Source organism: Lynx rufus, unplaced genomic scaffold, assembly GCF_022079265.1.
Source record: "Lynx rufus isolate CCGP_SWC_20201006 ecotype Redwood Valley unplaced genomic scaffold, mLynRuf1.p SCAF_8, whole genome shotgun sequence".
Lineage (NCBI taxonomy): Eukaryota > Metazoa > Chordata > Mammalia > Carnivora > Felidae > Lynx > Lynx rufus.
In genome coordinates this window covers 98,327,710-98,616,067 of record NW_025814896.1, presented here as the reverse complement: position 1 = coordinate 98,616,067, position 288,358 = coordinate 98,327,710, and the positions used below count along the sequence as shown (strand labels likewise).

The 288,358-nt window shown below is 36.0% G+C and overlaps 1 pseudogene; it reads right to left on the bottom strand.

The window, feature by feature from the left end:
* Positions 1 to 60,455: 60,455 nt before the first annotated feature.
* LOC124503940 (small nuclear ribonucleoprotein F-like) lies at positions 60,456 to 246,747 on the bottom strand (annotated as a pseudogene).
* Between the last annotated feature and the right edge of the window lie 41,611 nt (positions 246,748 to 288,358).

Sequence of the window (288,358 nt, the reverse complement as noted above, 5' to 3'; positions counted from 1 at the left end):
AGAATCCAGAAATAAATCCATGTGTTTATGGTCAAATGATCTTTGCCAAAGTTGTCAGGGACACACCATAGGAAAAGAATAATTGTTTTAAAAATTGTGTTGTGCGGACTGAATATACACATGCAGGAGAGTGAAATTGGGCCCTATGCCACACCATAAATAAAAACCAGTCACATGGATTAAAGACTTAAATGCAATATTTGAAACTGTTAAGACACTAGAAGAACATATAGGGGGAAAGCTTCTCAACATTATTTTTGGCTATGATTATTTTTGATGTAATTTAAAATCACAGGCAGCAAAAACAAAAATAGGCTAATGGGACTGCATCAAACTAAAAGCTTCTGCATAGCAAGGAAACAACAGAGTGAAGAGGCAAGCTATGGAATGAGAGAACATGTTTATAAAGCATACCTCTGATAAGGAGTTCATATCCAAAATAATGTATATAACAAACTGAAACAACTCAGTAGCAAGAAAATAACCTGATTAAAAATTTTCAAGGACTTAAATAGACACTATAAAAAAAAAAGAAAAGAAAAAACAAACAAAAAATACATACAATTGGTCATCAGGTATATGCAGAGGTGCTCAACATTACTAATCTCAGAGAAATGTAAATCAAAACCACAGTGAAATACCACCTTATATCCGGTTATAATGGTTATTATATATAAAAAAGGGTAACAAGTGTTGACAAGAATGTGGAGAGAAGGTAACCCTTGTACACTGTTAATAGGAATGTAAAATGCTGTAGCCATTTTGGAAAATAATATGGAGATTTCTTTAAAAAATTAAAAGCATATCTGTCATATGATTCAGCAATCCCACTTCTGGTTATATATTTAAAGGAAATTAAATAATTACCTTGAAGAGATAACTGTACTCCCATATTCATTGCAGCATTATTTATAATAGCTAAGATATAAAAATAAGCTATGTGCCTGTCAGTGGATGAATTGATAAATGTGATATATGCGTATGTATGTGTGTGTGTGTGTGTGTATGTGGGTATACATATATGTCTATGTGTTTGTGTGAGTGTGTGTGTATAAATGCTGGGATATTTCTCAGTCTTAGAAAAGAAAAATCCTGCCATTTGCAGCCATATGGTTGTACCTGGAAGACTGTATGCTAAATAAAAAAGGCAGGCACAGAAAGACAAATACAGTAGTCCCCCCTTATCTACAAGGGAGTCATTTCAAGACCCCTAGAGGATAGTGCATCATACACTATGCTTTTTTCTGTATATACATACTAAGATAAAGCTTAATTTATAAATTAGATACAGTAAGAGATGAGCAGCAATAAATTAAATAGAATGATTATAATAGCACACTGCAGTAAAAGTTATGTGAATGTGGTTTCTCTCTCTCAAAAGATCTTTCTCTACTGTACTCACTCTTCTTGTGATGATATGATATGATATGATAAGATGCTTATTTGATGAGATGAGATGAATGATATAGGCAATGTGAAATAATGTAGGCTACTATTGGCCTTCTGGGGATGTGTCAGAAGGAGGATCATCTGCTTCTGGACCACAGTTGACCATGGGTAACTGAAACCATGGAAGGCAAAACAATGGATCAGGGAATACTACTGTACTGCCAGGTATGTGTAGAATCTAAAAAGTTGAGATCAAAGAAGCATAGAGTAGAATGGGGAGATATTGGTCAAAAGTTAACAAAGTTTCAGTTAAGTAAGATGAATAAATTATGGAGGTTTAATGTATAGCATGATTTTAATTAATAATATTGTATACTTGAAATTTGTAAAGAGAGCAAATCTTAAGGATTTTCACAAATAAAAAACTTAAAAAGAACATATGTGATGTGATGGATATGTTAACTACTTTGGTTGTGGTCTTCCTTTAACAATGTATACATGCACCAAAAGAATATATACATTGTATGCCTTGAATATGCAATTTTCATTTGTTAATTACACCTCAAAAAAGCTGGAAAAAATACAGTTCAGTGCACAGGAAAAAAAGAAAGACATGGCTGGATAAATTATGTCAATAAAATTGTCCCATCCTTACTTTCCTGAAATACACTCTATTGATTTATGACATGATTTTTAAATGTAGTGTTAGATTATATTTCTGTGGAAAACTTTTTAAACGTAAATATGTCACATCCTCTTTTGAGCTCTGCTAGAAATCAATAATTTTGGTTTGGGAATGTGACTCAGACATCTAGACTGACTTCTCCTCCCCTTCCCAAAATGAAATAAAGAAAGAAAACCAACGGCTATTGCTTCATATTGAGCACAATAGTCCTTTTTATTTTTTTAGTTTTCCTCTTTATCATTAATTCTCAAGTTTCTTTCTTTGATTGTGTTTGTAGAAGATAGTACTTCAATTCTCTGCTGCGTTGGCACCAAGAGAAATCGAAACCATATTCATTTGTCATTATTTCCCTGGTATTTACTTCACTGTGTCTGGAAAGCTTTGCATCTGACCCTGAATAGGCTGCATCACACACACACTTCCATGGAAGTCGTATCCATAACTGGCATATATTGGGAAAATTACACTGATTTTATTTATTCAAAACATCTAAAATCAGTAAAGTTACCAAACTTTTATTAAATTCTGTAAGACATTAAATTTGCATACCAGAAGCACATAAGGAAACTGCAAAGAAGACTTCCATTAGCTTTAATAGCCAAATGGCCACAGGCACAGCCTTATTCCATGATTTTGCTATTATCAAGATTCAGGAACATGGTATCTTCTTAGTAAACATTTGGCATTTGTTTGACTGCTGTAGGCAAGTTCGCAGTGCTTTGCATATAAATCATCACATTATTCCCTGTGTGCTCCTGGTAAGGTAGATAGAAATTATCAACACTATTTAACCAAGGGGTCACATATCTCTGTGTCATCAGCAACTTATGAGGAACAAAAAGTGAACATCTTACTGTAATGTTAGGTAGAAATAATCACACAGCTTTATAAACTTTTGTTTTATGTCTGTAGCAATTAAGAAGTAAAAATTGGGGCGCCTGGGTGGCGCAGTCGGTTAAGCGTCCGACTTCAGCCAGGTCACGATCTCGCGGTCCGGGAGTTCGAGCCCCGCGTCAGGCTCTGGGCTGATGGCTCAGAGCCTGGAGCCTGTTTCCGATTCTGTGTCTCCCTCTCTCTCTGCCCCTCCCCCGTTCATGCTCTGTTTCTGTCTGTCAAAAATAAATAAACATTGAAAAAAAAATTAAAAAAAAAAAGAAGTAAAAATTAATAGAGAAGAATAATGTCTTTAAATTTATATATCACAGAAGGTTAAGATAGGTTTTTTTTTTGTTTTTTTTTTTTTTTTTTTTACTAAATAACCAAATACATTTTCTGTGTGCTAGAAAAAGTAGTAAAATATTCATACAGAAAACACAAATGCTCTACAAACACTTTCATTTGTACATGGACATACTTTTTTTTTTCTATCAAGTAGCCAGATCATTAGTGCTCAATTCCAAGGAACCATTTAAGGCAATATGATCACAACAGTTCATTAAATAAATATTTATTAATTACTTGTTTTTTTCCCACTGCTGTTGGCTCTGAAAATAAGTTGTGGCTCTCATTTTTTAAGTGTTCTCTTTCCCTTGGTGAGAATGCTAACGTTTACTTTTAGTAAGAATTGCTAAGTTGCTAAATGAATGACCCACAAGTTTATCTGTTTGCTTATGATTCCAGGATGGGTGGTTGGTTGCAGAAAATGGGTGTAATTGGACATGATAAAACTGAGGCACCTGTGCAATACCCAAGTGGTCTCCAAGAGACAGTTGAATGCATTTGTCTTTGGTATCAATCTAAACAGAATGAATAAGGGTCAGTTTTAAAGTCCGTGCTTGAGACACTGTTCCATCCTCTAATTCTCATATATGGTCGTAGGATATAATTCTTTTATAAGATACAAACTTTTAAGTTAATAAGCAACGAGGGGGAAGCTGTTTTTGTTATAGCAACTATTTTTTAGAGGTTAAGTAATTGTGTGCATTCTTCTGGAGAGCAGTAGAATAAAGCACTTCAGTTACTGGGGAATACAAATCAGACTCCAAAGCAAATGGAATTCTATTTCAGCTTAAAAGAATTTACCACTTGTTAAGCCCAACCAGTTATGATGTATCATATGTAGGTAAATAGAAAAGTGCTTGACAGTTTTGCATGGTTCAAAAGCAAGCACGCCACTGATATTGTGTAGTGGTCAAGAACAAACATGTAATGTTTCTAGGCTATCTTAAATATTAAACATATTTGCTTCAAGTCTACTAATATTTTTAAACAATGACAAAACTGAATACCATACATAGAAGCAAGGGATAAACTCAAATGCCATTTGTAACATAATTCAGGCTAGATATTGAAACGGCTTATAAATATTAAAACATTTAAAAGAATATTATGGTGACCAACAACTAATATTGCTAACCTAAAATAAATGTGTACCTGCTTCTATATGGTAGCAACCCAAAGCTCTGTAATCTCTACAGAATCATTTAATCCATGACAACATACAGAGAAATTCCTAGTGGCAGGCTGAAGAATTCTTTCCTTACTGAAGCTTTGAAAGTCTTTCAGTTTGAAAAGAAATAGAGAATACCTGCTTCTCAAGTTTACAGGTAAAATTTTACTGAAGCATATACTAAAAGATATTTAGTCATTTAGGCAGTATCAAAGAAAGAAAAAAGAAAGAAAGAAAGAAAGAAGAAAAGGAAAGAAAGAAAAAAGAAAGAAAGAAAAAGAAAGGGAAGGAAAGGGAAGGAAAGGGAAGGGAAATTTGAGAGATTAGAATGCTGTGCTAAAGCTTATAAAATGAAATGTACTTATAAACCCTACTAGTGGATATCATTAGAGTGACTGCTCGTCTCCCAAAATATACTTCCCTTGAGAACCTTGCTACTAACCAAGTTGGACCCTAGTAGCCATGTGATCCCAATATGGCCTGCATTTCTGGCCACAATGGTTTAAAACAGAGTTGGGCACTGAGTTTCTGCATGTGACCATGAACAAAATTAAGGTGAAATCAAGAACTGAGGGTTGAACAATTTCTACAAAATAAGTGAATGGAAAATCAGGGAAGGTAGGTCTCCACATAGAAAAGACCTAAGGAAGAATGTTTATTTGGAAATAGAAGAAAATACACAGTCTTATTTCCTGATTTTTCCAATGACAATTCATGCTTACTTACCAGTTTATATAGGATATTGATAGGCTGGTGGAGATAGCCTCTCAATGAAACCAATTTTGATAAAGCTCATACAATTTTCTCTAAAGAACTGGAAGAAGGTACCTTTTAGGACCGACATAACCTTTTAGCACACCTCACAGATGTGGAGGACATGAAGGCATGAGATAAGCATGACACTTAACAGACTGATTCCAAATGTGTGATTTATGTAATAGATTTTATCTGATCCCATACTGTCTAAGCTTCTGTAAGGGATGTTGTCTTACAACTTGTGTAACTTTTCACATGGAGGGAATGCATCAGTCCATGTACTGTAACTGTGGTCCTGCTGCTAGTTGATTGCTCAGTGTATTCTAACGCATTCTGATTTTTATGCCATCTGTCGCTTAGGAACCTCCTTACCCTATAGCATTCCAGAGTCTTATCAACTTTGAGAAACTAGAAAAATTGAATCTTTGAGTCTGCAAGACCATAAGAAAGAGTGAGTTTGTGTTTAGAACAAATGGGACACTATAGGTTCTGGGAGGCTTCCCAAGATTACACCTCCTCATTTCATGCATTATCTTTAAACTTTTCTATTAGGCTTGTGAGCAGAGAGTTAACATCTGGCCTGGACTGATACTGGCCTGCTGGTGAATGATCTCACTGTTTGTCTTCTTGAAAATTACATGTAGAGCTAATGTGGAACTTTGTCTCTTTTACTGTATAAACCTCTAATCTGTAAAGTTTACTGGAATTAAGCAAATTGAATTTGCATGCAAACTATGGATCTGCATAGTTTAGTGAGAAGCTGAGACTGTAGCCTCTCTGTACGAGATGACCTACTTACATCTTGGTCTTTATGTGTCTGTGACAGCCCTACATATCCATGTGTTAAGAAGTAAAAAGAAGTTCAATACCATAACTTCATAACTTCAGGGCCTCTCCATGAGATTGAATACTATCTGCTACATCTTTTGCCCTTTCTCTTCCATAAAACTAAGTAAATGCAGTATCAGATTAAAGCCTACTTGTATCTTGTGAGTCTGATTGTGTTTTCTGACCCTTAGTAATTACTGAATAAATTCAGAGCTTATGCAGATTTTAGTATAATATGGATTAACAGTACAATAGAATTTAAAAATTCAAAACCAGGAAAAAAACTTAAGATTCCTGAAGCTTTATGATTAAAACCAAACAGCCTTACTAAACATAATTTCCTTTTCTCAGCTGTGAGTTGCTGGCACTATATTAGTTTGTTAGGGGTGTCCTGATGAAATACTGCAGACTGGGTGGCTTCACAACAGAAGTACATTTTATCACAGGTCTGGAGGCTAGAAGTCCAAGATCAAGGAATCAGAAATCAAGTCTGATTTCCTTTTAGGTCTCTCATTTTGGCTTGCAGATGACCACCGTATTGCTACGTCTTCACATGGTTTTTCCTTTTTGCCCAGCCCCAAATTGTCTCTTTTTGTAGAACATCGGGAAAATTGGATTAGGGGTTACTCTCATTCCTCTTTTTATCTTAAGCACTTCACTGAAAGTCTTATCTCCAAGCACAGTTACCATCTGAGGTTTGGGGTGTTAAGAATTTCAACATATGAACTTGTAGGGGGACACAGTTGAGCCTGTAACACACTTTGTGTATTCAAGTCTAGAATGGATGATCATTTGGGGAGAATGTAATAGAGACACGTGATACAAAGGATAGGACATTAGCTATAGTAGATTCAAAAGTATGTTTTTTCAAAGAAACTTTAAGAAGATTTTATAGTTTAAGAAGAATAAAGTATTAGATCTAACTATATGAAATTGCAATTTTTATAGTTGAGAATTCTCTAATTACTTTTGTTACCTTTTTAAATTCAAGTAAAATTAAAATATGTTATATTAGTTTCAGGGATATAATATAATAACTCAACAGTCCTATACATTTTTCAGTGTTCATCAAGATAAGTGTACACTTAATCCCCTTTATTGATCTCACCCATCCTTCCCCCCCTCGCCTCCCCTCTGACAATCACCAGTTTGTTCTTTGTTTTTTACGATTCTGGTTTTTTGGTTTGTTTCTTTTTTCTGCCTTTAGTTGTTTGTTTTGCTTCTTAAATTCCACATATGAGTGAAGTCATATGGTATTTGTTTTTCTCTGAATGACTTATTTCACTCAGCATTATATTCTCTAGGTCCATCCATGTTGTTGCAAATGGCAAGAATTTGTTCTTTTTTTATGGCTAAGTAATTACATATGTATATATAATATATAATAAAATATATAAATATATAGAATATATAAATACTATATATAAATATGAATATACCACATCTTCCTTATCCATTCTTCTATGGATGGACACCTGGGTTTCATCCATAGCTTTGCTACTATAAATAATGGTGCAAAAAACATAGGGATGCATATGTATCTTTTTAAATTAGTTTTTTCATTTTCTTTGGGTAAATACCCAGTAGGGAATTACTGGATTATACTGTAGTTCTGTTTTCAACGTTTTGAGTAACCAACATGTGAAACTAGACCACTTTCTTATAGAATACACAAAAGTAAACTCAAAATGGATTAAAGACCTAAATGTGAGACCTATACCCATAAAATTTGAGAAGAAAAATAGGCATTAATTTCTTTGGCATTGACCATGGAAACATGTTTTCTACGGAAACAAAAGGAAAATGAAATTATTGGGACTATGCCAAAATATAAAGTTTTTGCACAGTGAAGGAAGTCATCAACAAAACGAGAAGGTAAACTACTAAATGGAAGAAGATGCTTGCAAATGATATATTTGATAAGGGGTTAATGTGCAAAATGTATAAAGAACTTACACAACTCAACACACACACACACACACACACACACACACAACCAAATAATTGAGTTAAAAATGAGCAGAGGACCCAAATGGACATTTTCCTAAAGACATACCGATGGCCAACAGATACATACTAAGATGCTCAAAATCACTCATCACCAGGGAAATGCAAGTTAAAACCACAATGGGATATTACTTTATACCTGTGAGGATGGCTAAAGTCAAAAACACAAGAAATGACAAGTATTGGTGAAGATGTACTTTTGTTACTTTTGTGACTGCTAGACTACATTGCAGAATAAAAACCCACCATAAATATTACAATGTTAATAACAGAGGAGTTATTCTAACCAAAATTGTACATTGAATTGACTTTAATTTAACTTCACACATAGCTTTGTCTGATTAGGCCCACAGAGCTGAAGTAGATGATGATCATATTGTGTGACAAAAGACTTCCTTATTAAGTATGTCTCTACCTGTCCAATTTGGGGTTATATGTTATGATGTATGTAACACAACACATTTTCCCCCAGGTTTGACAGTAGCAAGTATTCACTGAATTCAGCACTTTCACCCTATTTATACAATAATAACTGCTCCCTTGTGACATTTTATTAATAAAGTTTTTATGCATTTAAATTAATTATCTCTAATACAACTCTGTAAGGAAGATACTTTTAGTTCTGCTTTAATAGTTATAAGAATCAAGGATTGGAAGATTAAGGACATATGTGACAGAGTCACAATTTGATTTCCTGTGTCTGGGTCTTCTAACACCAGGATATTTACCATACATTCTCTTCTCTCTCATGAAAGAAACACAAGGCATTAAGTTCTGAAACAATATTTTGAGAAGTAACAGAATTGTGCGTATTGGTAGGTAGACTATGAAATTGTTCTTCAAGCAAAGAACGTAATTTGCCTATGATTGTTACTGATGTCAGTATGAAACATATTTTATTACTTAGAGGTACTTTTTCTTTAGAAATATAACCTAAGACTCTTACTGAGCCTTCTATCTTTGGATATTTCAGTGTACAATAAGCCCTTAGTAAACCTTCTTTACAATAGTGCAATTAAAATCTATTACATTGTTTTCAAATAATTTTTGGGAGGAATAGGTAATTATATTATAAAAAGACAAATCAGTTCCTGATTCAAAGGAAAATTCCAAATTGTAAACTACAGTAATGGAGACAGTTATTTTACTGATTCTAAAGTTGCTTTTATAATACTTCCTATAGACACCATTGATTGAAAGGTGATGGCACTAAACCATTTCATACATAGGATTAAGTTGGCATGAATATAATGAAGTTCCTTTTATTTATTTATTTATTTATTTATTTTTAAATTATTTAATCTTTTTTTAATTTATTTTTGAGACAGAGACAGAGCATGAGCAGGGGAGGGGCAGAGAGAGGGGGAGACACAGAATCTGAAGCGGGCTCTAGGCTCTGAGCTGTCAGCACAGAGCCTGATGCGGGGCTCGAACTCACAGATCATGACCTGAGCTGAAGTCAGACACTCAACCGACTGAGCCACCCAGGTGCCCCAGCTTTTTTTCCTTTTATAAAACAAGAAAGGATTATGCATATAGTTAATATTTTTCAATATAAAATAAAATGTTTGTATATTACTTTCCAATTTATATTATTTTCATTTGAGATTAGGTAACATAATTATTCAATTTTAAAATGTCATGTTTTTCATATAGCATTTTTAAATATTATAACATTAAAAATTAAGAGCAAATTTTGATAAAGAATTGTGAATTTTGAACTGTTACTGTTGGAAATTAAATATTCAAAAATTGTTTAGTATAATTAAGAACAAAAGAATGTCTCAAAAAAAAACAAAAAAAATAAAAAAGTAAGAAAAGGTGAATTCAGTGCCAAATTACTATTTTTGTTTCTGACATAGCTGCTTACTTATCTCTGAGAAGATGTCTGCCTTCATTAAATACTTATTTTTTAAATTTTTTTTAGTGTTAATTTATTTTTGAGAGACAGAAAGAGAGAGACAGAGTACAAGTGGGGGAGGGGCAGAGAGAGAGGGAGACTCAGAATCTGAAGCAGGCTCCAGGCTCTGAACTGTCAGCACAGAGCCCGACTTGGGGCTCGAACTCACAAACTGCGAGATCATGACCTGAGCTGAAGTCAGATGCTTAACTGACTGAGCCACCCAGGTGCCCCATAAATACTTATTTTTTTAATTAAAAAAATCTATCATTAAAGTATAATGTTTAGAATGATGTCAATGAATATAACAGAATAAGAAACTTGAAACTCCATCACTCCAGAAGTGCAATGAATAAGCTTGTGAAAAAAAGTCAGAAAAAAACTTCTAGAAACTTTGGAATCTAATAAAAAAGTTTTTTTAGAATAATCAGCAGAATACTTAATGAGAAAGAAGAAACACTAAATTTTGCTAAGAGAGCTCTATGACACTTTTTCTTACTCCCTGCCTCAGCAGCTGTTTTGATGAATGTAACCTTCATTCCAGGTGGAGGTTGCTAGTACCAAAGGGAGAAATAAGGATCTTATTCTCAAAGACTTGTGATTGGGTGTTTTGACTCTCTTGACTCTTTGAAGTAAAACATATTAAAGGTTTTAATTTTGTTTCACATGTCTCAGAGCTTTCCCAGTGTTGAGGCACCTTCTCAGGCATTATTGATTGAAAACACAGGGTAGAACTTGAGGCCAACAATAAGCAGAAATAGCATCCTAGAAGGAAGAAGCTAGGGAAGGAGTGGTACTTAGAGAAATAATAGTTTTTAAAAGCTCCTGTTAGGGAATCTGGAGGCAAGATGCACACGAAGGACGGGTACATGCTCAAGAGAGACCAGAGAACAACCTGAGTTATCACCTGTGGCCACTCTTCAGGTTCCACCCATGAAGGAAATGAAGGCTAAGACAGAGAAGCAAACTGCTTGGCATAGCACTGAAGCAATGTCCCAATACAGAGGCAATCTGAAGAATGCAAGAATAGTTGTTTTGCAGGGAGGATTGGGATGAGGTGTTTCAAATGTCTGGGGAGATATATCAAATCACTAGTTGACCACTAGAGTATTTGAACAGAGACATCTGTAGTCACACATGGCAAAGAATATGGACTTTTCAAAATTAGATCAACAACAAAACAAACTACACAAATACAAAAACTAGAAAAACATCATACAGACTAGGGAAAGTATGGTTTTTCAGGATTGTTACATCATAATGTTCAGAATGTCCAGTTTACAACAAAAACAAGGCATGAAAAGAGAAGAGTGTAGCCTATTTATTGGAGAAAAAGAAATTACTAGAAACTGTCCTTGAGGAAGCCCATATGTTGAATTTACTAGATAAACATTTCAAATAAACTCACTTAAATATGATTAAAGAGCTAAAGGAATCCACCATGCACAAAGAACAAAATATTTGTCAGGAGAATATATTTTTCACTGACTTTAAAATATCAATAAAGAGATAGGAATTATAAAAAAAATCCTGGCATAGAAAAGTGAAATAATTGAAATAAAAATTTCAGAAGAGGGGTTCAGATTTGAGGAAGGAGAGGGAAGAATCAATGGACATGAAAATAGATCAACTGAAATTCTCTAGTCTGAAGGGTAGAGAGAAAAAAATGAAGAAAAATGACCAGAACCTGAAAACCTGTGGACACAGCCATGAATACCAATGTATGCATAATGAGGGTCCCAGGAGGAGAGGAAAGAGATGCATAAAAATATTTGAGAAGTAATAAAAAACTTCTCACATTTGATGAAATGTATGAATCTGTACACTGAAGAAGCTAAATAAAACCCAAGTAGGATAAACTCAAAGAAATCTGCAACTTCATATTTTATAATTAAATTGTTGAATTCCAAAGATGAAGAGAGAATCTTGAAAGCAGCAAGAGAGAAGGAACTTGTCTGTACAAGGAATCCTCAAGATTAACAGCCAGTTTCTTTTCTTAAAACATTTAGGCCAGAGGCAGTGGTAACATATAAAAAATATGTAAAATGCTGAAAGAATTAAACCTGTCAACGAAGAATTTTATATCTGAGTAAGTTTGTCTTAAAAAATGTATCATAAATGAAGACATTTCTAGATAGACAAATAAGGAGTTCATTGTTAGTAGACCTGCCTTGTGAGAAATGCTAAAGGTAGTCCGTCAGTTTGAAATAAAAGAACACTAGTCTGTAACTCAAAGCCATAAAATGAGAAAACACCATTAAAGATAATTACTTAGGTAAAGGTTAATCCAGTATTATATCTTTGGATTTTACCTCATTTTTTCCCTACATGATTAAGGAAACAAATGCATAAGACAATAATTATAAATCTGTTAGGACATTCAATGTATGAAGATATAATTTATGACAATAATATAAGGAGGCAGTGTTAAATAAAACAAGTGTTTGCATACTCTTGTAATTAAGTTGGTATTAGTTCAAACTAATTATTTAAAGTATAATATTAATTGTGATCCTCCAGTTTACCACTAAGAATATAACTAAAAATATATACAATAAATGAAATGAGAAAAGAAACAAAATTGTACACTAGAAAAAAATTAGATACAAAAACACAATGATGGGGGAATTGAAGGACAAAAATAATATGAGATGAAAACAAATTGCAAAATGGCAGAAGCAAGTTTTTATCAGTAATCACTTTAAATGTAAATAGATTAAACTCTTTAATTAAAAGACATGGATAGGCAGAATGGATTTTAAAAAATGATCCACTTTGTGTTGTCTACAGAGTTTTACTTTATTTCTAAAGACATAAGAGGTTGAAAGTAAAAGAGGGGAATGATATTCCATGCAAGTATTAACCAAAAAGAAGGTGCAGTGGCTATACAAATGTCAGACAAATAGAATTTAAATCAAAATTTGTTACAAGAAACAAAGAGCAACATAATATATATTGGTAAAAGTGTCAATCTATCACCAAGCTATAATAATTATAAAAATATACATACCTAATAAGATAGTCCCAAAATGTATGAAACAAAAACTAACAGAAGGAGAAATAGATAATTTTACAATAATAGTTGGTGACTTCAGTACCATACCATCAATAGTAGAAAGAACAACTGGGCAGAAAATCAACAACTTGAACAACATTAAAAATCAACTGGAACTAGCAGACCTCTAATGCTCTAACAAGAGCATAATGCATATTCTTGCCAAGTTTTCATGGAACCTGTTCCAGGATACACTATACATTAGATCATAAAATAAGTCACATGCTCATAATCCACCTTGATGAAAGTAACATTTTATTAATTCTGCTGTAACTTGTCATTGGTTGAAATGGCTATCTTCTCATTAGTGATGAACTGTAGTACCATCTTTCATGAAAATAATGAATTCCTCTAGAACTATTGTTCTGTAATATTAGTTACCCATCTCATAGTCCTTTGTGCCATAAATACTTTTACCCAAGCAACTGACTTGTAATTTATTTTCAAGTACAATCTCTGAAAATTCCAGTTATGCAACACTGGTAGGTAGATTCCAGATAACAGCTTCTTTAATTTTCCTTTATGGAGTTTTGCTTGTTTTTATATTTTTTTTCTATGTGCACTGAATCATGGGTAATCAGCACTAACTACCATTCACTAGAATTACATGTTACTTCCAAGTCCTCAGTTTTCAGGGTTTTGATGATACTGCTTTTATTGTAGTGCTCTTACATATTTTCTTCTATTTTATATTTTTCATTTAAATAAGTGAATGTTTTAGTGTTAAATATTGCTTGAACTTTTTGGACATAATGCTGTTCATTCTTTTTCTTATTCAAATAAAATGCATCATTGTAATTATGACTGGCAGGTTATTACCAATTCATTCCCCATTAACTGTTCTCGATCCCTGCTTAATAACACTGGACCTTAGGTATATCATTTGCATGAAATTAAAGGTTATTGCTATTGTATTTTTTAGGAATATCATGTTTCATCATATTTCCATACTTATAATTTTGTATAGAATAAAATGAAAAAGTATCTTGTGAAGCAGCAGATTACTAGAAGTGTTATTCTTTTTCTATAAGAATAACTTTTAACTAAGAACAATTATATTTTTCAACACATTTGGCAATATCTGACCACATTTTTGGTTTCACACGCAGGGGCTGCTACTGGCATATTCTTTTTTTTTTTTTAAAGGAAATATAGCCTGGAATACCAATATGTACTCCAGGGAAATGGAACTATTTGGGCTAGTTGATCATTGTCTTGTAAAGAAAAGTGTTAAGAATATTGAAATAAGTAAGTCTAGAGAAGTACGGATTAATTTATTGTGTATACTAAAAGCGCGCACATGTTTTGCCCTTCATCTCATGTTAATGCCTATCTAGCCTTTACTTCATGACCAAACTAGACATGGTTGGAGGAATGGATGTTATACATGAGCACAAAGAATGACTGAATCTTATATAACAAAAACCTACACTGGGTTGAATATAGTCCCTAACATTAGTTAATTAACCATCTATAGGAAGACAGTTTGATCACATCAAATTTCCTTTCATAGGGCCTATTCTGGAAATGGTTTTACCTTTCCAGACCATATTGCAAGAGCCAATGCAATCATCCAAGGGCAATGACTGTCTATTGACAGGATTTTTCAAATGATTTGTCTCAGACTAAAGGAACTATTTCACAAAAAAGGTGGCTAAGTAATAGACTTATAACTTTGTGATACACTGGTCTTGTGACTTATTCTGTCATCCAGAAACAGTGAGTCTTAAGGAAAAGAAAAATGAACTGTTAAAAGCTCATCTAAGTCCAATCCAAAGAATCAGCTTGTATATTGCTTCTCTATAAGGTTTAATATTGGCTATATTGGTTTAATAACCAATAGCCAGTATGTAATGTTATGTACTCAGTAGCTAGAATCTATGGGTCTGTTACTAATGAATGTAAATAGGATTTCCCCTTACCAACACTATCAGCCAAACCTGGGCAATAAAGGAAAATAAAAGATAAATGAATAATTTTATGGAGAAGAAACTTGGAAAACACCTTGTAATTAAGGTTAACAAAGTCGACATCACCAATAATGGGACAAATCAAAACTATTATGACACCTGATTGGATGCAGTGAGAATACACTGTCATTTCTGGGATATCCCTGTCAAGAAAATGTACAGCATAATATAATCATGGTGAATTATAAGTAAAACACAAATTGAGAGGCAGTATCCATAGTAATTGTATTAGAGTCTTCAGCAGCAGCATACAAAGGAGGACTGAGAACTATTTTAGATTGAAGGAGACTAAAGAGACATGTTACAAATATAAACTGGATGCTTTTGCTACAGTGCATATGATTGAGACAACATGTGAAACTTGAATGGGAACTGTAGATTATTTGATTTTAATGCATCTCTGCAATTTTAGTATTCTTCATAATTATATTGATAGACAGGAAAAATTCTTTGTAGGAATTGTAAAGTAAATTACTCAGATGTAAAGAACACTATGTTAACAGCAGCTGACATATACTCATATGATTCATAAAAAGGAAAAAAAAAACTTCTCTTGAAAATGATAAAATAGCCTCAATGTTTATATTTTTAAGAGAGGTAAGAAAAACAATCTAAAGAATGTATAAGAAAGGAAAATAAAGATTAAAACAGAAAATAACAAAGTAGAAGATAAACTCATAACAGACTTAAAAGGGCCAAATACAAATTAGTTCAGAAATCTCTACACAATAGACAAATAAGAAAGAAAAAAAACAATATCAGAAATACAAAAGATAACTTCAAAATAAGTACTCTAGACAGTATCAAGATTTTATTGGGACATTATGGAAACTTTTACACCAACATTGAAATATTAGATGAAATGGATATTTTCCTACACTCAACAAAAAAAACAAAACCAGAATAATTCTACCACCATAAAGATAATAAATTTTAACTTCTAAGAAAATCCCTTCCCCAAAGCAAATTAACACACATAGATGCGCGCGCTCACACACACACACACACACACACACACACACACACTGAAAAATAAACAAAAACACACTTTGGGCATGGTCAGTTTCAATAGAAAATTACATCAAAATTTCAATTTGTTTTCATTTAAATGTTCAACCTTATGCAAAATTTCATAGAGTATAGAAAAGGAAGTAATGTTACCCAATTTGTGCAATGAGGCTGTAAATCCTTGATACAAAAATCTTAAATGGACATTAAGAGAAAAGAAAATTGGGGCACCTGGGTGGCTCAGTCGCTTGAGAATCTGACTCTTGATTTCAGCTCAGGTCATGATCTCATGGTTCATGAGTTGAGTCGCATGTTGGGCTTTGTGCTGACAGTGAGGAACCTGCTTGGGATTCTCTCTTCTCTGCCTCTCTCCTGCTCTCTCTCTTTCACAAAATAAATAAATAAACTTAAAAAAGAGAGAGAAAGGAAAATTATAGGGTAATATCATATTCTGAACAAAACTTTAAGGAAATTTCATTATGGCATTATAGAAAATGAGTAATAGATTATGGACATTTGAGTTTATTCCACAAGGTAGGCTATGTAACATTAGAAAATAAATCAGTATAAGTTACAATGTTAATAAAAAAGAAGAATATATTTGATAACTTATAATGCTGCAGAAAAATTTTTACACAATTCAGTATTTGTGTTAAATACTTATTAGGTGAGGAAGAGTATTTTTTAAATATAAACAATCCATAAACTCCTACAGCAAACATATGCTCAAAGTTAAAGATCTGAATTCTTTCCTTTTGAAATAATAAAAAAGAAAGTAGTTAAGGATGCCTACTGTGCTAATATTTGATAACGTAACTGAGGTAATATCCAGTGCTATACACATATTGAAAAAGAATTTTATAATATCAATTTATTTGATATCATTCTGTATATAGAAAACTTTTGAAACTTTTGTAACATAATGTATTAGGGAGTTTGACAAGGTTTCCGGATATTCAGTCAATATACAAAAATCACTTGTAGTTCTATATGCCACCAACTGACAGGGAAAAAAAATTACAATAAAATGAAAAGTATCAGTTGCCTTGGAAAATAACAAATACAAGATATATTTGTGGACAATTACAAAATTTTATTGATAGTTGTTAAAGAAAGCTTGATAAATGGACATATGCAATGTACCATAAATTACATTTTCCAAGGATGTCCTCAAAAATTGTCTTATTAAATCAATTTATATAAGCAACATGTATATTTGCAATTCACAACTTTTTTACATTCTTATTTTATAAAATCTAGTTCATTTGGAAGTGCCTGGTTCAAGAGTAACCAAAACACTATCATACTAATTAGTAGTACAAAGAACTGACCATTTAAAAAAGTTTAAACACTGATACATTGTAGTAATAGCAAAGTTGTATAAATAGAGCAGTAACATGGAATGAAGAACCTAGATATGAACACCCGTATATATTATCTCTTTACACATGAATGGCACGGCAGAAAGTAGAAAGTAGATGATCTTTTTCAATAAAAAGGTTATTGTGAGCTGGTTGATTTAACACTGATACATTTAAGGCAATATTTAAATATCTCACAAAGAATAATAAAAGGGAATATTTTTGGAACTTTGGGATATGTAATGGTTTCCTAAACAGACACAAAAATAACAACCATACATTTTAAAGGAAATGTGAGATCACTATTTAAAGACAGATTAAATAGGCTGAACTTCACTGACCACACACAAGGGGTATACACTGTGCAAAAAACAGTAGTCTGGAAACGTCACAAATGGACATTTTCAGGCCTACACAAGCAAAATCAACAATCCCTGAGAATTTAGAGAATCAAATTTCCAAAATTACCACATTTGGAACACTTGGAAGGTCTAGTTCTTTACAAAAACAAAACAAAACAAAACAAAAACAAACAAAAAAAAACCATTTGAAGAAACTGGAAAGTATGACCCATTGCAAAGATAAAAGAGTTTAAGAGAAATCATTCCTAAGGAATCCCAGACATTGGAATTAACTGAATCTAGCAACACAGTAAATACCCAAGTGGGACTTATCCCAGGAATTCAAGGCTGAGTCAACATACTAAAGTCAGTATATATATCGTGTTAATAAAGGGGGAAATAACACATAATCTTCTCAGTGGAGGCAGAAGAAGCATTTGGCACAACACCCTTTCAGGATAAAAAATAGAACAGGAATAGAAGGGAACTGCAATCTGGTAAAGGTCATCAATGAAAAATCCACAGCTAAAAACACACTTAATATTGAACTGGTGAAAGATTGAATGTTTTCTTCCTAAGATCAGGAAAAAGAAAGATATTTGTGCTTACCGCTACTATGCAACATTGCACTGCAGAGAAATTAGGCAAAAAAATAAAAGGCATCCATATTGAAAAAGAAGTAGTGGGGCACCTGAGTGGCTCAGTAGGTTGAGTGTCCGACTCTTGATTTTGGCTCAGGTCATGATCTCACAGTTCATGAGATGGAGTCCTGCATCTGGCTCTGCACTGACAGTGTGGAGCCTCCTTGGGATTCTCTCTCTCTCCCTTTTTCTGTGCCTCCCCTACTTGCTCTCTCCTTCAAAATAAATAAACATAATTTTTTTAAAGTAGCAAAACTATTTGTACTTTAAATGATCTTGTACATAGAAAAGGGAATAACAAGAACTTGTTAGAGGTGGAATGCCTGAGTGGCTCAGTCTGTTAAGCCTCTGACTCTAGATTTACACTCAGGTCATGATGTCACTGTTGGTGAGATTGAGCCCTGCATCTGGCTCCATGCTGACAGTGGGAGACTGTTTAAGATTCTCTCCCACTCTCCTTCTGCCCCTCCCCCGCCTCTTGTGTGGGCTCTTTCTCTCTCAAAATAAGTAAATATTATAAATATAAAAACAGAGCTAATGAAGAAGTTCAGCAAAATTATAGAAAACAAGGTCAATCTTCAAAAATATGCTGTATTTTATATACTAGTAAGCAGTTTGAAAATGAAATTAAAGGGGCGCCTGGGTGGCGCAGTCGGTTAAGCGTCCGACTTCAGCCAGGTCACGATCTCGCGGTCCGGGAGTTCGAGCCCCGCGTCAGGCTCTGGGCTGATGGCTCAGAGCCTGGAGCCTGTTTCTGATTCTGTGTCTCCCTCTCTCTCTGCCCCTCCCCCGTTCATGCTCTGTCTCTCTCTGTCCCAAAAATAAATAAACGTTGAAAGAAAAAAAAAATTTAAAAAAAAGAAAATGAAATTAAAGAAGCAAAATAATTTTAAAAATAGAAAAGGTACTTAGAAATGTATTTAAAAAAATAAAGACTTAGACACTGAAAGGTACATAAAAACATTGTTGAAAAATTAAAGATCTAAATAAATGGAAAGTCTCACATGTTTATAGAGTGGAAGGTTTGTTATTGCTAAGATGTCAGTGCTCTGTAAGAGACTGTTAAAAACTGAGAACAAACTGAGGGTTGATGGGGGGTGGGAGGGAGGGGCGGGTGGGTAATGGGTATTGAGGAGGGCACGTTTTGGGATGAGCACTGGGTGTTGTATGGAAACCAATTTGTCAATAAACTTCATATATAAAAAAAAAAAAGATGTCAGTGCTCTGTAAATTGATCTATACTTCAAGGTTTCAGTTGACTTTTTGCAGAAATAGACAAGCTGGTTCTAAAACTAACATGGAAATGGAAGGGACCAGGGATAGTGAAAATGAATTTGAAAAAGAACAAAGCTGAACAACTATACTTCCCAAATTCAAAGCACAGTCTACAGAGCTATGATAATCAACACCAACATATAGATTAAGGATATAGATTAATTACATGGAATGAAGATACACAAATAAACCTATACTGGAAGGGCTGGTTGACGTTTTTGACAAGAGCAATAAGACAATTCAGTAGAGAAAAAATAGTTTTTTTCAAGTAAATGATGCTTGACCAACTCAATATCCACATGAAAAAGAATCAAGCTGGGCCCCTGACTGACCCCATGGTCAAAAATTAAGTAAAAATGGATCATCAAAGGTCTAAATAGAAGATCTAAAACTATAAAACTCTCATGAGGGGAAACATTGGTATAAATCTTTGTGACCTTGGATTAAGCAACAGTTTTATAGATGTGTAAACTAAAACACAAGTAACCAAGAGGGGAAGTATATACATATATAAAAATAAATTGAAACTGATGAAACTTAAAACACTTTTGAGCTTTAAAGAGTCAATCAGGAGAGTGAAACACAGAGAGAAAACATGTGGAAATCATATGACTGAGAGGCATATAGTGCAGAATGTGTAAAAAATTACTATTCAACAGTACTTTAAATGAATATTGCTAAGTTAAAGAAGCCAATCTAGAAAGCCTACATGTTGTAAAAAAGCCAATCTAGAAAGCCTACATGTTGTTGTATGATTACAGCTATATGACATTCTGGAAAAGGCAAAGCTATGGAGACAATAGTCCTACCAGTGGTTGCCAAGGGTTTGAAAAGAGGGAAGAAGGGATGACTAGGTAGAACACAGGGGACACTTAGGGCAGTGAAACTATTCTCTGTGACACTGTCATGGTGAATACTTGTTATCATACATTTGTCAAAACACATAGAATGTTCAATACACTGAAGATTAACTGTGGCGGTTAATAATAATGTATTGATATTGGTGCATCAATTGTAATAAATAAACCACAGTACTGCAAGATGTTAATGATAGCAGAATCTTTGGGTTTGAGAATGTGTTTGGGAACTTTGTACTTTCGGCCAAAATCTTATCTAAACCTAGACCTGCTCTAAAAAGATATCAATTAAAACAAAAAGTGTGCCACAATTTTTCTGAATCTGCATTTTGTGTGATTTTTTTGCATTGGTTTCTGTACATATTTTGATAGATTCATAAATAATTTTACCCTTTTTTTGAGACCACTGCAAATGGCATTATTTTTGTCTTGTTTTTTTCCTGCTTCAAATTTTCATTACTGATATAGAAGAAAACATTTGATTTTTCTGTATTACTTTTGCAGCCTTCATTGCTATATTCACTTATTGGTTCTGGGATGTTGTTGGTTTTTCATGTTGATTCTTGGAATTTCTACTTAGATAATATTGTCTTTTGTGAATAAAATCAGTTTTATGTGTTTTTCCAGTTTGCTTACATTTCATTTCGTTTTCTTGTAGGATTGCTTTAGCTAACAAACCCAGTGTAATGGTGAATAGGAATAGTGAGGGAGCACATCCTTGTCTTGTTTTTGAACTTAGGGGTTAAGTGTTCATTTATTCACAGTTAAGTATGAAGTTAGTGATAGGTTTTTCATGGGTGTTATTTATCCACTTATGAGTGTTAGGCTCTATCCATACATTGCTAAAAGTTTTTGGTCATAAATAGATGATGGATTTTGTCTCCTGTTCTTTCTGCTTCAATTAATATGATTACACATTTTTTTAAATTATGTATCCACATGCTGTATTACATTGATTTTTTAATGTTTATTTATTTGTGTGTTTGTGTGTGTGAGAGAGGGAGAAGGTGGGCAGAGAGAGAGAGAGCATGCGCGCAGGGGAGGGACAGAGAAAGAGAGGGAGAGAGAGGATTCCAAGGAGGCTTTGCACTGTTAGCAAGGAACCCAGCATGGGGCTTGATCCCAGGAACCGTTAGATCATGACCTGAGCTGAAATCAAGATTCAGACACTTAACCCACTGAACCACCCAGGCTCCCCTGTATTACATTGATTTTTAAGTAATAAAATACCCTAGCAAACCGAGAATAATTCCCATTTGTTGTTATGTATGAACATTGTTTTTAAATTGTGGATTTGGATTTGCTGCTTCTTAGTGGAGAATATTTTTATCTGTATTTATGAAAGATATTTGCCAGTTCTTTCTATCTCTCTCCCTCCCTCTCTCTCTTTTAAATGTCTTTATCTGGTTTTAATAATAGGGTAATGCTGGCCTCATTGAATGAATTGGAAAGTGTTCCTCTATTCACTAGAGAAGAACGAATTGGGAAATGTCACCCTATTTTCTAGAAGAGAATGTGGAAAATTGGTATAATTTCTTTAAGTGAATGAAAGAATTCACTAGTAAAATCACCTGGGCCTGATTCTTTTAGAAGGTTATTTATTATTGATTAATGTACTTAAAATATGTATACTTATTCAGATTATTTATTTCTCTTTATGTGAGTTTTGACAGTTGCCAAGTAATAGATCCATTACATCTAGGTCACCAAAATTATGGGCTTAATGTTGGTTGTAGTATTCCTTTAGTGTAGTCTTAATATGCATGGTATTAGTCATGGAGACCTTTCAATACCATATTGGTAATCTTTCTCTTCTCAATTTCTTGTGTAGCCTGACTGGGGACTTTATCATTTTTATTTCTTATAAACAAACAAACAAATAAAATCAGAAAAAAATAACAAAAAACAAAACCCAAAACCCTAGCATTTGGTTTTGTTGATTTTTCTTCTTTATTGTTTTCAGTTCTATAAATTTCTGCTCTACATTTTATTATTTCTCTTTTTCTGCTAGCTTTAGGTTTAACTGTTGCAATTAATGTGTTGTACAATGATTGAAACAATATTTTTGTTTTAGGTCCCTCTTATTTTAAAATGTAAACATTTAATGCTATAGATTTTCATTTAATCACTATTTTCTTTGCATCTTGTAAATATTATTAAGTTTTAAATTTTCATTTACTTAAAATATTTTAATATTTCTTCTGATACTTCTTCTTTGATCCATGTGTTATTTATAAGTGTTTCATTTAATCTCCAGATATTAGGGTTCTAGATGTCTTTCTATTACTGTTTTTTGTTTGTTTGTTTGTTTGTTTTTAACTCCATTGTGGATTGTGAACACATTTTGTATGGTTTCTTTTCTTTCAAATGTCTTGAAATGTTCTGAAACAACATGTGATCTATCTTGGTGAATGCTCACATGAACTTGAAAACTTTGTATTACTTTGTTGTTGGATAGAATATAATATATATGTTAATTAGATCCAGTTTATCAATTATGCCATTTAGTTCAACTGTATCACTGATTTTCTTTCTGCTGGATATATCATTACTGAAAAGGATGTTTTGAATTCTCGAACTATAATAGTATATTTGATTTTTTCTTGAGTTCTAATGAATTTTGCCTCTTGTATCCATACACTCAGTTGTTGGGTGCATAAACATTTAGGATGTTTATGTCTTCTTGAATAAGTAACCCCTCTGTCATTATTTACTGTCATATATATACATATATATGTATATATACACATATATATATATATAGTTTACTGTCGTATATATAGTTTTATATGTATGTGTATGTATATATGTATATATACATTTAAGTGTATATTTTTCTCAAATATCTTGTGTATCTTCAAATTTGTTAATCATTTTTTATGCAAAAAAAAGTGAAGGCACAAGAAATACAAATTATGTTATTTATAAAAATTTCAAAAATAGCGCCTTCTGGCTGGCTCAGTTGGTAAAGTATGCAACCTTGATCTCAGGGTTGTAAGTGGGAGCACCACATTGGGTGTAGAGCTTCTTTAAAAATAAAATCTTAAGAATTTCAAGGACCGTTTTAAACATTTTTCTCATATATTACACTGTAACAAAGTACCCCAAACTCAATGACATAAAAAACCTATTTTTTTATCTTATAAATTCTGTAAGTCAATAATTCAGGAAGAATGTGGGAAGATAAACTTTTTTTTTTCTACTTCACTAAGTCTGAAGCTTCAGCTGAGAAGATTTGAAGAGTTGTGGGTAATTTGTATTTTGGATCATGGCAGCTGTAATCATCTAGAGGACTATTCACTCAAATTTTTGATGTCTGGGCTGGGATGAGTCTAGAATAAGTTGACCAGCAATTCTAGTTTACCTGGAACTGAGAGGGTTCCAAAGATGCAGGATTTAATTGTCAAAACCAGACCTCTCTTGGGCATACAGTTGGTCAGCATACTCTAAGACTGAGCTCAATTGCAGCGATTGATTGGAATGCCTCATTCATCTGTTTTAGGCTTCTCAAAACATTGTGCTGGATTGTGAAAGTCTTCCAACAGGGTGTATTTGGAGACAAATGTTTAAAATGACCAATGCAGAAGCTACAAAATTTCTCACAAAGCCTGGGAAGTCATGTAGCATCATTTGATTACATATGAGCTACATAGGCAGGTCCACATTTACAGGAGAGGAATTACCTTCTAAGTTTTGATAATGGAGTGGCAAAAATTGCATAGTAGAAGAACATCTAGGAGAAGAAATAATGTTGCAGTAATCTTTGAGAAAGGCAATCTGTTGCAAAGTAAATGATATTGCCGTGTGATATACATATAGGAAAGCAAATAAATTATCATTTTAAAATTCAGGCTAGGGGCGCCTGGGTGGCGCAGTCGGTTAAGCGTCCGACTTCGGCCAGGTCACGATCTCGCGGTCCGTGAGTTCGAGCCCCGCGTCAGGCTCTGGGCTGATGGCTCAGAGCCTGGAGCCTGTTTCCGATTCTGTGTCTCCCTCTCTCTGCCCCTCCCCCGTTCATGCTCTGTCTCTCTCTCTGTCCCAAAAATAAATAAAAACGTTGAAAAAAAAATTTTATTTTATTTTTTTTTTCTTTTTTTTTTTTTTACATTTATTTATTTTTGGGACAGAGAGAGAGACAGAGCATGAACGGGGGAGGGGCAGAGAGAGGGAGACACAGAATCGGAAACAGGCTCCAGGCTCTGAGCCATCAGCCCAGAGCCTGACGCGGGGCTCGAACTCACGGACCGCGAGATCGTGACCTGGCCGAAGTCGGACGCTTAACCGACTGCGCCACCCAGGCGCCCCAAAAAAAATTTTAAAAAAAATTAAAAAAAAATAAAAAAAATAAAATTCAGGCTAGCATTCAGAAAAGAAAAAATAAATAAAAGGCATCCAGATTGGTAAGGAAGAAGTAAAACTTTCACTGTTTGCAGTAAACATGATACTGTATATGGAAAACCCTAAAGACTCCACCAAAAAACTGATATAATTGATAAATTCAGAAAAGTCTCAGGATACAAAATCAATATATAGAAATTTGTTGGATTTCTATACACTAATAATGAAGCAGCAGAATGAGAAGTTAAGAAAACTTTCATTTACAATTGTACCAAAAAGAATAAAATACTTAGGAATAAATTTAACCAAGGGGGTGAAAGATCTGTACTCAGAAAAGTATAAAACATGGATGAAAGAAATTAAAGGTGACAGAAACAAATGAAAAGGTATCCCATGCTCATGGACTGGAAGAACAAATATTGTTAACATGCCCATCCTACCCAAAGATCTACAGATATAATTCAGTCTCTATCAAAATACCAACATAATTTTTCAAAGAACTAGAACAAATGATCCTAACATTTGTATGGAGGTACAAAAGATGGTGAATAGCCAAAGCAGTCTTGAAAAAGAACAAAACTGGGAGTATCTTAAATCCCACATTTCAAGATACACTGCAAAGCTGTAGTAATTAAAACACCATGATACTGGCACAAAAATAGACATATAGAACAGTGGTACAGAAGACAAAGCCGAGAGATAAACCCATGATAATGTTGTCACTTAATCTTTGGTAAAGTAGGCAATAACACGGGATAGGAAAAAGTCTCTTCAACAAATGGTTCTAGGAAAACTGGACATACAAAAGAAGGAAACTGGACCACATTCTTATACCATGCACAAAAATGAACTCCAAATGGATTAAGGACCTTACTGGGAAAACTAAAACCATAAAAATCCTAGAAAAGAGCACAGGCAGTAATTTCTCTCACATCAGTTGTAGTAACATCTTTATAGAGATATGTCTCCTGAGGCAAGGGAAACAAAAGCAAAAATAAACTATTGGTACTACACCCAAATAAAAATCTGCACAGCGAAGGAAACAATCAATAAAACTAAAAGACAGCCTATTGACTGGGAGAAGATATTTGCAAATGACATATGAGGTAAAGTGTTAGTATTCAAAATATATAGAGAATTTACACAACTCAAACACCGAAAACCAAGTAATCCAACTAAAAATGGACAAAAGACATGAGCAGATATTTTTTCCAAAGAGGACTTACAGATGGTCAACAGACACATGAAAAGATGTTCAGCATCAAGAAACAAGTGTTGGTCAGGGTGTGGAGAAAGAAGAACCATGCACTGTAGTGCAAACAATTGTAGCCACTGTAGCAAATAGTTGATACTAGCCAAAAGGCCAAGAAGTGATCACTGTAGCAAACAGTATGGAGATTCCTCAAAAAAAAAACCCAACCAAACAAACAAACCATATGATCCAAAAATTCTATTGGGTATTTACCCAAAGTATATGAAAACACTGATTTGAAAAGATTTATGTACTCCCGTGTTTATTGCAGCATTATTTACAATAATAGCCAAATTATGGAAGCAACCCAAGTGTCTATCAAGAGATGAATGGATAAAGAAGTGGTACACACACACACACACACACACACACACACACACACACACACAATGGAATATTCCTCAACCCCCAAAAAGAACAAAATCTTTTTATTTGCAAAAACATGGATTGATCTTAAGGGGAGAGTGGTAAGTGAAGTAAGTCAGTGAAAGACAAATGCCATATTATTTCACTGTTAAATGGAGTTTAAGAAACAAAACAAATGATCAGAGAAAAAGAAGAGAGAAACAAAAAATAGACTCAACTGTAGAGAACAAATAGATGGTAACCAAGGGGAGATAGGTTGAGGATGGGTAAAATAGATGAAGGGGATTAAGAGTACACTTAAAGTGATGAGCACTGAGTAATGTATAGAATTGTTGAATCACTATGTTATATATGTAAAACTAATGTAACACTTTGTTAATTATATTGGAATTTAAAAAGAAAAATATTTATATTTATATTTATATATTTTTTATTTTTATTTATTTATTTTAAATGTTTTATTTATTCTCAGAGAGAGAGAGAGAGAGAGAGAGAGAGAGAGAGAGAGAGCATGAGCAGGGGAGAAGCAGAGTAAGAGACAGACACAGAATCCGAAGCAAGCTCCAGGCTCTGAGCCGTCAGCACAGAGCCTGATGCGGGGCTCAAACCCACAGACCGTGAGATCATGACCTGAGCTGAAGTCGGATGCTCAACTGACTGAGCCACCCAGGCACCCCATTTTTTTAGTATTTTTATTTTTGAGAGAGAGAGAGAGAGAGTGTGTGTGCAAGCAATGGAGGGGCAGAAGGAGATGGTGGGGACAGAATCCAAAGCAGGCTCCAAGCTCATCATGGAGCCCAAGGTGGGGCTTGATATCAGGACCATGAGATCGTGACCTGAGCCAAAATCAAGAGTCAGACACTCAACCCACTGAGCCATCCAGGTGGCCCAAACAAAACCAAAGTTTAAAAAATTTTAAAAATTTCAGGCTAGTAGTTATTAATGACAGAATAAGAGTAGGTTGCAACAAGCCAAGAAATGCTCATTGACACTTACGGAAATCTGGCAGTTTTTTATCTGAGTAGTTATTTGGACAGATATTAGATTTCAAATTATTTGTTAATATATAGATTTAACCAAATGTACTTTTCTCAGTGTACATTATTTTAAAAGGTGAAAAAAAATACTAAAGTTAGAAATGGACCACTGTTCTGAGATTTATTCTATGATGTGTATTCTCTGTCGAGAACTTTAAGAGCACCAGATGAGACTTATTATCAGAGAATTTTCAGCTTTGGTTATTTCATTTTCTGAATTTTTCACATTTGGGGAGTAGAGTCTTTGGAGCAGGCTGACTTAGTGAAATCAATAACAACAAAACCACTGTATTTAAATGATGGCTGTCTCTAAGAAAAATGAAAAGAATAAACCTGATGATGCCACAGACATGTATGGAAAAATCAGAAGTTTTATCCACAATGTGAACTCCAGAAAGAACAATAAAATTAGTAAAATGTAGTCCCAAACAAAGATACATCATTAAGAAATAAGTGTTTGTTAAAAGAAAAGTACACTTGTGGGCAAAACTTTGTATATTTTTACAGGATAAGAATCAGTGAAGTAGATGCTTAGCAAACATGACTAGTTCTGAGCATTAAACCAACAAAACCATTGGTTGTTAATTTTGTAGGGCTGTTGTAAGAAATAACCATGACCTGAGTGGTGTAAAACAGCAAAAATTTATCATTTACATGACTGGAAAAAAGAACTCTGAAATCAGGTGAGCAGAACCCTGTTCTCTCTTAGCTTTTGGTGGTTGACAGCAGTCTTTGGTGTTTCCTGATTTGGGCCTGTGTTACTCCAATCTCTATCTACCTTCATGATTACATGGCCTTTTGTGTGTCCATATCTTCTTCTGGCATTCTCCTATGTTTGTATGTCTTTCTCTGTGTCTCTCTCCTGTTTTTATGACACCTGTCATACTGGATTAAGGGTACACCCTACTCCAGTGTAACCTCATCTTAATTACACCTGCAAAGATACTATTTCCAAATAAGTTTACATTCACAGTTACCAGGGGTTAGGACTTCTACATATATTTTGGTAAGATGAAATTCAATGCATGAAAAGTGGGGTTGATTTTATAGCATTGACTTCAACTATGGGAAATTAGCTTTCGTGTTTAGAAATTTCTGTTAGTTGCTAGCTATTCTTCTTTATTCAAGCAAGAAATTTATACCATAATTATAATATTAAAATTTTATAGCATTCACACATAGCAGAATTATATATACATATCATTAATACAGAATTTTATCTTGATTTTACCTTTAATTGACCATAAAAATCATTTTTGGGGGTACCTTAGTAGCCTAACAAAAAGGAGACAGATGGGCACAGGCAAATTTTAGTACTGATTTCCAAAAGCTTTGGTGATTGAATGAGAAAATAAACTGGAAAATATAAATATGTGGTATAGTTTAAACTATTTGAAGTCAAAGATAAAATTTCCAGTGTCTGTTATTTAGACATTTTACTTGTTATCTCTTATAATGACCCAGATACTCAAATTACACTCTCAGGAAAGCCTGTGAGACAGAAACGGACCCAAAAACCCATACTTACCAATATTTTCTTCCTGTGTAGTTTGCCTCTACAAATTGAATGATTTAATTTTTGAGTGTCTTAAAATTACCTTCTGTTTGAATATTTAAATTGCTAGATTGTGGTTTTCCTTCCTTCTCTTCTTGAATTTTAAAGATTTTATTGATATGTTTATTTACTTGTAACAATTTATAAAATATATTGAAATATATGTTGTATGTGTATATGCATATGTGATCCATATATATGTATATATGTATGTGTATACATATTTATGAGTTCAGGAGCAAATGAAGTTCTTTTTATGAATCCCGTGTTCTGTTGCTAATGGAGATATAACAGTGAGAATAAACAATTCTAAATTCCTGCCTTCAAGAAGCTCACCAGTATATTTAGAAATTTAGCATGGCAGGATCTGGTAGATGGAAGGGGGGATTATATACATAATATATATAATTTTAAATCCAGTATAGTTAGCATTCTGTGTTATATTACTTTCAGTTATATGATATAGTGATTCAACAATTCTCTACATTACTCAGTACTCATAATTATAAGTATACTGTTAATCCCCTTCACTTATTTCACCCATCCTCCCCCCACTGCCCCTCTGGCAACCATCAGTTTCTTCTCTACAATTAAGAGTCTGTTTTTTGGTTTGTAATTTTTTTCTTTATTCCTTAAATTCCACATAAGAATGAAATCATATGGTATTTATCTTTCTCTGACTTATTTCACTTAGCATTATACACTCTGGATCCTTTCATAGTGTTGCAAATGGCAAGATTTCATTCTTTTTTATGGGTGAGAAATATTCCATTTGTGTATACTTATATGTGTATACACATACACACACACACACACACACATCCCACATCTTCTTTATCCATTCATCTCTCAGTGAACACTTGGTCTGCTTCCATAATTTGGTTATTGTAAATAATGCTGCAGATAAACATAGGGATGCATGTATCTTCTTAAATTAGTATTTTTGTATTTTGCGAGTGAATACCCAGTAGTGAAATTACTGGATCATATAGTAGTTATATTTTTAATTTCCCATGCTCTTCCCAGTGGTGCACCAGTTTACACTGAATATTTATTTTTCAATAAATGACTATGTTACTTGAAAAGCTTGTACAGGGAAAGCAGTGTAGCATAGTGTTTCAGACACAGTGGCTCACAATTTAGCCTCTTATTAGCTGCTCACCAGCCAATTTTACTGTAAGCACGTCACTCGCTTTTCTCTCAGACTCTGTTTTCTTATCTGTAAATTGAGGATATTAGTAGATAGTGTTTCATTGTCATTTACAGGATTTAATGCATGTTAAATACATAGAACATTGCACTAAGCCAGTGCCTTAAGACTAATACATAATTCTTAATGGATGGTATATACCAAGTACTTAACAATAACTGGTACAATACTGTTGTATTTGTCATTTGTTGTTTTCAGTACATCGAACAGCAGCCACTTTTATGTATTACATACTTAGGAAAATTAGGTGTCATTGAAATCTCTGCTGTCTAATGAGATCTAAAAGCAGTTTCCTAGGAAGTAGGATATTTGTTCAAAAAAGGACAGAAACACTTAGTCTGCCTGTTTTTTGTTTCTTTGCTTGTTTTTTCTTTCTTTTTCTTTTTCCTTATCCGTAGCTCAGACTCTTAAAATCAAAGGTGAAGGAAATTGAACAATGCATTTCCCAGATTACAGTCTTGGAGAAAGTAGAGCTTTGTTCTCACATGGCCCCGCTCAATACTTACCACTGTGACATGTAACTTAATGTTTATGAATCCCAGTTTTCTTATTTTCAGAAAAAGAAAGAAAATGTCTTCCCTTGCTAAGCAACTGTGAAAAATAAATTACATGCCATAAAAAGTGCCTGACACAGAGCAGGCAGTCGTTAAATGCTAGTTTCCTTCTTCATGTTTTCCACTTTCTCCAGTCAGTTCACTTTTTCTGCTCTGGCAGCCGCTACTAACTGCCTTGTCTCACACTTTTCATGTTCCTTAATAAAGTTCAATTTGTTTTGCTTATAATTATTGGAAATCATTTATTGAACATAAAAATGATATTCAGATTTTGTTTCCTTCAGGATTCTTTTAAAAAAAATGTATCAGCAGAATTCCTGTTAAGAAATTTTACTGTGAAAATTTTAAGTGTGAGGAAGACCGAAATAGCCATAACTGTACAGTAAGCAGTTTCTTCCCCTGGGGGTGGAACTTTATAGAAGTTAAAACATTGTCAACATGATGGCTTGACAGACATGGGCTAAGGAAAAGGATAGTTTATTTGAATATACGTCAGTAATAGATCATAGTGGATGTCTGATACAATTTTCTCTACATTAAATAGAGCCTTGCCATTGAAAGCCTAATATTTGATATCTGTTTATGCCTCTCCCCCAAATTCTGTAGTTTACTTTTTTTGTAACTTGTCTCATAAACAGAAGTCAGAAAACTTTTTTTTTTTTTTTTTGGTAATTCTGTAAAAGGCCAGACAGGAAGTATTTTAGGCTCTGTGGATACTATAGTTTCTGTTGAAAAACTACTCAGGTCTGTTTTTGAAGAGTTAGAAAAAGGCATACATATGGCATATATAAACAAATGAGTGTGATGTGTTCTAATAACATCCTATTCACAGAGCAGTTGGTGGGTTAGATTTGGCTTTCAGGCTATGGTTTGTAAACCTCTGTTACAGAATATATTTTGAAAAAACAGAATGAGTTTTAAGTAAGGGATTCTCTTTATAGCATATTGGAAAGATCATGTGTTATGAATCTGGTGGTCTTATGTTCCATTAACCATCATTTAGTGGCTGGTTTTCCTCAGAGTAACTATTTAATATTAAATCTGTTTGGTATGCTATTGTATGTTGAAAAACTAGCTCCATATAGGTAACAGTTCTTATGCATATAGATAACAGTGAACATCTACAAAAAAAAAAAAAAAGATGATGTTGGCTGCCTGAATGTCTTCAGGTCTTCATGCTTCACAGGGCACTGAAAGAGGGTCAGAGTGAAGGGAGTTATGTGACTCAGATCCAGCCAATCAGAATATTTCATCTCCTACTTTCAGTGAGCATTGCAGAAATGGTAATATCATCTGTGCTCGGTCAGGTCATCCCTAGGATGTTCTTGAAGTTGTTATTAAATTTAAGAAGTGCAGTGGAATTACGTTTTCTGAGAAATGAAAGGATACAGTCCCTTGATACCCTCCCATCTGTGATAGAAGCCATTAGCTGGGGAAGAAAAACCAGGGAAATAGGTAGAGCCCTGATATTAACATTTATATCCTGGATCCAGTTATATTCTAAGGTAGTTTTTCCTTTTCTTTATTTATTTTTGTCTTCTTGAAAGTGAATTTGAGTTATGTTTCTGTGTTTGAAATAAAGATATTTAGCAATAAGCCTTTATATTATTATTTTCACTAAGATTTTATCTTCTCTAAAAGCATACATAGGCCTGGGAAATATGACATATTATTATATCATTGGTGGGGTCATAATGTCTGTCCATAAAGCTTGGGCTCAGGTCATAGGTCAACCACTCCCAAGTACATAACCTTGTACAATTTATTTAACCTCCCTTTTAAAAATCTTGATCTTGTCCTTCGTATGACACGTATTATAGGGATAAATTAAGTAAGTAGGTATAAAGACCTTACAACAGTAGCTGACACAGAGCAGGTATCCAAAATTGTTACCTGTAATCATTACTAATTTATACTTTACAGAGAAAGTTTTCCTCAAATGCCTTATGCTAAAAAGATTGTTATAAGGATGCCAAGAATAGAACGGGAGGTATTAGACCTAAGTGTGAGTCTGGGGAAGTGGGCAAGTGAAGATTAGATCACAGAGGAGCACTTGGGAGGCTCAGTTGACTTTTGTGTCATACTTTGGCTTAGGTCATGATCTCGTGGTCCAAGGGGTCAAGCCCTGCATCAGGCTCTGTGCTGACAGCTCAGAACCTGGAGACTGCTTTGGATTCTGTGTCTGTCTGTCTGTCTGTCTCTCTCTCTCTCTCTCTCTGTCCCTCCCCCACTCATGGCCTATCTCTCTGTGTCTCTCACAAATGAATACACGTTAAAAATATTAAAAAAAAAAGATTAGATCGCAGAGAACACAGGCACATTGGATGCAAGGAAGACCACTTTTTCTTAGTTACGATGTTGCCTGTGGTTTGTAAAGTGAAAAGCACACTGTGTTTGCATGAACCTGTTCTAGCTCTGCTGCGTGTATGTGTTCATACATAAAAGTGAACATTTGAAATATACATGCAGATGTACTTAAAAGAACAAAGTCCACATAAGAGCATACCAAATAAAAGATGTACAGAATCCAGTACAAATGTGTTGAATTATATTCCTTTTTTTGAATAATTGCTTTAAATTTTAATTTTAAAATTGATTTAAATTAAAATCACGTGACTGAATTCAAACTCCATGTTTCAAATAAGTACATTTTTACAGTCAAGACCCTAAGGAAAGGCTTGACCCTGTATAGAGCACTGCTACTCAAAATTTCCTCCATGGGCAATTACTGAACTGCAAACTTATATTTAAAGATTCATATGTTTTTATAGCAATATGACACAATTATGTATGATGAATCTAATAATAAAGAAACATAGATTTGTATTTTCTGTAGTTTTATCTTTTGCTTTCATTTTAAGAGTAATTTAATTTTGCCTTGTTCTGTAAAAATTATTTAAACATGACCAGTTGACATTTGCGGGGAGGAGGTCTTTTATCACCAATAGTTTAAGAATCATTACTCTAGAGCATAAGATGATACTGAGGCGAGTATAGGAATGTTCAAGATAGAACTGAAGTCTATTGTCATAGGTTGCACTGATTCCCAAGAGGCAACCATTAAGCCCATCCAGCATTCAGAAGTCATGAGTAGCCCTTCATCCACTGCATGTTACAAGCCAGTGGAGCGGAAATGCTGATTAGAATCCAGCTCCAGGGAAGAAGATCGCCAGCAGACAGATTCAGGAAGCTGAGGTCTTCAGAAGGCAGAAGAGCCATCTCCACAAAAATCTATCAGGATTAAGAAGGGAAATCAGGAAGATTTTATGGGATATCAGGATTATATTAAAATATGAAATATACCTAAGCCTGTAGGTTGGGCATTCTTCTCTGATGACTTTGAAAATTCCTGTGGATAGAATTTCCATAGCTTCTGCTCAAATATACATGATCCAAAATTTCAAGAATGACTACCATGAACAGAGTATGTCAGTGACTTCAGTGATAAAGATCCCAGGAAACATAGGCAGATTGACAGGAAACAAGAGTCTACTTATTATCCAGTCAATTTTATGCATGCAGGTCACCATCCAACCACAGTTTCTTCACATGATTGGCTTAAAGGAGCTGGAAAGGATACAGGCTAGGGGTGCAGAGAGAGCCTCTTATCTCTGATGTTCTGTGGGGAAGTTTTATTCACATCTAAGGACAAATAAGTGTAGATCACGCTAACTTTCAAGCAAAATTATTAGGTTACAAGGAAGGTTTTGCAATTAAGCCAAACTGTGATTTCTCTAACTTTACCAGTGGACAGAATTTTAAAGTTCCAACATACAAAAAAAAAAAAAATTCAGTTTATACAGAACATCCAACATCCCATGAAATTATGTTTTAAGAACTTTTTGTAAAGTTACTGAAACAGGAAAATGGCTTTGGATGATAATTTCAAAGTTCAAAGACAATAGGCAAAGCTTTACCACCATAGTATGTAAAAGGTTGGAAGTGACTAAAACCCAGTTGTCTGAGTCAGTAAGAAGTCCTGTCTGCCTCCCCCAGCACTCCTGGACTGGTGTTGCCTTCCTACGTACCTTCTCTATTTTTCTCTGTATCTATAACTTCATGCAGTTTCCTTCCTTTCTCTACACTTTTTATTCCTGGTACAACTTGACTCCACCCACATTTCATCTTTCTCCTTTTAATGGCCATATTATAAAACTTAAAATTCTGTCTCCCTCTCTTTTGCTCTATCAGATAGTTAATCCCAATTGATTCTTTTTAATTCTTAATACATTTTTTTATTTTTAAAAAACTTGATGGCAATACTTAAGATTCCCCGCCCCCCCCCCCCATGTGTTCCTGGTTGTTGGATGAAGCCAGTTTTTTCCTATGACTTTCAACTTTCCTTTCACTTCATTTCCCTTCAGTAATCCAAGTTGCACACAGGATTGAATAATGTCATTTGGTGAATTGAGCCACCAAATTAATTAGCACAAAGGTAGTCTTTAAGAAAGAGCAATAGAAATTTTATGAACATCAATAAAACAAGTCATATTAAATAAAAGAATTATTTGCTAACTCTCCAAGGACTTATTTGACAAATTCCCAGCTTTAAACATACAGATCTTTGTCATTCTGCTGTCTTGCTGCTATTTGAAACATTTTTAAAGTTATAAATAGGAAAAAAATGATCTGCCATAGAGCTCCATGGTATTGATCTTCCTCTGTGTAATTGACACATTTTCTTACAAAACACTTCTTGGATTGTGTTACTGTGTTCCGGTTTGTGCAGATTCTGTAGACTTGTACAATTCTATGCGATAACAGAATGAATGCAATATTCATAAAAAACTTACATATTTTAAAGCAATTTTAAAAAGTCATTTTGCTTCTTCTGCTCTTTTACATGGCTTACTGAAATGAGCTATATTTCTAAATGTTGGGCTCTTTTCTCAGTATTTTAGGTACTGTTCATTTTAAGAAAATATCAAAAGGTTGTATATATAAAACTAGTGGTTATAAGTGATTTTTATGGTTTATATTCAGACTAATGTGGTCAATTTACTTCTGGATAACTCATGCAATATCTGACATTCTGAATAATACCTAATGAGGTATTTCTGATCATTAAAATTCATTTTCCAACATGCCGAAGTGCAAGTCATATGCTTAGTGCAGACATATGATTCCATTTTCAAGGTAGCCCATGCCAGCCTCCATTTCCTAACTGGTTTAGTATCTGGGCTAAGGTTTTAATTAAAAGCAACACATCTCATTTTATTTTTACAAAAATGTGAAAAAAATACCATATTACCAATATGTAATGTTTGGTTTAGTGCCATAAGCTCTTTATTTAATAAAAGTTGATGTGTATGTATTTTTAATTATGTTCCCTGCACAAACAAGTATTGTGATGATTTATTTATTTTGTTATAAACATGTCTCTTTGTATGCAGAAACACAGTTCTTGTATGCGGACCATTGGCTTTGAGATAATCCTGACCAATAACTAGTTAAAAGTCAAATTCTTCAAGCTACCTATGAGTAGTATTTGCTGTATTCTTACCCCTCACTGAACATTAATAATACATATGGTATTATACACATTCGTCAACCTAAGTTTTTTTTTAATTTATTTATTTTAAGAGACAGAGTGAGAGAGCGTGAGCAAGAGAGGGGCAGAGAGAGGAGAGAGTGAGAATTCAAAGCAAGCTCCGCACTGTCAGCATGGAGCTGGGAGCTGAACGTGGGGCTCTAACTCATAAACCATAAGATCATGACCTGAGCCCAAATCAAGAGTAGGACAGTTGACCAACTGAGCTATCCAGGTGTCCCATCAACCTCAAGTTTTATTAGACTTTCTCCTTAAGTTTCCTAAGTTAGATAATTTGACCAGAAAAAGCAATGTATTTATTTTTCTTGTGTTGCTGGTTTTGATTCAAACAGCTTAGTAATATCTTGACCATATTTACAATGAAGAACTGTCCATAGGAAGCATTCAGGTCCAATTACAGTGAAACTAGGAATGCAGAAAAAGCATATTGCCCTTTTCAGTAAACTGTGAATGTCAGAGCCCTTGTGTTAGATTGTACTGATTCTGGTTTGACTATGTGACTTGTGTGGACTACTGGAATGTGAAAGGATTGTTGCTTTAGCCTAGACCCGGAATGAAACACACAAGGATTAGACATAATTTGATGAACATCCTGGAGAAGAGCCACCACATGAAACCTGCAGACTCTTACATAATTTATTACTGAATTTTTGAGATTGCATTTTGTTGCAACACCATCATGGTAGGCGTTGACTAATGCAGCTCATCTGTGAGCATGCTATACTTCCACACCACCCCCTAGTTATACCTTCTGTGTTCTGGGAACAGAGCTTTCGACCACAGCATATTGGAAAGTTTTTATACAAAGAACTATGTGATAATAAATATAATTGGACCTATGTATTACTAATCCTTTGCACACCTCTTCACTCTTTCTTAATATAATGTGAACCCAGCCTGACGCTGGTAATAAAGGGACAGGAGTTAACATATTGACTATGCCACCAATATGAATACTCTGAGAAAATAGTTTTGCCCAATATAATTTTGTTCTTATTTTCTTTGTTGGATATGAATTGTGTTCTTTCATTGTTTCAGCTACTATATTAGGGATCTGAGAAAATAAAGAACAATGCTGTGCCTTGTTTCTTAGGAGTTCACAGATTGGTTGTGGAGAAAGGTATGCAAGAACAGTTATAACTGAGAAGTGAGTATTGTATATAAAAGAAAAATGGGGCTTTTTATGGGAATCCATGAAGCAAAAGGCCCCCTTAGCTAAAGAATAGGGAACTATATAACATATGTAGTGACATTTCTAGCGAAGTCAAATGGTGACATAGAAGGTATGAGAAAAAACTTGGTCACGTGAATAACTGTGACATTTTGAAGACTTTTATGCTATTGGCTGTTTCTAAAATTGGTGTCTGATATGAGAAGGAACTTGAAAGGGGCAAAAGATGAGATTTCCAGGAAGACTGGGACCAATTGTGAAAGGTTTTCTTTGATAAATGAGAAAATAGGCAAAGGAGATTTTTAAAAGAAAATATTATTGATTAAAACTTTGAAGTGAGGGGAAGGATTGAAAAGAGTTCCATTTTCCATGGATGATTATTGGTGACATTTTGAAAAATGACCTGGAGTTGAGGGATAGTTGCATTGAGAATATCTTCTGGGAGGTAGTTAGGATGAGGTATGTCTGGGCACCTCAAGTAAAACATGACATGGGGAATAGAGACAGCAGAGTCCAAAGGCTTTGTGTGATGGAGTAAGGAGTACTTTGTGACTAATGAGATGAAGTGGATGGAGAAAGAACTAAATCATTAGATAGAACCTTTTGGTTTCTTTCTGAGTTAGCACATGGACAATGTTTTAGTTTTTAAGGACTGCCATAAGACCATACAAAAATATGGGTCGCTTCAGCAACAGTAACTTCCCTTGGCTTGCAGATGGCTGTTCTCTTGCTGCCTCTTCACATGATATTCCCTCTGTGCTGGAACACCCTTGGAATCTTGGTTTGTCTTAATCTTTTTTTTTTTTTTTAATTTTCTTTATTTTTGAGAAACAGAGCGCAAGCAGGGGAGGGGCAGAAAGAGAAAGAGAGAGAGAGAGAGAGAGAGAGAGAGAGAGAGAGAATCCGAAGCAGAGAGAGAGAGAGAGAGAGAGAGAGAGAATCCGAAGCAGGCTCCAGGCTCTGAGCTGTCATCACAGAGCCCAATGCAGGGCTCGAACCCATGAACCATGACATCATGACCTCAGCCTAACTTGGATGCTTAACCGACTGAGCCACCTAGGTGCCCCATTAATCACCTCTTCTTATCAGGGCATCAGTCAGATCGAATTAGAGAATATCCTAAGGGATTCATTTTGAATATGTTCTTTAAGGGCCCTACCTCAAAATAGAGTCATATTTTGAGGTATTTGGGGTTTAAAGCTTCAACATATGAATTTGGGGGGGTGCCCAATTCTATCTGTAATAGACATTGATGTGGTAAAATAAGCCAGAACAAACAAAAACAGCAACAGTCAATTTTTTAAAGAAGTATTATAATTCAGGACTCTTTCATTATACAAATGAAAATTTTAAATATGTTTGGTATGACTGATATGTATAGTTCTGAAGATCAGAAAATGGAAAGGACTGGTCGAAGTCATCGGCTACTGTGTCTTCAATCTATGAGACTAAAAGTTAATATAACACTGAGCATAATGGGCCAAGGGAAAAAAAAAGTGGAATCAAATAAACATGAGGAATAGTTGGGAGTAAGCTCACTGCATGGTGTGGTTTTGTGGTAGGGTCACCTTCCTAAGGAAAGAAAAAAAAAACAAAAACAAAAACAAAAACCTCAAGGCAACCTGGCTATACAAATACGTGACAACATCCCTCATGACCTTGTAACATGAGACCACATAATTAGACTGCATGTTTGTGTGTTACCATATATGGGAGACAACGTAGTAAAAATATATATATAAAAAACTATGCCACGTGGTGTTCAGCACTCAGTTCTTTAGGTGCAAACCCCACTGAGTGGTGTTGGCAGGAATAAAGTTGCTTCCTGGAAAGAAAAGCCTCAGTGTCACGACTCTGTGTGAGAATCCTGCTACAGTTTAGCTGCCAGGAAACTAACAGCTATTATTATAAGGAAAGAGGTTCATGCTTCACTTTGTACTGGTCATGTCAGTACTTTCATTTTAACATGTTTAATGGGTATCATCCTTTAAGGAGAGCTCAGAAGGGCTAGAGATTTATTTTGAGAATAACATAAAGATTTAAAACATTAACTTATTCTCTTTCACTGAGCCCATAGTTAATTTTGTTCTACCAATATTTGTACCTACTATAGGCTAAGCTACCATTTACAATAACCCCAGCTTTCTTAGAGTTTATAGTGTAATGATAGAAGAATCATTAATCAGAAAGTCCCATAACTAAAAGTTAAATTACATTGTGTCAAAGAGTGTGAATAAAAGATATGTATTATGTGAGCCTATACTCGTGGTATTTATCTTAGGGAGATCAGAGAAGGCTTACACACATACATACGTACATACATACATACATACCCAAAAGGTGAATTAATCATATATCTCTTAAAAGGAATATTGAAGAAAATTAGGACAAATTCATTCTGGAAGAGATTATTCCAAGGTACATATTTTCTGTCTTGAAATAATTGACCAACTGTATTCTCAAAGAGACTTTCTATTTGTTAGTTATATTTCCAAAGGGTAGCATGATAACAAATACCTCCATATTACAGGGGGAAAGATTGCATCTTGACATGATTGGAGTGGGGCTCCTAATTTAGAAGAGCTGAATCTGAGGGTCAAAATCAGAGGAAAGGAACATAGGGTTATATAAGAAGGAGAAGTTTTTATTAATCCACTGAAAGCTGGAGTCTCAAGCTTTCTGAGGTACCTCATTTGTCATAAAAAGAGGAAACCTTGGAGCAATTGGATATAATAGTCTTGCTGGTTGTAAATGAAGAGGAGATAATAGGATTCATTTTGTGTAGGAAGTGGGGAACAATTCCACTCTCTAGTATGGAGAGATAATTATGTTTCCAGGTAAAGGAAGGTGGAGAAAGAACTAGAATGTTCAGCAGGATTACTAAGTGGGTCAGTAAAACTGAGATGAGAGAATAAATATTCTAAAGTACTATCGTAGACCCTTGAGTGGCACAGTTACCCAAGGCCTTGAGATAATAGGATAAATATATCACTGGTCCTACCATCAAAGAGTTTCCAGTTTAGTGGGGAGAAAATGCAGTCTATAGTAAGAGCAGGGACATGTGCATAATGCTACATGGTCACACACACACACACACACACACACACACACACACAAACATTTAGACCATCTTTGGGTGAGAAAAGTCCCAGAGATGACAACTAAACTGATTCTTAAAGAACGAGGAGGGTTATTGCTATGGTCAGAATTTTTAGGTCCCTCTCCTCTGAAATTCATATGTTGGAAACTTCACCCCCAAAGTGGTACTGATAGGAGGTGGGGTCTTTAGATGGTGATTAGGTCACGTGGTCAGAACCAGCGTGGGTGGAATTAGTGCTCTTATAAAAGAGGGCTGACCGAGTTCCCTAGCCTTCTTCCTCTGTGCGAGGACAAAATGAAGAAGTCAGTGGTCTGCAACCTGAAAGAGGGCTTTCACCAGAACCTGACCATGCAGAGATGTATATCTGTTATTTCTAAGCTGCTACCCAATCCATAGTATTCTGCTATGGAGGCCCAAATAGACTAAGCTAGTTAAACAGGCCAATGTGACTAGAGATGAAGTTATAGGCAGAGGAAACCACATAAGCCTAATCTTGTCATGAGATACATCATGACATGTGCTGCAACGTAAAAGCAAATAAACATTGTTAGAAAATTAAGTGGTTGGCAAATAATGCTCGTCCCCCCTCCGAAAAAATTTGAGATGAGGAGTGGAGACAGAGACACTGACTACCAAGAACCGTGTTTGAGATAAATTGGAAACACCTGCACCTTTCTAACTTCTGAAAGTTTGTTGTTCATGTTGCCGTCTATCCCCACATTGCATGCCATAGAGACTTAAGGATAACAACAACAACAACAACAACAACAACAACAACAACAAATGTTTGCATTCTTATGCTTAGGAATAGGAGAATGGATAAAGGGAAGAGACTATTTCTCTCTAAACCGAGGAAGGACGTGTTTAATAGCAGTGTCATCATGCAAAAGAAAATAGACTGATACCTTTGGATTTGAGGAATAAAAAGAGAATTTTTACAAGGCCTCTGGATCTATGCAAAGTGACTTTTGGGGAAAGGGGTTGAGTCTTTCAGAGTTAACCAGCCAGTTATGAACTATGTAAATATATATATTTTTTTAATTTTTTAAGTGTTTATTTATTTTTGAGAGAGAGACAGAAAGTGAGCTGGTGAGAGGCAGAGATAAAGGGAGACACAGAATCTGAGGCAGGCTCCAGACTCTGAGCTGTCAGCACAGAGCCTAAGGCGAGGATCGAATCCACGGACTGCAGAATCATGACCTTAGCTGAAGTCAGATGCTTTACCAACTGAACCACCCAGGTGCCCCTCAACCATGTAAATGTCTTAAATAGTATCTGTCCAACTTCTGCCTACTTTCCTTTATTCTGAGTGTCTCCATATGTTGTCAGCCTAGCAGGATTTTCCTCATGTACAGTGAAGGTAGAGAGGAGCTGCCTGCAGGGATGTGAGGGGTATCAGGAAAGACTTTAATAGGTAAAATACTTTCCCCACTATTGCTTAAAAATGTGTGCTTTCCTCACTTGCACAAAATGCATAAATGGTCCTGTGCCTGTGGGGATGAGGTAGTCAAAAGAATGCAAAGGAAGAGAAAACACCATCAAAAGTGCCTTGACTATAGTATAGTGCTGCTCAGTAGCAAAGCAGGTATCTGTCTTGTCCAGGTTAAATAAAACATCAATCGCCTCTGAAATATGCTTAAAATTACAGTTTATTTATGGACGTGTACTGGCAGTTGCAGTCACCAATATAAATACAATGCATTTCAGTTAGAAACAGACCACATATCAGGAAGTGTCCTGAGAGCCTGATAAGCAAGGCCACTGTGGGGAGAAATATGTAAAAAAGTTTGTGATAGATGAGTGGAAGCAGCAAAATTTGTTTCTGGCAAAGGAAGGAGGCGCAATGAGAGAAGGAAAAAAATGAGAGAGAATAAATTGTTCTGTGCATGTGAAGGCATTCTTTCTGTAATTCACTGTACTTTGCATTCAGAGATGAGGCTCCTGAGGAAGTTTGGTCTGGGTGGATACTCGTGCATAAAAAATGTTATGTTCATAAGTTGGTTTTGACAAATATGTCAAACGGGCTGGGAAATAAAAATAAAACTGAACAATGACAATAAAGAATAAAGAATGCAGTCTTCCTTTAAAATGATTATAATAGATTTGGGAGAGTAGAAAACTGAAAGTCAAGGTGGTTAAAGGTTAAGTAAGGTAAGGTTGGGATTCCCTTTACCTCCCTACTTTCGCAAAGGCTAAAGTGATGTAACTAACAACTCATCTCTGAGAATAAAGAGAGGTGCTTCTTCGGCTCCCAAATTATTCTTGGTACAGATTCTCCCAAAATACCTTGGAATCCCAGATGTCGTTTTGTGGATATTGCCATTAGGGAAGTTCAAAGTGAACTGAAAAGGGGAAAAGATGCTTCATGAGAGAATATTTGGGAGAGCCAGGGTACAGCTATAATGACCTGTCCAGGTGCTTGTGTCTATGAAGATCGAGGATGAGTGGAAGCAGATAGGAGTGGGAACACACTGACCCAGTTGTCCTGGTTATAAGACTGATAATCCCACATCCCATAAATATCCCAAGTCCAGAGAATATCGGATCAGTTGGTCATCCTAGATATAAGAGAAAGGAGCACCTTGTCCCCCAACTAGAGTTAGCTGAGTGTCCGAACATGCAGATAGACTCTGGTACCACTAGCTATTAAGTGAAGAGCTACAGGATGGAGGCAGTGCTTATTGAATTGGAAAAAGCATAAAGTTTTCCAAGGAGCCAAGTCTCATGTGTAAAGGACTGCTTATTCCTTGTGTGTCTAGAAAATTCTGTAGGAAATAGGAGCTGGGAAAAAATGTCATGGCTGCTATCGATCCCTCCTAGTGAAAGGCTATCTCACAGCTAAAGGGACCCAACTGAGAAGTTCCGAAGTGTACACAACTCAGTAGATGAGGAGATGGTACTATGCTCCTGTAGAATGCCTCACTTCAGGGGCACCTGGGTGGCTCAGTCGGTTAAGCGTCCAACTTCGGCTCAGGTCGTGATCTCAGTGTTCATGGGTTTGAGCCCCACATCGGGCTCTGCACTGACAGCACAGAACCTGGAGCCTGCCTTGGATTCTGTGTCTCCCTGTCTCTCTGCTCCTCCCCCACTCACACTCTGTCTCTCTCCCTTTCTCAAAGATAAATAAACATTAAAAAACATTTAGAATGCCTGACTTTAGAAACTGAGTATGCGTTCAGGTGAGGCTCCAAGACCACCAACTTCACCATAAAATCTTAAACAGCCCTCATTGCCATCCAGACTGAGGGAAACAGCAGGCGGCTACCACATAGGCAGATTGTTTCTAGCAAAGCAAGAAACCAGACTGGATGCTGCATCAAGAACTGGTGCTGGCAGAGAGATAGAAAGGAAGCAGTTATAAAACATCCTGTTTCCTTCAATGTATCCTCAACCAGACTGAAGGAGATCAAACCCTCTCATTTCTGTCATTGAGGACAGGAGAAACCTATAAAGGTAGGAATGGAATTCAGAGAAGATGAGATTGAGTAGGAATTGGAACCATGAGGTGTAGAAGCAAACCCTGATGGAGATGTGTAAAGGACGAAATTGTCATCCTTTGAACTAAATTAAAATTACCCTTGATTGGATTTACTCCAAGGAGAAACTGATAATGGCAAATTAAGGCTAAATTTGCAAGATGGAGAAGGAAAGATTTTGGAGATAGGAAATATTTGTGGTTCAGTATTACCTCCAGATTTATCTTTATAAAAGAGACTCATTTGGCTTTCTTTCTTTCTTTCTTTCTTTTACTAAAAATTAACATATACTTAATGCACAATTTGCAAGGCTTTCTAGAAAGGTAAGTCTCACCTAGCCCTTAAGCAAAGGCTGATTAGCTCACTTTATGCCCTCTCACCACAGGACTCCTTCTACAAAGCCCTTCTAGTGGCATTCTAATAGGACAGGAATGTTAACAGTTACTCAAAAGCAATCCCCAGTGCTCACCTATCTGTGTCTTCTTGGAATGACAAAAGGAATGTGGAGTCTCTGTGTTGTATAGCCAGAGGCAAATAGGGAATCAAAGGCAGGCAGGGATGTCTCTTATTAAAACAGAATACACTTGTCTGAGTAAACTGCACTTAGATATGTCCCTGTCACATAGTGCATAGAAAATGGCTTCTGAAGTAGCTGAATTACATATAAAAACTAAGGTGGATAGACAAGGGGCGAATTGAATGCTTGAAAATACTTTTTGTTTTTCAATTTAAATACTAAATAAATAACATAATGCACAATGGCATAGGGGAGATGTTTGGGAAAGAATCTAGGAAGATTAGACATTAAAAAGTAAAGGATGATTGAAATATGAAACAGTGCATCGAATTAGAAAAGCTTGTTTAACCTGTTAAACAGAATGTGAAAAATATGACAGTCTTGCTTAAAGAATTGTCCCGGTACAAAGCATATTTTCTTCCCGCTCTCCTCCTCCTCCTCCTCCTTCTCCTTCTTCTTCCCCTACCCCTCCTCATTCTCCACCTCCTCCTCCTCCCCCTCCTCTTCCTCCTCCTCCTCCTCCTCTTCCTCTTCTTCTTCTTCTTCCTCTTCCTCTTCCTCTTCCTCTTCCCCTTCTTCTTCTTTTTTGTTATTGTTTCTTATTGTCCTGTTTGGATCTATGACATGGCAGTGTGTTTACTAAGAACCGATAATGTTAAACTAAATCCTTTTATTTATTCTTGGGATGACCCACCATAGAAAATTAGAAAAAGCATTATGTTCAGAGTTTGAAATTCTGGGCTCCAGCCTTGACCATATTTCCAATATTTATGGCATTAGAGAATTTGTATGACTTTTCAGTTTCCTCACAAATAGAAAGAGAGAAAAAATATGTATATTTTAGGTTCATGAGAAAGAGAAGATGCAGTGACATATATGGAAGCACTTTAGAAATTGCTAGGAACATTCTAAATTTAAAGTGTGAATGTTAATAATTTTATTTTCTTTTTTACAGCCTTCTAACTTCTTGTTCTGGGCTGCTAGGATCTGATTGTTCATGGTACAACTCTCACTTTATTATATTTTATGTAAATCATCTCCATGTACATCCCATTCCTTTTCAACTTTCAACTCTGTCATCCTCATGCTATTTTCCCGTGTGAAAGAAAAGTGGCTGTCACAGTGGCAGGAATCACATACAGACAGGATAGTGTAACATGGAATAAGAGAAACTTGCTCTCCCTACATGTTGCTTGTGTGCTACTGATCAAAGTAGAAACCTTTCAGAGAAACCTCCTTCCCGCATTCTTTTTTTTTAAGTGTTTATTTTTGAGAGCTTGTGAATGGGGGAGGGGTAGCGGGGAGAGAGGTAGAATATCTGAAGCTGGCTCTTGGCTGACAGCAGTGAGCCCAACCTGGGGCTTTAACTCAAGAACCATGAGATCATGAGGAGCCAAAGTCAGATGCTCAGCTGACTGAGCCACCCTTCCCACATTCTGATTTTGACATCATATTGGTCCAAATTCTATTGTATTTCCATGCCTAAACCGTCAGTGGAAAGCTACTGTGGTAAGTTTAGACTTACCAGAACCTGATCCTGAAGCCTAAATCTCTGTGAAGAACAAAGACATAAAGAAAACTAGGGATTTTTTTTGAGTTGAAAAGAGTAGGTATGTTTGGTTGACAACAACCAGTGTCTGACCACAAGCATTATTCCTAATTTGGTAGCATTACTTACTTTCATGAAAATAGAGGAACTTACATAAATATAATTACAAAACCTGGTTCAATATATGCTTTTTCCCCCCTAAATCTTATGTTAGCAAAATATTTCCTACTTTTCCATAATATTGATCTTTTTTGAAACTATCAGAAGGAGACAAAATCCATGGGAGTCATATTACTAAGAAGTTAAGACTTTAGAAAATTAAATAACTCTCTAGTTCTAAGTGAACACTGTGTTAGGCATTATTCAAAGTTAAAATATCCGGTGTCTGAAACTGACAACAGCTTCTGTGATGTGTATGTGTGCAAAGAACCACAGTACCCAGGAATGGATTAAGCAGGTGATTTTGTGTGTTAATGTTGGATGTGCTTTGTACCACTTTTTTAAAGTCACCTTTTTTTTTTAATAGTTAAGTGAGACAGACTAAGTGACATTTTACAATTTTGTGAGGAACTGCCATGGAAATGTGGAATTAGCTGTTCCCTGTGATATATTACAGTGATGTCTTGGAATCCTAGTAGATTACACTCTGATCAATTCTGGTCAGACTAACCCATATTAACAGTATCTGATATCACTTTTCTGTTTTGGGCATCTCTACAAATGTGGAAAAACTGATTTCCATGATAAAAGAAAAGAAAAACAAGCTTTTTGATAAGATATTCCTTCAGTAGTTATGAATATTTGATGCCACATGTATTAACATTGATTTACATAATGCCTCTATGGACTGTTAATTTATGCTGGGGTATAATATTGTAAACTTTAAGTATTGTTTTCTTTAGGGAAAATATTTAAAAGTTTCAAAATATCTCATGTATAGTGCATAGAAATTGAATAAACTAAATTTTATTTTCATGACTTCAGGTTTAAAATCAGGAGAGGCAAGGAAAGCTTCAAAGAAATTCTGAATTCTAAAAAAGAATCAAAATTCCATTTTCTTTTCTAATTCCCAGCCATTCATGCATCATTTCAATCCTGCGTAACACAACTTTCCTGAAGGCTTTTGGGCAGCAGGTACACTGAAAACCATTGTATTTGGGATCAAATCTCCTGAGGGTATGCTTATCAATAGAAAAAGATTTTGTTTCTTTCACAAAACAAGTCTTTCTTATCTATATGAACACAGTATTTTTTACAATGGAACTTAGCTGCTTTCTAGAAAGTGTTTTTGAATATTGAACTAAACTCACTTGTGGCATCAGCTTTTCCTTGACACTAGCGAATGCTCTCTTAAATGCCAAACAATTGTAGATACATAAGAAACCAAAAACAGTATGTTTGTTCTGATACATTGAAAACAAAACAATATAACAAGAATCTTAACCAAGTAATTGTAACCTGAAATTACATGGTTTTTGTTATTGCAATGTGTAGAGCAGTTTATTGTAATCACTTGAATTTTACATTGGATCCATCAGATTGGGTAGGTTAGTTAGTATCCATGATGTTCAAATATACTCAAGTTGGTATGAGGTAAAGGAGGGTAGGAGGAGGCCATAATTCCTCTCAGTGTCTTTCAACCTAATTAGAAACATAAGAAAAATTTTTGTGAATGACATTGTCTTCACTTTGTCATGCAATCCTATGGGGGTAGTTACAATTCCTGTTTCATAGGAAACAGCTCTGAGTCTCAGAGACATTAAGTAAAGAGACAAATGGAGGAAAATAGATTTCAAAGCGGGGAGGTAGGATCAGAGTATGCCAGACTCTTTACTTGGGATGTAACACAGCCACTAAAGCCACTCTGGATGAAATTACATGCTGAGCACCACCACCTATAATGAGAAAGATGGGGAGGAGATACCCCACATTCAAAGAGGATGCTGTCTTGCTAATTTTGCTCTCTGTGTGGTTTTCGTTAATCCTTCTGACCAGAGTAAGCATCATATGCAGCACCCTGGATATGGAGCATCCATATCTCAGAAGGGCTGTGACTGTCTCAGTGGAGAGATTCAAGAAGCCGGGCCTGAGGCTAATCCAGAGCTCTTGTCACTGAACTGAACGGTATCAGGCCCAAAGGGAGAATATGAAACCCTGAAGTTAGAAGACAAAACCATAGGTATGAGTTAGAGGAGGCAAGATACAAAAGCTGAGGCAGAACAGAAACAAAAGAAAGTTCAAAAGAAAACAAAACAATGGATTAGCATGTAGAGTGGTACCAAATGGGATCAACTTAGGACTGACTGACTTTGCTGCAAGATTCTGGGAACTTTTACTTGCAGCCCATTATACTTCCACTTGGAAAGCAATGGTGCAGAAAGTGCTCAGTTTATACTGGTGTGCCACTGGCTGAGGTATTGATAGAGTCCATTTCTTTTATAGATTTACATTTAAGAAAATAACATATTCTCAATTTATTCAACAGTATGAGAGAGAAAGATGGATTACACACACACACACACACACACACACACACACACACACAAGATACTTCTAAATAGTTCCTAAATGGAGTACCTGAGTTAAAGTATGTAATTATAAAAATATTTGGCATAAAACTTCTGGTACTTTCACTGACTTAGATCTATTTCTTTTTCTCCTCCCAAGTGGCATTTATTGGTCATCTCGTCTTCTTTACTTCAAATTGATAGTTCATACTCACATAGGTGCAGGAGATTCTGTGCAAAATCTTGACGGATTCAAAATCCTAGACCGCTTCAGCCTGTCACCTTCTGTAGTTCTCCTCATGGTTGGGATGGTTATACTCTGTTTCCTATTAGCAGTAATGGACAGTAAGTAATCTAATTTCACAGGGCATTTCTGAAGGTCAGGAATAGAAGCATAGATTGTGTCATCTGCTTTCCTGACTGTCACATAGGCACAAAGTGTTGGCCACGTTATCTGGTCTCCTCTGGAAGTTCAAGGGGAAAAAAATCTTCTTCCTGTTTCATTCACATAGTTTTTGACAGGATTCAGGTCCTTGCAGTTTTGGACAGATGGCCTTACAGGCTGTTAGCCAGTAGCTTCCTCAGGTCTTTCCAGTGTGAGCTTCTACCTGACAGTTTACTTCATCAAAGTATACACTACAACAAGCCAGTAGAGAGACACAGAATTGGAAGCAGGCACAGAGCCTAACATAGGGCTTGAACTCACAAACCATGAGATCATGACCTGAGCCAAAGTCGGATGCTTAGCTGACTGAACCACCCAGGCACCCCTAGTTTTTGTCATTATTAACCTACTTAGACTACCTAAGCTTATCTTTATATTTAATATTCCTGGTGCTTCCTGGTTTAGCAGATCTGTATGCTTTAGTCTCTATCATACCCCACAACCTCCTACATTAAAATACATCAACATGACACAGCAAAGCTGTGCTTCCTTTGAAAATCCACACAGCTTCTCATAATGGATCACAAGCAAATGATGCAGATTTAATGTGCTAAAATCTATTTGTGGTATCTTGAAAAAAATAGAATGGTGTTTTGCTGTAAGTTATCTCACATCTTCACGAGCAGATTTTTGGAAAGCTGTTTTTGTGTACATTTATATTTGTTTGTGCTTGGTATAGGTGATGGTGGTGTCATTAACAACTTGAATGTGAAGAGGTTTTCATTTCTTCTAAGCTGTGGGGAACAGCTTCAGTTTCTGCAACTCTGTCCTAGGAGAAACAATTTGGGTGCACAGCGACTAAAAACATTCTATCTTGCTGATATGCATTGGTCACTAATAGAATCTTAGGAAGTTCTTTTTACTATCCAAACTTCCAGATATTGACTGGAACTTATAACTGCATAACAACATGGATAGAGAAATGAAGTTTAAAAGTTCTGTCACTGTTTTTATTACAAAATAGCAATTGCAGACTTTTACATCTTAGCCATAAAATTTATAGTTAGATCAATCATTGCCCCAGGGCCCAGTTCAGAGGCAAATTTAATTTTCTGAGATGTATTTTAAGGAAAAATTTTAAGTTATAGTAACACTCTAGATATACATTTGCCAGTTTGCAATGTTTATATTAATAACAGAGGCATTGGAACAGTCCATGTTAGAAAATTAAAGACTATATCCCTGGCACCTATTGATAAAATTCTTTTGAAGGTAATGGCACTTTTGATCACACTACAAATTGCGAATTAAAAGTGCTCAAATTATTGATGAATTGTTCTATTCTGATAACTTCTTACCACTTTGCAGAAATTATCCAAAGAAATCAAATTAATACAGCTTTTAGAAGGGAAACAAAGGAAGAAAAATATGCAAACTATTTATAATTTTTGCTTAAAATAAACTTAATTTTAGAAATTCCAAATATTAAAACTGACTTCAAAGATAATCCTGCTCAATTCTGTAATTTTTAGATGAGGAATCTGAAGCTTCTGTAAATATAGTCATGTCCTATGACAGAAGGACTCATTGGTAAGGGATTATTTCCAATTCATCATTCCTGGTTTTCTGCCCCTGCCATCTTCTTGTGTCTGAATAGTACTTTCTGCACTGTATTCGTTTGCATTTTCCTGATTACTAATCATGTTGAGAATATTTCCTAGTATTCATTCACAATTTATATGTATCCTGTATTAAAACATAAAGCTCACTTTTTGTTGTGTGGTTTTCATTAATAAATCTGAAATGTAGTTTTAAAATATGTTATACATGCAAGTCCTTTGTCAGGTATTGGTCTTTCTAGTCAGATATACATCTATATATAATACACGTAAGATACATATATTTATATGTAAGTTATTTCTCCCATTTTGTGGCTTTGACATTTTTTATTTTGTTAATTCTATCATTTGAAAGGCACACTTTTTGATTTTTTTAAATGAAGTCCAACTTAGATTTAAAAAAAAAACTATTAACAAGTCCATTGTCTGTTTAGATTTCCTTAGTTTTTACTTAATGTCCTTTTTCTATTCCAGTTTCCCACCCAAGATACCATGCTACATTTAGTTGTCATGCATCTTTAGGTTACTCTTAACTGTGGCAGTTTTACTGACTTTCTTTGTTTCTCATGACCGTGACAGCTGTGAGGAGTACAGGTCAAGTATTTTGAAGGATGGTCTACTATTAGTATTTGTCTAGTGTTTTTCTCATGATAATACTGAGGTAATGGATTATTGGGAGGAAGACCACAGAGGTCATTTTCGTCAGATCGTATCAAGTGTACATACAGTCAACATGATTTTAACCTGTCTTTGTTAGTGTTTGTCACATTAGTGTCACTGCAGAATTTCTTTTCTCTCCCTTTCCACCTTTTCCATGCTGTATACTTTGGAATGAAGTCATAATATGCAGTTAACGTGTAAGGAGTGTTATTTGAAACCCTTCAACATGGGAGACTTGTCTCTTCCCTATTGATTTGTTCAATCATTTAATTAAGTTATAGTGGACACACAGATATTTATTTTACGCTTAGAGTTGTAATCCAAGAATATTCTATTTTGTTGTTTAAATTGTTTCAGATTTGGTTAGTTGGAACTATTTCAGTTGATTCCTATGATACTTTGACATGCCTCCATCAATATGTGAGAGGGGTGTTGAGTACTTCCTTACTTTCTGATTCTTCAAGATACTTCAGGTTCATCTTATATGTTCCCTACTATAGTTCTAGAATCAGCCATTTCCCCAAGGAGTTCAGGTTCTTTTTATTCAAGAACGGTGTTAAAAACCAAGATATTGGTGATACAGGAGTTTGTTGCTTCAAGAGTGTTGGTTCTTTAGCATCTTTCAGTTGACAGAGCAAAAATGTGTGTTTTTATCAACTTGTGTATATAAGCCCATCTAGAAATATTTCACTATATTACTATCTATACCTGTTGTTTTTTTTTATTTTTTTTTAAATTTTTGTTTCTTAATTTTTTATTTATTTTTGAGACAGAGAGAGAGCATGAGCAGGGAAGGGCCAGAGAGAGAGGGAGACACAGAATCGGAAGCAGGCTCCAGGCTCTGAGCCATCAGCACAGAGCCCGATGCGGGGCTCGAACTCACAGACTGTGAGATCATAACCTGAGCCGAAGTCGGACGCTCAACTGACTGAGCCACCCAGGTGCCCCTATCTGTACCTGTTGTAAGCTAAACATGAGTTCACACAAATGTCTCCATATCTAATTCACTACCACAGGGACCATTCTTAAATCCTCGTCTTATGTATTTTATTTGTCTGTAAATTCCACTCTACCAGTAGGAAATTTGGCTCTCGCCATCTGCCATCTATTTATTATTTCATTCCAGTATATGTATATAGTAGTATCAGAATTGTTAAACCATACCCTGAAGAGAAACAGTTTTGTCAACTAGAGTAAAATATCTATGTTTAATTCCTTTTCCCTTTGGTTTTTACAGACTTCACTCCTTTCTCTAGATACTTAGATCACCATTTCTTCCCTCCTTCCCCTTCAGTGAAGTGGTTTCATGCATTTATCATGCATTTAGATTTTCCCATTACATACTGAATTCCATCCTGGGTCCCCTCTAGCTCCTAAATACATACATACATACATACATACATACATACATACATATATACATACATACATGCATGTATGTCCTAGAGCTGCTGCAGTGGGAGGGGTTAACAGTCCTTCCAGTGTTAATGAGAGCAGGCTATTGCTTGAAAGCATATGCCTCCTCCACATTCTTTGTTTTCTCCTTGTATCTGCAATCTTCTCTGAGATTCTCTTCTGCCTTTCAGAAGAAAGCAGTCTGTCCAGTATCCATAAGGATGAGATATGAATAAATGTATCACAAGGACATAGTTCTGTTTCCACTAAAGGGTACAGGTCATTATCCTGGCACTTCTTGCTTTTTCCTGTGAGCTGTCACCATTTACTTTACTGTCTACTTTCATTATTCATGGAGTAGAGCATTAACATGAACCAAGCAGTGAAAGTGCAGTCACCTTGACATGGGATCATGCATTCTTGCACGGGGGGAGAAATCATTCATCCTTTTCCTGTCTTCAGAGTTTTACATTTCCCAGAATGTCAAATAATAGAAATCATATAGTATGTACCTTTTTTAGACTGGCTTCTCCCAAATATAAGTAAATATTTAAGGTTCTTTCGTGTCTTTTTATGGCTTGGCAGCTCTTTTTTTTATCATTGAATAATATCCATTATATGGATGTATTATTGAGTTTGTCTGTTCAACTATCAAAGGGCATCTTGTTTACTTCCAGATATTGATGATCATAAATAGAGCTATTCTAATAATATTTGTATGTAAGTTTTTGCATACATGGTTCGTCATGTTTACCTTCAAAAGAAAATGTCAGACTGTGTCCTAAAGTGGCTGTACTATTTTTTATTCCCACCATCAATAAATACAAGTTCCTGTTATTTTGCATTCTCACCAGTATGTGACATTGCTAATTTGGGAGGGCACGTGGGTGGGTAGTCATTCTGATAGGTGTGTAGTGGTTTCCCATTATTATTTTATTAATATTTGCTTCCTGATGACAGATGATAATAAGCATTATTTCATATGCTTATTTGCATCTATATATCTTTAGTCAGGTGCTTTTCCCAATCTTTTGCCTATTTTTAATAGTTTAGTTGCTTCTTGTTGATCTTTAAGAGTTTTTTGTGTGCTTTGAATGGAAGTTCTTTATCAGATACATATTTTGAAAAATGTTCTCCCAGTTTATCATTTTGTATTTTTTATTCTTTCAACAGTGTTTCCTAGAACAGTTTTTTTAATTTTTAGACAGTCTGACTTCATTTTTTTCTTCTTTCATGGATCGTGCTTTAGTGTTGAATCTAAAATCTTACTGTGAAACCCAGAATTACATAAATTTCTCCCATTTTATTCTAGAAGTTGAATAGTGTTGTTTCATATATTTAGTTAAATGAACTGTTCAAGTGTATTTTTGTGAAAGTTGTAGGATTTGTATCTAGAATTCTTTATTTTTTCTGCATATGGATTTCCAATTGCTCCAGCACTTTTTGAAATGACTGTCAGTTCTCAGAGTTTATGACTCTGCAAAAATAAGGTAACTTTATTTTGGTGAGTCTGTTTCTAGACTCTCTGTTCTGTTCCTTTGATCTCTTTGTTTCTTTTGTCAATACCATGCTGTCTTGAATACAATGCCTTTTTAGTAAAACTTGGAAGTCAGTTAATGTCAGTCCTCCAGGTTTTCTTCTTCTTTAGTACTGTGTTGGTTTTTCTGGATTTTGGCTCTCCATATACATTTAGAACCACTTTGTATAAATCTAGAAAACAGATATGGGACTTAATTAGAATTACCTTGAATCTATAGATTAAATTGGGAAAACTGAAATCTTAACACTGTGTTCATAGTCCATGAACATAGACTATCTCTTCATTTCTTTGGCTCTTCTTTGGTTGCTTTTTATCATTTTTATAATTTCTTCATGTAAATGCTGTATAAACTTTATTAGTTGTATACTTGTTTTACTTTTTGGATGTTACTAAAGCAGTACTGTGCTTTAAATTTCAAATGTTCATGTAGTAAAGGGATTGACTTTTGTATAATAAACCTTGTATATTGTGACCGTGCTATAATCATTTATTACAGTTCTCTAAGATATTTATTTAGATTTTTCATGATATTCATGGTCATCGTCTGGGAACAAAGCCATTAAGATGGTTTAGTTGTTTTTTATTCCAAATATCTCTATGTATTATATTTCCTTTTCTTATTTTACTACAAGGATTTCCAACACATTGTTGAATGGGGTGGTGAGAAGGGATATTCTTACCTTGTCCCCAGTCTTAGTTGTGAATTTTTGTTTCTCATCATTAGGTATGGTGTTAGCTTGTTACAGAACCAGGCTGGATCACTGGTGGAAAAAGCAAGCGGCACTCAGAGATCTTGGTGGATCAGTGTTTTATTTCACACCGGTGGGCTCAGAGGAGATCACTCTCCACAGGACTGAGTCCCAAGCACAAGCATGGGGGACAATTTATCATCTGTTACCTCCACATTTCACGTCAGTAGTAATTTGGCACACACATCAAGTGGAGCAGGAAGAAGAACTCAGAGGGGAAGTCTTCGGTCGGGGACTGGAATTTCCCTATCAGTCCTGTCGGCCATCTTATAATAGATTTTTCCTTATCATTACCCCCTTGGTTTCCCCTTTAAACAGATCTAGGCTGTTTTAGAGGGCATCTTTATTTATTATGGGCTGGTTCTTTCCCTTAGTTCCCTGACTTTCGTTGTGACTATTCCCGACTGGTTTATAAAGTAACAGCATTCTTCTCTGAGGAAGATGAAGGTTCCCGCTTTCTCAGCAGTGAGGAGGTCAAGTGCCTGTCTGTTCTGGAGGGCAACTCTGCCAGAGAACTTATTTGGCTCTGCAGGGACACTAGAGAGTCGGCCACTCATTAGTCTCACAGAAGAGCCTATGCCTTCTGTGGCACTGGGATAGCCAGTCCCTATCCCTGTGGCTCTTCCTGCCCTTAGGAGGATGGATAGCAACACCACTCCTTTAGCCTGGGCCTTAGGGCTGAAGGTTTACAAATGGGGCCCAGACTAGAGGTAACCAATACCAACAAGACATCCTACTCATAAGAGGAAGGTGAGTGTGAAAAGGAACCTCTTGCTGTTTCCCCAGCTTTCTGGGCAGCCTCTGCCAATCTGATGGCAAGGAGTAAGGACAGTCTATTTATTTTATTGGACCAGTGATTCCTCAAGCTTCTGCTGTGCATAGACCAGCCAACTTCTGGGGTGTGGCTGGAGCAGGGCTGAAGATCCTAAGAATCTAGGACTCTCCAGAAGGTCGCTTTGAGCGGGTTCATCAGACTTGGGTCAGTCTTCCAAGTCTGGGGCTCCTCAGGATTGGCCCTCTTGACTCTGCATTGGTGGACCCAAGGAGTGATATGTGTGACCCTGAGGGCAGTGGGATGGTTGGAATAATGGTATGAAACCCAGGCTATTGTGGTTTGAGAGGGTCTTCTTCCAATCTTTGACCCAGACGGAGTCCCCTGGTAACCAGGGGTGTACAGGGGATCCTAAAGAGATTGGGGCCCTCTCTATGGTATATTGTTGTAACTCATTTAGGGTGGCCCCTAAAGTTTGAAGTGTTCTCTTATTTTCTTATCCCCTATTGGTATAGGTTCTCTTGGAGGCTCCCTAGACATGGAGGAAGCCTCCCATATATTAGTTCAAAAGGGGAGAAACCTTAAGTTCCTGGTGCACGACAGACACACAGGAGGGCAGGAGCAACAGGTCCAGCCATGGGAGGACTGTTTCCTGACAGAACTTGGCTAAGTTTCCCTTGAGGGTGTGGTTCATCTGCTCTGCTTTCCTTGAGCTTTGAGACCTGTAAGCAGTCCACCAGGAATGCAGGTCTCTTATCGCTGTGTATTGTGTCTGGTAAGCCAAACTGGCTCTTGGTCTGGGTGGCCCCTTCAACCTCAGTCCATTTATTTTCTTCTCTTCCAGAGGCATCAGGGCCATAGCAAGGGAGGGAGCTATGTATACCTCCTTATTAGCTGCTGTCTTGCCTGCTTTGTCTGTTAGATGATTCCCTCGTGCTGTAGGGTTGTCTCCTTCTGGTTTCCTTTGCAGTATAGAACTGCACCTTCTTTTGGAAGCCAGACAGCCTTGAGGGGCTTTAGTGTTCTCTCCTTGTTTTTGATGGTCTTCCCCACCGTGGTGAGGAGGCCCCTCTCTTTGTAGATTGAGATCATTTGCCCTTGCTAATGGTGAGGGCCCGGACTAGGGCATGTAATTTAGCCCGTTGTGCTGACCATCTCACAAGTAGGGCATTGGCCTCTAAGACTTTATCTGTGGTTGTCACTGCATACCCTGCCTTTGAACACCCTCTGTATTGAAACTGCTACCATCAATGAACAAGGTGAGGTCTGGGTTCTGTAGGGCCTGGTCACGCATATTTGGGCGGCTTGCAAATACTTGATTGGTCACCTCAGAATAGTCATGATCTGGTTTCCCTTCCTCAGAAGGTAGGAAAGTTGCGGGGTTTAGTGTCTGCACTATTTCAAGAGTGACCCATGGATTCTTGCAGAGGAACCCCTGGTATTGTGCTAGCTGAGAGTTGGAGAAGAAGTGGTGTCTTTGAGTGTTTATGACAGCTGGAGGGACCTTGACATTTAGTTCTTGTCCCAGGGTGAGTTTATCTGCCTCCTTAATGAGCATAACTGTGGCTGCTAGTGCCCTAAGGCGTGGTGGCCATCCTGCCACCACTGGGTCCAACCTCTTTGACAGGTATGCTACTGGCCATTGCCAAGGGCCAGTGGTCTGTGTGAGAACCCTGAGGGTGACATTTTCCTTCTCATGCACAAAGAGATTAAAAGGTTTTTCTATATTTGGCAGGCCAAGGGCTGGTGCCTGCCCCAAGGTGACCTTTATCTCTAGGAAGGCGGCTTCAGCCTCCTCTGTCCAGATAGGGTTCTCCATCTGGCCCTACCAAGAGATTCTTGCTATTGCTGAGAATCTGAGAATCCAGATTCAGCAGAATCCCGCAGCCCCCAGGAATTCTTGTACCCCCATCTTAGTTTGGGGCTGGGGTATGGAGGTGATGACCTTCTTTCTCTCTGGCCCTAGTGGTCTCTTTCCATGAGACCCAATACCCTGAGTCTGACAGGAATTGGAGGAGGGCCCTTTTGCCCTCTGTACAATTTTCTCAGTTATTGCTGCAAGGAGGAGGTCATCTACATACTGGAGAAGGGTGCAGCGTGTGGCCTCCCTTGGAAAGCTGGCGAGGTCTCTGGCCAGTGCCTTCCCAAAGAGGGAAGGAGAGTTTTTTAAACCCTGTGGGAGGCACGTCCAAATCAGTTGCACCTGATACCCTGTGTCTGGTTCTGTCCATTCGAAGGCAAACAAGGGTTGGTTCTAGGGGGCCAAGTGGAGGCAGAAGAAGGCATCCTTTAAGTCTAGGCATTAAACCAGCTGGCAGAGCCTGGGATCTTGCTGAGGAGGGTGTATGGGTTTGGGACCACTGGGTGCAAGGAGACAGTCACTTCTTGAATTGGTCGGTACCCTCCTCCTGGCTTCTTGACTGGCAAGAGCGGTGTGTTCCAGGGTGATTAGAATTCAACCCAAATACATGCTTCTTTGAGTCTGGACAGATGTTCTTGGATGCCTGCTCTTGCCCCTTGTGGGAGGGGGTATTGCCTCTGTCTCTGTGGTTGAGCCCCTGGGATTAACTCTACCATGATGGGGGCCTAGTTGTGGGCAAGTTTGAGGGGGTTGTCCTTGGCCTATACAGTGGGGAAGGCAGTCCTAAATTCAGGCGGGCCACTCAGTTGGGCCTTGGCACAGAATAACCTCCATTTTTTTATTCAAGTAGAGGCTGGTGCATCCCATGGGCGCAAAGGTTATTTTGGCCCACTGCTTTGTGAGTATATCCCAGCCAAGGAGAGGGATAGGGCACTCAGGTAGGTAGAGGAACTCATGCTGTACCGTGTGGCCCCTGAGTTCACATAAAAGTCATAGTTTGGGAGGCGCCTGAGTGACTTAGTCGGTTAAACGTCTGACTTCGGCTCAGGTCATGATCTCTCAGTTCATGAGTTCGAGCCCTGCATCTGGCTCTGTGCTGACAGCTCAGAGCCGGGAGCCTGCTTAGGATTCTGTGTCTCCCTCTCTCTCTGCCCCTTCCTCCCTCCCTCCCTCTCTCTCTCAAAAATAAATAAACATTAATAAATTTAAAAAAAAGTCATAGTTTGCCCCCCTACTTTTATTTTGACCATGGACTCATGGGGGCCAATAAGAAGTGAGCCTGGTCACCCTCAGTCTGAATCTATTCCTGCATAGCCCTATGAAGTTCTTTTTGCAGGGTTCTTGTGCATATCAGCTGGGTTTCTGGGACTTTCCCTAGTTGGGACATTTATTCTTTTAATATCCTTTCTCCTTGCAGTAGGCTCATTGGCCCCTTGCTAAGAAGGTTCTGCCCCCCCCCCCTTATGACAGCTGGACCTTCCCCATCCTTTTGTCGTGGCTCTCTAGTGCTTCGGAATCAAATGGGGTGTAAGCCTGGCATAGCCTCTCATAATAATCCCTGGGGGATTCCCCTTGCTGCTGGGCATATTCATGGACTTCTTAGCCCCTGCTCGGATCACTTGGTACTCGTGGATGTGGAGTGGCATCTGGAGAGTGCCTGCACCTGGCTGGGTACACAATCTGACTGCTGGTCTTGGGGAGAGAGGATGTGCTGAGTCTGTAGGTGGTGGGACGACCGAAGGTGGCAGAGTATTGAGAACCGGGGTATTAGGTGCTGATGGTCTCGGGAGACTGAGATGGTGGGGACAAGATTGGTTCTTCCTCTGGATCACTGGTGAGAATTTGCAGAAGTTGGGACTTCTGTACCGTAGCCTGTTCTGTTTGTTGCCTGTAAATCGCACCCAAGGGGGAAGGGTTTGGGCTATCTCTAACCAGGAGTCAATATACGGGAACTGATCAGGGTGGCCTGGGTCCCTGGTGACAACATGCCAGACACAGCAGACCATTGGGACATCTAAGGTTCCCTTTTAGGGCCATCCTACACCAAAAGTGGGCCATTCTTACTCACATAGTGTCCTTAACTTGCTGGGGGTTGTCTTAATTCCGCAGTCTCCTGAAAACCCCTTCTTTGTTCTGTCCCAACCCCGTAATGTTCCCGTGAGACTGAGTCGCAAAGATGGAGGGGTAGGGGTGCCCCCTCTAATGAGGAGACCAGTCAGATGCCCATCTGGCCATGTTCCAAAGGAACTTAGGTGACACTTAGCTGTAGTGGTCTCAGCTTTGTGACTTACTATCAGAAACTATTCCGATGCTGCCATAGACTGTATGCCATTCACCACAGAATTGCAGACAGTCCCACTCAGACTCTGTGGGCTTTTGGGAACCTTAAGGGTGCCCACCCGTGGAGCCACAGAATCGAACTCGGCAGGCAAGCCAGACCTGAGTGGCACATTCACACTCACATACACACCAAAGGTTATTACATTCCCTCTCAAAGAATTCCTGCCTGTGAGACCTCTGAGGTCTCCAGGGAGTGATCAGGTCCCCCTTCCAGCCGGGGAGGAGGCTGGACTGAATTGGGGCCCCATACCTGTGAGACCTCTGAGGTCTCTGGAGAGTGATCAGGTCCCCCTTCCCCCCTGTGGGTAGGCCTGACTGAATGAGGGCCCCAGGCCTTACCGGTATCCGAGGTATCCGACATCTGGTCCAGGTCCTCACCTGCCAAGTCTCCTTGAGTCTGGTGGGAACGGTGCAGTGGGGCTGGCCTGAGGTGACCAAGCAGGAGACCACGGAAAATCAGGCAGGGAGTGTCTTCTCTGCTGTGTTTCCTCATTCCGTCACTGCCTCGCCATTTTCCCAAACAGGTGACAACAATGGGCCAGCGCTGTTGGGTTTCCTGGTCAGGGAACCACATACATTATGGAAACAGGCTGGATCGCTGGCGGAAAAACCAAGAGGCACTCAGAGATCTTGGTGGGTCGGAGTTCTATTTCACACTGGTGGGCTCAGAGGAGATCCCTCTCCAGAGGTCTGAGTCCTGAGCATAAGCATGGGGGACAATTTATCTTCTGTTACTTCTGCATTCCATATTAGTAGTAATTTGACAGCACAGCAAGTGGGGCAGCAAGAAGCACTCGGAAGGGGAGTCTTCAGTAGGGGACTGGAATTTCCCTGTCAGTCCTGGTGGCCATCTTTTTTTTAATTTAAAAAAAATTTTTTTTAACATTTATTTATTTTTGAGAGACACAGAGCACAAGCAATGGAGGGGCAGAGAGAGAGGGTGACACAGAATCCAAAGCAAGCTCCAGGCTCTGAGCACAGAGCCTGATGCAGGGCTTGAAACCACGAACTGTGAGATCATGACTTGAGGTGAAGTCTGACGCTTAACCGACTGAGCCACCCCTGTTGACCATCTTATAACAGATTTTTCCCTATCTAGCTTACAGGGTTTTTTTTAAAAGCTGTTCTTTATCAAGTTTATGAAGTTCCCCTGTATTTCCAGAGAATTTTTTTTTAATCATGAATAAGCGTTGGATATTTGTCAAATGTTTTTCACTTCTGACGTACCCATGTAACTTTTCTTCCTTAGTTCTTTATATGGGGGGGTGGCATTAATTGGTTTTTGAATGTTGAATGAATCTTACATACCTGGAATAAATTCTACTTGGTCATGGTGTATGTTGAATTTGATTTGCTATAATTTTGATGAGAATTTTTAATCTGAATTCAAGAAAGAAATTTTTATAGTTATATTCATAAAATATTTAAAATGTTTTGTACAACTTTATATCACTTTGTCTCTTCATGATTATTTGATATTTTGAATATTTGTGGTATGTTACTTCTTTGCTAATTCTGTTTATTACTATTAATTCTGTTTCATTCTCATTTTGCTTATTTTATACATCAAAATTCTTTTATTGCCTGTTACCTTTTTTCCATATCATAATCTCATTCTCAGTAGACTCTTTATCAGAATTGTAGGATAAAATATCATTGATTTTTAAGTCCCCAATATGAGAATGTGTTTAGGTAAATACATTTTTATTTGCTGCCATTAGTTTCAAATAGATATTTCAATATTATTGTCTGAAGAATATAATAGTAATATTACAGAGTATACTAAATATGGCCAGTGATATGTGTTAAGTGAAATTCACTTTGTATCCTTTTACTATTTATTGATTTCTGACCTGGTAACACAAAAGAGTGTCATGCCAGATAGATAAAACCCTCTTTTACTCAGTCTGGAACAGGATAATTAAAACAAACGAACAAACAAATAAGCTATGCTTCTGGTCTCAATTTTCTCCCCTTACTCCTACAGGAGTAGGTAATAGGCTTTAGATTAGTAACTGTTGTGGTCCATCATTATAGAATTACTTCTCTAGAGAAGACGATTCATGTTCAAGTCATGTGTTAATCTTAAAACAGTTGTTAATTTCTATCAATAGACATGTATTGAGAAAAATTCCGAGGAAATATTTGGTTACATTGGGTCAAGTTCCCTATTTTTCTTGGAACACCTTCTGCGTTAAGTATATCCACCTACTGCTATGAAATGGCTACATCTAAAAATTTCATATTCTATGTAGCAGTTACCTTTTTTTTTTAACCCATCACTGCTCTGAGTTTAGAGTGACTTCACTTGTCTTCATTTGTGCATTAGTTGATTGTTCAATGGGTAAAGCTTACTTTAAATGTCTCTGATTGACCAACCCTTACAACTGAGAAATAGAGAAACTAAGCAAAGAAGGTTCATGAGTTATCAGTGTTTAAAGGCTACAAGTTTTGAATCTAACATATCTAGGTTAAATTTATCATTTATTACATACCATCAGTACAATTAAAAGCAAGTTCCTTAAACTCTCTGAACATGAGTTTTCTCATCTATAAGATAGGTTAATAAATGTATCTCACAGTGTTTCTGTAGGGAATATTCAGGATAATACACAGGTGTGTTTAAGAGGATACAGGTCAGACTGGGGTCCCTGGGTGGCTCAGCCAGTTAAGCATTCTACTTCAGCCCAGGTCATGATCTCACATTTCTTGAGTTTGAGCCCCTCATCCGGCTCTGTGCTGACAGCTCAGAGCCTGGAACCTGCTTCAGATTCTGTCTCCCTCTCTTTCTGCCCCTACCCCAATCATTCTGTGTCCCTCTCTGTCTCTCCCTCTGGCTCTCTCTCTATATATAGAAAATAAATAAACATTAAAAAAAATTAAAAACAGAGGGTACAGAACAGAAAGTTACAATAAGTGGCATTTTTAGTTATAGTAGTAGGCATCATTTCACTGGTTGCTTTTTTCTCTTTTCTTTTCTACTCCTGCTCTTTAGCTAGCATGCATGATAACTGATGTTGGATTGCAGGTTTCACTGTAAAGACATTTTGTGGAATAGTCTCTCAGGAAGGAAGACACTCATAATGTCTCCACTACAGTGTACAAATCCCTTCCAGGATAACCATGACTTTTGGTATAGAATGTATTCAATTCTGACAGTTAACATTTTGTTCTTACCTTGAGATAAATAGGTATCCGTATGAAAAGTTAAAGGACTTACTTCATCATATTCAAAAAAGGCCATGAGGAAAAGAGAAATGAAAGTAAAAGGTAAAAATATTTACTGTGACTGTCATAGCACTTCTGAAGTTTTCCACTTATATTTCAGTAGAATTTTCCCCCTTTAGCCAGAAACTGAAATTTCTTTCACCAAGAAGGACTTTATGAAGCAGTTGAGTAACTCATCATTAAGAAGTGCACCCAGGAGAAAAGCTGCTTATATTTCATTGTATTCACTGGGTTAAAAATCACAAAGGAGAAAAAAAGCAATATTAGCATTATTCACTTTTTTTAATGTGTAGGGTAGGTATTTTTTGTCATATTATGCCTGGGTTGGAAAATTACAGTCCCAAGGCCAATGCAAGGGAGATGATAACGAGATAGTGACTCTTTTTTAGCCATCCCAACAGAATCAATAGTGTTTTAGTGGAGTTTCAGCGAGAAAACAACTTGCCATGCCAGCAGCTAAGCAATATGTGTCAACAGAAAGAAACCACTGCTTAGAGCCGGCAGCCCAGGAGATGACAATTGGAGGCATGATTGCTTATTGTTGTTGGTTTCAAGTCATTGATGCAGACAGTATAAACTCTGATTAAAAGAGTAACATGCAATGATGGGAAAGCAGTGTTTTATTCTCCATGTTACAGCTCCTTTGGGTTTGCAATGTGACCAGATCAAGGCATGGTATGGATCTTTTGGACAACAAAGCACACATTCAGTTGCTATTTTTCACATGACATTGAGTAGCCAGATGGTTCTCACTATTCTGTAAATGAGTGAGTAAAATTACTGCCTGATACAAACAGTAAAATGTGAAAATGAAGAGCATGGAATCTGTATGTTGACTGCCTGGGTTCACCTGCAGATTTTTCACTTCCTAGTGTGTGGCCAATAAGCAAGCTTTTGTGTATCAATGTATTTTGTGTGTGTGTGTGTGTGTGTGTGTGTGTGTGTAAAGGGATAATAGCAATATGTATATAACAGTGTTGTAATCAAGTTCAAAGACTTTATATTTCTCAATCATCTGGAACCATTGGTGGCTCACAGAATATACATACCTTACAATTTACTCATTTGAAGTATACCATTAAATCGATTTTAATATATTCAGAGAACTGTGCATCCCTCACTGCAATCAAATTTAGAACATTTCCATTACCTTCAAAACAAATCCTGTGTCTCTTAGCTATGACTTCAAGTATCCCCATCTCCCCCCAGCTCCTGGCAGCCGCTAATCTATTTTCTTCTCCATAGATTTGCTTATTTTGGATGCTATATATATATATATATATATATATATATAAAATCACCTATCTTATGACTCCCCCATATATGTGTGTGTGTGTGTGTGTATACAGAATCAATAGTGTTTTAGTGGAGTTTCAGCGAGAAAACAACTTGCATGAAATAAACCACTGTTCAAGCACCACTACTTTGTGTGGTGCATGAAGGAAATAATCATCAATACTTGCAGGTCTCACTGTCCTATGTGGGTGCAAATCTACCAGTCTCCTTCCTAATACCTGCTTTAGGTTGCTGGGATTGCTGTAATAATGGTCAGCAGAGTGGATAATTTAAATAGTAGGAATTTATTTTCTCACAGTGTTTGAGGCTAGAAGTCTGAGACCAAGATATTAGCAGAGTGGATTCCTTACGAAGGCCATGAATGAAGGATCTGTCCCAGGCTCGTAGATGGCTCTCTTCTTCCCATGTCTTCTCATAATTTTCCCTCTTTAAGTGTCTATGACCATATTTCCTCTTCTTATAAGGAAACCATTCATATTGAATTAGGGCCCACTGTAATGGACCTCATTTTAACTTAATTGCCTCTTCAAAGACCTTGTCTCCAAACAAGGTCACTTTCTGAGGTACTGGTGGTTAGAACTTTAACATATGAATGTTGCAGAGACACAGTTCAGCCCAAAACATTACCTGTATCTGTTGAATTGTGAGAGGACTGGATTCAATAAGATTTTTCTAGCTCAAAAGTAAACTGAAGTCAATTTGAGGTAACAGCAGGCCAGTGCTTGCAATGTGACTGACGGAGTGTTGAAGAACTACCTTCTCACATTTTTATCCATAAGAACACAAGACAAGGTGCCCATATTCATTATACAACTATATATTTGCATTGATCTTTTCATACTTTGAGATTTCTCCCCTGTAAATTCATGGGAAGGAGCTGTGATTATGTAAAGAGGTATTTGTTATTCTTCTACAGACATCAAAACTGGCTGAAGTGTCAATTGACTTGCCTAAGGCTGCAAGGTAGGTCAGTGATTTCCCGAATGCCCTGATTACTTTTATAATGACTGTCATTTACAATCTGATCAGTTTGTTCATTGGGAGCTATATGAAGAGATTAAGAAAAAATTCCACTCTCTTTTCCTTAAATTGTTTTGCAATTGGATCACAGTATTTGCCTTTTTGCTAAGAAACAGTTGCTTAGAAGGTTAATTCAAAGAAAAACTATATTTCTAAGATTAGGGTTTAATTATAATACACTGCTCATCGTCCTGCATTTCCTGGGGCAGGTAAAATAGTGGCACCCCAGAGATGTCTCTGTCCTTGTCCCTGGAAACTGTGAATATGCTACGTTAGATGGCAAAGAAGAATTAAGGTCATAGATGGAATTAAGGTTGCTAATCAACTGACTGGAAATAAGCAAATTCTCCTAGGTTATGTGAGTGGACCCAGTATAATCACAGGGTTCTTTCAAAATGGAAGAGAGAGGCAAAAGCAGAGTCAGGAGAATGTGATGGGAGACAGACCCAACCCATTGTTGCTGGCTGTGAAGATTTAGGAGAAGAGCTATAATCTAAGGAAAAGGGATGGTGTCTGCAAACTGGAAAATAAGGAAATGTGTTTATTCCTCAAGCCTCTAGATGGAAATACAGCCTGACTGACCCCTGGGTTCTAACCCAGTAGGTTTAAACCTCCAATCCACGGAACTATCAGCCAATACAGTTGTATTATTTAAGCCACCAAGTTTGTAATAAGTTTTTACAGCAGCTATAGAAAAATAATACAGTGAATTAATTTACTCTCTTGTTCCATCTGTGACTACTATTAATTTAATCAATAAAGACCTGATGAAGATCTCCTGTGTACAAAGACTGTTTACAGGCATTGAAGCCCTGTTCTTCTGAATCAGCTTCCTCCTCCCTGCTGCTCAGGCATGACAGACATCAATTTTCCATTATATTTTATGTATATTGCCCTGTTATTCCACATAAAACATTTACTTTCTGGAGCCCCAAATTGGTTCCACTGATCCAGATCCATGTCATTTAGATAACCATATGAGGATCTCTTGTTCCAGCTGAAGGGGAGGGAACAGTCCTTTGAAATAACACAACAACAGAAGCAGAAGAGCGAATATTTACTGAACCCTTACATATGCCAGGCATTGTGGTAGCCCTTTATATATATCATATTATCTTTGCAGCAACCTGATGAAATAGGTTGTGATACTATATTTCTTTCACACTTGAGAAAGCTGAAGAGCAGAGAGGTTATGTTACATCTCCAATGCCATGAAAATAATAAGAGATATTGCCTGTTCTCCAAGATGGGCTGTTTAATTCAAGAGCCTTTAGTTAACCACTGTACTCCCTGCCTTGCAAGGTCAACATCACAAACACACTTGAGAAAAAAATGGTATGTAATGACAACATGCTAAGTATGCAAGGGAAGAAAGAGCATACCTGAATAATGGCACACATTGATTTGTTACATTTGATGAAAATCCAAACTATAATAGCATTATTCTCCAGAGTTGCTTAGATTATTTTAAAAAATTCTTTAATCTTATTTAACGGTTTAATTAAGGATGGTCAAGAGGGGTGGATTAATACATGTTCAGTGTTGCAATTTTGAGAAAGACCTGGGTGTTGTATTTAATTTGTGCTAGCTCATTTAAATCAAAAGCACCCTTTTGGTGAAAAAAAAAATTAAAGTCTTGGCATTTCAAAAATGATTGAAAGCACAACATTGAAATTACAAAACCTGAAACAAATTGTTCATGTAGTTAGCATCAGAATTAGGTTCAATGATAGGTACCTCTGTCTCCAAAGATCAGAAAGATCCTGCTGTTTTCTTTATTACCCTCCCTACCAAGAGACTCTGCTCAATAGCTTCCTGCTGTCCCAGTTCATCCATGTACCATTATTACTGGCTTGATAGAGAAGTGAGATGGTGGTTTATAATTGGATGGGTTAGAAAAACTAAAATGTAAGATACCTCATAATTATTCAGAAAGTATATTTGTATAACTATATAGTTTATAAATATGTACATAATATATGCTTTTATGATTGTGCATCATATAAACTTTACATATATGTTACATATATGTTAAATACATATTTTAAGTAAAATATGTTCGTTATAATGGTAAATATATGTATACATATATGCTACATATATGTTACACATGTGTTAAAATACACATTTTAAAATAAAATACAAAGAAATTGGAAACTGTGACTACCTTTTAATATCAAGAATCTTGATTATTTCCACACGAGGTGGAAATGAATAGCAGAATGTGGTCTTTTATGTGAATGAATGTCACCCAGACATTCATTTTCATCCTCGAAGTCAAAGCCAAAATGTCACTTCATAAGCTTATGCCTCTTAAGGGCAATTGTTTTATTGACAGCTCTGGGTTGAGTTGAGCTGTCATCCCTCTGTGCTTCTTCTGAACTCATGCTCTCCTGACAATATAGCACCTATCAAAATCAATGAATTTTGTCTCCCTGCTAAATTTGAATCAAGTCGAGGAAAGAAAGGAGACCTAGTAACCTCTATAAGTAAGTCGCTCAATAATGTAGGCCAAAGTATATGCAAATATACCTACATCTGAATATTTTTACCCCTTCACATAATATTACACCTTTGCTCTAAATCTGCCAGTTTCTTCTGAGACCCTGATGCATTAATTTTATACCTTATCCTTTATCTTCACTATTATTTTGTCACCTCTGGCTTTTCATTCCAGCATCTATGTATTGAGGCTTTTGTAGGTTGTTGAGGATCTTTGAAAGCTGCAGGAGGTAATCACAGGTGGTCGGGGTATGCTTTGGAAAAATACTTTAAGGTTATAGACTTTAGATTAAAGGTAGTAATGAAGTGAGTATGCTGCAGGAGGTGAGATGAAACTGAAGTAGTCAGGGGCTATTGCTGTAGCTCAGGTACAAGGTGATGAATCAGCAATGGGAAGTGTTTTCTCAGAAGTGCCTGAATTATGACATGGAACAAGAGCTTGGTAAATGAGAGGTAAGCAAAATGAAATCTAGAATGACTTCTACATCATCAGCCCATGTTAAAGAACTAGGCCCTTTATTAGAAAATGTTTTATTATTAAAACTCTCCAGCAACTCTTAAAGTCTTAAAGAACATTTGATGTTTCTGAAGACTTTCTCTTTCGTGTGTGTGTGTGTGTGTGTGTGTATAAATTAATATGTATCTTTTCCTTGCTATGTCCATTGTCAAGTGAGAATTGAAGTGGAACCAACTTTTTCCTTGCCTGTATCTTCATCCACGTAAATAGAATTTAAAAAATTAAATTCTGGTGTAGTAGTGACCTGATTGTAAAGAGCTCTTTTATGAAATTTCTGAGCTCATTTGAGCTCAGTTTGTATTTCTGTATTTTCTGTGAAAGTGTCTTGATTTGAGTTTTATTAAATGGTTGTGTCATACAGTATCTGTAATAATTTTGGTTTTGAAAGACTTGATAAAGCATGGTACATTTAAAGAATGATATTATTTCAATTGGGTATTTCCAGCATGGTGATATCTCATGAGGTCAGAGGGAGTTAGTGTGACTTATCTATTATCACTTTGAAAAAAAAACTAATTTTTATCTTCTTTTTTAGGAAATGGAATTTTATAGGTAGAGTCCAATAAGATCATCTATCACAATTTACAATTTTATAATGTACTATTTAATTTACATTAAGATGTAAAGTAAAAGATGGATAAATCAATTTGTTCCAATAGCAACATCAGTTCTTTCTGCTATATTAGAACATCCTGGCTTCAGAATGCTAATTCTAGACACTATTTATAAATTGTCAACCTCAAGTGGATTACTTTCCATTACTTTTTTTTAATAGGAGCACATCACACATAAAAGTATGGAAGTATGACCAGCTAATATAAAGGTTAATATCAAGCCTTATCTCTTCATGTTGAAATATGTTTGCACAATTTAAAAAACCCTGGTTCCCTGCATCCCAAATATAGATACAGGACTTGTTGAGTAGAAACATCTATTTTTTTTTTATTTTTTTTATTTTTTTTTTTAAATTTTTTTTCCACGTTTTTATTTATTTTTGGGACAGAGAGAGACAGAGCATGAACGGGGGAGGGGCAGAGAGAGAGGGAGACACAGAATCGGAAACAGGCTCCAGGCTCCAAGCCATCAGCCCAGAGCCTGACGCGGGGCTCGAACTCACGGACCGCGAGATCGTGACCTGGCTGAAGTCGGACGCTTAACCGATTGCGCCACCCAGGCGCCCCGAAACATCTATTTTTAAGAATGATAAATGCAAATATTCATGTAATATTTTTCAGACACAGGTCCATATCAGTAAAACATAATGATTAGAAAATAATAATGGATTGGTACAACTTGATAAATAATGGAATAACTAGGCTTTAATTTTTGTTTCCATAGTGATAACTGTTTCATGATTAAGTACAGAATGGTGTCGTAACAGAAAAATACACCATCCTAAATACCTTTGTAGAATAGGGTACTCTTTTTCTCTTTTTCCCTCCCAAGAAAGGTTACAGTAATGATGAATAGCATCAAAATTGTATTGTACCTGGGGGTTTCCATAAGAGCTAGCTACTTCTCTTCTCCAAGCAAAAATTTCCACTTTTAGTACCATGAGAGTGGGGTGTGGTGAGAGACATGCCAGAGAACCAGTGAATGGAAGTGCAGTAACACTTATGAGGTTACATTTACTGCATCAGCTTGTGTAACACTGACTTAGCTCTGAACAATCATTCTTGGTTGGTACTGTATTTTCATGATTGTATAGTTACACAGCTGCACTGTATCGCTCCATGGGGTCCCATGATGACCTCTTTGGAACTAGACTTTTCTTATGCTAGTATGCCTTACTACATGATTAATGGCTTTATTTATTTATTTATGTATTTATTTAATTATTTATTTTTCATTCATTCATTCATTCATTCATTCATCTAAAAACAGAGGCTTTATTAAGATGAGTGTTCTTTTTTGTCCCCTAGTGATAGGTCTCCTTTCCAGATTCCATAGTCCTTTAGCCCCTTATAGTTATTATAAACTTATCCTTTCAGTATTTAAAACTCAACTCTATTAATTCTAAGTCTTCCATTTCAAAAGAAGTGTACAGTTGTTCTTGATTTCTGCCCCAACATGTTGGGCATTCGTGAAGAGTTCTGAGATCAATGGACTTCTCCTAATTCTTGTCTCCTGGAAGATTTTAATATGGTCATTATATATGTTAATCATCCTTAATTAACTTAATTTTTAATATACCAATTTGTTGACTTGAATGGCTGTTCATGTGAAAGTTATTATTTATTCTGCCATTGTTTTACTTTTACCTGAGTTGTTTAGACATTAATTCTTCCAGTTTATTCCCACTATGCTTTTATTTTTTTTAAATCACTCACCTGATGTATAATAAGTTACCTTTATGTTGATAAATTGCAAATCAAGACTTGGGATGCTCCTTGTTCTTTTATGACTTATACTTCTTTAATTTAAACTTGACTTAAACTTCTTTAAGTTTCCAAACAAAAGGTTGGCAAATGCTATTTGAATCTAAGAATCAAAGTCAAGTGGTAACATGTGGAAAATATCAATTGCTGTACTGAATTCTGAAGACTTAAAAGAGTGTTTACCTAAATGAGAACATTATTAACATTAAAAATATCTGATTTTCATAAACAAGAAGAGATATGTTATAGAATCCATAAGCAAGAATTAAATGTGGCTTTTAAAAGATTTGCTCCAAAAGTTGGTTAGTCAGAAGCTGTATTATTCTCCCAGTGCTCCAAGGCCACAAGAATCTTGGGCTTTTTTCAGAGAGGCTGCTTTATCATTTGGATTTTAGGTGTGCTTTGCTTCATTTGTCTCTGTTTTACACAACCTCTCAGGTCAAGAGCTCAGCGGTGTGTGTGTGTGTGTGTGTGTGTGTGTGTGCATCTGCACGTGTTTTAATTGTAATCCCAAAGCTTGAAGAAGGACAACCCTGTTGGCCCAGTTTATATTACATCTCATCTTCTTTTTTATAGAATTGTACCTGGGAAATGGAATCATTCCTTTTGCTTTCTACATGGCATAGGCTTTTGGAAAAGGATCTATAAAAAGAGGATAGATGTAGGCAAATTATCTAAGAATAGTTTATGCCGAGGGGGAAAATGTGTACGATTGCTAGGACAAATTACTGACATCCATAAAAAAAATATTAGTAATCAAAAATTAGAAGGGATATTTCATTTTTGCTTTTTTTAAGAAGCTAAATCATATTATATTTTCAAATCTAAGTTTTTTAGGATTCCCCCTTTTTTAAAACTATGACTCTCATATCCAAATATTATTACTCTTATTAATCTTATGATAAGTCCATTGACCTCAGTCTATTTAGTTCCACAAATAAGTGTACAGTCATATCTTACTGTGGTAAAAATATTTTCACTCTTACCAAGAGATTATAGATAGTTTTCAGAGCAAAAAAAGTTACTCACAAAAATATTCTTCCAAATCCTACTTTGGGGAAAATGAAGTGGATACACTTTGCCCTATTATGCCCATAAAATGTAATTAACAATCCTGGACATTACAAATGAAACAAGGAGACTCTTAAAAATGGAGAGGATATGTAAAACATGTTAGGGAACTTGGTTCTGAGTTATGACATGGTGGTGAGTTCCCTGATTTTGCTTTTGCCTTGTCTGTCTCAGTCAGGATATTGGGAAAGCCAGCAAGCCAGAAAGCTCTCAAACAAAAATTGGAGTGGTAATCCTAGACTTCCGTACTCACTGTGCTGTAAAGAGGTACCCCCAAACTCCCAGCAAAGGGGTGGTGTCATTCGCAGTCAACAATACTAAGTCCCCCACCTTGCAGTACAGTGGAGACTATGTTGGAGGCTTGGACTTCAAGTCTGTGATAGTGGTAGCACAATGTCCCTCTCACTCCTCACTGGGGTGGCTTCAGGCAAGGCCTAGTGAAATGTCAGGATGTTGCAACTGCTCATTGGTAACTAAGACACTCCCCCCTTTGCAATGTGAATGGATGCCAAGTGAGGAATAGGAGCAAGGTAGTCTTTTCCCTCCCAGTCAGGGAGGTATTAGTGGGGTCTTAGTAGAGTGCATGAACTTCCACTCCCATCCAACAGTATCAAGGATTTCCTTTTTCCTCAGGTGTCAAGAAAAGTCAAAGGGAAAACCTAGAATTCCTTTCCTCGATGACAGTAACTGGGTAGCATCTCCTTCTGCAAAACAGTATTTGAATATACAGCTAAAACAAACAATTTAAGTAAGATCCAGAGTTGTATGACATATTACCCCAAATGTCTAGAGTTCAACCAAAAATCTTGTATCATACAAAGAGCAATGAAGATCTCAACTTGAGTGAGAAAAGACAGTTATCAGAAGACAAAACCGAGATGACACAGATGTTAGAATTATTTGACAAGGATGTAAAGCAACATTATAATAATACTTCAGTGAACAATCACAGGCATATTTAAAACAAACAAAAAAAATAAAAGTCTCGGCAAATCAGTAGGAGATATAAAGAAGACACAGATAGTTTAAGACTACGAAGTACAATGGAAAAAATGTCAATGAATGCCTCAACAGTGAATTGAAGAGGACAGGGAAAAAAGTATCAATGGAATGAAATAGAAACAATAGAAAATAGCCAATCTTAACAGGGACAATTAGACTAAGAAAAATTGAGAGTTTTAGACATACGATGAATTGTACTATCACAAGAATTTAACATTCATGTCCTTGAAGTTTCAGAAGCAGATGTATAACCTAAAAGCATTCAAATAATAGTGAAAATTTGGAAGACCTAAAGCAATACATACAAAAATCTGAGGAAACCCCAAGTTGGATATTCAAAAAATACAAGCCAAGATACACCATGGTTAATTTTTTTGAAAATTAAGAGACACAGAAAAAATCTTGAAAGCATCTATGAAGAACCAACACATTACTTATAAGAGAACAATAATTCTAAGTACGGGCATTTCAACAGAGACTATGGAGTCTGGAATAAAATGACACATTTCTCAAGTTCTAGAAGAACTGCCAACCGAGAATTCTATATTCGGCAAAAATATTCCTGAGTAATGGAGGGGAAATCAAGGCATTCTCAAGTGAGCAAAAATGGAGAGAATCTGTTGTTAGTAGACCTACCGAAAATGAGCAGCTGAAAAGCATTCTCTAATAAAAAAAAAAAAAAACAGAAAAACAAAAACACTGACAAAGAATCTTGAACATCAGGAAGGAAAAAAAGTAATGGAAGGAGCAAAATTCTGAATAACTGAATTAGACTTTTCTTCTCTTGAGTTTTCTAAATTATACTTGATGGTTGAAGCAAAACTTATAAAATTATCTAATGTAGTTCTCCATATATAAAGAGGAAACATTTGTAAAAATTATATTATGAAAAGGGGGTAAAAGAGCATAATGGAAGTAAGGTTTCTGCACTTCACTTAAACTGGTAGTATGGTAACATCAATAGAATGCTTGTTGTAAGCTGTATGTGTACAATAAATTCCTAGAGCAACGACTAAGAAATGCCATACATATATAACACTGACATATATGATAGATAAATGAATATTGAATTATAAAAATGCTCAAGTAATCTACAGGAAGGCATAAAACAGGAGAGAAAGAAATGAAAAAGCGAGAACAAGCAGAAAACAATAAAAAGTAAATGACAGACTCCCTACCATACTAATAGTTGCATTATATATGTAAATGGTCAGAATACACCAATTAAAAGATATTGTCAGAGTGGAAACAAAAAAAAAAAAAAAAGAAAAAATACCCAACTATAGGTTTGTTTACAAGAACTTCAATTCACATATAATGAAATACATAAGTAAAAATATGATGAAAAGTTATACCATACAGGCAATCAAGGGAAAAGCAAGACTAACCTCATTAATATCATGTAAAATAAATTTTAGAATAAACAACGGTATCATAAAAAGGAAACTTCAGTTCCCCAATGGTTTTATTGAAGAATTATTGGAGAATTGGGGTGCCTGGGTGGCTCAGTGGGTTGAACGTCCCACTTCGGCTCAGGTCATGATCTCACAGTTCGTGAGTTTGAGCCCCACATAGGGCTCTGTGCTGAAAGCTCAGAGACTGGAGACTGCTTCGCATTCTGTGTGTGTGTGTGTCTCTCTCTCTGCTCCTTCCTTGCTCACGTGCTGTCTCTCTCTCTCTGTAAAAAAAAAAAAAAAAAGAATTATTGGAGAAATATATAATGCATATTTAATAAGGAATTAACACAAAATATTGTAATCTGTCCCAGAAAACAGAAGCAAACACTCCCCAATTCATTTACCTGGCACCTAAACTAGACAAAGGAAGGATTAAAAAAAGAAACTACAGACCAATGTATTTCAATAACATGAATACGAAAAATATTAATAAAATATTGGCAAACTGAATTCAGCAATATGTAGAAATAATTATGTACCATGACCAATTGGGATTTATCCTAGGAATACAAGCATTACTCAATATTTGAAAAACAGCCAGTGTCATCTGCCATACCAACATGGTAATTAGGTAAAATCATATCAGTTGATCCAGAAAAATCATTTGACAAAATTCATCTTCCATTCATGAGGAAAACTCCAAGGAAAATAGAAATAGAGAGGATATTCCCCAACTTGAAAAATAACATTTATAAAAACCTACAGGTAACACCATAATTAATGGTGAACAACTGAAGGTTTTCTTCTCGAAGATCAGTTAGAAGGCAAAGATCTTTGCTCTAATCACTGATCTTCAGCATAAAACTGGAAGTTCTAATCACTGCAAGCAGAAAAGAAATAAAGACTTACAAATTGGGGAAAAAAATAAAACACTTATCATAGGCAGATGATTCAGTAGTTTATGTGGAAAATTCCAATGAAAGCATAAGAAAAAAAAACCCTAGAATTTATAAATGATTTCATCAAGGTCATAAAAGATCAATGCACAAGAATTAAATCCATATCAGCATACTAGCAGTGAGTATGCAGAAACCAAATTTAAAAATATGATAGCATTTGTAAACACATCAAATGAAATGTGTAGATGTAATCTAACAAAACAAGTATAGGATTTGTATGCTGAAATCTAGAAAATGCTCTTGAAACAATTATCAAAAAGATGTAAATAAATACAGAAATATCCTATCTTAATGGATTAGAAGATTTAGCACAATGAAATGCTAATTATACCAAAATTGATTTACAGATTTAAAAGAAAAATTTTTTTAATGTTTATTCATTTTTGAGACAGAGAGACAGAGCATGAGTGGGGGAGGGGCAGAGGGAGAGGAAGACCCAGAATCTGAAGCACTCTTCAGGCTCTGAGCTGTCAGTACTGAACCCACGAACTGTGAGATCATGACCTGAGCCCAAGTCAGAAGCTCAGTTGATTGAGCCACCCAAGCACCCCTGATTTACAGATTTAATGCAATTCTTATCAAAATCTTTTTGAAATTTTTTGAAGAAATAGATGAGTATGCCTTATAGTTTACATAAAAAGGAGAAAACACTAGAATATCTAAAATAATTTTGAAATAGATGAATATAACAGAGGTAACATCTCCCAAATTCAAGACTTAAACAGCTATAGTACAGTAATTAAGACTGTGTGCTTTTGGCCTAAGGATAAACATATAAGTCAGCAGAGAATAGAGAACCAAAAAACAGAACCAAACAAATCTGCCCAGTTTACTTTAAAAAATGTACAGAGTCGGGGAGCTGGGTGGCTATGTTGGTTAAGTGTCTGACTTCAACTCAGGTCATGATCTTGCGGTTGGTGGGTTGAAGCTCTGCATCAGGCTCTGTGCTGAACAGCTTGGAGCCTGGAGCATGCTTCAGATTCTGTTCCCTGCCCCCCCCCCGGTCTCTCTCCCCACTCTCACTGTGTCTCTTTCTCAAAAATAAATAAACATTATATATGTGTGTATATATATAATATATATATTATATATATACACACGTGTGTATATATATGTATATATATTATATATGTATATATAGTGTATGTATACACACACACACACAGTCAATTAAATGAAATGATAGATTTTTCAGCAAATGAGGCTGGAATTATACATTTGTAAAAAAATGAACTGAGATGTAAATTTCATATGTTATATAGAAACTAACTGAAAATCAATAATGAAATTATATATTTACTTATGCATGTATTTAAGTATTTATTTGCAGGTAAATGGAATTTTACTGTTGTAAGATTTGTATAATTTATGTGAAGTGTAATAACATTAATTCTAAATGCACTGTATTAAGTGAATGATAGATACGGAAATTTGTAAAAACAACATCTAAAAAATAATACAGAGGGATGGTAAAAAGCCAATAGAAGAACTGAAATCATTTTTATCAAACTATCTCCTTTAAAAAAAAATGTTCCCGTATAATTAACATACAGTTGTATATTAGTTTCAGGTGATCAATATACTCATTCAACAATGCTATACTCAGTGCTTATCATGATAAGTACCATTAACCCCCTTTACCCATCTCCTCTTTAACCGCCAATTCTCCATATTTAAGACTCTTTTTTTGTTTCTGTTTTTCTCATTTGTTTTGTTTCTTAAGTTCTGCGTATGAGTGAAATCATATGATATTTGTCTTATTTCACTTAGTACTGTACCCTCTAGATCCATCCATGCTGTTGCAAATGGGAAATTTTCATTTTTTAAGCCCAAGTAGTATTCCAATATACATATATTTATATATCACCAAGTAGTATTAAATAATATATATTATATATATATATAATATATATTATAAATAAAATCGCTTCTTCTTCATTCATCTATCAATGGAGACTTGGGTGGTTGCTTCCATATCTTGGCTACTGTAACAATGCTGCAATAAACATAGGGGTATGAGAATTAAAAGAACAAAAATAATAAACTAAAGGAGTGCTATTTAAAAAATAGGGGTACATATATTTTTTGAATTAGTGTTTTTGTTTTCTTTTGGAAGATACCTAATAGTGGAATTACTGAATCATATGTTAGTTTTATTTTTAATTTTTTGAGGAACCTCCATACTGTTTTCCAGAATGGCTGCACAAGTTGGCATTCCCACAAACAATGCACAAGCATTCTTTACCAACACTTGTTGGTTTTGTGTCTTTACAAACACTTGTGTTTTTGATTTTAGCCATCCCAAGAGCTGTGATGTGATATCTCATTGTGGTTTTGATTTGCATTTTCCTGATTATGAGTGATGTTGAACACCCTTTCACGTGTCTGTTGGTCATCTGTATATGTTCTTTGGAGAAATGTCTGTGCATGTCTTCTGCCTATATTTTAATTGGATTATACATTTCTTTGGTGTTGAGTTGTGTAAGTTCTTTATGTAGCTTGGATATTAACCCCTTATCAGATGTATCATTTGCAAATATCTTCTTCCATCAGTGGGTTGTCTTTTAGCTTTGCTGATGTTTTTCCTTTGCTATGATGAAGTTTTTATTTGATGTAGTCCCAGTAGTTTAGTTTTGCTTCTGTTTCCCTTGATTCTGGAGAAATACCTAGAAAAATGTTGCTCTGCCTGTTGTCAGTGAAATAACTGCTTAAGCTCTCTTCAAAGATTTTATGGTTTCACGTTTTACATTGATATCTTTAATCCATTTTGAGTTTATTTTTGTGTATGGTATAACAAAGTGGTCTGGTTGTATTCTTTTGCATGTTACTGTCCAGTTTTCCCAACACCATTTTTTGAAGAGACTGTTTCCTATTGCATATACTTCCTGTGTCATAGATTGATTGACCCTATAATTGTGGGTTTGTTTCTAGGGTCTCTATCCTGTTCCACTGAAAAATCACTCATAAATTCAAATGTAAAACTATAAAACTTTTAGAAAAAAATAGGAGACAGACTTCAGGATATAGAGCTAGATAAAGAGTTCTTAGACTTGACACCAAAAAAACATGGTCCATAAATGGAATGATTAATAAATAAATGACTGGGAATATCATTGCTAATAAAAAGTAAATAATAACTCTGGAGGACATAAAGATCCTTTATATTGAAGTTACTATTATCTGATGAAAACTAATAATCACTTGTAGGAAAAAAATATATATGCATACCTCAATTTTTCTCAAACACGTGATGTGTATTAACGGAAAAATGCAGCATCTTTCTGTCTAGGATAGTTAACAAACCACAATTGGAATGGAAATATATTCTTTCCTATTAAATTAAAAGCGCTTTTTAAAAAGGTGAGAAGATTAGGAGCTTGACACAGGACTCAATCCCATGACCCCAGGATCATGAGCTGAGTTGAAATCAAGAGTCGGACGCTCAACTGACTGAGCCACCCATGTGCCCTAAGTCAAAGCAATTTTTAAACAGTAGGCCACAAGGCCACAGAAAATTTACTGCTTTCTTCTTTGCCTTTATAAAATAAACAATTATAGACATGATGGCACTTCTTAAACTTGATGCTTTTTGTGTCCTAATACAACCCTATCTACAAAAAGGATGATGAGTTATCTCTTCCACAGGAAATTTCTTTGGAGTCAGGAATAATGTCTGGAGCTGATATTTTTCTGGTGTCTCACAACTCCCTAAGCGGAGCAGACACACCTGCAAATAAAGGGTGCTATTAGGGTTTTGGAAGCTTTGATAGCATGGTGCCATGAAACGCATCTCCAGTTCTTCCTTAAAGACCACCCATGGCTTCAGGAGAAAATAATTCAATGGCATTAAATAGCTAGGAGACTAATACTGAAGATCAAGGAGCTCATTGCTATAAATCCCAAAAGGAAATAATATATTTATAACATCACACATAAAAGTATGATCTTGACTAGGCCAAGGGAAAAAATGAATCTAGTGCAATGCGTAAGTGACTTTGATCCTTGCATAAGGACATGCACAGCTGCCATTTCATATGCTTACTTCTAAAGAGAGAGTTCTTAGATTCAGTCTTTAATCATTTTGTTTGTTTGTGATATAGCTGTTTCTAGCAGTCTGGTAAAACCTGTGAATCCTTGCTCTCAAGAATGTTTTAAAATGCTTCAAATAGGTACACCTGGGTGGCTCAGTTAAGCATCCAACTTCGGCTCAGATCATGATCTCATGGTTCGTGGGTTCAAGCCCCATGTTGGGTTCTGCACTGACAGCTCCAAGCTTGGAGCCTGCTTCAGATTATCTGTCTCCCTCTCTTTCTGTCCCTCCCCCACTTGTGTTCTCGTTCTCTCTCTCTCTCTCTCTCTCTCTCTCTCTCTTAAAAATAAATAAACATTTACAAAATTATAAAATGCTTCAAATAAAATACATAGGATTATAAAGGAACACAATTGTTAAAATATATTTTAATCCCCAAGTTAAGAGCAACAGGCTTGCTAAGTGAGCCTGAAGATGGATTGAGAAGTGAGGACCCTGTAAAGAGTCACAGAAGGGTTCACACATTATACCTGATTTAGAATCCCAGACCAAGACATTTGAAATTTATTCTGTGGATAAAAATACTGTGATTTAGAAGAAAAAAGTGACTTTGAAAAAGAACCTAATTTTAGTTGTTTTTTAAAGAAAATTAGAAAACTTAGTATAGCATAGGAAATTTTCATGACAGTTATGCCATTTAAGGAAATTGTGGTTGTTTTGAGTTCCACAGGGTTAAAGAGGAGTTTATGACAAATAAATTAAAATGCTCACATATTTTGGAGAAAGATGCATATCTACACCAAAACCAATTACATATTTTTGATACATAAAATCTCACTTTCTACCTAGTGATCAATTTCTTTTTATGTGACCTAAGATCACTGTAAGATCATCATAAAATGGTACACTTTTTTTTAAACAAAAGTGCATGGAAGTTCTAAAACTCAATTTTTAAGCAATAAACTAAAGAGAGAATTTTGTCACCAGGATAGATTAAAGTTTTTGACTAAATGAATTTTCTTGCCAAAGGGGCTTCTAGTACTTCATAGAATCTATTTTCCTGACAGAATAAATCATTGCATGTGACAAAATGTAGTTCCTCAGAAAGGATTTAGCTCCCCCTTCCCCAAATCCAAATCCATTATTTTTGTAGAAATATATTTTACAAGACAGTAGCAGTTCCGAATGTCAGGTTTCTTGGGGAGAAATGTATTACACTCATCAGTCTAATTGTTTACACGTGGTGAAAAGTTAGTGACTAGGTTGGGGAAGGGTGAAAGGTACAGATACTAGGTGCTTGTCAGTTTTTATTTTGATCAGCATGTTGTTATTCATAGCTTGAAAAACAATTCTGTAACCTGAATTGTTCCCCTCTCATTAAGTTCTATATTAGGCACAATTTTATTAGTTATTTTATTTAATTAATCAATTATTTTATTTAATGAAGAATTAAAGTGATTATGGCACAGGGCAGAACAGAGCATATGATCAGAAGGAACAATGGATGTTCCTGACTAGAAATCTTGTAAATGTGGCTTCATGTTTTGGGATCCAACACATCTTGTATCAACTGTGTATACTAGTCTTACACACGTATGCACATATTTAGGGAGAGATTCATTATCTTAAATCCTCTTCTCAAAAGGGCTCATGACACAAAATATTAAAATTTAAATCCAGAAACACAGATTAAGACTTTTGGGGTGGGCAGGGGAAGGGATGTGGGAAGAAGAAAATGAGAAATCTTCAAACATTGGCCAGGTATATCTGTGAGTTTTGTTCAAATGAAGGACATTAACCTCTAATTATATAACGTCATTATAATGGAGACATAAATTTGATAATAATGGTACTTTGGTTCTTGTTAGCAAGATTGAAAGATAAGAAATGTTATATAATACACACAGAAAAATTCTCAGTTAAGCAATTTAATACAAATAGTCTTGATTTAAAGACTATAAATGACAAAGAAAGAAACTTCTAATTTAGAGGCAGTGATTTTTTTTTCTTCTTGATCCCTTAGTGATGAATGGCTACGTAATTTATGGGACTCATTGCAAAATGAAAATGTGGGACCTCTCGTTCAAAAAAAATTTTTTAAGTTTATTTATTTTGAGAAAGAACATGAGTGGGGGAGCGGTAGAGAGAGAGAGAGAGGGAGAGAGAATTCCAAGCGGGCTTCCACACTGTCAGCACAGAGCTCAATGTGGGACTTAATCTCATGAACCACAAGATCATGACCTGAAGTGAATCAAGAGTCAGATGTTTAACCACCTGAGCCACCCAGGCATCCCTGGTTCAAAAAAACTTTTTAAGAATTTCAAGACTGCAATAGAAGAGCACTGTATCAAGTTTTGTTCTTCCCGAGCACACAGGATTCTGGATAACTGTATGTATGCCATGTCCATGATGCCAAGCCTCTCTATGTTTGAGAAACTTTGAAAGACCTATATAAAGAGAAACAAATATCATGAAGGAAATAAAGAAAAATTGAAGCCTCAATGTTTTCAACAAACCTGCTAGAGTTTACATAGATTTAGTTATTCTCTTTTTCTTTAGGAGTGTTTTGTCTTTTATATATTCATTATTGAACACCCATATGCAAGGTATGATGTGACACTCTTGAGATATAACAGAGCATAGGATGGCCAGAGTGTGCCTGCACAGGGTCTTTAGATTCTGTCTCCTCTCTTGGCATTCAGAATCACATGTTCCTCCCTTATTTTGGAAAACAGTTCCAAATCATATGTCCCAGAAGAGTAATAGAGGATATCAGCCTAATTCTTAAGCAACAATTTGTTTTTCCACCTATAACCTTACTTATATCGTATCTCTGTTCCTTCCATTTTGCCAGGTGAGCAGTGCCCACCTATCCTCCTCCAGCCATGCTCTCCATTCTCATCTCTTCACAGACTTTGCTACTTTAGATAGTCTTCCTTCTCTGAGCTCACCAGTTAATAAAGTTGATAGTTATATCTATCAATCCTATTCACTGTGCAATTTGACTTAACTCATCTCCCTATTCTTGTCATTGGCAGTTTCCCCCTTGAAATCACACACATGTTCATTTTGGTTAAACTGTTCAAAATTCACTTTTATTAAAAAGAAGGGACTATTTTCACGCAGTGTAGTTGTCTGTAGTTTTTACACTGTCTACCATACTCACATTCCCTTTTTGTTATTTGTCTTTTGTCTTCACTTTTTAAGTTTTTGTAGAATTTTTTACAGAAAAGAAAGAAGTACAAAATCAAAATAGCAATTCCCTGGTCCTTCCAATCTACTCAGGGTTGACAGCATGGATACGTTTATATTCTTATTTTTGGAATGATAAGACAAAGCAAGATTGAAGGTGGAAGTGGAGGCAACTAAATTGTCAGCTAAATCCTCATGTATAGCTTTCAGTATTTTTGACAGTTGATGGTATGCACTTCAGTATTTCTAAGCAACATCACTGTTATTTCATGCTTTATGAATTCACGTGAGGTACTTTGTTCTTCTAACTTATCCTCTTCCCTTAAAATGCATTCTTTCTCTAAAAGTTCTTATGGAGATAGTAATTTCTGAATCATTCATTTGTTTTTTTTTATATATGAAATTTATTGACAAATTGGTTTCCATACAACACCCAGTGCTCATCCCAAAAGGTGCCCTCCTCAATACCCATCACCCACCCTCCCCTCTGAATCATTCATTTGACTCTAAGTCTGTTTGTTTTTGTACAGGAAAAAACTTTTTTGTTTTTACTGAAGTCAGTCCTTATTTTATTTAATTTCTTAGCTTTCTCTTAGCTTGCACTTATTACAGGTATTCAGAAAAAGAAATTACACTAACATATTCTAAAACTTCTCACATTATTTACTATCTTTATTATGTGGTATTGCAAAATATCCCTTTCTAGCAGCATGTTATATATCTTTCCTGATTTTTTTTTCTTTCACTGACCCGTATATAATATGAAGATACCTGGAAATGGAAAACTAGATGATTTGTAGAATATTTGATTACAAAATACAAACATATAAACATACTTTGTTCTTTGGACATTTACAATTGTACATAGAGTTTTTCTTGAATTTTGAACATTTGCTTTATGACTTGGTATATCATGATCTTCATCATCATTATCATCAAAATTATAAAATGTCTATCAGTTCCAGGCTGTGGCAACATTGACCCAAAGAGAATTATACCCTAATCAGTCTTGTTCCTCAGAAGAATCTAACAGATGAACTATTTTAATATTAAATTAAATATATTTTCCATTAAAAAAATTTAAAAAGGGGCACTGGTGTGGCTCAGTTGGTTGAGTGACTGACTTTTGATTTCAGTTCATGATCTCACAGTTCTTGGGATCCAGGCCCACATCGGGCTTTGTGCAGACAGTGCGGAGTCGGCTTGGGATTCTCCTTCTGTCTCCCTCTTTCTCTGCTCCTCCCCTAGTTGCACTAAATAAATAGATAAATAAGTAAATAAATATTTTAAATATATTTCCCTCAGATTAAAGTCCACTAAAAAGGCACTTAACAGAATGTTTGTTATATCATTGAGATCATTTAATGATGTCAGTATTCCCATATTTATACCTCTTTATGACTTTCCAGAAACTCCTATAGCATGGATATGAATTAAGTCAACCACATTGGGCCATACAACATTTACATGCAGTGGCAAAGTTGCTTATTTCAGACTTATGTCTATACCAGTGTAATGTAACAGAGATGGACCACTGTTAGCAATTGTGTAGTGTGCAGACAAGTAATTTGAATGATGAAAACCAGCAAATTTTTTCTCTACAGAAATAGAATAGGTATTTTTGTTTGTTAGGCTCTGGTGTGTGCAAGTGTGTGTGTGTGTGTGTGTGTGTGTGTGTGTGTCTAGGTGTGGGAGTGCATGCATGTGTGTGTGTATTGTGAATCATCCTTGATAAAAGTTTAGTTCTTCCTTTTATACTTCATGGATAATCATAGATAGGAAGATACAGTTCAGAATATCCAGAAGTTTCAAGCATTTTGCTTCTCCTCTCCAGTGGCTGTAGTCTTTCTTCAGTAGAGTTTGGGTGATAAAATTCAATAACTCTATTCCAAAACTCATTCAGTTGGGAATCTCTGAAAATATAAAATTTTAGTATCAATCCAGGCTTACAAATGCATAGTTTTAAATTATTGACTTCTACATATATGGACACATTACCAAAAGATGTTTGAAAGAAGTATATAACATAAACATGTATTGTTGGGTATATTTGGTATTCATGATTGTGTTTTGTAAGCCAGATATGTGAGAAGCAGCAGCGATTATCACAAACTATGTGCTTTTACATTCTTGTAGTCAATAGAAGGAGATGATAAATAAGATATTTCCTCAAGCCATCTACTCTTTCTCAAGAGAGGATTCAGCCTGTAGTCAGCACTCCTTGTTGTAATTTTATTCTACCATTAGCTACTTACTTTCTTTTATCCCCTATGTACAACAGACAGAAAAGAGGATTTCTACATGAAGACATTAAACTTCTTTCAAATCTGAATTTTAGTTTTAATAGCAGTGATTATTTTTAAGGGTATGCCCTATATATAATAACCTACAAAATAAATTTCTGCATGAGTGTAGCTCTAGGCATAATGAAGTATATACAGAAGATTGTACGATCTGTTTGATAGCAGAAATAAAAACTGAAAACCAGCATACTTACCTTAACATCTAGGATTCTAATCCAAATCTCATCTGAGTTTGAATCTGAAGCCCACATAAAGGACTTATAGGTGTTTACTGCAATGCATTTAAAATAAGAACTATCCACATGTGGATTTAATAAATGAATGAGATATTTAAATCTCTTACAATAGATTCATAAAGTAATTTAACTGACTCAAAGGATGGATTAATTAGTATTTTAATTTTATGTTAGTCTTGGAAATTTTGTGAAGAGTGAACAAAATTCTTAAAATTTTTTTTTTATGTTTTTGTTTATTTTTGAGACAGAGAGAGACAGAGCATGAGTAGGGGAGGGGCAGAGAGAGAGGAAGACACAGAATCTGAAGCAGGCTCAAGGCTCTGAGCTGTCAGCACAGAGCCCCCGCAAACCCACAGACTGTGAGATCATAACCTGAGCCAAAGTTGGGATGCTTAACCGACAGCCACCCAGGAGCCCCAAGATTGAACAAGATTCTTAATACATTTCTGTTTTCACCGTTCCTATGGGTAATGGTGGGATGTTGCACACTAAATCTTCTTTGTTCTTCAATTAGATGTGCCTAAAGCACCTAATCATCTGCTGATCCCATAAATGCAGTGGCCCCCCTTTATTTGGGAATATGAATAGTCATACCAACTCACTCTTACTCACACATTGAAGGAAGGTTGCTTAGAGTAAGTCAGTGGAAAGTGAATGACTCATTTAGTGCTATCAAAATCTAGTAATCCAGTTTCAATGTTGTATACACCTTGCCTTCTTCTTCAGATACCAAGATGCTCTCAGTTTTAGAGTTTTGCATATAATTATTAATTTAGTTCTTGCATTAAACTATGATATAGGTAATATTATCATCACAAGTTTACAGAGAAAAAACTGAAGGCGTAGAAAGGTAAAGTAATTTCCAAAGCTTGTTGAGCTAGTAGCCAGATATCATGGCTATAGAGGTCATAGTTTTAATTACTGTACAATTCTATCTCTCTAAAGTTCTGAATTTTAAAAGAATTTGTCACTTTGGAAGTAATTTCTATTCTTTTTGTAACCAGCATTCAACTTTTACAGTAATTATATATTACTTCTTAGAAATCTAATGTATTTAGTACTCCACACCCATTATAATGAAGTTGCTTCAATTCTGATTGAGCATTCTCTCCTCTTTGCTATTGTTATCAAGAACCATGCTGTCCAATAGATTGTCCTGTGATGATGGAGATAACCTGTATCTTCAATGGTTGATACACTAGATGCTGATTAACTCAATGTGGCTTTTGAGCACTTGAAATGTGTTTTGACTGAGGCAATGAATTTTAATTTAATCTTATTTAATGATAATTAAATTGAGATAGTCACATGTGTCTAGTGACTCTCATATTAGACACCGCTGGCCTTGAACTTTAGTTTTATCTTCTTTGAAGGAAAAAAAAAAGATAAATATAAATTCATTTTACAGTTAATAGGAAGTTTCCCTAGTATGTTTTATATATTTCCCCACATGCCAGTACTTCCTTATAGCCCGTTCACCCTCTGGTTCAATTTCTTCTTGCTGTTAGAGAGAGAATGGGAAACAAATAAGCAAACTTTAATTAAAAATAAATGCTCCATATGTTATAAAGTTGTTAAGTTCAAAAGAGAAAGGGAAACAAAGGGCGCCTGTGTGGCTGTCAGTTAAGTGTCCAACTCTTGATTTCAGCTCAGGTCATGATCTCATGGTTCATGGATCAAGCCGGACGTTAATACACTGTTAGTGCACAGCCTGCTTGGGATTCTCTCTCTCCCTCCCTTTCTGCCCCTCACTCACTCATGCACATACACTCTCTCTCAAAATAAATAAATATTTTTCAAGAAGAAAAAATAAGTAAATGAAAACAGAATGGGAGATAAGTAGGATCAGGTTATAAAAGTATATGTGGTTGTCTGGGTAAGACAACGTATGCTGCAAATGACCCCAAAATCACAGGGCCACAATACTGCAGAATTGGTTTGCCACTCAAACTACAAGGTGAACAACAATTGGCCCTCTAGGTCTGTGCATCTTTATCAAGGTTTCAGCCTAGTAGCATATCCTCTTGGACTTCTGCTTCTTTAATTACCATGGCAGTAGACGGAGAGAACACAAGCACAGTAGTGAGAGTGAGGCACATAGCATACCAACTCTTAAAGCATTTGCATGGAATTAACACACAGTATGCCTTCTTTTATATATAGATAGATGGAGAGAGAGAGTCCAGTTGGCACACAATGTTACATTAGTTTCAGAGGTACAGCATAGTGATTCAAGAACTCTACATGTTATGCTATGCTCACCATAAGCATAGCTACCATCTGTCACCCTGCAGTACTATTATAATACCATTGTCTGTATTCCCTGTGGTGTACCTTTTATTCCATGACTTAATTCATTCCGTAACTGGAAGCTTGTATCTCCCACTCCCCTTTACCCATTCTGCCCAACTTTCTATCCCTCTCCTCTCTGGCAGTCATCAGTTCTCTGTATTTCTGGGTCTGGTTTTGTTTATTTGTTTATTTGTTTATTTTTTTAGATTCTGTGTATAGTTGAAATTATTGAAAGAGAGAATCCCAGGCAGGCTCCTTACTACCAGCAAAGAGCCCAATGCGGGGCTCAAACACAGGAACCATGAGATCATGACCTGAGCTGAAACCAAAAGTTGGACGCTTAACTGACTGAGCCCCCCAAAAGCACCTCATTTGCTTTCTTTTGACCATACTACCTCATACAAGACTTGAATTTTTAGAAAAAAAACTTCATACATTGAACAGAGCCCTAATGGGTGGACACAATGAACATACAAAAGAAATAAAATGATACCTTAGATGATAAGCATGAAAATGGCAGAAAATATAGATGAAATCCCTTATCAACTGTTTATCCCTTGCAATGTGTCATGCATTAAGACAAGCAGAAGATACATATACAAGATAGGAAACTCTGATTATATTCATGCAAAGGTATTTATCATGGAGGAAATGGGTGGCCTATGTTTTGAAGGATGATAGTGTTTTATCAAGTAACAAAAATATGAAGGAATGAAGAGGGAATCTTTTATTAATATCTGTAGAATGTGTGGTTTATTTTGTAAATGTAGGAAACTGAGTTTAGATAGGAGTAATGAGAAACACACAAAAACAGGAAGAGCATTTTTTTGTCATTCAGAAATTACATTATAGTGGGCTCTTGAATTCATGGAGACAACTCTTATGTCATAGGCCCGTTGGTAAATCCGGCACTGCCAGTGACATGATAGGAAGTCTTACTCCATCTGTGAAGTATTTTGCAAACCTCACTCTCTTCCATGGGATTTAATATCCATTTAAAGTAATCTTTTCCACTGCAATGAATAATTCATTGACCACACAGAGGGTCATTGAGTTACATACCTCCACAGTTGTCCATTTAACAGCCATGTGTTCTCTCAGATAAATGAAACAGAATACCTTATGTTGAACCCCTGGTGATTTTAACAGAAAGCATATTAATTGAATGACTAACATATTATTTGACTTCATTAAATGGTAACAGTAATTATATGGCTTTTAATTCAAAGGACAGGCATCAGTGACTAATCTAATGAGGTACAAATGACCACACACTAATTCTGCATTTGTTTTATAACTAGAAATAGGAGCGGTGTTGTCAAGTATAGAATTCATTTGAATAAAAAGTTACTATGTTACTGTAAAAAAGAAAAACAAACACTTTGAACATTTTTCTTATACTTTGAAATGAGAATGTTGATGATATTAGTTCAGTTTTTTCTTTTTTTATATGCATATGTGTACTTAAAATCATAATGCATTAGGAAAAAAAATCTCTATTCTTTCTCAGTGTGAGTTCTTCTGATGTAACCAATTAAATTACCACGTAGACTTTTGTCTCCCTGACTCACTTTTTCATTTATCACCTAGGAACCCTTGGTGCCCCATACCCATACTTACTTGCAGAAGATCTTGTTTCCTTCTCTTCCCTGTATCCCATCTCAGAGAATCTGTAGTGGTAATTTCCACTTAATGTACAATTATGTTAATGAACTTTCTCTTTCCCTGTAATTGGAACTCTTGTGAATCATCCTGGGAGGTAGTTTCATGACTTACATAGATTTCCCATTCACTCTGATCAGGAAGTTAGAAAGATTCAGGACAAGTATAAGAACCTTTTTGAAGCTCCTTAATATATGTAATGTAATAAAACTGTGTAATACTAATGATTTCTAAATTGCAATAATACTGTTGAAAGAATGAAATACTCAGGAAATATTCCACTTTGAATACAGTTATTACATATACCAAGATTACTGTAGAAATGTAGTTATCACCTTAGGCAGGGGAAACAAAACAAGACCTTGCCTTCCTATGAGATATAAACATTTTTCAAGTATTTTGGATATCAAGAAAAGAGAACATTTTACCCAAAGAGAAAAGTGATTAGGGAATGCTTTACAAATAAGGGGAAATTTGAGCTAATTCTTCAGTGATGAAATTCAGCAGGCTGGCAAGGAGAGGATAGAAGAGATTTCTGTACCTCAGGACTAACATGTGAAATACCATAGAGTGAAAATCAAGTTTAGAAATTGTGATTCATTCATTATAGCTGAATAGTATGTGATATACAACAGTGGGAGGGAACACTGAAAATATTAGTACATGTTAAAAAGAAATGTTGTAGGACACCAGAGAGGCTCAGTGTGTTAAGCACCCGACTCTTGATTTGGGCTTAGGTCATCATCTCATGGTTTGTGAGTTCAAGCTCCACTTCTGGCTCTGCACTGACAGTGTGGAGCCTCCTTGGGATTCTCTCTCTCCCCCTTGCTTTCTGCCCCTCCCCCACTCACACTCTCTGTCTCAAAATAAACAAAAAAAGAAATATAAATACCATATCAATACCATGGCAAGATACTTAATATTAATCTCTGTGTGGCAGAGAACAGAGGTTAGCAAGACACTCCACAATAAAAAATTCATTATAGACATAACCTTTTGCAGCACCATTGAAGACAGACTTGAGTAATAAGGCAGAGGTATATAAGTAGATCAGTCAAGAAATGATAGAATTATTTATTTAGCACTACATATTCAATGGGAAGGAAAATATTCAGCTTGGTTTTTTTTGTTTGTTTTTTTTGAAGAAGGGTGTAGAATGCTTTATAGCTGCTGGAAAAAAAGATCAAGTGGACAAAAGAATTTGATATTGCTAAAGAAAATTTCAGAATGTAACGGTTGGAAAAATTTGAAATCCAATAGCTTAAAAATCACACACTTTCTATCAAGCAAGAAAATAAACTTTCATAATCAATATAAATAATCATTATTCACTACAGTATCTTAATACTCCAGACTTATTAAGATTTTAAAAAATTCTAATAAAGAAGACAAAATTAAGCGTAAAGCAAGCAGAGAAAAAATAATAAAAATTATAAAAGAAATCAATAAAGTTAAAACAAGAAATAATAGAGAATATAAAGAAACCAAAACATATTCTGCTGAAAAAATAAATAAAATTGGTCAACCTGTAGGTAGGCTAACCAAGAAAAAAAAATAAGAGTAAAGTAAGAGAGAGTTCATCACTGCTAAACTCACAGATGCTAAAAGGATAACAAGGATTATTATAAACAACTACAACCAAAATTTGATATCCTATATGAAATAGACCTGTTTCTTTAAAGACAAACTACCAAACTCACACAAAAAGAAATAGTTTGCTTCAGTATTCTATACCTATTTAAGAAATTGAGTCAGTAATTAATGTCCTTTCATTATAAAAAAGGCCCAAGTAATTTCACTTCTACATTGTATCAAACATTTATAAAAAATATGAATTTTCCATAATCTATTCCAGAAATAAGGTAAAATACTTCCTAAACCAAAACCAAATGAATAATTCCAAGAAAACTGTCCAATATTACTCATGAACTGTCCAATGTATTCATAGATACAAAACCTCAAAAAAAAGGTAAATGAAATCCAACGATATAGAAGAATTATATACCTCAAGTGGAATTCATTCTAGATATGCAAGTCTTGTTCAATATTCAAATCAGTTACTGAAATCTATGTCCAAAGAAGAAAAATTACATAATCATACCAGTTGATACAAGCAAAAACATATGGCAAAATGCAACATATCTGCATGATAAAAATGATACACAAACTGGAAATTGATGGGGACTTTCTCAACCTCATAAAGAGTAATCTGCAAGATCACCTGCAGTTAACATCATTCTTAATGGTAATAGAGTAGGCAGTTTCCTCCTGAGACAGGGAAAAAGGCACAGAGATCCTCTTTCACCACCAGCATTGTATTCAGCGTGCTACCTAGAAAACAAGAAAAATAAAATGTAAACAGATTGATAAAAAAAAAAAGAAAATTGTCTTTGTTAATTGCTGACATTTTTTATGTAGAAAATTACAAAGATTCCATAGTAAAACTCCTGGAAACAATGACTTGTCAAGGTCACAGAATAGAAGATCAATATACAAAAGCCAATCACTTTCCTGTTTACTGGCAATAAGCAAGTTGACTTTGAAATTAGAAGCTATGTATCATTTACAGTAGCAGCACAAATTGAAATATGTAGCTATAAATCTAACAAAATACAAACAGGATCCATACGCCAAAATGAAACAAAACAACAAAACGGAAAAAGACTGATGAAATAAATCAAATGAGATCTAAATGGGAGATGTTCTCTGTTCATATATTGGAAGTATTGTTAAGGCATCAATTTTCCAAAATCAATCAATGAGATCAGTGTAATTCCAAGAAGAATTTCAGCCACTTTGTAGAGATCAATAAGTTATTCTAAAAAAAAACCTAGACTTAGACAACAGAATACTTGTTAGAAGAAGAAAGCTGGAATAGACACACTAAAAAAATTAAAGTCCAACTATAAAGCTACTGTAATCAAGATAACATTTTATTGATGAAAGAATGCATGCGTGGATGGAACAGAATAGACCCACACATGTATAGTAAACTGATTTGTGACAAAGGCACTCAGGCAGTGCAATAGGTATAGGATAGTCTTTCCAACATACAGTGGTAGAACACTTGGAAAATATACGCAGGAGAAGACCTAGACACAGAGCTTATACCTTCCACAAAAATTAACTCAAAATGGATCCTAGTTCTAAATGTAAAATGCAAACCTATAGAATTTTTATAGAAAAAATTAGAAAATATGTGGCTTTGGGTTTGGTCATAAATTTTACAATATGACAGGAAAACCCAATGCCTAAAACACTGATAAGTTGGACTCTATTAAATACCTGATCTTGAAAAGACAAGAGAATGAAAAAATAAGTCACAGACTGGGAGAAAATATTTGCAAAACATCTGTGTGATGAGGGACTTGTGCCCAAACTGTACAAGCTGTTCTTAAAACTGAACAATAAGAAAATAAGAAACTCAATTAAAAAATGGGCATATATCTGAACATTTGCTTAACTAAAGAAGTTAGAAAAATAACTAAGAGTAAGAAAAGATTCTCAGGGTAGCTGAGTGGCTCAGTTGGCTCGACTTGGCTCGACTTCAGCTCAAGTCATGACTTCACAATTCGTGAGTTCAAGCCCCACATCAGGCTCTGCACTGACAGCTTGGAATCTGGAGTCCACTTCAGATTCTCTGTCTTCTCTCTCTGCCTCTCCCCTGTTTGTGTTCTCTCTCTCTCTCTCTCTCTCTCTCTCTCTCTCTCTCTATTTCTGTCTCAAACATTTTAAGAAAAGAAAAACATTCTCAACATCATTTGCAATTTGAGAGATGCAAATTCAAATGAGGTATCAATACCTATTAGAATGGCTAAAATCCTAAAAACTGTAATCTCAATTGCCAAAGATATTGCAGAATAGTAGAAGCCTTATTCATTTGGTGAGGATGGAAAATCATATATCATTTAAGAAGAGGTTTTGGCAATTTCTTGCAAAGCTGAGAATACTCTTATCATATGATCCACCAATCAAGCTCCTAGAAATTCTAGATGTACACACTCCTATCAGTATTCTTTATTTCTCATTCTTGTTAAACATATTCCTGTTCTGTGTTTAATACAGTTGTGGGATACATATTACATAGTTTCATTATTCCTTCAATTTGGTTCCATGGAAACCAATTTAAACTTGCTTCCAGGATGAAGCTACCATCAGAATGAAACATACTGCAGAATGCCAATAGCTGAAGATGAAGATTTGAGAATGATCACCAATTAAAATGTATGGATATTGTGTGTGTGCATGTGTATGTGTGTGTGAATATATTTCCTTTATATAGGAATAAACCCCATTGTATATGACTTCCATTGCATACATTGGCAAAGATAGAGCCTTGATTTTAAAATTTTGTCTAGTTTAAATTTTTGCATTGAAAATATAATTACATTCAAAGACTCATCTTCACTTTCCTCCCGTGAATTTCTTTTTTTAATTTTTTAATAAATTTATTTATTTATTTATTTATTTATTTATTTATTTATTTATTTATTTTAATTTACATCCTAGTTAGCATATAGTGCAACAGTTAACTTCAGAAGTAGATTCCAGTGATTGTTCCCCTGTGTATAATACCCAGTGCTCATCTCAACAAGTGTCTTCCTTAATGCCCCTTACCCATTTAGCCCATCCTTCTTCCCATAACCCCTCCAGCAACACTGTTTGTTCTCTATACTTAAGTATCTTATGTTTTGTCCCCCCCCGTTTTTATATTATTTTTGCTTCCCTTCCCTTATGTTCGTCTGTTTTGTAGCTTAAAATCCTCATATGAGTGAAGTCATATGCTATTTGTCTTTCTCTGACTAATTTCGCTTAGCATAATACCCTCTTGTTCCATCCATGTAGTTGCGAATGGCAAGATTTCATTCTTTTTGATTGCTGAGTAATACCCCATTGTATATATATACACCACATCTTCTTTATCTGTTCATCAGTCGAGGACATTTGGGCTTTTTCCATACTTTGGCTATTGTCGATAGCACTGCTATAAACATTGGAGTGCATGTGTCCCTTCGAAACAGCACACCTGTATCCCTTGGATAAATACCTAGTAGTGCAATTGCTGGGTCATAGGGTAGTTCTATTTTTAATTTTTTGAGGAAGCTTCATACTATTTTCTGAGTAGCTGCACCAGTTAGCATTCCCACCAGCAGTGCAAAAGAGATCCTCATTCTCCGCATCCTCACCAACATCATTTATTGCCTGAGTTGTTAATTTTAGCCATTCTGACTGCTGTGAGGTGGCAACTTATTGTTTTAATTTGAATTTCCCTGATGATGAGGGATGTTGAGCATTTTTTTCATGTGTCTGTTAGCCATATGAATGTCTTATGTTCATGTCTTTTGCCCATTTCTTCACTGGATTATTTATTTTTTGGGTGCTGAGTTTGATAAATTCTTTATAGATTTGGATACTAACGCTTTCTCTAATATGTCATTTGCAAATATCTTCTCTCATTCCGTCGGTTGCCTTTTAGTTTTGCTGATTGTTCCTTCGCTGTGCAGAAGCTTTTTATTTTGATGAGGTCCAAATAGTTCATTTTTACTTTTGTTTCCCTTTGGAGACGTGTTGAGTAAGAAATGGCTGCTTCCGAGGTCAAAGAGGTTTTTGCTTGCTCGCTTCTCTAGAATTTTGATGGCTTCCTGTCTTACATTGAGGTCTTTCATCCATTTTGAGTTTATTTTTGTGAATGGTGTAAGAAAGTGGTCCAGGTCCATTTTTCTGCATGTCGCTGTCCAGTTTTCCCAGCACTATTTGCTAAAGAGATTTTTATTGCATTGGATATTCTCTCCTGCTTTGTCAAAGATTAGTTGGCCATATGTTTGTGGGTCCATTTCTGGGTTCTCTATTCTGTTCCATTGATACGAGTGTCTGTTTTTGTGCCATTACCATCCTGTCTTGATGATTATAGCTTTGTAATACGTCTTGAAATCCAGGAGTGTGATGCCTCCAGCTTTGGTTTTCTTTTTCAGGATTTCTTGGACTATTGGGGTGTTTTCTGGTTCCATACAAATTTTAGGATTGTTTCTTCTAGCTCTATGAAGAGTACTGGCATTATTTTGATAGGAATTGCATTGACTTTGTAGATTGCATTGTATAGTATCGACATGTTAACAATATTTGTTCTGCCAATCCAGGAATATGGAATCTTTTACCATTTTTTTGTGTCTTCTTTAATTTATTTCATAAGCTTTCTATAGTTTTCAGTGTATAGATTTTTCACCTCTTTGGTTAGGTTTATTCCTAGGTATTTTGTGGTTTTGGTGCAATTGTAAATGGGATCGATGCCTTGATTTCTCCTGTTGCTTCATTATTTGTGTGTAGGAATGGATGCAACTGATTTCTGTGCATTGATTTTATATCTTGCAACACTGCTGAATTCATGGATCAGTTCTAGCAGTTTTTGGTGGCATATTTCGGGTTTTCCATATAGAGTATCATGTCATCTGCAAACAGTGAAAGTTTGATTACCTCCTGGCTGGTTTGGATGCCTTTTATTCCTTTGTGTTGTCTGACTGCTGAGGCTGAGACTTCCAATCCTATGTTGAATAACAGTGGCGAGAGTGGACATCCTTGTCTTGTTCCTGACCTTAGGGGGAAAGCTGTCCGTTTTTTCCCATTGAGAATATTAGCAGTGGGTCTTTCATGTATGGCTTTTATGATCTTGAGGTATGATCCTTCTGTCCCTACTTTCTTGAGGGTTTTTATCAAGAAAGAATGCTGTGTTTTGTCAAATGCTTTCTCTGCATCTACTGTGAGGATCATGTGGTTCTTGTCCTTTGTTTTATTAATGTGATGTATCACATTGATTGTTTTGCCGATATTGAACCGGCCCTGCATCCCAGGTATAAATCCCACTTGGTTGTGGTGAATAATTGTTTTAATGTATTGTTGGATGTGGTTGGCTAGTATATCTTTGAGGATTTTTGCATCCATGTTCATCAGGGAAATTGGTCTGTAGTTCTCCTTTTTAGTGGGGTCTTTGGTTTTGGAATCAAGCTAATGCTGGCTTCATAGAATATGTTTGGAAGTTTTCCTTCCATTTCTATTTTTTGGAACAGCTTCAAAAGAATAGGTGTTAGCTCTTCCTTAAATTTTGGATAGAATTCCCATGGAAAGCCATCTGGCCTTGGACTCTTATTTTTTGGGAGATTTTTGGTTACTAATTTGATTTCTTTACTGATTATGGGTCTATTCAAATTTTCTATTTGTTCCTGTTTCAGTTTTGGTGGTTTACATGTTTCTAGCAATTTGTCCATTTCTGCCATGTTGCCCAATTTATTGGCATATAATTGCTCATAATATTCTTTTATTATTGTTTGTATTTCTGCTGTGTTGGTTGTGATCTCTCCTCTTTCATTCTTGATTATATTTATTTGGATCTTTTCCTTTTTCTTTTTGATCAAACTGGTAGAGGTTTATCAACTTTGTTAATTCTTTTGAAAAACCACCTCCTGGTATTGTTTTTTTGTTTGTTTCAATAGCATTGATTTCTTCTCTAATCTGTATTATTTTCTGTCTTCTGCTGGTTTTGGATTTTATTTGCTATTCGTTTTCCAGATCTTTAAGTATAAGGTTAGGTTGTGTATCTGAGACCTTTTCTCCTTCTTTAGGAAGGCCTGGGTTGCTATATACTTCCCTCTTATGACTGTTTTGCTGTATCCCAGACGTTTTGGGTTGTGGTGTTATCATTTTCATTGGCTTCTGTGTACTTTTTAATTTCCTCTTTAACTTCTTGGTTAGCCAGTTCATTCTTTAGTAGGATGTTCCTTAGTCTCCAATTATTTGTTACCTTTCCAGTTTTTTTCTTGTGGTTGATTGAGAGTTTCATAGTGTTGTGATCTGAAAATATGCACGGTATGATCTCGATTGTTTTGTACTTGTTGAGGGCTGATTTGTGTCCCAGTATGTGATCTATTCTGGAGAATATTCCTGTGCACTTGGAAGAATGTGTATTCTGCTTTAGGATGAAACGTTCTGAATATATCTGTTAAGTCGATCTGTCTAGTGTGTCATTCCAAGCCATTGTTTCCTTGTTGATTATCTGTTTAGTTGATCTGTCCTTTGCTGTTAGTGGGGTGTTGAAGTCCCTTACTATTATGGTCATATTATCAATGAGTTTCTTTATGTTTGTGATTAATTGATTTATGTATTTGGGAGCTCTCACGTTTGGAGCATAAATGTTTACAATTGTTAGATGTTCCTAGTGGATAGAGCCCTTAATTATGATATAACACCCTTCTTCATCTGTTGTTACAGTCTTTATTTTAAAATCTAGTTTGTCTGATAAAAGTATGGCTACTCTGGCTTTCTTTTGGTGACCATTAGCATGATAGATGGTTCTGCATCCCCTTACTTGCAAGTGTGTTTTGGTCTAAAATGGGTCTGTTGTAAACAGCATATAAATAGGTCTTGTTTTCTTATCCATTGTTACCCTATGTCTTTTTATTGGAGCATTTAGTCCATTGACATTTAGAGTCAGTACTTAAAGATATGAATTTATTGCCATTATGTTCCACGTTGAGTTGGAATTTCTGGTGGTGTTCTCTGGTCCCTTCTAGTCTTTCTTGCTTTTGGTGTTTGTTTGTTTGTTTGTCTGTTTTTGTCCTTTCTCCCCTCACAGAGTCCTCCTTAAAATTGCAAGGCTGGTTTAGTAGTCACGAGCTCCTTTAATTTTTGTCTGGGAAATGTTTTATCTCTCCTATTCTGAAAGACTGTCTTCTGGTTAAAGAATTCTTTGCTGCATGTTTTTCCAGTTCAGCACATTGAATATACTCCTTTTAGGCCTGCCAGGTTTCTGTGGATAGGTCTGCTGCGAACATGATCTGTCTTCCCTTGTAGGTTAAGGACTTGTTTTTCCCTTGATGCTTTCATGATTCTTTCCTCACCTGAGGATTTGTGAATTTGACTATAATATGCCTTGTTTATGGGTGCTTTTGTTGAATCTAATGGGAGTTCTCTGTGTTTCCTGGATTTGATGTCTGTGTCTTTCCCAGGTTAGGAAAGTTTTCCGCTGTGATATGCTCACATGAACTTCTACCCTTTTTCCCCTCTCTTCATCTTCTGGGATCCCTATGATTCTGATGTTATTCTTCTTTAACAAGTCACTAAGTTCTCTAATTCTTGTATCATGTTCCTTTGCCTTAGCCTCCCTCTTTTTTTTCTGCTTCATTATTCTCCATAAGCTTGTCCTCTGTATCACTGTTTCGCTGCTCTATTTCATCCATCCTTGCCTCTGTGACATCCATTCAAGATTGCAGCTCAGTTATAGCATTTTTAATTTCATCCTGAGTAGCTTTTACATCTTTTATCTCCACAGAAAGGGAATTTAATCTATTTTCAACCCCAGCTAGTATTCTTTTGGGGTGAATTCCTTCATTTCATCATTTTGAAGGAAGAAAGGAATTAATAAAGTGAAAAAAATTAAAATTAAAAAATTAAAAACAACACAGAGAAATCAAATAAAGGATGCTAGATCCTAGGTGTGTTTTGGTCTGGTTGTTGAAAGAAGTTTGATCAAATGGAGAAAAAAAGGAAAGAAAAATAAAGGAAGAAAAAAAATGAAAACATTTGAAAATTTGAAAAAAATGAACATAATAAAATTGAATAAAATGAAATGATGAAAGTAAAATAGAATTTAAAAAATTACCATCAAGTAAAGCTATAGTAGAAAAAATTAAATAAAAATATATTTTATATAAATATGGAAAATAAAAGTAATATTTTTTCTCTTTCTGTATTCAACAATAAAAAAATAAAAGAAAAAAGAAGAAGAAATTGAATAGATGGACCAGCAAACAGAATGAAATATGATTGAAATTACATCCAGTTTCCCCTAGAAGTCAAACTAGGAAGCACTTTATAATCCGTAAATTAAGTAGGAGAAGAGACTTATGGTGTTCATCAAGAGTGCACTTGGCCCACTTGCAGAGTGGCCCATTAGGGCAGAGCCTAATGTAATGGCTCTGTTCTTCACTAGATGGCACTGCTTAGCTTACTGGGGTGGATTGTTGTGGCATGTGTAGGCGTGTATGCACGTGCATGGAAGGGGTGAAAATGGCTTCACCAAGCTACCCAGTCTCTAGTTTCAGAACTCTGTGCTCTCCCGATTAGCACTCAAGCTCCTCTCCTTTGTCTGTGTCTTCTGTCCACTCCCCACTTCTATACCATCTGTGACCAAGCTGTCAGGCTGCCTGGCACATTCCTCTGGAGTTTTATCTGAGATGGGGCTATGTTTCCCAACCCCTCACTTCTGAGGGTCTGAGGACTTGTCCCACTCAGACCCTTGGGGGGAGGTTCTCATCGAGCAATGGTCAGGTGCTGGCCCACCCCCAGGAACATTTGCACAACCGTGTAGCTGCTGATGCCCAGAGACTGCAGCTAGGTGCCAGCCTGCCCCAGAAAAAGTTTGCATAATTGTGTAGCATCAGCATTTCAGGGACCATGGCAAATCACAACACACATCTGTCACCAGGCTTTACCCCAAACGTTCTTGTTCAAACACCAACGAATGTGGCTGATTTCCAGGGTCTTCAGGGACCCTTGCCTGTGTGAAGGCTGCACAGCTTTTACCAAATGTCCTCCAAGCAGGGGGGCTACCTCTCTCCGTGTGGCCCTTAGACCCCTCAGACCTTGGACTCTGCTCTTGGGTATTCTCTCTTCATACCAGAGCTCTGCCAGGTATTGACCTGTGGAGTTTCAGACTCTCCGCTCCCCCTGTTTATAAGAGTCTTAATGGAATTTAAATCCTCTCCTTTCTCCTTTTTCCTTTCTCCCTTTTTTTGTTCAGTCCCTTGTGGCTGTTTCCACTCTTCCTCTATGTTTTCGGCTGCTTTTTGGGGGGAGGGGTTGCTTTTCCTATACTCTACCCCCATCTCTGTCCTCTCTCCACAAGCAAAAACAGCTCCCTCCCTCCATGGCTTCTTTCTCCACCAGTTCACCTCTCCATGCTGCATACCTAGTGAGTTCTGTGGTTCATGTTGTGCTGATTGTTGTGTTAATCCTCAAATCAGTTTTCTAGGTGTACAAGGTGGTTTGGTGTTGATCTGGCTGCATTTCAGGGATGAGAGATGTGAAATAACTTCCATGCTGTTACCGTCTTGGCCCCCTCCACCTCCCATGAATTTCTTATAGCATAATGAAAATACTCTATGACAATACATTGTAAACCTCTGTCTATTCAGTCAACTATACATATTTATTTATAGCATTATGCAGATGTGTAATTTTGGGGTAAAGAATATTCAAACCAAACCAGCCTAAGGCCTACTTTTATCAAGTTTTTAGTGACCATATGAATCATTTGTGTGAAAGCTAATTTTATGTGTCAGCTTGGCTATCCTGTGGTACTGTTTTTGTTGTTGTTGTTGTTGTTGTTGTTGTTGTTGCTGTGGTTGTTTTCTTTTTGGTCTAACACTTGTCTAAATGTCACTGTGAAAGTATATTTTAGATGTGGGGCGCCTGGGTGGCGCAGTCGGTTAAGCGTCCGACTTCAGCCAGGTCACGATCTCGCGGTCCGTGAGTTCGAGCCCCGCGTCGGGCTCTGGGCTGATGGCTCAGAGCCTGGAGCCTGTTTCCGACTCTGTGTCTCCCTCTCTCTCTGCCCCTCCCCCATTCATGCTCTGTCTCTCTCTGTCCCAAAAATAAATAAACGTTGAAAAAAAAAATTAAAAAAAAAAAAAAGTATATTTTAGATGTGATTAACACATAAATAGGTAGACTTTGAATAAATTAATCTCCATAACTTGGGTAGATCCATCCAGTCAGTTGGAGGCCTTAACAAAAAATACTGAAGGACCCCAAAAAGTGGTTTAACTTTCAAACTTCCTTGGAGTTAAACCTGCAATATTGACTGCTGATAGAATTTCTAGCCTGTACTGCAAATTTCAGACTTGTCAGTCCCCCAGTCATGTGATTCAGTTCCTTAAAAGAAATTTATCTCCTAATGTATATCCTATTGGTTCTGTTTTTCTGGAGAACCTTGACTAATATAGACTGTAACATCATGTTAAGCAAAATACTGAAAAAAAAGGGAAAAACTGCAGGTTGTTTCCAGAGATGTGACTGCTTGGTCACATGTAGGTAATGGGTATTACTTAGATTAGAAAGCCCTTTAACTTTGATGCCAGGTAGGGAGGACAGGGCTCTTTTGTAAGCATGGTGTCAAATATTCTAAACCTTTTAGCTTGGATAATAAACACATATGATTAGCTGAGTGAAAGAGGAAATTCTACAATATAGTTTATTTCATCATTTATACAGTATTGTTTTACATACATACATATCTTGTTAGTTCACTTTTTTGAGTATTTATTTCACACAGGGCACATTTTTGCCTATCTGGGAAATACACTTCTGTTGATTTCATACTTGAAAGGGAACATTACTGGATGAGAACTTATTGGCACAAAAACAGTCTTCCTCCATGAATCTGTTGCAGATGCTTAGCTGCTTTCCAACATGGAGTGATAATCAGAAGTGTGATGCCAACTGAGTTTTTTCTTCTTTGTAGGCCACTTGTTTTCTTTTTATAATGCCTATAAATCTAAAGGCATTTATCTTTGTAATAATGTCTTTTGAAAGCATAGAGTTATGACAAGATATAGTTCTTTTATTTTCCTTGGATGTGAGCAACTCTTTTTAGTTGATATAGTCAGAAATTTTAGGAAAGGTTTGTAGTAATATTGATGATGATGATGATGATGATGATGATGATTTTAATTTGGTTCATTTTTTTTTTACCATATCAAGCACACTCTGATCATTTTCTGGAGAAAAAAATCATTCAAAAATGAGTCTTAAGTAATTTCAATTACTATTTTCCATTTATTTTGGTGTTTGTAATTCGTTTGCTATTCTTATCTTCCCTATCTTCTTTTCATTTCATCTAGTCGGCTTTTTCTCTCATTTCCAACTTGTGTTTTTCTACAAAGGTGATACCTTCACATGTAGTTTTTCTTCCTCTATATTTTGTAGTCAATTATTTTTAAGTTATTTTTAAATTAAATTCGTTTCACTTTTGTAGTAAATTGTTTTTAGTTATCTACCTCTACTTAGTGTATAGTGACATGCCTTTTTTCTCAGTCTGGCTTGATTTTTAATAAGCCTTATATTGTTAGTTTTTTTTTTTTTTTGGTGTGTTTCTTCATCATTCAGTAAGAAGAACCTTCTGCATCAATTTTGTCTATAAATAGGCTTTGATTATTGCGCTTCACATACCTCTGATCAGTAAGTACTGATCAGATCTCTTTATTAGATCTAGAGAGATGATAGGCAGATATTTAATGACTTTATACCAGTTCTAAATTCCTGTAGCAGTCTTTGATTCAATATAATTCTGTTGCTTTGAAACATAAGACTTCTCCTGCTTAACTCTGAACACATAAAGAAATAAATAATTAGTGTCACTAATTCTTTGCCAAAATTATCATTATGCTTCCTTTCTGTCTTGTGGCAATTGTAAATGATTATCAATCACCCAGATTGTGATACAGTCCATCTAAATGGACCCATACAAATACTTTCTTACAATTTTCCAGATATTGATATGACTGACTAAGATACATATATGTGAGGAGATAAGGGAGATGGTTTTCTGGTGGCCAAAGGCCATTTGGTCGAGGAATAAATTTCAGGGCTATGGGCATATGTTAAGGCTTTGTCTTTCTGATCCAGGTGGTGGAAGGAGAAAAAAAGTGGAATGGACTACTTCCTAGTGTTTCTTTTTACTTCCTAATTTCTGACAGAGGATTTCACTCAGCTACAGATAGACTATGTACTATATAACCTGCTGAACTTTGATGATAGATTTCTAACTAGTCTTATTTAGACTGGTGATGTGAGTTTTCATCTTCTATACTGTCTCCATATAAAATCTGATGAAAAGTTAGCAAAGAATATGCTGGGGGCTCCTGCCTAGAACCCAAGTGACATTTTTAAATAAAAGTCCAATTTTCATTTATTACATTATTCTACAGTTATTAAATTTTATCTTATATAATTATTTTGTCTTTTTTTAAACCTCTGTTGTCATTTTTAAGTAACTTATTCAATGTGTTTGAATGAAAAGCTATTATGTATAAAAGTTGAGAACAATGTAATACAGATTCTGAAATAATTTTCCTAACAAGGACCTTACAAACTGAACAGATTTGAACTCATATATTAATAAAAAATACGGACAATAAAACAAAGGAAAGATATCTCACATCTAAAAGATATTAAGTTTGCATGTAAACATACTTATTTAACTGAATTCATTAAAAGGAAGGTATTATTAAGAGCCTGGATGTACATCGTAATTTACTGTACATTAGGAAACTAGAAAAATCAATATGAACATATGTGTGTGTATGTGTGTGTATATATACATATATATTTATATATATATATAAATACATATATACATAGGTTATATATACTTTACATATATACACGTATAATTTTACCAAATATGCACACATATTCATACATAAATTTTACCAGTTGGCTTGCATTTATTATGTTGGAGAATATTATTATAAAGTAAAGGGATGCATAAACTTGATAAGTCCAATGCTTTAAGGATAACAAAACTAAAATTTCTGATGCATAAACATAGTTATAGATCAAGTGCAATGGTCACATTTATTTTCTTAAATAATACTTACTTACAAGAAATCGAAAAGGAGTCTATATCAGCCATTGTTGAGAAATTTGGATGACATTCATTTGACAGTTAATGGTAAAGACCAGTATACATTATTTTCAGACACATTTGCCACACCTTGATGTTATACAGATTATATATATGATCTGTTATTTTAGATCTTTTTAAATCTCCTTACCCACACCCATCAGTAACAGAAGCTATCATATTGGTCTGAACTTTTTAGGTCTTCAGTAAATAACTTATGGTTGATTAATTGTGTTTGTATATGTGTGTGTGTATATGTGTGTATATGTATATATATATATATATGTGTGTGTGTGTGTGTATATACCACATGTATATACATATGGTGTGTGTGTGTGTGTGTGTGTGTGTGTATACATATATATATATATGTATATATATATATATACATATATATATGTTAAAATTTGTTTTTGCATGTCTTTTAAATATAAAAAGATAAACTGTGGGATAAACCACTCTCATTTACACCTAGTCTTCCTCATCAACTTTTTATTGTATAAATCTTTGTCCATAGAGTCTTCATCTTACAACAGAATGGAGACCTTCAGGTATTTGGCAAGATGCATTCCAAGTTTTAATAAAATTCTGCTGACAATAGAGTTTAGAGCTACTCCTCTTCTGACTTTCCTAACTATAAATCCTTCAGATTTAGCCATCTTTCAAGCCAAAGCTGCTCAAATTATTCATGCTTGTGATGTTGCTTCAAAACTGAATCTTTCCTACAAATACCTTGCAGAGAAATAAGAAAATAGTTCAAAATAAAAGTCCTGACAAAATCAAGGCAGTATTATTATCATTTGTTTCACTTGTCTGTTTAAAGAGCGGTACACCACTGTAAGATTTTCACTTAACAAGCTCTTATCCACCCCCACCAAAATATAAAAATATTCGTAACTGAATACTACACATTGTGAGATCAAATTTTCAAACTGTAATCTCTTTTTATTTAAAATAAACCAGTGGTACTCCACTAGGGAAAAATTCTCCCAGGGCATGTTTTGCAATGTCTGGAGACATTTTGGTTTAAAACAACTTTGTGGGGATTGCCTCTAGAGGGTAGAGACCAAGGATGCTGCTGAGTATCCTACAATACACTGGACTTACCTCAGAAAAAGAATTATACAACCATAATGTCTGTAGTGCTGAGATGGAATCAATTAATTAAACTAAATCTTGTTATTTAAAAAAAAATAATATTCATTTTGAGAGACAGATCGTGAATGGGGGAAGGGCAGAGACATAGGCAGACACAGAATCCGAAGCAGGATACAGGCCCTGAGCTGTCAGCACAGAACCTGATGTGGGGCTCGAACCCACAAACCTTGAGATCTTGACCTAAGCCAAAGCTGGTTGTTTAACCAACTGAGCCACCCAGGTGCCCCAAAATCTTGTTATTTTTTTAAATTGAATTAAATTAAATTAAATTAAATTAAATTAAATTAAATTATTAGAGAGTGTGCAAGTGTTGGGTAGTGGGGTAGAGGGGCAGAGGGAGAGGGAGAGAATCTTAAGCAGGCTCCATGCTCAACATGCATCCCGACACCTCCATCTCATGACTGTGAGATCATGACCTGAGCTGAAATCAGGGATCAGGTGCTTAATCGACTGAGCCACCCAGGTGCTCCTAAATCTTGCTATTTTTAATAGTACAACTGTCTCAGTGGCTTCAGCTTTTACAAAACTCTGAGATCATGCAGTACCCAGTATTTGAACATCCTCGTTACTTGCTTCAAATCTTTTTAAGCTGCTCGGTATAAAATTCACGGACTGGCATTCCCTACACTAGGGAACACAGGACCCTTTGGACTGAGATGTTTATGTATAGGTACGTAGCATTTCAAATTCTAGGAAATGTGAAATTTCTAAACAGATAATGCCTGGCTAGGCACTACTGGTGAACTTAAACATTTACTAGCTCCTATTTGTTGCATCATCTGTGATATAGTAGGTATTGATGAGAGTCAATGCCTGCTATAAAATGAGAAAGCTGAAGTAGAAAAATGCTTCCTGTCCTCATTCCACAAGCACGGAAGAAGCATGTGCTTGGTACAGTCAAGGCACAGACTCTGAGCTCCAGGTGATGAGAAACAAAGAGAAAGTCAGTGATTGTTTACTTTAACCTAATAGGTTTTAGTAGTGCTCAAGGGGTGGGGTAGGAGAGGGAATTGGGTGAAGCATATTTTTATGTTTTTGTAAATTAATGGTAGGCATATAAATGTTACAAGTTTCAAAAACTGTTGTAGTGAAGCTATTTAAAATTTAAAATTATATAATATTCTAATGATTCTGTTATTGGGGATCTATCCCATAGAAATAAAAAGTATCAATTCCTAATGACATACGTACAAAATGTTTACTATACAAACTTAGTAGAGCCCCCACAATTGGAATACCCATTTAAAGAAGGTAGATTAATAATTTATGGTATGTGGAATATTATGTAGCTATTGGAAAAATAAAGCACTAGAGCTGTATCAGATATGGAAGAAAGGAATTGTTGAGGCATCACGAGTGAGAAAAATACAATAAAGATTATATAATACAATTCCCTTTACAAAATATGATCAGATGTGTGTGTACATGTGCACAGAATGTGCATTGCCCGTGTGTCTGTTTAGGTGTACGTAAGATTGCATAATGGTTTTGTTTCACATACAAGGTAGTTCTAGTGCTTCCTGTTTCTTGGCTTTGCAGGACTACCTTGCCTCCCACCTATTTCCCAATTCTGGTTCTCTAGGCAACTACCCATTCTGTGAGGCTGTGTACAGTCTGTTTATTTAGTTTAAGATAACCAACATAGTTTTAAATGCTTGCAACCAATAACTCTGACAAACACAGGTATATTTCTTTTCTGACTTGTACAATCAGCCCCCAAATTGTCCCTGTTGTGTTTTCTCAGTCTTCGGCCTTAAGTCCTCACTCCCTGTCAGGTTCCAGCTTGTGATGTCTTTTCCTGTCCCTGCATTGAGCCGTATTGCTCATTAGTAGGTCTGTTATATTAGCCACAGAAGAGCCATCTCTTCTTTCTGGAAGGTAGAGAAAAATGCTGTGGTGGGGAAAAAAAATTGGTATATCAGGTAATTTTAAAATTGGAATAAATCTTAACCTAAATATTACTTTATATGTTGTGATGCTCTACAGCCACAGTGAGAAAAATCTGGAGGAAAAAACATATTTTTTGTCTTCCGATGTGTTTCATCTTTACAGTCTTGAACAGACTGAAGAAGTGTTTAAAGTTTAGGAGCATGTCATTTAAAGAGTGCAATTCTTAAGTCACTCCTAGTCTGGTTCATTAGAGGAAACATGTAAAAATGCTTGGGTATCTTTAAAGGAATGTGTTACCTTGCTGACTACTGTCACTAAATATATCTTTTTCTGACTTGTAATTTATCTTCAGTTTCTTTCATTGCCCCACTACCAGGTAATAGGGATTATCATTTCCTTAGACTCCCATTCAATAATACAAAACATTTTAATTAACTCAGCCATAACAGTGCACTCATTTGCCAGAGATATCTTGAGTTGAACAATTTTCTAGTCCAGACAGCTACATTTTAAGTTGTCATCAAGCCTCAGACAGTGCCTTTGTAACCATGCACATTTAAGAAATTAAAATACCAGCAGGAATGCTCTTGACACAATATAAAGAAAAAATTTAATGTTAGAGTATCTGTTTTTTTTTTTTAATTTTTTTTCAACGTTTTTTATTTATTTTTGGGACAGAGAGAGACAGAGCATGAACAGGGGAGGGGCAGAGAGAGAGGGAGACACAGAATCGGAAACAGGCTCCAGGCTCTGAGCCATCAGCCCAGAGCCCGACGCGGGGCTCGAATTCACGGACCGCGAGATCGTGACCTGGCTGAAGTCGGACGCTTTAACCGACTGCGCCACCCAGGCGCCCCTAGAGTATCTGTTTTTAATTCTTCCCCTTCTCAGGTATATTGGTTTACCTATATGCCTAATTATTTATCTCATCTTGCATTGTCAAGAATAAATCATTATTTTATTGGTTTTAATAATTAAAAAAATAGATTTGGTGTTAGAGCTACAACCAGGTTTCATCACCCTTCATTTGACAAATACCAAAAATTAACCCCAGTAACTTTTCATAATACATACCAGGAACATTGGTATAATTCATAACTTAAGTTTTTTGCTGTTTTCTAACAAGATACTGGTGGGTTTTTTTATTACCCAAAAGTGATGAGTTCCTAAAGAATTAATTTTAGAATTAATTTTAATTAATTTTAGCAAATATTAAACAACATAACCTGTTGTGGACAAATGATACAGTCAAGCCTGATTGGGCTTAGTATTACTTTGCAGTGTGTTTTCAATTAACAGGAATCCAACAATAAATAACAATTTCCTCAAATAGGAAATTAAGTCAATAAAGCATATGGTTTTTCTACTCTTATTATTAAATATATAACAGAGGGGTGAAATCAACTGAGGAAGTTTCAGATCTCTAAAGTGACATGGTGTCCTTGGACCAGACATTTTAATCTAAAAGTGAGGATTCTTAAGTTTTATCTGTGTGATACAGGACTCTATCTTTTTTATGATTAAATGTTTTTAATGGGCAAAAGTAATTTCATGGGTGACTAATTCCACAGATGGAAATAATGCCTACCACCTGTTCAAGATAGATGACAACTGATACAGTTGTCCAAACACCTCGGTTTAAGTCCTTGTTTTTTGGTTTGCTTGCTTTATGACCTTGGGGGGGGGTGTCAATTGCCTCAGATCAGCCTTCTCGGCAAGAATATGAAAATAATGTGATAATAAGATATCCCCTACCTATTATGGTTTCTGATCTGAAGTTTAACATATAAATCAAACTATTATACAAATAAAGTAATAATAATTTACAGACATTGTCAGCAGACATGAGGCATAGGAGAAACATCACACTGAAATTCTGTTAGCAGCCTTTCTTTTAGAACTACAGACTAAAATTTGAGTTTACCTTCAAATATACAATATATACCTAGTAATAGAAAATACAAATGGCAAACTTTTGTTCAATGTCACCTTCTCAAAATACCACCAAGGCAATGTGTTGCTAAGTCAAAGCTGGGTTCCTTGAATATTCCAGTAAGGAAAAGTCCTACCTGGACAGAGTTTCAGTATCAGTAGGGGATATTTGTGGGGTTTTGGAGTTTGGCTTAAGGTAGCTGTTTCAGTTCAGGAATTTGATTAAGATTGAGTAAGGAACATAATATATTTTAGAATTCATGGATGTAATAGCAAAGCACTCATTTCAGAAGCTTTGGAGAGTAAACAATTATTTCATGGTATCTACTGAAAAGTTGAACAGTCTTATGCATATTCAAGTGGATTATTCAGAAAGTCTGTGGAACATACAGTAATGTTATTTACAACCTTTGTCTTGCTGGACAAGAATTTCCTGGAATAGCAAAATCATATTGATGAAGACTGTAGAATTTTATTAGTGAAGAGAGATGAAGAGTAAAATGCTGTTGATGTGGACAATAAACTGAGTGAGTATAGATGGTTATAGTTTCAACTATACAAAATGTTCAAATTAAAAAATGTTTATTATAGACACACTTTATATCTTCCTAATAAAAGAATTCCTATACGTTTGCAGATCTTAACTAAACTCAGTATAAATCCTCTATATTTATCCCTGAAAATGAGGTCAGCCCAATTTTTAGAATAATCCACTGGGAAAATACTAGATTAGTAGAAAAAGATGTTCTGTAGCTTTGGCACTGACTTTGAATTACTTAGAGCTAAATAGAAATGTTATGTTTCTTAGCCCTCCCACATTCTGAGTCTTGGAGGATGACAGGAGCAAGTATCAGGGAAATAGCTTTTTATTTACTTTGGTTTTTATAATTGGGCACATATATTACCTTTTCTTAGGGAGAGATTATATTTCTTTAAAATTGTCTAGATATGTCTAGAAATATGATGCTATTTCTCTGTTAATAATACTAATAGTAAAGAAAAAAAGAGTTCCAGCAGACTAGAGTTAAGCTGTAGAAATTTTAAAAAGAGTAAAATTATTGTTTTTTATAAATATCAATATGGGTCAGTAAATATATGACCCATATACTCCAAATTAATGTCATTATTTATTATATATGCAAGTAATCTAATAGGTATTTTAATTAGATTTACAAATCAATCTAATAAATTACATCTAAAAGATTAAATCTAATATTTATAGTTCAGAAAAGGGCAGAGAGGAGGATTTAGGGACTCAGTGATAGTTTTTTTTTCTTGTAAACATCAGTCAGTCCTGTTATTACTATAGCTTCCTTTCCAGTAATCTGATGTACACTAAGAGGCTAAAGTTATAATTTTGAGAGTATAAGATTTTCAAGGAAAAAACAATATGCATAAATATTTCACTTTGTATTGTTACTAATTTAATTGTAAGATGTTTATTTTCTAGTCTATATAAAACCAAAATCACATCTATAAATTCCAATTAATAGCTATTTAGTTAGAAAGTATAATATTTTCTACCAAATGAAATGTGACCTAATTAATTTGTTTGAGTAAGCTGTGGCTGAAAAAACTTGTCTTAAGTTCAAAATAATAATAATGATAATAGTGATGATGATGATGTCTAGCTGCATTTATAAAGAATAATTTTGGCCTAATCAAATGTCTCATCTCTGGTAGTTTCGTTTTAGCTTCAAATTGTTTTGCAGTTGTATCACTTTCAAATGCTAATGTGTTGGATGGCCAGATTCAAATTGTCCAAAGCAAAACTTACATGCCAAGGATTATCCCAATTTTTCACACTGTATAACTGGATAATTTCATTAAAAATCATTTTTTAAAGAGTAAATATTTAGGGAAACATTTTAAAACAATTTTCTGGTGATGAATGTATAGAAATAGTTCTTTAAAAAAATTTTAATATAATTTATTGTCAAATTGGCTAACATACAGTGTATACAGTGTGCTCTTGATTTTGGGGGTAGATTCCTGTGATTCATTGCTTATATACACCACCCAGTGCTCATCGCAACAAGTGCCCTCATCCATGCCCATCACCCATTTTCCCCTCTCCCCCGACCCCTCCCAATCAACCCTCAGTTTGTTCTCTGTATTTAAGAGTCTGTTATGGTATGCCTCCCTCCCTCTCTGTTTGTAACTATTTTTTCCCCTTCAGTTCCCCTATGGTCTTCTGTTAAGTTTCTCAAGTTCCACGTATGAGTGAAAACATATGATATGTGCCTTTCTCTGACTGACTTATTTCACTTAACACAATACCTTCCAGTTCCATCCACATTGCTGCAAATGGCAGGATTTCATTCTTTCTCATTGCCAAGTAGTATTCCATTGTATATATAAGCCACGTCTTCTTTATCCATTCATCATTTGATGGACACTTAAGCTCTTTACATAACTTGGCTATTGTTGAAAGCACTACTGTAATTATTGGGGTACACGTGCCCCTATGAATCAGCACTCCTGTATCCTTTGGATAAATTCCTAGTAGTGCTATTGCTGGGTCGTAGGGTAGTTCTATTTTTAATTTTTTTGAGGAACCTCCACACTGTTTTTCAGAGTGGCTGCACCAGTTTGTATTCCTACCAACAGTGCAAGAGGGTTCCCGTTATGTATAGAAATAGTTTAAATTAAATATACACACATCATAAATTTTGGCCCAACTATAACACTGCTCTGTAGTTAAAATACAAAATATTTATGGTGATAAATACGGTATAACCTTTTACTCTTTTTTTCAAGTTTATTTTTATTTATTTATTTTGAGAGAGAGACAGAGAAAGCAGGGCAGTGGCAGAAAGAGGGAGAGAGAGAATCCCAAGCAGGCTGTGCACTGTCAGCGTGAAGCTTGATGCAGGGCTTGAACTCAGAACTGTAAGATCATGACCTGAGCCCAAACCAAAAGTTGGGCGCTTAACTGACTCAGCCACCGGGATGCCCCATGGTATGACCTTTTTTAAATTGAAATATACTTGACACACAATGTTATGCTAGTTTCAGGTGTGCAGCATAGTGATTCAGCAACTGTATATGCTGTACTCATAACTGTAGCTATCATCTGCCACCAGACAACACTATTATGATACCATTGACTATATTTCTTATGCTGTACCTTTTATCCCCTTGACTTATTTATTCCCTGATAAAGGACAGCAATTAAAAGGGGAGAAGCAAAATGGGTAAAGGGGAGTGGGAGATACCCCTTTACCTATTTTGCTTGTCCCCTTTTAATTGTTGTTTTAAAATTGTAAATATGAGCTAAAGCAATGCCTGGGAATCTGAGCCGTGACTTAGACTTTAGGGAGAAGAAGAATGGTTACCGATGATAACAGAGACCCAGGTCTCATACCATTTAATAATCAAGGTGAAGTGGATTGAAGCCACTACCATTATAGTCTGGCAAAAGCACTGATTTTGTCCTGAATCTTTCACCTGTAGTTGGTTAAACACTTTGGCAAGTTAAGTATCTTTCATTAGTATCAGTGTGCTTATTTGCACACCTATTTGAGGGTAACAATTCTGCCTTCTAGGAGTTGTAAAAAAATGTACAAAGTTTAGAGTGATATATAATAAGTAATTGATAGTAAATTGTTAATCTATTAAACTGCTTTCTATACTATTATTTTCTTAAAAACTAACATTTTATGTTTGCTTAATACAGAATATGATTTACCCAGGAGTCCTTGCCTCCTTGGAAGTCCATTTTATATAAACCCATTGGATTTAATATATTTGCATCAGGAAGCATAAGCCAGTTGCAATGTCTTATTTTACCACATATTAGTGATATAATAATGATGACGATGATCATGATAGCAATAACAGTAATAATAGTAAATAATAGCAGTGGTTGACATTTAGGTTAATGTTTGTCCATATTTGATAAAAGAGGGACTAAAACTTACGAACATTTGAAAAATATACTGCAGGCCACACACCTGGTAGATGGCTAGGCTGATATTTGAGGCCAGATTATCTCACGCCACAATTCATGATACTGATCATCATTTGTAGAAGTCAGTGCTGCTAACCTAATAGTAAAATAACTGTATCTGTACCTGTCCCACTTGCCTTCATTTCCGAGCAGACCCATGTGGCTAGACTGCCATTATTACCTTATGGACGGAAAGATCAGATTAGTTTTAACTATTTAGTTTTTCCTAAGTACCTTCAAAGTTTGTACTGACTACTACTTTCAAGAAATTCTTAAAGTTCTGTCCTCAGAATGCAATCCTAATATTCACTCAGCTAGGGCAAGAAACAGCTAAAAAGAGATAACGATTCCAAATAAATAAGAAAAAGATGTTTTGTTTTTCTTTTTTCAAGGTGGTATCAGTCTTAAGGGTACTGCTGTAGAATGTGTCCCAATGAACGGGATAAAGTAATTGTCTCTGCAGCAGTGATATCACTGGAACAATATTGGATATGTTGCACATGTGCTGTTTAAAGGTCATTTTTTCCTCTTTTTTTTAATGTTTATGTATTTATTTAGAGGGAACATGCACATGAATGGGGCAGAAGTAGAGAGAGAGGGAGACAGAATCTCAAGCAGGCTCTACACTGTCAGTGCAAAGCCTGACATGTGGGGCTTGATCTCGTGAAACGAGATCATGACCTGAGCCAAAATCAAGAGACGCTTAAACAACTGAGCCACCCAGGAGGCCCTTTCCTCCTCTTTCTAACTGATGATATTTGTTCTCTCTTGGTTTACTACTCAACATTCTGATCACTACATTGGTAAAATCTCTCAAAGGCTATGACTGTCACTTCTGGTTGTAGCATACAAGATTTCCAATATTTATGGGGTCAAGTTTCTAGTTTCAACAATAATTGTGGTCTTTTCCAGTCAACTTCAGCTAAATAGCAAGTAAAAGTAAGGATATTATTATTTTGTATCTTTATATTTTTATTTCTGAGAGAGAGAGAGAGAGCAGGCAGGGGAGGAGCAGAGAGAGAGGGAGAGAGAGAGAGAATCCGAAGCAGGCTCCACACTCTCAGCACAGAATGTGACATGGGGCTTAAACTCATGAACCATGAGATCATGACTTCAGCCAAAATTAAGAGTTGCATGCTTAACAGACTGAGCCACCCAGGCCCCTTAAGGATATTGTTACCATGGTATGATTTTAGGTTGGGCACTAGCTGTACTAGCCAGCCCTGGCAAGGCCAGGAACAATGCCCAGAGAAAAGGGAGGGACAGAATAGCCATTTTTCTGAATCACATTCATGTAAGACCTCCTGAGGCATTTCCCCAAGAACTAAAGTTACAGAGAAATGGTACATTTCTGAAAAATGCTCATGATGTATTTTAACACTGCCCACTAAAGATGACATTACCTGTCCTGGACTGTATTTTATTTCATATATGAAATTCTTATGATTATTTTATAGATTGAACATTATACTTTTAGTTTTTGTGCTAATTTTTCAATTCATTAAATTTTTCAATGTAAGTTGATACTATAGATTTGTGAAACTTGGTTTTCTTTATTTAATACTGTTATTTTGGGGGAGAGAGGAAAGAGGAAGAGGAGGAGTTAGAAGAGGGGGAGGGAGGGGTTGGAGGAGAAAGGAAAGGAGGAGGAGAGACACATCATCAGTAAAGGCAGCCTGGGATTCTCTCAGGCTCTGCAGCATCCTGGCTGGAAATGTTCTGGCATCTCTGTCTCTTTTGAAAATTTAAATAAGCAGATAAAAATTAAAAACAAAAAAAAATGAAGGAATGAAGTAGGAGGAAGGGAGGGAAAAATAAGGATATTTATAATGTACTTTTGTATCTTTGGGTGAAAGAACCTTTCAGGCAAGCATATATAGAGACAAATTAAATTATTATTCCAATTAGCCTGCATTTAAAGCCATTATCTTCAAGGCCAAAGAAAGTCTTTGTAATACTATACATAATGCAGTTAATTTTTAAAATTCCCAAACTTGCTTGCCTTGCTGTGCAGGCTTTTAAATAATACAACATATTTAAACTTTTTTTTAATACTTCAAAGACATTAAGCATTTGGCAGTGCCAATCCCAACAAAAGTGTTGAAATAGATGGAAATTTAAAACAAAATAAGAAAATTCAATGGAAAAGCAAACAAGTCAAAAATACAATATTAAAAAAAAAGACATTTCCTAGTAGTAGCACTGAATATAAGTTACCTATGTCTGTAACCAGAGATACTCAAAATTGGTATGTATAGAAAGTGTAGAACTTAAATAAGTAAAATTAACAATTTAGATAACTGAAAAGATATACAATGTTTAGTAAAGAGAAGGCAAGTTTATAAAGTTGTTGTTTAATGTCAGATTGATAAAGAGATTCAATATAATTCCAGTAATATCAGTAGATTTTTCATGGAAAATGATTACGTGATTTATTTTTTTTTAATTTATTTATTTTGAGAGAAAGAGAAAGCCAAGGAGGTGAGGGGCAGAGAAAGAGTGAAAGAGAGAGAATCCCAAGCAGGCTTCCCACAATCAGCATGGAGCCTGATGCAGGGCTTGATCTCATGAACTGTGCGATCATGACCTGAGCTGAAGTCAGATGCATGATTGTCTGAGCCACGCAGGTGCCCATAATTTTTTTTAAACCCAAATTACTGACAAAAATATTAACAAGAAATGAAGGACTTTGCCTCCAGATATATTACCAAGTTATGTTTATTAATACATATTAAGTATGATATTAGTATATTTGTCACCAAGTTGATAAGTGTATGAGAATGACTGCCTTAAAACAGGTCTATATAGGGATTGAATTTTGGTATATGTTCAAAAGAAGTATGTAAAATTAGTATGGAAAAAAGATTTTTTTCAATAAAATAGTTACAAAAATATTTATATTTTAATAATATGACATTGGATCCCTTCCTCAGAAAAATTAAGGATTTGTTGTTAAACTTAAATACTGTCATTAGAGAATGTAGGTTAATACATTTTACAACCTGGAATATGCAATAATTTCTTAAACATGACCCAAAAGTACTGATTGTAAAGGAAATGACAGAAATTAGCCTTTCTTGTTCACCTAAGGACCCCTTCCACATAAGTGGAACTGTAGTAACAAATAGCAGAAAATATATTTTTGATACTCATAATTATCAAGGGATTGGCTATCAAGATGCTGTTCACAATCCTACAAATCAGTAAACTCATGTAACTAATAGAAAAAAAGGTAAAAAACATAAATATTTAATAGAAGAGGAAGCAATATACTTGTAAACATAAGGTAAGATATTAAATATCATCCATAATTAGAAAATACAAATCATGACAGTAAAGAGATAGGATTTGGTGTTCATTACATGGGAAAAATTTAAATGATGTGTCCATATTGTTTAACTTCTGCATTTCTTAGGAAGCATATAAATTTGTGTACTTCTTTGGAAAGTACATGGCATTGTCTCCTGTGGTGGACATTTTTATTTTTTATTTTGTTAAATTTTTTAGAGAAAGGGAGAGAGCAAGCATGAGCTGGGTTGAAGGGCAGAGGGAGAGAGATAGAGACAGAGAATGAGAATCCCTCAGTGTGGAGCCTGACCCGGGGCTCGATCCCCCAACTCTAGGATCAAGACCCAGACAAAATCAAGAGTCAGACACTCAACAGACTGAACCATCTAGATGCCCTGATTGGTTGACATTTTTATATGCCTTATGACTTCAACAATTTTCCTTCTTGCTGTATTCTTTTCAAGAATCTCTTACACACGTACAATAGGCAGCAGGTGCAAGAATATTCATGTTATTATTGTTCACAGTAGCAAAAACCACAAATCAACCCATATTAATTACCTATTGTGTCACAAATTACCGACAAATGTAGTGACTTAACACAAACCACATTTATTACATAACAGTTTGAGTAAGAATGCTTGTGGTCATGGTCACTCAAAAGGCAGCAATCAAGATGATGGTCACAGCTGTAGTCATTTAAAGGCTTAACTAGGGGAAAATCTGGTTTCATTCCCACTCATATGACCTTTGGCAGTTTTTCGGTCCTCATTCATTGTTGGCTGAACACATTACTTTCTTATCATGTGAATCTGTCATTTGGCTACTGCCAATATGACAACTTGTCTTCCCTAGAATGAGGGCTCTGAAAAACAGGACAAGACAGAAATCATAATCTTTTTATAACCTGTTTTGGGAGATGATAGACTATCACTTTCGCTATATTTTGTTAAAAGCAAGTCCATACCATAGTTAGATATCATGGTACAGGTATCATTGGGACAAACTTAAAGGCTGTGTACCACACAACTCAAATGCCTATCAAAGGGAGAATAAGTAAATTAACTATAGTATATTCAAACAGTGGAATATTATGCAATGCTCAAAATGAATGAACTCTAGAGACGCACATAATATTCCTAAATTTTAGCAATCCAGTATTAACTGAAATAAAGTAAAAATAAAAACAAAAACAACCCATAAAGCATAATACCCACTACAAATTTTACAGCACTTCACATGAAAATTTACTATGTGTTTAAAGGAATATACATATATATTCACATACATATTTATTATATAAATATAGTATTTATATATAAAAATATAACTATGTTTAAAATTTATTTAGCTATATATTTAATTATACAATTTAAATTATATTTATATTTTAAAATAGTACAAATATACTAATGTGTGTGCATATATATACATATACATATATATATGTGTATATATATAAAGCTATATATAGGTTTATAACAAGGATAGAAAAGTATTCCAGGTAATGGTTAATTTAGAATGTGAGACAGGAGTGCCTGGGTGGCTCAGTCGGTTAAGCGTCCGACTTTGACTCAGGTCATGATCTCGCAGTTTGTGAGTTTGAGCCCCGCATCAGGCTCTGTGCTAACAGCTCAGAGCCTGGAGCCTGTTTCAGATTCTGTGTCTCCTCCTGTCTCTGCCCCTCCCATGCTCATGCTCTGTCTCTCCCTGTCTCTCAATGATAAATGAATGTTAAAAAAAATAAATAAATAAAAAAAGGAAAAAGAACGTGAGACAGCAAGATGGGTTAATACAAGGGACCATGTGATTAGATATAGATTGTTACCAAGATCTCAGCTTTTTTGCTTATAGATTTGCAAATGCTAATACTTTGTTAAAAATTTAAGCCTAGGGATGCCTGGATGGCTCAGTTGGTTAAGTGTCCAACTTTGGCACAGGTCATGATCTCACACTTCATGAGTTCGAGCCCCACATCAGGCTCTGTGCTGACAGTTCATAGCCTGGAGCCTGCTTTGGATTCTATGTGTCCCTCTCTCTCTGCCCCTTCACCACTCATGCTCTGTCTCTGTCTCTCTCTCTCAAGAATAAATAAAACATTAAAGAATTTAAAAAAATTATAGCCTAAACCGCTGAAGAAAGTGTATGATAACCTAATGATTATGTATGCTAATGTGACCAGTTACACAGCCAGCAACACCACCAGTAACTATGAAAAGTGGTGATCAAATATGATCTAATGAACAAGGTAGTAAAAGAAATGTCAAAGAAGGAGACACATGTAAGAATTTTATTTTTGGTCATCACCATTGAGGAAAATATAATGAGTTCCTGATTTTTCTGCGAATAAAAAGGTGTCAGAGTAGGCAAGACAGGGCCAATGCATACCAGTTATTAGCATGGAAAATGAAAGACTCAAGAGCAGATGATCAAATTGCTTTTGGGATTAATATAGCTACAAGGACTGGGTCTTACCTCAAAGTTCAAGGGACTTGCATGAAGCCAGAATGAAGACAAAATCTATATAATCTAGCATATGTGACATAGTAACTAAAAGAAATTACCAAGCAAGGAAATTAGATAGGATTATTGCCTTTCTGGGCTGCCAGTCTTTCAAAGGAAGAATTATGGCTAGGGACCAGAACAAGGTTCTGGGACCCCTTTAGAAACAAGGTTGGCAAGACACCGGCAGTCTCCTCCTCAAAACTTGTGATTCACTATCCATTTGCCAAGAAAACTGCTTCCAACCCTACTGGCTGTTTTGTATTGATCTTACCCAACCAGGCCAAGAGAAACTTCTGGAATTGAGCCTGCAGTTAGTCAATATTGGGAATTCTAGGTAGGTATCCCCATACCCTTTTGTGTGTTATTCAAGCTCAGAAGAGTGCAGTTTTCTGTATGAGTTTTAAATTCCTTCAAAGTACTGTTTGTGGCCTGCAGTCAGGAAAAATGACATAAAAGGTATGAAAGTCACCCGCCCATTTCCTTCTTTCAGGTACCTACTGCAAGGGGCTAGTGTTTGTGTTGTGATGGTGGTGGTGGTTTGATTTTTGTTTTGTTTTGTTCTTAATACAATTTAAATGAAATGAAATAAAAACAGTTCACACATTTCTCCTCCACTGCACCATCTCACCCCTGGTGACCACCATTCTGTTCTCTATATCTGTGAACTTATTTTTTCAATTTTATTATTATTATTTTTTAGATTCCATATATAAGAGAGCTCATATGGCATGTGTCTTTCTCAGTCTGTCTTATTTCACTTAGCTTAGGTACTTCCGGTCCACCCATGTCATTGCAAATGGCAAGATTTCATTATTTTTTATGACCAAACAGTATTCAATTGCATATGTATACCATAATTTCTTTATTCATTCATCCCTTGATGGACACTTAAGTTGTTTCCATATCTTGGCTATTGTAAATAATGCTGCAATAAACATGTGGGTGCATGTACCGTTACAAGTTAGTAGTTTTGTTTTGTTCAGATAAATACCCAGAAGTGGAATTGCTGGATCATATGGTAAGTCTATTTTTAATTTTTTGAGGAACCGCCATATATAGGCAGTAAGCTCTTTGTCATAGATCGTGATGATGATTTTTTTAAATCTGACACCAAAAGCAAAAACAACAAAAGCATAAATAAACAAGTGGGACTATGTCAAATTAAAAAGCTTCTGCACAGTAAAGGAAGCCATCAACAAAATGAAAAGGCAACCAACTGAATAGAGGACAATACTTGTAAATCATATATCTGATAAGGGGGCTGATATCCAAAATATATAAAGAATTCATACAACTCAGTAGGGAAAAAAAAGGAAGGAAAGTGATCAGATCAAAAAATGAGAAGATATGAATAGACATTTTTCCAAAGAAGACATATAGGTGGCCAACAGGTAAATGAGAAGATGCTCTATACTATTAATCATCAGGGGAGTGCAAATCAAAGCCACAAGTATTTAATTATACTGGAATTTTAAAAATCACTTACTTAAAAATAAGCATATAAAAATCTACTAATTAAAAAAAAAGTCACAATGAGGGCTGTTATGAAAAAGACTTGAAACAACAGGTATTGGTGAGGAATAAAGGGAACCCTTATGCACTTTGGTGAGATTGTAAACTGGTGCAGTCACTGTAGAAACAGTATGGAAGTTCCTCAAAAAATTAAAAATAGAACTACCCTATGAACCCAGCAATTCCACTGGTGGGTATTTATCCAGAAAAGTCCAGAGTTGACACTAGAATACAATTAAACAGTTTCTACTGAAATCAAGGATATGTTAAAAGCTTATGTTTTCTTTTAATCTAAAACCTAATAAAAACACTCATACCTCATATGTATATAATATAAAATATATTATCAAATAATTATATTAACAAATATCAATATAACAAAATAATACATATTTTATTATTACATAATGTTAGCATTATTATATACAGATATATATCTAATATTATTGAATGTTAATATTATATATTGTAAATATATTATCATACAACAATTATTGAGTCAACCTACATTTAGATTATTTTGCTATTTGTAAAAGCAAGTTAGAACTCCTCTAATACTGATACTAACCTTTAGATATTTTTAACATTAGCAAAGACACTAGTAACAAGGGATGAAAATAAGCATATGTAATAACTTATTATAGATATATGTTCAGGGTTCATGGAGGCAAATGTGTTTAATTCTATCTGGAGGGGTTAGTGAAGGATTTTATCAAAAATAGGTACACACATCAATAATAGGTACACACTGCATTTACCAAGAAAACTATGTGTAATTGAGTCACATAACAATTAGATATATGACTTTGGTTCTACATAAACAGGAAATTTACCATCTTATCTCCCCTTCCCCCAGTCCAGAGCTCTATAAAGTAGACTGTACTGTTAAACAAATGCTTGATCCCCTTAATAAACCGACTCTAAAATGCTATTAATGTTGCACATAGGATTCTATGTAAGAGGAGGTGGGATGTCTTCTTAAACTTTAGAGCTTTAATTTTCAAGATTATTTGATATTTTCACTTTAGGGTTTACCATAAATACCTGGTAAATAATCTGGACATATTTTAGAAGAAAACTGGTAATATATATATAGAAAGTGATCAGAGTTAGTGGCTAAGATTCAGACAAATACACTTTATAAGATAAACTACAGGTATTTCTTATGTCTTAAAGGAATAAGATCAAGAAATCATTCCCTAAGTCAAGATGAGATTAGACTTGAGGTTAGATCAGATTGGTTAGACAATATCAGAAGAGGTCAGATCTGATAGGATAGGTCTATTAATCTGATAGGATAATTTCCTGGGTGATATTATTCAACCAAAGGAGGAAATAGTAGATGGGATTTTTAATAAAAAAATCATTCTTGATTTTGGTAGACTGAGGATTTTTCAAGTTAGTAACTCTTATACTCTGAGAGATCATAAGACAAAGTCTAGAGGAATATGTTAGAAAGCAAAAATAATGCCTTTTTCAGAGAGCAAATGATAGAAAAGGAAATAATGGCTCACTCAGTCCTAAAAAAACATAGTTCCAGTCACAATTGTGAGAGAATAAAATGGAACTAACTTAAGAAGTAGATGCAAGTAGTAGGATATCAAGTAATTGTCCTGAAGAGGATAGTAGAACATCATAGTAAAAGAGGATATTAGTAGAATATTGTACACATTTCATAAAAATTTTTAAACTGAAGAAAACATGCATATTTAAGTTCAAGGACGCTTGATATCAAAGAAAAAGCAGTGCTTCCTAGAAAATAATATGTCAGGTTTGGCCCTCTATTAACCACTAAGAACATTTTTGGTTTGTAACCGCTGGTCCTTGTATGCAGAGGACAAAGAGAGACCAAAGAAATAGGCAGGACACTCCAGATTGGTAGGTGGCAACTTTTGTGTTTTGTGTGTGTGTGTGTGTGTGTGTGTGTGTTTAAGTTTTTACATTTTTTCATCATATTTTGTGTACTCTTTAGTCCTCATCCTTGTGTTTTTTGGTAAGTTTGTAGATTTTTTTCATAAAAATAAGTGTACTCTTTAATTTTCATCCCCTATGTCTCCCCCATCTCACCTACCTCCCCTCTGGTAACCATCAGTTTGTTCTTTATAGTTAAGAGTTAGCTTCTTGGTTTGTCTCTCTCTCTCTCTTACTTTTTTCCTCTTTGCTCATTTGTCTCTTAAATTCCACATATGAGTGCGATCATATGATGTTTGTCTTTGGTTTATTTTGCTTATCATTATACTCTCTAGCTCTATCCACATTGTTGCAAATGGCAAGATTTCCTTATTTTTTATGGCTGAATAATATTATATTATTCTATTCTATTCTACATGTCGACTGCTTCCATAGTTTGGCTATTGTAAGTAATGCTGCAATAAAAATAGGGGTGCATATATCACTTTGAATTAGTGTTTTTGTATTCTTTGGGTAAATACCTAGTAGTGTGATTCCTGGATCACAGGGTAGTTCTATTTTTAATCTTTTGAGGAACCTCCATGCTGTTTTCCAGAGTGGCTGTACCAGTTTGCATTCCCACCAACAGTGCAAGAGGGTTCCCCTTTCTTCACATCCTTGCCAACACCTGTCATTTCTTGTGTTTTTGATTTTAGCCATTCTGACAGGTGTGAGATAATATATCATTGTAGTTTTGATTTGTATTTCCCTGGTGATAAGTGATGGTTAGCATCTTTTCATGCATCTGCTAGCCATGTATATGTCTTCTTTGGAGAAATGTCTGTGCATGTCTTCTGCCCATTTTATAATTGGATTGTTTTCTGGGTGTTGAGTCAGATGAGTTCTTTATATATTTTGAATACTAACCTTTTATCAAATATGCTGTTTGCAAATATCTTCTCCCATTCCATAGGCTGCCTTTTAGTTTTGTTAATTGTTTCCTTTGCTGTGCAGAAGGGTGTGTGTGTGTGTGTGTGTGTGTGTGTGTGTTTTGTTTTTTGGATTTTGTTTTTGTTTTTGTTTTTCTGATGTAGTTCCAATAGTTCATTTTTGCTTTTGTTTCCCTTGCCTTAGGAGATATATCTAGAAAAATGTTGCTATGGTCAGTATCAGAGAAAATACTGCCTGGGCTCTGTTCTAAGATTTCCATGGTTTCAGGTCTCACATGTAGGTCTTTAATCCATTTTGACTTTATTTTTGTGAATGGTGAAAGAACGTGTTCCAATTTTATTCTTTTGCATGTAGAGGTCCAATTTTCCCAACACCATGTGTTGAAGAGACTGTGTTTTTCCCATTGGATATTCCTCTTTTGGAATATCCTCTTTTGTGGAAGTTAATAGACCATATAATTGTGGATTTACTTCTGAGTTTTCTGTTCCATTCCATTGATCTGTGTTTCTATTTTTTTTTTAATGTTTATTTATTTTTGAGAGAGAGAGAGAGAGAGAGTCAGAGTATAAGCAAGGGAGGGGCAGAGAGACAGGGAGACACAGAATCCGAATCAGGCTCCAGGCTCTGAGCTGTCAGCACAGAGCCCGACGCGGGGCTCAAACTCATAGACCTCGAGATCATTACCTGAGCTGAAGTTGGATGCTTAACCAACTGTGCCACCCATGCACCCCTGTATTTCTATTTTTTATGTTAGTGCCATACTGTTTTAATTACTACTGCTTTGTAATATAACTTAAGTTCTGAAATTGTTATACTTCCAGTTTTGTTTTTCTTTTTCAGGATTTGTCAAGTTGAGGTCTTTTTTGCTCTAGTTCTGTGAAACATGCTGTGGGTGTTTTGATAAGGATTGCATTAAATCTGTAGATTGCTTTGGGTATTATAGAGATTTTAACAATTTTTATTCTCCCAGCCCATGAGCGTGGAATATCTTTCCATTTCTTTACATTGTGTTGAATTCCTGTCATCAATGTTTTATAGTTTTTAGAGTATACAGGTCTTTCACCTCTATGGTTAAGTTTATTCCTAGATCTTTATTGTGTTTGGTGCAATTGTAAATGGGATTTTTTTTTTAATTTCACTTTCTGCTGCTCTGTTAATAGTGTGTAGGAATGCAACAAATTTTTGTACATTGATTTTGTATTCTGTGACTTTACTGCATTCATTCATCAGTTCTAGTAGTGTTCTAGTGGAGTCTTTAGGAATTTCTATATATAGTATTATGTCATCTGCATATAGTAAGAATTTTACTTCTTTCTTATCAGTTTGGATAGCATTTTTTTTATGTTGTCTAATTGCTGTGGCTAGGACTTCCACTAATATGTTGAATAAAGGGGTAAGAATGGACATCCTTGTCTTGTTCCTGACCTTATTGGAAAAGCTCTCAGTTTTTCAACATTGAGTATTGTTGCCTGTGGGTTTTTCATATAAGGCCCTTATTGTATTGAGATATGTTTCCTCTAGACCTACTTTGCAGAGGGGTTTTATCATCAATGGATGTTGTACTTTGTCAAATGCCTTTTATGCATATTATTGAAATTATCTTAGTGGTTTTTATCCTTTTTCTTATTGATGTGATATATCACATCGATTGTTTTGTGAATATTGAACAAACCTTGCATCCCAGGAATAAAACTGACTTGATTGTGGTGTATGATTTTTTAAAGGTTTATTTATTAATTTTGAGATAGAGAGAGAAAGAGCAAGAACGAGCATGGGAGGGGCAGAGAGAGAGGGAGATAGAGAATCAGAATCTCAAGCAGCCTCCATACTGTGTGGAGCTGGACACCAGGCTCAATCTCAGGAACCAAGAGATCATGACCTGAGTTGCATGCTTAATTGATTGAGCCACCGGGCACCTCAATTGTGGTATATGATTTTTTAAATATATTTTTGGCTTCATATTGCTAATATTTTGTTGAGGATTTTTACATCTATAGTAATGAGAAATATTGGCTTGTAGTTCTCTTCTTTAGCGGTGTCTGTTTTTGGTATCAGATGATTTTGGTATCATAGAATGAATTTGGAAGTTTTCCTTCCTTTTGTATTTTTTTGGAATAGTTTGAGAAGAATGAGTGTTAACTCTTATTTAAATGTTTTGTAGAATTTGCCTGTGAAGCCATCTGGTCTTAGGCTTTTGTTTATTACTGATTCAGTTTCATTGCTAGTAATTAGTCTGTTCAAATTTTCTATTTCTTCCTGCTTTAGTTTTGGTAGGTTATATGTTTCTAGGAATTTATCAATTTCTTCTGAGTTGTCCAATTTGTTAGCATATAGGTTTTCATAATATTCTGTTACAATTGTATTTCTGTGGTGTTGGTTGTTTTTTCTTCTCTTTCATTAGTAATTTTGTTTGTTTGGGTTCTCTCTTTTTAATGAGTCTGGCTAGAGGTTTATAAATTTTGTTGATTTTTTTTCGAAGACCTAGCTTCTGGTTTCATTGATCTATTCTAGTGTGTGTGTGTGTGTGTGTGTGTGTGTGTGTGTGTGTGTTTTAGTTTTTGTATTATTTATTTTGGCTCTAATATTTATCATTTCCTTCCTTTTTCCAGTTTTGGATTTTATTTGTTCTTCTTTATCTAGCTCCCTTAAGTGTAAGGTTAGATTGTTTATTTGAGATTTTTCTTGTTTCCTGAGGTAGACTATAAACTTCCCCCTTAGAACCATTTTTGCTGCATCCCAAAGATTTTGGACCATTGTGTTTTCATTTTCATGTAATTTTATTTTCTTTTTCTGATTTCTTAGTTGATTCATTCACTGATTAATAGCATCTTATTTAACCGCATGTATTTGTGCTTTTCCCAGATTTTTTTCTTGTAGTTGATTTCTAGTTTCATAGTGTTTTTGTCATCAAAGAGGCATGGTATGACTTCATTTTTTAAATTTGTTGAAACTTGTGGCCTAATATGAGATCCCTTTTGGAGAATGTTCAATGTGCATTTGAAAAGAAAGTGTTTTCTGCAGTTTTAGGATGGAATGCTCTACATATGTCTGTTAAATTCATCCGGTCCAGTGTGCCATTCAAAGCCACTGTTTCTTCATTGATTTGCTGTTTGGATTATCTGTACATCAATGTAAGTGGGGTGTTAAAGTCCCTTACTATAATTGTATATTACTGTTGATTATTTCATGTTTAACTGTTTTGTGTATTTGGGTGCTCTGTGTTGGGTGCATAAACATTTACAGTTGTTATATCCTCTTGTTGGATTCTCCCCTTTATTACTATATAGTGTCCTTCTTTGTCTCTTCTTACAGTCTTTTTTTTTAAAACCTGTGTTGTCTGATGTAAGTATTGCTACTTGGGTTTCTTTTCAACTTCACATTTGCATAATAAAGCCTTCTTCATCCCATCACTTTCAATCCAAAGGTGTCTCTTAGTCTGAAATGAGTGTCTTGTAGGCAGCGTAAAATAGGTCTTGTTTTTGTTTAGTCCACTGTCACCCTATATCTCCTGATTAGAACATTTACTCCCTTTACATTCTAAGTAATTATTGATAGGTATGTATTAATTGCTCTTTTGTTACTTGTTTTGTTTAATGAGCAAGGGCACTCACATGCTAGGCTTATATGGGTAGCTAGCTGCAAGATGAGTAGATCTCCACACCTGTCCACCAGAATCTTAAACGTTGATATAGAGGCCTTAACTGGGTTGAGTCACATATACTGTTCAGATGATCTCAACACCATATTACTATCTCAAGACTGTGTCCTTGGGGCAGCTTCTGGAAGCAGGGAAGGCAAGTGGGATGTATATCCTAAGGATATGGGAGCAGGAGAGGAGCCACAAGTTGCCTGCATCTAGCTCACAGGTAACTGCTGGTCCATCCTCTTGATGACCTCCCCCAACCCTGCACCCCCCTGGACTGAGTCTTACAATCTCACATGATCCTTTCTTTCATGACATGGCCTGAGTAGTCAGCAAGGGGTTTTACTATCTTAGAGGTAGCTCGTTTGGTGGCTGTTTGGCTGCATTAGAGGTAGATGTCACTGCAACAGTATAGGTGCATGCAAGAGAAAACACAGATTAAGGCAGTGATTTCCAAATCAATGACAACTTCTTCCACTAACAGTCCCCTGATTCGAAGCACTGATGTATTAAGTCCCATACCCAGGGGGATGGATCACTCATGGTGTTCACTTGTGTCCTCATGTGATTTAATAAAGATAATCCATTAGCAGGCTCATCGAGTATGAACATACAATGTTCTGTTTAGATAATGGCACAGGTGCCTTCCTGTGAGGCAGTGATAAAATCCAAGGCCATCCTATTTTGTAGGATAGCTTTTCTCATTTAGGATATTTCAGTGTTCAATAAAAACAAGCTTTGTTGGCTATCATTTAAGGCTTGCTGGGTGAACTTAGTAAGGGCTTCTATGTGTGCTGTGATGTTCTCCAGGCCAATAGAAAGAATAAAGACAGCGGCCACATGATCATAGCAGTGAAAAACAGAACATACTCATCTGGTCTTGAGGAGAAAGAGAGGGAATTTGGAGAAAGAGACTCAGATTAAAACAAAACGAAACAAAATAAGCATGTTGCCCATACCTTGAATTGTTGAAGCCTGTAGATTGCTGGTATTTTATGAAAAACAATATTGGCATTATTTCCCATACTAATTTTACGTTTTGTGGGACTTGAATGTATACAGAAATTCTGGTGGCTGTGTAACATCAAACTTTTACTATGTACTCTCAGATAGCAGATAGAATGTGATGTGGTAGAAAGAGCACAAGCCAACTTAAGACATGGATTGGACTCTCATGCTCAACAACCATGAGGCAATGAACCTCTGAAGTCATTATTTCCTCTTCTGTAAAACTGGAAACACTGAGTTATCTGATTACTGCATTTCTTTTAACCTTGAATACTCTCCAGTATAACATGATATGGAGTGTTTTTTATTTTCTTTTTTTTCCCCAAGGTACATGCAGATCTCTTAAGGTTGGCACTATGCTTTTCTTGCTTAACCAAGTGCACACGAAGTTACTATCCTTCACTTAGTGCTTACAGAATGAAAGAGTGAGTGATGTTATGCAAAATGGCGCTGTCTTTATCACAATGCAAAATAGTGTTTCTATTAGCAAGCAGTTTACTCATATGACATAATCATTTCTAACTGTAGAGAACACATGGCTTGGGGATTATGAATCTTTAATAGATTTTGAGGTTTAAAGGCATTGGGATAAAAATAGACCCTGGGACTGAGTACCGTTGATTATGCATTAAATTTTGCCATGCGTCAGAAGGATAATATGTTTCTATGAATTCCATTTCTATTTCTCATTATCTGCATCCTACATCATTAACTTTTAATGAATCTGGGCTTTTGTTTGCTGTCCCAACATTGGAAATGTTCGTTTTTCTTCTCCAATGCCTAGCACTTTAAAAAAAGTAGTTTCTTTTGGTATTCAATTCATATTTACAGCTGTGTTTTATTCTTTTGAGTTTGTTATAGCTGAAAACAGAAGGAGATAGAATCCTTGGCAGAAAGTCTCCAAGAATTTGTCATCAAACCATCATATCCTCGCTGCAAGAGCAAGAATTCTGTTTTCTCTGGAGACCAGGGAGATTATGTCCTGACATAAATTTCCTGATGCCCCAAAGAAAGACTAGAACAATGAATTTCAAAATGTTAAAAGCTGAAGGAATTATGCTCAGATATCATGCAGTCAGGCAACATGACATTCAATAGGGGAATATATTTAGGGCAAGTTTCTATTTCATTGATTCTTACCTTGTGCCAGAGAGTGGCTTCTCTATAATTGCCATGCATGAGAGTACATCTGACTTGTAGATGGTGAGCAGACTGATTCTAATTGAAGATCACCATGGCATGGGGCCTGACCTAGTGAAATGAGCAAAAGTAAGTGGAAAAAGAATATTTGTATTTCTTCTCTTTAAAGAGAGGTTGCATACAAAGGTAATTTCAAGGGCCTGCGGCTTGATTCTACATATGAAGAATTCAATTATCATGTTCATAGAATGACCTCTTAAACTCAGACCCACATATGTGGCTCTGGCTTTTTATACTTTATTGATCTCTGCTCCTAAGAGCTGGGGAATCCAGAGAATTTTATTCAGTCTTTCATCCTGTGGACTGGAAAGCGTTTTCCTGCCATTGCAAGCACTTTGATTGCTACAAATCTGTTTAACCATGGATACTTAGGGATGGACTAGGATTTTTTTTTTTCACTTATCATTTAGCTTCCCACAAAAAGTTCTCAGTCTAACATTGAAGATTAAAGTTCTGTTTCTAGCCTAGATGTCTTTACACTGTGGTCCACAGGGTCTGAATGGGCTCATACAGAGCCATCAGGAGATATCAGGGGATATGAGGGGCAGACTTATGGGATCCTATTCTATTGAAGCAGAGCAGTTCTACCATTATTATCTGTTGCATATATTAGGATTGCCTTAGATTAAAGTTCAAGAAAGGATTAACTGCAAGATCCTGGGCAATGACAGTTCTAATCTTCGTCTCTAATACCCTAAAAGATCTCTGCTGTGTTAAATTGTATTCTCTTTACTCAGAATATTGTTGTGCCTTATTGAGGCTTTGCCATATTTAATGGAAGGCCTCTGGCTGTGAACACTGTGGGGAGCAAGTTTCTGGTTTGAGGACACTCACACTCTCACTTCTTATCAGGGACATCAGTCCTTCTTTAAAATCCAGTCACTTGCTTCTCCAGCTCAGTCACATAAATACCTTCCATGCAAGAGGCCTCCTCCATCCTGTACCAACAGAAATTAAAGAGATTCAGCTCACATGTTTTCTGAATCTTGCATGTCCCAAATGGAAATTAGTAGCCATTGAATAATAGTGTTCAGGGTCCTCAGAGAGAGACTATTTTCATGTCTCCGGGTTAAAAACAATCATAATTCTCTCAGTTTACAAATAAACGTGGAATTAATGGAACACCTGGGTGGCTCATTCAGTTGAGTGTCCAGGTACGACTCAGGTCATGATCTCATGGCTCTTGGGTTCAAGCCCCGGGTCGGGCTCTGTGCTGACAGCTCAGAGCCTGGAGCCTGCTTTGGATTCTGTGTCTCCTTCACTCTCTGCCCCTCCTCTGTTCACATTCTGTCTGTCTGTCTCTCAAAAATGGATGAATATCAAAAAAAATTTTTAGGCTGTTGAGTTAATGTATTTGGGAGGATTTAGATTTTTGATGATCAAATGGCAGCCTCAGAAATATTGTCATAAGTAGTCACCTACTTACAGCTAGGAATGTCTTTCACTAACACGGACTTTCTCCTGAATAGTCCTCCCTTGCTTTCTAGTGCACTGTCCCATCTCCCTGTGAATCGCACGTCTTCTTTTCAGAGAAGTATTTAGATGCATGCCATATAGAAAAGAGTGTTGTAACAGTGACTTCGCACTCTATAAATTTGTGATTTCATATCACAGCCAATGGAATCCTCTCATCTCTTCTTAAATGCAGCACAACTGTGTATCAAGTAAATCCTCATCTTTGTAGAATGTGTGGTAGTGGTTTAGTGAATATGGCCTAATAGTAACTGATTGAATCCATGATCTATGAATTAGCAACTGGGTGGTCCTGGACATGATATCTACCCTTTCTTAGCCTAAAAATGAAATGATCATCAGCAGAGAAGTGGACAAAGCAGAAGCAGGGGTCTTTAGGCCTTGCTTTGTTACTCTCAAAATGCATGACCTTTATAAACTATTTCCTCTAGGGCTCCATTACCTCAACTGCAAATGAGGAGACTCTTTGGTCAAAGGTTTTTCTAGATCTAGATTTTATTTTCCATTCTGATTGGGAATAAGAGAGAAAGTCTGAAGGTGAGATTCAGGATTAGTTTCACAGAGAAGCTTGTGTGTGGTCCTTAAGATAGCATCGGGACTAGAACTACCCTGCACCATGAATAGACTAATCCAGGTATGAGGGGGAGTGTTAGCTCAGGCACACAAGTGGAAAAGCACAGACCACCTATGTGCCAGTGCCCAACCTAGACATTTATCTAGGTGATATTTTATTCATGAGTCTAAATTAATCAGTTGTTGATAAGAGATTATGGAGGCTACATTTATTCAATATAAAGGACTTTATCTTCTTATATATTGCTTGTTTGTTTTACAGTTAAATGTTCTTTTTATCTTTTTACTTTTTAAATTTTATTTTTTTAATTCCAGTACAATTAGCATATTGTCATATTAGTTTCTTGTGTACAATGTAGTCAGTAATTCTGTACATTACTCAGTGCTCATTGTGTTATGAGTACTCTTAATTCCCTTATCCTAGTTCACCCATCCCCCCACCCACTTTCCCTCTGGTAAGTATCAGTTTGTTCTCTATAAAATATTCTTTTTAAAAATTTTTTAAATTTATTTATTTATTTTTGAGAGAGAGTGAGTGGGGGAGGAGCAGAGAGGGAGAGATTGAATCCAGAGCAGGGTCCACACTGTCAGCAAGAGCCCAGTGTGGGGCTCGAACGCACAAACCGTAAGATCATGATCTGCACTGAAACTGAGAGTCAGATGTTTAACCAACTGAGCCACCCAGGCACCCTATAAGATACTCTTTTTTAAATGGAGTATCACTAAAAAAACACAGAATATATAGTCTAAAAAAATTCCTTATTATACAAAATTAAAAGTTGGTAACCATATAGTAGTCTCTGGAATGTTTCCTTAAACTTTACAAGTCCATTAAAAATTGGGAAATATTTGTGCAAATCAAATAGCAAACAATTCTGGTTGGAGCTCTGGTCTTTTTCTCTGACTGTATGATTAATAAGATAAAGTTTGAAGGCCATGAATGTCAAGGTAGCTTATTAATGAAGATACAGAGGCCCAGTGAAAACAGGTCCTTATCCAAAGTTTCATAGTCACTACTTTCTGATTTGAAAGCCTAATGACTTCAAAATAGGCAGTGGTCAAGATCATTAACTGCTTAACCAGCGATCTGGTGAGAGTGTATCACTGGGGTAGTGAGGATGGAATTGATTTTTCTTAGCATTGTGGGGGAACAATAGAAAATTACTTAAAACAGAATGAATTTCAAAACCCCTCTGTGAAGTACAGTGGCTTTGGGTTGTATATACATGTAAGGCATGGGTTAAATCAGAGTTACTACTTTTTAAAATGTTCATGCTTGTCTTTTATTAAAAATAGGGCAAGGAAAAACAACCTGTAGAAGAAGTGGAGATTGAAGAGCAAAAATACATAACTAAAGCAGTATGATCGATAATCAAGTTAGAGAGATGCTAATGAAATGGCATAGAGACTTTTGGTTTTACACTTATTTCAACTGACATCTCAGATCCACCCCTTATGTGCTATGTGAATTTGGTTCAGTGGTATAAATGTAAATATTAAAAATAAAACCACACAGGACTAACAGAAAACATAGGTGAATTCCCCTTCAAACTGGAATAGGGAAAGCCTTTCTAACTAGGACTCTGCCTCTTTTTTTTTTTTTTTTTTTTCTGGCAACACTAATTTTTGTTTGTTTGGATGATTACAAGTGACTTGGGTAAAACTCTCAAAGTGCATTGCTTTCCAAGAATATACAATAGGGAAAAGACAGTTTCTTCAATAAATAGTGCTGGGAAAACCAGGCCACTTTCTTACACCATACACAAAAATAAACTCAAAATGGATTAAAGACCTAAATGTGAGAGCTGAAACCATAAAAATCCTAAAAGAGAACATAGGCAGTAATTTCTCTGACTTTGGCCACAGCAACATATTTCTAGATATGTCTCCTAAGGCAAGGGAAACAAAAGCAGAAATAAACTATTGCAACTGCCTAAAAATAAAAAGCTTTTTGCACAGTGGGAAAAAAAAAACATAAAAAAACACAGAAGGCAACCTCTTAAATGGGAGAAGATATTTGCAAAAGATATATCTGATAAGGGGTTAATATCCAAAATACATGAAGAACTTACACAATTCAACACCAAAAAATCAAGGCAAAACAAAACAAAAATCTGATTTAAAAGTGGGCAGCTGACCTGAACAGGCATTTTTCCAAAGAAGATATACAGATGGCCAAACACATGAGAAGATGTTCAATATCACTAACCATCAGGGAAATGCAAGCGAAACCACAGTGAGATATCACCTCACACCTGTCAGAATAGCTAAAATCAAAAAGACAAGGAATAACAAGTGTTTGTGAGGATGAAGAGAAAAAGGAACTCTTGTGCACTGTTGGTGGGTATGCCAGCTGGTGCAGCCACTATACAAAACAGTTTGGAGGCTCTTCAAAAAATTAAAAATAAAAATACCATATGATCCAGTAATTCCACTACTGGGTACTTACCCAAAGAAAATGAAAACACTAATTTGAAAAGATATATGTGCCCTTATGTTTATTGCAGCATGATTTACAATAGCCTAATTAGGGAAGCAATTCAAATACCCACCGATAGATGAATGGATAAAAGATGCACGCACACACACAAAATGGAGTATTACTCAGCCACAAAAATAGGGTGAGATCTTGCCATTTGCGACAACATGGATAGACCTGGAGAGTATTATGCTAAGTGAAATAAGTCACACTGAGAAAGACAAATATATGATTTCACTCATATGTAGAGTCCAAAAAAACACAAATGAATAAACAAAAAACCAACAGACTGATGGTTGGCAGAGGGAAGAGAAGGGAGGATGGGCAAAATGTGTGAAGGGGACTGGGAGATACAAGCTTCAATTATGGAATGAATAAGTCATGTAAATAAAAGGGGCAGCAGATGGAATATAGCCAATGACATTGTAATAGTGTTGCATGGTGACAGATGGTAACCATACTTGTGGTGAGCATAGCATAATGTATAGAAATGTTGAATCACTGTGTTGTACACTTGAAACTAATGTAACATTGTGTGTCAACTATACTCAAATAATTGTGTTTTTTTTTAATTAAAAAAAGTGCATTGCCTTCTCTGGGTAAAACTTGGGTTTGTGAGCAAAACTAGTCCAGTTAGACTTTCGCCCTTGAAATTTAAATTAGTTTTAACAGCTGTGGTCTGTATTATTAAAGCATTAAATAGAAGGGCACAAGATACATACAAATTATTGAATCAGTTTCCTCCCTGAAAAAGCAGAAATTGATAGAATTACACTCACATTGAAAAACTCCATCTGGACTGAAGGGAGAGAAAGCAGTAAAAGGGCAAAGACTTTTTTCTTTTTTTGAAAATTTGAAAATTACGTAGGCTATAGGGGTTTGGAACTTGACAATTTAGATTTTGAAGGAAGTGGCGAAATTGGAAATGATAACAATAGAACAGGCGAAGGCACTTATCAGAACTTGGACAGATGATGAGTTCTGTTTTGAGGATTATTAGATATTGATATAAGGCATTTATACAGATTTAAGTATGCAAAATTATACAACATTCACAGTGAACAACAGATAGAGTAAGGTAATGAAAATGCTAGAACTGATCTGGGCAGTGGAGCTTATCTTTCCTGGGCACTTGATATACTCTGTAATGGATGAATAGTTCCACAGGTTAATCAAAAATTCAATCATCTAACAATTAAGAACAGAGGGATATTCTCAGTTTTGTACTGTTCATTCATTTACCTTTCAGGATTTTGTTTGAATTTCATTGAAATAATTCACACTGCTGACCAAATTCTATTGATAATAATCATGAAGCAGAGTTCTTATTTGCATATTCCTTCAAACACAGGATTAAATTTCAATTGTGGCTAATTACAGTAAGTTGTATACTTTATCATATGTCTCACTAAACACAATGCCCAATTCACATATCGGTCTGAAACAAGAAAAAAAGAAACTGGCAGTCTAGTGGAAAAAAACAAAACAATGAACTCAAGGGACTAAGGATGGGATAAAGAAAAAAGACCAGAAATTTTAAAAGGAAAAAAAAAATTAGAGCATAAGAAATGAGAGAATGGGAGGTTTCAATGTCATTGAATAAAAGGTAACTCAGAGTTTTGAAGATTTCTGAGGTAGTACAGGTACTTGTGATGACCAGTCTTATATATAACCATCGTTTTATAGAGCTGAAATTATGTAAAATCCATATTGTTTATAGGATGAAAGGATGCCCATTCCGTAACAAGTTCTCTCAAAATGATGGCAGAAGCTGGGTTAGATAGGAAGCTTGTGAACCAAGTTGTGGGATTAACTAAGAGGGTGGAAATAACAGCGATGAGAAAGAAGCACCATTCAAGTTCTTTATTTTAGCTATATCCCTTTCAGCATCCCCAGATTGTCACCCAGCCAACAATGTTGCTACTCCTACTTTAGAGGATTAGGATCAAATGTGAAAAAACATTGAAAGGCCGGCAGCAGCTATCAGATGTAGCTATTCTCTCTGCCCGTACTTCTAAATAACACCAGACTGGTCTTTAAATTCTGGTCCCAAAGTGATTCTGTGTCTTCTCCTGCCATCTATCAATGTTGTTCAAATTGAACACCAGTGCATCCTTCCTTATGAAGATATTTGAGGCTTCAGAAAGAAGAAAATGACTTTATGAAAGAAAGGTTACTTTGTTAATCATGAGCATTTGCTAAAGAGTAATAAACAAGTGGATGTGTTTTGATGTGCCAACGAAGGGTTATGCCTCTGCCTGATAAAATATAGTTACCATTTTGTTCCTGTAAAACTAACCTATATTTGTAAGGGTATTTTTTTTCCCACTTTCATAGTACAGACTAATACCAGGGAAAGGGACATATAGGCTTAAACCAGAGAAGAATTTAGGAGGGTTACCTTAGGAATTTCATTAGTTGAATGAACTTTTGTGGAAGAAATTATTGCTACTCATGGATGCTGCAAAGGGATGATTGGTTGGAGGAAGTAAGACATTTTGAGGGACCTGGAGCCTAACAAGCAATACTTTATCACTCTTGCATGAACCGCTTAATTTCTCCATGGATTAAACTCAGAATTTGTGATTTTTGAAGAGTGTTGCCTAAGTAGGGAAATCCACAGGCTGTCAAGTAAAGGAAACTGGTACATCTGTGTTTCCCATTTTAAAGAAGAGACTTATTATTGTGCTCTAGCATATAAAATTTCAATTGTAGATTTATATACTCTGAATGAATCCAATACTATGTAGTTCATAGGATATACAATGTATTGTCTGAAAAGAAGCATTGTAAAGACTTATAAATACAGGATTTTTTTTTCTTTATTTGTCACCTAGTAATTTATCTTGGTACAACTTTATGTAATTAAATCATCACTACCATTAAATAATACAACTGAGTTAATGCTACATGGGATGGTAATAGTAACTAGAAATGTATGATTTCTTATTTAGTTACCAAGTGACAGCAGCTTGGGGGTAGGTAGGATACTAAGAGAAGGAGCTTGGAAATGTGAAAAGAAGATATTCACCAAACTCTAATTTTGTCCATAATTATATGTTCTAATCTTTCACACAAAATTTTGACATCTATTAACAGTCCAACATGTATTTATTTTTTCATCACAAATGTTCTCATTCAAATGGGTGAGGTGAAAGAATTATATATTTAGGGAAAATATGAGAAGTTTGTAGATATGAAATAATTAAATATTTTAGGTTTCTTAGATAATAGAGCCTAAGGCAAAAGTTTCCATGCTATCACATTACAGGAGTTTGCTATTCAGAGAAAAGCAAAAGTGAAAGTTAAAGGACGTGAGACAGAGAAATAGAGAAATTATGAGAAGGAGCATTAGTTCTCAATAGGCACAACTGATGGTAGGACATCCTTAGAAAGACTAAATAAAACTTCTGCATTTCAGGTAATTTTGTGAAGGTAGGCTGAGAGAATAAGTTATCTGCTGGCTTCTTCCCAGTCTCCATTCCCCATTGATCAAAGACTATAATGATATATATATATAGTTAATAGTCTTTATGTCCAGGATCTGTTACTTGACCCCTTACGTAAGCTTTTGGGGTCAGAGGCTCTCTGTATTAAGACAGGCTAGTCCTCAGATGGCAGCTGTCTCCAGCTGTCATCTAGCACATGTGAGATTCTTGCTCTGTGGTGGTGGTAGCAGTTGCTGCAGAAATATGGGCTTGAACCATCTCCAGGGCTATTTTGGAGGTAGATACTATCCAAGATATAAAGTTGGTGAAATGGGTGAGGTTGAGCATTATCTTGGGTGGGACATAGTGTAGTTTTGCAAAAACCATTTTTATGTCATTCTTGTGCAGTTGGAACATGCAGGAAAGAAAGTTTCCCTCATCTGTAGGCATATTTAGCCCTTCAAGTCCATTGAAATATTCCAAAAAGAGTTAAATAAAAAAAAAAAACTAAAAAAAAAATTCAGGTGTCACTGTTTATATCCACCTTTCTCCTGTCCCATCTGTTTTAGATTTCCATCCCCTTTGACCATCAGTTTGGCTTGATGTGGGTGCTTACTTGGAGGGATAGTCCATATTGAGCCCCTGGTGGCCTATACACTTACCTGCTTTGTCCTTTGTCTTTGTCGAAGTTTGGTGACTTTGACCATTTTCATATAATGTTGGGTACTGTAGCATAAAAAGAAAGCCTGATGGATCCCCTGGAGCAAAGCTATTCTCGCTATCACTCTTGAGATAATCAGAATGGATTATTAGTAGTGTAATTCTTTTCTTTGCTTGCTAGTTCCTCCAAAAGAAAAGCCCAAAATAGCAATGTGGTAACCCCATATTGCAGTTCAGTGGATACCTTACCATAGTCCCTGGCAAGAGCACAGCTCCATGTTTCCCCCCAAAAGCAAGAATAATTACCTGACAGATCCGAAGATTTGGAGAATGAGAAGTACAAATCCCTGAAGTGGATAAATGGGAGTGATTGTGAGAGATCATGATTCTACTTCTCCTTGATTACCAATGTATTGTATTAGGGATACTGAGCTTGATATAAACTATTATTGATTCATTACATAAACTGCATCCTGGAAGATAGTGTCCAACCCCACAAGTTGTTTAGTCAGGCTGGCTGATTCTTGGGGGAGTATGTGGAATGGCCAATGAAAACCATGGTTATAAGCCCATTGTCACAGCTCCATTTCTGTAAGGGTCAGAGGCAATATCATGTAGAATACCAAGTCAATATCAGGCATTCTGTAAATCTTTAGATAGTGATACAGGTAACTGCACATTACCCAGGCTTTCTCTGCTTCTTCAGTTACCACACATAGGCAATGATAGCCAGTCCAACTATTGACTCTAGTATGGTTGCATCTCTAGGTCTGCCAAAATTTATGCAGTTTGATGAGACTGACCAGTCAGTGTTTGGATAGTTGCTATAACTGAAGAGTGATACCATATTTGGGACTCATGCGTATGTTCCATTCTTTCCCTAATGGTTACTCTGACCATGAGTGAGCATACTGTACAAGTATAGGAATGATCAGGGGAGGAGTCAGATTGACAACCTCAGGATGAGTTACCCATGCCATGTGTAGTTTTTGAGGAATTTATCTGTGGTGCGTTATCTCTTTGATCATTGATAGGAGACAAATTAAACAAAACAAAACAAAACAAAATACCCTGCAGCTTTTGTTCTTAAATTCCTAGGTTTATGTGGGTACCTTTTTCTCAATTAATCTTATCCTGAATTTTGCAATCTTGTTTCGGCCCTCGAAATAAACCATGCAGCCGTTCTCCACTATGCAGGGTCTCCTCAGATCTCCTTTACCACCAATGAATTTTACTTCATCGTTAGGTTTTGGGTCATTCTTGAGATGGATTGTAATTAAGTAGAGTATCTTCTGTAGCTAGTGCCAATATATTGTACTGATTATCTTGTGTCATTTCCTCCCTCATGAAGGAACCACATATACTGTTTCACATACTCAGATTCTGAACGCTGGTTCCAATACTATGTAGTTAATAGGGTAGACAATGTATTGCCTGAAAAGAGGCATTGTAAAGACATAAATAGCATGAATTGAGGAAGAGAGGTGATAGGTCAACTGAGACAGACAGATGATATGGGAGTCTGGACTTTCTCATCAAATAATTTACTTCTCCCTTTTATATCTGCTCAAATTCAATTTCAGATGAACCATTGCCATGATCTAAAGTAAGTTATGTCTGTGCTCATTCCATCGTGGGATTGGGTGACTCTGATAATACCGTGGGCACATGGTCTTCTGCTCTGTAATAATCAGGTGTTTTGTTTTTGTTAGATCCAAATGGAGTATCTGAAGTTAGTATAAATGGGTGTGTCCATTGAGTTGCTGGAAATAGTTTTGATGGGATTTTTTTCCTGCGAAATTTCATTGGTGCTCCCTGTAACTTCCTATATTCCAGATACCAAAACAGGTAAGCAAAAGCCAAAGAATAGAGTAGGTCAGAATGAAAACAAAACAAAACAAAAAAACAGCATCTAAATGCCTACTACTTCCCTGTGTCAGGAACTCAGTAATAAATATTACAGTATTTGCCATCTTATGAGCAACAGAAGGGAGAATAGAAAAAGAGTTATTTTTTATTATGTTTAGTGCTATAATATTATTAAGACAGAAGATGTACACAGTCATATATATATATTATATATATATATATAGGTATATATATATAACATATATATACCTAATATATAATATATATATAATATATATGTTAGTGCTAAAGGGAAATCAATGAAAAACATATCTTTCAAGCCAAAATGGATTAGTTTATATCACTAAAGATAATGCCTGTACAAACTCAAATAGAGTGCTACAGAAAACGCTGAATTGTCAAGATGAAATAGTTGAAATTGAGATAAGTCACAAATATAATTAGCATATAATTCTGCAGTAAATACTAAATTTTTTGTATATTAAGGCTTGATTCAGTAAAAAAATAAGACTTACAGTATACTTTTAGGGGAAAATGTAATTAACATGTGCGTAATATTCTTATACTTAAAATGTTTTCATATATGCTATTTTAATTTTACTACCTGCAAGTATTTATTGTGGGTTAAGAAAATTCTGACTTCTTGCCAAGTAGAGATACTATTGTATCTAACTTAATGAAAGAATAAAGAATATTGTAGTAAGTATGTTACTGGTAGAGCTTGTACAAAATACATTCCTAAACAGTTTTTCTCACATAAAATGAATCAACTCCCCTGAAACATGGTTTTATAATGTGAATGTGCACATGAATGTTCAAATGTTATAAAATATAAAACTAATACAGGCTCTCACTAAAGTTAAAAATTTTAGGATTCTAGTGTATATGAGATAATATCAGGAAACATACACTTTACATTTTAATTGTTCAGTTAAATATTTTGGGCTTAGGGAGACACTTGCAATATTCAGTTTATATTATAAAGCAGATATAGGTAGAAAGACTTAAGCCATACTTTATGTCAGTGAACTGGCAAATCGGATTTCTTTAAAATCGGAGAATTAATAGTAAGATATGTATGGGCCATAGAAACAATTATGAACACAGAGTTCATTTATGGAAACAAAGTTGTGGATATAAGTTCATTCATACACAGATTGCATAAAAAGTCAAGGTTTCCCATCGTATTTCTGCCTCTTGAAGTTTATTGGATACCTGAAGGGTTTCTTGAGGTGTGGGATTTTTCAGTGCTAAAATCAAGATAGTCCCAGCAAATGGGGAACTAACCACTCAAACTACTGGACACTTTTGCTTAGGGTAATGAGTACTGGCAATTTATGTGGCTTATGGGAACATTTCAACCATCTCAGACACTCTCTTGGGGATCCTTATAATATTATTCCCAGAAGGTTCCAAAGCACTTTCCTTCATTTAAAAACAGAAGCTTTCAGGAAAATAAGAAATCATTCTCAGATCATCTTGACTGAATTCCCAACAAATAAATCTGAGATTTTACTTTCCATTCTCACCTATGGCTTATCTGTTATCATATTCTTGGTATTAAATTTATTGTTTAATGCTGATGAATATTTAAATTACAGACATCATGTGTCCAGTGCTTCATCTTGTGTCCTGAATATTAAAACACTCTTCACACATGGCCAAACGTGACATGCCCACACTTAAAAAAAGGAATAGGAACTTCATAATATCCTCTCATGTGTGGTCCATCTTTCGTATTTACTCAAAATTGTTTGGCCTAATCCAGGACTGTACATTCTATTGGGTTATTGTAACCCTTTGATTCTTACAGTCTAACACAGCTTTTGTGTTTTCTGTCTTCTTTCAAAACTATTGTTTGGCATCCATGCACCAATCCTGGTTTCTTTTGTTTGTTGTTGTTGTTATTGTTGATGTTTTGTTTTGTTTTTGTTTTTCTTTTAAAAGCTGGTCTTTGGTGGTCTTACCACCCTCTGACATCAGCTTTTCTTATGCTAGAATCCATATCTATAATCGTGATCTCTATAACTCTGTAAATTCAACTGTGTTTGAAATTAACAATCAGGTACAGGAATCTCACTGTCCACTGCATGCTAACCTCACTGTTTCAAACATAAACCCACTACATCCATCCCCTTCCTACCACAATGAAATCTGCTTTTCTTATGTTCCTTTGATCACTAAGCCAGGTGAGAACAGAGATTTTGTTTGTTTGTGTTTTTACTTTTTCATAACCACCAAATTTTTAATGCTAATTCAGAGTGAATTTTTCAGGATTGTCTTCCTGTTTTTAAATTACAGCTTAATCTATATCCAGCCTACAGACTATGATCTATTATTCTTACTTCCAATTCTTATTTTTTTATTTTTTATGTTTTCTTTCATAAACATCTGTTAGTTCGTATTATTAGTTGTGTTCGTAATATCTTTCTCCATTGATCATGTTTTTTTAAGTTTCTTTGTTTATTTAGAGTTTGCATGCATGCTCACATGGGGCAGAGAGAGAGGGAGAGAGAGAGAATCCCAAGCAGGCTCTACACTGTCAGTGCGGAGCTTGATGTGGGGCTCGAACTCAACGAACTTCAAGGTCATGACCTGAGCTGAAATCAAGAGTCGGACACTTAGCTGCTTAATTGACTGAGATTAATCATGTTATTATAATCTGTATCAGTACTACAATTATCTACATGAGGAATTAAAATATCTGTATTTTTATATAATTCAGGTTTATATTTTTGCTTAACACAAATGTAGGTCCTCATTTTTGCAAATGTTGGCTATCAGTCTGAGTAATAGTTTTTGCCCTTTGTTTTGAAATTCATTCTCAGGTTCAGCCTCAAAGAGATTAGTGCAGAGTACAGGTCCCATATTTTGGATTTATAGTTGTCAGATGCCTTTCTGAGGCACTTGCTGATACTGGGGCTAGCTTCGTTTCAGCTTGGCTCATGTGCTTTTTGTCAATTGTTTTATTTCCTCCAGCCAACCAATGTAGGGAGTTGTATGCAAACCTCAGGCAGTTGGCCTAGGTTTTTTTCAGCCACTGCTAATAGGTAGGGAGCTCCAACCTCTGGTTTCACAGGCGAGCCAGACTTTGATGCTCAGTAATGCCTAAGGTACTTTTGGACCCTGTTATCCAGGAACTCAAGCGTCAGATCCTTTCTTCATGTATTCAGTCCTTGATCCCAGCAGGCACACAGCTTCAGCCTCTGATTGCTGCAGTGTGTTTCTATTCATATTCTGCTCTGTGGAAATACCTTTATCTTGCTTGTGGTTATATCATTTCATTTTATTTCATTTTTATTTACTCTTAACATTGCCATTTTTGAAAGGAAAGGAACATTTAAATGCATGAACTATAAGCTTATCCTGGCCAGAAATTCCCTGGTCTCTTCTCAGAATCCCATCCTGGGCTTCTATCCACAGCAGCAAAATAACACTCAACACTTTCTGCTATTCCCTCATCACTCATTTACTCCCCAGCAACTTGCAATCTGTGGTCAATTCCCAACATTTTATAGAAGCTACTCTCAGAAAAGCCACTGATGATCTCTGCACCTTCCACTCCAATGAATGTACTCCCCCCCCACCCACTTTTGACCTCAGTAATAGTGGATACTTGCCAACCTTATCCTACTTTAAATTGCTTATGCTAGTGTTTTTTTCGTACTTTATACACATTATTCTGGTGTGAGTATATTCATGTCAAATCAAATAGATGTGGACCTCCTCCTGTGCTCATACATAGTCCCTTCTTTGTCATGTAGAAGTCAAGTCAGATAAAACCTTAGATTAAAACTTTAAATTAATCAAAAACTTTCTACTAAGTATGTGGAGTAAAATTAATCTTACTTTCTAAAGAGTCATGTAGGATTTTTATTTCACTGATATTCCCATGCATGTAAGTGGAAGATAGAAGACAAGTTGAGCAAAAAGTTATTATTTTTAAAAGAAAAAAAGTTTAATGTTTATTTTTGAGAGAAAGAGACATAGAGCACAAGTGGGGAAAGGGGCAGAGAGAGAGGGAGACACAGAATCCGAAGCAGGCTCCAGGCTCCCAGCTGTCAGCACAGAGCCCGACTCAGGGCTCAAACTCACGAACCACGAGATCATGACCTGAGCCCAAGTCAGACGCTTAACTTACTGAGCCACCCAGGTGCCCCTAAAAAGTTATTTTTAATTCTGATTTGCAAGGCTGCTTTAGGCATGCTAGTATGGAGGGGCGTTTGATTACCCTGTAGTTTTATTTTGCATCATGTAAAGAAACGGTATAAATTAAAACGGTGAATACATTTCTCTCATTTTCTGGACAATATTCAACTGTTGGTGGCATAGCAGACTAATACACGATTTTTATTTGAAATGTTAGTGAGATATTTGTAAATCCAATTGCTCTTTTTAGACATAATAGAAAGATATCCATGTACATTTTGCCAACTTCTTCCCTGTGGTAACATTTGCAAAAGTATAAGACACACAAACAGTGAATTGACCGTAATATAATGTACTGACCTCATTTAGACTTCCTCAGCTCCAGTTGTCCTCATGTGTGTGTATATTTAGTTGTGTACAATTTATCACCTGGGTAGTAGGTCCAAGTATCCACCACCGTAGTGAACATGCTGAACAGTTGTGCCAATCCATTTAGAAAATAGTCAAAAAACATGAAGAAAAATTCCACTGAAGAAATATGGCAAGTGAGTGGATGGGAAGATTTTTAGCATTATTAGCCATAGGAAAATTCAAATTAAAATAACAATGAGGTTTTTCTATACATCTATCTAAGCAACTAAAATAAAAAAGAGTGAAAACGTTAATGCCAGTAAGGATGAAGAGAAACTTAATCTCTTATGCATTGTTAGTAGAAATGTAAAGTAGTACAGCATTTTTGAAAAATTTGGACAATTTCTTATAAAATTAAATATGTCCTTACTCTATAAGCCAGCAATTGTACTTTCTGGGTTTAAATCCCAAATAAATGAAAATTTGTGTTCATGCAAAAAGCTAAAAATACATGTTCATGGTGGATTTATTTCTAGTAGGTAAAAAGTGGAAACAACCCAGATGTTGTCAAACAGGTAAATTGAAGCAAACTGCAAAATATTCATACTAGAACACTAAACAATAAAAATAATATATGAATAAATTTATGTAAAATTTTTGAAATGATGAAATATTAGAAATGGTGAACATATTACTGGTTGCTAGGATAGGAACAGAACGTAGGAGGGATATAGCTCTGGTTTTAAAAGGGTGCGATATAAGGGATTCTTGTGATAATATACTACTTTATATTCTTGTTACACCCTCTTGGTGAAGAATCTGGTGTCTTTTCTAGACGTCGTTAATCTTTATAAGATCTTTAAGAGTAAAATGGAACTTCCTAGAAAATGGTGGTAAAAGTGCATGCGCGTGCACACACACACACAGTGGAACGACACTGTGCCACATGTATGTGTGTGCACGTGTATATGTGCAGTGGCATAACACTATATATGTATTTAGAGAGATACTTCATGGTTTCATATTAGGCTTGAGTTAAAGAAGTAAATAGGAAAACATAAGCAGCAGGCTACTAAGAATAGCCTTATTTTCATCATAATAATTTGATTGCTCAGAAAAGATCTTATTTAAAAACAATGAAGCTTATTTATCACAAAAATATAACGCACCTGATTTTAGACAATATTTCTAAATTTATTCAATTAGTAGTTTTTAACAAGAAACAGTTGTCACCAACATTTTCCAAGGATAACAATTCTCAGGCCGTAAGACTTATGTAAGCAGACAAATGTTCCTTCCCCACCACTAACCATCATTCTGCTCTATGTTCAACCAGTATTTTCTCTTTTGGTGATTTCAGCAATTTGATGATGATATATCTTGGTGGTTTTTCTTTATTGTTTTGTTTGTTTTTTCCTGCTTAGTGTTTATGGAACTCTCTTGATCTGTAGGTTTATAATTTTTATCAAATTTGAAAATACTCTAGCCATTTTTCCTTCAAATAATTGTTCTGACCTCTCCTTTCTTTTCTTATGAGATTCAGTGTATGTTAGGTTGCCAGATTCTGTCTCCTAGCTCACTGGTTCTCAGTTCATTTATTCTCCTAATATCTCTCCCTCAGTTTTTTTCATTTAGTTTCTCTTTCTGTGGTTTCAGGTTCACCACTTTTTTTTCTTTTTTTTTCTTTTTTATCTAGAGGTTTAGCCTTTTCAGAGTTGTTTTTTTTTTTTTTTAATTTTGGACACTGCTTTTCATATCTACAAGTTAAATTTATATCTTTTCATATCTCCCATTTCACTCCTCTTTGTTATACCCTTTTTCTTTTTTTGTAACAGAAAAGTGTTCATTCTGTGATTAAATATATTAATAATTACAAAAAGAAAAGTCAATAGAATTAAAAATTAAGTTCATAGATTTTACAGGAATAATTTTTTTGTAAACACACAACAAAATTCCTCCCACTTACTGTTGAGGAATTAGTTATTTGAAGAGATAGTATACAATTTCTCACCAAATTGACTTGAAAGAAATACTTCTAAAAGTTTGATAAAAATCCAATGTTGGTGAGCATGTAGATAAAGAAGACTCTGATTGTCTTTCTGGGAGTGAAAATTGACTTCTTTGGAAGAAATTTTATAGTATGTGACATTTGACCCAGCAATTTTACTCTCAAGTAATACATATTGTAACATATGTGTATAAAATATAAGTTCAAACATGATCATTGCAGCATTTTTTAAATAAAAGATTAATGATTATAAATATTAACTACACACACATATTTTATTCTCCTAGTTGAAAAATAACATGTATGTGAGATAGAGAAAAGGCAGAAAGAAAGGGAGAAAAAACAAAAACAACTATGGCAGATTATTCTGTGGTATGGTCTTAGAGTTTAGAGAAAGAGATGGCCCATTTTTGATTTGTATCATGCATTTTTAATTTGTATTGGGCTTTACAAGTCTCTACAAGACTTTGCGATTTTTATACTTCTTATAACAAGTTGATGTTTAGGAATTGTTGATTTTGTTTCTCCTTTGGAATTCAGATATCTTATACTTTTTCTTCTTTTCTCCATCTTAGATTTGAGGACATTATGGTTCTTGTTTTCTTTTGGTTCCTTTCCTGAGATTAAGTTTTTCCTGTCCCCATGAACATTACCCTGTTCTTTTAATTTAGGCTTCACTCCTCAAGCAGAATATTGTACATGAGCTTGACTAAATAGTCTTGTTAGCTTATCCTTGACTTAGAGGAAAGACCCCCTGGATGATGAGCTATGAAATCAGCCAGATACATACAGGATGACATTTGAATAATGTTTCTTGAATAACTCTTTAATATGAAATGCAAATGAAAAGATTAAGAACATTGATCCCACACTATCCAGGTCAGTTGCCAAGCCCCAAACCACATATACAAATTTTGTATGTTCTCTAGCACACTATGTTTTCCTTCCAAAAAATAATAAAAATAAAATTACAGTTCAATCAGTATAAGCATCAGCACATTTTGGGGGCTGTTTGATTATAGGACTATATTAGGATGCAAAGGACATTATATAACCTGAAGTGTTTCCAGAACCATGTGCATCTACACTATATTAGTAAATAATACCACTAAAGATATCACTCCAAAACAATTAAACAGTGTAAATATAATTCCCTTGCATTACATGTGTTGGTCAGGTTTATATATCAGCTTGACCGGGCTAAGGGATGCCTAGATAGCTGTAAAACATTTCAGGGTGTGTCTATAAGGGTGTCTCTGGAAGAGAATAGCATTTGAATTAGAATACTGAGTAGGGATCTGCTCTCACCAATGAGGATGAATATCATCCAACGTATTGAGAACCTGATGAGAACAAAAGGTCAGAGACAGGGTGAATTCTCTTTCTGAGTGGAGTCATCCATCTTCTCTGGGTCTCAAGCATAGGTTCTTCTGGTCCTTGGCTTTTGGATTCACACTAAGATTTAAACCATTGACCTACCAGAGTCTCAAAATTTAAGGCTTCAACTGAATTATACTACCAGCTTCTCTGGTTTACAGCTTACAGATTGTGGGACTTCTAGGCTTCCAAAATGACATGAGTCAATTCCTATAATCTCGATCTCTCTCTCTAACCTCCCCCCCCCCCGTCTTTCTCTCTTAGAAAAGTATGCATGTCTTGTTCTTTTCCTCACACCTGGAATCTTAACACTTCTTTTGGATTTCTAGACTACCTAGTATAAAAGGCTTGGAGCCTGCTTAAGATTCTATTCCTCCCTCTCCTTCTGCTCCTTCTCAGTTGGCTTGCGTCTTCTCTTTCCCTCTCTCTCTCTCCCAAAAAAAAAAAAAATTAGGGGCGCCTGGGTGGCTCAGTCGGTTGGGCGGCCGACTTCAGCTCAGGTCATGATCTCGCGGTCCGTGAGTTCGAGCCCTGCGTCGGGCTCTGTGCTGACAGCTCAGAGCCTGGAGCCTGTTTCAGATTCTGTGTCTCCCTCTCTCTCTGACCCTCCCCCGTTCATGCTCTGTCTCTTTCTGTCTCAAAAATAAATAAACGTTAAAAAAAAATTAAAAATTAAAAAATTTAAAAGTCTATTTTATAAGGCAAAAAAACAATATTCAAAAAAATATATAATTTAAATTTTTGCCAGACTGAAAGACCAGGGTAATGATACTACATGAGGTAATCATCATCTCATAGCATTGATTAGCAACTTAATGGCATAGCCAAAATACTACCTAAAAAAGACACATCTAATAGAGGTACAACATTTTCAGACACTGTTTTTCTCTAGAAATGTGCTGTGGATGTGAAGGATCTGCACATATCAATTTATGAATGCATCTTTACAAATTATTCACTTTGTAATACTTTACAAAGTATTAAGCTTTACTTGTGTTTGTGGTACAAAATAAATAATACATGTGAGGCCCAGGATGTTTATTCAAGGAAAAGTACATATTTTTCTGATGGAAATATGAATTGACTTTGTAACCAGAAAGAGTTGGTTTGGAATTTTGACTTTGTTTCTCAGTAGTCATGTCCTTTACAAATAGTTTAACTTGATGCCCTGCTTTCTCATCTCTGAAATGGGACTGCTGACATTTTACCATAAGTCTGTTGGATAAAATGCATGAGATAAGGCTTATAAGAATTTTACTTTTGGGGCACTGGGTGGCTCAGTCAGTTAAGCGTCTGACTTTGGCTCAGGTCATGATCTCACAGCTCATGAGTCTGAGCCCCGGGACAAGCTCTGTGCTGACAGCTCAGTCTGGAGCCTGCTTCGCATTTTGTGTCTCCCTCTCTCTCTGCCCCTCCCTCACTCTTGCTCTGTCTCTCTGTCTCTGTCTCTCTCTTTCTCAAAGAGGAATAAACATTAAAAAAATTGTTTTAAAGAAATAAATTTACCCTAAAATTTTTTTTAACCTTTATTCCTCTTTGAGAGACGGAAAGAGACAGAACATGAACAGATTAATGAGCCCTGAGATCATGACCTAAGCTGAAGTTGGATGCTTAACCAAATGAGCCACCCAGGCGCCCCTAGAAGAAATTTACTTTAATGTCTATCTGGTCCATTACTTGGTGGATACTAAAAGTTGGTTAGGTAGTATTCATATGAAAAGAGTAACAGAGCTTTGTAGTATTATTTAATGGAAGATAAGAGCTTATAGGTGGGGTTCTAATTTACCCTCTGTAGTAGATACATGATTCTTACATAATTATTTTATCTGACACTGTCTGCATCTACGGTTATATACATCTGTTGGTGCTCAGCACATTCCATCATTTGCTAAATCACATGCTGCATCACATGCTAAATTGATCAATTTTCCCAAATTTATCAAATTTTATTAGATAAAAATATATACATATGAGAATGTGAAAAGAAATACCTACATTAACATTACAAATTCCATTAAAAATGCAGATCCATTGGTAGCCCCAAAACTCAGTATAATCAAACAATAAGTAAGAACACCTGTAATCTCATTCTTCATTAATAGAACTACAGCTTCGACTTTTTATATTTTATATTTTTTTCTATTTTGTATTGTTAGTAGATTTGTAGTTTTCTGAATCATACCATGGCACAAAAACAAGGATGAGGAAAACAAGGATGGTGAAGAGGTATGAACTACATCATATGAAGTATGTTTGATGGTATGAAACAAGATGATTAAACATGAGAACGGAGGACATGATAGCTGATTACACATTTTTAAAACTTTTTTATTTTGTATATTTCTGAGAGACTGAGACAGAGTGTGACCAGGGGAGGGGCAGAGAGAGAGATGCACACAGAATCTGAAACAGGATCCAGGTTGTGAGCTCTCAGCACAGAGACCAACGCGGGGCTTGAACTCAGGAGCAGCAAGATCATGACCTGAGCTGAAGTCGCATGCTTAACCAACTGAGCCACCCAGGTGCCCTGCTGATGACACATTTTTAAAGATACAACAGAGAAAAATTATTGAGATTATCCTGTATAGTTATAAAGGTAGAATTAGTATCAACTGCAGGAAGTTTCAGGGAAAATTTGACTCACAGCTAATGAAGGATCCCAGAAGAATGGCTCCTTTTTAGAAATCAAAGCCTGGATGGGTTAAATAAGATGAGGTAATCACCCATTAGAAAAGTCATAATTAGACTTTCTGCTCTAGGTTCTAAATTGGACTACATAACACCTATAACCCATTCAAATCAAGAAATAAGATGTAAGCAATTAATTTGAACTCAGACTTCCTCATTCTTTGATTAAATCTTGGGAAGCCTAAAAAGTCTCCCATCTTCTGTACCCATGAATCTGAAGTAATGTAGGATGGGAAGAAGTATTATTAGCTCTCTGGAACCTGCCTGCTATATTCAGTTGTCTGCATCCTAAACAAGAGAGATCAAGATACAGAGTTCTGATGCGCTTTCAACACACTTAGAATTAGTTTTAGGTAAAAAAAAATTTATTGGAATTACTAAAGAGTAAACTTGCTTCCTTTCGGCATTAAAAGACACTGACTTTGTCTTTATCTGTTGTGAAACCTAGACGAATACCTGTGTATCAGATCATTTCTATATATCAGCATTAATCGAGGTACCATTCATGCTCAGTACAGATAATGCAATTCTAAACTAAAGGGAAATTTATTTTTCTTTTTCTTTTTCTTTTTTTAAGTATAAAAGCTTAGGAAAATAATAGGAAGTTAATGATTTTGGAGTAAATTATTACTAAAAATCAGTGTTTCTCATTTCCTATGATTGTAAACATCATATGATTTTCTTAGGCAAAAAGGTTTGAGTGTGTATGTGAATATTTTTATTCTTTTTGAATACTATTTCCATACTTCCGTAGCTACCTGAATATTTAAAACATATCAACCCTTGACTTACTTTTAAATATAAAAAATTATTTACTGTACTGAATTCATAAAAAGTGATTTTTGTTTTTGCAGAGGAGAAAATTGATTCCATATATTGAAAGAGGAGTCAGTATTTACTACTACTTATGTAACAAATTGATTTTCAAAAAGAAAGGCAAACAGTTTAAATTATTATCCTTCCATCAGTGTTGATTGTTGTATCATCAGACCGAATATATCTTGAGGACAATAAGATAAATATTCCTAAATAAATGATTCATAATTATTTTATTATAGTGGGTGATACTGTTAAAATAATTATTATAGTAAAGTGTAAGTTTTCAAAACATAGCAATAACAAAAAATTAATATGAATGTAATACATGCATATGCATGTAAACTGTCAACTCTAAAATTATCATAAATATTTTAATATTTAAAACTTTGAAGACTATTATAAACATTTATCTAAAAGATGTTTCTCTACTTCTTCTTTGAGTTTTTGCATTTTTTTTTCTTCCCCCCACCTTGGCAGTTTCAGGTGAGTGTCCTCCAGGAAACAGATGCCAAAACCAGCAATCTACCTGAGACACTATATTTCTTTTTGGATCATTAAAGATATAAATACAGGAAAATTTAAGTGCCATAAAAGCATTTTTCTATAAAATTAATGTAGTGGAAACATAACTGTAATTTACCAGTCTTGTGAATTACTAGTAGACAAGTTAGTTACCTTAATCTGCACAGGTTTGAGAATATACATCTATAATGAGAGTTTTGGTGCCTTCTTTGCATGTTTGTTGAAAGGGTTAATGATATGATATACTCCAAAACACTGATTATAATTTTGTGATTCACCCATTTCTAACATAATACCTTGTTTTGAAATAGAAAATAAAATATCGCTGCAAAATACAACGAAGTTACACATGATTAAGCCTCTGCTTTGCCAGGATTGTAATAAGGTTGTCCACCTTTATGCACCAAAGCATGGGATGCATTGCACAGGCAGAGAAACTGAATTTGGTCCCTATGCAGAAAAATTTTCCAAGAAAAAGAGCTCTCTTATGACATGATAAATTTTCATGAGGGGTGAATAATTTATTTTCTTGAAGCTTGAATTTTTCAGCATCTATTTACAAGTAGAAAAACATGTCAATTATTTTAACAGAGTTTAAATCAAAGAATTTTTAATCAAGTATTAAGAAACTGATAAAGAAACAAACAAACACATAGTGACAGAAATATCTCATAAGTAATACCCTCAAAAAAAAGTTACATCCCTAGAGCAGTGGGAACAAAGTAAGGAGGTCAAGCTACTGAAATATTAGGCTTCCAAGGGAGGGGTGTAGTGTTACCAATGACAAAGAGCTCGTACTTGGGTGCCTTAGCCAGTAGATGAGCCTGTCTTTTTCTTTTGAGTAAATGGTTTTTATTACTAGCAGCAAAAATAAGGATACAGGGAGATAGCTGTCAAAGCACTGTCTCCCTATGGGGCTAGTATAGGAGCTTTTATTTAGTATGCCTGTGGGACAGGGGCAAAAAGCTTGCATATGCACTAGGAAATTTATACATATTCTATTATTTAGGTATCTAGGTTAAATGCTCATGCTTAGCATGTCAGCATGCTATGTTCAAAAAAATGGCAGAAAAATCCTTCTCATAGGAGTAGATCTTAATTTTATGAATTCAGAGGGCTTCCAAATGGGTCCTCAGCTCTAAACCAGCTCAAACTGGCTCATGTAAGGGGCTCTTAGGCCAAACACCTAACAAGGGGCTATCAGTTGAAAAACCTATCTGGGTGTCTCCTTTGTGGGAACTGCTGATCCTGCAAAACAAAACACATTGCTTTCCTGTTTTGTCCCTCCCCCTTCTTTTCTGCTGATAGCCCTCTGATTTGAGTTACTTCCTGTTGCATCCTAGCTAACAGCCATACTGTTTTTGTGCATTTTGGAAATACTGCAAACAGGAATCATCAGTTGAAGGCATGGGAACAAACTGCCATTGCAGAGTAAAAAAAAAAAAAAAAAAAAAGCATCACTGGGGATAAACTGTCAGGAACCAGCAGACAGAAAGGAGCATGTGACTTCTCCTTTCTCCGTCTTCTCTTCTCCTCTGCTGCCTTCTAAAGACAGTCTAACTGGGATTCACTAGCAAAGTAGTGTAATTTGTAAAGTTTCTGTCCCACGCAAGTTTATAATTGTGAGTTTGAATTTGAGACATGATAGTATAACAGAAAGCACATGGTTGATGAGAGATCACAGGAATGTGCTAAAACATGATTCTCAACTTTCTCCATGATTGCAGCCTTTTGGGAGTCTTGTGAAAATACAGATCCCATGTTCCAGCTCCCAGGGTTTCTGATTTAGTCTGATTAGCTTGGGCATCTGCATGTTAACTAGTATTTCAGGTGATTCTAGTTTAGATGCACTTTGAGAAGGAGTTGGCGTTTCAGAGGAACTTCAAGACTGGATGGTGGCATGAGGTAAACCATTTCACACTTAATTTTTTTTTTATCATTCTAACTGTAAAGACAGAGGTTAAGCAATCCAAGTTTTATTGGTTGCCCTCAACGTATACATCGATCTTAAGTGAAATATTAATGTTGTACCTTGGTTGTTTGTGGTACAATGTGTATTTTAAAGTCACGGGTGGTTTTGAAGTCACAGACTCTTATCAACAGTGTTGAAATTTTAGTGGTAGCTTATGGCACTTACTCAGATTGCATTTTCGTTATACAGACGTGTCTCAGTTCTTAGTTACATGTAGGGATGAGGAATGTTTAAATTAGGCTCAGGGTTTTGTTTTTTTTTTTTTTTTTTTTACCTTCCGTTTTCCTTTGGCCTATAGAAGGAGAGAAGAGAGGTCCCTAAATGGAGGACAAACCCCACAAATTCATAATTCCTCTAATTATTAGAGGTTAACAGAGAGAGAGAAAAGGAGCTCATTTGGCAGCGTTTGAGCCTTCAGCCGACTCCAAGTACAGGGATTCTGTCAGAAGCCCCGGTAGCTTCTGCAGTGTTTTGTATTGGTAGGGAGCCCAAAGAAAGCTGTATAGATGTTGCTGGAGGCTTTTCTCATCACATGCTAGACATCTCTGAACATTACTTAAATATCTAATTAAGTCACGGTGTTCGAATTCATAAACATCACCCTCCTAAGAATGTTTCCAGTTCATTTTAATATTATAAGGTTTCCCTTAGATGTTTTGTTTACTTTCTAAATTAATCTATGTTCTTCTCCAGCAACTACAAACCCAAGAGGATTTTTTCCTCTGGTCCAGGTTTATTTAATCCTTAAGATCTTACCTGTTTTCCAGTGAACAACACCTATACTTCTTAGTGTTCTTAGTGTGAGATACTTAGTGGGAGATACTGTTCCTAGTGTGAGATAAAGACCAAGAAAATACCATGTTTTAAGCTGTGGGGTAGGATGGAGCTTGGAATCACCACAGTGACATCAAAGTTGCTTAAAGAATCCATCTTTTCCTGATGGGCAGTCATTATGTAGCAATGTCTTTGTGTCAAGTGTGAGGAGTGATCAAATATGCTTTTAAAAAAACAGCCTATGTAGCCTGTGTGTTTTTCTTCAAGAGCAGGAAGATTACTCTTCATTATTAACAGGAATCTAATATGAAGGAGGGGCGCCTGTGTGGCTCAGTCGGTTAAGCGTCTGACTTCGGCTCAGGTCATGATCTCGCAGCTCATGAGTTTGAGCCTGACATTGGGCTCTGTGCTGACAGCTCAGAGCTTGGAGTCTGCTTCAGATTCTGTGTCTCCAGTTCTCTGTGCCCTCCCCCACTCGTGCTCTGTCTCTCTCACTCTCTCTCTCAAAAATAAATAAACATTACAAAACATAATATGAAGGAAAAGTGCAGATGTTAAAAATAACAAGCATTTAAGTAAATGCCATTTATAAGTGGAATAGAGTCAATGGCATATTTTAGAAAGAACATGGACTAGTAATTTGGACACAAAAGTTTAAATCTCAGCTCTGCAAACTTGGAAAGTTATGTAAAGGCTCATTGTATGTGTAATTTTTTCTAAGTTTACTCATTTATTTTAAGAGACAGCATGAGCAAGAGGAGGGGGTGAGCAGAGAGAGAGAGGGAAAGAGAGAGAATCTCAAGCAGGCCCCACACTGCCAGCATGGAGCACAGTGTGGGGCTTGAACCCGCAAATCGTGAGATTATGATCTGAGCTGAAACCACCAGTCTGATGCTTAACTGACTGCACCACCCAGGCACCCAAAGCTCATTGTATTTGAACGTATATGAGGCTGTGGGTGTAAGGTACGGGTTGTCATCTCATAAATATTAAGTGCTCAGAAATGTTGACCATAGTTGCAATGTTGATGAAGACGACGATGACATAAAGATCAAGAATTGGAGAGAGACCACTAAAACATCAAATTATTCCTAAACTATTCTGTCCTCAAAATTCAGACTGGTATGATCTAACATTTGATATCAGAGTTCCACTTTGAATTGTGAACTCTATTTTAGTACTGCCATTGTATGCTCCCTTGCCATTCTTGTTTATCACATAAAAGGAAGTGCTTTCTGCAATCTGTCTTTTCTTGAACTTTCGTTTTTATCATTAAGCTTTCTTTTACTATCCTCATAATATTCCCTCTAATACTTCATGTACCTTCTGGAATGATTACATCATAGATAACAAATCCAACCCATATCCTCAGTCTTTTTAAGAATGCTTGCTCAATTTCTTCATACCTCCAAATTATATAAAACCTAGTTTGTCCTTAAATAACTAGAAAGAAAATATATTAACCAGTAATATTTTTTAAAGTACAAAAGAAGAGGTAGAATTGAACATTGTTTCTTTATATAGAAGACTGAAAATTCTCTAGTAAGTGATTTGAGCTATGTATCATATGTGATGTTTTAGAATATCTCAGCAACACAGAGTGACTCTGTTACTGAAAAGATTATTTAGAGAGCATACGAAGATTGGCAAAGGTTTAGAAAAATTATTCTGTGAAATTAAAGGGGGCATTGACTTAGAAATAAAGGGAGAATCAATATATTGAGCAAATTACTGAGAGTTGTGTACATAAATTTGTTGGTAAACAAAGCCTTCCAGCACAGGAGACATTTCTGATGATCTCCAGGTTTGTAATCACCAATTTCCCTGAGATTCCACTCCTTAAAGATGTGATTTCTTGATCACATTTTCTTGTAGATGAATGGAAATATTATAGGCAAAATGTGGTGGAGCCTTTCTAGAAATAAAAAAAGAAGAAAACAAATCTGTTGATTAGTAAGAGGATTAGCTTATCTACAATCATGGGATAGATAACTCAGATGGGGATACATCACATCAGGCCTAGAAATCCAAAAGAAGTGTTAAGATTCCAAGAACCAGGAAAAGAACAAGAAATGCATACTTTTCTATTAGAAACATAATAATGAAAAAGTTATGATAGTCTTCATTTCAACAAATCATTTCATAGGAAAATATTATTTGAATTATCTTTGATTTAGGATTCTGTTGATGCTTATTGGCAATATAGCTTAGCAGTTAGCTGTCACTTGGGATCCCTGGTATATAAAATGGGACCTATACGTTCTGAGGTCATTGGGGTAAAAGTATAGCATTACCTGAACAAATCAGCTAGAAATATGTCCTAAGCCAAATGATAATTAAGTCCTACTTAGAATGTAGAAAAGTATCCCTTTATCCCCTAAACCATACATTTAAAGGGATTAGTATGTTGGCACCTTTTGTGTAGTTAGCCCGAATGATATTTATACAGAGGGGTAATTCCTTTAAATGAACATTGTACAAAATGGTCTCACATTTAAAAGGTGACAGCAATTTCATGGAAAATTGCTTTCTAAAATACACAGAGAGCCAACAATAATATATTACAAGTGCACAAATTACCTGAGTTGTCTCCAGTTGCCTTTTAGATACATTTAAAAATAGGCATTTGTTTGTTTGCAATATTAAATGTTCCACTAAATTAGCTGACACCTAAACGAATATCATCTTCAGTTCACAATGGATTCCAGAAGCACTGATAGGAATTTTGGAGATTATTTCCAATTATCAGATGAGAAAAGCAGTAAAAAAATGCTGAAAAAATTTTTTTTTCCCAAGAATAAAATTGAAGTTAAAAAAAAGTGATCTTCATTAAGCATATTATCTGGGAAGTCTGACTTTGGAGCTTTTCATTATTTCTTCTGTTTTTCTCTTAGCACCAGTTCCTATCATATGTATAGGGAAAATTAGGTTCCCAGGTCTGAAATAACAAATAAAATCTGTCATATCTGTGGGAGCTCCAGCATGCTGATACTTAATGTAGAAGAAGGTGGTCGTCTGAGAATAAGGTATTTAAAAAGCTATTCATCTATCCACACTCTCAGACTGAGGGACCCAGAATGAGCAGGAAAAGCCAATGCTTTTCTCCTAATAAATATAAACATTGGTTTTCCTAAGAGGATTCCGTCTTTGTAACATGGACTTAGGATAAGGAGTTATACTCCCATAAGAATCCCCTGAGAGAATTCAACCCAGTAAAGACACATGCTTCTTCTAAGATGTAAAATGCTTAGCTGTGGACTGCCATATAGTATTGGTATGGAAGTAAATTGTTAGTAACTTTCAGGATATTGCATTGCCAATTTACATCAAAGCTATAAAGGAGTGTGTTTAACCACAATTTTAGATGTTTTTAAAAAGTCTTAAACCTTGTCTTTGGCTCAAAGATACCACTTTAGTGAATTTATCCAAAAAGATTAATAGTAGACTTTTTACAAATTCATGCAGAAGGATATTTACTGCAATATACTTTATATGAGCAAAATAGGACCAACCAAAATGATCAATTAATGATGATTTGCTAAATATATTATCATATATCCATAAAACTAATTTTATTAAATTAAGAATTCTAGTATAGATATACAATTATAGACACATAAAGTTCTTTCAGTATATTCTTGGTTGAAGGAAGCAGTTCAAAAAACAATATGTGTAATATAACCACATTTCATAAAAATAGTTGTAGATAAAAAGCTGTAAAATTAACAGCAAGGAAAATACTGGTGTTAAATCTGGATTTTGAGACTGAGGACAGTAAGTATTTACATTGTTTCCACTATCTAGTTTGATTGCAGTAAAATAATATCACTTGCAAAATAAACAAAATAATGTTTGGACAGAAGAGATATATCAAGTCAATTTAAGCAACGTTAAAAGTAAATAGTATCAGAATAAAAAAGAACAAGAGTGTTGAAAACAAAAAACAACATCTTCATCTCTCACTTAAAAGAAAGAAAACATAGTCAACAAAGGACAGAACATGAAGCAAATACGTTGGGATTGCTGCAGCTGGGGAATGGAGTAGAGAGTGGCTTTGTAAGGGAGTAGGCATATGTTTGGAGGAGGAATAGAAACACTCGTGAAGGCCACATTCCCAAGGCACAGCCTACTAAAAAAGCTGAGATATGATTGGAAGATTATAGAATACACCCCTTTCCTCACAAGCACCAACCAGGCTCCAGAATAAGAACAGTCTATTACAGTTGAAAGTGCCAGAAGATGCAGATTCACTCAGAGCACTTATAGAAGCCCTGAGTCAAGAAGGGAGATGAAAACAAGGACACCTGAGGAATTTGAAATCTTTGTTACCAGTAGCTATAACAAACATTAAACACAGTCCAACTCCTAGCCATGTTCATACAAATTCTCATATTAAAGGCCTGTTTAATGTGTTTGGCTGATACAGCATGTCTGTCTGACTTTCAACAAAAAATTAGAAGACATGGGGCACCTAGCTGGCTCACTCAGTAGAGCATGCACTCTTGATCTTGGAGCTGTAAGTTTAAACCCCCATTGGGTGTAGAGATGACTTAAAAGTAAAATCTTAAAAACAAAAAAAACAAAAAAAAAAAATCAAAGCATGAAAAAAGGCCAGAATAAAGAAAGTCTGAAGAGACATCTACCAGAACCAGACTTAAATATGATCCAGTTGTTGGATTTCTCAGCCATGAGCCCATGTTAAGGGCTCTATTGTCAAAAGTAGACAAAATGCAAAACTAGATGAGTAATGTCGGCAGAGATAAGGAAATTATGGGAAAGAATCAAAGGCAAGGCTAGAAAACTGCTTTTAGAACTGACAAATAGGGGCGCCTGGGTGGCGCAGTCGGTTAAGCGTCCGACTTCAGCCAGGTCATGATCTCGCGGTCCGTGAGTTCGAGCCCCGCGTCGGGCTCTGGGCTGATGGCTCCGAGCCTGGAGCCTGTTTCCGATTCTGTGTCTCCCTCTCTCTCTGCCCCTCCCCCGTTCATGCTCTGTCTCTCTCTGTCCCAAAAATAAATAAACGTTGAAAAAAAAAATTTTTTTAAATAATAAAATAAAAAAAAAGAACTGACAAATAAACAACCCAATTAAAAAGTTGGTTAAGATATCCAAACAAACATCTTACCACTGCCCCTCCCCCGTTCATGCTCTGTCTCTCTCTGTCCCAAAAATAAATAAACGTTGAAAAAAATTTTTTTTTAAAAATAATAAAATAAAAAAAAAAAAGAACTGACAAATAAACAACCCAATTAAAAAGTTGGTTAAGATATCCAAACAAACATCTTACCACTGCCCCTCCCCCGTTCATGCTCTGTCTCTCTCTGTCCCAAAAATAAATAAACGTTGAAAAAAAATTTTTTTTAAAAATAATAAAATAAAAAAAAAAGAACTGACAAACAACCCAATTAAAAAGTTGGTTAAGATATCCAAACAAACATCTTACCAAAGAAGATACACAAGTGGGAAATAAGCATTGAAAAGAATGTTGACATCATTTTTCATAAGAGAAATTAAATACAAATTAAAACAACAATGAACTATAATAATGCATCTGTAAGAGGGCCTAAAAGTAAATAAATTAATAAAACTGACAATACCTATTGCTGTTAAGGATGCAAAGCAGTAGGAAATCTCATTCATTCCTCATACTATGAAAAATGGTATAGCCACTTTGGAAGATAGTATGGCAGTTACCTATAAAACTAAATATAGTCTTCCTGTACAGTCTAGTAATCATATTCCAAAGACATTTATGTAAGTAATTTGAAATTTTATGTACACACAAAAACCTAAATGCAAGTAATGTTTGTAACAGCTTTATTCATCATTGCCCTAAAATAGAAGAAACTGAGATATCCTTCAATAAGTAAATGGATAAGTTGTGGTACACGCATGCATACAACAGAGTATTGTTCATTGATACATGAATGAACTATTCACACAAAAAATGGATGAATTTGAAATGCATATTCAAAGTGAAACAAACGAAATGGAAAATGCTACAATCTGTATGATTCCATTTACATGACAGTACAGAAAAGGAGAAGAAGAAGGAGGAGGGGGAGGAGGAGGAGGGGAGAGGGAGGAGGAGGTGGAGAGAGAGGGGGAGGAGGAGGAGGAAATCTCAATGTTTGCCAAAGTTTGGGAAGGGGAAGAAGGCTAAATAGGTAACAAGTACTTTTTAGAAGATATTTTACTAACGCTCTTTACTAACTGTAGGTTAGTAAACACACATATATATCCAGACTGTCCACTGATAAAGCCTGGAAGCAAAGGCATCCCAGTACCAATGAAAAGATCCAACACCCAAGACTTGTTTTCTAATTCCATTCTCTGGTAAAAGGAATAAGATCTGGAGAAATGGCTAATTCTGTGGCAGGGGCAAGAAATATAAAAGATGAGCCTGGAACCACTTCTAGTTCTAAACATTAAGCGCTCAAACAAACAAAAACAAAAACAAGCCATTAGAACAATAAAGTAAATAATATACAAACAACAACAAAATGTAATATTGGACTGTAACTCAAATTATAAAATAAATACCAATGCTTCCATAATAATTTAAATAAATGACAAAATAAATTAAAAAAAAATAAATGGTCTGAAGCCATGACTTACAGAGTGCAATATGGAAAGGAAGGAAACATTGTAAAGTCTGGAATAACCTTGCAAACACTGTCTCTGCCACGTGATCAGTATCCACATTAACAATGATGTGTCATGTTAATCACACATAGTGATAACACACACAGTCTTTTACATTTGTGGCCTTTCTCCTAAGAACCATAACTTCAGTCTAATTTTGAGAGAAATGTTTACAAAAAACTACTGAGAGACATTCTACAAAATACCTACCCAGCACCCCTCAAAACTGCCAAGGTCATCACAAAAAATAAAAGTCAGACAAGTTGTTTTAGTGTAGAGTAACCTAAGAAGACATGATGACCAAATGTAATGTGGTTTTATGGAAGGGATCCTGAAACAGATAAAGAACATTATGGAATAACTAAGGAAATTCTCATGAACTATGATATTTAGATAATATATCAGTATTGTTTAATTGTGACAAATGTATCATATCAATGTAATAGGTCAGTAATAAGGGAACTGGGTATGAGGTGCACTGAAATTCTCTGTACTATTTTTGCAGGTTTTCTGTAAAAGTAAACCTGTCCTTTAAAATGCCTATTTTGGGGGCATCTGGTTGGCTTAGTCGGTTAAGTGGCCAACTCTTGATTTTGGCTCAGGTCAGGATCTCATGGTCATGAGATTGAGGCCTGCCTTGGGTCCACTCCATGCGTGGAGCCTCCTTAAAATTCTCTCCCTCCCTCTCCCTCTGCCCCTCCACAGCTGGCTTGAGTTCTCTCTCTGTCAAAACATATGTAGGAGATGAATTACTGGGTTCTACTGAAGCCAAGAAGACTATGCTAACAATATGTTAACTAACTTGAGAATAAAAAAAAAAAGTCTATTTTAAAAAGGCAAAATATAATATTCTGAAAAAATTTTTTCATGGTACACTCAAATTTCTTTCATTATTTGTTGCTTTAAATTTTATAATTATTTCTTGTTCTAGGAACAGTGATTTCTTCATCATCTGCTTCCTGTAAATCCTGAGCTTAAGGCTCATCGCCCAGTCTATTAGGCAATTGCTCATGCTGGCTGGATTATCTGGGAAACACACACCCCAGAGTCTATTCCTTGAGGCATCATTTTCTGAGAATATCTGATGCAGTCCTTTTCATTGACACCTTAAGGCTGTCTTTGGTATTTCTTCTGAAAGATGCTATCTCTCACCAAAGGCCCTAGCTGGGACCTTAGGCAAACTTGAAGAGAGAGCTGGAAACCATACGTTGATTTCAACTATGATTGTCTCAGGTCAGTTTATCACAGACACTGAATAATCAGAATAAGAGAAAGCTGAATCCCTTTTTGGGGATTATAGTACATCAGGGCAGGAGTCTACCGTAAATTATTTCATAAGGACTCAGTCAATTTCCCTGTAGGGAAGAATGAATTCCAGACAGCAAAAGTATGAGACAAATTTTTCAGCTTTAAAATCTATCTTACAAGGGTATGTGTAATAATGTCCAGAAATAAAGTCCTTTTAGATTAAAAAAAAAATTAGAGTTGAGAGAGAGAATAAATTCAGCTCCCACCCTCATCTCCATTCTTGGCATTTCACTTCACCTCATCTCCTTATTCCTAGAGATGTATTTCTCTTGGTTGTTTGTGCATTTTTTTAGTGTTTGTGAAAATATAAGCGAATATGAATATGTATTTTCCTATTTCTTACACAAAGATAGCACAGTACGTGCTAGTGCCTATCCTGTGATGTGGCTCAGTTACTCCCTTCTCTAACTTCTTCAGAGCATCTTTCATGTCTTCCCTTCTTCCATGCCCGCTGCAAACTTTCTGCCTCCTGGTACCACCTGTTCATATTTTTGGACACAGAATATGTGCTTGTTTTAAAGAATTGCTATTGAGTAAGTTTGAATGGTGCCTTTACACCCAATCATCTCATAACCCCAAAATTCCCATCCCTTTAAATCAGCTGTAGTGAGATGATTGGGGTCAAATGGAAGCAGCTTGGTCATTCCTACAAAAAATGGAATCAACTATTGATGCTCCCTGAATGGAGGCTGTAGGTGTGGCTGTTTCCATCAGAAGGGTGATGAGCATGAGAGAAAACTGATTGGTCAAACTTTGTACATCACTTAGTTATCTCTTGTCTTCTATTACCTGTCAAATAGAAGACAGATGATTAACATGATATTTTGGGACTGGCTCATTCTAGCTTTGTCACTTCTCTGAGAACCACATCAGTGTAACAGATTTTATTCCCTGAAGATACTCAACTTTTCTCATACTTTTCCCTGGCTTTCCCTTCCATGTGAAATATTCCTTCATCTTCTAAATCAATATTATTATTTCATATGTAATCACAGAGTTCTATATTTTTATTTCTACTTTATACTGGGATTAATTATAAGCAAAGAATGATAAAAATGAATGTAGTGAACAAAACATATATAAAAGGTTAACTTGGTTCTGTGAACTCAGGAGGGCTTATATGTACTGCAGATCACTTGCTCCTCCCATGGAGACTGCTCAGAACAGTGTAGGAAATAAGTTGAGTAAGAATACATCTGTAATGGCTTGCATACTTTTTTCATTGGCATTGTTGCCTTGAAGAAATCATAAATGGGGAGGGACAGAAATTATTCTATTGCCCTGAGTAGTTTAGCTAGGGCTTTTGTCAGTTGCCTAAATTTGCTCTCCCTGCCCTTAATATTTTTCATGAGGTTTGAAACCCAAAGGAAGGAGTAGAAAAGGAAGTCAATACATTACATGGGAAAAGCATTATTTTCTCTTTTTCTTTTTTTTTTTAAGTGCAAAGGAGACACATACTTATGCAAATGAGTCACCAGAAACAGCTCTATTCTGGAATGACACCCATTTAGAAATGACTGAAGCTTCATAGTTCCACCTTGAGAACCACTTTCTATTTCACTTTGCAGTTGCCAAACACAAAATTGCTTCATTTCTCAAGGAACTAAAAATGACTTCCATATCCTTTAGTTGTACAACCTACAGATGTGTTACTTTGAATCTATTCAATTCCAACTGATAGGTCCAGGTTTAAAATTTCAAAAAAAAGTTAATTAGAACATGTATTTAGGGATGATGCAATCCAACTTCCAAGGAAGAAAAATATTTAAAATAATAGAATGAATGTGTCAAAATCCCTACCAAAGGAAGAATTCATTTTCAGGATTTAAAAACTACACGGACACATCTGAAGTACCATATTTGGTCAGTACTTCAAACATATCAATGTTATTTGCAGAGTAAACGTACTTTCTTTTTTATCCTTTTAGGTATATTTTCCCCAGTGGTGGGCTTATTGGTATCATAAAAATGTGCAGTTTTTGAATGTTGCATATATACATAAGGATGCCATGGCCAGAAATATACTTTTTTTTTTTCCTGGTGAAATTTGTAAACAACTATGTCAATGAATATAGTGAAAGAATTTTTCAGACTTTGAGCACACAAGGCAATAGGACTAGTTTTGATATGACAATTGAGGCATATCCTTTTATGTTTTGTTTAGTAAAAGTATTAAACATCTTCTACCTACAATGAACTGTGACAAGAAGTAGTTTTGTAAAGATGAGAGATGAATACCTGATTTTGATGCTTGAATTTTTCACCTCTATCATTTTCCTCAACTGCCTAAAGAAGGCAGGGAGGGAAGAGATCCTTTTATTCTTTCCAATAACTAAAACTAAAGCAGAAATAATGTTTTGGTAGTCTCCAATGTTCATGTACTGATTTTTTCCCTGTGAACAAGGTTCTTGAGATATATGTAAAAAAACTAATTTGAATTGCCATTTTTATGTGCTTGCTGCTGGAATTCAATAAGCGATTAGTGGATTTTTAGTATGTTAGTTACAAATGTGATTTGAGCATCTATAGTGATACTTATTTTTTAAAATTATTTTCAAAGATGTTTGCATTGCTGGTTTTAATTAGCTACCCTTCAGATGAGTAACATATTAAGGTGTATTTTCAGTCCTTTGGCTTAACGTATTTTTCACTGGTTTATTATTCTCTGAGAGCTTGACTTAAAACAAGTATTGATGCAGAGAAGCAGAAAGCAATTTTTGAACAGGAGACACTGCCAGGGAATATAGCCCATATATAGCCTATGTAGTACTCCTTTTGAACAGATAAATTATAAAGCCTCTGGAATGGAGCTCCAGGGAGGGAAAAGAATCCTTCATGGAATTCTTTATTCCATGCAGATAACACCAAGAAAATTGTGCAGGTTACACTGTTCAGCTGAGTCAGCCAACAAACTTTACTTAATCCCCCTTTTTTATGCATTTTATGCCAAAGCATATATTAGGTTCTTAACATACTATCTTACTTATTCCTCAAATTAATCCTACAAAACAAGTAACCATTTCATTTCATATCCTACAGAAAAATTACTTGTGATGAGCAGTGAAATGTGTTGAGATCACTTCCATCCACTTTTTTCCTAAAAATATCAGTATCATTCATTGTAGACTCCTTTGGATCACATGAGGGAAGATAGAGCAGGAAGGGGAACCCCTCTGGAAAGCACCGGGACCTGAGACACAGAGACAAGCCGGTGAGTCTGGTAAACTAATTAATAATTTGAATTTTTATTTTGTGTACAAAATAGAAACATTAAAATATTCATAATAAGAGGTTGATATTATTTAAAAAGCAAATGAAAGGTAATGAAACATCGAGAAAATGATTGTTCTTCCTAAATTAATGGGAGACACAGCAGACCTAAGCAGGTTATAAAGGTGAAGCAATATTGTAGAAGTGATTTTGCAGACCTCTTATTATGGAAATATAAAGGAAGAGGGAAAATATAGCCAGTTATACCTGAGGACACTGCAGCTTTCTATGGATCACCGAACAGCCATCATAAATGAATTTTGTGTAAATTAAATGCAAAACTTTACTTCAGAAATGTCTTCCTAATATTAATCTAAACAGTATTTTGTGAATGACGCCACTATATCAAGAAACCAGGATTGAAACCTGGATTTATCTTTGATCTCTAGTCACCAAGGCTGTTTTTAAAAAAAATTTTTAATGTTTATTTATTTTTGAAGGAGATAGAGACACAGAGTGTGAGTGGGGATGGGCAAGAGGAGGGAGACACAGAATGTGAAGGAGGCTTCAGGCTCTGAGCTGTCAGCACAGAGCCCAACACAGGGCTTGAACTCATGAGCTGTGAGATCATGACCTAAGCCAAAGTCAGATGCTTAACCGACTGAATCACCCAAGGGTCCCAACCAAAGCCAATTTTTTTTTATCATATCTCTTAATTATTTCCCATTTTCCATGTTTCTCATCAACAGCTAAAACATGGGGTAATCACTGTACTTTTGCCAATTTTGTGACTTCCCAGCTAGCCTGTCTCCTTATCCATTCCAGTCTACACCTCCTCATCTTTTTGTTCTAACTTCTAAAACTTCTTTCTTTGGTCACGGTTTTTTCTTAAAACTGCAGTGTCAAAATGACACATAGGAAAAAAAAGTTCTTAACGTTCTCAACAAATGTAATCTAATCATTATAAAGTCACTAGATCTGACTATCAATTTTCAGAAAACACGGAATAGATGAAGCTGTTTTGTGTGTGTGTGTGTGTGTGTGTGTGTGCATATACACACATGTACACACATACTCATTAAGATGCAGTAAGCAAAACCCAGGCTCAGAGAAATTCTACAGACAAATGATCAATTTTATTCAACAGTTCCACTGCATAGAAGAGAAAGATTGAGAGACAGAGTGAGAAAGAGAGAGAGAAAGAGGGAGGGGGAGGGAGGGAGGGAGGGAGAAAAGAGGCTATGAGGAAGAGGAGAAATGATAAATTAAATATCTGTAATAAATATATTCAACAAAGTGAGTGCAGAAGCCTTACCTGGATTCTGGTTGAAGCAAATAGACTTCAAATATATGAAGTAATCTGAACACTGACCAGATATTTATTGATATTCAGAATGCATTGTTATTTGTTTTAGGGATCATGTTTAAATATTCATGGCAGAAATCAAAAGATATGTAAAGATAGATATACAGAGTGTGCATCAAACTAATCTAGTAGAGGGAGGGCATTTGTCTGAGTCTAGATGAAAGGCTTTCAAGCATTTTTATGCATTAGAATTACCTGAAAGATGATTGCTAGGTTCTGTTTCTAGAGTTCATGATTGAGTATGTCTAGGATGGAGCCTAAAGATTTGCATTTCTAACAAGTTCTTGAGTGATGCTGCTGCTGCTGGCACAGGCACCACAGTTTGAGAATCATTTGACAGAGGTGAAAACATTGTCCATGAGTTGATAGTTATTGAGGCCAGGAGGCAGGTGTATGGGGCTTCGTTAAGCCATTCTTTCTACTTTTATATGTGTTGGATATTTTTTGTTTTGAAAAGCTGAAAAATATCCAGAATGTATTTCTAATGTTAGAATTCAGGATACTATCTAATGGGAAAGAGAAAGAGGATAGTGATTGGGAGGGGCACTGCAGGGGATTTGGGATGCCATTGTGTGCTATTTCTTGACCTGGGAAAGGTTTACATGGTGTGCTCACTTTGTGATAATTCACTATGTCTTGTATTATCATGTTATCCTTCAATAAATTGTCTTTTAAAAAAGAAATTCTATGGTATTTATCATTTATTTTCTGGCATCAAAGATAACATAGATCTGTTTCAGAGATAACAGAGATGAGGAAAACTAGCAAATGGCCAAAAAACTACAGTAAAGATAGATTGGATGGATGGATAGATAGATTGATAGATTTACTGTGATTTTTTTTTACTTACTGAGATTCAGTGCTTTTGAGGATATTGGGGAGCACTGCTTAATTAATCCAAGTTTATTCCATCTCTAGAGTGGATAGCATCTCATAACACCGCCTGCATCTGCAAGTTTCTGAGTGAGGTGGTAAAGACATTTCCATTTTTATAAGAAAACATTGACAACAACAAATATTTCAGTCCTCATGGCATTTCTCCTTTCCTCTTTACAGCAAAGTACTTCAGAAGTGTTCATTACACTCTCATCTCTTACATTCTCCCCTGTAGTCGCTCATCCCTATCATTCTGGTATTATTGTTGTCAAAGATAATATGGACTTCCTTGTTACCAATTCTAATGGCCATTTCTCAGTCTTCCTCTTATCTGAACTATGGCAGTATTTGACACGTGCATTCATTTCTTCCTTTCTGGAGATATTGACTTAAAGGACACTGTTTGGTTCCCCTCTTTTCTCACTGGACAGTCCATCTTAGGATTGTTGGCTAGTTTTCCTCAACTTTTTAATTTCTGAAATTTGGGGTGTGCTGAGATTGAGAACTTTCATTTTCTCTTTGTTTTATTCTGGTGGTATTCTGGTATTATATTGATCCCCATGACTTTAAATTCCATCTACATCCTGATGACTCCAACATGTATATCTTTTTGGCTTATCTCTCTTTTGGACCCTTGACTCAAGTATTCAGACACCTACTATCAACATTTCTGATTAGATTCTCAGAGGTAATCTCAAATGCATCTTGTGCAGAACAAATTATGATTTAAAAAAAAAATCTGAGGGGCACCTCATGGCTCAGTTAAGCATCTGACTCTTAATCTCAGCTCAGGTCTTGGTCTCAGGGTCGTGAGTTCAAGCCCTTTGTTGGGCTCCACAAAAAAAAAAAAAAAAATAGGAATAAAAAAATCTCAAAACTGTCCATCCCTCAGTTTCCCACATTAGTAAATGATACCACAAGCTTTCTCCGGTGTCAAGCCAGGCATCTAGAATTTACCTTTGATCTCTCTCTTTTCAGTGCCAAAATGCTATAATCAGTGTTAGCAGAAAGTTTTACTTTGATGAATGGAACAAATATTGAAAATGACCCTAGTAATGAGGTATTCCTCTTTCTCCAAGTAAGAATGGACTTGGGTTCTCCTTCCCTAAACAGAAGCTATTTCAGTAGCTCCCAGAGTGAACATATGCTGGGCAGTTGGTATTCCCAAACACCTGTGAAAAGTTGGCAGCCAATATGTACTGTGTGGCGTCCAGATAATTTGTCTTCCTTTTTGAAAAAAAAAATCTTTTAAGAAGGCATATTAACAGGAGTTGTGAGATACCTTCACCCAAATGCAGATCTACCTGTGAGTTCAGCCCTGACTCTAGGACTTCTTACCATGTGTCACTGGGGAACTATGCTTTGGTTTCCTGCACAGACACTGGCTTTGTAAGTTTCACCATTCAAGTCTGTCCCTTAACCCACGTAAAGTGACACTATAGAATTCTTCCCTTACCCTATTAAATGGGAGGTGGCTAATAGCAAATCACCCACTTTGCCACCCAAATGGCAACCATGAGGGGACCCTTCTTACAAAACCCATTTTAGTTCTGGTTCCAAAATCTATTTCAAATGTGTCTATTCTATCTCTACTGACACCATCATGTACCAAACTGCTATCATCTTCTTCCTGCATAATTGCAAGTGTTACTGTGTTTCTTGCTTTCACTTTTATCGTTCTGAAATCTGTCCATCCTTCTAATCTGAGAGATGTTTTCAAGTATAAAGGCATTTTATATCACATTTCTTTTACAGTCTCATTAATAGTGTCCTACTACTCTTAAGTAAAATTAATGACCTAAAATAGCATCATTTCCTTCTGCCTGCATGTCCAGTATCTTCTCAGTTCACCTGCCTCTCATGCAGTGTATCTAGTTCTAGCTTTTGAATATTTCTCAGGATAAGTTAATTTCAATAAGTTTTTATTGCTATATAACAAACTATCACAAACTGTATTATATCTGAGGGATGTTTTATTATAAAATTGGACAGAACTCAGCAGGGTGGTTCTTTTGCTCCATCTGGCATTAACTGAGGCTACTTGGTGTTTTCAGCTGGTGGATGGTCTTGTATGGAGGGTCCATGATAGATTTACTCACATGCCTGATGCCTTGAAGGATTGGCAGAAAGGCTAACTAAACTGGGTTTCTCTTTCTCTTCATGTTGTCTCAGATCCTCTCCCCCTGGTTTCTCATGCTATGTTATGTTATGTTATGTTATGTTATGTTATGTTATGTTATGTTATGTTATGTTTTTTTACAAGGCAGCATAGGGTTCCAGGAGAAAATTCCAGGAGAAATTCCAGTCTCATAGGCCTGTTCCATATACTGGCTAGCATCATTTCTGCTATTTTGTTGGTCAAAGCAGTCACAGAATCTCCCCAGATTTAGGGGTAGAAGAAAAATACCATCTCTCATTGGGAATAGGCCATCTTTAATCCTCCACATGGAACCTTGTGTTTCTTAGCCTAGAATCTTCTCAGTAGACTGACCCCGTCACTTTCTTCAAACTTACCTAAGATATCAAATGCCTTGGCTTAAAATTCCTCACCAAACCTATCAAAACTAGAATCTTCCAAAAGTATACATTATGACAATATCTTATTTATTGACTTCAGATTTCTGAGTATAGTCCAAGTAAATTCTGTTACTTGCATTATTCACAGTCTCCTCTACTAAATGCAATTGCCACAATCAACACAACTGTATCTTGCTTGCTATTTTTTTCTCTAGCTCTTAGCACTTTATTTACACAAGGTAGGCGTTTGATAGTTTTTGTTTGTTTGTTTGTTTGTTTTTGAATGATAAGGGCAGCGAGTCCTAGAATATGAATGATTTTCCCAAATGTAGATTATGTAGTACAGATTTAGGACAGCAGCCTGAATGAAATATGGCCTTTTGTAGCAACGTGGATGGAACTGGAAAGTGTTATGCTAAGTGAGATAAGTCATACAGAGAAAGACAGATACCATATGTTTTCACTCTTATGTGGATCCTGAGAAACTTGACAGAAGACCATGGGGGAGAGAAGGGAAAAAAAAGAGAGGGAGGGAGGCAAACCATAAGAGACTCTTAAAAACTGAGAATAAGCTGAGGGTTGATGAGGGGTGGGAGGGAGGTGAAAGTGGGTGATGGACATTGAGGAGGGCACCTGTTGGGATGAGCACTGGGTGTTGTATGGAAACCAATTTGACAATAAATTTCGTATTAAAAAAAAAAAAAGGGAAACCTGTAATCGGGAAGAAACCTGCCCGAAGTTTAGTCACACTGAGGGGAGGGTTAAGCCCTTTCTTACTCTTCTAACTCTTGTTATAGTTACAATCTAGTTAAATACTTCTTGGGTATCCACAAAGATAGGAAGTTTAAAGTGATTAATAGTAAAAATGTATAATGAAATCATATTCATTTCATTCTTTTAATGTAATTGCCCAATGTACATAATAAATGTAATATATACTAACAGATAAACAGGGAGTGGAATAGGGTTGCCATCTATAGAAAAGAACATCATTAATGATGGGAAAGAAACTTCACAAAGACCTGGTAAAGCACCTTAACACATTTTGAAAAGTTATTAAAAGGTACCATAGATCTCAGAATAATGCTCCTTCTTTTCTCAGCCATTGAAAAAATTTAATGGATATAAATCAATGGAGACAGATTTGTATACCGAGATATTTGGTTATGTTCATGAATTATGCTGTTTAAATTTGATTTGATGCTTACTTACAAGAGGGCACTGTAGGATATTTTTTAACCAATGGAAATACACAAATTCAGGATGAGGAGATGAGAAGTATCAAAATTATTTATGGCATACTATATGAACTTTTAACAGAGGATTTAACTTAATCCAGTGATAGATAGCAAGCAAAATTTACCTTAAGTATTTTATTCACTCATTCATTCATTCACTTATTCATTCATTCATTGAATAAATATTTATACACTATTTTATGCCAGGAACTGTTCTAAGTTTTAGATATAAAGCAACAAATCAAACATTCAATGGTCTTGCTCTTAACGGAGCATGTATTCTTGTTGGAGAGGACAGATAGTAAGCAAACATAATGCATGAGGCGATAACAATGAAAAAAAATTAAAGTTGTGTTTAATGTAATATCTGAAGAAAGAGTATAGAGAAGCTGAGCAAAATAAAGGATAGATGGGAAGAATATTCCATTCAGAGACTATGATCATGTGTATAGTACTTGAGATTAGGACAGCATGTAAATTTCACAGACTGGTGTGGTTGAGACAAAGATTGTAAAATGGGTCAGGAGTATTACCATGGAAGTTGAAAAAGAGGATAAGACCCTATACGATTCCAAACCTTATAGGACAGTGTAAGGATTTTGCACTTTATCATAATAGAATTAAAAGCTACTGAGGGGTTCTAAGGATAGAAATAACATTATATTTAAAATATATATTAATATCTGGGTATAAAGACTACAATTTCTTTCTTTCTTATTTATTTATTTATTTATTTATTTATTTATTTATTTATTTATTTATTTATTTATTTTGAGTGACAAAGCGAGCAGGGGAGGGGCAGAGAGAGAGAGAGAGAGGGAGAGAAAATCCCAGAGGGAGGTGGGTCTGGATCACGACCTGAGCCAAATGCAAGAGTCAGATGCTTAACTGACTGAGCCACCCAGGCACCCCTACAATTTCATTTTAATGGAGATGATAAAGAAGCGTGGTGATGGAGCAGTTATATTTGTTGGTTAGGTAGTGGAAAATAAGTTGCTGTTCTACAAAGTATCTACTCTTTTAGTTATCTTCAAGAATCGTTTGATGAGATGTTGAAGGCTGGGAAGGACATTGAAAGATATATGACACTTTTTTCTTTTTAATAATTTACATTCTTGATGTTTAATTTATACATTTTGTAGTGATTTGGGAATTAGATCAACTTATGTTTTCTCTTTTTTCAAAAGGTTACTAGCCTTCATCTTAGTATAAGCCTGAGGTGTATGTTTCTTTGTGAGGGTGCAACATTACAGGCTGTAATGCCTTCTCTATATGGAGTGTCTTGTCTTAGAAATGTGAAATGTACTGTAAACCTCCAACTATGTGGCAAAATCAGAAGCATCATATTTCTGATATTAGGTTTTTTTTTTAATTTATTATATAGGCAGGGTTTCATACCTAATTTAATCTTATGAAATAGACAAAGTAATAGCAGAGAAACTTGGGAGAGTAGTGTTTGTTAATTCATTTGTTAGTTTGTTGTTTATTGTTCTGCCAGGATGAGAGAGTGATTTGGAAACAAAACAAAACAAAACAGGATTTTGTTGAATGGGATCAAAACAGGGAGAGGATAAGTAAACTTGCAGTAGTACAGATTTTTCCTTCAAACTGGCACTGACCCTTCTTTTCAAGCTGCCTTCTCACTCACATATCCAAACAACATTTGAGGCATCAATCATGGGACTTTTGATTTATATTTTGTAGAAAGGGAATGTTTATCTCACAGACTATCAACAGCATCAGCCCCTGCTGCAGTTACCAGGGTGAAAGACTGTCCTTGGCAGTGGTTAAATTAATTTCTCTAATTTTACATCTCTCCTTTAGGAAGTTTTTAAATGAAAACCAACAAACCATTGCAACTCCACTATTTCCTAATAGTGTACTGCTTGATTTATTATATCAGTATAATCATATGGAATTTATACTGCAATGTAAGGGAGCCCATTTACATGTTAAGAACCCATTTCTGGCACACATAAAAGCCATGGGATTTATTTTACAATGTGCAGGCCCATTTATGATAACAGTCAATTTACAATTGCTACAATTGCATTAGCAGTAAACATGCTAACTATGGCTATTGTTAGTCTTTAAACCTATTGCTACTGGAAATATTCCTCAGTCTCTAGTCCCTGAGTACATCAAGTTGGGTATTTTCTTTTCTTTTCTTTTCTTTTCTTTTCTTTTCTTTTCTTTTCTTTTCTTTTCTTTTCCTTTCCTTTCCTTTCCTTTCCTTTCCTTTCCTTTCCTTTCCTTTTCTTTCCTTTTCTTTTCTTTTCTTTCTTTTCATAATTACTAGACTTTATTTTTTAGTACAGTTTTAGATTTACAGAATAATTGAGCAGATGGTACACAGAATTCCATGTGTCTCCCCAAGTGACCCCCGACTTTCCTCTGTTATTTACATCTTGCATTGGTGGGATTTGTTAAAACTGGTAAACGAATACTAATATGTTATTATTAACTAGAGTCTGTAGTTTACATTAAGATGCACATGCATGCTTTGCTGTATAAGCTCTATGGGTTTGACAAATGTGTGTTTTCCTCCATTAAATTTTCACACAGGTACTTTCTCTTCCCTAAAAATCCCATTTTCACCTATTCATCCTCCACCTCCCACCCCTGAATCACTAGCAACTACTGATTTTTTTTTTTTTACTGTCTTTATGGTTTTGTCTTTTCCAAAATGTGAATTAGTCAAAATCATACTTTACATAGCCTTTTCAGACTGGCTTCTTTCATTTGGATATATGAATTAAATGTTCCTCCATATCTTTTTATGGCTTGATAGCTCATTATTTTATTATTATTATTACTATAATACTCCATTTTTCTAAATGAAGCAGATATTGATAAAATGATTTTTTTTCTATAATGTCTTTTTCTTAGGGGAAAAATACCCATACAGTCTGTACACTGTGACTACTTGGATTGTCTCTCATGTGTAGAGTTGACTGATGCTATAGTCACTTTGATGGTCAAAGAATACATCCAAAAAAAAAAAAAAAAGGTATAATCAGTATGATGAAACAGAAAGGAAAGAAGAATAAATAGATTGTAGACCTAAAGAAGCAGGAAGTTAATTAAGGAGAAGCTTGAGATACAAATATAGATTATAGAGGTCATCATATCTCAAGACCAGTATCCCCGATAACAAAAATAGAGAAGTGAGGCCAGGTAGGAAATCAAAGGCTTTCAGAGAAACTGGAAAACAAACTTGGCCTAGGAAAGAAAGACTGGAGGGGGGAGAATGGAAACTTGATAAGCTATATTGAGAAAAGAGTGTGTACTGGAAAGCAGAGTACAACTTTTAGTTTTTCTGTTTGTTTTGTTTTTTTTTTAATTTTTTTAATGTTTATTTATTATTGAGAGACACAAACAGAGCATGAGCATGGGAGGGGCAGAGAGAGGAGACACAGAATCTGAAGCAGGCTCCAGGCTCTGAGGTGTCCGCACAGAGCCCGACGTGGGGCTCGAACTCACAAACCGCGAGATCATGACCTGAGCCGAAGTCGGACGCTTAACCGACTGAGCCACCTAGGCGCCCCTCTGTATATTTTGTTTTTAATAAATTTACTTCTTGAGGGCTGATGTTTATTCTATGTATAAATCCTATGGATGCTCCCAAACAGAGAAAACAGGTTGGAAGAAAAGTTGGTCAGTCTTTGCTGCTTTATATTAATTGCATTGAGAGATCACTTTTTGTTGTCTTAAGAGAAAGGGGGAGAAAAATGAATTGAAATAATAAAATTAAATAATAATATGCTTAAAGACCAACAAATGGAAAAATTATTTGGGAAGATGAGAAAATGGGAGGAACAGAAAGAAGACAAAATGTTTTTCTGTGTAAATTTCTGGAATGGATGAGGGCATAGGGCAGAATAAAACAAGAACAGAATGAGCTTCCCTGTCCTGTAGGTCTTCTAATGCCTAATAGCAAACAGTTTAATGCTCCTTTGACTGAGTTGGAGGATTTGGGGGCTGATCAAGGAAAATCATATGACCATGCAGTGGCAGTAATACACAAGCTTTATTTTGGTGAACTTTGACAGGGAAGGGAAACTTCCCTTTGCATGCAAGAAGTAATCCCTGACATCACAAGACCTTCCAGAGACAATGAAGGGGAAGGGGTCTAGGTAACTCCTGAGGGAAAAGAGAATTAGAGAGGAGCTTGTGTGTCTAGGGGATGTTACTCAGCATCAGGATGGGGAGTCTCTTGGTCAGAGAGCTCAGAAGCGTTCAGCAGTGGCCTGAGTCTTTATAGGCCCAAGGTTTGTCTTATTTATTGCTAACAGATGTTGGGTGCACTTTTGTGTTTTATACAAAGCAGGCAAGCACTAAATGGCTGAAATTGCTTATTTGAGCTACTTTTTAAAAATCAGTTGGAGGTATAAAGTTTTGACTCTGGCACCAGTGGACTTTTGAGCTAATAGTCCTACACTGCTGTGAAGAAGTAAACAACATAGGGCCAAAATACAAGGGCCATCTTCAACCCATTTTCATAGCATATAGGCATTATGACACATGCAAGCTCTTAACTACATCCTACTTTCTATTTTCTGGTTTGTGGGACAACTGCCTGAGGGCCTCTTGCACAAGGCTTCTTATTCCTGGGCAAAAATATTTATTTCCAAAGTTTGGTATTGAGGACCTGTATAAATCTGGTCCAGTTATAGACCAATAGACGATAGATAAATAGATTATACTAGGTAAGTGCCATGTAACCTGGTTAAGGTTCATTAATTACAACCATTTTGAGCTTAAAAGTCACTTGCATTCAGATTATTTTTGCCCTTGCTCCCTCTCACTTGATTTGATTTTAGCTCTGAAGCTTACCTAAACTAGAGTAGTGCCATGGAATGTATGTCCACATCTTGATCAGTAGAGCCCAAGATTAATTTGCCTGTCATCGGGTAGGCACAAGTGTTCAATCTCAGCTTTAGAATATTTTTTTTTAAAGTTATGCTTGTACATTTGTGTTTGTGCCTTGTGAAAATAATATCTGCACTGTATTTATTTTATGTCCTACTTTTGCTCCTGGATTCCTCTTCATAGGGGTGCCTGATTTCTTCCCCTGCCCCTCAGTTACCTGTAGCTACTCTGTATATCTCCAGAAGCCTTCTCTGGCAACCCAGATGCAGAGAAAACCACGTTTTGAGTTGCTAGGGAAAAAATGTTTTATCTCTTATTCATTACTTTTTATGTACTACATACTATTGTCAAACAAGATAACGTGCATTCTGTCTCCCTCTGTAACATCCATCCATTAATTCGTATGTATTTATTCAGTGCCTACTATGTGTCGAATACTGTTTTATGCACTGGGGATATAGCAGAATGCAAAAAGGCAAAAATCTCTTCCTTCTTGGAGCTTCTATTTCAGTGTCAACAGGAAGATAATGAACATGATAAATAAGTAATTATATGCAGCGTGTTAAATAGGGATATGTACTAAGGAGAAAATAATTAGACACTAAATGAGCATTGGAGGTACCAGGTGAAATTTTTTAATGTGATGACTGGAGAGGGTTCACTGGAAGGTGAGAATGAAGCAGGTGAGCTTGCTATGAAGACAGCTTGGGGAAAGGCACATAAAATAAAGGAAACAGCAAGTTCCAAGGCCTGTAGGTGAACTATAGCTGGAGTTTTTGAGAAACAACAAGAATCTCAGTGTGCAGAGTGAGCATGGAAGAGAATAAACGCTATGAAGTCAGAAGGGAAGTTGTAGGGGGTAAGGGGAAGACAGATCATGCAGAGGATTTTAGAGCACAAATATGCATTTTTTATTTTGAGATGGGAAAACAAAAAAGAAGAGTTACATAATTTTATTCATGTTTTAAAAGAATCCCACTGTGCTGAGAGAAGGACAAAAGGGGACCTGGTTAAAAGAGTTGATACCAGAGTGGTAGCAGCCTTTGGTGGTGAAGTGAGGTCAGGATTTGGATATTTTTGAAAGTAGAGCCCACAGGATTTGATGGCAAATTGTGTGTGAGGTAGGAAGGAGGAAGGGGAATCATGAATAAGACCAAAGTATTTGACCTGAGAAAACAGAAGCATTTTTGTTCTCATTTTTCAACCTCTTCTCCAATACCCAACATTTCTTATTTCCCTATTAGAATTGTATCTGATTGCCAGCTAAAGTGCCCAGTCTTGTTTGACTCCATGGTACCTATTTTCTCCCCTCTTCCTCTCACAGCACTAGAAATCTTAAACTCAGTCTGTCTAATTTGAACCATAGAGTTTTATCCTCTCATTTGGAAATGTAGCCTGTGCATTTGGTCTCCTCTTTTAGCCTGATCTCTACTCCTTTGTCCAAGATACACCCAGTGCAGATGTTTGGTATAGGGATCCAATTTCAGTTAGCACCCCTGCTCCAAGCTTGCAGGTGGCCCATTGTCAGCATCAAATGCCTATTTGTATCAGTGAGGATGGGATTAGGAAGATACAGATAGTGAAGATAAGGTACAAGAGTCAAAGGACGTTTTTTTAAAAATTTTATTCCCTTTCAGTAGCTGGTACATTTGAAAAGTCCCACTACCTAAATGAGGTAGCTGCACTAATAATGTGTGAACAATAAAGAATACCAATAGTATCCTTGCAGTCTATCCTGCTTTACCTTTTGCCCATGAAAAAAAAGTCTTTCTGGTACACCCTCGCTTGATTGCTTCTGCTGAGATTCTCTGCACTTGTGTGAGCACTGCCCATCATCATGGGCTCAGCTCAGGCCTGCCGGTTCATTGGGAAGTCTCCTCTGAATGCCAATAATGATTTTTGTTCCATGGATTTTTATAGGACACTTTCCCCTGAGAACCTCTTTCGTACTCTTTCACACTGCTTAATATTAGTTAGTTTTCTATGTGAGTTATGTCTGGCTTCCCCATATTTCATAATATGCTATGTGAGGGTATGGACTTTGATTTCTCCATAATGTGGTGCACAAAACCAATGGCCAATAGATACAGTTCGAAGTAAGTTCATTTCTTTGTCTCACCAGTTTCCTTTACTTCAGCATTAAAAAAAATCACTATTTATTTTTGAGAGAGAGAGCGGGGGAGGGACAGAAAGAGAGGTAGACATGGAATCTGAAGCAGGCTCCAGGCTCTGAGCTGTCAGCACAAAGCCCCACATGAGGCTCCAACTCATGAACCAAGAGATCATGACCTGAATCAAAGTCAGATGCTTAACCAACTGAGCTACCCAGGCGCCCCCTACAGCATTTTTTCAATTCAAGTCTGTGAAAAAGAAAAAGTCAATTTGTGTTTACTTTCTTTTTTGAAAATGACCAATGACATGGCTTCTTCTCCCTGTGTCCAGCTAAGAAAGTGCTCAGTGAAGCTGTTTTACCCTCTTGGAAGTCTGTCTATTGTTATTTGACCTTTAAAAAAGTGAATAAATAAATAAATCTTAAAAGTGGAAGTAACCTTTGAGGATGGATCTTTTATATCATCTAGGAAACTTCTATCACTGTACTGCCCAATTTAGTAGCCACAGGGCTTATGTAACTATTGAAATATGAGTGGTTCATATTTCAAGGGTAACTGAAATTCCCATGGAATTTCAAATACTTACTTTAAAAATATTTTTAAAAATCTCATTTTATATTGATTATATGGTATAATAATATTTTGGGTTTATGGGTTAAATAAAGTATATTATTTAACGAATTTACACATTTGAAATTCCCTTTTAGTGAGACATCTAGAAAACTTACAATTATATATGTAGCTCATATTTCAGGTTCACATTTTGTTTCCTTTAGACAGTGGTGTTCCATAATATAAATTGCAGACTGAACACTTTTTTTTTTTAATTTTTTTTCAACGTTTTTTATTTATTTTTGGGACAGAGAGAGACAGAGCATGAACGGGGGAGGGGCAGAGAGAGAGGGAGACACAGAATCGGAAACAGGCTCCAGGCTCCGAGCCATCAGCCCAGAGCCTGACGCGGGGCTCGAACTCACGGACCGCGAGATCGTGACCTGGCTGAAGTCGGATGCTTAACCGACTGCGCCACCCAGGCGCCCCCAGACTGAACACTTTTAATGACAAAGAGCCTACTGCTTACCTAAGCAAAAATTTCACCTCTGCCACCATTGTTAGATATCTCCAGAACTTAAATATATCTTCCTTATTGTGAACAAAATATGCTATCTTACAGTTCGAATCCATGGATTCTAATGATGGTCTTTCCATTTACAGAGAGCCAGTTTCACATTTCAAATATGCCAACTTCATGCAATTTAATGTAACATATTAACAATCTGAGTCAATGTAATAAACCTGCCAAGTATTATATTTATATTTTACTAGATGCTTTAATTTAAAAGAGTAAATTTTGTTTGGACTTCTGGGACTGTTTGTAAGCTAGGATAGATAAACCTCTGCCAAATTACAGTATATGAGTAGGAGCCCCCTGCTTTTCTGCACCTGGGTTACTTTGTAGTCCCCACACTGCTTTCTCCAAGCTTCTATTATTCCTCTCACATTCCTCTGTTTGCCCTGTTGAATCCTTGTGACACCTTTTTACATTAGGCAAAGGCAAAAAACAACCTCTGCAAACGTTTCTTCTGCATGATAAATCCCCTTATGGAGGATGTAACAAAGGTACTGTAGAAGAACAAAGGGAAGATCAATTCAATTAATTAAAAAAAAAAAAAAAAAGCAGCTCAAATTCTACCAACAGGGTTGATTTCTCTCAACCCTGTTCCATCACATTAACCCTCTTCAAAATCACTACTCAAGGTACCTGGAGTGAATATCGACATTAGAGTTATTTTCTTCCAGTCTTAAAGTGTTCTGGTAATACGGACTCCATAGAACTGTGTGACCTCCTTGTGTGCTTTTCTGAAGACATAATCTCATGCTGAATTCTGGGTCTGACAGTCACAGTGCATTTTGGTTGTAAACGAGAGATATGCAAACTTGGTGATTTTGGGTGCTCTATGGAAATGGAACAGGATATGAGAAATTTTCTGTAATTGAGAGGAAGTGTATGATTTGGCCTAATCGTTCCCTTTATGTTCAGAACAATGCTAGGTCCTGCTCCAATATGGAGAGAAGTCTAATCTTTCAGGAGTTATCATATCCATCTAGGGTGAGAAGTAGGCCTTAACCCCAGCTAGAAGATAAAGTACATAAATGTGTGGTGATGTAAGTTTCTGAGTATAGTAGAAACAATTGAAACAAGTTGACAATTCCGTACACGTGAAAGGTGCTTTTGGTTAATACTGTGATTTTCTGTACAGAATTTACTTTGTCTATCTCAATTATTATTGCAGATAATTTTGGTATTATCATTAATAGTATTATATAAAACATTAACAGTTGGAAAATTCAACCACAAATATATTAATAGTAGGAAAAAGTGACAAAGTTAATGTGTGGTAGCTCTGTGCTGTATTAGGTGTCACTAGATCATCCTCACTCTTTGAATATGCCTCATGGGACTGGCTACTTATATTTTGGTTTATTAATTTTCTGTAGAATATGCCTAAGTTATGAAGACAGTAGAAGGATTCAAGCGGAAGCTTTGTCTAACAACTAGGATCTGTTCATTAGATTATCTGTCATTCAAAAGCAGTAACTGGAATTTAGGAGATTGGGACTGAAGATGGTTAAATGGCAGGGTGGCATCAGTGAGTGAATAGGGTATGGTGTATAAGAAGAACATGAGGGCACATTTTTTCTCTGTGAAAGAGTAAAAACATGGAAAAACAGAAGTATGATTCACCAGACAGAAGTATGGCTTCATGTTGATGCTTCTTAAAAACACGTGGATTCAGGATGGGGACATTGTCTGTCAAACCCAGGATAAAAAAAAAAAAGATTGTTTTTAGGGGAGGGGTGTTGTCTGGAGATTTTTGAGTGAGATTTGTTTCACTTAGTAGCTCAGAGATTGTGGGCAAAATACCTCCTCTGTTTTGATTTCACTGAAATAATATGGCAAATAACAGTGATTTTGTACTTACAAAAGTAGTGGGACAAAATTATTTTATAGGCAGTCAGTTTCCATCATAGTCGAGGATTTTGAGGCCCCCTTCAACTTGTGGAACACATTACATACAAGGCTTCTTCTTATTCAGTTCATATTTAGCTCAAACTGATAGAAGACTGAATCAGAGGAGCTATTATTGGAACTGGTGTCCTGTAGCCAGTGACTATCAAGTCAAGGGTGGCATGTCTGAAAAGTATGTCCTATATCAAGTAGTGTCATATTGCCAAATGTGCTGAAGATGTTGCAGCTAAAATCCATGGAAAGCTGTAGTGGAGAATGCACACACTCACGAGTATGCATTTTCTCCAAGTGTCCAAGTATCCATTGATAGATGAATGAATAAACACATGTTAAGGTATAGATAGATAGATAGATAGATAGATAGATAGATAGATACAGATACATATTGTAGAATGTTACTCAGCCATATAAAAGAATGAGATCTTACCATTGGCAACAACATGGATGGATCTGGAGAGTCTAATGCGAAACAAAATAAGCCAGTCAGAAAAAGACAAATACCATGATTTAACTCATATGTGGAATTTAAGAAACAAAACAAATGAAAAGCAGGAAAAAAAAAATACAAGCCAAAAAAAGACTCTTAAATATAGAGAATGAACAGATGGTTACCAGAGGGGAGGCAGGTGGGAGGACGGATGAAATAGGTGAAGGGGATTAAAAGTACACACATCTTCAGACAGCTGGCCAGTTCTGGTTGGTAGAGCATGAGACTCTTGATCTCGGAGTTGTGAGTTTAAAGCCCTAGGTTGGGTGTAGATATTACTTAAAAATAAAATCTTAAAAAAAAAAAACAGAGTACATTTATCTTGATGAGCACTTGATGAGTAATGTAGGGAATTGTTGAATTACTCTATTGTACTACACTGGAATAAAAAAAAAAACAGTATGCACTGTCTCCTGTATGAAGTATCACCACAGCTAATTTTGGTTACAGAAGTATAATCAGACATTTTTGTGATTCACTGGAAGAGAAATAGAAAGCAAAGAAATATTTATTGTTATCCATGTAAAAGTAAAGCTATTTGAGAGATGCTGGTGCTATCTTAAAAATTATAACTGGAACAAGGCAGACAGTGTCATTGCTTCCAATTTGCTAGTATTTAGAGCAAATTGACCTGGAAATGCTAATCAGTGTGCAAGTATGCACAGCGCCACCTGACACTGATCACATGCAACAAGAATAAATGAATGCAGGCATTTGGGGAAGAAACAAAGAGCAGAACAGATTCTTCTCAAAGGAACTGTATCAGGGATGGGACCCACAGTTATCTGTAGGAGCATATAGCCAGGTGAAAATTATATACCCTTCCTTCCCTCTTAATAATAATATTCCTAATAAGCCAGACCTACTGTATGCCAGTCTTACTATCCGGGAATTTTTGACTGAAGGATGACTAGCAAAAGTCAGACCCGATCTCTAGTTCATGTTACTCTACAGTCCCATACGTTACTCCAAAATCCCATACATTTTTTTTCTATATAATCTACAACCGCAGAGACAGAAATGTTCCTAAAATGCCTACCCCAGCTCTCCATGAAAGGTAAATGTGAGGTAAGAAAAAATGTCTGATTTTCCACTTCATGGAAGAGGAAATGAAATGCTAAAATTCTGTATTATTAATAAAATACTTTTGAGCCACAGACTATCTTCATCAGAAGCTAGTGTAGCTACTAAGGTATACCAACCGTCTATAGCCCTACAAAATTTGTTCCTGGTTCAGCGCCCTACTTCCACTTTTTTTTTTTTTTAACTTCATGGGTCCCTGTATTTGCCGTCAAGTAGATTATAATCTGACACATCATTGTCATTGGACATTTTCTGACTTTATCACCAATCTTTTGTTTGGGGCTTCCAATTGACATGTTCTTCCATTTGGCATTATTTATGAAGTGGTTATATTTTGCACATTAAAAGTTTAAACCATCAAAAGTTTTATTTTATTCATTTTTAATACTTCTTTTATTTTGAGAGAGAGAGAGAGAGAGACAGAGGGTGCAAGTCAGTGTAGGGAAGAAAGAGAGAATCCCAGGAGGGGCAGAGAGAGAGAGAGAGAGAGAGAGAGAAACAGGACTCACTCAAAGTTGGACTTGTATTCCCCCTAAGTAGGGTTTGTGTTTGTCCTAAGCATGGCTCGAGCTCACCTGATGTGGGACTTGAACTCATGAACCATGAGATCATGACCTGAGCCAGTCAGATGCTTAACAACTGAGCCACCTAGGCATCCCTAAAAGTTTCAAATACACAAGGTAGATAAAGGAAAAGACAGAAAATGGTCCCGCCCTTATCAACCCTATGTTCCGGTGGGAGAGATGGAACCATATACCATACGTACATGTCAGAGTGTTAAGTGTTAGGAAGAAAAATGAAGTAGACCAATGTACATGATAGAGTGCAAGAGGAACTTTTCTTGAGCAGAGACATGAAAGAAATGAGAAAATGAGAGAATGTGAGGACTACAAGTGAACGCCAAGGGAAAGTTCCTGAGTTCAAGGTAAGGTTGGCTTATTTGAGGAACCACAAAAAGCCAATGGGACTGGAGTCACATAAGCAAGGAAGAAAATACTTAGGGAGTAATTCATAAAGGCATGTCAGAGCCAGGACATGGAGGAGCCAGGACATGGAGCTCAACCCTGGGGAGCTGTAAGACAATGAATACTCAGGCCTTTCCCCCAGAGAATCTGATTTATGTGGTCTTGAGTGGGTCTGGGGCATAGGTGTTTTATCAGAGCAGTCCAGGTTATCTCAGTGTAAATCCAGTTTGAGAAAAATTGAGGCAAGGTGTGTAGGCTCTTTCCTTACCTTAAACTGTGATGGGAATTCCTTCAAAGGTTTGGAATGAAAGAGTGAAAAGATTTGGCTCCTCCATTGAATGTGAAATTTTGGAACAATTGACAAAGATGCAGGCATTGAATATATAATCTGGTCTAGAATCAAGGTCATCCTGGAAATGGTTGAATTTGCTTTTCATGTTTTCACAGTATACATTGTTCAGAAAGCAGTAAACAAGAAAAACAAATTGCACCACGGACCACCATGTTTTTGGAATAGTGGGCAGCAGAAATATGTTTCTCAAAATGTTGGTTGATTAGTGTGATTCATTTCATGTTTTGCAGCTTAGAATTGAATGGAATTATTTTTTTACCCATTGATGATGATTGTTGTTGCTATAGGCATTATTTGAACTGTTTTCTGGAATGAGTTAAGAATTATAATTCAGGCATTAATTTTTTTTTAATTATACATTCATTTGTATGGGCATAATGCAAAAAACAATTAATGAGCATGTGCACCAGATATCAGTAACGTTGGAAATGTTTTGGTAAATGAGACACAGTTTTGTCTCCTACATTATACATAAATGGTCAAAATATTGCGAGATATGTACTGGTATCAAGGCAAGTGTGAAGGAAAGGAGAGCATAGATCATAAGGGAATAGATAATTCCTTTAAAAAAAATCAACTGTTTTTAATGTGTAAAGAACTCTGTTAGGGTTCTCCAGAGAAACAGAACCAAACTGGTATAAAATATGTTATACTTGACATAGATACATATATATGATATATATGATACATATATCCTATTTATAAATAATATGTAAGTATTCCAGTTTGAGTCTGAAGGGCAGAAGCTGCTGTAGAACCAGAAAAAGCCAATGTTCCAGTTCAGTGGTTATCAGTCTGGAGGATTCTTTTGCTCCAGGGAGGGTCAGCCTTTTGTTCTATTTAAGCAATCATCTGATTGGATGAAGCCCACCCACATTATGGAGAGCAATCAGTTTTACTCAGTCTACAGATTGAAGAGTTAATTTCATCCAACAACACATTCACAGACACCTAGAATAATGTTTGACCAAATATCTGAATATTCTGTGTCCCATTCTAGTTGACATATAAAATTAGCTATCACTAGAGCTTTAAGGATTTCTTTTTCCCCCTTATTTCTTAATAAAATCTAATAAATTAAGACTATTGCTAATTGAAAGAAGTAACTATCCAGAGAACAATAAATGACTTTATTTTGAGTGCAGTGAGTTTTTTGTTTGTTTACTGTAAGGCAAGTGCAGTCTCTGCCTCCAGAAAGTGCCTAATGGCTGGATTACTGGTAGCTGGGCACAACACATACATGGTCATCTTCTCTTCCATGGTATCATTCAGATCACTGAGTATTACACATTTTAAGAACTGCAGCCATGACTAGCATCCGTCTATACAGTGCAGTTTTTGTTGTTTCTCTCTCTCTCTCTGTCTCTGTAGGTATGTATATGTATATATACACCCACGGACGTTTTTATACATATCGCATACTGTGTGTGTGTGTGTGTGTGTGTGTGTGTGTGTGTGTGTGCGCGCGCGCATTCCAAATATCTCCACAGTAAATGTCTACAGACATTCCCAATGTTGCTGGGGAAGGAAATCACCCCAGTGGATAACCACTTGTCTAGATAGACACCTAAACATGCAGTAGGTTGTATTACAAAACATTGAGCCTGGGAAAACAACTGCTTTATAGTCTCCTGTTGGTAAGTCTATTCTTTTCTACAGAGGAGCATTGTTTCATTTGTTAAGGTTGCTCATCATAAACACAGTGATGGCCCCAGACAAAGAGTAGTCTGGGCCTTGAACTCAGAATATACCCAGCAAGACAGGCTAGAGTACAAGAGACTCATGGAGAAGTGTCTGACAACAGCTGTACGGTTGACTGTAGACTTTCATTCATTGATCAGTACCCAGTGAAAAAACAACAACAGCAACAACAACAAAAAACCCAAAATACATTTCCTTTTAGTTTGCATTTAAGTTACAAAATTTAATGTCAGAGATCCTCTGTTCTCAGTTTTAAGTTCATTTTCTCAGACAAAAGAGCTTCATTTAGACTTCATCTGGATTACTCCATCACTCTGGCATTTTGGGCCTCAATCCAGTATAGTGAAGTGAGCCAGTTAGGGATTCTAAACTGCTTACATTGAAAATAGGTAACCCACAGTAAAAATAATAAATGTGCCTTAGTGGTTATTTATTTGTTGTGGTTTGGATGTCTGACCATTATATATAATGGTTGTCATGAAAGGAGAGTATTTTCTTGAAGGATATAGTTGATAATGGTCTATTTGGATGGCGGATCCACATGATTAAGACTGAAAAATGCAAAAAGTCCAATTTATGTGACTCGAATTACCAGATCTTGAAAATGGGAGCAGCAAGCACTAGGTCACCTCATTATCAATACAGCATCGACAAGACCCACATTGCTGTTGTTGGCCAGGACCAAGGCAGAGATTTAGTGTTGTTGGCAGAAAAGAAGGAAGCAGAAGCAAGGAGAACTTGTCACAGTATTCCATTCATAGAAAATCCACTTGGACTTAATAGCTACTCTCTCAATAGTATTTCTCCCAAAGATACTTTAAATGTTTCTTTCTTCTTGTGAATTCATAAATTTAGAAATCTATATTATTAGCAGTTGTGGTCTCTAGACCCTAACTATGGTTCCTTTCTTTGTGCAGATATCTCCCAGGAACCTTTAAAACCTTTGAAATTTCATCTTCCATTTGGTCTTTATTTTCTTTGTGCAAGGTGCTCAAATGAACAAGAGTTTAGTGCAGAATATGTTCTGTCATCTGAACAGGGTCTTGCAAATTACACTTGTAAGTCGTCTATACTCATCTGTGGTCTTCCCTGTTGGGTCATCCCATGTATCATTCGGCTGCACAGTCAGACTTTTAAAGGTTTAAAATTATGTTTCCCCTTTTATTTATATCTATTTTTAGCTTTAAACATTTTAATGGCTTTTTGGCTCAAATAACTATTTGTGAATGTCATTTAAGTTCATTTTTTTAAATTGTCTTTTCTGTTATGTTTCCCCTTTTATTTATATCTATTTTTGGCTTTATACATTTTAATGGCTTTTTTGGATCAAATAACTATTTGTGAATGTCATTTAAGTTCATTCTTTTAAATTTTCACTTCTGTTTTCTCTTAGTGTATCTATGTATTATTATCTATCCATCAATTTATCTGAATTTTCAGGTCTACTTACTCTAACTGTTCCACAATTAAGTATAAATTGACTGATTTTTAGAGCAGGCAAATAAGAATGCATCTCCATTTTTGTACTATTTTTTTTTTTAATTCTAGCTTAGACTTTAAGTTCTTAAGCTCTTGATCTCTTTTCTTACAGATTATTTCCTCTGTCTTCTTTTACAAATATTTTTCATCTTGAGAGAGAAAGAGTGAAAGCAGGAGAGAGGCAGGGAGAGAGAGAATGAACAGAATCCCAAGCAGGTTCTGTGCTGTCTGCACAGAGCCCTATGTGGGGCTTGCTCTCAAGAACCCTGAGATTATGACCTGAGCCAAAATCAAGAGTCAGATGCTTAACCAACTGAGCCACCCAGGAGTCCTTTCTTCTGTCTTCTCAAACTAGGTAGATAGATTTTTTTTTCTTCTATTGCTGCTCCAAGTCTGGCGTTATCATTTATTTATCAGAATTGCATGTTGTAAAACTTTCATTGAGCTCATTCTGGACCTCATCTCAAGAAACTCATTTATCTGCTCTGTATTCAAGACCTATTATTTACTTATTTTTTAATATGAAATTTATTGTCAAGTTGTTTTCCATACAACACCCAGTGCTCATCCCAACAAGTGCCCTCCTCAGTGCCCATCACCCACTTTCCCCTCCTTCCCACCCCCCATCAACCCTCAGTTTATTCTCAGTTTCATAAGAGACTTATAGTTTAGCTCTTATAGTTTGGCTCCCTCCCTCTCTAACTTTTTTTTCCTTCCCCTCCCCCTTGGTCTTCTGTTAAATCTCTCACCCATTTTAAATGCTTTTTGTACTAAAGGTTTCCAACTATTTTTCCAAGGTAAAAATTTTTGTGCTCCTGATTTATCCAACTTGGCTTCTTTTCACTCAGGGATTATACTGGGGCTTCATGTCCTACTGAATACCCATAATGTTTGTCTTTCATCATCCTTAATCCTCACTTCTTTCAATTCCTCAAATGAAGAATTTAGCTCTTTTAGGTCCTGTGACATAACAGAAAATGTATATTGGTCTTTTCCCTGCCCTGCCCTGCCCTGGTTCCTAGCAGAGAGCTCCTGAAACCCTTGTAATTTCATAAGCAACAAGAACATTAGGGGCATCTTTTATTCCAGTATTTTGTCTTTGACTCCTATTCCTGACACAGGGCCCCTTAAATCCTTGTAACTTCCTGGAGGATAGAAGTATCTTTTATTCTAGTGAGGTGACTCTGGGTGGGCTCCTGGTCACTGGAAGGAACAAGTCATGATTATTAGAAGTTTGGAATATTCAGCCCAGCCCCTCATTTTCTTGACAAGGAAGAAAGGCTAGAAATGGAGATAATGATGCATAATGGCTATGTGAGGAAACCTCCATAAAAATTCCAAAATGAGGTGTTTAGAGAGCTTCCAGATTGGTGAATAAATCCACACCGGGAGTGTGATCCAACCCAACTCCACAGGGGCGGAAGCTCCTACAGTGGGGACCCTCTCAGATCTCACCTAATGTAGCTCTTCATCTGGCTGTTCATCTGTATCCTTATCCTATCCTTCAGTGAACTGGCACACGTGTTTCCCTGAGTTCTGTGATCCACTCTGGCAAAGTAATCAAACCTGAAGAGTGAGTTGTGGGAACCTCTGATTTGTAGCCAAACTGAACAAAGGTTGTGGATAATCTAGAGGCCTAATCCTTGGGATTGGCTTCTGAAGTGGGGGGCAGTCTGGTAGGACTGAGCCCTTAACCTATGGGATCTGACACTGTCTCCAGGTGTGTAGTGTTAAAATTGAGTTAGATTGTAGGGCAGCTGGGTGCAGAGAATTGCTTGGTGTTGGGAAAACTGCCCCCACCCCCACCCCACCAGTACACACTGGATCAGAGAATCAGAATCCTTTTAGATTCCCTTCCCTTCTCCCATTGTTCTCAAGGTAGGAAAATACTCCCAATGAAGTAACAAGCCAGGTTCAATTGATTCTGTCTTGTGTCTGAAGCATTTTTATACCTTCACATCCTGAGGCATATGCTGAGTGTCATCAGCTTTTGTTCTGTGTAGTTTCTGATGTCTTAGCAAAGAAGGGTGGGGAGAAAGAAGGCCATGTAAACAAAACAGAGGGAATAAGGGGCTTCCACATGGGCTGTGATTTATTTACTCTCAAAATCCCTAAATCTAAATAAATGCATCTTGCCAGCAGAGTTATTAATTTTTGTTTCAAATTCTCCTATTTGACCTGAAAGTTTCAGATATCTTTTTGAGATATTATAATAACTATGTCTTGTGAATTATCACACTGTCCTTATTAAATGAAGAAAACAGTAACTCATACCTCCTTAGGTTGGGCTTACTGTGAAACTCTCTTATGTTAGCAAATAATGGTACATATAATGTTGAAATTTGGAAGTATTCTCTCTGTTTATTGGACCCTGGAAGTGAACAGGAAGAAATTTCAACCTAGGTTCTCCTGTCCCAATAATAACACTACCATTATCATCTAAACTACTTCCACTATCTCCTCAAAACAATGGAAAGAAAGAACTGGACTACTATATACCAACTCAAAAATGGCCTAAGAGCATTGAGCCTCCTAAACATGAATCTAGAATGTCATTTTTATCAAAGCTATAGTTTCTTCCTTTCCTTCTCCTCCTCCCTTTCCAGAATAGGTTGTAATTCTTCTCCTGAGAACCAGACTGCCGTAACAGGGACCTAGAAGTCTAGCAATATACACACAGAAATAAAGTGTTTTTTCCTAGCATTCTCTCTCCTTTGATATCTTTTATCAACGTTCTACCCAGGACAGGCTGCATAATCAGCAGGGCCGAGTTCAAAGCAAAAATGCAGGGCTTCTTCTTCAAAAATGATTAAGATTGTCCATAAGGAGACAGCAGAGCACTAAACCAAAGCTGGAGGCCATTCTGAACATGGGGCCCTGTGTGATTTACACAGGGCCCAACCCTGGAACCCAGCCCCAATTCTGTCATATTTCCTTTGGACCTTTTTCCCTCTCTACTCCACCTTCCTCTACCTGCTCCTGCCTCCTGCTTCCTTTCTCTTTCCTTTTGTCTTTTTCCTTTACTCCTCTCTTCCTTCTTTCTTGTTCTGCTAGTGAGTAATTGTGAAGATTAACACATAAAGTTAGAATGTTTAGTAATCTAAACACCAAATAAATAATGGCAGTGAGTTTCACTGTGTTTTCCCTCCTTATACCTCTTATCTTTCTGATTTGTTATTCTTCATTGATTTTTCTCTTCTTTCTCTTCCCTTTAATAGTGGTTTACTGAGAGACTGTCAGTCTCTGTATAGTATTTCATTGTACTCTAACTATCATTTGCTAAAGGTCTCTTGTCCCAGCAGACATATGCTATGTAAAGTAGAATGGGAGTGATGGAAGAATGACAGAATTGGCAATGTTGTCTTTTTTTTTTCTCCCCTTGGAAGCTGAGGTATCAATGGCCGGGTGTAGACTACACACATCATAAAAAGGAAACATTTTAAATGTCAACAAAATCAATATGAGTACATTGGGCTCTCTTTTGAAAGGATAAATTAAATCCAGAAAGAATTGAACCCGATTATTTTGCTTATAGATCTCCTGAAGCCACAAAGTCACTTCTTTCCTGATAACTGCCATTACATTTGCATGTAAAACCCAACCATTATTTAAAATGGAGTTTAAATTGAGTTTTATTTAAATGTACTTTTCCAACTCAGCTCCAAGATCAATTCTATTTGCATTAATATGTCAGGGCTCTGTAAGCCAAGAAAAGAAAGTATCTGTGCTTGCTGTTTATGTGTTTTAGTGCACATGCAGGGCAGTGTGGTTTAAAGACTGGGCTTATAGAAGGGAATCCAGATAGAAAAAAAAATTGAAAACAGCTAAAGTAACAAAAGGCTTTTAACATATTTTGATTGCACACACAATGTTCTACTTACTAAGTATGGCATGTAACATGTCTTGTATTGAATTGCATGTGCATTTTAATGACATTCCTTTAGGGCCATAGCATACTGGCTCAAAGGGAATAGATAAGTTTATCCACTGGCCACCCAAAGGATTCAGGGGAGCCCCAAACTCTGATTTTAACTTTTATTTAAATATTTTAATAGTTAAGAACTCTGATTTATTCATGATCAGTGGAGGGAAGCCATCCCAAAAAAAGGTCTGGCATTTGAGCCCTAGAGAAGACATTCAGATTAATTCCAAACCTAAACTCAGCCTAATCACAAACTGAGGCAAGAATAAACACCAAGACTCCCTGCAGAAAGAAAATTATTAAATTATTTTAATGTTTATTTTGAGAGAGGGCAATGGAGCATGAGCGGAAAAGGGGCAGAGAGAGGGGGAGACACAGAACTGGAAGCAATCAGAGCCCCTATTTCTTAATTTCACGTTTTTATTTATGGAAAGGATACACAGAGTAAAGTGTACAAAATGCAAATGGATAACTCGGTGAATGTTCACAAACTCATACACCTGCATTGCCACTATTCAACTTGAGTTGCCCCCAAATTTCAATATTTTGGAATGTTTTGTTGAGCACCTCCCAGTCAGTAGCCCTCACCCAGAGTGAACTATTTGTTTTTGCTACTGCTGACTTTCATGTAAGTGGAGTGGTACAGAATGTAGGCTTTGTTTCTGGGTTTGTGCCCATGATGTTACAGTATATAGAAGGACTTAGTTTTGATAAGTGTGGGCTCCCACTAAATGTGTATATTTACCCTACTCTACTGCTGATGGAGCCTTGTAATCTTTCTAATTTGGGGCTATTGTGAAAAAAAAATTGTCATGGGCATTATATACAAATCTTATGCCAGGCCTAGTTATATGACTTATTTTATTTTTTAATGCATTTATTTTTTTTATCTACACTTACTAATGGAAATGCTGAGCTCTTAGGCTGTTCTTATATTTTTAGCATTAATATCTACAGTCTATCTAAGTGATTATACAAAGTGATACACTCACCATCAATGTATGAATGTTTTAGGTGCCATAAACCATAGCTTACATTTGATGTCTTAGTCTTTCCTGCCATTCTGATTGACGTCATTGTGGTTTTAATTAGTATTTCATGATGAGAAATGTTTTTCACCCATTTTCAAGCTTTTCACCCATTTAACATAATTGGGGGGGGATGTGTATGCATGTGTGTGTATATGACTTTTTATTATGGTTTTGTAGCAGTTCTTTATATTTTCTATAAATGAGTTCTTTGGTACATACTTGTGAATAATCATCTCGCACTCTGTAGGTAAACATTGTATCGGCAGTGGTGCCTTTCAATGAAAAGAAGTTCTTCTTTTCTTTTCTTTTTTTTTTTACTTTTTTAAATGTTCAATTTTTAGAGAGAGAGAGAGAGAGAGAGAGAGAGAGAGAGAGAGAGAGAGAGACAGAGCTTGAGTGGGGAGGGGCAGAGAGTGAGGGAGACCCAGAATCTGAAGCACGCTCTAGGTTCTGAGCTGTCAGCACAGATCCTGATGTGGGGCTCAAACTCATGAGCTGTGAGATCATGACCTGAGCTGAAGTCAGACACTTCCCCGACTGAGCCACCCAGATGCCCCGAAGTTCTTGTTTTCAACTTGGTGAATTTATTGATTTTTTATGTGTTTTGGCTAAGAAATTGTTGCTGATCCCAAGAATGTTAAGGTGCTCTTCCACGTTTTCTTTTGAAGTTTTATTATTTTACCTGTCACTGTCAAGTCTGTGATCTATCTCAAGCTAAGTTTTGGATGTGGTATGAGGAGGGGTCAGGTTTTGGTTTATTTGTTTTGCCTTACTTCATATTCATAATATTTAATTTTTCAACACAATTTGTTGAAAAAGGCAGGTCTTGCCTTTTCCTTTTTTTAATGGAACTATCACTTTGGAAACCATACCTGGCCTATCCCTATAATGTGCAATCCTAGATTGACATAACCTTTTTCTCAAGCTAATAGTTGATAACTGAGTCTTAGCCCTAGTGTTTATGTTTTTACAGTAACACTTTGTTATATTGCCCTAACTGAGAATAATTTTTCCTGCTTCATGGTACCTTTGTTTTGAAAAAAAAAAAGTATTAAATTAGACAATTGTTTTTTTTTTTTTTTTTAATATTTTCTTTTTTTTTTTCAACGTTTTTTTATTTATTTTTGGGACAGAGAGAGACAGAGCATGAACGGGGGAGGGGCAGAGAGAGAGGGAGACACAGAATCGGAAACAGCCTCCAGGCTCCGAGCCATCAGCCCAGAGCCTGACGCGGGGCTCGAACTCACGGACCGCGAGATCGTGACCTGGCTGAAGTCGGACGCTTAACCGACTGCGCCACCCAGGCGCCCCGTAGACAATTGTTTTAATTAAAAAAATTAAAGTAGGACATGATCCAATATTTTGGAAGGTCAGTGTTAGTTGGTTCTTATAGTCTGAGGCATAGATGTTTTAATTCTCATCAGAAAAAAATTCTATTCCTGGATTAAGAATATTGTACAATTGTTTTAACCAGAGCATCTTTCCTGATGCCCCCCATCCTCTCTATGTTGTAGTTGTCTGAAGACTAAATCTCTACTGATTAGCTGACATAGTAATTGGTACCTAATCTGATAGCTATGAAAAGTTTCTCTAAGATCCAGTGTATAATTGTCATGTTTTTGAACTTCCCTTCTTCAGCTGGTTGATATCTAACAAATGCAGTAGTAGGCTTTCTTCATTTTGGTGGTGGGGGGGGGGTGTTGGTACATTCAGGAACTGTTTCAAACATGTAAGGGGACTATGATGATTTGAAACTCATGGACAACATCACAAGCAGAGACAAATAAATTATATCTGAAGTGACAGGAGCCATGGAGTGACAAGTGATGCCAAGTAAATGAAGCCAACCAAATACCAACATAGTGCCTTAAATCTACACCACCTCCTAAAAACTTTCTACTTAACTTCAGTACACAGGTTTTGATGGACCTGCCAAAACTCTAGAAGGTTGTAGTGTTGTAAGCCACTACCAGCTGCTGGCACTTGGCTTAGAATAATTCTATCATTATTTCATCACTTATTTTATTTTTACAATATTAGATATATAGCATTATGCAACAAAGTTTCAAGGAGAATAAGATAAAAACAGCCTGAGGAAGATTGTTATCAGTGGGATTGGTATAAAAAACTTGAGACCCATAATGGGCAAGGTAAGCATGATGAGAGCTGAGAGTATTGCTAAAGTACATGTTCCTAGTAAGCTGTTTTCCTATGGAAGGAAGCCCCTTACACAGAGAAATGGAGAGAATACCCATTCTTCTGTGACCTCACCTAGTTGAGCTATTGTGAAATTAATCGAAGAGGATGGAGAAAATCCATCCACTTTCTACCATTTTTTGGTTGAAGAACCATATCTGTTGTTTTTTAATGGGAATAAATATCTGTTCTCTCATTATCACTCTTTTTTTTAATAGTCCTTTTTTTTTTTTTTTGGTCTCTAACCTTGCATTAAACACACACACACACACACACACACACACACACACACACACACAAGAAAGCGTATTTCTCTCACTAGATATGTTCTTAATCATGCCATTTTCCAGTAAGATAATTATGGTGCAACACACCAAAAAATGGGTGTCAAAAGCTGCATTGTTGGTTTAGCTTTCTGAAGGTCAAAGTGTAGTAACTCTGTGGAGGAAAGCCCTCTGGTGGGAGCACATAATTGCATCAGGAGCAGATCAGAAGATATTAGCTTCCCTCTCTGAGCTTTTGTGACTGTCCTCCTGTGCTAGAATGGGATAATCAGTAGAGGACATCTCTGAGGAAGTTAAATCAGCTTTGGCTTGGTTCATTTGTATCAGCTCTCAGAATGAGATGGTATTGCCACTGATGAGTTTCTTTTAAATGACTGTTTTCTCTAGCAGTATTTTATAAATGGTTGTTGCATTAAAGAGTAAATGAAACTTCCCTGAAGAACACACTCCACCATGCCGTTAGTGTCTTTACTGACACATCTGTGAAGACGGATGGAGTCTAAAGAGCTAGCTGCAAACTAAGTGAGTCATATTTGTCTCCTAGGAATGTTTTATATGCTGCAAAATGTGACAAAGGCCATTACAGAGATTATATTTCCCAGCAATGAATCTGCTGTCCATCCTCTACTATTCCAAACATACAGACAATTGCTATGGAATTACTCATGGCCCAGAAAGCAAGCAATCATTGCCTGGCTGCCCTGATATTTCGCCTGAAGATAGGGCAATAGCAATAAATTTCTTAAGTTGAGAATGAGTGTTGAAAAGATATTTAAAAATAACTTTCTAAATCCTAGTTTTTAAAAAATGTTTTCCAGAGTTTATGTTGATAACCAAGTATATGTTACTGACGATCAATTAAAATTTTCAATCCCACAAAATATGCATTGTTATTTTTCCTGTTAAAGGGTCATCTGTGTGCATGTCTGTTTACAGATGTTAAATTGATCAGGTGAACTAAAATCCTTCTACTCTTTATTGAGAATTTGTAAGCTGGGAATGGGTGTGTGATCTTGAGGAGATTATGATAGTTAAATGAGATCCCACATATGCAGCAAAAGTGTATAATCAAGTAGTAGAATATTTGATGCATATCTGAAACCATTTCTAGTAGCACACTTACCCAATGCAGTAATTCCTATTTTTTCCAGTAAGTCCAATTCAAGATGGTTGTTAAAAGATGAATTGATGATTTGACAGGTACAAAATTGGGCTGTGCTTTTAAGACACTTGGATGCAGAAAAGTGCATATGCTGCTTATTAAAAGTCACATCAGACCCAGGCTGTGAAGGGGGATGTTTGGCCAAACATGCCTGGTGGCTCTGTGGCTATTGGTTTCTCATGTTGCTATTGGTTCACACCCTCTGTGTGTGTTTCCAAACTTGTCAGTTTGAGAACATTCTCTGAACCATGATTTTTAATATCTCCACTATTTTGTCATGTGTATCTCCCATGAAATTTCACTTTATTCCCAAAGTCCCATTTCTGAAATCATGTACAGAATCTCCCATTTTCTCTTCATTGATCTTTGGCACTACCTTCTCCTCCTGAAATAGGGCCATATTGTACTTACTGAAAACAAATGACAAGTGGAATGTTAGAATGGACCCAAAAGTCACAACAACCACAATGAAAATAATAACAGTTCTTCATGTTTCCTACCTGTTCACTAATTCTTCTGAAATTACCTACACGTATTAGAATATAAAGCCACTAAGAGAAGCCATGATGCTTAGGTCACAACCTGATGCATCCCCACCAGTGAAGTTACAAGAAAAGAACAAAAAGTAGTGAGCAAACCCACTTTCTGTCATCTGAAAATGCCAGTCAACTGCTTCCAGGAACATTCTTTTTTTAGCTTCTTTTTAAAAAAATTGTTAATATAATTTATTGTCAAGTTGGCTAACATACAGTGTATACAATGTGCTCTTGGTTTTGGGCATAGATTCCTGTAATTCATAGCTTATATACAACAGCCAGTGCTCATCCCAACAAGTGCCCTCCTCCATGCCCATCTCCCATTTTCTCTTCTCTCCTGCTCTTCCCCCTGCCCCCCATCACCTCAGGTTTTTCTCTGTATTTGAGTCTCTCATAGGTTTGCCTCCCTTTCTGTTTAAACTGTTTTTCCCCTTCCCTTCCCCCTTAGTCTTCTATTAAGTTTCTCAAGTTCCACATATGAGTGAAAACATGATATCTGTCTTTCTCTGACTGACTTATTTTACTCATATATTCCAGTTCCATCCACGTTGCTGCAAATGGCAGGAGTTCATTCTTTCTCATTCCCAAGTCGCATTCCATTGTATATATAAACCACATTTTATTTATCTATTCATCAGTTGATGGACATTTAGGTTCTTCCCATAATTTGGCTATTGTTGAAAGCACCGCTGTAAACATAGGGGTACATGTGCCCCTATGCATAAGCACTCCTGTATCCTTTGGATAAATCCCTAGTAATGCTATTGCTGGGTCATAGGGTAGTTTTATTTTTAGTTTTTTGAGGAACCTCCACACTGTTTTCCAGAGTGGCTGCACCAGTTTACATTCCCCCCAACAGTGCAAGAGGGTTCCCATTTCTCCACATCCTCGCCAGCATCTGTTGTTTCCTTAGTTGTTAATTTTAGCTACTCTGACTGGTGTGAGGTAGTATCTTAATGTGGTTTTGATTTGTATTTCCTTGATGATGAGTGATGTTGAGCACCTTTTCAGGCATCTTTTAGCTATCTGGATGTCTTCTTTGGAAAAGTGTCTATTCATGTCTTCTGCCCATTTCTTCACTGGTTTATTTTGCTTTCTGTGTGTTGAGTTTGGTAAGTTCTTTATAGATTTTGGATATGCCATTTGCAAATATCTTATCCCATTCTGTTGGTTGCCTTTTAGTTTTGTTAATTGTTTCTTTTGCAGTGCAGAAGCTTTTTATCTTCATGAGGTCCCAATAGTTCATTTTTGCTTTTATTTCTCTTGCCTTTGGAGATGTGTTGAGCAAGAAATTGCTTTGGCTGAGGTCAAAGAGGTTGTTGCCTGTTTTCTCCTCTAGGATTTTCATGGTTTCCTGTCTAACATTTAGGTCTTTCATCCATTTTGATTTATCTTTGTGTATGGTATAAGAAAGTAGTCCAGTTTCATTCTTCTGCATGTTGCTGTCCAGTTCTCCCAGCACCATTTGCTAAAGAGACTGTCTTTATTCCATTGGATATTCTTTCCTGCTTTGTCAAAGATTAGTTGCCCATACATTTGTGGGTCAAATTCTGGAGTCTCTATTCTCTTCCATTGGTCTATGTGTCTGTTTTTATGCCAATACTATACTGTCTTGATAATTACAGATTTGTAGTAGAGGCTAAAGTCTGAGATTGTGATGCCTCCACTTTGGTTTTCTTTTTCAGCATAACTTTGGCTATATGGGGTCTTTTGTGGTTCCATACAAATTTTAGGATTGCTTATTCTAGCTTCAAGAAGAATGCTTGTGCAATTTTGATTGGGATTGCATTGCATTGTAGATTGCTTTGGGTAGTATTGACATTTTTAACAATATTTGTTCTTCCAATCAATGAGCACAGGATGTTTTTCCATTTCTTTGTATCTTCTTCAGTTTCCTTCATAAGTTTTCTATAGTTTTCAGCATACAGATCTTTTACATCTTTGGTTAGGCTTATTCCTAGTATTTTATGGTTCTTGGTGCAATTGGAAATGGGATCAATTTCTTGATTTCTCTTTCTGTTGCTTCATTATTGGTGTATAGAAATGCAGCCGATTTCTGTGCATTGATTTTGTATCCTGCAACTTTGTTGTATTCATGTATCAGTTCTAGCAGCTTTTTAGTGAAGTCTTTCAGGTTTTCCATGTAGAGTATCATGTCATCTGTGGAAAGTGAAAGTTTGACTTCATCTTTGCCAATTTTGATGCCTTTGATTTCCTTTTGTTGTCTGATTGCTGATGCTAGAACTTCCAGCACTATGTTAAACAACATTGGTGACAGTGGGCATCCTTGTCACATTCCTAACCTCAGGCTTGGAAAGCTCTTAATTTTTTCTTCATTCAGGATGATATTAGCTGTGGGCCTTTCATATATGGCTTTTATGATGTTAAGGTATGTTCCTTCTATCCTGACTTCCCTGAGGGTTTTTATTAAGAAAGGGTACTGTATTTTGTCAAATGCTTTTTCTGCATCTATTGACAGGATCATATGTTTCTTATGCTTTCTTTTATTAATGTGATGTATCACATTGATTAATTTGCAAATATTGAACCAGCCCTGCAGCCCAGGAATGAATCCCACTTGATCCTAGTGAATAATTCTTTTAATATGCTGTTGAATTCAATTTGTTAGTATCTTGTTGAGAATTTTTGCGTCCATGTTCATGGAACATGAATAAAGGACTTGGGGTAGGTATGATAGGCAGGGGAAAACATAAAATGACTGAGACTAAGTAGATAATTTTACGTTCCTGTGAAACCTCTAGCTCCTACATGTTCCTATTATTACTGGAAAACTCCAAACTTATTGATAGTAGACCTCAAACTACTTACTGCCATGCTGTATATCAGTTAGTTACTCAGAAGCAATTAATATAGTTGTATTTCTCCTTCACCCTTAAAAAAGTGTGTGTGTGTGTGTGTGTGTGTGTGTGTGTGTGTGATGTAATATGTAGATAACCACCTTCATTATGCAGTTTGGCCAATTCTGATAAGTAACTGAGAAAGAATTAATAATCAGGGCTTGGTATGGGTGGCGAGGAAAAACAGCAGTTGCCTGACTTGATTTGGAACATAGTAGAAAACTGGCATTAATGTCATCAGCCCGGAAGAGTAGAGTCAAGTTGGTAATTCAGGATCTTGAATACATAATATTATTGTCAGAACACTGAATAGATAATGAAGTGGGTAAAGCAGAGCCAGATAAAGCACTTTTTAGCCAGGAGCTGTGAAGATCTTAAATTGTTAGATGAGCCTTGGGGTCCCTGGGTCGTTCAGTTGATTAAGCATCCGACTTCAGCCCAGGTCGTGATCTCACAGTCCATGAGTTCAAGCCCTGCGTCAGTCTCGGTTCTGACAGCTCAGAGCCTGGAACCTGCTTTGGATTCTGTGTCTCCCTCTCTCTCTGCCCCTCCCTTGCTCATGCTCTGTCTCTCTCTGTCTCAAAAATAAATAAAAACATTAAAAAAAATTGTTAGATGAGCCTTGAGTGTTCTGTTTCCCCATTTTTGTGTTTCAAAGTCAATCCAGTGTTAAAAAGAAAAAAAAAACAATTAAAAAAAACCTCATAACTGGAATTTTTCCTATAAAAGAATGTAGCAGAGAAAACCAAAGTATTATTTTTTCATATAAAAATTTTCATGTTATGCTTAGCAAATATATTCATAATTTATCACTAAGTATGTATATAATATCAAAATATCTTCTTATATTTCATAATTATAAACATATATAATCTATCCACTTTTAGAGAGAGGAAGGTGAATTATGAAAAGTGAAGATTGGGGAAGTCTGGGAAATTCTGAAAAAGGGTTATGTGGGAAATCCAAATAATAAGTATTTTTGAAAACAAGTAAGTAATTTGGAAGGGATAAACAGATGACATCACAGTGGGTGTTGGTGTCTTCATCTAGGGTAGATTGTCTTCAGCAGCATATTCTTATCCCTATTCTTTTGTTAGTGCCATTAATTAATAACTAGGAAAAAAAATTCCTATCCATTATGTTATGTTACCTGTGCCTAGCATTATCTCAGCGAATGATTACCTAATTGCTCTTTGACTTAAATCTGTTGTTCATCATCCTCCCCAACTGTAATTCTTAGGATTACAGAAGTATTTCAGTGCAGACTTGTTTTACAGTTCTTCCTCCTTGGGATGGATTTCTTTGTATTATATTAAAAGGAGTGTTGTGGGATCATCTAATATATAATGTCATTATATTATCTTTAGGTAACATTCTTTTGGTCATTTAATCTTACCTAGCACCTATTACAGCTTATTACATATAAATACACATGAGTATGAAATATGTGACCCTAGTAAATCAAGTTTACATGAAGACATTCAATTTTATTTTTTTCACCAGGAAATTAGCAAAGTGTCTCTGAGTGGACAGCAAACAGTCTTGAACACTTTGGTCTGGAGAGTCAATAATGAGACCAGTTGGTGAAATAAAGATCAGGCCTACAGTAATAGTTATTTTATATTATTTCCACTTGAGTGGCTTGTTTTAGTGCAGCCTGCAGCTCCCCATGATAAAAGCCTCTTCACGTGTCATTTGGGTCTCTCTGATGGAAGAGAAATCTCCCCTTTTTCTTAGCTCCCATATTGTATTTATAGTCTGCTTAGTCTAACTCTGAGGTAGAAGTGATATATTTTAGAGACCATAATTATGTAAGATTATAGATTAGAGGAGTGCCTAAAATTGTTGAGTTGTTGAGAGCCATGCTTGATTTCTCTATTGTGAACCTTTTTCTCCATTAGGAGTCCACCACTAAAGGTGTTTTCCCTTCAGTTTAAGATTTAATTTCTTTCTAAAATCAGAAAAGGATCCCATGGATTGTATATCTATATAAACTGTCCTTAGTTACTTATACTACATAATAATTGAAGGATATGGAAATTAGTATTTATATTAAAGTCAAAATATTCTTTGTTGTACTTATTCCTCTGTGGTAGGGAGGGATAGACACCTATTACCACCTATACGTTCAATCAATGAATAATACTCTATGCAAAGTTGCTATAAAAAGTGTAAAGTGGATGTCCAAGTGAGCTGTTATGTACAAAGGTAACTGGTGTTCTTTGCATTCAGCACATTAAACTCCAATGTCCAACTGATAAATCAATTTAAGCAGTTGGAAAGTAAGTGCACTATAAAATATTGAAATAGTTCTGTGTTCAGAGACACAGAAAGAATATGGCTTTCAGATTTGACCAAAGCTGTGTTGGAATCTTAGTTATCACACTGACTTTGTTACCTTGAATGCATCACTTTAATCTCAGGTTCCTCCTCTTCATCTGTAAAATATGAGGGATGATAGGCAAGTCATAGTCTGCTGCAATTAATTCTGTGTATTCTGTAGTATATGACAAGTGCTCAATGAAAGATAATCATGTGGGAAGAAGTACAATAGTGAGAGCTCAGGAAACATTTACTGTAGACAGGAAGGGCACCATATACTGTTGCAATTTGGCATATTAAATACAAATTATCATCTATACTTAAACCCCTGCATTTCCTAATTGCCCCTCAAGAGACAAAAACTGGAACTTCTTTCTTCTCATAGTTTCAATTAGGAAAAATATTCTACACCTGCAGAGTTCTTATGAAAATAATTTTACAGTATCAGAGAAACCATGCAGAGTAACACAGTAGTCACTCATTTGAGAAGGCAAAAACTTAATTGCTAAAATTAAGATTTTTTTTTGCTTAATAGGAAGAAACAAAATCCATTATCCTCTTTATTATTATTCGTGATATTTTAGAAAATGTATTCTATTCTATACATTGGGTTAAGAACTCTTTACTCTCATGACAATAAGAGGTAGACATTGGAATAATCTCTATTTTACAGAATTGACTGTTGAGGCACAATTCTCAGAGCAGAAATCCACTGGGTATGCTGAATAAATAAAAGAGCGGGTGAATGAATTTATTAAATGACTATCTGTCAAAAACATTACCCTGTGCTACAATTTGAAGTTTGGAAGTAATTAAAACTAGGGTTCTGTGTAGGAGTGGAAACAGCATTAATACTGACCTGATTGAATGTCAGTGCTATCAATGAAACCAAAACAAAATCAACCAATGGACCTATGCCAGGCTTGGGCCTATGTGTGCACAGAGAAGGGAAGGCCAAGGATTTGAAGACAAGAGCTATTGAGGACTTTGTATCCAAGTGCATTCAGTTACACAGAGATTCTTGACAAGTTGATACCAGTGTTCTTCTGTCTCTACATTTGGATCATTTTAGACATGCTGATTCCTGGGTCCTTCTCCAAAGCCACAAAAAGAGGATGTCAGGAGGTTGTCAGGAGGCTGAGCCATGTTTGATCAACTAGAATTGGTAACAGTTGAGATTCTCACAGGCCCTGAGAATAAGATGATTAATTCTCTCCTTATGTCTGTCCCATGCCTAGAGGACAGAATTCTGTTGGATCTGTTGAGTAAATAAATGAGTGTGCGAATTAATTAATTGAATAGCCCTAACATACTTCCTAAATTAACATTTCCATTTTTCATGTATAAGGTTAAACACACTTACTGGCTTCCTACAACCACTCTGATAATTTTCTAGTATCTTTTCAGCTGGGCTCAACCTCATATCCCTTAGCGCTCACAATTCCCTAACTCCTTTTCTCTAGTCAGCATCCCATGGGCAGACAGTAATGAAAGGTACCATTCCTAGATCACTGCAATTGTTCAAGTCACTTTAGCAACTAGATGATATAAATTCTTAGTCTTATCCCCCCTTATAACTAACATACTTATAGTCTACTGATACTGGAATCTTCACCCACAGACACACAACTTAAGACCTTCTAACCCAAAGCTTTTGCTCATGTTGGCTCCCCTGTAAACTCCAGCTGTTAATGAGACAAACTGAGGCTCTCTTGTCCCACCTTCAAGGGTCTAGTATATGAAAGCTAAAAGTACTTGCATTCATTGTCTTTATCAGTCTTGACCATAGTCACCTGTCACTCAGACCATTAACCGCATGCTTTAAGAAATGCTCTCTACTCAGGAAAACCTTCATGCAGCATGGTGAACTCGCTTAATCACACCAGTGAATAAACAATATTTAAAAGACATTTATTTTAGGGGCGCCTGGGTGGCTCAGTCGGTTAAGCGTCTGACTTCGGCTCAGGTCATGATCTCACAGTCTGTGGGTTCGAGCCCCACATCAGGCTCTGTGCTGACAGCTCAGAGCCAGGAGCCTGCTTCGGATTCTGTGTCTCTCTCTCTGCCCCTCCCCTGCTCATGCTCTGTCTCTCTCTGTCGCAAAAATAAATAAAAAAAAAATTAAAAGACATTTACTTTAGTTTGCAGGTTACTTCTTATTCCGGGCAATAGTATGGTTTTAGAAACTTATTTTAAGGGGGAACTGGGGCTTAAATTACACTTTTTTCATGCTTCATCTCCAGTAGCATTGCTGGATTCTGAGATACTGGATTGTTCCTTTTTCTTTGCCCTTTGATTATAAGAAACATGGCAAAGCAAAGGATCTATACTTACAAGAAAGCAGGGCAACTGAAACTTCTTTGTATGCAGTTAACAGGATAGTTAACACATTGGAGATAAAATGTAGAGCTAAATTAACCTGGTGTAACATCTAAATCCAGACATGTTTCCTACATATCCTTTAATAGTTTGTGGGATAAAAGCATTGATATTTAGTGATGATGATGAGGAATATGATGAGGATGAGGATGATGACGTGGGGTAAAAGCACTGATACTCAGTGATGATGATGGTAATGACGACAATAATGATAATAAGCACTATAACTTTTGGCTTCTGTACTAGGTTCTTTTACCTCAAATCTCAATGTAATTACATATTTTATAATATCCTTTTCTTGTTGAGTTGAAGACTTCAATAATGCAAGTTAGTTTACTTAACTAATATTGCTGAGTTGCTCAACAATGGCTCCACAATGATTCAAATATATGACACTACCCAAAATGACCTACCATTGTATTTAATGCTCTACTTCTCTATGGACAGAAATAATAGTGATATTTTAATCTGGAAATTTGCATGGTTCCTAATCATAAATAGTTGGTAATTTGGTGTCATTTGATAATTAGTTGAGTTAAAAATCTAGTTACATTACTGGGAAATGTTTCAAAGCCTGTATCAATTAAAAAAAACTAGTATCAGATATTAAAAATAATAGCTATGTAGAGATCTTTTGTAATGTCTTTGTGATTGTGAGGTTCTTCCTTTTTTGTTTTTGTTTAAATCTTTATTCAGGTGTATAATTTAGACAAACTTCTTTCAGTTTCCTAAAAATAATAGAAGATAAAATAGGAAGTTTTTTATGAGGCTGGTCTCAAATAAAACAACTTCCTTTGAGGAGTAAACATGAGTTAATTTTGCTCTAATTAACTTATAAAAAAGAAAAAAAATCCTACTACAGTTCATGGATTCATCAAAATAAAGTGGGTGGAAAAGAATTTCACATGTTTTTCCTTGTTTTTAAACTTAGGTACTATAAAATGTAGAAATATGAATGAAAATTCTTATAGCTCTGGACTCAGGAAAAGACAAAAATAGAACAAAGCAGAATACTGCCAGTTGGTCTCACAAAATAACCTAACGTGAACTAAGAAGAAATAACTAAAATATAAGCTTTATAAAGAAGGGAAATTTTATTTCTTACTTTGTTTTACGCTAGATCTCCAACCCCAAGAGGAATATCTGGCACGTTTTAAACAATAAGTATATCACAACTGAAGGAGTAAAATGAATGAACTTAATTATTACGACATATAGTTAGAAATTCAACATATTATTATAGATGAAACAGAAAATACAATTTAATGAAAAGAAAGTTACCAAATCCATATCACTTTGGGTTTTTATTTTTGCTTTTGTTCTGTAAGGTTGATTATACTTTCCTGAAGGTCTATATTCTTACATATTTGAAGGGAGAAAAAGAAAATCTGGACTGACATCATCCTGATTTAGAGGAATGAACTGCTCATTTATAATGTCAACTGTGACTATTAATGCATTCTGACAAATGAATTGGTTAAAATTCTACTTACACATTCCTGTTTCTCTCATCCTTTGTTTGAATCAACTATTTCCTCATTTTAGTAACTCAGTAATCTACCTAATTCTTACAGAAATCCTGAACATAAATATGTATTAGCAGATTTAGTGGCATAAGCAACTTTGGCATATGGATAGAAAATCCTTTATATGGTCTCTATAACTTAAAGCTGGAAGTGTTTAGTGGTTAAAAACATGAATTTTCACGTTGAGTATATATGGGTTTGAGTCAGTATTCTCCTGTAATGTGACCTGAGGCAAATAACTTAAAAACATTAAATAGCAATATTTTCAAATATTAAAAATATGGATATCACCTTAAGCATGTTTTGCAAAAATTAAGTAAAAGTATGCAGTAAAAGTATAAGCATCTACCATATACTATTTAGGTGTTACAGATACAACTATGAACAAAACAGATTAAAATTTCTATTCTTGTAGAGCATTTGTTTACACTCTCATAGAAGATAAACAGATAAAAATGAGCAAAAACAATATGTAGTGTGTTAGATGGTGGTGAGTACTATGGTAAAAATAAAACAGGAATGGTAGACGAGATTTAAGGAGAGAAAGAGAATGATCACAGTTAATAACATGGATAGGAAGGCTTCACTGAGAATGTAATACTTATAAATATTTATCTTCCCAAATTTGTATGTGTGTCAAAACACAAAATTTCTGATATAAAGGATTTCCATGCTATTTTATGTTTTAATTTGGTATGGAGAAATATATGTCTAATGTGAATTCTTTCTTTTCATATATATTTAGGAAAACTTCAATATATTTTTATGTTTATGTGTTAACACTTTTCATGTCATTATACATAATTTCAGACATTTATATATATTTTATACTTTTATTTTTATATATGTTTAATATTTTTCACAGCATTTTCACAAACATTATCTAATGTTGCATTAGGAGTGGACAACCTGATTTTACAGTTTAGTTTAGTTTTTGTTAGCCATAGTTGTTTTCAAAATGTAAGTATCAGCATTTTCCCATTAGCATTAAGGAAGTTGTAAATGTGTAATGGTGCATGTAGTAGGTACAGTGAGGCCTAGGACTGTTATTATTTGAGAAGCAAAAGTGCCCTGGGTTTCGAACATTGGTGAAATGGAAGGATGGAAATCTTCGTGAAATGGAAGGATGGAAATCTATCTGAACCAATTACTGGAGATCTAAGACACAAGTAAGAACAAGTCATTGGAAAATCCAGAGAACATCAAGTAAAGTATTCTGAGGAAATTAAGTGCCAAGCCAGTCTAATTCAGGATAATGCTCATGGTGTTAGAAGCAGGGAGAGTAAGAGAAAGTCAAGAAGACGTTTTTAGAGTGTTGAGCCTTATCTCAAGAGAGTCTTTTTTTTTTTCAGTTTATTTATTTTGAGAGAGAGATAAAGCACATGTGTGGGTGCTCACACAAGCAGGGGAAGGGCAGAGAGAGGGAGAGAAAGAATCCCAAGCAGGCTCCCCACTCTTAGCAGTGAACCCTACGTGGAGCTCAATCCCACGAACTGTGAGGTCATAACCTGAGTTGAAATCAAGAGTCAGAAGCTCAACCACCTGAGCCACTCAGCTGTCCTTAGATGGTCTTTTGTATGACTTTCACTGAGTCTTCAAAACCAAGGACTGACTAGGTCACATCCTAGGAGGCTAACACTCACCACAGCTCAACCAGTTCCATGCCTGACAGGTAGAGGTGGGAGAAGCCTTGAGATCAGCATCAAATGCAAAAGTATATTGGTTAATTGTTTTTATTTTATTTTCAATACAAGGAAAATATCTTTTAAATTAATGAAAATGGAAAAAGAAAAGAAAATCCAGATGAAGCACTTTGCCACCAGAAAGAGGTAATCAGTATTTTGCTTAGCAAGGCAGGTTTAATTATGTTAGTTAATGTACGAGATGAAACAGGGGACTGAGGTCTTATGTTGAATTAAAATTGATTGACTCTAGAATACGTCCTTAAGTTGAAGAGAAGAAATAAGTTGACCTTTGAAGCCATCAAAGTTATAAAACTTCCTTTAAAAATATAATTTTCTCTTGGGGAAATTTGATTGATCATTTCTAAGCAGGCTGTCAGCAAATGTTATAATTTTCCAATATTTTGGACAGGCCTCATCTAAAGATGAAGATTGTTGTTCAGACACAAGCAGAGGAAACATTATTTGTGACCCCATGTAGGGGGAAGAAATAATTTCCAATTTATATGCAAAACGACAAATATGTATGTATAATCCAGTCCTTCTGGCTCAATTAGTTAAAAAATAGAGTAAGACACACAGAGTTAGCAACACTAGATTCTGAGTATAATATTGGTGTTTCCAGAGGGAGCCAGCTAATTGGTAATAACCGTACTTTGCCAGCCTAGCAAGTCACACTCGAACTGTGCCATATCTCTTACTGAAAAGTGAACAAGTCAAAGCTTATGGAAGACAATGAGAGTGGAACATTGGAATACATTCCTAAATGCGTACTTGAAGCCTTACCAGACATAGGACTTAATCAAATGTTGGGTTGGCAGTAAAGGAGAATGTATATTTCTAGTTACATTTTTATTGTATTTCTTGGAAGAGAATATGTATCACCTCTTTAATTTTTAATTCTCAATGAAGCTGTGTCCTATTTCTTTACACTTGCTGTCTCACCCCCCATTCTCTCTCTCTCTCTCTCTCTCTCTCTCTCTCTCTTTCTCTCTCTCTTACACACACACACACACACTAAACATTAAATTTGTGCTTAAACTTAGTAGAGAAATTAAATAAAAGAAACCTGATGTTCTAGCATTCATACATCTGAAAGTTAGTTTATAACGCAATCTCATTTACTTATCATATGCAAACATCCTGTGTTTAAAATTATTGCAGAAAGAGAGCATCTTTACATTTTAATGCAAAGGAATATACTTAACTATACTGAGATCAATTGGAAAAAGAAAGTAGGACATCTGCAGTTGGGAAAGTAAAAGTCTCAACTAAATAGACATCTTGAAATATATTTACATTGGCTCCAAAAGTCTACCAAAAAGTCTTCACAATTGTGTTGATGAAACTGGCTTAAGTCAGTTCCAATGCTCTAAAATCTAGCATTGTCTTTTAGTTTTGATGTCAATCCTTTTTTAATATCTGGTCTCCCCTAACAGATAGGTACATACCACAATGCCAAGCTTATATCTTTTTCTGCATCTATTATATGTGTATGAATGTTTATATGTGTGTGTGAGTGACTGTGTAGAGTAGGTTAGTGGATGAGTACAATGATAAAAAATTTATTGCAGCAAACCTGGCTGACCTGTAATATCTATACCCGGCAGTTGGCTTATCCTCCTCTGTAGTTTTATTTATCTATCTTGTATGTTATTAATATTTCTTACACTTGCTTGTAAGCTCTCTGCAGTATTTTGCCATTGTTTATGCTCTCAAAACACCAGCTAAAAACCCAAGAAATGTATTCCTTGTGTAATGGAAATAACAATGAACTTTGAGTATGAGTATCATTAAGGTGATGATACAGTTTAAGAAAACAAAAGTTCATATAATCATAAAACTTGGAGTTGGATTTCTTCTTGTGAAAACTACTTGGGGGAAATAATTTAACCTCTCCTCACCTATAAAATGAAAACTTTTTATTAATTATTGAAGTAATTTACTTAAAATATATTTAATGGGTAAAGAACATGGTATTAAATTCATTCAGTAAGTGGAAGAAAGTTGCAGAAAACATGCCCTTTCATTTGGCAATTTTTTAAAACCCTTAGCAAATTCAAATATACAATAACATCAAGATGCATTTTACTTGCAAGTTTTAACTATTAGATCATATCCACAGTGCGCTCAATAACAATACAAGAAAAACTTAAGGCATTAAAAAGTCTTGTATATTTTGATGTTCTTCAGCAGTAAAGCAAGATATTTAGGGTGTTTTTTTCATTTAATACTAATCTGTTGCCCTTGGTATTAAATGTATTATATGATTAAGATCTTATAATGTTATTCAGTTGTGCTTCTGTCATACCTTCTTCTGGCTTAGTCTTTTTAAGAGCTATCAGTCCTTGGAAGTTAGCTAGAGATTTGCAGAGAAGCGGCATGCATTCCGAAATGGAATGTATTAAATACATTTGTATTTGCTGTAAAGAAAGTACAGTTTCAAGTGTTTTCATATTAGGGGTATATTTCTAGGAGCAATATTATTACTTCCTCATAGCAGTGTTAAGGTAAATGGTTATATCTGTAAACAGTTATCTGAGTGCTTCCACAAGCATCATACCATGTAATCATAGGAAGTCAGTAGGGAAACCATGACTGCTCCCATTGAATGTGTAAAGAAAATAGTGTAGTTTCATTTGTGTAAATAATCATTTGCTAAATGCTTACTCTATGTAAGGCATTATAATGGGCACTGGTAAAGGAAAATGCAATGGTAACAAAGCCCCCAGGCTTTCAAGAAACTCAAAATCAAAATAGGGAACATATTTATGAAAATTGTCTCTATTAGGGGTGAATAAAGGCCACCTTCCTCAAGATGACTTCATATGCATAGCGTTTTGTGACAGCAAAGCTATCTTCATCCGATGCCTTTTTGCTGAGAATTTCCCCTCACCTTCTGTTTGGGATTTTTTTTCCCTTTGTTTCTTTTTTTCTGTTCTATTTTTTCCTTTCCCCCTACCCCTCTGTTTTCTTTCTGGCATTCCCTAGTTTCTATCCTTTCATTTCTTACCAAGATTCTCTCGCTTTCTTACAACAGGGCCTATATTGAGTAGTGTTATATTTTCCATAATAACATGCTGGCTTTAAAAATTCATTTGTATATATAATGTACCATCATATGTATCTCAAATATTTTGCTTGAGGGGCAGTTTGCATGCAAAGTATTTACATCAGGTATTAATATTCCAGAAATCTATTCACCTATTAAAATTCTTTAATAAGTATACAGTTGATACTTGAGCAACATGGGTTAAACTGTGCATATCTACTTATATACAGATTATATATATATATATATAGTACAGTACTGTAAATGTGTTCCTTCTTCCTCGTGATTGTCTTAAAACATTTTCCTTTTCTCTTTTTGTAAGAATACAGTATATAATACATATAACATACAAAATATGTATTTATTGACTATGTTAACAGTAAGGCTTCTAGTTAACAGTAGGCTATTAGTAGTTAAGCTTTGGGGGCATCAGAAGTTTTAGGTGGATTTTCAACTGGTGTCCCTCACCCCTCACATGAGTTGGCATCCCTAACCCCTCATGTGGTTCAAGGGTCAGCTGGATAACAGAAGTTTTGTTAATTAGCATAACTAATTTTTAAATAACGTGTGTGAAATGAGCAATGCTTAAGGAGTGTTTGGTTAGAAATAGGAGGGTCTCTACCACTTTCCATGAACTAGGTATGGAAGTTTTGCAAGCACAAAAACTTCCTGCCATTGGGCAGTCATACTGGCTCTTCAGTCTTAGAGGAGACTTTCCTTTGACCCACAGGTGAAACTTGCTGCTCCCACCATAAGAATATTGTTGTGTTTTCCCAGGAATGAGCCTTTCAAATTGTATGCTCTTTTCAATGTCTAATGTTGTATTCCCTGTGATGGCAGCAGGTGGCCACTTGCCCATTTGCTAGAGTTTGGTCTAAGAATCACTGCCATTGTTGCTTATCCATAATGAGATTGAACAAGAAGAGGAGATTTTATGGACTTCAACTACCTGCAAACATATGTGCTAATAATATTCATGAAATTATTGGTATTTCCTAATAACCAAAGGAGATTAGTTACAGATGGTCTACCAGTTTTTAAATGAATATTTTCTTGGATGTCATCCCTCCACTCCACCTCTTCCGTCCTAAAGTGAAGGGGCTGCCCTTATCTGGTATCTTGATCTGTACTCATCATTCCAGGACTTCACTTGCCTGGTGAGAGAAAATGTACAATAAGTGCTATATGGAACTAACTATACACAATGTGCTTTTGAAGTGAAAATGTAAGAAGGATTAATGAGAAGCTGTAAACAGCTTCACAGATAAGTGTATTTGAGATGGGCCTTAAATAATGAATGTGATTCTGTAAGAGTAACAGTAAAGATCATTCTGGGCAGAGAGACCAGCTTGAATGTACATGATTATTTCTAAATTCTGATTAACACAAGCTTGCAGATATTAAAAGGCATGCTTGGAATCTTGTTACATTAAGTGGCGTTCCATCTCTTAAGTACAACCAGACCAAAAATTTTCCTATCTCTATAAAAATATATAATAAAATTGACTATTTTTTTAGTGTTCTCTCACATAGGGAATTGGTGTTTAGGATTGTAAGAGACTGAAGGTAGTAGACAGGATCAATGAGGATTTTAAATGATAAGAAAGAAAGGAGAGGTTTCAGAGACCTTATAAATTGTTACTACATAGGAAGCCTACCCATTCGATGATAGAAAATGGCATGGAGGAACCCACTCAGATGTGGCTCATGCTGTGCTATACATTACTAAGACCCTAAATATCTCCTGTTTTCATTTAAGTTTTACCCATCTCTCAAGGGCCCATCCAATCCTACTTTTTCTAAGCATAATGCACTTTTTAATATTATCATCATGCCCTTCAAATTAGTTTTAGTACCCCTAATGTATCTGTTTAATACATAATACCATGCTTTATCACTTAAGAATTTCAGAGAACTTTTATAAACACACCCTAAACTATGAAGGAGGTATGGGCAATGGTTACTGTGAGTATATCCTTGTAGGATAATAAGACTTCATCGAATATTTGTCTGTTAACAATGATTACAGAGAATCTAGAAAGTCATATTATAGTTCTTTGCCTATTGCATTTTTAAAGTGCAGATAATTTTACAGTGCAATGATACCTACTGCAAATTGGTACCAATAATTGGAATTTAATTTTAGGAAGAGAGATAAAACATAAGAAAATATTCTGAATATTTTGGGGTTTTATTCAGGAAGACAGTCTCTTAGAACTGACTGAATAACGCCCCCTTTCTGTTCAGGATCACAGCCTTCTCTTATCTATTCTCAGCCCACCATCAATTAGAATGATGGATTTCTAGTGTTTCCTTCTTTTCATTGTGTGGATCCCGGTTGTGTAGGTTATTTTATTTGATGCATATAGTTACCTTTAGAATTCAGGTGGTTCCATTATTGGAATTTTTTAATATGAGAAAAAGCAGTTCTTTAAATCCATATACATAACAAGAATGGAAGATTGCATAATTTGTACTTTAATAGAAAATAGACTTAGCATTTTATATAGATTTGCTCACAAGAAAAATGATTTTGAACTGTCAGTTAGCCTGACCTTTGATTAATCACAACTCCCCACTCATTAAAGCAGTTCTTTGAATGTACATGTTTTTCTGTAAGAGGTATGAGACTAATTTATTCTTTAAAAAATATTCTTTAAAAAGACATGGAACTTTTATGCCCTGTCCCCTCCACAAATTTTCTTTTACATATTGTTTTTTAAATAGGGAGTATTTACAAAATAGTTACACAGAACTTTCAGAAAGAATCTCACACTTCTGTTTGTCTGTTTGATTGATGCCATGATCAAGAAGTGTGCGTTTTATTTCCTAGTGTGATGAAATTCTGTCTTACTGTGATATTAATCATAGTAGCTCAGTGTTTCCCAATTTTAATGGCTAGAAAAGTTCATTTCTGAAGAATGGCATAGGCAAGTTGTTAGAAACATATATACATCATTTCAACAATTCTTTGTTCAAATCATATTTAATGAATACCTAACAGGAAAGAGGCACTCTACTATGCATGTATAATACAAAATAAAGCTCAGATGGTCCCAGCCCTCATGGAACTTTGTTTCCTACCACTTGACAGTGCTTTGCAACAACTGTCTTAATTGCCTGAAAAAAATTGCATGTACAAATTTAGGAACAAAGACCAATTTGGCAAACTAATTGTTATGCTTTTGAGTATAAACCATGTGTCCCTAAATAAATTGCATACATGCAGTTCTCCTACATGGTAATAGTTTAAAAAATTTGAGGGAATTTGTTGTGTATGTTAAAGTAGCTATTGGTTGATCAAAACATTAATCCATGTAGTATTAATTCAAAGCCACCTCAGAGTTCATGTAGTCCAAACCCCAATTTTACTATAAAATTATTGCCCAGAGAAGCAAAGTGAATCATTAAACTTCATAAACCAGATTATTTGTGACTAAATGTGGCCACTTTGATGCATTACAGTGGAATGCAGTGAGAACTAATTACATCCATAATATTTGAATGACACATGATATCAGTTTATATTCCTGCCATTATGTATCTTAGCCCTCAAGTAGATAATGCAGAATTTAGTATCATTTTAAGAAGCTTGTTTTTAGCACTGATGACTTGACTCAGCAATTTGTGTTAAACAATATTTATTTAAATATATAACATTGATAATGTGCAATAAAAAATTTACTTTTTAATTTGTTTGAAAGTTCTAAATACAGATTTTTACAAATTCTACACCAGCATATTCCTCAAAGAGAAAGGAAATTCAGCCCTTATGTGCATGTATTTTCCAAGTAGAACATCAGATAACACATTTTTGTGACTCTTAGCTCTGTAGACTCCTGATATTAAAGGAATGTGACTCTTCTATGAGCCTGCTGTGATATTACTATGAGGTTTCTATGATGGCAGGTAAGAAGCATACACACTTTTACTTCCCTGAACAATGGCTAAGTCAGAGATACCGCAGTCATCGTTGTTCTCTCCACTACTTGGTCAACCTAAAGACTCTTGAGACTTCTGCAATAGAGTGGGCTTGGCAGCCATTGTTAATGAATCATTGTAATGATAGTTTTAACATAAATTACTTGTTTTCCTCTTTTCTTTCTGATTTTTCAGAATTTAGCACGTAAGTGTGTGTGTGTGTGTGTGTGTGTGTGTGTGTGTGTGTGTGTGTGTGTTTTATGGCACTTAAGTTTTCAATAGTGATTCAGTGGATTTCAGTAGTGATTCAATAGCAACTCACATGCCATTTTTGTGGCCACCATGGTGCAATATATGCGGTAATTTATGTTCCAGATTGATATAAAAATCAGATTAGCAGGTTGTTTTGTGTGCACTTAGTATCTATAAATTATTGTGTACCTTTTTTTAACATGAGAGATCTGAGTTTGGGCTGAATGTGGGGAATAGACTTAGAGTCTACAACAGCGTAATATGTGAATATACATTGAGTTAAACGCTAAAATTAATTTCAAGGTGTGTAAATTTTGTAAAAGTTCGAAGGTGGAATCAAACACCTTGGCTTTAGCAACTTCAAAGACTTTATAGAAGATATGGCACTTACATTAGGGAAGGTTGACACATTTTTAATTTTCTAAAAAGGTGATAAGAAAGCGTTGATGGTTGAGAGAATACTATACCTTTTTTTTAATATAACTATTAAAAGTTATATTTAAAGTATAAATATTTAAAGTAACTATATTCTTCTAGTAGGTGATTTTATATATATATATATATATATATATATATATATATATATATATATATAATTTAATTTTTCCAAAAACAACAGGAGATGAAAAAAGGCATTTATTCCATCTTCACATGGGATGACCTCATTTATAATAAATTTAGAAAAACTAGAAAAATCGTAAACACTTTTTTGAGTGTAAAGCTGTTTGTTCCTATATTATACACTTCTTCCTAACCTTTATGTACCCCCCAAATATGAATTTAGGTAAAACTAGATTAAATAAATGGTAGATATGAATAATGGAAGTAAAAGCAAAATATTTTGAGCAATTACTCTTGGCTAGATACTGTTAAGTAATTTCATGCACATCTCCATCTTCATAGCAGCTGAAAAATTTGAGAATTAGAGATTAAATGGCATGACCAAAATCACAAACTTAGTAATTGCCAAACCTGGGCTGGATTTCATGTTTTAGTAATTACAAAAGTATCATGGGGCTAGATACTGAATTAAGGAGGTCTGGTCTTGTTTTGGATCACCCTTAGTCTTGTTTACAATCTGAGTGACCTTATATGAGCATCATCTTTGCTTACCACCTGTCATCAGCAGTGTTTGCCTCCCTGCATCAAAAGCAAATACTAGTCATGAATCACTCTAAGACAAGGACCTGTAAACATCACCATGCTTGTTATAATTGATGATTGTCAATCACCACATAGCATCCATAGGAATTATCAGAAGGGAGGGAAGAATGTATCAGAATTAGGAGTCTACGACTGTTGAAATCATTCTTCTTTGACAGAAGATCCTGAAGCATTGGCTATGATGTTGTGTTTCAAGCATATTAAATTTTGTATAAAAAGCTAAAGTTTTCAAGCATATTTTATTTTATTTATTTTTTTTAAAGACTAAAACTCAGTTTATTTTCAATATTTTTCAGACTTGAAAAGCAAACTTCTTAATTCTATGACTGTTTTGTTCACAACTAATTTTGAAGTTATTGGTAGTGTTTGATTTTCATGTAAAATTATTCTAGAGCTTTTATTTTTATTTTTATTTTTTTATATATATATATGAAATTTATTGACAAATTGGTTTCCATACAACACCCAGTGCTCATCCCAAAAGGTGCCCTCCTCAATACCCATCACCCACCCTCCCCTCCCTCCCACCCCCCATCAACCCTCAGTTTGTTCTCAGTTTTTAAGAGTCTCTTATGCTTTGGCTCTCTCCCACTCTAACGTCTTTTTTTTTTTTTCCTTCCCCTCCCCCATGGGTTCCTGTTGAGTTTCTCAGGATCCACATAAGAGTGAAACCATATGGTATCTGTCTTTCTCTGTATGGCTTATTTCACTTAGCATTACACTCTCCAGTTCCATCCACGTTGCTACAAAAGGCCATATTTCATTTTTTCTCATTGCCACGTAGTATTCCATTGTGTATATAAACCACAATTTCTTTATCCATTCATCAGTTGATGGACATTTAGGCTCTTTCCATAATTTGGCTATTGTTGAGAGTGCTGCTATGAACATTGGGGTACAAGTGCCCCTATGCATCAGTACTCCTGTATCCCTTGGGTAAATTCCTAGCAGTGCTGTTGCTGGGTCATAGGGTAGGTCTATTTTTAATTTTCTGAGGAACCTCCACACTGCTTTCCAGAGCGGCTGCACCAATTTGCATTCCCACCAACAGTGCAAGAGGGTTCCCGTTTCTCCACATCCTCTCCAGCATCTATAGTCTCCTGATTTGCCCACAAACGTATGGCCAACTCATCTTTGACAAAGCAGGAAAGAACATCCAATGGAAAAAAGACAGCCTCTTTAACAAATGGTGCTGGGAGAACTGGACAGCAACATGCAGAAGGTTGAAACTAGGCCACTTTCTCACACCATTTACAAAAATAAACTCAAAATGGATAAAGGACCTAAATGTGAGACAGGAAACCATCAAAACCTTAGAGGAGAAAGCAGGAAAAGACCTCTCTGACCTCAGCCGTAGCAATCTCTTACTCGACACATCCCCAAAGGCAAGGGAATTAAAAGCAAAAGTGAATTACTGGGACCTTATGAAGATAAAAAGCTTCTGCACAGCAAAGGAAACAACCAACAAAACTAAAAGGCAACCAACGGAATGGGAAAAGATATTTGCAAATGACATATCGGACAAAGGGCTAGTATCTAAAATCTATAAAGAGCTCACCAAACTCCACACCCGAAAAACAAATAACCCAGTGAAGAAATGGGCAGAAAACATGAATAGACACTTCTCTAAAGAAGACATCCAGATGGCCAACAGGCACATGAAAAGATGTTCAGCGTCGCTCCTTATCAGGGAAATACAAATCAAAACCACACTCAGGTATCACCTCACGCCAGTCAGAGTGGCCAAAATGATCAAGCATATTTTAGAAGCCATTAGTTTTTTAAATATTTTTAAAATTGAGGTATAATTGATACACAATGTTACATTATTTTGAGATATACAACATAGTGATTTGACAACTGGATGTGTTATGCTATGCTCACCGTAGGTGTAGGTACCATGTGTCAACATACAGTGCTATTAAAATACCATTGTTTAATATTGCAATTATCATACCATATATTCCCTATGCAATACCATAGAAGACATTAGTTTTTATAGAATTATCCTACTTTAGGGAAAACCAGTATCATTTGTGTTTCCTTGTTGGAAACCTGTAGTGTTTTTAAAGTTCTACTTCTAATGATTTTACTATAAGATGGTGCTGATTTAATTATTCCCAAAGAAAGAAGAAATTAAAATTCATGAAAAAAAAAAGAGTCATCTCAAAGGACCAGAATTAGGAGAATCTCAATTTGGGAACTCGTTTCTAACTGTGTCAGGAAATACATTGTAATGCTGTGCTTGAGTTCATTGATCTCAGTCTCAAAATTAAGCAGCAGTACCTATAGTTCATGATTGTTCATTTGTTGTGTCATTGAAGAGAATCCATTAAGAAAACAACTTCTATCAGCATGTCTAAAAATGCCTAGTAGATGTAATTTCTTTGTTTTAATATGAAATTTATTGTCAAATTGGTTTCCATACAACACCCAGTCCTTATCCCAACAGGTGCCCTCCTCAGTGCCCATCACCTCCTTTCCCTCCCTCCCACCCCCGTCAACCCTCAGTTTATTCTCAGTTTTTAAGAATCACTTATGGTTTGGTTCTCTCCCTCTCTAACATTTTTTCCCTTCCCCTCCCCCATGGTCTTCTGTTAAGTTTCTCAGGATCCACATAAGAGTGAAAACCTATGGTATCTGTCTTTCTCTGTATGACTTATTTCACTTAGCATAACACTCTCCACTTCCATCCACATTGCTACAAAAGGCCATATTTCATTCTTTCTAATTGCCAAGTAGTATTCCATTGTATATATACGCCACAACTTCTTTAGCCATTCATCAGTTGATGGACATTTAGGCTTTTTCCATAATTTGGCTATTGTTGAAAGTGCTGCTATAAACATTGGGGTACAAGTGCCCCTATGTATCGGCACTCCTATATCCCTTGGGTAAATTCCTAGCAGTGCTATTGCTGGGTCGTAGCGTAGTTCTATTTTTAATTTTTTGAGGAACCTCCACACTGTTTTCCAGAGTGGCTGCACCAGTTTGCATTCCCACCAACAGTGCAAGAGGGTTCCCGTTTCTCCACATCCTCTCCAGCATCTAGAGTCTCATAATTTGTTCATTTTAGCCACTCTGACAGGCGTGAGGTGATATCTCAGTGTGGTTTTGGTTTGTATTTCCCTGATGAGGATTGACGTTGAGCATCTTTCCACATGCCTGTTGACCATCTGGATGTCTTCTTTAGAGAAGTGTCTACTCGTGTCTTCTGCCCATTTCTTCACTGGTTTATTTGCTTTCTGGGCGTTGAGTTTGGTAAGTTCTTTATAGATTTTGGATATATCATTTGCAAATATCTTTTTCCATTCTGTTGGTTGCCTTTTAGTTTTGTTGATTGTTTACTTTGCAGTGCAGAAGCTTTTTATCTTCACGAGGTCCCAGTAGTTCATTTTTGCTTTCAATTCCCTTGCCTTTGGAGATGTGTCAAGTAAGAAATTGTTGCGGCTGAGGTCAGAGAGGTTTTTTCCTGCTTTCTCCTCTAGAGTTTTGATGGATTCCTGTCTCACATTCAGGTCCTTTATCCATTTTGAGTTTGTTTTTTGTGAATGGTGTAAGAAAGTGGTCTAGTTTCATTCTTCTGCATGTTGCTGTCCAGTTGTCCCAGCACCATTTGTTAAAGAGACTTTTTTCCATCGGATATTCTTTCCTGCTTTGTCAAAGATTAGTTGGCCATACTTTTGTGGGTCCAATTCTGGAGTCTCTGTTCTATTTCATTGGTCTATGTGTCTGTTTTTATGCCAATACCATACTGTCTTGATGATTACAGCTTTGTAGTAGAGGCTAAAGTCTGGGATTGTGATGCCTCCCACTTTGGTCTTCTTTGTAAAAATTACTTTAGCTACTCTGGGTCTTTTGTGTTCCCATACAAATTTTAGGATTGCTTGTTCTAGCTTCAAGAAGAATGCTGGTGCAATTTTGATTGGGATTGCATTAAATGTGTAGATTGCTTTGTGTAATATTGACGTTTTAACAATATTCTTCCAATCCATGAGCATGGAATGTTTTTCCATTTCTTTGTATCTTCTTCAATTTCCTACATAAGCCTTCTATAGTTTTCAGCATACAGATCTTTTACATCTTTGGTTAGGTTTATTCCTAGGTATTTTATGATTCTTCCTGCAATTGTGAATAGGATTAGTTTATTTGTCTTTCTGTTGCTTCATTATTAGTGTATAAGAATGCACCCAATTTCTGTACATTGACTTTGTATCCTGTGACTTTGCTGAATTCATGTGTCAGTTCTAGCAGACTTTGGGTGGAGTCTGTTGGGTTTTCCACGTATAATATCATGTCATCTGCAAAAAGTGAAAGCTTGACTTCATCTTTGCCAATTTTGATGCCTTTGATTTCCTTTTGTTGTCTCATTGCTGGTGCTAGATCTTCCAACACTATGTTAAACAACAGTGGTGAGAGTGGACATCCCTGTCGTGTTCCTGATCTCAAGGGGAAAGCTCTCAGTTTTTCCCCATTAAGGATGATGTTAGCTGTGGGCTTTTCATAAATGGGTTTTATGATGTTTAGGTATGTTCCTTCTATCCTGACTTTCTTGAGGGTTTTTATTAAGAAAGGATGCAGAATTTTGTCAAATGATTTTTTTGCATTGATTGACAAGATCATATGGTTCTTATCTTTTCTTTTATTAATGTGATGTATCACATTGATTGACTTGCAAAGGTTGAACCAGCCCTGCAGCCCAGGAATAAATCCCACTTGATCATGGTGAATAATTCTTTTTATATGCTGTTGAATTTGATTTGCTAGTATCTTGTTGAGAATTTTTGCATCCATATTCATCAGGGATATTGGCCTGTAGTTCTCTTTTTTTACTGGGTCTCTGTCTGATTTAGGAATCAAAGTAATGCTGGCTTCATAGAATGAGTCTGGAAGTTTTCCTTCCCTTTCTATTTTTTGGAACAGCTTGAGAAGGATAGGTATTATCTCTGCTTTACATGTCTGGTAGAATTCCCCAGGGAAGCCATCTGGTCCTGGACTCTTATTTTTGGGAGATTTGTGATAACTGATTCAATTTCTTCCCTGGTTATGGGTCTATTCAAATTTTCTATTTCTTCCTGTTTGAGTTTTGGAAGTGTGGGTGTTTAGGAATTTGTCCATTTCTTCCAGGTTGTCCAATTTGTTGGCATATAATTTTTCATAGTATTCCCTGATAATTGCTGGTATTTCTGAGGGATTGGTTGTAATAATTCCATTTTCATTCATGATTTTATCTATTTGGGTCATCTCTTTTCTTTTTGAGAAACCTGGCTGGAGGTTTATCAATTTTGTTTATTTTTTCAAAAAACCAACTCTTGGTTTCATTGATCTGCTCTCCTGTTTTTTTAGATTCTATATTGTTTATTTCTGCTTTGATCTTTATTATTTCTCTTCTTCTGCTGGGTTTGGGGTGTCTTTGCTGTTCTGCTTCTATTTCCTTTAGGTGTGCTGTTGTTACATTTTGTATTTGTGATTTTTCTTGTTTCTTGAGATAGGCTTGGATTGCAATGTATTTTCCTCTCAGGATTGCCTTTGCTGCATCCCAAAGCATTTGGATTGTTGTATTTTCATTTTCATTTGTTTTCATATATTTTTAAATTTTCTCTAATTGTCTGGTTGACCCATTCATTCTTTAGTAGGGTGTTCTTTAACCTCCCTGCTTTTGGAGGTTTTCCAGACTTTTTCCTGTGGTTGATTTCAAGTTTCATAGCATTATGGTCTGGAGGTGTGCATGGTATGAGCTCAATTCTTTTATAGTTATTAAAGGCTGTTTTGTGACCCAGTATATGATCTATCTTGGAGAATGTTCCATGTGCACTCGAGAAGAAAGTATATTCTGTTGCTTTGGGATGCAGAGTTCTAAATATATCTGTCAAGTCCATCTGATCCAATGTATCATTCAGAGCCCTTGTTTCTTTATTGATCCTGTGTCTAGATGATCTATCCATTGTTGTAAGTGGGGTATTTAAGTCCCCTGCAATTACCACATTCTTATTAATAAGGTTACTTATGTTTGTGAATAATTGATTTATATATTTGGGGGCGCCCGTATTGGGCTCATAGACATTTATAATTGTTAGCTCTTCCTGATGGATAGACCCTGTAATTATTATATAATACCCTTCTTCATCTCTTGTTACAGCTTTTAATTTAAAGTCTAGTTTGTCTGATATAAGTATGGCTACTCCAGCTTTCTTGACTTCCAGTAACATGATAGATAGTTCTCCATCCCCTCACTTTCAATCTCATGGTGTCCTCAGGTCTAAAATGAGTCTCTTGTAGACAGCAAATAGATGGGTCTTGTTTTTTTATCCATTCTGATACCCTGTATCTTTTGGTTGGAGCATTTAGTCCATTTACATTCAGTGTCATTATTGAAAGATCATGGGTTTAGAGTCATTGTGATGTCTGTAGGTTTCATGCTTGTAGTGATGTCTCTGGTACTTTGTGGTCCTTGCAATATTTCACTAACAGAGTCCCTTTTAGGATCTCTTGTAGGGCTGGTTTAGTGGTGATGAATTCCTTCAGTTTTTGTTTGTTTAGGAAAACCTTTATCTCTCCTTCTATTCTGAATGACAGATTTTCTGGATATAGGATTCTTGGCTGCATATGTTTTCTGTTCATCACATTGAAGATTTCCTGCCATTCCTTTCTGGCCTGCCAAGCTTCAGTAGATAGGTCTGCTACTACCCTTATGTGTTTACCTTTGTGAGTTAGGGCCTGTTTATCCCTAGCTGCTTTCAGAATTCTCTCTTTATGCTTGTACTTTGCCAGTTATACTGTGATATGCCATGCAGAAGATCAATTCAAGTTATATCTGAAGGGAGTTCTCTGTACCTCTTGGATTTCATTGCCCGTTTCCTTCCCCAGATCAGAGAAGTTATCAGCTATGATTTGTTCAAGTACACCTTCAGCCCCTTTCTCTCTCTTCTTCTTTTTCTGGAATTCCTATGATATGGATATTGTTCTGTTTGATTGCATCACTTACTTCTTTAATGCTCCCCTCATACTCCTGGATTTTTTTCTCTCTCATTTTCTCAGCTTACTCTTTTTCAATAATTTTATCTTCTAATTCACCTATTCTCTCCTCTGCCTTTTCAATCTGTGCTATGGCTGCCTCCATTTTATTTTGCACCTCATTTATAGCATTTTTTAATTCCTCATGATTATTTTTTAGTCCCTTGATCTCTGCAGCAATAGATTCTCTGCTGTCCTCTATGCTTTTTTCAAGCCCAGCGATTAATTTTATGACTATTAGTGTAAATTCTTGTTCCATTATATTGCTTATATCAGTTTTGATCAATTCGTTAGCTGTTGCTACTTCCTGGAGTTTCTTTTGAGGAGAATTCTTCCATTTTGTCATTTTGGGTAGTCCCTGTGGTGGCTCCAAACTGCAGGGAATTTTCCCTGTGCTGTCCGGAGAAACTTGCATTGGTGGGTGGGACCTCAGTCAGACCCGATGTCTGCCCCCAGCCCACTGCTGGGGCCACAGTCAGACTAGTGTATACCTTTATCTTCCCCTCTCCTAGGGGCAGGACTCACTATGGAGTGGTGTGGCCCCTGTCTGGGCTACATGCACACTGCCAGGATTTTGGTGCTGCTTTGATGGGATCTGTTCAAGGGCGTATTAGAGGGGTAGATCTGCAAGATGCACAGGGATGGGAGGGGCAGGCTTAGCTAGCTTGGCTATCAGTGGTCCCCTATGGGAGGGGCCCTGCAACACCAGGAGGGAGGCAGGCCCATCGGAGGGATGGATCCACAGAAGCACAGTGTTGGGTGTTTGCGCAGTGCAGGCAAGTTCGGTGATGGGAACTGGTTCCCTTTGGAATTTCAGCTGGGGGATGGGAGAGGGAAATGGCGCTTACCAGCGCCTTTGTTCCCCTGAGGAGCTCTGTCCTTCCTTCCGGAGTTCAATAACTCTCCTTCCTGGTGTCCTAGAGTAGAGCTGTTGACTTCTAACATTCCAGATGTTAAGTCCCACTGGCTGTCAGAACTCATGCAGTCCAGCCCCTCTGCTTTTGCAAGCCAGACTTTGGGGGTTCTCCTTTGCCCCACAGGCTGCCCCTCCACTGCCCTGTCTCCTTTCCGCCAGTCCGTGTAGCACGCACCACCTCTCTGCCCTTCCTATCCTCCTCCGTGGGCCTCTTGTCATGCTTGGCTCCAGAGAGTCTGTTCTGCTAGTCTTCTGGTGGTTTTCTGGGTTATTTAGGCTGATGTGTGTGGAAACTAAGCAATCAGCAGGACGAGGTGAGCCCAGTGTCCTCCTATGCTGCCATCATTTTCTTTAATTTCTTAATTTGTGGACATTTTAATTTGAAACTTTTTTTTTATAATTTCGACTCTAAATACTTCTTGAGATGATGAATTCAATAAGGCTATACTCCTTGCTATGTAAATGTTTGTTTAGTTATACTCTCAATCTTCTAGATGCTTGAGGTAGAGGTCTATGTAAGGTTTGCTCTGATAGGACATGAAATCATGTGTAATTTGGTGAATGTCAAATGAATGGCAAAGATACTAAGAGGTATAGAATGTCTGATGTTGTATATTAGCAAGAACTTTCATCTCAGTAATAGACTGTGATAAATTAGGTCTTGTTTACCAACTACTTTTTCCCATTATTTATCTTTTAAATGAGGAGTCTACCTATCTTCAAAAGATAGATAAGTGAAATTATCTAGTTTAAATTATTTCTGTATAAACTTAAACACTAATGTTGAGATTTACTAAATGGGTAATACCATATCATAGCAAGGTTATGGCAATGCCTAGGCTCCAAAGATTCTATCTTAATTTTATACTTTCCTGGAAAACCAAAGATTCTAAATTATTTAGTCTGTGCTTAGAGAGCAGCATATATTTGCTCACAACTCAGGTCAATTTAGTTATTTAATTGTGTGTGTGTATGTATGTGTATGCATATAATTGTATTACACCTTTATTTTTCCAACAGAACTCTCTTGATATCAGGTCACAAGAACTGAATAACATTCAAGATACGAAATCTCATAATGTATTCTCATCCATAACATCCTGCATAACATATAATAGATACTTAATCAATATGTATATCATTATTTTAAAAAGGATGGCAATTTATTTAGTTGCATTTTCCTTTGTTCTGTTTGAAGATGTAAAAGGAACTAGAATGCAAGATTCCTTGTGAGCAGCCTGCTCAGAAAACAGAATGCTTGTTTCATCCAGAGAGACATAAAGTGGGCTACTTTAAGCTGATAGGATCCGTGATCCTATAAAAGGAAATGTCCTTTTAAAACTCCAAGATTGATTTTGTTTGTTCTAATTATAATTAAAAATAATCAATTCACAAGAGTGGCAGGTTTATTACATATTTTGTAGTCCCAGGCACTACTTATTAAGCATTCCATTTTGCAGTGCCATTTAAAAATTCTTAGGTTAGATATGTACATAGTTGCTTTGTATTGAATGATGTTGGTATTTTAAATCTATAATTTTGAGTTAAGAATTAATACATTGAAATGATAGTTGAGAAAAATCCAATAGTAATTCCCTTAAAATAAAAAGAAGAAAACAAACTCAAGCATTTTGTTTCATCTCTTCTGTGGGCTCTATGATAAAGTAATTATGCAATCAGTAATTAATCACTTCTAGCCAACAAAAAGGGCATTGTAATTCTGGAAAATAATGCATTCTGCTAAAATGGTTGGGTAATAACCAACTAAGCTTAACACAAACATGAGATAATAGAAAAGAAACAATGAAAATAAGTTGTGCTCTTCTGGGAAAACAAAAACAAATAAATTAATATGCAAATATGCAAATTAGAGGATGTGACTCCTGGATGTACATTAAAATATAGAGAGACCTGGATAAAAATGTTTAACTTGAGTATCCATTGGGAAACTCCTTTCCCTTCTCCTGTTATGGATTATTATTATTGTTTAATAAATTAAATCTGTCAGTAATATTTTAGATGACAAAACACCATCAGCTAAAAGAAAACAAAACTGTATAGACAAAATTAAATGAACTTATGGCCTACAGTGATTTTATTTTTTTAACAATTTTTTTAACGTTTATTTATTTTTGAGACAGAGAGAGACAGAGCATGAACGGGGGAGGGTCAGAGAGAGGGAGACACAGAATCTGAAACAGGCTCCAGGCTCTGAGCTGTCAGCACAGAGCCCGACATGGGGCTCGAACTCACAGACCGCAAGATCATGACCTGAGCCAAAGTCAGCCACTTAACCGACTGAGCCACCCAGGCGCCCCAAGTGATTTTATAATAAAATAAAACATTACCCCATATACGAAAACAATTTTCATTTTTCTACCTACCTACCAATTTTGAAAGGATAACTTCATTTAATTTCTGCATATCCCATTTTATAAACATACAGGAAATAACAAAAGAATAAAAGAACCTACCTCAATTCTACCTTTACCCATTTACTTGGTATCATGCACAGTTTACTAAAACCTTCATCATTTTAGAAGATATCCCACAGTGTTTTTGTTTGGATCAAGTGTGATCATTTGTATGTTGAACCTCAAGATTAGGTGATAGATAATGGATAGATAGATATATAGATAGATATGTTTATTTTCCTCATTTATTTCTTCTACCCCAAAACTAAGAACCTTCCTGTCTACCATATTTGCCTTAGCATAAGAGCTTATAATTTTGGTGGGCACTGAGTAAGAATTTCTTTAGGATCAGAAATCTTCACAACAACAGACAAAGGCCAGGGAAATAACATTCCATATAAGAGGTACTAAATGAATTGATTTTTGATTGGAAATAATTATAGTTTAATATATGTACATTTTTTTCTGGTGAAAAAGTCCTTATTAATTGATCCAAGCGTTCTTAGTTCATGAGAATGTTAATTTTCATGAAACATGAAATATTGAACAAGAAGAAAAATATTTTTTATATCCACTAGAATTCCTCCTCTTTTCTCCTACCACTGTCACTCCCATAAGAAGGTGTGGTGAGAGTCCATTGAAATAGAAGAAATGGTTGATTTCTCTCTACATCATATATATGTTCTGAGAAAAATCACTTGGCCTGAATACTTATCTATAAACATTTGTGGGGAAAAGTAGCAAAAATAGATTTTTACTGTTCAAGCTGTTAATGTTACTTATAGATAGGTAGGTGGATTGAATCAAAACTCTTTCAGTACTAGACCACAGTGAAAAAAAGTTGAAAGGGTTCGTACACCAATTAATACCAGAAAGAGATCAATATTAGGCAGCCTGTGTCCTTGTTGGTAGGTTAGAGGACCATGGTAGAATTTAAAGATTAGGTAGCCTGGTCTTAAAGCAGTTTCTAAAAGATGATATAGAACTAAACTTTTGTCAGAGAGAATTTGATATGATATGACCTCATTGAAAATCAGTCAGCCGTTCGTGTAACAAACATTCCTGAGCACTTAACTTTCTAGCTAGGTGTGCTGATACAAATGACTGTTATCTGAATTTCTTTGGAACCGGAGTCCAAACATGTTCCCATTATTGTACTTCTGAAGACATGTGCTCTTGCCTGATCATAAAGAGAGATTCCTGATTAGGAGACTATGATTAATGAGATTTGGTTGAGTGTCACTTTTTGCATTTTAAAGTTTTGAAAATGCCATTAAATCTCGTTGTAAGTTGAATGGTGAGGAAACTGATGATGTGGTAAGGAACTTAGTTAAAAATTTGAATTTCTTTTTCTTGCAAGACTTTATTTAAATTCAGGTTAATTAACGTATAATGCAATGTTGGTTTCAGGAGTAGAATTTGGTGATTCATCACTTATGTATAACACATATAACAGTGCTCATCACAACAAGTGCCATCTTTCATGCTTATCACACACTTAGCCCATCTTCCCACCCAGTACCCCTCCAGCAACGCTCAATTTGTTATCTATAGTTAAGGGTCTCTTATGGTTTGCTTCCCTCACTGTTTTAATGTTATTTTATTTTTCCTTCCCTTTCATTACATTCACCTCTTTTGTTTCTTAAATTCCACATGAGTGAAATTATGTGTTATTTGTCTTTCTCTGAATCATTTATTTCACTTAGCTTAAGACACTCTAGCTCCATCCATGTTATTGCAAATGGCAAGATTCCATTCCTTTTGATGGCTAAGTTATAGTTCATTGTGTATGTGTGTGTATATGTATATATATATATGTATGTATGTATATATATATGTATGTATGTATATATATATATATACATATATATATATATATACATACATACATACATACGTACGTACATACATACCATATCTTCCTTATCCATTCATCCCATTCATCAGTCAATGGACATTTGGGCTCTTTCCATAATTTGGCTATTATTTTTTTTTTAATTTTTTTTTCAACGTTTATTTATTTTTGGGACAGAGAGAGACAGAGCATGAACGGGGGAGGGGCAGAGAGAGAGGGAGACACAGAATCGGAAACAGGCTCCAGGCTCTGAGCCATCAGCCCAGAGCCCGACGCGGGGCTCGAACTCACAGACCGCGAGATCGTGACCTGGCTGAAGCCGGACGCTTAACCGACTGCGCCACCCAGGCGCCCCTCAAAATGCCTTCTTGAGACTTAGTTTAGTTTTCTTTCCTTTATGCTTCTGTCCCTAGAATAAGGAAATCAAAATGCTATTGATTTTATAGAACATTTGTAGACTCATCACAGAACTCCTGTGCTGTGCTTAACTCCACTGATATGAGAGATCTGGCTTTTTTGAAGTATGGTCAATTTGCTTCTGGGATTGAATCAATTGTGCAATGATCTGTTCAATTGCTCACTCACTGACCTGCAAAGAATCAATTTGTTAGTCATGTAGATATGCCTCCCACTCTCACTAATTACTGTAAATGAGTCCAGTTTCTATTTAAGATAGCCATAAAGAGGAGGATTCAGTGAAAAAGACAAGAGCAATTTGGAAGGAAATCACTCATTCTCTCTCATTCATACAGTTGCTTGAAATGCAATTACAACTGACTAGTGAATGTGTTGTAAAGATAGGGCTGCTTATATGTCCTCAGAAGAAAATGATCCTAATGAAATTTATGAAATGACATTACATTTTCCTTTAGTGTCCCCAAATCTAAATCTATCCTTTTGATAACACTGGCAAAAAAATAATAATTCAAATACAGTCTGACAGATAGTAGCTAAGTATCTTCTTCCATCTTCTCATGTTTTTTTCAAAACTAAGTGTTTCAAATCTGGTAGGAATATGTTCCAGCTGAGTCTGAGCACATTTAAATCTTCATGTCCTGAAAGAACTTTTTGTAAGGTGGACAAAATACTTACTAGGATGAAATTAATAAGATAAAATTTTAGCGGTGGAGTTTAAAGCATAATTAGTAAGTGGAAACAGAAAAACAATTTGGTAGGCAGAACATATTTAAACTTTGCTAAGCAAGCATTTAGATACTGGTACTCTATGATTGCCTAGAATTTATAAAATTGTTGTAAAGTCTCATGTACGTTCTTGATAGGAGGTATGTATCTTTAGATTTAGCAGACAAAGCTATGGGAGAAGTAAAACACTGAAAAAGTCATTAACATGTATTTAAATTAGGTCCCAGAGTTGTATGGCCTGAGATAATTTATCTTAAAGTCAACTATTTACTTCTGTGGACTTAAACTGGAGTATAACATTTTATTTTCCTTTTGGGGTGTGGGGTCTATTTCATGGCAGTTTTGTTAGCCTCAAAAACTCTAATACAATGATACATTGGAAAGAACTATGGATGTCACATTGCATGGTATTTTAATGTTTTGATGTGATGTTTTAATATTTTTTTTTACATTTTAAGCTGTTTGAAGAATATGTACAGATATGGTGTATGATTTAATTCATGCATTTTATTCTTCCTAGGTCTTACACAATCAGTAAGAAAGTCCTATTAACTATTGCCCTTAATTGTTTTAATGAGAATCTATAAACTAGAAGTAGTATAAGTTCCAAGGACAGGCTCTATTTCTGCAGTTTTAAGTGAAAATGAAATTTGCTATGACTTAAGCTCAGCACAATACTTGCAGCTTGGCACCCAGTTTCTGAAAACAGCCAGCTGTATTTAGATTATTTGAAGCTGTCATCTCTCCCCTAAGTTGGGGACATGTTTTATTTTATTTTTTTACTTTTTGAAAGCTTATTTATTTATTTTTAGAGTGAGAGAGAGCAGGTGAGGGGCAGAGAGAGGGAGAGAGAGAATCCCAAGCAGGTTCCATGCCATCAGTGCAGAGTCCAACGTGGGGCTCAAACTCATGAACTGTGAGATCATGACCTGAGCTGAAATCAAGAGTCAGAGGCTTAACCTACTGGGCCACCCAGGTGCCCCGGGACACATTTTAAAAGAATGAAAATAAACCTATGAACCTAAGGGAAGAGAAGCAAAAATAATACAAAAACAGGGAGGGGGAGAACATATAAGAGACTCTTAAATATAGAGAATAAACTGAGGGTTCCTGGAGGGGCCATGGGTGGGGAGATGGGCTAAATGGGTAAAGAACATTAAGGAAGACACTTGGAATGAACACTGGTGTTATATGTAGGAAATGAATCCCTGGATTCTACTTCTGAAATCATTATTGCACTATATCATAGCTAACTTGGATGTAAATTAAAAAAAAAAAAAGGGAAAAAAATCTGGGAATATGTGGTCTAAAGCCTTAAAGGAGAATCAAATATGTATTTCCTGTTAGCCTAAATATGAGTCAGGAATACCATTTTTTTTCTTCCTATTACAATTCTGTGCCATAAAAATGACCTTAAAAGATTACTTTCCCCATAAAAGATTATATCTGGTTTTCAAGTGTTTGATTTTGGGTAAACTAGGTGAAAGAGGAGTAATCATTCCTCTGAACTACGTGTAGAGAATCTGAATTGTGTCCAGTATATTTGCATCTCATAGCACTTTTCAAATAGATGCTGTATTGAGGTATAACATACATTCAGGCAGTTCTCAAGTGTAGTATTGCTGGTCTTCACAAATTGAAATAATCTCAGTAACACCCAGATCAAGAAAGAACACTTAAAGGACATGTGGGTGGCTCAGGCAGTTAAGCATCCAATTTTGGTTCAGGTCATGATCTCACGGTTTGTGAGTTCGAGCTCGAGCCCTGCATTGGGCTCTGTGCTGACAGCTCAGAGCCTGGGCCCTGCTTTGGATTCTGTGTCTCCCTCTCTCTCTGCCCCTTCCCCTACCCACATACTCTCTCTCTCTCTCAAAAATAAATAAGCATTAAAAATTTTAAAGAAAGAAAGAAAAAGAACGAGCAGTAAGTACCTCAAGAAACCATACCCTTATTGTTCTTCTTTCAGCCATTACCCTTCTCCCTCTCAAAGAGTGACCACTGTCATGACCTCTAACACTACATATGAATTCAGCCTGATTTTGAACTTTGTATACATGAAATCATGTAGTATTATTTTTTAGGAGAAGGTTCTGCCTTCTTTTGCTCAATATGTTTGTGAAATTTATCCATGTTGTTACATTTAATTGTGGTTCCTTCATTCCCTCTGCTGTGCAGTATGCCATTAAACAAAATATATCATAATTTATACATTCTATTGATAGACATATGAGTTGATTCCAGTGTTACTGCTACAGATTGTGCTAACATGAACATTTGTTTGCATGTCTTTGGGTAAACATATGCAGACATTTCTGTTAAGGCGTTTACCTAGGAGTGAAATTGCTATGTCAGGGATAAGCATATGATCAATTATAAAATATACTGTGAAGCAGTTTTCCAAAACAAGAGTGCTAGTTTATACTTCTACCAGCAGTGAAGAATTCTTATTGCTCTACATCCTTGTCATCACTTGTATTATCTGCCTCTTCCATTTTAGCCATTCCAGTGGGTACACAGTAGTTTTACATTGTGGTTTGAATCTGCATTTTTTAAAATTTGATTTATAAAATTGAATCCCTTTTCATAAAAAGAAAAAAAATGAAAGAAACCTAACCTCAAAGCCAAACAGAACACTCTGTTATGATTATTGACATGATTATGCATGTTTGTCTCCTTTTCCTTGTAAGGCTATACTAAAATAATGCAAAAAATTAAAAGGTGAAAATCCACCAAGATATGAAAACAAGATGGGGGTCATCAGCTACTAAGTGATTCAACAAATTTCCACATCAGGACAGAATAAATGGAGGCATTTTGATAAATCAAAGGAGAGGAAGCCATATCCTTGAGCATGTGACATGATAGATCAGAGCCAATGGGAGAAGTCAGCCCAACAGAAACCTGAGAAAATTCTGAAGTGCCAGGTCCCAAAGGGTGGCTGAACACAAGACCTGGGATAGGAAGGAGAGTGATTACTTAAAGGTCTTGTATGAAGTAGTTGTCCCTTAGCCAGTCTTTTTCTTCACCTGGATGGGCTTCTAGGCAAGTATACCTGTGGTGAAATCTCCCATTTAAAAACACTCTTAACAAACTCTAGAGACCTCTGTTATCTTTTAATAGATTTATTTTGAAACACACACACATGCATGTACATACACATTGGTGGACACATATTCATATCCAATCAGAAAACAAAAAAGAAGGTATTTTAGGACTTCATGAGGGATAAAATATAAAGAGCATGAAAAATATTACCTATCCTGGAGGAAACAAATGATTTGAGTGAAATTAACTTCATAAATATCCCAATAAATATATTCTAAGAGAATCATGAAAACACAGCATCCATACAAAAATAATTCTATAGGAAAGAATAACATAAGGCTTTTGGAAACTTAAACTCTAATGTCCAAAATGGAAGAAAATTAGTAGAATCAGAATAAAGTTGGAATAAATATTTGGAGGCTATGGGAGAAGTATAAGTGAAAAAAAAGTATCTTTTATAGATATTATTTCAGTGATTAAATCAATAGGTAACATGGGCATAATGGATATAACAGTAACTACCAGAAGAAATAGCTATTCGATAGAGAAACTGGAAGTGTTGCTTTTCATTGAAAGCCTTTTTGAACTATTCAGTGTTTTAAATAAGCACAATACATTGTTTTCATTTTAAAAACAAAAAAATTATATACAAAACTTAATAGCATTTCTTTAGATATCTACATAGTACATCATAATTTAGGTTCTGAGATAAGAATTAATTGAAACAGTGATTGACCTCTATATGTGAATCAAATTTACATCAATTTTAATTTTCTGGTGGTTTGTTTGTTTGTTTGTTTAAGTACCAGAAAGTCATGACCATGAATTTAAGACTATATAACTGAGCTGGGTAATAGAGTTTATATTAACAGCATGTCACAGAAGCTGTTGTTATAACTGAATTGTTGAATTCATTCAATTTCTTCCCATCCAGCAATCTTTCTTAAACTTGTAGGATAGATCTATTTCCTGCCATTACAATGAGGTGTAGAAACAAAAGAGAGAGGGACATATATGGTTCCTGTTTCCTCTCTGTCTGAGAGATAAGAGGAAAAAATGATAGTTTTCCGTATACCAGAATGAAGTAACTGAAACATGATATAGCTCTAAGAAAACTCTGCTAAAGAAGAGAAATTGTGTTCCAGTCAGGAGAAGGGTAAACTTTTCATTCGTTTCCCAACAGCAAAGAAGACAGCTGCCAAATATTGTTCCCTAAGACCAAGAATGGGAGTTTCTAGAGCAAGCCCAGCTTTCTCTTTGCACTGAAAATTAGATTTCCAACAGATTTTGTATACTGTTATTTTGCTTCACCAGTTTACTGTGATATTTTAAAATATACTGATTGAAAGCATTTTAGCACATCTAACATGTAGACAATAATAGTAAAAAAGAAAGAAGAAAAAATACATTAAAAATAACATTAAGTTCATCTGAAATGTATTTTTCATTTTTCATTTAAAGTTAATAATAAAAATAAGTGTGATGTGTGGATATCCTTGCCCAAAGTTATCTGCATAAAAACAAACCAAGTTGAGGGGCACCTGGGTTGCTCAGTCCGTTAAGCATCTGACTTTGGTTCAGGTCATGATCTTGCAGTTCATGGGTTCAGGCCCCACATTGGGCTCTGTGCTGACAGCTCAGAGCCTGGAGCCTGCTTCAGAGTCTGTGTCTCCCACTGTCTCTGCCGTTCTCCTACTCATGCTCCCTCTCTCTGTCTCTCTCTCAAAAATAAAAATTTAAAAAAGTTTAAAAAAAACAAAAACCAAGTTGAGCAAAAAATGTAAAAACCCTAAGAGAAGTGTGCATTAAGATAATCAAAGTCATTAGATCTGTATCAGATCAGTTAGACTAACTGGATAGACAGGGAAATGTGTAATTTTGTTATTTATGTGGTCCTCTCCAAAGAACATGGAAATTTCCAGCTAAGTAAGAAATGTATGGAATACCTACCCCATGGCCTACATGTTTTCTGATATTATAGAATTATGAAAACAGCTAGCAGAGGCTTCTTTAGGGCCTGTCTTATCAGATTTATTCTCTTACTAATTCATTTATTTGACTATTTAAACAACAAGTAGTTATACGGATCATCCTCTATGCCGAGAACTGTGCTAAGCAATGGGAAATCAGAAGATAGATGTGTTCAGTCAACATTGATTGAGTTTCAAACACTGCTTTTATCATTCTGGGAGACAAAGAGAAGTATGAATATCCTTTGTTCCCAGTCCAGTAAGCATTCCATATAGGCTTGCAATGGCCAGTTTGTGTTGCATGAATTCATATCAACTCGTTTAGGGATCACTGTATGTTAGACTTTGTGTCTGGGCCTGTCAGGTACCTAAAGATGACCCATGATACTTTCCAAAATGTCTTCCATCTTATCTCTTTCACAAAGATGCTTACCAGAAATGTTTAAATATATTCAAGTCCTTCCCATTTCAAATCAAAGTTAAACAAGGAAAAGATGAAACAACCAAAGAAACATACCACTTTCACAGCCCTGCCTTATTTGCGGGGGAGTAGGGTTTAGGCTGGTAGTATTTCTTCTCTCGAAGCCAAACTTGTAAAAATATATATATTTTTCTAGACTTAGTTCATTTTTTTCTTCTCTTACTTGCTATTCCTTACTCAGTCTACCATCATTCCCCTTTGGCTCCGGTCATGATGAACGCAAGTACTCCTACCAAAGTCATTAGTTAACTATACGTGGCTAAACCCAAAGCGCATATGTTGCTTTCCTCCTAACTTATCAAAAATACCTGAAATATGTCTCATTATCTATTTCTTAAAATTTCCTTCCTTTAACTTCCATGACAGTGTAGCCTCTTCTTCCCCTCTTGAGGCTCTTTCTCATTCTGTGTTTTCTTCTTCTTCTTTTTTTTTTTAATTTTGGAGAAAAAGCATGAGTAGGGGAGAGGGGCAGAGAGAAGAGAAGAGAAGAGAAGAGAAGAGAAGAGAAGAGAAGAGAAGAGAAGAGAAGAGAAGAGAAGAGAAAATCTTAAGCAGGCTCCACACTCAGCATGGAGCCCAACGTGGGACTCTATCCCAGGAGCCTGTGAGGATGACCTGAGCCAAAATCAAGACTCAAACACTGAACCAGCTGAGCCACCCAGGCACCCTGTGTTTCATTATTCTTCACCATGATGTTGAGTAATGGAATGTCTAAGTGTCCTCTCTGGGACTCCATCTTTTTTTTCCCCACCCTTATTTTTCTCCCTACTCCATATTGTCTATGCCTGTGGTGCAGAATACTCAGTGATGATAACTTCTAAACTATTATTCCCTGCACAAACCTTTTTCCAACCTGAAGAGTCATGTATATAACCTGATAAAATATTTTTTTCAGACATTTTAAGAAAACTTCCAAAATGAAAAGGCCCCAAACTGAATTCATACTTTCCTATAAGCTTTGCTTCTCTCTGTCCATCTTTGTAAGAGGCACCAATATTCAACTAATTGCCAAAACTGGAAATGTGAATATCCTTGAAACTTCTTTTTCCCTCCCTGCTTGCACATAACACATAACAAAGGCTTATTGATTTTGTCTCATAAAACTACTTTGAACCTGACCACTTCTTATCCATTGAGACCACTTTTATCTGTGGTAATAACTATATTACTGTTCTCGTCATCCAATTCCATCTTGTTGAAATTTATTATCCATTTTGTAGCCAGAGAGGGCATATGCATATGGAAATTTTATTGTAATTTCCCTGCTTAAAATATTAAATAGTGTCTCAAGCTCCTAAACAAAGCCTACAACTTTGCTGTATGAATCTTGGTGATCATGGGAAGCTTGTCAAATATCTGTAAGCTGCTTTATTTATCATCTCTCTATGAACTTCACACATCCAATAAGTAATTATTGAGTTTCTGATACATGAAAGACACTGTACTATGCACTAAAACACCGCTGAAAAAGACAGCATGTAAAAACTGTCATGAAAATTATATTCTCAGGTGGGAAGACGTAGTGGTGCTGGTAGAGATGTCACTTTTGCAATCGTGATAAAGGACAGTGCTATGGAAATGGAATCACTTTACTTGCTGTCATGAGACATCAGCTCCAAATATAAGTGTGGTTCCTCAGACCTAAGGAGAATACACTGAGTCAACTGTGAAATGAGAATTCCCTTTAGGTCTAAGCAAAGGCTTATTACTTAAGTGACCTCTATAGATTCTCCATTCCTTGGGGGCCAGTTTAGCTTCTGCAAAATAAGATGTACTTCCCAGTGAAATTGAGGTGACACCAAGCTAGTTTTTCCCCATGTTCCTAGAAAGAGAAAGCAAATAAGACAACATAATTTTAAAGAGAGGGAGTTTGAGGAACCAGATTCTAAAATGGATGGGCCCTACAGACAAAACACTATTTAATAAGTTTCTTTTTACACTCAAACTCTGTCTTGTAATGCCCCAATCTTTTTAATCTTAGAATCATAAGTCTAAGAGCTCTTCCTTGCAAACACATTCATACACAGAGAAAGAGAGAAAGAGGTGGGGGAGGAAGACAGTGAGGAGGAAGAACAGGAGAAGTAGGAGTAAAATATTAAATACAAATATAAGAAAGACGGGAAGAAAATCATCAATCAGTATGGAGGCAAGCCCACACATGGAAATCTAGGAGAAAAAGGAAATCAGTATAATTGGAGTAGAGATGAAGAGATTTTGTTAGACATAAAGATTGACTTGTACTTAGGGAGCTTATCATTATTATTCTGAATGGCACATAGGAAATATGGATTTTATTCAAAAGGCAATTATGAGGTTTATAGATTTTTTAAAAGAATGTAATAAGATAAAATCTAGGAAAACTGTTTAAAGCTCAGAAAATTAATATTTATATTAGGAGAGCCAATTGAAATTTATTTGGTTCCATTAGGGAAGCCAAGAGGCAAGTTTCAAATTAGAAGATGATTTTGTAAGTAGCAGAATTAGAAATACTAAAGCATTCTATCAGTCTGTTCTTGTCATACTTTTTCAATTTTACTGCTGGCTGCACCAGCCTTCCTTCCCCAAGCAGATCTTGAAAAAGACTTCTCAGTTTCACCACCTCTACCTTACTTTCCTTCTTGCTCTTTGTATCCTGGACATCTCCATAGTTGTATTTTAATCAAGGAATTCTCCTCCTATTTTTACTAATCAGTGGGTTTTTTCAATGCCTGACTCAAGCCACATTTCCTCATAGAATATTTTGACTAGCTTCATTTTGAATATTACCCTTGAGGTGTTTTGTGTTTGTTCTTGCTTCTACTTTAATTATTTTATACCTTCTCCTTATGTTCACTTCTCCATAGCAACTCTTACAGTGCTGGACACAGAAGAGTCACATAGCCTTGCACTAAATGATGCACAAGTGATCTTGTTTCCAAATTGACCATTTATTTCACTATGTTTGGGACACTGTATGATGTCCAAAAGAATAGATGTTGTCAGGATCTTTGAGGAATTTAAGATAGGGTTTCATGAATAAATGAATCAGGAAGCAAAGAAAGGAACAATGAGGAAGCTTATTGCATTGTGTAAATCTCTTCCTGGGGGTAAATTAGACTCTAAGAAATGCTCGTGAAACTTTATTTTCTATTTAGTAACATAAAGAAATTGCATAGATGCCTGTGAGTCTGCCATGATATTGTTTCCTTACACACTTTAAAATACCAAAGAGAAGTTTTGTTTTCAATCTACAGTATTCAAAGAGGAAATTTTTAAAATACTGTTTGTTTCTTTGTTTGCTTATTTATAGCACTGGAGCCTCTGTTCCTCCCTTTATCTCTGTTTTCATAGTATTTAATGCACTCACATTTTAAAGATACATCATTTCTTATATATCCTGGTAGAGGCTAAAAGAGGACTAAATTATAGGACCAGAACTGTTAATTAATAAGTACTTGTTTCTTAACATCTTCATTGACTAACAGCTGAAATACCATCCTACCCCATTTGTTACGTTTATCTGCCATACATTTTAAGGCCCACCCTTCCCTCTGTACTTCTTCTGCCTTGCAAAAGTACAAGCTAAAAAGAAAACCCAAATGCCCTAGAAGTTCAAAATATGCAAGACCCTGCTTTCTCATGAGAACTAGCACTCCAGCCCCACAATCCTAATTACCATCATTACAGAGCATTAGAATGTATTATTACAGTACATCACATTATAAGCATTGTAAGTCCCAAACCAGATTTTGGCTGGAGGTTCATAACATTTCTGTGGAGTGACTACAACATGACCTTTCTCAATTTTTAGACCTTTCTTCAAGAATGCTTATTTAAAAATTTTTCTTAAGATAGATCTATGAGATTTATAATCAGGTTTGTTTTAACTTTCTTTTAAAAAATCAAAGAGAATGAAAAATAATTTCACAGGATATAGAATTATTATATGTCAATTATATTCCCTCAGTAGCTGAGGATATTATTATGCTGTCTTCTGATAGGCTTTCTTTCTGCTGAGCATTTAGCTTTCATATAATTACCGTTCTTTTTAGATATATTTTATCTCAGGCTATTTTTTATAATTATCTTGGTGTCGTTGGTTTTCTATAGTTACATTAACTTTTTTCTCAGTGAGAGAGAGAGAGAGAGAGAGAGAGTGTGTGTGTGTGTGTGTGTGTGTGTGTAATTTAGCTTTGGATGCATTAAACTTACTGAAGTAGAAATTTGGCTATTTCATTCATCCAGACATTTCCCAGATATTATTTCTCTAAATATTGCTTATGCCCATTTTTTGTCTATTGTCTCTTTTTTGGGACACAAGTTATATGTATGCTGGACCTTTTTATTATATACTCTATATTTTAAATGACTGTTAAAATATGTGCGTATATGTATATATCTTTGCTTCATTCCATGTAATAGCTTACTGTCTTACTACAAATGTCCAGGTCACTAATTTCCTCAACTGTGACAAATCTGAAATTTAAGCTCAATGTTTTATTTTTACATAACTTATTTTATTTTTTAACCCTAAAGTTTATTTAATTTATTTTCAATTCTGTCAGATTTGTTAGTGTTTTACACCTTTATCATACTTTCATTTTATTTTCTATTTCCTTAAATATATAAAACCTGTTTGTATTATACTCTATAACTACAGTATTCAGCTTAGTTTTTTTGTTTTGTGTGTGCGTGTGTGTGTGTGTGTGTGTGTGGTGTTGGTTTTTATATTGTTATTGTTGTTTCATTGATGGCTTTATGGCTGCAGATCTTCAGGTATTTAGTTGTTTTTGAGTGTGAACCTCTATTCCTTGAATTCTGTTTTGAGAATTATTTGAAATTGTGATTAAGGGTATCTTAATCTAAAGAGGACTTGCATTTGTTTCTATCAAGTGCCTGTGGACTCTGCCAACTTTGAGCTCTTCAATCTCAAAGTATTTTTGGCGGGGGGAGGGGGAGAGTGATAGAAACAAATATAAACCTGTGTGAATAGAGACTTAGAAATTCTCCAAGGATGCCTTCTACTCTGACTCAGGACCAAGGCTTAATCACTCAGGCATCCTCCCCATTTCCATAAAATTGGATTTTCTTTCAACTTCACTTATTGAGAGAATTGCTTCTTGAATTATTTGATTTTATGTGGGGTCCTTCAATCTGAACTCCCATTCTTTTGGGCCTCTCTTTTTGTCCCCCAATAACTTAGTTGTATAACTCATTCAAATTCTGACTCTAGGCCACCAGGAATTGAATATAAGCCCAAAGGAAATGCTGACCTGACGTCCCTGCTTCCAGTCAGAACTCTCATTTTCTTGTAGTTTCTGTTCTCTCATGAATCCCATTATTTGCCGTGAGCTAAGCCAGACATTAAGGTTTTCTAAAAAAAATAATTTATACTGAAAACTTATGTGTTAACTTTATTTGGAATGATTTCTTTAAATAGCCAGTTTGTTCTATGACCAGAAATAGAACTTCCCTTGCCATTGCTTCAAAAAATATTATAGTACCCTCTATCATTGGTGATACAAAAGTATTTTAGAGTACATGAGTTAAGTTTTATATATATGATGAAAATGGTCAATTTGGAAGCAAGATCACTTATGCATCATTTACTGCGAGGCTATGTGAATCTTCTGTGTTTTATTTTTTGAGAAGAGAGAGTGTTAGCGGGGAAGGGGCAGAAAGAGAGGAGAGAGGACTGGAAGCAGGCTCCATGTTGACAGCACCAAGCCTGATGGCGGACTGGAACTCGTGAACTGTGAGATCACGACCTGAGCCGAAGTTGGACCCTTTGAAAATCTATTTTTAAATACTCCAGCCCTGTCCTTTCACTTTAAGATGTTCATTGATTGCTTGTTGCCTTTCTTTGAAGTTTAGACCTGTTAGTGTGCCCATGAATTTTTTTTAATCTCAATTTTCCTGAGCCTCAATTTTCACTTCTAATTTTTCCCCTCAAAGATCTGCATTCTAGTACAGATTTACTTACAATTATTAAATGTGTTATAGACTGTAAAGCCTTTGGTTTATATTATTCTCTCTACTGAATAATCAAAATCCTTCCTGTTTCTGCCCTAATCAGTTCCGCTCATAATTAAGCTTTTGACCCACTAGGCACTTGAGAAGAGGGATAGTCCCAGCATTCTCTCCAGCAACACTAGCTGTCTCCTTTGATATGTGCAAAAAGCAAACCATGTCGTCCTCTGGTGTAGCCTTGCCAGATTACAATGTCATTATTTCTCTTAAGTCCTAATAGGAAGTCCCTGTTTCACAGGTATCATTATAGACTTTAGCATGTGCCTTGTACATGGCAGATAGTCAGTAAATATTTGTAGTATTAAGGGTATATCAAAGATTCTACTTTAATGTAAGAATTATTTGGAAATCATTTATCATTCATAGTAAAAACTAACTTTTTAAATGTTCTGCAAAAAACAACCAGAAGGTTGTCTTTTTTTTTTCTTTGAGGGTTTCTTAATTGAAAATGGATCTACTTAATATAAGGCTAACATAATACTTACTAGGTTTTTTCTGTAGAGTTACAAATCAGTTTTACAATTTTTCTTAATGTTTATTTTTTGAGAGAATGGGAGACAGAGCATGAGTGGGGAGGGGTGGAGAGAGAGTAAGACAGAATCTGAAGCAGGCTTCAGGCTCTGATCTGTCAGCACAGAGCCGGACACGGGGCTCAAACTCATGAACTGCGAGATCATGACATGAGCCAAAGTCAGATGCTTAACCAACTGAGCCACCCAGGGGCTGAGGGTAGCCGCTAAGGACTATAACCTTTCCCTTCTATGCAGAAAACAGTTATAATAGAAGGCCTGACTGCTATTCTTTGAAAGTTCTGCTTATAACTTTGCCCCTTAGCTAGCCTTGGGAACTTAGATTTCGGGAGGATTCCCACCATCCCCAGAACTGACAAGAGTGGCTTATTTACTATGTCTAAACTATTTGTATAAACAGTATAAATAATACTGAACACCTGATTTATGCTGGATGTCTAGAATTTTTGTAAGTGCTAGACAGAAACTGCCTACATGACCAGACCCCAACAAAGACCTGGATGCTGAGTCTTAACTGGAGAGTGTGATGCTAAGTGAAATAAGCCATACAGAGAAAGACAGATACCATATGGTTTCACTCTTATGTGGATCCTGAGAAACTTAACAGGAACCCATGGGGGAGGGGAAGGAAAAAAAAAAAAAAAAAAAGGACGTTAGAGTGGGAGAGAGCCAAAGCATAAGAGACTGTTAAAAACTGAGAACAAACTGAGGGTTGATGGGGGGTGGGAGGGAGGGGCGGGTGGGTGATGGGTGTTGAGGAGGGCACCTTTTGGGATGAGCACTGGGTGTTGTATGGAAACCAATTTGTCAATAAACTTCATATAAAAAAAAATAAAAATAAAAATAAAAAAAAATAAAAAAAACAGAAATTTTAGGAAATATAGTTAACCTCCTAAAAAAAAAAAAAAGTGCTTCCTTAGACAGATTTCATAAATGCTGTCACAACTTGCGATTGGGGAATTAAGTGCATCCTCAATGACTGAGAACCTTTGGAAATGTGAACCTGGTTTACCCAGGACTTCACCTCGTGTGTTTTCCCTTTGGTAATTTTGCTTTATAGTCAGTCACTACAATAAATCATAGTCAGGAGTTAGACTATATGTTAGATCTATTTAATGAATCACCAAACTTGGGTTGGTCTTGGTGACCCCCAGTGCACCTTCATACCACCTCTTTCTCAATATTTTCCCTCTTCCCTATGTAAATCTGCCTTATGTCTGCTTACCATTCTTTCTTGCCACTTTCTTTCCATTCCCTTATTCTTGCTTCTCTCCATAGAAGACAGCATCTGCTAGCTATACACTTTCCTGCAACTTAATTAATTTGCATATTAAATCTTACATTCCACTTTGAAAACCCACTCATTCAATCAGTAAGCATGTAACAGGTATTTCCCATATGCCAGGTTTCATGAAACAGACTTAGTAAGAGAGTCATCTAAACTATTCAGTCATCTAAACCTTACATTCAAGTGGAGAAAACAAATTAGCAACGAGGCAGTTATTTTGTCCTGGCTATATAGTGCATTATGACAAACCACCCCAAAAGCTATTGGTTTAAAGCAACAATTTCATTTTGCTCACATTTTGTAAATCAGAAATGTAGAACGAGCTCAGGTGGGCGATTCGCCTGTGATGCACATAGTATAAGATACCGTGTCAGGCCTGGCAGATCCACCTCCACAGTGGCTTCTTAATTCATGTGGCTGGTGTCTCATTGCTCCTTCACCCTCTCTCTGTGCAGGACATCTCTCTCACCATGGATGGCCTCATCATAAATAGGCATTTTAGGTAATAGGCTAATTAATACCTGATGGACCCATAATAATGACAATTCTTATCTGGATACTGGCTTCAAAATGGCAGGAGTCAAAAGCCGCCAGGCCTCATAAGGGTATTCTCATATCTGTTATGGTGTTAATGCTGCCATAATATACTAGTCAAGTCAGTTACTAGTCCTGCCCAGATCCAAGGGGTGGAGATATAGGTTCTACCTCCTCACAGGAATATGGCGAGTCATAGTGCGGAAGAACATATGAGATGGGAGATATCGTGGCAGCCATTTAGGAAAATGAAAACTACTACACATTCTATTGCACAACAAGTACTATACAGATTGAAAGATGACAGTTTGTCAGAAAACCAAACTGCAGCTACTCAGAACAGTGAAGTTCTGTAAAGTTTTTCCTGGAAGGTAAATTGATTTTGAAGGAAGAAAGGACTTATCCAATGAGGAAGATAGCAGAGGTAAATGTTTCAGACTTAGAACTGAGGTAAAGCCCAGAGGTGAGAAGGAACATTTTATTTTCTAAAAATTCAACAGTTTCCAGGGACTTCTTGGTTAGAAAATAGGTGTCAATGTTGTAGTAAGAGGTAAGGCTAATGCAATGGTAATGGTGTATGTAATGGACTCTCCACAGGTTCCTAGCACAGGGCTCTGCAATCTTCTTCTATAAAGGGCCAGAGAGTAAATATTTTTGGCTTTACAGACCAAGAGGCATAATCAAACACATTGTTTAAGTAACTATATAATTATTTAAAATATAATCAGTGTAAAAATCATTTTAGCTTACAGAAATAAATAGTGGACTGGATTTGCCCCATAGGCTATAATTGTAATTGATGCAGTAGATATTTTGAACTTTATAGGCAATGATTTAAAAAAAAGTTTTATTTAGGAAAAACACGTATCAGACATGAGGTCTGAAAAGACAAATCTGACAGCACTGTGGGAAGAGAGGCAAAACTAGTGACAGTGAAACTAGTTAGGACTTTCTTGAAGAGATCAGTGGATGTAATAATCTCTGAGCTAAAGAAGTACAGTAAATAGGACTGGTATTTCCTTAGAAATGCCATGAATAAGTAGTATGGAAAAAGAGAGGTTAAGGATAACTCTTTATTCTCTTACTTGTGAAATCAGCCACTACTTGTGAATTTGATGATGCCATTTAAAAAGAAACAAAATAAGCAGAATCAGACCTGTAAATACAGAAAACAAACTGATGGTTGCTGGGGCGGGGAGGGAGCGGGGGAGTAGGGGGAATGGACGTAATGAATGAAGGGGGAGTGGGAGATACAGGCTTCCAGTTATGGGATGAATAAGTCATGGGAATAAGAGGCAGAGCATAAGGAATGTAGTCACTGAGATTGTATAGCATTGAATGGTGACAGATGGTAGCTACACTTGGGGTAAGTATAGCATAATGTATAAACTTGTCAAATCACTATGTTGTACACCTGAAACTAATATACATTGTGTGTTAACTGCACTCAAGTAAAAATTTAAAAACACAAAAGGGATGCATATAGAAATAATGAATTATGTTTTAAATAGAATTAGTTTAATATAGTAACAATAATTGAAACTATAATCCTAACTGGGCTTTACCAGCTGTGAATATGTAAACCTTGACATTGTTAAACATGAATATTTGTATATAAGAATTTCTTTTTTTAGAATATCCTTTTGTAGCCTTCTTGTAGTTCTCCCTGGTAGTAGCTTTATTTTTTTCATAGCAATTATTCTTAAACTTCCATTTTTCACATTTAGACAATCCTGTCTTTTAGTGATCAATTTAAACTCTTCCATTTAACATAATGCACTTAAAATGTGGTTAGTTCTATGTGATTTCAGGATGCCTAGATTAGGATTGATAAGGGACCTCATTTTGTTTCATATATCTTTCATCTTTGACTTTTTGAAAAGATTTTAGCTAAATGGCTCAAATCATGATTAGTTCCAGATTGCAAATAATTGTCCCCAATTACTTTCTAAAAATGCTCTGTGTGACTCAAAATAGCAGAAATCTCAGAGTTTACAGTAACTCTTTCTCTTAAAGAAAAGATAAGAATTTGTTAAAAAATAAATGCATCACTTGCCTGGTAAAAAACATCTAGCTCCTCACGGTGTCAAATCTCCTAAGTCTAATATCCCTATATGAGTTGTAGGGAGATCCTATCAAATTAATACTGATACTAATTTCAACAAATACTGATAAGTAAACTTCTCTATTAGCTTTACCACATCATCGTAAATAATTTCACGGGGTCAACCTTATATATTAAGTTTTTGGTTTGTTTGTTTATAGCTGCTATTCATAATGTAATGCACGTTATACATTATCCTCACATCATCCTTGAAAAAAAAACACAGAGCAGGTAGAAATTTATGATACAGAAGTTGTAATTAACTCACCAAACCTATAGGCCCTGCATATATTCCCTTTGATCTTTAGACTTGCAAGTTGATAACCGAAGGCCATTCATTCCTTCTTTGGCGCTGAAGTATATTCTGAGTTTAAAGATCGGAGCTTACTCACATGGAAGAAAATGAGCCAAATATTGGAGAATACAAAGTAAATACATATCTGTAGCCTAAGTATAATTTTCATAGACCAGTGCAATTTCCCATAATGAAATGATCTTTTCCCTTTTTTTTGCAACACTTGGAGCAATCACCTTCACTAGTAGTTGTTGGGTGGAAGACCATGTATCATTGGAGCAGTTAATTGATGCAATGAAAAATAGATTGGACCTATTTTTCTCAATGAAACTAAATGGAGATACTAAAAGTGCTGAACTAATCAAATAATTGTTTTAGAACTCCTGAGGAAGTCGGTAATTTATTTATTTTTATAGTCAGGACTAGACTAGTATGAGATTTGTTTTACAGTATTAAGCATATTGATCTATTAAATTTCTGTAGTAAGACATAGTCGATGTAAGAATATCAAGGATCATATAAGAAATCATGTTTCAGAATTATATTTATCTTTCAATTTTTATTGGCTACTTATTATGTTATTAGTCATCACCCATATCAAATTTTGTTACTTTTTCCTTTGGATCATTGCTAATTGATATTTCTTGTCTCCCTTTCATTTAGTTGGGACAATGTAGTGTGTCCTATTAACAAAATGTTCCTCTGGAATGAAGTGATTAAAAGCAGGCCTACCTTCTCCTCTCGAAAGGCTATATGTATAGTATTAAGGGAAAGAACTGCAGACACTAGAAGCTACTACATGAAAGGATATTAGTTTCTGAATGACCCATAACAAATTGCAATCTGATTAAAAAATACACCTTTATTAACTGAGCCACTGACATTTTGGGGAATGCTTATTTCAGCAGTTTCCATGATTTACATAAACTAATGCAGCTTTTCACTTGTCACCATTAGATTAGAAATTGAGTAACCACCAACCATACTCATTTTGAGATGTGTATGAGATTTACCTGGAAAACTTCTTTTAAAATGAATGTCTGGCCCAGTCAATTTAGGTTGATGGTGAGAGCAGAGCAGGCATGTGTACATCTCAAAAAAATTACATATAATTCTGATGTTCACTTTTGGTTAAGAATCACTCTGTAAGATTCTCATTTTATGAGAAGTATATTATCCTTCACATAAATCAGTCCATTCAAATTCATTACACATGTATCTATATCACTGCCAGATTTGGAGATTTGGTATTTTCACAATTTAAAATAATTATGATTGGTATCTTCCAGCTCACAATTCTGAGTAACTTATTCTGTGAGTACAAAATGCATAGGATCTATCAAAAGTAACTTCTGAGTAGATAGTTTAGACAAAAGGCAGATCTAAGCTATCATGGTCACGTGGCTGATACTTTGCTGAAAATTACTCAGTTTCCCAAGATGTGATTTAGACTTACATATCTTGCATTTACTTTCAGGAAATATCTTGCATTGATTTCCAAAGGGGAAAAAAAACCTATTTATCGTCTAGAAATATGTATTTAAAAAAAAATCCCCACAAAAGCTGCAATTCTCGCATTTCCCCATCTTCTTCCTCTTCTTCAACACCCCTGATATAAAGGACATTATTACACCCTGTTATAACTTGACTGAAATGTCCAGACGATGCTCCATCTATGTATTTTTCTGCATTTGCGAGCTGCATGTTCATATAGCCATCTGCAGATACCAGGTGGTCTTTGTACTCCATTCTGGACTTGAGTTTTGTCATTACTGGCTTTCCCAAATCCTTTCAGGAAGGTTTTGGGATTTAGGGGCAAACTCATGGTGACTACAATCAAATGCTGCAGGCTACTTGCCACAATCTGAACTGCTTGCTGTGTGTCCCTCATGACTGGAGCAGTTACAGCAGGCACATTTGCTTTCACTTTCTTAATTTCTACAAAAAAAAATAATAAATTCAAACATGTTTGGTATGATTTATCAGAAGGCAGTTTTCTTTATTTAAAAAATTTTTAATGTTTATTTAGGTTTGGTGGGGAGGGGCAGAGCAGAGAGAGAGACACAGAATCCAAAGCAGGCTCTAGGCTCCAGGCTGTCAGCATAGAGCCCAAAGCCAGGCTCAAACTCAGGAACCACGAGATCATTACCTGAGCTGAAGTCATACGTTTAACTGACCAAGTCACCCAGGTGCCCCCTAATTTATTTTTTAATATTTATTTATTTTTAAAAGAGAAAAAGAGTGTGTACATGTGAGTGCATCTACTCTGTCAGTGCAGAGCCTGATGTGGGGCTCAAACTCACACACTGTGAGATCATCACCTGAGCTAAAGTCAGTTACTTAACTGACTGAGCCACCAAGGTGCTCCCAGAAGACAGTTTTCTTAATCTCACATTTCATCTCAGAAACTGAGTATATTTGTTGGGGACATAAGAAGACTTGAGTGACAAGACTATATAAAACATCTCAGATGGGTCAGCAATACCCAAGGTAGTCAAGAAATACCTAGATAATATACACAGACATGCAGATACATAATCCCAGAGTGTGAGCTGCTTACTAAATCATGAGAAACATTCTTTATTCATTTACTTGTTTATTTATTCATAACTCAACAAATATCTGTTGGGAAATCCTTCAATCCTATGTTTGAAGCCTATACACTGAAAATAAAAATGACTATGGTCTCTTTCTTTTATAATAAAACAGAGTTCACAGTGTCTTTACCATCTGCTTTCAGAGAATAAGCATTATTTTCACTGTAAGCTCAGTGGTCTAGCTTCAGGTTTGGAGGAAACAAGTCATGGATTCTGAACCACATTGGCGATAGTCCCTCAGATAGCAAGGCAGGAACTCAAGCTAAGACAAGTTGAACAAGAACTAAAATGCTTATCCAAATAATGTTTTTTTCTGTTATTGGTATTATGGTTTTATTTTACAAGTAATAAAAAGAAAATCCAGCATTAGAAAAGAAACAAAGAATTTGGAAACAAATAGAATTTGGGGTTAATTTGTGTGGGTAGTTTACTAAGTGACTCTCGCTTTGTGGGTTGAAGTGCTGTGAAACAAGTTTCAATCAAACTACAGTTTGGAGGCAAAAGGAAAATAGGATGAAATGAAGGAGACTTTTTTAGGAAAATAGGATGAAATGAAGGAGACTTTTTAATTTATTTTACTTTATTTTTATTTTTATGTTATTTTGTATTTTTAAGAGTAACATTATTAATGAGTTTCAGATTAGTTTTATTCAAAGACATTAAGCCTGAGGTTATTTCATTGATGAACTTTTCATGTCAAAGTTATCAGTAGAAACTTCATATTTTCAGAGTGTAGGACAGAGGATAAAAATGGTCAAAAAAGGCTTTAGACTATGACATATGTCAACAGTAAATCCTGAACAGTGTGGTGGGTTCTTCACCTAACTGTAACAAAATCAGTAGGTTTGTGTCAGTTTAATTATGTTAAATAAAAGCTTGAGCATTAATGACATACTACTTTACATATTTTGGGACTAGTCTGGAACATGTCATTGACTCCACCTGCTTTTTCTCACAGTCTTTGTTTCTGTCAGTTTATCAGGCCAGAATATGTGATGTCCTATGACATGAGATTAAATGGGATAATTCATGTAGAAACACTCTGAAAGTTGTAGACTGAGTATTAGTCTATCTACTGCATTATTCATGAATAAGTGCGATGTTTCAGACCAGACAAGCTGTGTAACAGATCACATTGTTATTTTGTTGGCAATAGGAATGAATCCCTGCCTAATATTCTTCACCACAAGTTGCCATAGGAGTCTATAGTTTGAAGTTAAATATTATCCCTAAAGGGAAAACAAGTGTCCTATTTGAAAATGGCATGCTCTTGGGGAAGCTAACATACCAGGTTATGGTCATTTTCATATTAGTAAAGCAGCATATTTTTCTTTCATTTTGATATTTTTCTTTGATAGCAAAACACTGAAAAAGGGTAGATCTTGTAGGAAAAAAAATGAGTAAGAAGGCATAGCAGAACGGATTTCTCTAGGGAAAAAAGGATAATGTCCAGGATAGCGGGAGGAAATTGGAATGAGTGAGTGCTGATCAAGGAGTCCAGAGAATCCTGTTTGCATCTTGGCTTTGTTATTGCCTGTTTTCATGACCTTGGACATCTGTAATTTATTCTAAGTGTTTATATTTTAATGGCAATATTGTGAAAGTTTTAAAATTCTAAGTAGTTGATATGTGAGAACATTTTTAGAAAGCATTTGCCTCTGTGCAAAAGATATGATCATAAATAGATTGAGGCTTAAGTATTTCCCCTAAGCTTTCCACTACACATCTATTAGCCTGAATAGTATATGGATCTTTATATGTTTATTTTGTCTTTTTAAAAATTTATTATTCATTCTAAATTCTAAAGCAAAATTTATACCAAGCTTATTGTTAACATTTCATTGCTTTTATGTTAAATGTAACCAAACTGTATTGAATGGTAGTAAAATCTTATTTTTCATGTAATTATTAAAAAAAAAGAGGACTGAAAGGAACCTCAGTAAACATTGTTTCCATGATTAAATGCACATGAGTAAGAAAAATATAAATTAGGTGACTTTAAAGAGAAATACAATCATTGCAGACAAAACACTTTTTGGATGGGCAAAATGTGTAGAATTTAAGATGTAGATAATACTAGATTTATTTGGGTTAATCTGTGCTTTGCACACATTAATTTTTAGGGAGTATCTTCTATGTGTCTAAGGATTCATTGTTTAGATTTACTATGAATTATCTATCTCTATCCATTTAAATGATCTATTATACCCCAAGCCCTAATATATTTCTTAAAATCAATGATCTGCCTTCTTGAGCAAAGACACAGCCTACATGTCCTTCTACAAGGGCACCAAGTACTGAAGGTTTGACAGTGAGCACCTGCGAGTGGAACTGGACTACCCCAAATCCACCCTGTGGGACTTCACAGGCTGCCAAGAGTGTGTGGACACAGGACTCCAATGGCCCCACGTGGCCTGTCTGCCCTTCAACCCTGATGGGTGTGCAGAGCCCGGGGTGGGCAGTGACAGTGAGAGGGCAGCGATGAGGGCCATGAGGCTGGCCCAGGTGGCAGAGAGGGGAACTTTGGGGAGGGGACAGATGAGGAAGGGGGCAGCTGAGTGTTGGTAACACACCTCCTGGTATGTACACACCTCCTGGAGCCCATACCTCCTGGCCTGCCTTACCCAGGACCAAAGGGGGTCTGTCAAGGCCCCTCCACCTAGGAGCCTCACTCCCACCAAGTCTGGGCTTCCAGCCCCCATCCACTTCTCTCTGAGCTATGATGCTCTTGGGCATCTTTCCTGGGCCTCTTCCCACCCATCCTCACCCACACCACCACCCTCAGGGGTCTCAGAACCCCACCGGCCTCTGGCACCCACTGCCAGGGTCCCAGCTGCCCCAGGGAGACAGGGTGCTGACGGGTGCACCAGGCACCAGGCTCAGGGGTTCCTCCCCTCCATTCCCTGTCCCCCAGGGCACTGGGAGAGGGGACACTGTGGAGAAGGGCCAGCAGCTCATCCCCTCACGCAGACTGTGGAATGTGGCTGTGGAGCCCCCAGAGGAGCCCATTGTGGTCCTGGAGACTCCCCTTTTTCTTGGGTCAGCCCTAAAGGCAGAGCCACCTCTTCCTTCTTTTCCTTCCCAAAGTAAGCAGGCAGCAAGGCTGCTGTGGAAATGGTACTGTACAGCCGGCTCTGTCCCCTCTGCTTCCCTCAGCCCAGGGCAAATGGGTCTGCCACCCAGATCCCCAAGGCCCCTGGAGGGAGAGGCTTCTCACAGGCTGTCTTGCTACCCCTCCATCCTCAGAACCAGAGAGCGAGTTAAGGGATGGGGCTTGGAGGTCCATGTCCACCCCCATACATTTCTTTCTGTAAAATAATCTGCACTGATTAAATTGTACAGCCAGCCAAAAAACAAACAAACAAAACAAAACAAACAAAAACAAAAACAAAACAATCTAGTAGTTGGAGACAGAAGACAAGCAGAATTGATTGGAAAATCAAATGCAGAATTGAGAGAAATTTGTGCTCAAAAGCAACTTTTTCAGAAGCTCAAGAAGCTCAGCTTTGCTTTATGTGATGTATTTTTCTTCTCAAGACACTTCCTTGTCCTCTGATGTTCAACTACTCTCTTATATTTCAGTATTTCCAGTCTTGCCTTCATGGATTCTGTTTATAAAGCAAAGAGCAAGAGGTCAAAGGGAGGAATTCAAACTTTTGTTTGGTTTTATATCACTGGTTACCATGTTTACACATCCTACATTTTAGTGTCCTGGATACTATACTTTTTTTTTTCTTTTTGTTTGCCTGAACTACTTTAAACCAGTGTGAATATAACCTCTGGGCTACAAAACCCCTGTTAAGAAGTCAGTTCACTAATACAGCATGCACTGAGCATGATGGGAAGAGGAAGCTCCTGTTGCCTATCTCCTCATAGTCTTAGTTTCTGAAGGGCTGTCAACAATATCTTCCACATACCTCAGTCATTTCTGCTATTGACCATGAATTCAGGTCTCCTGGTTAATCCTCACCTCATATGTTATAATTTGATAGATTTTTTTAAATTTTTTTATTTTTTTTTTACTTTTTTTAGGATTTTAAGTCCACTTAGCTAGGATTTCATAGAGACTTCACTAACAGTCCTTAAAAAGAAATATAGTCTCTGCAAAAATAATTGAGAAAAGTCTCTAATTTAAAGTCTTTAGTAATTTAATAAAAAGCTTCTGCACAGCAAAGGAAACAACCAACAAAACTAAAAGGCAACCAACGGAATGGGAAAAAATATTTGCAAATGACATATCGGACAAAGGGCTAGTATCTAAAATCTATAAAGAGCTCACCAAACTCCACACCCGAAAAACAAATAACCCAGTGAAGAAATGGGCAGAAAACATGAATAGACACTTCTCTAAAGAAGACATCCAGATGGCCAACAGGCGCATGAAAAGATGTTCAGCGTCGCTCCTTATCAGGGAAATACAAATCAAAACCACACTCAGGTATCACCTCACGCCAGTCAGAGTGGCCAAAATGAACAAATCAGGAGACTATAGATGCTGGAGAGGATGTGGAGAAACGGGAACCCTCTTGCACTGTTGGTGGGAATGCAAATTGGTGCAGCCGCTCTGGAAAGCAGTGTGGAGGTTCCTCAGAAAATTAAAAATAGACCTACCCTATGACCCAGCAATAGCACTGCTAGGAATTTACCCAAGGGATACAGGAGTACTGATGCATAGGGGCACTTGTACCCCAATGTTCATAACAGCACTCTCAACAATAGCCAAATTATGGAAAGAGCCTAAATGTCCATCAACTGATGAATGGATAAAGAAATTGTGGTTTATATACACAATGGAGTACTACGTGGCAATGAGAAAGAATGAAATATGGCCTTTTGTAGCAACGTGGATGGAACTGGAGAGTGTGATGCTAAGTGAAATAAGCCATACAGAGAAAGACAGATACCATATGGTTTCACTCTTATGTGGATCCTGAGAAACTTAACAGGAACCCATGGGGGAGGGGAAGGAAAAAAAAAAAAAGAGGTTAGAGTGGGAGAGAGCCAAAGCATAAGAGACTGTTAAAAACTGAGAACAAACTGAGGGTTGATGGGGGGTGGGAGGGAGGGGCGGGTGGGTGATGGGTATTGAGGAGGGCACCTTTTGGGATGAGCACTGGGTGTTGTATGGAAACCAATTTGTCAATAAATTTCATATATATATAAAAAAAATAAATAAATAAATAAAATGGAAAAAAAAAAGAATTACCTTAGATAAAATAAAAAAAAATAAACTAAGAAACAACAACAAAAAAAAATAAAGTCTTTAGTAATTTAAAAACAGAGAAAGAGAAATCTTGAGTAAGTATAAAAATATGATTTCCAGAGTCACCACGTTATAATACTCAGATGTTCAGTTTTACAACAAAAAATTGCGAAGGATTCAAAGATACGGGAAAATACACCTCTTTCAAAGAATCAAAATAAGTTGACAAACTCTTTCCAAGTGAACTCAGATATCAAAATTACTGGAAAAAGACTTCAAAACAACTATCTTAAATATGCTTAAAGAACAAAGTAACATAGACAAAGAACTACAGGAAATCAAGAAAACATTGTATGAACAAAATAGGGATGCTAATAAAGAGATGGAAATTATAAAGAAACAAAACAAAAATTCTGGAACTGAAAAGTGTAACAATTAAAATGAATTCATTTGGGAGTTCAACAACATCTATAAGCAGACAGAAGATAATAAATAAACTTGAAAATAGGATAACTAAAATTATCCATTGTGAGGAAAAGAAAGAAAAGAATAAATAAAAGTGGACCCCTGGGGGATACCATACAAACATGCACATTATGCAAATCCCAGAATGGGAAGATAGGAAGGGGCAGAAGGAATATTTGAAAAAAATAGTGACCAAATCTTCCCAAATTTGGTGAAAGATACAAATCCACACATTCAAGTTCAATGAATAAACTCAAATAGATCCTTTCTGAACACATTATAATCAAATTGTTAACAGACAAAGACACAATCTTGGAAACAACAAAACAAAATTGACTCATCACATATCAGGAATCCTCAATGAGATTAACAGCTTACTTCTCATTGAAAACCATATATATCAGAAGGCAATAAAAATTCATATTCACAGTACTGACCAGAAGACTATTAACTAAGCAATTATATTCAGAAAAACTATTCATTAAAACAAAGGAGAGAAATTAAGACATTTCCAGATTATCAAAAACTGAGAATTTGTTGCTAGCTGACTTGTCCTGCAAAAAATACTAAAGGGAGGCTTTCAAGATGAAATCAAAGGACATTAAACAGTAATTTAAACCCACAAGACAAATAAATAACCTGATAAAGTTGAATACATAGTCAAATACGAAGATAGGATAAGGGTATCTTTTTTTGTGACTTTTCTTCTCTTATCTCAGTTAAAAGGCAGTTGCATAAAACAATTACCAATTATGTTTCTAGGCTCATAATATGTAAAGATGAAATTAGTTTATTCATAATTTTACAAAGGGCAGTGAAAAATGTAGATATGTTAAAACTTTTGCATAATAAAGAATGTAAATTGATATTAATCCAAACTAGATTGTTATAAATTTATATGGGAAACCATGAAGTAAAATAATTTCTAAAATATTGCCAAAGCAACAAAAAGTAAATTCAAATAGTATGGTATGGAAAATCTGTTTATCACAAAAGAAAGCAGTCATGGAGCAATAAAGAAATGACAAAAGTGTATGGAAAAGAAATACCAAAATGCAGACATATATCCTATCAGCAACTGCATTTAATGCAAATAGCCTAAAAATCCGATAAAAAATAATATTGGAAGAATGGATTTTAAAATATCATTTAATTATTCATTGTCCACAAGGAAGGCATATTAGATATACAGACACAAATATGTGGAGTACAAAAGGACAGAAAAAGATTACCATACACACCAAAAGTATCCTAATAACTGACAAAATAGACTGCAAGACAAAAATCATTACTAGAATTAATTTCAGTTATAAAAGGGCCAGAAAATTAGGAGGACATAATTGCCAACACACATGCAGTTAAAAACAGAACCCTAAAATATATGGAGCAAAATTGACAGAATTAAAGGAAGTAATAGATAATTCAACAATAATAGTTGGACATTTTAATACTCCTCTTTATTTTTACCAGCTTTATTGAAATATAATCAACACATAAAAATAATGTGCATTAGGGTGTATAATGTGAATTTTTGAAATATATGTAAATAGTGAAATGATTGCCACAATTAGCTAATGATTGCCATAGTTAATTAATGTATTAGCACAATAATATCACTTTACATTTTTGTGTGTCTGGTGAGCACACTTAATATCAACTCCCTCTCTCCCTCCCTCTCTCTCTCTCTCTCTCTCTCTCTCTGTCTTTTTGAGAGAGAGGGGTTCGATCTCAAGACCATGAAATCATGACTTGAGCCAAAATCAAGAGTTGGATGGTTAACTGACTGAGCCACCCAGGAACCAGGCACCCCTAAGGTCAACTCTTTTAGAAACTTTTAAGTATATAATTCAGTATTATTAACTACAGTGAACATGCTATAGGTTAGATCTCCAGAAGTTATTCATTCTACCTAACTGAAACTTTCTGATGTTTGACCAACATCCCTCCACTTCCCCCGCCCCCCAACCCTGGCAAACACAATTAATTCTATTCTCTGCTTTCATGAATTCATCTTTTTTAGATGTCGTATATATAAGTGAGGTAATGCAGTATTTGTCATTTTGTAGCTTACTTATTTCTCTTAGTATAATGACCTCCAGGTTCTTCCAAGTTCTTGCAAATGACACATTTTCTATATCCATCCATCTACTGGCAGATAATTAGCTTGTTTCCATGTCTTGCCTATTGTAAATAATGCTGCAGTGAACACAGGTATGCAGATGTCTTGTTGAAAAGTGATTTAATTTCCTTTGCATATATACCCAGAATTACTATAACATAAAGTATCTGTTTTTAATTCTCTGAGGAACCTCCATATTGGCTGACCTCATAATGGCTGAACCAATTTACATTATCAAAAATAGTGCACAAGGGTTTCCTTTTCTCCCCATTCTCACCAGCACTTGTTATCTTTTATCTTTTTTTTTTAAGTTTTTAAATGTTTATTTTTGAGAGAGAGAGAGAGAGAGACAGAGAGACAGAGAGACAGAGTGTGAGTGGGGGAGGGGCAGAGAGAGGGAGAAACAGAATCTGAAGCAGGTTCCAGGCTCTAAGCTGTCATCAGACTCAACTCAGCGCAGGACTCAAACTCACAAGCTTTAAGATCATGACCTGAGCTGAAGTCAGAGGCTTAACTGACTGAGCCACCCAGGTGCCCCTATCTTTTATCTTTTCAATAATAGCCATTGAAACAAATGTGAGATGCTATCTTATTGAGGTTTTAATTTGCATTTCTCTAATGATCAGTGATGTTGAGTAACTTTACATATACCTGTTGAAGATTTGTATGTCTTCTTTTGAGAAATCTCTATTTAGATCCTGCACCATACTGTTGATTACTGTAGCTTTATAGTGTGTTTTGAAGTCGGAAAATGTGATACATTCAGCTTTGTTGTTTTTGCTTAAGATTACTTTGACCATTTGAAGTCTTTTCAGGTTCCATAGAAATTGTAGAATTGTTTTTGTTTGTTTGTTTGTTTTCTTTTTTTCCATTTCTGCAAAGAATGCCATTGATTGGAATTATGATGGGCATTACATTGAATCTGTAGATACCTTTGGGTGATAAGGATATTTTAACAATATTAATTCTTAAAATCCATGAACATGGGATGTCTTTCCATTATCTGTGTGTCTTCTTTTTCTTCCCGAATGTTTTACATTTTCAGTGTATAAATCTTCCACCTCTTTGATTAAGTTTATTCCTAAGTATTTTATCTTTTTGTTGCTATTTTGAGTGGGATTGTTTTCTTAATTTCATTTTCAGATAGTTTGTTTATGTGTAGAAACACAAATGATTTATGTGACTTTGTATCCTGCACCTTTACTAAGGTCACTTTTTAGTTCTAAAATTTTTTGGTTGATCCTTGAGGGTATTCTACATATATCATCATGTCATCTGCAAACAAAGATAATTTCACTTCTTCTTTCTTTTTCTTCCAAGTCTAAGTTATACTTCCTCTTGCTTAACAATTCAGCATTTAAGTAATTTAAGTCATCAAGAGGAACCAGGATGCTCCTTCAAAATTTTGTGTAGGTATTTTCTCAAATATTCAGGTTTTTTTTCCAACTCACAAATTTAGCCTTCCAAAAAACACTAGAATACGGAAACAATTCATCCAAGATTTTTGCCAATTTATAATAAGGATGGCTTCTTCTCCATTGTCTAATAACATATTTCTCATTTCCATTTAAGACTTGACCAGAATGACCTTTACTATCCATATTTCTACCAACATTCTGTTCAATTCTTAATTGGTTCTTTAAGAAGATTGAAACTTTCTCTGCATCTCCTCTTTTCTTTCTGAGATCCACCAGAATTGTCCTTAATGGTCCATTTACAGCAATGTAGGCTTTTTCTAGCATGCACCTCCAAAGTCTTTCAGCCTCTGTTTATTTCTTAATTCCAAACCACTTCCGCATTTTTAGGTATCTGTTATAGTAGCACCTGTATCTCTTGGCATCAATTTTCTGTCTCCGCTTTCTGCTAAAACAAAAATGCCATACACTGAGCTACTTGTAAACAATGAACATTTATTTCTCAGGTCTGGAGGCTGGGGAGTACAAAAACAAGGCACCAACAGATTCAGAGTCTTGTGAGAGTCAGCCTCCTGGTTCATAAACTGTTTACTATGACCTCACATGGCAGAAAGAACAAGAGAGCTCCCTGGGGTCTCTTTTTTAGGGGCTCTAATCCCATTCATGAGGCCTCAACCCTCATAATCTAATTGCATCCCTAAGCCCCAACTTCCAAATACCATCACATTGGTTTCAACATATGACTTCGGGTGGTACACAGATATTCAGTCTGTAGCAGTTATTCAGGGTGGCTAATTCAGGGCATATTGAGACTTGGGGCAGTCTAAAAATTTAGATCTCTATTTCTTTCCATCTTAAAGTTTTTATTTCACAGTGCTTTCCAGTATCATTATTACTATAGGTTGTTCAGATGTATTTGATATATTACAGGAAAATCAAATTCTTATCAATGTCCAAATTAGTTTTCACAATTTATCTACAAATATCTTGCATTCACACTATGAATTATATACCCTATTATCACATAAGACAAAGCAAATTCTAATACTTGTGGTTAGAAGGCAATTACCTTTAGAAAGAAGAGAGGGTCCAGGTTTGGAGTAATTTGGAATAAGATGATAGCAGTGGTCATATGTGGATCTTGAGAAACTTAACAGAACACCACAGGGGAAGGGAAGTGGGAAAATAGTTACAAACAGAGAGGGAGGAAACCATAAGAGACTCTTGAATACAGAGAACAAACTGAGGGTTGATGGGGGGGAAGGAGCAGGATAGAGCGGGAAATGGGTGATGGGCATTGAGAAAGGCACTTGTTGGGATGAGCACTGGGTGTTGTATGTAAGCAATGAACCATGGGAATCTACCCCAAAAACCAAGAGCACACTTTACACACTGTATGTTAGTCAGTGTGACAATAAATTATATTTAAAAAAAAGAAAAGACAGTAGCGGTGGAAACAGAAGAAATAAGATATGCAATAGGACTTTGGAAGAAGTGAAAATCTAGTTTAGATAATGTATATACAGCAGTGAAAGGATTGCTGCTCATGATCATTTTAGGCAGCTCCAGGGTCCACATAATGCTTTAAAGCGTGTGACTTTTCAGACAGCAGCTTGCTGTTTGAGGGAGAGACACTCTCTGGAGCAAAAATGATTGCAGAAGAGGGATGCCTAGAAGAAGGGATGCTAGGGTGAGATACTTCCCACTTGATATCCCAGCAGATGTTTCAGAAACATAGTCCCTACAGAACTTTTACAGTCTCCCAAGTGTAGACTCATAACTATAGAAAGAGGGTATTTGTTGTTATTTTAAAACATTCATTGCCTCCTTGGTTATAAAGTTCAAGCTGCAGTATTTATTTATTTATTTATTTATTTATTTATTTATTTATTTATTTATTTATTTATTATTTATAATTTAAATCCAAGTTAGCATATAGTGCAACACTGATTTCAGGAGTAGATTCCAGGGATTCATCCCCTATGTATAACAATCAGTGCTCATCCCAACAAGTGTCTTCCTTAATTCCCCTTACCCACTTAGCCCATCCCGCCTCCCACGACCTCTCCAGCAACCCTCTGTTTGTTCTTTATATTTAATATTCTCTTATGTTTTGTCCCCCTCCCTGTTTTTATATTATTTTTGTTTCCCTTACCTTATGTTCATTTGTTTTGTATCTTAAATTCCTCATATGAATGAAGTCACATACTGTTTGTCTTTCTCTAATTTCACTTAGCATAATACCCTCTAGTTCCATCCATGTTCTTGCAAGTGGCAAGATTTCATTCTTTTTGATTGCTGAGTAATACTCCATTGTATATATATACCAAATCTTCTTTATCCATTCATCTGCCGATGGACATGTGGGCTCTTTCCATAATTTGGCCATTGTCAATAGCACTACTTTAAACATTGGGGTGCATGTGCCCCTTCAAAACAGCATACCTGTATCCATTGGATAAATACTTAGTAGTGCAATTGCTGGGTTGTAGGGTAGTTCTATTTTTAATTTTTTGAGGATCCTCCATACTGTTTTCCAGATGGCTGCAACAGCCTGCATCCCACAAGCGGTGCAAAAGAGATCCTTTTTCTCCACATCCTCGCCAACATCTGTTATTGCCTGAGTTGTTAACTTTAGCCATTCTGACAAGTGTGAGGTGGTAGCTCATTGTGGTTTTGATTTGTATTTCCCTGATGATGAGTGATGCTGAGCGGTTTTTCCTGTTTCTGTTAGCCATCTGGATGTCTTCTTCGTAGAAGTGTCTATTCATGTCTTTTGCCCATTTCTTCACTGGATTATTTGTGTTTTGGGTGTTGAGTTTGATAAGTTCTTTATAGATTTTGGATACGAACCCTTTTTCTGATATATCGTTTGCAAATATCAACTCTCATTCCATTGGTTGCCTTTTAGTTTTGTTGATTGTTTCCTTCTCTGTGCGGAAGCTTTTTATTTTGATGAGGTCCCAATGGTTCGTTTTTGCTTTTGTTTCCCTTGCCTCTGGAGGCATGTTGAGTAAGATGTTGCTGCGGCCAAGGTCAAAGAGGTTTTTGCCTGCTTTCTCCTTGAGGATTTTGATGGCTTCCTGTCTTAAGTTTAGGTCTTTCATCCATTTTGAGTTTATTTTTGTGTATGGTGTAAGAAAATGGTCCATGTTCATTTTTTTGCAGGTCAATGTCCAGTTTTTCCAGCGCCATTTGCTGAAGACACCTGTCTTTATTCCATTGGATATTCTTTCCTGTTTTGTCAAAGATTAGTTGGCCATACATTTGTGGGTCCATTTCTGGGTTCTCTATTCTGTTCCATTTTTCTGAGTGTCTATTTTGTGCCAGTACCATACTGTCCTGATTACAGCTTTATAATATATCTTGAAGTCTGGGATTATGATGCCTCCAGCTTTGGTTTTCTTTTTCAGGATTGCTTTGGCTATTCGGGGTCTTTTTTTGTTCCATACAAATTTTAGGATTGTTTGTTCTAGACCTGTGAAGAATGCTGGTGTTGTTGTTGATAGGGATTGCATTGAATTTGTAGATTGCTTTGGGTATTGTCGACATGTTAATGTTTGTTCTTCCAATTCAGGAGCATGGAATCGTTTTCGTGTGTGTGTGTGTGTGTGTGTGTGTGTGTGTGTGTGTGTTCTTCAATTTCTTTCATAAACTTTCGATAGTTTTCAGTGTATAGATTATTCACCTATTTGGTTAGGTTCACTCCGAGGTATTTTATGGATTTTGGTGCAACTGTAAATGGGGTAGATTCCCTGATTTCTCTTTCTGTGGCTTCATTATTGGTGTATAGAAATGCAACCGACTTCTGTGCATTGACTTTATATCTATCTTGTGACTTTGCTGAATTCCTGGATCACTTCTGGCATTTTTTTGTGGAATCTTTTGGATTTTTCATATAGAGTATTAAGCCATCTGTAAAGAGTGAAAGTTTGAATTCCTCCTGTCTGATTTGGATTCCTTTTATTCCTTTGTGTTGCCTGACTGCTGAGGCTAAGACTTACAATTTTATATTGAATTGCAGTGACGAGAGTGGATATCCCTGTCATGTTCCTGACCTGAGGGGGGAAAGCTCTCAACTTTTCCCCATTGAGGATGATATTAGCTGTGGGTCTTTCATATATGGTTTTTATTATCTTGAGATATGATCCTTCTGTCCCTACTTTCTTGAGGGTTTTTATCAAGAAAGAATGTTGTATTTTGTCAAATGATTTCTCTGCATCTATTGAGAGGATCATGTGGTTCTTGTCCTTTCTTTTATTGATGTGTGATGTATCATGTTGATTGTTTTGCAGATATTGAACCAGCCCTATATCCCAGGTATAATGTTTTTCAGATATTGAACCAGCCCTGCATCCCAGGTATAAATCCCACTTGGTTGTGGTGAATAATTCTTTTAATGTATTGTTAGCTCTGGTTGGCTACTATCTTGTTGAGGATTTTTGCATCCATATTCATCAGGGAGATTGGTCTATAGTTCTCCCTTTTAGTGGGGGTCTTTGTCTGGGTTTGGAATTAAGGTAATACTGGCTTCATAATATGAATTTGGAAGTTTTTCTTCCATTTCTACTTTTTGGAACAGCTTCAGAAGAATAGGTGTTAACTCTTCTTTAAATGTTTGGTAGAATTCTCCTGTAAAGTCATCTGACCCTGGACTCTTGTTTTTGGAGAGATTTTTGATTACTAAATTTGATTTATTTACTGGTTATGGGTCTGTTCAGATTTTCTATTTCTTCTTGTTTCAGTTTTGGTAGTTTATATGTTTCTAGGAAATTGTCCATTTCTTCCAGATTGCCCATTTTATTGGCATATAGTTGCTCATAATATTCTCTTATTATTGTTTGTATTTCTGCTGTCTTGTTTGCTATCTCTCCTCTTGCATGGTTGGTTTTATTTATTTGGGTCCTTTCCTTTTTCTTTTTTATAAAACTGGCTAGAGGTTTATCAGTTTTGTTAATTCTTTCAAAGCCTGGGTTCATTGATCTGTTTTCTTATTTTTTTGTTTGGTTTGGGTGGTTTGGTTTGGTTTTGATAGCATTGATTTCTGCTCTAATCTTTATTATTTCCTGTATTCTGCTGGTTTTTGTTTTTATTTGCTGTTCTTTTTCCAGCTCTTTAAGGTGTAAGGTTAGGTTGTGTATCTGAGACCTTTTTTTCCTTCTTAGAAAGGCCTGGATTGCTATATACTTCCCTCTTATGACTGCCTTTGCTGTGTCCCAGAGGTTTTAGTTTGTGTTTTTATCACTTTATTGGGCTTCTATGTACTTTTAAATTTCCTCTTCAGCTTTTTGGTTAGCCCATTCATTCTTTAGTAGGATGTTTTTTAGCCTCCAAGTATTTGTTATCTTTCCAAATTTTTTCCTGTGGTTGATTTCAGATGTTGTAGCATTGTGGTCTGAAAGTGTGCACAGTGTGATCTAGATCTTTTTGTATTTGTTGAGGGCTGATTTATGTCCCAGTATGTGATCTATTCTGTAGAACTTTCCATGTGCACTTGAGAAGAATGTGTATTCTGCTGCTTTAGGATGAAATGTTCTGTATATATCTGTTAAGTCCATTGGGTCCAGTGTGTCATTCAAAGCCATTGTTTCCTTATTGATTTTTTGTTTAGATGATCTGTCCATTCCTGTAAGTGGGGTGTTGAAGTCCTCTACCATTATGATATTATCAATGAGTTTCTTTATGTTTGTGATTAATTGATTTATATATTTGGGTGTTTCACGTTTGGAGCATAAAGGTTTACAATTGTTAGGTCTTCTTGGTGGATAGACCCCTTAATTATTATATAATGCCCTTCTCCATCTCTTGTTACAGTCTTTATTTTAAAGTCTAGATTGTCTGACAAAAGTATGGCTACTCCAACTTTCTTTTGTTGACAATTAGAATGATAGATGGTTCTCCATCCCCTTACTACAATCTGATGGTGTCTTTAGATCTAAAATGGGTCCCTTGTAAAAAGTATATAGATGGATCTTGTTTTCTTATCCATTCTGTTACCCTATGTCTTTTGATTGGAGCATTTAGTCCATTGACATTTAGAGTGAGTACTGAAAGATAGGAATTTATTGCCATTGTGTCGCCTGTAGAATTGGAGTTTCTGGTTGAATTCTTTGGTCCTTTCTAGTCTTTGTTGCTTTCTTGTTTTTGTTTTGTTTTGTTCTGTTTATATTTTTTTGTTTGTGTTTTGTCTTTTCTCCCCTCAGAGAGTCCCCCTTAAAATTTCTTGCAGGGCTGGTTTAGTGGTCACTCACTCCTTCAGTTTTTGTTTGTCTGGGAAACTTTTTATCTCTCCTTCTGTTTTGAATGACAGTCTTGTTGGATAAAGAATTTTTGGCTGCATGTTTTTCTGATTCAGCACATCAGATATATCCTGTCACTCCTTTCTGGCCTGCCAAGTTTCTGTGGATAGGTCTGTTGTGAACCTGATCTGTCATCCCTTGTAAGTTAAGGACTTTTTTTCCCTTGCTGCTTTCATGATTCTTTCCTCACCTGAGTATTTTGTGAATTTGACTATGATATGCCTTATTGATGGGCGGTTTTTGTTGAATCTAATGGGAGTTCTCTGTGCTTCCTGGGTTTTGATGTCTGTGCCTTTCCCCAGGTTAGGGAAGTTTTTCTCTATGATTTGCTCACATAAAACTTCTATCACTATATGTCTCTCTTCATCTTCTGGGACCCCTATTATTCTGATGTTATTCCTGTTTAATGAGTCATTAAGTTCTCTAATTCTTATATCATGTTCTTTTGCTTTAGTCTCCCTCTTTTTTAATGCTTCATTATTCTCCATAAGTTTGTCCTCTATATCGATGATTCACTGCTCTGCCTCATCCATCCTTGCCGCCATGGTATCCATTTGAGATTAAAGCTCAGTTATAGCATTTTTTATTTCATCCTGACTAGCTTTTACTTGTTTTATCTCTGCAGAAAGGGATTCTAATCTATTTTCAATGCCAGCTAGTATTCTTATTATCGTGATTCTAAATCCTGGTTTAGACATCTTGCTTGTATCTGTGTTGATTAAGTCCCTTCCTGTCATTTCTTCCTGTTCTTTCTTTTGGGGTCACTTCCTTCATTTCATCATTTTGAAGGAAGAAAACTAATAAGGTAAAAAAATAAAATTTAAAAAATTTAAAACAACACAAAAAATCAAAGGATGCTAGATCTTAGGTGTGTTTTGGTCTGGTTATTAAAAGAAGCTTGATAGAATAGAGAAAAAAGGAAAAGAAAAGAAAAAAAGGGAGAAAAAAGGAAAACATTTGAAAATTTGTAAAAACAAATACAATAAAATAGAATGAACTGTGGTGATGAAAGTAAAATAAAATTTAAAAATTTACAAAAAAGTGAAAAATATAGTAGAAAAAATTAAAGGAGAATCTTTTTATACAAAAACAGAAAATAAAAATAAAAATTTTGTCTTTCTGTACTCAAGAATAAAGAAAGAAAAAGGAAAAATAATTGAATAGATGGACCATTGCACAGAATGAAATATGATTTAAATTACCTCCAGTTTCCCCTAGAAGGCAAACTAGGAAGCACTTTATAATCCATAAACTAAGCTGATGGAGAGACTTTTGGTGTTCCTCAAGAGCACAGTTAGCCCAGTTGGGCGGGCTTAATGTAATGGCTCCTTTCTCCACTAGATGGTGCTGCTTAGCTTACTGGGGTGGATTGCCCTGGCACTTGTAGGTGTGTATGCACATGCGCGGGAGGGGTAAAAATGGCATCACCCAGCTGCCCAGTCTCCACTATTGGAACTATGTGCTCTCCCCGTCTGGCAGTCAAGAACCCCTCCTTTGTCTCTGGCCTCTGTCCACTCCCTGCTTCTTCACTGTCCGGGACCAAGCCATCAGTCTGCCAGGTGCAACCTGTCTCCAGAGTTTTATCTCAGATGGGGCTGTGTTTCACAAGCCCTCACTTCTGAGGGACTGCAGCCTTGACCTGTTCAGACCCTCTGGGGGAGGGTCTAGCCAAGAAATGCCAGCCCGCCCCCAGGAATGTTCATGTGACCGTGGTGCTGCCAATGTGTAGAGACTGCAGCTTGGTGCCAGCCTGCGTGAAAACGTTCTTGGGATCGTGTAGCATCAGCATTTCAGGGACTATGGCAAATCACAACACACATCTGGCACCAGGTTTCACTTCCAATGTCCTTGTTCCAATACCAGCGAATGTTGCTGATCTCTACCATCTGCTGGGACCCTTGCCTTTGGTGAGGCCACACAAATTCTACCAAATGTCCTCCCAGCAGAGGAACCACCACTCCCCATGTGGCCCACTGACCCCTTGGACCTTGCTCTCTGCTCCTGGCGATTCACCCTTCCTATCAGAGCACTGCCAGGTATTGAGCTGCATAGTTTCAGACTCTGTGATCCCTCTGTTTATAGAGTCTTAATGGAATTTAAACCCTCTGCTTTCTCCTTTCTTCCTTTTTTGTTCAGTCCCTTGCAGCTGTTTCCGCTCTTCTTTTTTCTCTCCAGCTGCTTTTGGGTGAGGGGTGCTTTTCCCATACTCTCCCCCGTGTCTGTCCTCTCTTGGCAAGCAAAAACAGCTCCCTGCCCTCCATGGCTATCTCTCCCCCAGCTCACCTCTCCATGCTGTGTACCTGCCGAGTTCTTTGGTTCAGGTTGTGCAGATTGTTGTGTTAATCCTCAAATCAGTTTTGTAGGTGTGCAAGGTGGTTTGGGGTTGATCTCAAGCTGCAGTTCTCTCATGGTAATATAGACCTGGCATGGGAGGAGGAATGGAAAGTGAGTAAGAATTAAACAAGACACAGTCCCCAATATCAAAATGCTTACTGTCTAGAGGGTGTAACAGTAAGCCATCATGATGAAGCAGGATAACTATTATAATGGAGGTGCTTCCAAGGGCAAGGGGAGCATGCACTGGGGAAGTCAGCTTGACTGAATCAGTTGAGAACAAGGACAGCGTGTAGATGATGTTATCTAGTGAGCAACAAGAGCTCTGTCAAATCTCCATGACCTGATAAAAAAGAACCTGTTCAGCAGCTATAGATGGGAAAGGTAGAGTTGGTAGCAGGGAGACTCTCTGACAAAATCTGGTCTGTTGGGTATTGATGCCAAGAGTCTTTGGACTAATCATTTTTTAGAATACCATATAATAAATTTATAAGAATAAGATTTTATTAAACTTGACAACAATTATTAATCCACCAATACATGCACTTGTTTTTTTTAACCAATTAAGAAAAAAATATTGACTTCTTTGGATATACCAAAGTATTATCAAGGTTCTACAAATATTAAAAACTCCTCTCCTTTTAAAGCCTGTCATTATTGCCTAAATGTAGTGATTTATTTGAAAATGATGAAATACTTATAACAAATAATTTCATAGATGGCTAATGCACGAACTCTTCCTATGAGATGCTAAAAGTCAAATTCCTTTGTTCATATTGTTAAAAAATCACTGATGCAACAAACCTTATAGGCTATAGAAAAGCAAAACTAAGACCCAGAGAGGGAGAGTGACTTGGTAAAGGTCATAATGCTAATTGGCAGACATGACATTTAGAGTTTAAGGTTGACTTCACTGAGCCTTTTTTTGAGGAAATGGATTTTTGCAGAAATCAAACAAGTAATGTGACAGCATAGAGATTTTGCTGGTGGTGAAAAAGGGCTTCAGACAGGAGAGTGGGAGAGGTAGTGAAAGAAGCTGCAGAGACAAGAGCAGGTGGTCTGTGTGATGTGCCTATTAGAGGTTATTTATAACCTCCTCTGTCAGCCAATGAAGTAGGATGGCATAGTGCTTAAACGGACAGATGCTGGAGTTGCCTAGCCTCTTACTATTTATGTGACCTTCATCTATGCACCTAAACTCTCTGTGGCTCAGATATCCCATCTGAAAACTGAGAACAATAAATGATCTCTTAAATCACTGTGTAGTTACAATATGTTAATTTTAGATGAAGTGCATGGCATATTGTAATCCCCAAGTTAAGATTACTCTCAGTAATTGTGGCAGTGGCCTCCAGGAGGACTGTGTGTGTCCTGATCTTTCTGGTTCAGTGGAGAATTAAGAATTATTGATGAGGAAAGCTTGAATGAGGAGGATCTCAGAGATGAAGTGTTCCACATGTAAACTTGGGATTCTGAGGAGAAAGAAAGTTGTGGAGTACATGCTCCTCTGTGTCACTAGGAGATCAATTGCATACACATGAGTGGATATAATAATACAATCTGGGGAAGTATTTGTAGCGTAAGTGGAAGAAAGATGAAAAACACAGTGTCCTTGTTTTCTGTGGTATAATTGTGAAACTATAAAATACCAGTCCTGCTAATATTTATTATAAATATATTAGAGATTATTTCGTCGAGCAGACTCACTTTACAGATACAGAGCTCAATATTCAGGAAAGTAGTTTTATCAATATCACATCTTACTTAACTCCTAGAAGAATTGGAAGAGTGTGCTCAGCACTTGGCTCCCAGTCTAGTGAACTCATAGAAATACAGCTGGCCCTATCTAACTAGCATTGGCAGTATTAGTTTATTTTCATTTGTGTTGATTTCCTTTCTCCTTGCTAACCCCATCCTGACCCAACAGCCTGAATTTCTTTTTTAGAGAATGGACCAAACTAGGAGGTATCAGAACCTGGTAACTAGACAGTATCTATGGACAGGACAATAGCCAAGAATCCCTGGAGTTGAGCCTTCTACATGGAGCAGCAGGTTCATCAGGCAAACGGGATGCCAGCACAGCCACTGGAGCCCAACCTGAGACTAGCAAATAGAGTTTGTGCTACAGCATGATATTATTGAGATCTAGGCAGAAGCACAGCCTTAGAAGAATTGGTGTACTGGATTATAAATAAATAATGAGAGGGTTACCCCTTCTTAAAACAGCACAACTGTAGAAAGTTGTGGGAATAAGAAATAAAATAAGAACCCGGTAATTAGTAACGGGCCATAAATAACAGTAGAACCAGCTAACAGGGTCAACTAATGCTGAGCCTCAAGACCCAGCATTGGGCCCTTTACATTTCTCCTTATTTTAAGGATAGGTTGCTAAACCCAGGGAATATAGGAAATGGCAGTGGGTGATGGGCCCTCAGCAATGTCAGTTTAAGTGTGGGCAGAGTCAGGAGTATATGGGCAGAGTCAGGAGAGCCATTAAAGCTGTAATGCACCTCTGGTTGGATGTCCTATGAGTTTATGATCTTGAGTGCAAGTTAGTTCAGTGATTTACAAACTGAGTTGCATACCTGTAGAGTTTCTTGGAAATACTCGTGGTCCTAAGGCAAAAGGGTCAAACACTTGGAAATCTCCTTTTTCATTCCTCTGTTATATGTTTTATAGAGTTTTATATACATTTTATTTAAGGGCTAACAGCACTGCCAAATATAATAATCAAATTATAAAACTGTTACTGAATATCTTGACTTCCGTCTTCCCTATCATATCTTTCCTGTCCCGAGTTATGCTTTTTTCAGGGCTTATTTAAAAACTGGCAAATTTTATAAATTTACTTGATCTCAAATGTTCTTAAGTGATAATAGCTTAATTCATTCATTTATTCATCCATAATGTGTCTAATAATCCTTTCAGCAACCACTGAGGAGATATAAAGCACATAAGAGTAACAATCCTGTGTGGAAATTGGTGTGCAAAAGAACAGTACAGCATTGTATAAAAAGAGACAGGAATTCTATGGAGGAGCAGGCTTGCTCGTGGGGAGTTGATGCTAGGGGACAGTCAGGAACTTCCTGGAGTATATACATTGTGAGGAGGGCATGTTTGTATTAATCACACAATAAGTAACTTAGGCTCTTAGAGAAAAACATGTTCAAAGGCACATTGGGGTTAAAAAAATCAATAACTGAATGTCTTGTGCTGGTTACTACATTTACTCTGAAACGATGTTCCTCATCATGACTGGGAAGCTAGGTTTTGAGAATGTGCAGGTAATAATAGTCTTTCTGGTGGGCTAGTGGGGAAGCTGTCTTGGGTATGACCATTCCCACTAGTCTACCTCCCTTGTCTGTGTTACAGCTAGCCCCAGACAGTACAGCATCTTGGCTCTTGTACCAGTGGAGTTTTCCTGATTTTTCTTAAACACATAAACTACCACTTAATGTTATTTTTAAAAAACAATTTTTTTAGAACTGTATCAGCCCAAGTGAACATGAATATTCTGGAAAAAGGCCTTGGACTATAATCCTTTAACAATAGATCAAGTAAATTGTTATAATCACAGATATTGTGCAGTTGGTACCATCACATGGACAGCTCCAGAGGGCATCATTTACAGTATTTTCACAGCAGTATTCTTGGGCCCCAGCTTCAGAAAGGACTCATCTGACAGGCGAATTAATACCCCGTACCATTCACAATGGGAGATTGTATGACATTTTGTTTTTAAAAAGTAGCAAGAATGTTCATGAAGAGTCTGATTTGGGAAGGGATGAATTCATTTATAGACATACAAAAAAGACAGAGGAAGCTTTAAAGTAGAAACTTCCAAGAAGAAGAACAAAATGGAACATACTAAGATAAAAATGAATTTTAAGAAATAAAAATGCAGAGCTGTTTTGTGGCTTGAGATGCCATCTCATCACAAACAAGGAAAATAAGCCAGAAGGTGCGTGCCCCTCCTTTATGCTTTTCTTTCCCTTGGGAGCCCACTTAACATTTGTTAGATTATCAGGGATGAGCTTCACTTGCACACCTGCATAGCAACTTGTGTTACTGATGAAACCCATGAGCAAAAGTCTCTCAGTGGAAAGAACAAGACGAGTCAGCAGTGATAATTAAAGAGCAAGAATGGAAGAAGTATGCACCTGTGATTTATGACTCAGTGGCTTTGGAGTAGTTTGTTTTCTGAATGTTGTTTTTGTGTTTTGGTTAGTTGCTACTTTTTTTTTAATCTCCCCTGTAGTTTGAATCTTATTCATGATATTTGTAATGCCTTTTGGTCTGTGATTGCTTAGCTCAAAGAGTTAAAGCAAGGATAGAATCCTAATGGGACCAATTTAATGTGGTTAGGCTTCTGTGAAATAGACTCTGTTAATTATACCACTCCCTTGGTCCCTGGTCTCCTAAACAGTGTAACATGGTCAGGAGGATGATGGGTCTAGGTGATGAATTAAAAATCAGAACAAAAATGTCACATGAACCAGAAAACATGCACTAAAATAGCTTCTCTCCCCCCCCCCCCCACCTTTCAGAAACAAATGGGTTTAGGAAAGACATTACCTATAGCAGCAATGCAGTGAATATTGTTAGCCCACTCTGATACTGAAAAGAGGCAATAAATGTCCAACAGAAGTCTACTGAAACTGCCTTTGCTATGTTCTCAACTATCTTATGCTTCTTTAGTGTCAAGTCATGGGAATAAAAGGTACAGCACAAGGAACATAGTCAATGATACTGTAATAGTACTGTATGGTGACAGATGGTAACTATACTTGTAGTGAACATAGCATAACATATAGAGAGGTTGAATCAGTATGTCGTACGCCTGAAACTAATGTAACATTGTATATCAACTATACTCAAATAAAAAATTAAAATTAAACTTAAAAAATTAACATTGTCCTGGCTACCACCAGAGAGTATATTTTGATTTTATCCTCAGAGACTTCAATCGGATCATAGAAAAAGAAACAAAAAACAGCAACAACTTGAAAACTCAAAACAACACGTATTATGAAACTACACAACGTAAACAGGTCCAAAAGTGAATTTGGAATCAAAATAACATCAGACTCGCAACTATCAATACCTCACAATAGAGCAATGCCTTCTACATTCTGAGAGAAAATTATTTTGAACTTTAAATTCTATATCCAGCTAGGCGTGCCTGGGTGGCTCAGTCGGTTGGACATCCAACTTCGGCTGAGGTCATGATCTCTTGGTTCCTAAGTTTGAGCCCCGTGTCAGGCTCTGTGCTGACAGCCCAGAGCCTGGAGCTTGTTTCAGATTCTGTGTCTCCCTCCCCTCTCATTCTCCCTGTCTCTCTCTCTCTCTCTCTCTCTCTCTGTCTCTGTCTCTGTCTCTGTCTCTGTCTCTCTCAATAATAAATAAACATTAAAAGCAATTTAAATTCTATATCCAGTTAAACTGTCAAATAGAAGGGGAAGAAAGGCATGAATATACATGCATATTCTAAAAAAGAAGAAAAAAATCTTCTTGAAACTTTTCTTAGCAAAGTAAGAAGGTAGGGTGTAGTCCTTAAAAATCAAAGAAATAAACCACTCACAAAGAGCTCCTGTTGTATGCAAAACAGGGAACTGGAGATAGAAGTGAAGTGTGTAGACTTCACATGTCCACAGCTCTGCAGCTGGTCAAGAGAACAGTCCATCCAAAATGGTACCAGAGAACTTAGGCTCCATCCCCAAACAGTAACAAAAAGGGGATGATTAACTCTCATGTGTTTGCTTTTATGGATAGTAGATTAAGACTGCTGTCAAAAAATTTATGCCTGTAATAGTGATAAGCATATAGAAATCTTTATTTTAATGTTTTATTTATTTTTGAGAGAGAGACAGAGTACAAGTGGGTGAGGAGCAGAGAGAAAGGGAGACAGAATCTGAAACAGGCTCCAGGCTTTGAGCTGTCAGCACAGAGCCGATGCAGGGCTCGAACTCGGGAATGGCGAGATCATGATCTAAGGTGAAGTCGGATGCTTAAACGACTGAGCCATCCAGGCACCCCTAGAAATCTTATAAAATAAGTGGTAATTATTAACTGCATGTGAAAAATGATCAAGAAAAAAAACCATATATGTAGCTCATAACGGACTCAGCAGGGAACAATAGCGCACACTCATGATAATATAAAAAGAATATGCATTTAACAAAATAGTGAAATGCTTTCAAGGATATAAGAAAGGTCACCTGTTTACATGGATATTGTGTGTGTGTGTGTGTGTGTGTGTGTGTGTGTGTGTGTGCGTGCGCGCGCACGCACGCGCGCGCGTGCGCAGTTTTTGGGTAAACTGAATTTGGTTTCAAAGTGGACACTGGGAGGAAATTGCTATTCTTCATTCTAGCCCTATTCTAAGTTTTAACTTTATAATTTATACATGTTCTACATTGATTAAAACATAAAGTAAGACACTGGGCATTTCTTCAGAAGGTGTTGACTCATTCAGACTGTGGTGTTCTTGAGTTGAAGTTTTGAGGGAGTTGTATGTAGTCTCTCATGTTACATAATGTTACCAAAGACACCTGAGAATACTTGTAGAAATGGAGAGGAAAAAGGAGGAAAGAGAATGCTGATTGCCACTTCTGTGTTTATTATAATCAGCCTCTGCCATTCTAGCATGCTTGCTACAAATTGTTCATCACTGATTCCCAAGTGTGTGCAGCCCAATAGGATCTTTTTTTTCTCTCTCTCTGTTTCTCTCTCTTTCCCTCTCTTTCCTTTTTTTTACTGCTGCCCAGTGGTCTCCCATATCATAAATAACTTCTGGAAAACTCTTCATTGGTCCCCTTTTAAAAATTCTAAGACAGTTTTGCTTTTCTATGCAATAACTTGCTTGTTTATTTTCTATATAATTTCCTTTTATTACGTGTATGTTGGTTATTTTTAAAAGACAAGTTCCAAAAGCTTTGGTAAAGTTGTGTGGCTTGGCATTTTTAGATAAATTTGCTTGTATGTTACAGCAAAGAATTTTCCTCTTGGGAAATAAATTATACTAGCAAAATTAGGATTAGCCATTTTGAGGCTATTTCTGCCTTACACTTGGGCCTTTCAAGTTGCATTATTTTTTTTTTCTTTGAGAAATGACAATGTTTAAAATGTGATTGTGGTTCTTTCTTGAAAATTACAGAGACCCGGACACCCAATGTATGATTTTGCAATGGGTTACTGTAGACATATTTTAGAACTTCATTTTAGGCTTCTGGCTTCAGTGATTCACTAGCTTTCTAGTTGTTGAACATGTCACTATGGTAACAGTTCATCTGATTTGTTATGGAACTGTGTGACCCCCACCGTCATTAACTCAATTTGAGCAACACAGATTTGTAAGGATTCAATTTATTAAGGACTTAATGTCTGGTGCACAATCTATTGTGGGAAAATATGAGGAACAACCCCATTTGTAAGTGAGATTGTAGAAGATGTGTTCAGCTAACTTAGAGGAACAAAATATCTATTGTCTCTAACACAGTAAGTGTTTCTATGAAGATAGATTCTGCTGCTAATGAGACCAATAGATATATTATAAAGAGTCCTACTTGGAAACAGCTCCTAAGCAATGTGTTCTGGTTATCACATGATTTTGAAAGTAAAGTTGTCTTTTATCTACAAAATGTTTCCCTTCAGCTGGAAATGAGTTCTCTTTCTTTTATCCGTCAAATTTTTAATGTATTTATTTAACACAAATTTATTTGGTGTTGAGGTTACAAAGATGAATGAGACATGCTGTGTTCTGAAAGTCTGTAAAACTCATTAGAAAACAGACATGTAAAGGATTGGAACCATTTGTTGTAAGTACGGCTGTTTTAATTAATTAAGGTATGATATAGCTCAAAGGAAAAAAGTGCTAAGATTTTTTTCCGAAAGAGATAGATGATATAGTGATTGCTCCAGATAGGTGGGATAGCATCTACAAAACTACAAAGCCCAAGAGAACATATTTCTTTCTTTTCCTTCCTATTCTTTTCTTTACTTTTCTCTTTCTTTCTCTTCTTTCTTTCTTTCTTTCTTTCTTTCTTTCTTTCTTTCAAGGAAAGCCAAGGAGTCTTTGGCATTTTTTAAAAGTGTATTTATTTATTTTGAGAGAGAAAGAAAGAGAGAGAGGGGGAGAGAGGGAGAATACCAAGCAGGCTCCTTCCGCACCATCAGCATACAGACCAATGTGGGGATCAATTCCTCAAACTGAAAGATCATGACCTGAGCTGAAATCAAGAGTTAGATGCTTAGCCTACTGAGCCACCCAGCCTCCCCCAAGGGAACACATTTCTTTTTTTTTTTTCAATGTTTATTTTTGAGGGGGGGAGGGGCAGAGAGGGAGACAGAGAATCTGAAGCAGGCTCCAGGGTCCAAGCTGTCAGCACAGAGCTCAATGTGGGGCTCAAACTCACAAACTGTGAGATCATGACCTGAGCCGAAGTTGGCCGCTTAACTAATTGAGCCACCCAGGTGCCCACATTTCTTAAGTGGAAAGTAAGTACTGTACAGTGAGTAGAGAGGCTAGAAATAGTGTTGTATGCCATATCAAAAAAGGTCTCATAATAAATTCTAAGACATCTGAAAATGTAAATAACAAGATGGAGATCTATTAAAGGTCTCAAATAGATTAGTAATATGAATAGAAATTCAGTCAGACAGCTCAGAAGAGTGGCTACAAGCCTGGACACAGGGGAGTAGATGGAGAAACTAAGTAAATCACATAAGAGAAAATGTAAACCAGACCTAGGATAGCAGAAATCTGATAAGCAATTATGTTGACACAGTTAATACAAAAAGATTTATTGACTTGGGATGTAGGGATATATTTATGTGTATTTGTGTATTTGTGTGGAGGTGTAAACTGTCAGGGAGAGGGGATAAAATGGTGAAGAAAAATGTCATTGATAATTACTATAAATTGTAGATTACCTTATATGTCTCCGTCTTTTCTTCTCAAATAAATAGCAAGTTCCTTAAGTCAGTAATTTTCACACATTTTTAAAAATTGTGGTAAACTATAGGTAACAAAACCATGTTTAACTATTTTTAAGTGCGTTTTCAAAGCTTGTCATCCCAAACAAAAACTCTATAATCATTAAGCAATAACTCCCCATTGCCTGCCTCCCTCCAGCCTCTGATAACTTTCTAATCTACTTTCTGTCTTGATGAATTTACCTACTGAAGATATTTCATGTAAGTGGAATCATATAATTTGTCTCATTTCACATAGCAAAGTTTTCAAGGTTCATTGATGTTCTTATGTATACTGGAACTTCATTCCTTTTCTAGCTGAATAATATTCCATATATATATACACACACACACACACACACACACACACACACACACACACACATACACACACCGCATTGTATATATTCATGTATTGATGGTCACTTGGATTGTTTCCAGATTTTGACCGTTGTGAGCAAAGTTGCAAAACTGCAGTGAACATTGGCATTCAAGCATCAGTGTGAGTCCCTTTTTTCATTCTTTTGGAGATATAGGAATAGAATTGCTTGGGATAATTCCGTTTCACTTTTTAGGAAACCACTAATTTTTTTTTCCCATATAGCCTACATCTTTTTACATTCCCACCGACAATGTATTCAGGTTCCAATTTCTCCACATTCTCATCACCACTTGTTTTTTCCCTTTAAAAAAAATTATAGCCATTCTAGCAAATGTGAAGTGGTATTTTTTGTGCTCAAGGTATCTGTCTTGAATTCAGCATATCGAATATGTATGCATATAAAATTACATGTGTGTACAAATTTATATTTTATATACATGTATCTATATGTATAAAACTATATATTCAGAATTATATACACATGTATACAATTTGATCTTTAATTCAAATCAGACTAATTCTTATGGCCCAGAAATTCTTCCCCTATATGTATGCTCAGAACTAATTTGTAACATTTTTAATAAGCAGCAAAACTTTTCTGGCTGTTGAAAACTAAATTGTGGTTATTCATGGAAGGAAATGCTACACAAGAATGAACTAGCTACTGCTACTATAACTTCAAAACAATGGGGGAAACAGCATGCTGAAAGTAAGAAGCTACATGTGAAATAGTACGGGCAATGTAATGCTACTTACGTTTCAAAAATAAGCAAAAATATATCATGTTAGAAATAGGGACAGATTTTTTTTTTCTTTAACCTTAGGTGGCTAGAGCCCGGAAGATGCTATAATGAATGTTTTTGGAGTGCTGGTCATGTTCCGTCTCTTGATCTAGGTGCTGATTCCTTCGGTGTGTTCACTTTTTCAATATTCATCAAGTTATGCACCTAACAATTTTTGCACTTTTCTTTATAGACTTGTTGTAATTAACAAAAGAAATAAAGAGACAAAGATGCAATAGTTTTCTAGTTGATACAGGAAAATTTTCATGGACTTTTTAAAAAACTGAGTAACATGAATTCAAACCTTCGCCCAGTCCTACACCAGACATGGGCATGGGATATTGTATATCAAATATCAATGCCTCAGTCAGTATAACTGTAAGACTGGGGAATATATATTCCCATGAAGTGTGTTTTAATGATCCATATGATGTATAGATCTTATTTATGCCATTAATACACATTTATAAATGCTGTTTCCCTCTCCACCCACCATATTTGTTATGCTGCAAAGCTGAGGTTATTGTGTTGAGTAGTTAAAATGATGAAATTATAATATCATCTTGCAATCAGATAGAACATTAATAATTTCTCTATTTAACAGGAAATTCAGAGAATCTTTTCATTTTCTTATTCAAAATAGCCAAAATATGTGCATATTCTTTTTTAAATGAAAGGTTTTTTTTTTATGATTTCATGAAGTATCATTAACTATAACTTATAGAAAGAAAAAATTTATATTGGGAATTTGACTTAACATAGTGAACATACAGGTAATATATGTTAAAAATGCATTAAGGAGAAATTATAAATTGAGTTTCAACTGAAAGATACTAATCCAGTATTATTTTCTCCACAACTGTTATTGTGCAAAAAAAAAAAAAAAAAAAAAATTGGTGTGTTACATAAAATGTGAGTTTAAAAAGTCCTAGAAAAATCATGGTTATAGTAACTAAAATATGGTCAGTATATAAAGGTGGCCATATAGTATTGCCCCAAGAAACCAAATAAGGAGCTTATCATAGTAGAATTGAATTTAATTTGGTTGTTATAGATGATAGGGCTCCTGAAAGCACTTTTAATATTCTAATTTCTAACATTCCACACTGTCTCATTTAATTCACACACAGACCTATACTGTATATATGACACATGATAGTGTTCCAATTTTTAGATATAAAAACTGAGACCTGGATAATTAAACTTTCAAAGACTCCACAGTCAGTAAGGCAGACTTTGAGCCAAGGTCTTCTTCTTATTCCTAAGCAGTTTCTAGTCAGCTGTAATTCCTGAGTTTTCCTATTTGGAGCTCAAACACCTTTTGGCTCATTAAATATGCAGGTTTTTAAATCACACTCAGTCAGCCCCCAAGGATTCTGAATAATTAATGCAGATTTCTGCGACAGGAATCTGAATTTTCACCAGTTGTTGATTCTGTAGTGGTTACTCTGTGGATCACATTTTGAGAAACAATGTTGATCTGGTCTTCATTTTTTTTTTTTTTTTACCTCAATTCCTTGCCTTGTGCTGCCCAATGCTGCAGACACTGGCAGGAGATTACATGGTGAGAGGAAGAGAAAATGGAGTGTCCTGCTGCCCCACCTCACCCTGTGGCCCTGACAGTCCTGGTATATGTTTGGGTAGGGTCTTCACAGTTCCACCTCCCACCTGAGGGCTACACACTGTTTCCATTCCACCAGTTGACTCTTGAGCCCTGGGCTCTAGGAACTCCTTCCCTTTGTCCTTATATTCCTAGGAGTGAAAGTTTCCCTTGCTGTTGCTCGTGTTTGGGTTGCGATACCCTCCCCTTTTTGGCTTCTTTGCTGTTCCCTCAGGATTTGAACCAACTCCCTGTGCTAAGTGTCATCTATTTTAAATACTAAAAGTGAGTTTCTCATTTCCAGTTTGGACCCTGACAGATACAAGTGCCATAATTTTTGTCCAAATGAAGCTAATTTATGATTCTAAATGCCAACTGAGTCAGTTATGCTACGTGCTACTCCAAATCCAGGCTATACCTGTTATCTACCAGCAGGGTCACGAGAATCTAATTGGTCACGTGGAGCCAATCTAGGAGTATAAGGGTTAAACAGAAATGTTCCTAAGACAGATCCTACTGAATTAGCAACTACGGACTTTATTTGTTCATTTACATATGTATTTATTAAAGTACAAAGTTAGTACTAAGGTGGGTAAAAGACCAAAAATATGGTGAAAGTCCTGGTTGATTGTTCTTGCTCACTAGGGTTGCTACACAAAAGCAAGCTAATGAGAAAAGATTGAAAGACTGGAGGAACTAGGTTCATTAAATCTTTCAGGAGTCCACCATCATAGTTTGTCTTGAGACTCCATGGAGGAGACAAATTCAAAACCCCAAGCCTTCTATTTTTAATTTCTATTTTATGCACAGAGAAGTTACTAGACCAGAAAAGTGGAGTTCTTGCTTCTTGTCCCAATTTTGTCACCAACTCACTGAGTGACTTTGGGACTCACTTTCCCATGTATAAAATGAGTATGGAGTAAGGAGATCTGTTCCTATTACAGAGTATGATTCTTGCTTCTTTTTTGCCTCCTTGGGCAACAAGAAATATTTACCATAAGATCATTCAGTGTTTGTGAAATATGAGACTGTTGAACATGCCAACAGAAACAAATTAATTAGCTAAATATCCAGTAGCAGATATGCTCTTTACATTCAGAGATTTCTTTCTCTATAGTAATCAGTCCTTTCCCTACTACATTAGCCAGACAACTTGAATTGAGCAGACTACTAATGCAAATTCTTTGAGAGATGATTATATTACATTTGCACCCAAGATGTTTTATTCTAGAGTAAAAGGACTGAGCTTTATACATGTTCATCTTTGAAATGCATTTTTAGGAAATATATTCAAAGCAAAGCTTTGAGAAGATTTAAAGTTCCCTTAATTTATTAGTCATGGTGCACAAAATGTAACTAAATGTAAAATAGTGAGTTTTCTCATTTATCGTTTGTATTCACATATCAATTTTAATTTTTTTGAGTGAATTCTCAAAATTAACAGTGAGGAGAGGACTGAAGAACACGTGAAATATTCTTCTGTATAGGGAGAAACCCTATATACTGTCAGCTAACCCTGTGATTTCCCTAATCTGACATTTTACCTGGTTTAGGTCTCTGGAATTTTCAGAGGGTCTGACCCATTCAGCATCACTGTTCATTTTTGTTATTGAACTATCAATTTCCTTTGGCTTCTCTAGAGCTTCCCTTAACGAGATTAGTTCCATCATCCATTATTATTCTACATAGTTTCTCATTATTATTTTACACTTATCGTCTTGCTTTTCATGTTCTTTAAATCTCTACCTGTTATTATCTTCTTCTTAACATTGTAAGGGGAAACCACACTGCACTATTGTCCCAAATGCTCCACTGTTCACTCTCCACAACTGCATCTTCTAGGTAGTGAAACTGTTTATACTCCACTTGGAGTCAATTATTGTTAACATTTTGTCATATTTGCTTGAGTGTCATGGGGTAAATGTCACTTTTCATAGGCCATCTATTACTACTTAATTATTAATTTTCAAAATGTAATGTCACTGTTCATCAAATCTATTTGTGTGTGTGTGTGTGTGTGTGTGTGTGAGTGTGTTGTCACTTTTGAGTGAATCTTATTCCTTGCAACTCTCTCTTCCTTATCTCCAATTCTGTTGCCCTTATTTGATACTGACCTCCAGGAAAAGTTCAATGCTCTACTCTGTTAAACTCTAAAATTTGCGTAGTCACCTCATGATTAGTTTTAATTTTTCCGTGGACACACTTTGATGAGCTAACTAGAAAAGAATTGCTGTGGACCTTTGGGGAATACCTTCTCTTGTGCTGTTTTCTGTTCCTTGGTTTGCATTCTTTTTTTTTTTTTTTTTTTGCATCTAACTTTCCTCATCATTGGATTAGCAAAATCTGTAGTGTCTAAAGTAAGACCGAAGCAAGCATACTAAGAAGGAGATGTGACATATAAAAGAAGGAATTCCTGTAACTCTATATGATTCATCACTGTTACCTGAAGACTGGATTATGGCCTGGGAACACTGTCTTATGGCAACATTTTTAAGTAATTTTGTTTGTAGCATCCTGTCAGCATGCCTCTAAACTTAAACAGGCATGTAAGCAGTTTTTCAGTGTCAGGGGTTCTGCCAGCAGCCAAACATATTTTGACTAGAGTGCTTACCTCTTTTGTGTTCAGGTGTGTTCATTTTTGTTGATGTTTTTCTCCAGGATTTAATCCTTAAGCGCAAAAGTAATATCATCTTCAAAATTCTAAACTTAATTTTTTTGTTCTTTGTCCCATACTCACTGAGTGACCTTATTTGTTACCACTTCCTCAACTACTATCTCTAGGTCATTAAATTCAAAATCTGTAATTGTAATCTGATAAACCTCCCATGAGATAAACTCATTTCATAGTGCCTACTGGACATTTCCATCTGCAAATACAGTAACATTTAATATTTCAGTAAGAGAATTTAGTCTTTTATAAGTAATGTACCATTTCTCCCCCAATTCTTGTATTTATTTATATCTTAATGATACTGCAGTCCAACAAGTACCTTAGAATTACAAACAACAAAAAGTAGCAACAAAAAACAATGTACAATATGTCTCTCAACCCTATGTAAATAGTCACATATTTGGTCAATTGTATTTTAGGTGTATCTTTATTTTTCTTTTCTTTTCTTTTTCTTTTTTATTTTTTTCCTCCATTTTGTCATTTGATACTTTTTTTAGTATGAAAGTTATTGTCAAATTGGTTTCCATACAACACCCAGTGCTCATCCCAACAGATGCCCTCCTCAATGCCCAGCACCCACTTTCCCCTCCCTCCCACTCCCCTTCAACCATGAAGCCATTCATTCACCAAGGGTCTTCATTTTCTTGTGCTTGAACCTCTTAACTCCTCTCCATAGAAATGGATTTATGCCCATTCCAAACCATCTGTCACATTGCTTCCATTTTTTTTCTAGATTAAAGGTTTATCACATCACTTTTCTGCTTAGAAAGAAAATAAAGAAATAAATGAATACTTCTTTTTGGCTTTCCATTTCCATAGTCATAGGATAAAACCTTTATTCCTCTTCCTGACTACACTTATATTCTCGTTTCTTATTATTAGTATAACAGTGAATTTCTCTTCATCACATTGGATAAATCAGACTAACTTTCAGATAAGTAGCTTTGTATTTGCAATGACATTTGCCCTGAATGTCATTCCTCCCTTACATTTATGGCATACTCATATACATTTTCCAGGATTTAGATAAAAGTAGATCTTCAAAGGATTCTTCTTTAGCAATTGGAGAGAAAGTTAATAGCTCACATATCACATTCAACTTATTTCATGCTAATGACAGATCATACTTATTTAAAGATATTTGGAAATTTAGGGGCACCTGAGTGGCTCAGTCAGTTAAGTGTCCAACTTTGGCTCAGGTCATGATCTCGTGGTTCATGGGTTTGGGCCCAGCGTTGGGCTCTGTGCTGACAGCTCCTAGCCTGGAGCCTGCTTCAGATTCTGTGTCTCCCTTTCTCTCTGCTCCTCCCCTGCTCACACTCTGTCTCTGTCTCTGTCTCAAAAATAAATAAACAACAACAACAACAAAAACCTTTAAGATATTTGGAAATTCAGATGTAAAGATACCACGTCTTCCTTCAACCCATTTACCCATCCTGGATTTATCCAGTTGTAGCAAAAGTCTATTACATAGCCTATACTAGATAGAATATTTATTTATTTATTTATTTATTTATTTATTTATTTATTTATTTTTAATGTTTATTTAGTTTTGAGAGACAGAGACAGAACACGAGCAGGGGAGGGACACAGAGAGGAGACACAGAAGCCCAAGCAGGCTCCAGGCTCTGAGCCATCAGCACAGAGCCTGACGTGGGGCTTGAACCCACAAGCTGTGAGATCATGACCTGAGCCGAAGTCGGAGTCTCAACCGACTGAGCCACCCAGGCGCCCCAAGATAGAATATTTATAACCACACATCTTTAAGTAGAGAAAACCCTATTCTATGACCAAAAGGAATTCTCTTCAATCACAGAAGTGAAGATACATTTAAACAAACTTTAAAAGCGTATATATACACAACATAACATCATACAGATGGTATCAAGATAGCTCAGAAAAGAGAGTAATCATCTCTCTTTGGGGTATGACCAGGGAAGGACACCTGTCAGAGGTGATTTCTGATGATAAATATAAAGGATGAATGAGCTTGAACCAAGTATAGGGGATAGCATATAGGATATCCCAGGGACAGAAGCAATATCTGCCTGTTGAGTTAATTGTTATTTTCTATTCAGTCCTTCAACCAACATTTTTGATAGCTATTATATGTAAAGAACATGTGATATTAAGGTTTAGACATACTCTTGAATTCAGAGTTCACTGTCTAATATCTTCACTTAGTATCTAAAAGATATATATCATTCAGTAATGCCCAAATGGTGGGAAGCAACTTTCTTCCCTCCTACTGGTTGGTATGATTTAACAATGAGGCATCAAACGTACTGCAAGCAATTCATTATATGATTGTCTCCCACATTAGCTAACATGAAATTATCGGGAAAAGCTCTGAAACACCCAAAACACACTAAACTACCAAAACGAGAAAGTGATGTCCTACTGGTTGAAATCCCCAAAAGGTTTATTTTCCCCTGGAAGCATGAAGATGAATGGGCTTTCTGATTTTCATCCCAGCACCTGTTCATTCCATTCACCAAGCTGCTTAATCATGTGCTTCAGCCAAAGGAATGACAGGCCATATTTCCTAATATGTTTTAGTAGTTAAAATTACGAAATAGTAGATGTGATTTATTTGACATAGCAACTATAATTTGGGACATTCCCAAATGTTCTCTGGGTTACTTTAGGCAAAAATCATCCTCTGGAAGGTGGAAATGTTTTTGTATGAATCCAGTCAAATTTTAACTGAATGCTCTAAAAGCTAGGAGAGAAACCGTTGTTAAAAAAATAGTGTTGTTTTTTTTTTGCCATATGCATGTATCTACTGTGTTTAACAGTGAATTGCTTCTTATATTTTTTCATTGAATAGTTAAGCTGGTTTGCATTCCCTAGACAAATGCTTACTGACTTGAAACTACCTTTTTAAATGTGTGAGGCAGTCACTTTGGCCTGGTAGGAATTAGAGCCCATGTTTGGTTTTATACATTTCATTGTCTGGTCAAGTTCCTGTTGTATGTGGAGTTTCTCTTGAAGTACATGAGAGCATCTATATGAGAACTGACATGGGAGTGCCTGGGTGGCTCAGTTGGTTAAGCAGTTGATTTCAGCTCAGGTCATGATCTCACAGTCTGTGTGTTCAGGACCCACGTTGGGGTCTGTGCTGACAGCTCAGAGCATGGAGCCTTTTTTGGATTCTGCATCTCCCTTTCCTTCTCTCTCTCTGCCTCTCCTCTGCTTATGCTCCATCTTTCTCTGTCCCTCAAAATAATACATCAACATTGAAAAAATTTAAAAAAAGAGAGAGAGAGAACTGACATGGCTTAACAGAGAGAACACCAAAGGTCACAGGCAAGATTCTGCTCATGGCAGGCAAGTACTTTCGGTCTCTGAGAATAGCATGCCAGTCATATTTAAAGAATGAGAAGTAGACACACCAAATAAGCACAAAGATGTTCAGTCAGTCTGGTGGGCTCTGATGATTTGTCCCCACTCAAATTGTCCCATTATAGTTGAGCCAAACTTTTATCAAAATGTCTAAACACAATGAATAAAATATCCCGTTGCCTTGTCAGATGAGTTATAATTCAGTAGTAAACCTACTGTTTGGAGCACATAAGAAATTTTTTTTTAACTCCCATTCTTTTGCATCATCTTTCTTGCTGTATTACAAACCTATGTTCACTGTACTTTCAAGGTGACCTTCCTATAAATTAATCATTGTTTGTCTAACTCCTCGACCTCATTAAAATTCTGAAAGCTCCAGTCTAACCAAATTTTGATAATGCCACACAGATTGAAGTAGGAGTTAGAGGCAGTTCTGAGTATTCTTTTATGAGGAGCAGTTAAGGATAAATGTCACATACTTACCAAATCATTGCAAGTTGCAAGTATCTTTAGCAGCTACAAATTCACCTACACACACACACACACACACACACACACACACACACACACACATTGGAGTGGCTATTGTTATTTTTTTAGTAACTTTGTTTTGTCAGATGAGAAAATGCCAACAAATTAGAATATAACCTACAACTGTACATTATAAGCATCCCAAACTTAACAATAATATTCAACCTATAAACAACATGTCAGATTTGATTATCTTATAAAGGGTAGTGATTCCTAGGAGGCCAATCTGAAAGCTGTCTTCTCATTATTCTGACGGATAAAGGTGATAGATGGTTAGTACTGGGTTTTGTCCTCTCAGGTGACAAAGGGAAAGCTTGCCATTGCAGTCCCTTCTTTTCCACTACTATGATTTGGCCTGTTATTTCAAACAGGGAAGTCAATTAACTCAGTGGTTACACAGCATTAATGAAAGGTTTCTGGACAACCTTTGCAACAAAGATGTTTTGATTGTCTCTCTACCTAAATATATCAGTTTATTTGTATCTTCTTTATAATTCCCCATAAAAAGATCATGGCCCAGAAATTAGTTGCTTATCAAAAGTTAATCTAGGAGATTTTATGGAAGAGAAAACATGTGATTTTTGAAATCTGAGACTGGTGCCTGTATTCTCTATCCCCATCAAACACCAAGTGATCTTTCTGTTACTCACTCTCTTGTATACAGAGGTAGATATAGAAGAGAGATTTGAAGAATGAATTGACAGTGATCTCTCTGCAGGTCCTTAAAAATGCATTATACCTCATACCTAAATGTGATTGGTATTGACCTTCAACAAATAGGATTAAATTCATGAAAAACGAGCTCCTTCCTTCCTAACAAAACCTGTTCACAAAGAACTGACCTGTGCTGGAAAGAGGCCTAAGTGCAGAATTAGATATTACCAATCTGATCCAAGTTGTTGAATGTTATGACCTTGGACACATCGTTACATCTTTCTGAGGCTCATTTCCTACATTAGTAAAATCCAGATATTGGTCTAGCTCCCTTCTATCTTCAACTCACTATGGCTATGTAATTATATGAACACATTTTTACATGGGCTTTCAATTGATATTTTATGCTTTCATTATCACATATCAACTCACAAATAATGGAATGTGATGAATTATATTATCTGTTAACAAAAATTAAAATAAACTTTTGGGGCACGTGGGTGGCCCCATGGTTTTGGCTCTGGTCATGATCTCATGGTTCATGAGTCTGAGCCCTGCATGGGGCTCCATGCTGCCAGGACAGAGCCTGCTTGGGATTCTCTCTCTTCCTCTCTCTCTCTATCCCTACCCTACTCACACTCTCTCAAGATTAAAAACAACGACAACAAAAACAAAACAAAACAAAACAAAAAGCAAAACAAAAAAAACACAAAACTTAAAAACAAAGAAACAGACTTTTAAGGGTCTTGCCCACCACCATCCTTCCCCACCAAGAATGCTTAAATCTGCCCACCAGTAGTGACATTGGGCTTGGTCACATGACTTTCTTTAGCCAGTGAAATGTGAGTAAGGATAACATTAAGTTTTCCATGTGAAATTTCATAAGCTTTATAAGCCAGCATATAGTTTACCATGTCCCTTTTTTCTCTGCCAAGAGACCAGTACATTCCAGATTGAGTATGTTTTTTCAGCCGAGGACTAGAGTGAAGTCAGTTGGAGCAAAGCCACATCTGACAGGCAGTGGGCACATGATTAAGCAGGAAATAAGCCCTTGTCATTGTAAACCACTGGGATTTTGGTGTTATTTGTTTCCATTGCATAATGTAACATAAGGTAACTAATCTATAGTTGTATATTTGTAAGTAGTGTTCTGCATTTTCTACTTGTCTCAGATTACATAGACATGACTATTTCAATAAATGTATTACTCATATGTCATAGTTAACCATTATTTTTATTATATTAGAAATACCTGTGGTTCCTGTTTAGGATGTTTTCCCCTCCTCTCAGATCCATGCTTCTTGGCCTGATCCACTCACTCCTGCCCCGTGAATATTTGTTGTGTTTGGACAGTGGGTTAATAATAGCAAGAGCCAGAAATGCAGGAAGAGTAAGAGGTCAGTCAGGTAGGTGTCCCCTCCCCCAGCCTTCTCCCTCACCATTATGACAGAGGCTGCATTCCACAGGACAAATCCTGTGAGATGGCCGTCCCTATTCTAGGGAGATGAGCTCTGTCTAGGCTCCAGTGACCCAGTTCCCTCTCTTCTTCTATCAGGCCTAAGGTGGTAAATGGCTTCCACTGCTGCCAGTCTCTGGAGGCTTCACTACCCCATGTCTATGACTTCACCTGCTCATACCTCCTGAATAGCTCCTCAATAATTCTATTGAGTTTGATCTTCAAGCCTGAAGTCTGTTTCCTATGGGAACTCAGTACTGTAGTGCCCTATGGATAGTTATTCTTTATGTAGATGAAACATACATAAATAGTATGTTCTGTTTAAGAATGAAATTGGTTTTGAGGTGCCTGGGTGGCTCAGTCAGTTAAGCATCTGACTCGGTATTTGACTCAAGCCATTATTCCAGGGTCATAGGATCAAGTCCACGTCTGGCTCTACACTTGGTGTGGAACTGCTTAAGATTCTCTCACTCTCTCTCCCTCTGCCCCCCTCACCCACCTGCGTGCTCTCTATCTAAAAAAAAAATTTTTCTAAAGAACAAAATTAGTTTCCGCTATCATTATTCAAATGGTATATTTGAATAATATCCATATTTAAACTTTTTCATCAACCCACTCAATTATATATCACCTTTATGTGTCTCCTTTAATCAGATATGCATATTGTCTCTCAATAAAAATTTCTGCCTCTTTTTCACTAGGATTATGTTTTAGATACGTCCATGTATCTTTCTATGTTCTATTGTAGTGGGAATAGGATTTCATTAAATTTTATTTTCTAACTTGTGATTTCTGACATAAAGACACACTACTTTATATAACTCTATTGCGCCCAGTCACTTCCAAACACTTTCCTAAATCATTTTATATAAAATAATTATGGCTTTATTTCTATTCTTGTTTCCACGTCATATTTACATGGGCTAGAACTTCCACAACAGTGACATTTAATGTAGATGCTTCATAGTGATTAAAAGAAAAACCCTAATCTTGCTGTAGAAATGGGAACTTCTGTGTTCCTACAAAATCAAGGTCCCTTACACTCTTTTCACTCTTTCCTTGAGAGGAATAACTTTCCCATTATGTGAAAATAGTAAAACCTTCATATTCCTTGGGCTGTATTTCCCAGATGACAGAGTCTCATCGTTGAGAAGGCACTGTGGGCGCTGCCCTGGTAGAACATGGATCTGTAAAGCAGACAGTGACCTCTGGGCAGCTGGCTGCTTAATGTATTAAGACTGCATTATGTTTTTCGGGTGTGGAGTTTGGTGAACTCTTTATAGATTTTGGATACTGAGAACAAACTGAGGGTTGATGGGGGGTGGGAGGGAGGGGAGGGTGGGTGATGGGTATTGAGGAGGGCACCTTTTGGGATGAGCACTGGGTGTTGTATGGAAACCAATTGGACAATAAATTTCATATATTGAAAAAATAAATAAAAAATAATAAATAAATAAATAAATAAATAAATAAATAAATAAATAAATGAAAAAAAAAATAAGATGTCCCTACTTTGGCATTGGTCCCAGTTATATCCTCCAATCCAGTTTAAATTTGGTAACCTATTCTTTGAGAGTCTTCATTCAAAGAACCAATACCCCATCCATATTTTATTCATGATATTTATTTTCTTTATAAACACCAATCCAGCCTGAGAGAAGTAGTAACTAATTTGTTCCAACACACAGCTGCATTGTTATATGTCTGATTTTAATAGGTCTTTAGCATTTGACTCTTCAGCACAAAATGACTGTAGTATAGCCTGGATTCAAAGCCCTTACATAATTTCCTATAGTAAACATCTCATACTCCTATTATTCTGCCTTGCCAAATGATTTCTTTAGGTCAGATGCACCATTTTGTACATCTACATTTATTTTTCCTCACCTTCTACTCCATCTGTCTGGCATGTCATCCCTGATATGTTTGAATTTTTTTTTTCAAAATTTTTTCTTAAAACTTTCCTTAATTATTCTTGTAAGGTAATTTGCTGGGTCATGTTAAAATTCCAGTGAAGTCTGAAGTAATACCACAGGTACACAATAATTACAAGATAAAAAAAACAATTACTCTATCTAAAGTATATGAAATGCTTAGTATGATGCAAATGGTGGCTAAGGAATATGTATGTGTATTTATATACACATATGCCTACACACATCTGTGCACATACATGTATTCATTTGCAAATACATATACAAACACAAATATTACATATAATCACACTTGGTATTTACAACATAGCTGCAAGGTAGATAATTTTTTTCTATTTTGAAAAATAGAAACTTAGATTAAAATATTAAAATTAATCATTATATGTGATTTAATTTCATCTATTGACCAAAACAAGCGAAGTGTAAGAAGTTTTTCTTTTTTTATGCTAGAAAAACAAGTTTTACATTATATGCAAATGGAATATTTAAATGCATTTTTGCTGCACCCCACTTTACCTGGTAAAAATTTATCATAAAGTTGTGCAAAGTTCTGTTTGAGGAATTTAAATGATTAGTGATATTTCTTGGGCCAGAGAGATATTAATGTATTAATTAAGATATATTAATAAAGTTGAGAGTATCTCTGGGAATAGAAGGGATAGACACAACAAAATGT